At 40.9% G+C, this 285,431-nt stretch overlaps 14 protein-coding genes and 1 long non-coding RNA gene across 34 annotated transcripts; 9 read left to right on the top strand and 6 right to left on the bottom strand.

Annotated features, from left to right (window-relative positions):
- The first annotated feature begins 24,935 nt into the window (after nucleotides 1-24,935).
- On the top strand, nucleotides 24,936-28,166 carry erich2 (glutamate-rich 2). Of its 4 annotated transcripts, none has more exons than XM_086273667.1 (8): nucleotides 24,938-25,103; nucleotides 25,956-26,032; nucleotides 26,109-26,239; nucleotides 26,359-26,416; nucleotides 26,509-26,580; nucleotides 26,662-26,793; nucleotides 27,748-27,808; nucleotides 27,894-28,156. In XM_086273667.1, exons 2-7 carry the CDS (start codon nucleotides 25,987-25,989, stop codon nucleotides 27,768-27,770), a joined length of 462 nt encoding a protein of 153 aa, XP_086129793.1. In that variant the 5' UTR covers nucleotides 24,938-25,103; nucleotides 25,956-25,986; the 3' UTR covers nucleotides 27,771-27,808; nucleotides 27,894-28,156. The 4 variants fall into 4 exon arrangements, with proteins under 4 accessions (XP_086129791.1, XP_086129790.1, XP_086129793.1 ...); XM_086273666.1 differs by having other exon boundaries at nucleotides 27,748-27,817; nucleotides 27,894-28,155; XM_086273665.1 differs by lacking the exon at nucleotides 27,748-27,808 and having other exon boundaries at nucleotides 24,936-25,103; nucleotides 26,136-26,239; nucleotides 27,894-28,166.
- Nucleotides 28,167-28,753: 587 nt separating this feature from the next.
- LOC147308868 (glutamate decarboxylase 1-like) lies at nucleotides 28,754-43,755 on the top strand. Of its 2 annotated transcripts, XM_086273661.1 has the most exons (17): nucleotides 28,754-29,059; nucleotides 30,062-30,180; nucleotides 32,113-32,169; nucleotides 33,639-33,776; nucleotides 34,635-34,877; nucleotides 35,899-35,989; nucleotides 40,300-40,412; nucleotides 40,558-40,673; nucleotides 41,034-41,113; nucleotides 41,204-41,258; nucleotides 41,365-41,481; nucleotides 41,563-41,627; nucleotides 41,719-41,797; nucleotides 42,526-42,675; nucleotides 42,836-42,943; nucleotides 43,102-43,191; nucleotides 43,319-43,755. In XM_086273661.1, exons 2-17 carry the CDS (start codon nucleotides 30,105-30,107, stop codon nucleotides 43,490-43,492), a joined length of 1,752 nt encoding a protein of 583 aa, XP_086129787.1. In that variant the 5' UTR covers nucleotides 28,754-29,059; nucleotides 30,062-30,104; the 3' UTR covers nucleotides 43,493-43,755. The 2 variants fall into 2 exon arrangements, with proteins under 2 accessions (XP_086129787.1, XP_086129789.1); XM_086273663.1 differs by lacking the exon at nucleotides 32,113-32,169 and having other exon boundaries at nucleotides 28,755-29,059.
- A 5,469-nt stretch (nucleotides 43,756-49,224) lies between these two features.
- On the top strand, nucleotides 49,225-54,215 carry gorasp2 (golgi reassembly stacking protein 2). Its single transcript, XM_086272304.1, has 10 exons — nucleotides 49,225-49,407; nucleotides 50,133-50,213; nucleotides 50,322-50,525; nucleotides 50,602-50,688; nucleotides 50,781-50,911; nucleotides 51,215-51,347; nucleotides 51,612-51,738; nucleotides 51,850-51,957; nucleotides 52,327-52,449; nucleotides 52,848-54,215. Exons 1-10 carry the CDS (start codon nucleotides 49,345-49,347, stop codon nucleotides 53,120-53,122), a joined length of 1,332 nt encoding a protein of 443 aa, XP_086128430.1. The 5' UTR covers nucleotides 49,225-49,344; the 3' UTR covers nucleotides 53,123-54,215.
- A 6,433-nt stretch (nucleotides 54,216-60,648) lies between these two features.
- Nucleotides 60,649-73,576, bottom strand: LOC147308866 (serine/threonine-protein kinase tousled-like 1-B). Of its 5 annotated transcripts, none has more exons than XM_086272300.1 (22): nucleotides 73,128-73,576; nucleotides 71,190-71,311; nucleotides 70,488-70,556; nucleotides 70,284-70,322; nucleotides 70,091-70,166; nucleotides 69,952-69,995; nucleotides 69,782-69,865; nucleotides 69,455-69,535; nucleotides 69,236-69,328; nucleotides 68,721-68,831; nucleotides 68,000-68,136; nucleotides 67,580-67,771; nucleotides 67,330-67,396; nucleotides 67,079-67,176; nucleotides 66,633-66,714; nucleotides 66,441-66,532; nucleotides 66,256-66,345; nucleotides 65,285-65,454; nucleotides 65,020-65,155; nucleotides 63,757-63,868; nucleotides 63,556-63,663; nucleotides 60,649-62,325 (listed from the first exon to the last, which is right to left on the bottom strand). In XM_086272300.1, the coding sequence occupies exons 1-22, from the start codon at nucleotides 73,252-73,254 to the stop codon at nucleotides 62,176-62,178; spliced, it is 2,280 nt and encodes a 759-aa protein (XP_086128426.1). In that variant the 5' UTR covers nucleotides 73,255-73,576; the 3' UTR covers nucleotides 60,649-62,175. The 5 variants fall into 5 exon arrangements, with proteins under 5 accessions (XP_086128426.1, XP_086128425.1, XP_086128429.1 ...); XM_086272299.1 differs by having other exon boundaries at nucleotides 69,782-69,871; nucleotides 73,128-73,575; XM_086272303.1 differs by lacking the exon at nucleotides 73,128-73,576 and adding an exon at nucleotides 73,081-73,116 and having other exon boundaries at nucleotides 69,782-69,871.
- Nucleotides 73,577-74,064: 488 nt separating this feature from the next.
- On the top strand, nucleotides 74,065-96,957 carry LOC147308865 (uncharacterized). Of its 2 annotated transcripts, none has more exons than XR_015126087.1 (4): nucleotides 74,065-74,854; nucleotides 81,784-81,849; nucleotides 94,774-94,842; nucleotides 96,538-96,957. It is a non-coding gene; the product is annotated as an uncharacterized LOC147308865 (long non-coding RNA). The 2 variants fall into 2 exon arrangements; XR_015126086.1 differs by lacking the exon at nucleotides 74,065-74,854 and adding an exon at nucleotides 79,528-80,517 and having other exon boundaries at nucleotides 80,595-81,849.
- LOC147308864 (unconventional myosin-VIIa-like) lies at nucleotides 74,730-97,348 on the bottom strand. Of its 3 annotated transcripts, XM_086272295.1 has the most exons (49): nucleotides 97,248-97,348; nucleotides 97,025-97,061; nucleotides 96,508-96,867; nucleotides 95,178-95,246; nucleotides 94,981-95,096; nucleotides 94,767-94,894; nucleotides 94,526-94,668; nucleotides 94,131-94,244; nucleotides 93,508-93,661; nucleotides 92,276-92,352; nucleotides 92,066-92,185; nucleotides 91,505-91,647; nucleotides 90,538-90,748; nucleotides 90,316-90,451; nucleotides 90,053-90,219; nucleotides 89,758-89,898; nucleotides 88,375-88,533; nucleotides 88,175-88,267; nucleotides 87,514-87,608; nucleotides 87,314-87,386; nucleotides 87,117-87,218; nucleotides 86,751-86,867; nucleotides 86,514-86,657; nucleotides 86,145-86,414; nucleotides 85,891-86,046; nucleotides 85,742-85,801; nucleotides 85,503-85,627; nucleotides 84,934-85,060; nucleotides 84,685-84,804; nucleotides 84,374-84,547; nucleotides 84,011-84,238; nucleotides 82,700-82,867; nucleotides 82,488-82,605; nucleotides 82,195-82,321; nucleotides 81,910-82,067; nucleotides 81,643-81,821; nucleotides 81,269-81,384; nucleotides 80,993-81,138; nucleotides 80,613-80,766; nucleotides 80,357-80,512; nucleotides 79,896-80,001; nucleotides 78,549-78,662; nucleotides 78,292-78,379; nucleotides 78,096-78,202; nucleotides 77,810-77,995; nucleotides 77,581-77,697; nucleotides 77,417-77,500; nucleotides 77,196-77,315; nucleotides 74,730-77,056 (listed from the first exon to the last, which is right to left on the bottom strand). In XM_086272295.1, exons 2-49 carry the CDS (start codon nucleotides 97,034-97,036, stop codon nucleotides 76,961-76,963), a joined length of 6,474 nt encoding a protein of 2,157 aa, XP_086128421.1. In that variant the 5' UTR covers nucleotides 97,037-97,061; nucleotides 97,248-97,348; the 3' UTR covers nucleotides 74,730-76,960. The 3 variants fall into 3 exon arrangements, with proteins under 3 accessions (XP_086128421.1, XP_086128422.1, XP_086128423.1); XM_086272296.1 differs by having other exon boundaries at nucleotides 97,025-97,327; XM_086272297.1 differs by lacking the exons at nucleotides 74,730-77,056; nucleotides 77,196-77,315; nucleotides 77,417-77,500; ... (5 more) ...; nucleotides 79,896-80,001; nucleotides 80,357-80,512 and having other exon boundaries at nucleotides 80,551-80,766; nucleotides 96,508-96,660; nucleotides 96,766-96,867.
- Nucleotides 97,349-100,117: 2,769 nt separating this feature from the next.
- On the bottom strand, nucleotides 100,118-111,664 carry dis3l2 (DIS3 like 3'-5' exoribonuclease 2). 3 transcript variants are annotated; one of them, XM_086271363.1, is made up of 21 exons: nucleotides 111,515-111,664; nucleotides 110,241-110,979; nucleotides 110,022-110,152; nucleotides 109,753-109,806; nucleotides 109,547-109,648; nucleotides 108,969-109,131; nucleotides 108,216-108,280; nucleotides 107,593-107,822; nucleotides 107,337-107,510; nucleotides 107,123-107,202; nucleotides 106,082-106,194; nucleotides 105,857-105,964; nucleotides 105,525-105,758; nucleotides 105,258-105,337; nucleotides 104,891-105,074; nucleotides 104,707-104,793; nucleotides 104,450-104,597; nucleotides 103,981-104,111; nucleotides 102,482-102,586; nucleotides 102,090-102,194; nucleotides 100,118-101,891 (listed from the first exon to the last, which is right to left on the bottom strand). In XM_086271363.1, the coding sequence occupies exons 2-21, from the start codon at nucleotides 110,971-110,973 to the stop codon at nucleotides 101,790-101,792; spliced, it is 3,129 nt and encodes a 1,042-aa protein (XP_086127489.1). In that variant the 5' UTR covers nucleotides 110,974-110,979; nucleotides 111,515-111,664; the 3' UTR covers nucleotides 100,118-101,789. The 3 variants fall into 3 exon arrangements, with proteins under 3 accessions (XP_086127489.1, XP_086127487.1, XP_086127488.1); XM_086271361.1 differs by lacking the exon at nucleotides 111,515-111,664 and adding an exon at nucleotides 111,347-111,483; XM_086271362.1 differs by lacking the exon at nucleotides 111,515-111,664 and adding an exon at nucleotides 111,242-111,342.
- A 5,214-nt stretch (nucleotides 111,665-116,878) lies between these two features.
- Nucleotides 116,879-199,134, top strand: gpr158b (G protein-coupled receptor 158b). Of its 2 annotated transcripts, none has more exons than XM_086271611.1 (13): nucleotides 116,879-118,248; nucleotides 127,804-127,909; nucleotides 154,701-154,803; nucleotides 165,291-165,502; nucleotides 167,959-168,027; nucleotides 175,164-175,273; nucleotides 178,586-178,824; nucleotides 183,115-183,253; nucleotides 187,506-187,611; nucleotides 190,806-190,952; nucleotides 191,980-192,223; nucleotides 192,700-193,256; nucleotides 196,376-199,134. In XM_086271611.1, the coding sequence occupies exons 1-13, from the start codon at nucleotides 117,398-117,400 to the stop codon at nucleotides 197,333-197,335; spliced, it is 3,843 nt and encodes a 1,280-aa protein (XP_086127737.1). In that variant the 5' UTR covers nucleotides 116,879-117,397; the 3' UTR covers nucleotides 197,336-199,134. The 2 variants fall into 2 exon arrangements, with proteins under 2 accessions (XP_086127737.1, XP_086127736.1); XM_086271610.1 differs by having other exon boundaries at nucleotides 116,879-118,254.
- Nucleotides 199,135-200,830: 1,696 nt separating this feature from the next.
- Nucleotides 200,831-210,053, top strand: LOC147308861 (annexin A13-like). The gene is made up of 11 exons (XM_086272154.1): nucleotides 200,831-200,989; nucleotides 201,644-201,719; nucleotides 203,609-203,703; nucleotides 203,802-203,972; nucleotides 204,194-204,227; nucleotides 204,445-204,524; nucleotides 204,942-205,010; nucleotides 208,231-208,332; nucleotides 208,462-208,537; nucleotides 208,618-208,730; nucleotides 208,850-210,053. The coding sequence occupies exons 1-11, from the start codon at nucleotides 200,975-200,977 to the stop codon at nucleotides 208,967-208,969; spliced, it is 951 nt and encodes a 316-aa protein (XP_086128280.1). The 5' UTR covers nucleotides 200,831-200,974; the 3' UTR covers nucleotides 208,970-210,053.
- A 4,839-nt stretch (nucleotides 210,054-214,892) lies between these two features.
- On the bottom strand, nucleotides 214,893-220,557 carry LOC147308860 (uncharacterized). Its single transcript, XM_086270522.1, has 6 exons — nucleotides 219,636-220,557; nucleotides 219,325-219,530; nucleotides 218,911-219,081; nucleotides 218,320-218,472; nucleotides 217,575-217,641; nucleotides 214,893-217,456 (listed from the first exon to the last, which is right to left on the bottom strand). The coding sequence occupies exons 1-6, from the start codon at nucleotides 220,330-220,332 to the stop codon at nucleotides 215,901-215,903; spliced, it is 2,850 nt and encodes a 949-aa protein (XP_086126648.1). The 5' UTR covers nucleotides 220,333-220,557; the 3' UTR covers nucleotides 214,893-215,900.
- On the top strand, nucleotides 219,564-237,063 carry LOC147308859 (amyloid beta A4 precursor protein-binding family B member 1-interacting protein-like). Its single transcript, XM_086270527.1, has 13 exons — nucleotides 219,564-220,080; nucleotides 226,453-226,512; nucleotides 227,878-227,965; nucleotides 228,472-228,683; nucleotides 228,776-228,847; nucleotides 228,949-229,108; nucleotides 229,454-229,575; nucleotides 229,673-229,747; nucleotides 229,833-229,976; nucleotides 232,186-232,296; nucleotides 233,633-233,731; nucleotides 233,993-234,077; nucleotides 235,916-237,063. The coding sequence occupies exons 1-13, from the start codon at nucleotides 220,066-220,068 to the stop codon at nucleotides 236,044-236,046; spliced, it is 1,374 nt and encodes a 457-aa protein (XP_086126653.1). The 5' UTR covers nucleotides 219,564-220,065; the 3' UTR covers nucleotides 236,047-237,063.
- LOC147308858 (abl interactor 1-like) lies at nucleotides 236,190-258,622 on the bottom strand. 4 transcript variants are annotated; one of them, XM_086270523.1, is made up of 11 exons: nucleotides 258,362-258,621; nucleotides 253,738-253,905; nucleotides 249,689-249,865; nucleotides 246,598-246,612; nucleotides 246,016-246,119; nucleotides 245,639-245,779; nucleotides 244,817-244,917; nucleotides 244,195-244,410; nucleotides 242,572-242,661; nucleotides 238,910-239,095; nucleotides 236,190-238,828 (listed from the first exon to the last, which is right to left on the bottom strand). In XM_086270523.1, exons 1-11 carry the CDS (start codon nucleotides 258,476-258,478, stop codon nucleotides 238,653-238,655), a joined length of 1,491 nt encoding a protein of 496 aa, XP_086126649.1. In that variant the 5' UTR covers nucleotides 258,479-258,621; the 3' UTR covers nucleotides 236,190-238,652. The 4 variants fall into 4 exon arrangements, with proteins under 4 accessions (XP_086126649.1, XP_086126651.1, XP_086126650.1 ...); XM_086270525.1 differs by lacking the exon at nucleotides 242,572-242,661 and having other exon boundaries at nucleotides 258,362-258,622; XM_086270524.1 differs by lacking the exon at nucleotides 246,598-246,612.
- A 775-nt stretch (nucleotides 258,623-259,397) lies between these two features.
- LOC147308857 (acyl-CoA-binding domain-containing protein 5-B-like) lies at nucleotides 259,398-266,834 on the top strand. Of its 3 annotated transcripts, none has more exons than XM_086271216.1 (14): nucleotides 259,398-259,556; nucleotides 259,821-259,942; nucleotides 260,259-260,382; nucleotides 260,591-260,663; nucleotides 260,935-261,079; nucleotides 261,831-261,869; nucleotides 262,217-262,417; nucleotides 263,467-263,685; nucleotides 263,888-263,982; nucleotides 264,086-264,266; nucleotides 264,413-264,624; nucleotides 264,831-264,881; nucleotides 265,692-265,807; nucleotides 265,921-266,834. In XM_086271216.1, the coding sequence occupies exons 2-14, from the start codon at nucleotides 259,837-259,839 to the stop codon at nucleotides 265,931-265,933; spliced, it is 1,575 nt and encodes a 524-aa protein (XP_086127342.1). In that variant the 5' UTR covers nucleotides 259,398-259,556; nucleotides 259,821-259,836; the 3' UTR covers nucleotides 265,934-266,834. The 3 variants fall into 3 exon arrangements, with proteins under 3 accessions (XP_086127342.1, XP_086127344.1, XP_086127343.1); XM_086271218.1 differs by having other exon boundaries at nucleotides 259,414-259,556; nucleotides 259,851-259,942; XM_086271217.1 differs by having other exon boundaries at nucleotides 259,425-259,942.
- Nucleotides 266,835-267,231: 397 nt separating this feature from the next.
- Nucleotides 267,232-274,791, top strand: yme1l1b (YME1-like 1b). Its single transcript, XM_086271219.1, has 18 exons — nucleotides 267,232-267,415; nucleotides 267,939-268,073; nucleotides 268,187-268,364; nucleotides 268,999-269,091; nucleotides 269,545-269,654; nucleotides 270,025-270,175; nucleotides 270,257-270,340; nucleotides 270,599-270,772; nucleotides 270,859-271,011; nucleotides 271,136-271,268; nucleotides 271,472-271,534; nucleotides 271,713-271,825; nucleotides 271,912-272,067; nucleotides 272,183-272,334; nucleotides 272,447-272,573; nucleotides 272,726-272,799; nucleotides 272,892-272,978; nucleotides 273,089-274,791. Exons 1-18 carry the CDS (start codon nucleotides 267,383-267,385, stop codon nucleotides 273,230-273,232), a joined length of 2,160 nt encoding a protein of 719 aa, XP_086127345.1. The 5' UTR covers nucleotides 267,232-267,382; the 3' UTR covers nucleotides 273,233-274,791.
- A 1,506-nt stretch (nucleotides 274,792-276,297) lies between these two features.
- On the bottom strand, nucleotides 276,298-279,960 carry ptchd3b (patched domain containing 3b). Its single transcript, XM_086272026.1, has 4 exons — nucleotides 278,655-279,960; nucleotides 278,450-278,571; nucleotides 278,213-278,358; nucleotides 276,298-277,885 (listed from the first exon to the last, which is right to left on the bottom strand). Exons 1-4 carry the CDS (start codon nucleotides 279,369-279,371, stop codon nucleotides 276,369-276,371), a joined length of 2,502 nt encoding a protein of 833 aa, XP_086128152.1. The 5' UTR covers nucleotides 279,372-279,960; the 3' UTR covers nucleotides 276,298-276,368.
- Between the last annotated feature and the right edge of the window lie 5,471 nt (nucleotides 279,961-285,431).

The following is a 285,431-nucleotide window of genomic DNA, read 5'->3' as shown; positions in this document are numbered from 1 at the left end:
ATGCAGCAATGTGTGTGCGTGTGTGTGTGAGGATAATCCCTCGCCTTTGATTGGCTCTGCACTAACCCGTTTTTGGTGTAGCTGATGACTTTGGAGGGGGCCGGGGGGGGGGGGGGGTGTTCTTCTAGAAATGGCAAGTTTCATTGAGCTTTTTAAAGGTTGTGTCTTTTAAACGGCAATTACAACGTGAAGCATCTTAGAAAAGGCATTTCAGAAAGTCCATTATAAACTGTTAACTCCTGCTTAATCTCATTGTATTTCCATTCCATGCACATCTGCAAACCTCTATGTGTGTGTTTGTGTGTGTGTGTGTGTGTGTGGGTGGGGGTGTATGTATGAGTGTGTGTGGGTGTGTGTGTCTGTATAAGTGTGTGTGTGTGTGTGTGTGTGTGTGGATGTGTGTGTGTGTGTCTGTGTGTGTGTGTGAGTATGTCTGTGTGCGGGGGTGTGTGTATGACTGTGTGTGTGGATGTGTGTGTATGTATGAGTGTGTGTGGGTGTATGTATGAGTGTGTGTGGGTGTGTGTGTCTGTATAAGTGTGTGTGTGTGTGTGTGTGTGTGTGGATGTGTGTGTATGTGTGTGTCTGTGTGTGTGTGTGAGTATGTCTGTGTGCGGGGGTGTGTGTATGACTGTGGGGGTGCGCATATAACTGTGTATGTGTGTGTGTTGAACTAGTAATCACTGACTCACTGAGCTTGTCTAAGAACATCAGTGACATTTCACCTCATGCTGCTTCTTTAAAGAAATTTGCTTGCCTCACCTCTAATTCTTGTGTGTAGGTGTCAGTGGGTGTGGTTCCTCTCAGAAAAAGCCAACTACAAATAATAAACCAACACCCTTCACTTAACTATGGATGATAAGCATGTCACGACATGGAAAGTCAGCATCCATTGGCTGCAGATGTACTGGTTCATTTCTCCATTCAGTGGCTCAGACACGAGCACGTGATGATGTCTGCCTCTATGTGTGTGTGTGTGTGTGTGTGTGTGTGTGCGCGTGTGTATGTCTCGTTGTGCAGTCCAATTGCCAAAAATTGAGAAAAACGAAAAAATCTCTCCCCCCTTGTAGTTGCCATAGTAACCAGTGAATCACCGCATCTGGCAAATTATAGGGCTGTATTGAAGGGCGAGAGAGTGCGCGTACGTGAGAGTGTAAAGTGTGTGTGTGTGTGTGTGTGTGTTTGTAGGAGAGTGTGAACCTGTCCTGCATACAAAAAACTGATGTGCAGGTGAATATGAAAAAGAAAAATTGGATGATCGATTATGTTTTCAGGTGATCGATAACAGGTAACACAGCTCTTACACACACACACACACACACACACACACACACACACACACACACACACAATCTGGGTCACCGATGCCAGTTATTAGGCTCTAAAACTCATGATGTGTTGAGATTTTGTCCTCCTGCAGGGCAGCTTTGTGCAGTGAAATAACCTAGCTGTAGAAGAATAGACACATAGAGGATGAAGGTGTCTCCAGTGACCTTCTCCATCATCGATGAAAGGTGTTCAGGTATGAAGAGAAAGAGGTTCAGCTGATACAAATTCCCCTGTGGAGATAGAGACAAACACCCACCTCCACTCACTTATATAAACCCACTGAAAGAAGGTCAAGAGGAAACAACTGTTCTCTTCCAGTTATTTTTGCAGCACACAGCGCTGGACAGCGGACTCCATCATAATTGTAATACATCAGGTTACATTAATACACTCATATAAATATGTACAATATGAACAGGCTGATTTTTGAAACTTCACAACATCCCATGAGTGTTTTTACTTATTGGCTAACGAGGTCTTCAGATCATAGGTGTGCATCATTTAATATTCCTATGATCTTATTTTGCATTTCTAACATGTGTGATCTGTTCAAACCTACTTCACTCTTCCAGCATGTCAGTGTATTTTATTTTGTCAAATTGATTGTTTTGTGATTTCAATTTTTAGTAAAATACATGAAAGATTTAAAAGTATTAACTGTAAAAAAAAAAAAAATGTGTTCATCACGGGCAATTCCTTGAATTAGAAAAAATCCACAGTGAAAAAACATACTTACTTTGCATGTTTACATTATTTTTCTTCTGTTGCCTACACCTTAGTTTACAGCAGATTTAAACTTAGATCAGTTTTATTCTTATTTTCTTAAGAATTAACATGAATAAATCATGCTGACATAGATGATGCCAACTGGAATATTAAAATATGGGTTTCACATCGGGGGCGATTATAAGTGTGTCTGTGTTGATGACATACAAATGAAAACTGATGTATTTCACCAAATTTCAATTTCAAATGACATTTAAAATTTGAAATACATATTTTTTGTATGAAATAATGTTTTATGTGTATAAAAAGAATATTAGTCTGCTTGTGATGCATTGAAATTTAAATATAAGTGTGAAATGACCTATAAATTGTGTATGTGCACATATGACATGTCTGCTTCCATTATTGATAAGTGATTGATAATGTTGGGATTATTTGTGAAAATTAATCTTCTTTGCTTTTCTTTTCTGGATGGATTATGCGATTGGTCAGTTTGAATTGAGAAGGCGTGGTCTGAGAGTATATAAAGGTGGACTGCTGCATGTATGGGAGACAGATGGATGAGTTGCCATTTTGGAAGTTGCTGCTTGTGTGAAAGATGAGACAATAAACTAATGCTGTTCTCTGCTCAGTCAGAGTGATGTCTGCTGTTTTCTGTACTACACCTCTCTGCGTAACACAGTAAAACATGCTTTTACCTCCACTCAAACAATTAAAGTCTATCTCTGGAATAGTTGCCACATGTTCTAGAAAAATGAATAAATACTATTTTTCCTTGAATGCATAGATCACTGTACCCAACAGCTATAAAATCTCCTCAAAAGTACATATGCTAATAATTTATAAGTGACATTATAGATACTAGCAGTGGGTGAAAATAATGTATTGAATCTGCTGTGACAAAGTCTGATTTCTTGCATTAAAAATTAATATTTCCATTTTTTTTCTGTATTAGTAAAACTATATCGGGCAGTGCACGTATACATTATCAAAAACAAACTAGTATATTTCTGTGAGCAATCTGTGAGTTATGAAAGAAAATGTAAAAAAAATTGTTACAATAGCACCTTGTCTCCTCCTAATTAATCTTACCTTATTTGTATCGCAGAACTTTATCAGTGTTTCTGTATTTGTAACATATTATTATATTCTTTTTGCTTGAAAGGACATTTTTCTCACTAATTGTACTAATTGAACTCACAAGTAACTGTATAGTCCAGCATCTGAAAAACAAGTTCATGCATTTTGCTCAAACGCTCCTTTAAAAGCCTTCAGTGGATCCGGGAGTACAAAGAGAAAGAAGGCTAGAATATTTAAATGATATTTAAAAGTAGAATAGGAGGCAGAGGCTTCAGCTTTCAGGCTTCTGCTCTGTAGATAAAGGGGACTGAGTGCATCATGGGATGCATCATCATGCATCATCATCTTAGTAACTGTTTTTGCACTCTGGCTCTCTTCCACAGTGTCTTTTGTTCTAGCGCCCTCTCCTCACCCCAGTACCAAATGGTTGCCTCTCTTTAAGCCTGGTTCTGCAGGAGGTCTTTTCCTGTTAAAAGGAAGTTTGTCCTTCCCACTCTCACCAAGTGCTTGCTCACAGGGGTTGAGTGATTATTGGAATTTTCTCTCTAATATTGTCGATTATATGTTGTACAATGTTAAACTTCTAGGACCTCCTAGGACATATGTGGACATCACATTTTGGGTTATTTAGACCAAAATACTCAATTTTGCTCTACAAGGGCCTGATATCCACTTACGAGGACGTTATACTGCTACTGTTCTATCAAACTTTTAAACAAATATCCTCATATGTGGCTCTTATTTTTCATAAAAACAAAAATAAGGTTAAAAAAAAATCTGGTAATTCTTTGTTTTTACATTCATTGGGCCCCAATTGTGACAGGTTGAAGGAATACTGCATATAAAACTGTTCAGTTAAAACTAATTCATATCAGTTGATATAAGGACAAAAATGATGTAAATATGGTAAGAAAATGGTTAAGAGTTTATTATTTTTCATGTTATATTAATGGCTTTCATGTTATTTAAGAGAAATGCAATCTATACATCAGTGATCGCCTAGTAAGCCTTTTCTGGGATCGATTAGTAGTGTCTATATTCTCCACTTGGGCGCTTTCGCGTGTTCTCCTCACTGCAATAAACGACTGCATGAGAGACGCAAGTCATAATCACTCTCGTGATTCTTTTCCCCCTGTTTTCAGGTAAAAGTGTTTAAAAGTTGATATATTTCCAATGTTACACTGTTAAGATATTTAAGAGGTAATCCTTCATTGTTTTGTAAGCATTAGAAGCATTATATTACAGTTTTGTGCACATATACGTGGCGGTTTTGAGCCTCAGTTTTGTACTGTGTAATGGCCATTAAGATAACTGCAGGAGCTAAAAATGCCGCGATTGTCAAGTATATGCATAGTAAGCACTTTAGTATTTCGGTTTATTATTTAGTGTTTTTCTTCCACCATGTGACATTTAGCAGTACAGAATGTGAAACGTTTCTGCTCATTTTCACTGCAATAAACGACTGCATGAGAGACACAAGTCATAATCACTCTCGTGATTCTTTCCCCCCTGTTTTCAGGGGTGTAACATTAGCCCAAATATCAAAGAGAAATTAAAAATGCATGCCGTGGAAGAGTTCGGGTCTTAGGAGGTTAAGCGCCTTCAGGCATCAGTTATCGTGATTGGCACTATAAAAATAAAATTTAACTGAAACTGAATCAAGGAAATGCAAATGCAAGAACAGGAAGACTAACACAGGGAGCATATACAAATCATCATATAGACAGAGAAAGACAGAGGAGGCAAGGGCAAGGAAGTAGTGGGGAGATAAGAAAAAGCATAAAAACAGGAAGCAAAACTTGATAATATCACAAGAACAAAAAGTCAGTATTATGGTACAGAAAAAGTTAGAACAACAACATGAACATCCAGTGAGCACAGATCAAGCTTGGAAATGATTGAAAATAGTGATTGTGTCATCTCAATTAATGTAAGTTCAATATCAACTCTCCTTTTACCTCCATTGCTTCTCACTGACTCCTGAGGGTCCTCAATATTTAGCTGTTAATTGTTCTGCAGTGCTAACAAGTTAGCTGTTAGTTTGTGTCTGCTGCTTGATGGCGAGTATGTGGGTAAGGTTTATTTATATAGTGCTTCCAAAAACACAATTCTGTATTGCTTTATGTATGTGAGTTAGAATGTGAAAGCATAAGTTAGTACAGTGAAAGTAAACACAGCTGCAGGCTAATATTTCACCAAAGGTTTGTCATTACCTTTTAGTGATTTGATGCTTTACAGATAAATGATAAATTAAAGCTCTCTTCCAACAAATATTCCTTTCATTTGATGTCTTGTGGTGGTGGACAGCTCTGTCTAAATGGCTGCACTGTCATCCAGGAAGACACTGCTCCATTAAGGACAGGTTAAAGATGATCACTCACAGCAACTTAGTGGTGATGTGTTCCTCTGCTGGGATATGAATAGCTAAACCATGCCAACGCTCACCTCATTTACCCTTTATTTGTCTGTCTGTAATTCATATAGATGTCACGGGGTGAAACGGGACAAGTTATTTAGAGTTTTTATTGCGCATGTTTTGCAATGTTTTATCTGTTTTAATATTGTATATTGGGTTTGTTTGTATGAGCTTTATTGCATGTTTTTATCTTATTTAAATTGAACACCTGTCCTGGAAAGACTCCGCCCCTACCTGATAATAAACTGTTCACACCTGCGAGAGATCCCAGAGAGGCCAATAAGAGGGCCTGGCAGACCAAAGGAAGCAGTTCGACCGAGAGGCTAGAATGACGGCCAGGAGTAAGTGGTGCCAGGCGGCGGTGGCGCCTGCAAGCCGAAGGGGCTGGTGGAGCTGGGCGTTAGGGGAGAACGGACAGTACCAGCGCAGAGGGCACCAGCGCAGAGGGCACCAGCGCAGAGAGTACCAGTGCAGAGAGTGACAGTACCAGCGGGGAGAGCGGAGACAGCACCAGCGGAAGGCACGGGACGGCTGTGTGGCTTTGCAGTTTTTAAGAAGCGGCGGGCGGAGTTGAGAGCTCTGCCCACCCGGGGTAAGTCTTTGACTTATCCCCTTTTATTGAATAAAAACTGCTGGAAGAATAGTGACTGCCGCTCCTCCCTTTCTCTAGCATATCAAGACGCGAATGCGGAAAGGAAGGAGAGGACTCCGCTGGGTTTCCCTTTTACTTCGCTGGATTTCTTAACTCCCTGGGACTTTTATGCTGTGGTGGATTCCACTGGACTTTTAATGTTGTGTTTTATTGATTTTTATTGTGTTATCCCTTGGCCAAGGTTGTTTTAATTGATCTTACATTTTTAACTATTTAAATATAATAAATTATATTTTAATTCTACAGTTTTTTAATCGTGTGCTTTCCCTTGGCGGCTCCACTGCTCTGTCCGTTTGGAGGAAGGTTTCCTTCCTTTAAAAAACGACACTGTGGGAATAAAATCAGCCTTTCCGCTCCGTTACATAATTGGCGTTGTCGACAGGATACGGAGCCAAGAGCAGTTGGGTTAGTCAGGGGAAATGCAAATAGATGATGTATGTGTATTCTGGTGCCCCGGTATGTTTGAAGTTTAAAGGGTTGGACAAAAGAAGAAGATGGAGGATGGATTGTTGGAGCCAAAGCTAAGGACCCTTGAGCAGATGAGTATGGACAGTGTGCACAAGTATAAGTGTTGGCCACACCAAGAATGAATGAAGAACGTCCAACCGAGGTTGTCATGGGAGGCCAGCTGCAGGCTTGCGGGAGGTGGGGCAGCAGTGCTTGGGATTAAGCACGAGATCCAGGTTAGGCCTGGAAGTATCCCCACGGTAGCAGCCGGGTGCAGTGTAGGACCTTATGGCTTCCGGGTAGCTATGCTAGGAGGACGTGAGAGTGATGGCTCGTTTGTGGCCTTGGACTGAATGGTGCACTTGCTTATATTTTGCTTGGGGGTAGAAGACGGAACCGGACTCCAAGAAAGCTCATGATTGGTAGCTGGGCCTTAGCAGGGACTGCTAATCTTTCAGCTTGGGGGGATGTCACGGGGTGAAACGGGACAAGTTATTTAGAGTTTTTATTGCGCATGTTTTGCAATGTTTTATCTGTTTTAATATTGTATATTGGGTTTGTTTGTATGAGCTTTATTGCATGTTTTTATCTTATTTAAATTGAACACCTGTCCTGGAAAGACTCCGCCCCTACCTGATAATAAACTGTTCACACCTGCGAGAGATCCCAGAGAGGCCAATAAGAGGGCCTGGCAGACCAAAGGAAGCAGTTCGACCGAGAGGCTAGAATGACGGCCAGGAGTAAGTGGTGCCAGGCGGCGGTGGCGCCTGCAAGCCGAAGGGGCTGGTGGAGCTGGGCGTTAGGGGAGAACGGACAGTACCAGCGCAGAGGGCACCAGCGCAGAGGGCACCAGCGCAGAGAGTACCAGTGCAGAGAGTGACAGTACCAGCGGGGAGAGCGGAGACAGCACCAGCGGAAGGCACGGGACGGCTGTGCGGCTTTGCAGTTTTTAAGAAGCGGCGGGCGGAGTTGAGAGCTCTGCCCACCCGGGGTAAGTCTTTGACTTATCCCCTTTTATTGAATAAAAACTGCTGGAAGAATAGTGACTGCCGCTCCTCCCTTTCTCTAGCATATCAAGACGCGAATGCGGAAAGGAAGGAGAGGACTCCGCTGGGTTTCCCTTTTACTTCGCTGGATTTCTTAACTCCCTGGGACTTTTATGCTGTGGTGGATTCCACTGGACTTTTAATGTTGTGTTTTATTGATTTTTATTGTGTTATCCCTTGGCCAAGGTTGTTTTAATTGATCTTACATTTTTAACTATTTAAATATAATAAATTATATTTTAATTCTACAGTTTTTTAATCGTGTGCTTTCCCTTGGCGGCTCCACTGCTCTGTCCGTTTGGAGGAAGGTTTCCTTCCTTTAAAAAACGACACTGTGGGAATAAAATCAGCCTTTCCGCTCCGTTACATAATTGGCGTTGTCGACAGGATACGGAGCCAAGAGCAGTTGGGTTAGTCAGGGGAAATGCAAATAGATGATGTATGTGTATTCTGGTGCCCCGGTATGTTTGAAGTTTAAAGGGTTGGACAAAAGAAGAAGATGGAGGATGGATTGTTGGAGCCAAAGCTAAGGACCCTTGAGCAGATGAGTATGGACAGTGTGCACAAGTATAAGTGTTGGCCACACCAAGAATGAATGAAGAACGTCCAACCGAGGTTGTCATGGGAGGCCAGCTGCAGGCTTGCGGGAGGTGGGGCAGCAGTGCTTGGGATTAAGCACGAGATCCAGGTTAGGCCTGGAAGTATCCCCACGGTAGCAGCCGGGTGCAGTGTAGGACCTTATGGCTTCCGGGTAGCTATGCTAGGAGGACGTGAGAGTGATGGCTCGTTTGTGGCCTTGGACTGAATGGTGCACTTGCTTATATTTTGCTTGGGGGTAGAAGACGGAACCGGACTCCAAGAAAGCTCATGATTGGTAGCTGGGCCTTAGCAGGGACTGCTAATCTTTCAGCTTGGGGGGATGTCACGGGGTGAAACGGGACAAGTTATTTAGAGTTTTTATTGCGCATGTTTTGCAATGTTTTATCTGTTTTAATATTGTATATTGGGTTTGTTTGTATGAGCTTTATTGCATGTTTTTATCTTATTTAAATTGAACACCTGTCCTGGAAAGACTCCGCCCCTACCTGATAATAAACTGTTCACACCTGCGAGAGATCCCAGAGAGGCCAATAAGAGGGCCTGGCAGACCAAAGGAAGCAGTTCGACCGAGAGGCTAGAATGACGGCCAGGAGTAAGTGGTGCCAGGCGGCGGTGGCGCCTGCAAGCCGAAGGGGCTGGTGGAGCTGGGCGTTAGGGGAGAACGGACAGTACCAGCGCAGAGGGCACCAGCGCAGAGGGCACCAGCGCAGAGAGTACCAGTGCAGAGAGTGACAGTACCAGCGGGGAGAGCGGAGACAGCACCAGCGGAAGGCACGGGACGGCTGTGTGGCTTTGCAGTTTTTAAGAAGCGGCGGGCGGAGTTGAGAGCTCTGCCCACCCGGGGTAAGTCTTTGACTTATCCCCTTTTATTGAATAAAAACTGCCGGAAGAATAGTGACTGCCGCTCCTCCCTTTCTCTAGCATATCAAGACGCGAATGCGGAAAGGAAGGAGAGGACTCCGCTGGGTTTCCCTTTTAGTGCTTGCTCATAGGGGGTCATATGATTGTTGGGTTTTTCTCTGTATCTATGAAGCGCCTTGAGGCGACTTTTGTTGTGATTTGGCGCTATATAAATAAAATTGAATTGAATTGAATTTTACTTCGCTGGATTTCTTAACTCCCTGGGACTTTTATGCTGTGGTGGATTCCACTGGACTTTTAATGTTGTGTTTTATTGATTTTTATTGTGTTATCCCTTGGCCAAGGTTGTTTTAATTGATCTTACATTTTTAACTATTTAAATATAATAAATTATATTTTAATTCTACAGTTTTTTAATCGTGTGCTTTCCCTTGGCGGCTCCACTGCTCTGTCCGTTTGGAGGAAGGTTTCCTTCCTTTAAAAAACGACACTGTGGGAATAAAATCAGCCTTTCCGCTCCGTTACATATACAAACTCTAATTTGCTATAAAAATTTTTTTACATAATTATTTGATCCCCTGCAGTTTTGCGTATAAATCACACATGTGCACAGAATCAGTTTTTTCCATTCCAGGATCTCCACCACCACAGGTATGACCAAAGTTGTCAAAGGGACAAGGTTGTAGACCTGTGCAAGGCTGGAATGGACCACAAGACCATCAGGAGGAAGCTTGGTGAGAAGGTGACAACTGTTAGTGTGATTTAGTTTTTTGGAAATACAATACAATACAATTTTATTTATATAGCACATTTAAAAACCCGAAGGCACACCAAAGTGCTTCAGAAAGAAATATAAAATAACCATCAATTGCCCTCAGTCTGAAATTCAATGCACCATCTTGGCTTGTGGGGTGAAGATGAGAAAGGTGATGGATCGTCCCAAAACTACACAGGAGGGTCTTGTTGATGATTTAAAGGCAGCTAGGACCACAGCCACTAAGAACATCACTGGTAAGACACTGTGCTGTAATGCCCACAAGGTCTTCCTGCTCAAGAAACACATTTGCAGGCCTGCCTTAAGTTTGCCAGTAAACATGTCAATAATTCAAAGAAGGCTTGGGAGAAAGTTCTGTGGTCAGATGAAACCAAACTGAAGCTTTCTGGCTTCAACTTGACTCGCCGTGTTTGGAGGAAGTGACATGCTTAGCGTGACGCAAAGAACACCATCACCACAGTCAAGCATGGAGGTGGAAATCTTATGCTTTGGGGTTGTTTTTCTGCTAAGGGTACAGAACAACTTCACTACACTGAGCAGCAAATTGTTACTGGCATGGCCATTTAAGGGTGAAGCCTGATGGGAAATGTATTCCGGGTGGTGAAGGGACGTGTGGGACTGCCCCATTGTTGTGGGTGTGTGTGTGGAGCGAGGGAGAGAGGAAAAAGGGGAAAAATAACGAGTAGCCATGGAAGAGATGAAAAGAAAAGTATTAAAAGGAATATAATAACTCCCACGACAGCCAGAGTTGTGCCGGCGATGCTCGCTGTGAGTAAACTGTTACAGCCCACTGTACACTGTGTTCCCACCTTGGAGAAGAAATAAAGTTCGGTGAAGCAGTTTTCCTATGCCTCCGTCTATCTTTTTACTAGCGGATTTGACCTGTACAGTAAGCTAGTTACCGGCTACGAGCCAGTCATGGAACCTGAAGTAACAGCCAGAGGTTTCCTTACTACGGTTCAGGGCCGTGGATCTGACGAGGTAACAAAATGGAAGGGACCATGAACTGTAAAATCATGAACAAGGACCTCCTTCCCTTAGTCTGAATGCTAAAGATAGTTTGTGGATGTGTCTTTCAGTATAACAATGATCCAAAACATACCACGAAGTCAACAAAGGAAGGGCTGAAGGAGAAGCACATTAAGGTTGTGGAGTGGCCCAGACCTCAGTCTTATAAGAAACATTGGACAGAGCTGAAGCTCTGTGTTGCCGAACCAAGAATCCCAAAGGATTTACAGAGTTTCTGTAAAGACAAGTGGGCCACAATCCCTCTTGATATGTTTGCAATGAATGCCTGGTGACTATCCATAAGAAACCTTTTACTGCTTTGCTTACCAACAAGAGTTTCTCTACCAGGTACTTGCTGACATGCAAATCAATTTATAACTTTTATGTACAGTGGGGCAAAAAAAGTATTTAGTCAGCCACCGATTGTGCAAGTTCCCCCACTTAAAATGATGACAGAGGTCAGTAATTTGCACCAGAGGTACACTTCAACTGTGAGAGACAGAATGTGAAAAAAAAATCCATGAATTCACATGGTAGGATTTGTAAAGAATTTATTCGTAAATTAGGGTGGAAAATAAGTATTTGGTCACCTCAAACAAGGAAAATCTCTGGCTCTCACAGACCTGTAACGTCTTCTGTAAGAAGCTTTTCTGTCCCCCACTCGTTACCTGTATGAATGGCACCTGTTTGAACTCATCATCTGTATAAAAGACACCTGTCCACAGCCTCAAACAGTCAGACTCCAAACTCCGCCATGGCCAAGACCAAAGAGCTTTCGAAGGACACCAGGAAAAGTATTGTAGACCTGCACCAGACTGGGAAGAGTGAATCTACAATAGGCAAGCAGCTTGGTGTGAAAAAATCAACTGTGGGAGCAATCATCAGAAAATGGAAGACATACAAGACCACTGATAATCTCCCTCGATCTGGGGCTCCACGCAAGATCTCATCCCGTGGGGTCAAAATGATCATGAGAACGGTGAACAAAGATCCCAGAACCACACGGGGGGACCTGGTGAATGACCTGCAGAGAGCTGGGACCAAAGTAACAAAGGTCACCATCAGTAACACACTACAACGGCAGGGAATCAAATCCCGCAGTGCCAGACGTGTTCCGCTGCTGAAGCCAGTGCATGTCCAGGCCCGTCTGAAGTTTGCCAGAGAGCACATGGATGATACAGCAGAGGATTGGGAGAATGTCATGTGGTCAGATGAAACCAAAGTAGAACTTTTTGGTATAAACTCAACTCGTCGTGTTTGGAGGAAGAAGAATACTGAGTTGCATCCCAAGAACACCATACCTACTGTGAAGCATGGGGGTGGAAACATCATGCTATGGGGCTGTTTTTCTGCCAAGGGGACACAATCGGTGGCTGACTAAATACTTTTTTGCCCCACTGTAACTTGTACGTCAGGCCGGGGTCTTTCTGTGTGGAGTTTGCATGTTCTCCCCGTGTTTGCATGGGTTCCCTCCGGGTACTCCGGCTTCCTCCCACCTTCCAAAGACATACAGTTAAATACATACTCGTGAATGCGGGAGTGGATTTAGTGCAAATGGTTGTCTGTCCCTGTGTGTTAGCACTGTGACAGACTGTCCAGGATCTACCCCGCCTCTCGCCCTATGATAGTTGGGATAGGCTCCAGCGCCCCCCGCGACCCTGAAAAGGATAAGGGGAAGTGAATGGATGGATGCTGTTTAAGTAGTAAATTGACTCAGGTATTGGGGTTATGATAATAATGGATTGCATTTATATAGCGCTTTTCAAGAACCTCAAATTCCACTATATGTACAATTCCACTATTCATTCACACACTGGTGGAGGCAAGCTACAGTTGTAGCCACAGCTGCCCTGGGGCAGACTGACAGAAGCGAGGCTGTCATATCGCGCCATCGGCCCCTCACCAGTAGGCGGTAGGTGAAGTGTCTTGCCCAAGGACACAATGACCGAGACTGTCCGAGCCGGGGCTCAAACCGGCAATCTTCCGGTTACAAGACGAACTGCCAACTCTTTGAGCCACGATCGCCCCACGATGATATTATACCTCTGCATTTTTTCCCTACTTGTTACATGTTGTCTAATCAGGAAAAAAATAAAACGAGCACTGCTCACAGGAGGCCAGCCTTGGCTTGTGTGACTGCAGCACTTCTCTATAAATCACATGGGTAAATGGTCTGTGTTTCAGGTTTAACCACTTCCCATTACAGAGTCATATGGCTGTCAGCCTGCTGTTTATTGGAAACATCTATAAAAACCCATACAGTTTAAGTCAAATAGCCATCCTCTCTTCTCACCTGTCAGCGTGTACACACGTCGTCACCCTTAAGATTAAGAGTTTGACATCTTTATTTTCAATTAATGTGGGCAGAGGAAGAAAAATTAGGCACCGTCTAGGGGAAGAGAGGACGAGGGGGAGGAGAAAGAAAAGGGAAAATGGGGGAGAGAGAAGATGTGAGATGGACAGCAGATAAAGGGAAGATGGAGAAGAAGAGGAAAAGGCAAATGATTGATGGATGTGTATTTGTGTGTCTGCATGAGAGTGAGAGAGAGAAAGGAGGGAGGTGAACACAGAGAGAAAGAGGTGTGTGAGGGCACCATTAGAGCCTTGTACTATAAATCTCTGACAGTGCATGTGTGTGGAGATAACGGAGGGATGTCTCTCTCCATTCTGGCTCTGTCAGAATGATGTATGCCTCCCTTTCTTCCTTCCTGTGAAATATTAGCGGGGAGCCCTGTGCGTGTGATCTCCGCCAGCATGCGGCCGACGTGTTTGGTAATTCCTCACCTCTTATCAGCGCTCACATGAGGTATTGTAGGTGGGAGACTTGTGGTCGTCTGGGAAAAGAGGCAAAGTGACCCAGAAACACAGTCACACACATAGATGGCCGGCAGACACACAGGAGTGAAAGAAAAGCAGGGAACGAAGAGAGAAACAGCCAACAGCTGACACTGACAGCTTTCTTGATGGAGGGCCGCGTGCTTGACAGGTGTGATTGATTGCATAATGGCGAGCACATTTTGGCACTCTGCTCTTCATTTAGCTGACAGCATTTTCTTTATGGCACCTTGTGTTATGGTATCATAATCATGCCAGTGCTGCTGGAGCACCCCAGAAATAAATCTTTATAATCCCCACCACCACATGAGGAGATGCAGCAGAGCTGTTCGGGCCCGTCTGTCTCCTCCGTGCCGTTTGAAATGGCCGCCTCGCCTGTCGGTCAGATTACCTCATCGTTCAGCTGCACCACAGACAGGGAGGAAAAGGGGGAGGAGGGGAATGAAGGAGGGTGTGTTAGCCCTCAGGTGAAACTTCACCATCTCTCATGTCAGCCTGTCGAGACAGGCAGGCTAAAAGACAAACCTAAAAACATGCAGGCTGAAAACAAATGTACACGTTTTAAAGCGTTGGAAGATGTGATCACTTTATAAATATTAGTCAGTAGATTTTACATAAAAGTTGGAATGAAATGACGGCCAGTCGTAGCAACTAAGCCTCAGTAAAGTATCGCCCCACTCTGCTTTTCCTCTTAGCTTGAAGAAGCCTTTTAACTTCTTTTTAGAGGGACTCGTTTGATTTTCCGGTGCCGGCACATATTTTCAGCTCAATCAAATCCCTGACAAAGTTTGCAACAACCTGGTGGGGACCAAAACACAGATACATTTACAGTTAATATTGCATGGCTGAATATCCATCAGGTGGTCAAAACACAACTGAGAAACAAAGATAATGTCATTAGTTTGTTCCATCTTCCTCACCACTTATCCAGTTCGGGGTTTTAATGGTGCTGGAGCCTATCCCAGCGTCAAGTCGGGTGAACATCCTCCACAGGATCATTCACAGGTCTACACAGTTCCTGGAAAAAGAGCCTCTTTTTAAATTTTTCATTCTTGTTTGTTTTTAATGTCGCCACTGTATACTGCTGAAGTGAATTTTAACAATCAAGATGTTACTGAAGTGCACATTTTTATACATAGTTCTCCTGTTTTCAGAGACTCGAAATCAGGTAAAAATAAAAGGTCTGTTTTTCATGGACATCACAAATCCTGTGTTTCCCCTGAGATGCTCTGCGAGGCCTTTACTGCAGCTTCACTCGCTGCTTGTTTTCTGGGCCTCTCTGCTTTCGGTCAGTCAGATCAGGTGACTGACTTGGCCACTGAAAAATATCTCATTTCTTTGCTTTTGAGAAACTCTTGCATGTTGCTGGATGGTTAGCTTTGGGTTAGTATCCATTTACACTGTGATGGGTTTTCCAGCATTTGGCTGAATCTGAGCAGAGCTGAGTATACTCGACAACAGCAAATAGCAACAAAAACTCAACACCTGTCATCAGATTCAGATTTTTGTATTATTTTAGGTAACAGACACATCTTAGAGTATAGGGAGTATCTTAATACCTTATACTGCCTGAAATGTTCTTTCTATGGATCCCCACTGCTTCATTTTTATCACTTTGCTTTAGTACTGTTTGCACAAACTGCGTGTCAGCACACTGTGACACTCAGTGTGGTTAAAGTTGCCACACAAACACACAAATACTGAAGTTTCTGTAAAACATTCAACACAATTGTGATTTTTACAGGTGTTTATTGAAGAGAGCGACATAGAGGGACAGGTTAGCCACAGATAGGCTGTCCAGTTGGCCTAATATTATTATTTATCTATTTTTAATCAAAGGCAATAAAGGTTTAGTCTGTGTTACTGGGAGGCTACACGGTCAAGCAATGGAGGATGCTTCATAAACCGGGCATTTACGTAACATTAGACCTGGTTTATGAAGCATCCACACTCTCAGATGGGGTGAATATGTGTGACTTTATGGTTAATAGCTTTTTAATATGATCATTACTAAAGCCGCTATAGCATTTACATCAAAGATTTCCCCGGATCTGACTGTCTGTGTCTTCACATTTTGCATAGTCATCTTAACACAAATAAATTCATCAGTTTTGTGTGTGTTTTTTTAAAACGTTTTTATTTCTATTTAATGAGTTCATTCTTTTATCAAATGAGCCCACACTGAAGGCTCAGTGCTGCACAAGCGGATGGACAAGAGGTTGAAGATGAAGCAAGAAAACGACTGCATAGGCAAAAGTGGGAGGCAGATGGATGGAACGGAAGGAAGAGGAGGGGGGAGTAAAAAAAAAAACAACCCTTGAAACGGGGATGAGTGAGTGAGAGACAAAGATGGAAAAAGAAAAGAAAATGAAGAACTACAGAGTTGACGAGAGAGGAAATGATGAATGGGCTAAAAGAGAGACAGATGGGCCCGGTCCATCAGTGAGATGTGGGGCAGAAAAATGGAAAGAGTAAGTAAAAGATCCGCTTAGGAAGTCAAAGATGATGATTACGATGATGATGTACAGACACAGTGAGGCACCCGGAGGCTGTAGCCATCCTTTTAAAGAGATTTCATATTAAATGTAAAACACGTGTAATAATAATAATAATATTAGCTGTAACCCCCGCCTCCCCTTGGCACATCTTACCACAAACGCACAAACAAGAGAGCGATTTAATAGCGAAATAAAGTGATGTGTCACTTATGACTGTTCGCAAATGCCACATAAAGTGAAGGAGGTTAAAGAAGAGAACACTATGAAGACACTTTCCTGGAAGTTGGAGGAAGGAAATGAACCTGAAAAGAAATAAAAATTAGATGCTTCTTTTTCAAAACGGTCACAAATCTTAGATAACGTACTTCTAGTTTTGATCCCTTATGTATGCTTCTAATGCAGTTTTAGTTATCAAATGGTATCTAATTGCTTAATTTAGACCTATTGTGTTTTTCCTTATTTTCTCCCCTTTAATGATATTGTAGGACGTTGTAGGAAACACACATATTGAACAGAATTAGCTGATCAACATGTTTTATGTTGTTTTTGTCCTTGTTTTCTCTCTTGCCTATACTTAGTCATAGTGCCTGTTATTTTCCAGGCACTATGACTCCAAAGACACATGTTAGGTTAATTGGTTATTCTAAATTAGCTGTAGGTGTGAATATGAGTGGGAATGGTTGTGTTAGTCCTGCAACCTGCGTTTTGCCCTGTGACAGCCTAGATAGGCTCCACCACACTCATAATTGGATAAGCAGGAAAAAAAAAAAGAGGTATATGGAAGTTTGTTGTCACTCTTATGTGTTCTCAGTAAACTCAAAGCCTAATCTAGTAGGGAATTGCCATAGCTCAGTATAAAGTCTTCAAACAGGTGTGAACATCTCAGTTTCCATCTAAAATCATCTTTATGTTTCGGATGGGTAACCTTAGAAAGAAAGAAAGAAAGAAAGAAAGAAAGAAAGAAAGAAAGAAAGAAAGAAAGAAAGAAAGAAAGAAAGAAAGAAAGAAAGAAAGAAAGAAAGAAAGAAAGAAAGAAAGAAAGAAAGAAAGAAAGAAAGAAAGAAAGAAAAGAGGTCAGAGCAATCAGGCACAACTTTATGACCGCCTGCCTTTTATTGTGTCGGTCCCCCTTCTGCTGCCAAAACAGCCCTGAGCTATTGAGACATAGACTCCACCAGAACCTTGAAACTGTGCTATCGTATCTGGTATGAAGACGTTACGTTAGCAACAGATCCTTTAAGTCCTGTAAGTTGTGAGGTGTAGCCTCCATGGATCAGAGGCCAAGTCAACACCTCAAACTTGTTGTGCTCCTCAAACCATTCCTGAACCTTTTTTGCTTTTAGCCACAGCCATCAGGGAATACTGTTTCCACGAAAGGGTGCACATGGTCTCCAACAATGCTTAGGTAGGTACATGTCAAGGAAACATCCACATGGATGGCAGGACTCAAGGTTTCCCAGCAGAACATTGCCCAAACCATCATACTGTGTCTGCTGGCTTGCCTTCTTCCCACAGTGCATCCTGGTGCCAGGTGTTCTCCAGGTAAGGGACACACACACCTTGCACAGGATGTACAAGCAAAATTAAATCAGTATGCAGTGATACAGTAGCTCGTCTGTTAGATTGGACAACACAGGCCAGCATTCGGTCCCCACATGCATCAATGAGTCTTGGCCAACAATGACCCTGTTTCACCACGGTTCCTTCCTCTGACTTGCTTTTCATAGATACTGACCCCTGCAGACAGATCCTTACGCTTCTAACACATCAGCTTTCAAAAGACAAAATATTCACTTGCTTCTTAATATATCCCACCCACTAACAGCTGCCACGATGAGGAGATAATGAGTGTCATTCACTTAACTTGTCAGTGGTCATAATGTTGTTCCTGATCATTGCATCTATTGTAACCGAGAAAGGCACATGCAGTAACAAACTATTTTTAGCTTCATGTGCTAAACAGGACTTGCGTGTGATCTAGATCTTTCTTTCTTTATGTTGATTTGTGATTATATCACACTTTAATTAGCCTGACTTGGCACTCTCACTGGAAAAGTGGATGTTTTTTTTCCCAGCAAATAAATCAATACTTGTATCACCTCACTTGTCCTGTTATGTAGTTATGTTGTGATGTCACAACTGGTATTTGGTGGCTCCCCCTCTGTCCCTCCGACACACACACATCCTCAGACGCACAGCGCCATAATGGAGCAATTATCCTCTCCAGCTCCGAGCTGCTCCTGTGATTGTAATTTGCATTTATTATTAGCCTTCAGTCTGCTCGAGGCCGTGAGACGTGATGGTGGATCGTCACACGCCACATCACACTGACAGACCTGCGCAGATGCTTCTTAAACACGAGGACATGCGCGTGAGTGTGGCACATATACATGCAAACCCACACCGCAGAGAGAATGTTTATGACGGCATGATGTTGCTTTGTTTTGTTAATGCTAATCTCTGTTAATAAAGCTACAGCGGGGACTGCGTGTTCCATCACACAAATACATGCTCCACATTACACATCGTGATGTCCTGGAGGAATCAAGCTGTGTATTCTTTCACTGTCACGACAACCTCATCATATGGAAATTTGGGAGGAGCAGGGAGTCTGTCAAGGCGCATGCACCGAATACAACCAGGCTGGACCCTACTGAAAACCCTCGCCTGCGCTCTCTTTCACACACACACTCATACTCATGCGCGCAATGAGAATGTGCAGGTGATCACTGAAGTGTGAAATGATTCTGTTATCATGTCGTCTGTGTGGAATATGTTTTCCCATCAAGCTTCCATGGCAGGTGTGCCTGATGGGTTTGTGGTGCTGGTGTGTTTTGGGGTGTGCATTTAGTTTCTGTCTCCATCTGTTATTGGGCAAGAAGGGTTGAAGCGGTGCACGTTCAAACGAGCATTAGTAGCTGGAGTTCAGCCTTTGTCATTTGACACAGAGAAACTCCAACTCCAAAATACTCCAAATGTTTCTTCTGAGCTCAATGTATGTGAAGTCTTTGGATTCTATTGGATCTTTAATTTACATTGGAATAACAGAGGCTGTCCCATATTAAATGGGAAAATCATCAGGCTTAAAATATATAGCATTTTGCACACATTTCAGCCCAAATTGAGTATGCGTCTATCTGCTAATGACAAATTACAGGAAAATCTCAAAGCCTTGACCCTTGTCGAGGGGTGCAGTAAGCATTTCTGTACTGTTCGGGTCGACAATATGTGTAGATTTTGTTTTTACCACAGACTGTGTAAACCCTCAGCCACTGGCTCAGCATTAGCATTTTGGTAGCCACCATGTTCTTTTTTTTTTTTTGAAGCCAGAAGTTAGCTTGTATGGATAAAAGGGTGACGCGCTAATTGATCAGCTAGCTAGCTTTGTTAGCAAGCCATGTTCATAAACAGTAAAAGTACAATGCACAGGCCCGCATTTAAGGCAATTAGTGCAAAGTAACCGAGTGATAAATAAACAGAATGTCACTCACCAAAACGGAAGCACAAGTCTCTTGGATGGGCTGTAGCCCACAGCAATTTGTAATATTGGTCACACAATCCATTAAAACAACTCCAGCAGAGTTGGAAAACACAACAAACTCCTACAAACACTGTGAAGAGGTCCAGTTTAATGACTACTAAAGTGAATGAGGCTTAGCAGACTCCTATTATGTCTCTCAATCACCATGGCCACAAAACAAATTTTCAATATGGATGAGTTATAAAAAAAAAATTTCCCCACTCAGAGCTGAGGTGTGGGGAAGGGGGAATGCATAGAGCCCAAAACTGTACAGACACACATTTAAAGTAACACTGCTAAGTAAACGGGAGTTCTTGGGGCCTGTAGTCTTTGAACACGCTCCTGTGAGCTTTATGTCTACGGGCGATTTTGGACTTACCCATAACTCAGGATTTATGGTACTAAATTGAAAACAACAAGTGTGGGAACCCAGGAGGGGAAAAAGTCCTGTCATCACATGTAAAACATTGGGACGCGACAACACGGTAATTAACACATCATGCACCAGCACAAAAAAGCCAGCAATGATGTCGACGACTTAACAAAAGTTACGTTGTAGGCTCTACAGAGGTTTGTTTCTTCCACTGTTGAATTCAGTTCAGTGCAATTCAATTCAATTCAGTTATAGAGCCAAGTCAACTTTTATATTGTAAGGTACAAACCCTACAGGTTGTGCAATTGTTAAAAATCCCAACAACTGTACAACCCCTTTGAGTAAGGATTTTGCAACAGTGGGAAGGTAAACACCTTTTAGGGGGAGGACATGTGCAGAAGAACCAGACTCATGTAGCCATTGGCTACAACCGGTTGGGGGTGAGGGGGAGGGAGACAGGGCAAAAAACACATGTGGGAGAGAGTCAGAGTATAAAGTCAAAATTACAAATGATTAATTGAAGATTGGTTTATGAACATAAGTGAGTGAAAAAGAGGTGAGTGAAGAAAAAACACTCGGTGCATCATGGGAAGCTCCCAGCAGTCTGAGTCTATTACAGCATAACTAAAGGAGGATTCACCTGATCCACTATAACTATAAGAGTTATCAAGGAAAAAAAGCTTTGAGCCTAATCCTTAAAAGTAGAGAGGGTGTCTGCATCCCGACTCCAAACTGGGAGCTGGTTCCACAAAGAGGAGCCAGAAATCTGAAGGCTTTGCCTCCCATTCTACTTGTAAACATCCCAGTAGGCCTTCGTCTGAGAGCGAAGTGTTTCATGTGGGTGATTACATACTGTGAGATATTTAAGATAAGATGGGGCCTGATTATTCAGGACCTTGTATGTGAGGCGAAGGAGTTTAAATTTGATTTTGGATTTAACCCTTCAAACCCTTGAATCTATGTAATGAAGAAAAGCCAACATGGCAGAAAAATGCTTTCTCTTCATGGTCCTTGTCAGTGCTCTCACTGCAGCATTTTGGATCAACCGAAGTCTTTTCAGAGAGTTTCAATATAATTAGAAAATAATTATCTAATTATGTAATCATATTTAATAGCCCAGCCAAGAGATAATACATGTACAGGGAGTGCAGAATTATTAGGCAAATGAGTATTTTGTCCACATCATCCTCTTCATGCATGTTGTCTTACTCCAAGCTGTATAGGCTCGAAAGCCTACTACCAATTAAGCATATTAGGTGATGTGCATCTCTGTAATGAGAAGGGGTGTGGTCTAATTACATCAACACCCTATATCAGGTGTGCATAATTATTAGGCAACTTCCTTTCCTTTGGCAAAATGGGTCAAAAGAAGGACTTGACAGGCTCAGAAAAGTCAAAAATAGTGAGATATCTTGCAGAGGGATGCAGCAGTTTCAAAATTGCAAAGCTTCTGAAGCGTGATCATCGAACAATCAAGCGTTTCATTCAAAATAGTCAACAGGGTCGCAAGGAGCGTGTGGAAAAACCAAGGCGCAAAATAACTGCCCATGAACTGAGAAAAGTCAAGCGTGCAGCTGCCAAGATGCCACTTGCCACCAGTTTGGCCATATTTCAGAGCTGCAACATCACTGGAGTGCCCAAAAGCACAAGGTGTGCAATACTCAGAGACATGGCCAAGGTAAGAAAGGCTGAAAGACGACCACCACTGAACAAGACACACAAGCTGAAACGTCAAGACTGGGCCAAGAAATATCTCAAGACTGATTTTTCTAAGGTTTTATGGACTGATGAAATGAGAGTGAGTCTTGATGGGCCAGATGGATGGGCCCGTGGCTGGATTGGTAAAGGGCAGAGAGCTGATTTGTTTACGTTTTGTTTTTGAATGTCAGAAATGTATATTTGTGAATGTGGAGATGTTATATTGGTTTCACTGGTAAAAATAAATAATTGAAATGGGTATATATTTGTATTTTGTTAAGTTGCCTAATAATTATGCACAGTAATAGTCACCTGCACACACAGATATCCCCCTAAAATAGCTAAAACTAAAAACAAACTAAAAACTACTTCCAAAAACATTCAGCTTTGATATTAATGTGTTTTTTGGGTTCACTGAGAACATGGTTGTTGTTCAATAATAAAATAATATTCCTCAAAAATACAACTTGCCTAATAATGCTGCACTCCCTGTATAAACTCGTTTTTCAGCATCACTCTGACACTGGATGTTTGTCATTTTAGAGATATTGGGCAAATGCAAGAAAGAATCCTACATGTTTCTTTAAAGTCATATCCTGGTTGAAAAGGCTCCACTGTCATGCCATTCAGAAGTCTCGGGTTACAGACGATGTCTCCAAGATTTGAATTGTAAAGCAGAAAATTAGAGGTCATCCAGGTCTTTGTGTCTTTAAGACATTCCTGCATTTAACTAACTGTGTGTTATCTGGCTGCATGGATAGATAAAGTATCTTCTGCATAGCAGTGAAAATGTATACTGTGCTTTCTAATGATACTGCCTAAGGGAAGTATACTATAATACCATAAGAACTGGTCCTAACACGGAATCCTGCCTGCAAGATTCCTGGATTCCTACTCTCCACTCTAACCCTCTCAAGGCAGGCGTTGCAGATTTGCAACAGTTAAAAGCTAACAACCTGATTACCCCACATACATATTTTATGAGGTTTTTTTTACTCAGAAGTACCACTGCAGGTATTCTTTTGTGCATTAGCAACACAAACTTAATTTGCGCCTGAGAGGGTTAATAAAAGCCCACAAAGTCTACACTGAAAGCAAATATGCACACGCTTCAATGGCATGTCAGCGTTCACAAGACGGTCCCAAGGGAGTGCTCAGTGTAAGAAACTTCATGACCCTGCCTAATTGATATGTGGTTTTATGTGTGTGTATGAGACCAAGTGAGTGTGTGTAGGAGATGAAGAACAAAATACACATTTAACACTCCAAGCTAACCTCACCTTTCTCTAAACAGCACTTCAGACTCTAGGAGAAAATGAACAGTCCTGCCAATCATGTGCTAATTTAGGCTCTCTGGGATGTCTGAGTCTGGAGCCTGTCAGTGTGACAGTCCATATCTCGCTGAGATTTTAAGACAACCGTGAAACAATGGAGCCAAGAGCAGAGGAGACCTCAATCTATTAAACACGCACACACACATTGTTGCATCTTCACATTTTCTCCCACACTCACCGACACACACATTCATGACAGAGGGCAGCTCTTTCGATGTGTGCGCAGTTAATGTGGCGGTAACAGCTACTTATTGAATGAAATATGGCTGACATGGAGGGTGGACTGAGGCAGTCTCTCAAGGGCTGTGAGAGAACCCTTCAAACCCTTGAATATATGAGCTCAGAAACTGTAAACATGCAAATGCATTCTTAGTCTCTGCTTTATTTTACACGTTTGCAAAATTGTAAAGTTGAGGGTATAATAGCAGAAAATCTTTATAGGAATATAGCATGCAAGCATTGGATGAACCAGTATAAAACATTAAACTGAATTAATGACTCCATACACTGAAATTAAGCAAATTCTCTGATATGCAAAACAACTATTATAATAGTCATAAGTTGGCTTGGTCTTCATACTCTGGGCTCCCTTAAAAATAATGGGATGCACCAGATTGTCCACTGTGGACGTGAGCTGAGTACTGGGGTCGACACATAAGGGTGTGTAATCACCTGTTCGGAGTATCAAGTGTTTCATTTTTTTATCCTGTTGAATTTGTAGAACTTCATTTACTGCGTAAATCTTTTTATTAATGTAAGGGAAAAGACAGAAGGGTAACAACAACGTGTAACAACTAAAAAATGAGGCACTCGGGAATGTAACTATTTGTGTGTGCAGTCTGTGAGCTAAGAATATTTACATGAAATGATTTGTTAGTGTTACAAACCCATATTTAAAAATTATATTCACTGAGAAAAAAGAGACACTATTATTATTATTGTTCAACTTATATATTTTCATATACTGCATCTCCCCCCAAAGCAGTCTCGCAAGACAGCAGTCACCATGAAACACCTATGGGCACTCATCCATCCATCCATTCGCTTCCGCTTTTCCTTTTCAGGGTCGCGGGGGGCACTGGAGCCTATCCCAGCTGTATTAGGGAGAGAGGCAGGGTACACCCTGGACAGGTCGCCAGTCTGTTGCAGGGCTAACACACAGGGACAGACAACCATTCACACTCACATTCACACCTAGTGGTAATTTGGATTATCCAATTAACCTAACCCCACAAGCTGCATGTCTTTGGACGGTGGGAGGAAGCCGGAGTACCCCGAGAAAACCCACGCAAACACGGGGAGAACATGCAAACTCCACACAGAAAGACCCCGGCTTGATGATAGAATTGAACTCAGGACCTTCTTGCTGTGCGGCAGCAGTGCTAACCACCGTGATGGGCACTCATTTCTGCTTTAAAAAACAAAAAAAATCCCAGGACCATTGCTTCCATAAGATAAGATAAGATAAGATAAGATAAGATAAGATAAGATAAGATAAGATAAGATAAGATAAGATAAGGAATGAAATACTATATACATTAGAATAAAGAACTATACAAAATAGAATAAATAACATGCATCTAAATGTTAGAGAATTTTTAATAGATCTTTGCTGGAGTGCCATTCATTCATTCATTCCATAGATTTCAAATCATCATTAACTGCTTGGCATGTCTCTGATATAATGTCCAAATTTCCGGCAACAATGAAGGCCACAGCGAGTGGGCGTTACGCCGTTGCTTAGTAACGGCTGTTTACCTCCTTCTCCGACAGCTAAAGTAACAACCGTCAACTTCCACTGCAAGAAACAGTCAGAAATTCACAGAACAGGACCTCAGACTTAAAGCAGATAAACATCTTGTGCAACAGCAGGTGTCCGTGACGGTCTGCTTCTACTAGCTACAGGTTTGCTGTTTCTGTGAATTGCAGCCCTGTTGTTCACAGGCTGCTCATGCTATGCAGTTGTTGGGCAGGACACTCGTTGCTCTAAGTGGGTCACACATTTTTCAAGTTTGTCTTTTCACTGCCCTACACATCCTATTAAGAAGATGTATAATAATTATAATTAGTATTTTTGTTGTGTCTTCACCTGGATGTTGCTTTCTGCTAAAGCAACTTGCAAACCGGATGGTGAAAAGATTTTAATGACAACGTTAGCTTCACGTGTTCCTCTGCTTGTCATCAGTATTTCATTTTTTGATTTTGTGAGATGACAAAAACGGTAGTTCCTGAGTAATCACATTAAAACGCTCATCTGGTAGTTATTATAAGAAGACCATAAGCAGCAAGACTCTCAAAGGCTGCTATATATGTCCTGTTTTGGGCAACAAAAAACAAACATTATTATTCATTTATGTAAAGTTGAACAGGATAAGAGGTGTTTCTGCTCTCAGAGTACACATGAAATAAGTAATTAGACTGCAACTATGGGACGTGGTGAAGGGAATTTACACCCGGTGAAGATGACAGACTTTGAAAGCTGTTGCTTTCAAAGTCTGTCCTACAGTACGCGAACAAGTACCAACACAGACCCCCTGAGCATCTATATGTAAATGTTGCCCTTTATTCTAGACAGCATTTGGTTTTTATTTAGACTTGTTCTCTGCATTCATATTGTTTTATAATGTTGAGCTGCTCTTTGAGTTTGTGTGTGGCCCACCTCTAGAGCCACACAGTATCGAAATTCTTCCAGCCAGTGATCAGACCAATGAGATACGCCTCTGATACATTTCTGACACAGATCACCTGTGATTTTAGGATTGGCTGAGCACCTGTGGAGCAGCTGGAAATGAAAGGCACTGAGATGTTAAAGTCCTCAGGCTCGAAAGGAACAGGTGGGTACAGGATTAAATGCAAAGCACGAAGGCAAAAGAAATAACATTAAAAAGTGATTATGGTGATGATTGTCAGGGGGACCAACAAATGCTCACGCACCAGCCGAACCTCTCCTCGTGTATAAAGCTAAAGAGGACAAAGAACAGACTGAGAACGTGAATGTGAAGTGTGAAGACCTTAAGGCTCCAGTGGAGCTTTTAATGAAGGTATAGCAATGCAACTGGTCCAGCTTGTCCACACTTCATGCTCTGTCCACAGAGTGCTTTTTTCTTTGCATGTCTGAAATGTTTTTGCTTAACTTTAAAGTGAAAATGTTATCTTTCAGTTCCTCAGAGCTCTGAAGGACAAATACTTCCAGCTGGCTGTTAAACTCTGTCACATGAGTACGTATCTGCTATACATCTATCTGTCGGTCAATGAATAAGTCAGCGAACCATCAAGTTAGTCAATGCTGCCTCTTCTCTCCTCGCTCCAGTTCTCATCTACGAGCCAGACAATCCTGAGGCCTCAGAGTTCCTCCCATTGATCCAGAAGAAGCTGCTGGAAGGTGACAGTTGTCTTTGTACAAACACTTTAGGCTGCATGTTACAGACTAAACATCGAAGGTGTTGTTTGATTTTTCCATCAGAGCAACACGCAGAGAAAAGCAACGAGGAAGAAAGTGATGAGGATGATGATGACATTGATTCTGGAAGTGATGAGGACCCCTCTCATAGCTCATCTTGCTCCTCTTCATCAGCCTCAGATGATGATGATCATGGTGATGATTATGAAAAGGAAAACCATGTTTACAAACACAAGCCATGCCCTCCTGCTCATATTTACCCTTATTAAAGCTGTACGACCTGTCTAGCAGGTCGTACAGCATATATTGTGTTTATTTTAAGGCACACTGCTGCTGCCCACAGTTGCAGTCTTTTCAGTGTAGACACAGTGACAGTTACATATTCTCTCATATTTTCACCTGGAATTAAAGGAGCTCATGTGGACTGAGCGGATGCCCTCATTTCCTGAAAATGTGAACTGATAAATCGCTGATAGATCAGCCGTGAAAATATACGGACAAACCACACACACGCTTCCTGATAAATCCGATAAACATTTGCACGTTGACCTGCAGAAGAGACTGTAAATGAATCCACTCGATCAGAGTCATATCCATTTTGAGAATCATTATGTGATTAAATGTAAAATACCTTAACCTGTTTGAACTGATGCTAAAAATGCATTGGAAAATACAACCCTGCAGTTTTATGACCAGACATGCTAAAACTGAACACTAGGAACACACAGCACATACAGTTAGCAGCTAACTGCTCAACACAAAGAAGCAGCTGAGGAGTTTCGGCCTATAGATCTGATGATATGTAAATGCTGCATTCGTGTTCCTCATTCTTGTTATAATAACAGATATTTAAAAGTCAAAAATCTTCTAAGCGGTTATGTTTGATCATCACTTAAAGTGTCATCAGCAGTCTCCAACTATTGGTCTCCTAGCAGCAATCTGGACACTCTGCAGCCAACTTGGCCAACCCTTTGATGCTGACTCTAGCAGTTATGTTAAAACATTATCTAAACTGTCACCGGGACATACAAAAACATGTTTATGTATCATCATTCAGATTGCATGAAATTCAACAAAAAAACACTTTCCCCTGGAAGTTTGCACGTCTGCCACCATGTTTGCTGAATCCTCCCATGGCTTTGATTTCAGGATTCTTCTCTCTCTCTCTGTGAAGATGATAAGCGATGCTGCATGACAGGGAAAAGATGTGGTATAAGGAGTATGTAAATTTCACAAATTTGTGCATGAAACAAGAGAGACCAAAGTCATGATTTCTTACTTGTTTTGTTTTTCAGTTTTCACTGTGGATGAGAGCTGTAACGTGACCCAAACAAAAGAACTGGTCCACTCTCCAGTCTTTTGTTATGGCGGCAATTAAATTAGCACAAATAAAATGTTAGCCTATGTAAACTCATAAGCAGTGAAGACCTTTTATGTGCCCTGTTTTAGTGCAGATGTAAATCCCAGCAGCTAAGCCTCCTTGTTGAATGCCATCAGTCTGAGTTTATCTTTATGCATCTCCACATGTCACTTGTGAGTGTAGAAAGATATGATTGGCTCCTGATAAAGGCTGAATAAATTGCAGCGGCTGAATGAACATAATGGCTGGTCCCTGTCTGTGCACTGGATCCAGAGGCAGGCGTGAGGATGACAGAAAGGACACTAAGCCAGCGCCCGCCATGCTTTGAAGTCTCGGCGTTATTGTCCGTGGCAAGGTTAAAGCAGTGAGTAGGTCAGAAATTATGATGTAGGCAATGTTTTCATCTCATGAAGGTGAATATTACAGACAGTGCTTGCATGGATGGATGGCTCCTGGATGGCTTGTCCTGCTCGCTTTATAATACGTGTGTCCATTCTGGAATAAATGACCTAACAGCTTCCACAGGTCCCCAAAACCAAATCAATCAACAGATATGAGGAGATGGACCGGATGTCCTGAATATGTATCTGTTGGTATTTAAAAGCCCAGCTGTGCAGTTTCATTCCAAGGTCAATTTCTATGTAACCAAATTTACATTCAAGTCTCCACCCTCATCCCTGTGACACCCACCCACACCTGGAGACACAAGAGCTCGCCCACACACACATATACGCACACAGGGGCGGGTAAACGTCATCGGTATTTTTCCTTTTGCTTGTTTGGTTCCTTAAAGTGGATTGCAGCTGTCAGTAGCACTCAGGGAAGCTTCATTAGCCGTCAGGGTGGGAGGCAAGGCTGTGACTCATGCCTGCGTGAAGAGACCAATGGGCAGCCGGATCCTCAGATATAAATAACGAATAAAAATATTCTTGAGTGAGAAAGGGTCACTTGCGCGCCGCCGGATGGGATTTTATCAGTGCGCTCTGTTGATATTCCGCCATCGCCACCACTGGACTGTTTCTTGTCGCGCCTTCGGGTGGCAGTTGTAACATTTAAGTTGTACTTTGTCTGGACTCGACAACCTGTGCGCCCCGTGAGCCGGTAAGATCCCTTCTTTTCTTCTCCAGCTGCACCCTTCGTGTCTGTTTCTTCAGAGACAGAGGTTGGGGGGGAAGATGCTTAAACCACTCCACTTTTCAGCCGCTGATATCGTGCGATCAGCTTTGGAGGACAAAATATCAGAGCATAAATTAAACAATAATAATAATAATAATAATAATAATAGAATTCTCACATAAATCATTCCCAGACGGGAGACAAAACGAAATTATTAGTTGTTCAGCCTCTCTCTCTCTCTCTCCCTCTCTCGCTGCCTCTCTGTCTCGTGATGACATTGTAGTAAGGGTGGTGTTCAAAGCATATCTTAATTGAAATGTCGATTACTGAGTCAACACATGAACGGGGAACGGTTATTTATGTGGACACTGTCACCTCATTTTATCAATATTTGCTGCCTGTGAAGTATCATTTTAATGCATTCGTTTTATTCTGATTTTCTGATCATCTCGGTGATTTTATACGATGGGAAACGCGGGCCTTACCTGTTCTTTCTTTAATATTTTGGTTTTGGTCGTTTAAAATGTCATCTGTTATATAACAAAACATTTTTTTCTTTTTAAATTAAACGATGATTTGGTTTTAACGATCCACAAGAACTTACTGCAAGAACGAGCCATGTTTCTTTTGCTAGTTCCCAACTTAAAAACAAAAAACAAATCTGTAAATCTGTGTCATGCAGCAGCGCTGGGTTAGTTAACAGCTGACTGAAAGCAACACAATCCGAAGAGTGTCTCTAAATAAAACCTATACCCATGCAGCCATTTTATCCCCCAAAGTGTTGCGATGTGCGTCTTGGTTGCGCGTTGTGCGCAACTCACTCCAAATTGCGCGGCTTCAGCCGTTTAAGGGAGAATGAAGCGCTCCTGGTGACTCACGGAGCAAAAGCGTTTTCTGATCAAAATCTCGGCCTGCCGTTTAAACTGCACGCAGTTATCGGAAATCCGACACGCAGTCTCTCCTAACACTGAGTCGTTTTGTTTGCAGCTGAATAATTCCCGCACCCGGAAACCAAAGTAACACAGGACTGATGGCTACGTCTGAGCCGAGAGCCGCCGGCGGGGAACAAGACCCCAACTCAGCTAATTTAAGACCTCCGACCACAAGTAGGTCCCCACACTCCTCTCCCTGTTAACAACACTTTGGCTTCGGCTCCCCGAGGCTAAATTGTGTTTATGGTTTTCAGTCTTCAGAGCGCTCGGGCTGTGGTGAAAGCCACTCGGTGCCTTGCTCAAAGACACTTCTGCAGCGCGATCTATCGCCAGCACAGCGGTTTAAACCCAGGTTCACCCTCCACGCGCCTCTGTCTGCTTCTCTCTCTCCCTCTCTGTCTCTCTCCCCTCCTTCCCTGTCTGATAAAGGAGAGTGCAGGCCGGGCCATTTGCTGTGTGGGCTCCGTCGTTAATCATTCCGGTTAAAAACAGAGCCATCACAGCTGCCTGTCGCTGTCTGGCGGACCAGCGGTGCGCGCCGAGCGGCGGACCTGGCAGAAATAATGCGCCATTAAAGCGCTGGCATTTCTAACGATCTCGGAGCGTTTTTCCTGAACGTGTTCTATTCAAAATATGAGTTTCAACCCAAAATTAAAAACATGAAGATTTGAAGATTTGATCCTGTGCACCTTTCGTCTTGATAAAGCAAAAAAAATTGATATAAGAATTGTCTGTAATAATTCTCATAGTTTAGGCATGCTTTTTATTCGCTTCCTTTTTAAAAAAGAAAAAGAAAAATCTAAACCTGTGCATTAACCTGTGGGTTAATTAATCACGTCGAGCCTTTGTCGCATACACAAAATTGACTCCATTAGAGCACACTTGAGCAGCCATCTGCAGTCCAAAGCAGGGAAATAATTGCAGTTTTTGTTTTTTCAGAAAAACGTTACAGGGATAGCCTGCAGCTCCTTTTGTCCGGTGTGCAAATACATGCTTTATTTTCCCTTCCTCGTTACCGGATACAAAATTTCGAAATCTTTTATTTGTGGCCCTTGAGTGCCAATAAACATATAAAAAAATCTTCAGACTTTTTCTTTCATGGAAATTTAAACCAAGAAAATGTCCTTTTAAACTAGGATGTTTGTTTTGTCTGTTTGCTCGCGTACTGCTGCTGCTGGATGTTGCCATTATCTCTCTGCCACGCTCCATCTCACGCCTGGCGGCTTTGCGTGCGCGCGCGTCTGTGTGTGTGTGTCCGTGTATGTGTGTTTTTATGCCTCGGCCTCCGCACCTAGGGCTGTTTTTTGTCGGAATGAGATTGCTTCAGTAAATTTAAATGCTTGTTTTTTTGTTTTCGCAAGTTCTACATCAGGTACATTCGCCTCGTCGCTTCTCACTTTTTGCGCCGAGCGCTCTGCATCTTGTTCCCTGAGGCTTTCTTCTCCATCTCAGCTCACGCGTGTCCACGCTCCGGTTTGTATGTGCATGTGTGTGGCACTAAGTGTATATGCATGGGCGTGTGTGTGTGTGTGTGTGTGTGTGTGTGTGTGTGTGTGTGTGTGTGTGTGTGTGTGTGTGTGTGTGTGTACGTCGACGCACTACGCTCCAAGTTTGTGCTTCAAGCGCCTACTGTATACTTCCAGACCAGAGACATTACCAGCTCGCTCCACTCACATACTGCGATCCACTCAATTAATTTTGCCCTCCTCCGTGAGCTCATTTCACGGGTGTTAATTCCAGTCCGCCCTTTGGCTGGGTGTGTGAGCCGGCGTGGATTTGCCGTGCGGGTCACTGTCGGTCCCTATTGATTGAACTCAAATCGGAAGTGTTAGCAGACTCATCCCCCCCCCCCCTCCCTCTTGTGATCAGAGGGGGTGTAAGGAGGCTAAATCCGAGTTCAACAAAGCAAAACAGTCCGTGCAATTCTTTACAGAAAATATGAATATACCCAAACACCCCACAGTCGCACACCTGGCCAAGAGTCGCTCCTTCACGCTTCCATTTATTTATTTTTTGTTCCATGTGCACGCTGTGCTCCATCACCCGCCTCACCACATTTGCTCGCGGTCTCCACGCTCAGAAACTCAAACGTTCATTTTGTTTTAGCCAACGAATATGCGTGGATGCACGGATGCACAAGGAAACTGGGGATGAAGATTTGCGGTAAGTTTTGTTTCGCCACGAAAAAAATGGTTTAATCTTGAAGATGTTATTTAAGAAAATGAAATAAAGAAATACATTTTTTAAAAGATTTTTTGACATACCATGGCTCTCGATATTGAATTCCGTTATGACTGCTTTCCTTCCTTTTTTTTTTCCTTCTGACCGGTTCACATTTTCTTTTACGATTTATTATGATCTTACTCATTTCGAGGCCCTCAGAAATATAGGCCACATTACAGGTTGATAGAGCGGGGCCGTCCTCCACACTGTCAGTGTGCGTTTCCATCTTCCAAAGGTCACTGGACATTAGCCTGTAGGTCTGCTGAGGAGAGCCCCGGATCAGGCCCCCCGCCCCTCCTTGCACCCTCCCCTGTCTTTCCCATTTCAGCACCAATAGAAAAATCTCCGGGGCAAGCCTGGAAACAGAAAGCAGAACGTGCCTTAAAATAACTCGTAACGATTTGCTTTTCCTATCACATCCGGTTATTTCTTGAGTCACTTTTCTCAGGCTTACTGTCAGTGTCTCTAATAGCCCCCCTTTTTTTTCTATTTTCTTTTTTGTTACAGTGGAGGGGGTGGATGTGACGTTTATTTTCTCCATCACTTAAAGGAATCTGCTTCTTTCAGAGGCTCACACGATGGAAAGTGTGGATGTTTATTTATTTGCAGTCACGCAAGTTGAATTCAGTGTCACGTAAAGCTCTACCCATTCAAAAGGCGCATTATTGACCGTTTTGCTGCAGCACAAGTCTGAGAAAGTCTGACATTGTTTTGTTTGTTTTTGGTTTTTTAGTAAGTGATCATCGGATTTTCATTAGTTAAATGACGTTTTAACCCCGCGCAGTGGCCACTAATTATTCATACGCTTTATTAATGAGCAATGAACATTTTCACTGAAAATATATTTTTAATTTAAGCGACAAAGAGCGTGTGGCTTCCCCGTGTTTTTGACGCGCAATTGGGCCCACGCATTATTCTGCACATATATGCGAAAAGCTTATAAAATCTGACGGTGGCCCTGTAGAGACACGCTGCTTCAGGGCACTTTGCATCCTTCATTAACCCCTCTTCGGAGGGTGTATATTTATTGGCTGTGTGTGGCAGCCTGTCCTGAGCACCGAGGCAATCAGTCTGCGCCCATAGGGGAGGGGCAAGCTGGCTGGGCGCTTCCTGACGGGGTGAGGCTGTGATGTCACGGGATAAGGCGGGCACCCACGGGTGCTTCCTTTTCCTACTTAGCTTATAAATTTGGCCTCCAACAGAGAAGCTTTTCAGATTGAAGTATTCCGGCTGTTTATGGGCTGATTAAAAAATTTCACAAAAATCTCAATTGTCTTTCTTGCTTTTTTTTAAAATTTATTTTCTGTTATATTTTAATTTCGCCGTTTTTCTTTTTGTTTTTTATTTTTTTATGAGTGGGATGGAGATGTTTGGTGATAACTCCTTCTCTTCGCCGTGCAACACCTTAGGGTTCCTGCAGAAGAACAACAGCCTGGAGGAGAAGGGGAGGCTCGCGGGCCAGAAGAACTTGCTCTCGTGCGATAACAGCGACAGGGACGCGCGCTTCCGCCGTACCGAGACCGACTTCTCCAACCTGTTCGCGAGAGGTGAGGAAACCACACTTCCGCTATCCCAGATCTTCCTTAAAAAACACCAACATTATTATTGTTATTATTATAACTCGGGCGTTTTAAACATGGCTTTCTTGACATACAACAGAGAAGAGCGTCTTCACTTGTCTGTCTGCCATCTCTGCGTTTGTCCTCTTTTTGCTTGATAATGACAGTGAGCTTTACAGGAAAATTAATTATTAGGCCAAACTGTGGTTGGGTTATTCATGTATGTATTGTGATGTAAACCGTGCTTTCGGAGGCTAAACTCGAGGCTTTATAAAAGCCTTGCAGAACTAAAATACTTGGATATTCCGGTGGCAGAAATGTGACTTACAAAGTGAGGGGGGAAAGCTGATTTTAACACCTTAATTTAGCGCAAGCGTGATTTTGTGCTATTTTCATGTCCGTATCAGTTTTTTTTAAAGTAAATTAAGACAACGCGACGGAATAAATAGATTACAAAGCACTATTTTTTTCTTAGATTAAATATAAAATACTTTCCTTTCAAAGAACAGAATTTATTTTGATGTCATCTTAAACATAAGTGTTTGCCTACTCTTTCCTGTTAAAATGTCTGCTGAGAAATGTCTTTTGTGTGTTTTGATGGCTATTTCACAACTTAAAGCCTGCTAGCCAAAACCTAAGACCAATTATGGAGCCGTCTTTATTCGATCTAGCACAGAAATGTAGCCCGAGAAACTGCGGGGAAAATGGAGAGAATTTTAGAATTTCACTCAAAAACAAAGTGCATTAGCTTTACAAAAGATAAGCTAATCGATTGACGTGCTCAGATATTAGCTCCCAGAATCACAAATGGCTTCATTTCCCCTACTTTTCCCACGCCTCTTTTAGACCTACTGCCGGCTAAAAATGGAGAAGAGCCCACCATGCAGTTTTTGCTGGAGGTGGTTGACATCCTTACCAACTATGTCAAGAAGACTTTCGACCGGTCTACAAAGGTTTTGGATTTCCACCACCCTCACCAGCTCCTGGAGGGGATCGAGGGCTTCAACCTGGAGCTGTCAGACCAGCCCGAGTCCCTGGAGCAGATCCTGGTGGACTGCAGAGACACGCTCAAATATGGCGTCCGCACAGGTAAGGGCTTTGGGACGACCTTCATCGTGGAGGAAACATTAACCTACCTCAACAGGGAAAGATTTGTTTTTTTTTTTTGTTTTTTTTTTTTGTATATGTGCTTGGGTAACTCACATGGAGGTGTGTGTTATTTTTGATGGCAGAGGAGATTGGTATGTGTGATGTGGGCGAAGATGCAATTAACTTTTAATTTTTTGCATTGAAAGCAAACAGCAGTGAGAGATGTAGTCCTGCACCTTATTACTGCCACACACATTATAGTAATAAAGCAGGACATTACATCTCTGTTAATATCCACACATGTTCAGTGTGTGGATTTTGAATGTGACACAAACTATTAGAGAATGGGCCATTTCTCGCAGAGTACACAGCCTATTTAGATGACTGCCATATGTATTGTACCCCTGGTAATTCACTTCACATCCTCCCTTTTTTCCACCCCCCGACTTATTAAAGCATGTGTCGCCTGAGGGGATCCTAACACGGGCTGATTCAAGCTGTTAAAAATGACAACGCTCAAACTGTCCCCCGGGTTTTATATATCAGGCAGTCACTGACTGTGTCTACAACTCAGTAGCACTTTTTTCTCTCCCTCTCTTTCTTCTCAAAACATTTTGTGGCTGTTTTTTTAGTTTGTGGGCTGGAGGAGCTGTCGGCGGTGCTGAAACCACACACCTTTCATTTCTTTTGTCACAGCTGTTATTTCATTTTTATTGTTAATTCTTTTTATTACTCTGTTTATTATGTGAGGCAGGCACCTCCATAACCACAGTGTACATGTATCCATGACTGCATACAGGCTCCAGGTCTACACACAGTCACTGTGTGTATATGTGTGTGTGTGTGAGAGTCTAAATGCTTGTCATACAGCTGTTATGGCCCACTGAGCAGCGCTTTGTCAGATCCCTTTGCTATTATGGTTGGCCATGGAAATACAAAATGAAACCTGAATGATGACTGAATTTAAACCCATTATTGAACTTTTTAATATTTATTTTGTATTATTTTTTTCTCCCTTTAGGTCACCCACGCTTCTTTAACCAGTTATCTTCTGGCCTAGACATTATTGGTCTGGCTGGAGAGTGGCTCACCTCCACCGCCAACACCAACATGTAAGTCACACAGTACGCTCTCTGTACCGAGTGCCTGACACAGTTTATGTATAGAAGGGAAACACCTATACAATTCACAGGGGGACAACTGATATTTCCTGTTTGTAGGCCAGTGGAAATAGCCTCTAGTCATCATCATATATTAGCATTGCGGAAGTGCTTATGATGTACCCCTGGGCTCACTCCACCACTGGTCAAAGGAGGCCGATTATATAAAGTGTTTGTGTTTTCTCCCCCTGTATTGACAGATGGTAGTCTGGCACAGTGCTATACTGTGTGTATATCACACACCACCAAGCCCCAGGGGGTGGTTAGATTGCATATTGATCTCAGGTCACAGTTACATGTTCACCCAGCTTGAGTGGAGAAGGCCTGAACCCCACATCAGTTGCACACGCTCTCAGCACACAGATCCTGACGCAGACATGCTGTGAACGAAAAGCCACAACTCTGTGACACGATTACTGGAGTGAGGTGACAAATTATAGCAAAACACAAGCACACTCACAGAGGTTCATACAGACGACCACAGTCAGTTCATCCACATTTTTTACTGAGCAATAATCAGCCTAATATTTATAGCAATGTCACTTTCATGTGATTTTCTTAGATTTTGATGTGTATCAATAGCAACGTTTAAAATATTAATAATTTCACCTTCCAAAAATATTCGTAGTGAAATGATTCAACTTTTTACGTATGAAATATCAGAAGTGTGTGGAAAAAACACCCCCAGTTATCCACAACAAAAGCAGTCATTATCAAATAACCTGTTTAGTCTGTCCAGCAGTCAGTAGTCAAAGGCTAATAAATTCTATTGTTACATAACACAAAGAAAAGCTGCAAAATGCCACAATGGAGGCTGGAAATGGGAAATGTTACAGAATACAATAAGAGGCAATCAGCTAATCAACTTATTCTGCAGCTGTTTTATTAGTGAGAGACACAAATCAGTTAAGGTCTGTCAAAAACAGCTGAGGTTTGGTAGGAGTGCTTTATTTATGTAGGTTTTTTTTTATTTCTTTAGAGGAGATAATAACGAAAGAATGAGGATTGTTTTAAGCTAAGGCTCGATCATGTAGTCATTATTAGATCATGAAGAAAATATAAACTGCATGGTTTCTGTATATATTTACAGTTCACCCATTACCCAAACAACCTTTAAACATTACAGCTTCTTACAGACTGGGTTCCTTTAACTAGTCATTAACAGCTTCATATGGCAATCACAATGAAACTATGATATGATAATACAGATGTTTGTATCGTGACTTCAGTCTCAGTTCAGACTTGCCGCATTCATAGATAGGAGAAAACTGAACTGAACTTCCAGTGAAGTGCAAAAATCACACCTGCATAAGTCTGACTTGGTGAAAGGGTTGGCACATAACTGCAGAAAATAACAGGACGAGTGCAGCACAAAAGGTCACCCAGAATAAACATTAATTACAAGACAATGCACTTTAGACCTAAAAGAATATTGTCCAAACTTGCTTCTGAGGACAGTAAAGCAAAGGCTAGAAGAAAACTGTGACACCTAATTTGTCCAATTTCTATTAAAACATTAGCATAGGAAACTACCTTCTTAGAAAAACTTTCCCATCTCATTTCCTGGTTGGAAGAATGCCCCAAGAGACGGGGCCATTGACTTCCCACACACGCTTGTGCACGCTTTCATAATGACACACGCACACATGCACACACACCAGCTCTGGCTGTCCCAGATACAGCAGCTAGGGTTTCCAGTCCATTGACTACAGGCTCATTGTGAGCTGGTGTTAGCAGATAGGCCAGCTGGGCCCCACACTGAAACACAATGTCCTCCGGCTGCACAGAAAACCCTGTTACATTGTGGAAACTGGCTGCCGCAGCTCCCCACGGAGTGCTCATTCCGGCTCTATTGTCCCCGTGGGTACAGACGGACTCAGTGGTCCTTTGAGGGGCTGAGAGGAATGTGTGTGGTGGTGATGGGGGGTCAGAGGGTTAGTCACATACAGACACACGCGCAAACACACACACACAAACACATCCATAAACACACTTACACGCACACATTGAGTGCCCTTGATGATGATAATAAGGGCATTTAGGGGCTGTCCCTGGGGACAGGCAGGTGACTGAGGGGTAATTTTCACCCTGAAAAGACCAATGATTGGCTCTGATTGTGATAATGATCACCATTATTGCCATTACAGCGTGAAATGACTCAGAGAGAAGGAGAATTTTAAAAAGGTTGACTGGGGTTTTTTGTACCTTTTTTTTGTCCTGTGGCTGGGATGAGTTTTGAGAAGAAAGGAATATGAGACATCCAGGTTATTAAGTCTGCTTTATATAAACCATAATTCCACTATATCAAAGGACACTAAATTGGTGAGATGAGGCCAGTGAGGGACTGAAAAGTGAAGTGTTATCCTTGGGTGTAGCAAATCATAGTCACAGCCCAGAAGTCATAGAGTAGTCCAGCGCATTTACAAAAGCTAAAAATCATCAGCAGAAATATTTACACAAGAAAAATGCCTCCTTGGTTATTTTTCTTCATCTTTCATATTTTTTTTTCAATTTCTCTTTGTCTCTTTGTTTTTGTTCTCTGTCACTCAGCCTCTGCGTTGTGCGTGCTTCATGATGTTGCTTTGCTGCGTGCTTTTCTGTGCGCACCCTGCATCATCCCCTCATCTTCCTTTGTTGTCCTCTGTCACACTTCTCTTCATTGCATTGTTTCCCTAAATCTCACTCTGCTCGCAGACTTTATACCTCCCCCTTTCTACCAAACTACAAAAAACAACCTCAGCCCTTGTGCAGATAGCTATTTGAGGGGAGGGGAAAAAGACAGGGAGGAATCGAAGAAACGTGGAGATAACGCTGCTTCTAATTTGGGTGATGGTTGAAGCTACAGCGATGGAGGTGGAGGAGCGTTGTGTAACTGGCCTCATTAGAAGCGGGGTAAACGGGGATCAGCGTTAAGGGTGCGTGTGGGAAGCAGTGAAATGTCACTTAGCAAAGAGAGCAAAAGCTCAGGCCTCCTTTCTGTGACACATTTGACCCACTTTAGCTTCTCCAGGAGTTTTGTTGGTGGCTGTTCGTGGAGATAACAGTCGTTTTATCTTTTATTAACTGACAGAGAGGTCAGGCACATATCAAGCTTTAAAAGCGTTGGCTCATTTCAAGAGTGTGAAGATTACTTCTTTTTTTGTTGTTTTTGAATCTTTTCTCTTTCATCTTTTTAATGAAATAATGAAATTCATAGGCATAGGCTCTCCCTCATTTTTTCTATATTCTGGGGCCAACAGAGGCTGTTATCTCTGTTGGCTGTTATCTCTTTAAAGCACTCCCTCTCCCTGTCCTTCTGTCACACACACACACACACACACACACACACACACACACACACACACACACACACACACACACAGTATCTTGTTTCTATTACTTCACCTTAAAAATTTATGATGACAAGTTTTAGGGACTTTTTTAATCCAAACGTTGGAGCAGGTCGCCACTTGGCATTATAAGGTCCACATATATATACATATGTAAAGCTATTGAGCTTTACAGCTATTGATGTTCTTAATTACTTCTGTTTATGTTTGTAAAGGGGTAGTAGTACAGGCAGCACACCAGCAAACATGTTTCATGCTTTTCTTTGAGTTAAAAGAATCGAATCATTTATGAAGACAAGTTATCCATCTGTGGTTAGAACACTGTGTAATAAAAGATAACTTGTACATCAACATGCTGTATATCTGAAAGATAATGAAATTCATAGGCATAGGCTCTCCCTCATTTTTTCTATATTCTGGGGCCAACAGAGGCTGTTATCTCTGTTGGCTGTTATCTCTTTAAAGCACTCCCTCTCCCTGTCCTTCTGTCACTCACACACACACACACACACACACACACACACACACACACACACACACACACACACACGCACACACACACACACGAGTTCTCTCAGCCATCACATCAGCCCCATTCAGAGTCGCCGCTGAGATCGGCACCATTGACAGATATCCATCAGAGCTTTGTGTGCTTTAATTAAACCACTGAGTGATTTTAGGAGGCATTTGAATATGAATGTTTGCTGGTTGACTCATATCGGCCACTTTTTAATTAGCCCAGTCAGCACAAGCTCCACTTTTGTGCTCTGCAGATGGAATTATAGAAGGACTAATGAATAATATGGACACACAATGAATATCACTGTGTGTGTTTTGGGGGAGTCTGTGGACTCTCTGCCTTACGAGTGCATAAGAATGCTCAGTGTCTCTGAATGATGTGCTGCATTCATTACTCGGTGTTATGATTGTCAGGTTCACCTATGAGATCGCCCCGGTGTTTGTGTTGATGGAACAGCTGACTCTGAAGAAAATGAGAGAGATGATTGGCTGGCCAAACGGAGAGGGTGACGGCCTCTTTTCCCCAGGTCGGTCTGTAAATCACACTACCCATGTATAGCCAATATTCATATTACTGTATGACTTTTGGTCCAAATATTCCACGTGGATGTACACTGCACAGACTGTGTGCTGCTGTCCAGGGTACTGATGTGTGTGCGGTGTGCTTAACAGGGGGTGCTATCTCCAACATGTACAGTGTGATGATCGCACGGTACAAGTATTTCCCAGAGGTGAAGACCAAGGGCATGTCTGCTGCTCCCCGCCTTGTCCTTTTCACATCTGAGCATGTAAGTGACCACACACACACACACACACACACACACACACACACACACACACACACACACACACACACACACACACACACACACACACACACACTGTACATCTCAGGTAATCTAACAATGCAGATAAGCTACTTCATTGACTGTAGATTAATCAAAGTCAGGGAATAAGCAGTAGGTCTGTTTAAATCAGGGCACTGGCTGTTTCAATTAATTCATTATTTTAGTTTTTTTGTATTTTGAATTTGACAACTTGACAGAGAGCAGGAAAAATGTCAAGCAACAATGAGCTCTCAAAATATCCCCCCTTTTTGAATTCAAAGGTATTTCATGGATAGCTTGGTCTGCTATGTGTCCCCACAGAGCCACTACTCCATAAAGAAGGCTGGAGCTGCGCTGGGCTTCGGCACTGACAACGTGATCCTGCTCAGCACGGATGAGAGGTTTGTAATCGTTGCAGAAATCATCTGATGAATACTGTATGTGCAACATGTAGATCCACAGCGATTCCATGCTGCTCTGCTCGTTTTCAGAGGGAGAGTCATTCCTGCGGATTTGGAAGCCAAAATCCTCGACGCTAAACAGAAGGTCAGGGTTTTTTTTCCCCTTTTATTTTTTTAATATAATTGCATCTCCATGTACTTTTATCTCTAACCACATTTCTTTTCATCTATCCTGGGTACTACATCTGCAGGGTTATGTGCCATTGTTTGTGAATGCAACAGCTGGTTCAACTGTGTATGGAGCATTTGACCCCATCAATGAGATTGCTGACATTTGTGAGAAGTATAACTTGTGGCTCCATGTTGATGTGAGTAGTTTGCAGTAGTGATGATAGCAGGAGCTTCAGTGCGTCATCCACTCCTTTAACAGTACTGTTTTATCTCGTTAGGGTGCGTGGGGTGGTGGACTGCTGATGTCTAGGAAGCATCGCCATAAGCTTAATGGAATTGAGAGGTGAGCACATGGGAACTGATAAGCTCCTGTGTGTTGTTATTTAAAAGAAACCTCAGCGTGCTAACGATAGCACTGACAACATGTTTTGCAGGGCCAACTCTGTCACATGGAACCCACACAAGATGATGGGTGTGCCTCTGCAGTGTTCAGCAATCCTGGTCAGAGAAAAGGTACAGGAACACACACACACACACACACACACACACACACACACACACACACACACACACACACACACACACACACACACACACACACACACACACACACACACACACACACACAGTATCTTGTTTCTATTACTTCACCTTAAAAATTTATGATGACAAGTTTTAGGGACTTTTTTAATCCAAACGTTGGAGCAGGTCGCCACTTGGCATTATAAGGTCCACATATATATACATATGTAAAGCTATTGAGCTTTACAGCTATTGATGTTCTTAATTACTTCTGTTTATGTTTGTAAAGGGGTAGTAGTACAGGCAGCACACCAGCAAACATGTTTCATGCTTTTCTTTGAGTTAAAAGAATCGAATCATTTATGAAGACAAGTTATCCATCTGCGGTTAGAACACTGTGTAATAAAAGATAACTTGTACATCAACATGCTGTATATCTGAAAGATAACACAGAGACAGAATAAGACAATATGGAGGCTTTCATTCAGTAAGGTTAGTTTGACACAGACATGTAGCAAAAGCTTAAACATTTCCATTACACTTTGGGTTTTTTTTCTTCATTATAACCTATGAAAAATACAGTTCTATGAATATCCATATTGCACATTCATACTCATCAGCTTTTCTTGGTACATGTAGTCTGACATGTCTAAATGATGACAGCCTGGGCAGGAGACCTGTGAAAGGAAATGTTAACAGTTTGTGCACTTTGTCTGTAGGGAATCCTAGCAGGCTGCAACTCCATGTGCGCTGGCTACCTCTTCCAACCAGACAAACAATACGACGTTACATATGACACAGGGGACAAGGCCATCCAGTGTGGCCGGCATGTGGACATCTTTAAATTCTGGCTCATGTGGAAAGCCAAGGTGAGCCGGGTGGACAGACGGGTGCATACATGCTGGCTAAAAAAGACAGAAAAGCATCTCCAAGCCAATAAGAACCTTCATGGCTTTGTTAGTGCAATGCTATTTAGTGCTATACTGAGTGTTCTTAACTGTAATTATTGGCTTCTCTTTTCCCCTGCAGGGCACCACTGGGTTTGAGCAGCACATTGACAAGTGTTTGGATCTGTCTCAGTACCTATACAACAAGATCAAGAACAGGGAGGGATATGAGATGGTGTTTGACGGAGTGGTGAGCTTCCCTCTTTTTATTTGTCCTTTACCAATGTCCAGTTTTAATCACCAGGGTTAATTCACTGCTGTTTAACAGAATTTTGTTGTATGTAAATGCAAATAAATAAATAAAAACCCACCGTGATCTGTATCTGACGTGTTCATTTCTGCCTGCAGCCACAGCACACCAATGTTTGCTTCTGGTACATTCCACCCAGCCTGAGAGGCATGCCAGATGGAGATGAGAGGCGAGAAAAACTCCACAGGGTACAACTATAATCACACTATAAGTTCCACCACGATCAGCTTCAAACAGCCAATAAAAGATGTTCACATTATTAGATTGCTTTCAGGAATACAAGGCTCTGTTTTGTCATCTTTTTCACTCCAACAGGTGGCGCCAAAGATCAAGGCCATGATGATGGAGTCAGGGACCACCATGGTGGGCTACCAGCCTCAGGGCAATAAAGTAAACTTCTTCAGAATGGTCGTCTCCAATCCTTCGGTCACCCAGTCTGACATCGACTTCCTCATCGATGAGATCGAGAGGCTCGCCCACGACCTGTAGACCTCACAGCCATCGCTGCTCCAGGGCCTTCCCGGAGTCTGTGATCGATTTTACTGCAAAAGCGAACGCCAGAGTGAAACATTCACAGTGCTGCAGTCCGAGAAATAATAGGACACGTTTTAGGTTCTTTCTTTCCGGTCTGCCTTTGCCTGCAGCACTCTAAATGTTTTCACCGCTGGAAAGAAACGAGCAATGAGAGAGCCTCTGGAGTTTCTTACTAGCTCTGGCCCACATAGGTACTTCTATAGAAAAAAAGAAAAAAAAAAAATTATATATATATATATATATATATATATATATATATATATATATATATATATATATGTATATGTATATATATATATATATATATATATATATGTATATATATATATATATATATATATATATATATGTATATATATATATATATGTATATATATATATAATTTTTTTTTTCTTTTTTCTATAGAAGTTTCCTTTAAAAGCAAATGTGCTCTAATGTCTGTGTGTGCAATTGAGCCTTGTAATGCACAAGTGTGTGAAAGAGAGTGTGTGTGTGTGCAGTCTTTTAATGTTTGTCTTTTAATGTCTTGTGTGTGTGCCACAGCAAATGTGTGTGTGAGTGAGTGTGGTAAATTAATGAAAAATAAGGGGGGAAAGAACAGATCAAAGTATTACAAGTATCATCAAGTTATTCTGCTGTATCATACATGTGCTGCACAATATGGTGGTGCTTTCAGCTGTACATATGTTTGATCTCAGCACTCTGACCTGTTTCCCCTGAACCCGGTGTCCAAAGCCCCGCAGCGGCGTATTTTAGGCTCGCACTGTGTTAAAAATAAGCTAACGTGCTCAGCATAGTTACAGGTTGTGTTAAGTGTCAAGCTGTTACACGACTTCGGACCATCCGACAGAGCTACAGTCTGCAATAGTTTCCCTCGTAGAAGATCCCCATTTAAAGCTATCGTAGGTCTGTGACAACCTTTAAGTTGTAAAACTCTGGCTCGTTGTCCGTTCCCTGCAGTCACATCATGCCCATTTGTGTTTAAACCAATGTTAATATATTCATATTTGATGATATGGGAATGAGACAAAATATTTATTGCATTTCCGCAGGTGATTGCAGATTCAGGTATTTTATTGTACATGTATCTTTATGCGTGTTACGCTGTAACACAGTGAACCGAGTAAAGTTTATTTAAAGTGATATCGTCAGCCAAAGAGAGAATCGGGAACGCAGCAATCCATCGTCCTTCATGTATAACTTCTTATAGACTAGGTGTTTGTAAAACGTTACCTGTTGACCTTTTACTGCGATGCAATCTCTATACGTGTGTTTCTTTTTGTGATTGTCAGTCTTTTTGACCGAATGTTTTGAGATGATTGACTGGCCTTCTGATGAGATTAAGAATGAAAGCTCTATAATCCTCTGGCCGCAGCGCCGGTCTTTTATTTTAGTGAGAAGCACAAGGATGTGAGAATGTACTCTCTCGTTGAGACTGGGAAGAACGAAGAATTGCGTCTGTCTGAATCCTAATGCATTACTATAATATAGTATATTAATTGTTACACATATTACTTGTATTCTCAGTGTGATGGGAGCTCAATGGAATATCTTGTACAAAGGTACCTGTTAGTGTCTTTGCACATGTTCACCTTACTTTCCTCCATTGTAAATGGATGCGTTTTAGTATAAGAGTTATGTTAACAGAGTATTTATTAGGGACCATATGTGAATGGCACAATTGCATAAATCATATTTAAAGTAATCTGTGTGTGTGTAATGTGACAAGTAACTCTTGTATGTGAAGCTCTCTAAGGGAATGTTTCCCTGGCAAATTTTCAGTAGGCACTTTAACAGAATCATAACATCTTTAACAAGATATTTAATAAAGTCAGTATAAAGAGAACATGAAACTGTGTGGCTTATTGAAAAAGTAAAATAAAGAACACCCTGAAAAATGACATTTCATTTGTGTCCCTACTCCAAAGTATCCCATTCTCCCAACAAACTGCCTTTATCAGCAGCTACACACACACACACACACACACACACACACACACACACACACACACACACACAGAGAGAGAGAGAGAGTATATATTATTGCCTCTCTGCCTAATCATCCTCCAGAAGCTTTGTTTGGCCTCCAGCTGTGTGTCGGATTGGCTGTGAAACCCTTCTCTCCAGCTCCTTCTCATCTTTATTCTTTTCTTGCTCTTTGCATCACTTTTCCCTCCTCTCTTATACTCATTTTGCTTTAAAAGAAAATCCTTCCACCTTTCTACTTTCTATGCCTTTTATTAAGCTACGATTTAGTCTGATTCAGTCTATTTAAGGCCCCATTTCATGAAGAAACAAATGCAATGCTTCCGGTGTTTCTTAACCTCTGAATAGAGCACGTAAAAAACCGAGAGGAGAAACTCCGGAGTGAAGCTGCACTTATTCATGGAGATGTGCTCCCGGCGCCCTCTGGTGGTGACTCTGTGCCGATGGTGTGCCAAAAAATGCTTGTATGCCAAAAACTGATTTCCAGTATTTGCCAAAAACTGATTGCTCGTATTTAAACTGCTATAAGTAACTTGTTGGGCTATAATATGTGAAATATACATCAAATGCATCCCTCATGGATGACATAAAGTAATCTTGAGCCACGAACAACATTCGTGTAAAAACGTTGAAGCCACAATCAGTTTTTGGCAGTGACGTTTATATAACCTTTATTTATGCAGTTAAAAAAAAAATCTCATTAACATTAAAAATGTCTTTTGTAAGAGTAAGTTGGCCAAGACAACAGCAGAAATGGCAGCAAATATTACAATAGTTCAGTAAAAAATATTTTAAGTGGGGATAAAGGACCGGATTGGTTATAATGTAAGTACAATAAAGATACTTGAAAAACAGATAATTTTTTAATTCTATATATAACCCCTTTGTAAACCCTGTTCACCGAAGTCTATTTACCAACATACGTAAAGGTAATACATATAAAAAATACACAGAAACATTGGAAATCACTTTTTGCCACAACACACAGCACATGATAATGATACCTTGTGAAAAGGGCTTCTAATAGTGCTCCTTCTAATTGAAGGAATTTCAGTATGTACAAATAAAAACATAAGTATGAGAATGCTTAGGCCCTAGAGTTAGACTAACTCATAACCCTACTTATATAGAAGAAAGCTTTTACTAGGTTTTACATTAGCATTTGCATGACTCTGGCTCGTGCCAGTTCAACTGGTTTCACTAAATGTGCTGGTATGTATTACAGGAGAAAGACAGATAGCATCTAACAGGCAAGGCATCAGCATTCTGTTCCAATGAAAGCTTTAAGAGTTTTTCACTGCAAGGCGGCTGTGGTGAATGGAAGTGTCACTTATTAAGTCTCACATCTTTCAGCAGGAAGTATGACACAACAGAGTGAGTGGTTTGAACAGGAAACAGCATTATCTGTTAAGATTTAAAAGCAACAATGTGCAGTGTTAAAAGGAGACGCACTCTCTTTCAGGGAGAAACATTATGTCAATATTTTTGACTACTGAGCCACCATAAATTATTAGGTGGCAAGTGCTAAAATAAGCTCAGATGAGCAAGCATCACTGCCACGATCAACTTTAAGCTATAAAAAATACCGACAGTAAAAGATAAAAGCAAGTCAGTTATGTGGATCTCACCACTAGCCTGTAGTAAGGCAATAATGTAAGCTAAAGTCAATAAAGCACTCCTCCTTCCAAAGCAAAAGCACTGCCCTCTGCCCTGTAAAGGCTGGGAAATAAAAAGCTTCATTATACACTGCAATTCAAAGCAGCTCAGTGTAACAATAGAAAAGTAGCTTCAGGGGTAAAGACTGACCTCACGTTTTAGCCCATGTATTCATGTTAATGCAGAAATGCAAAACTACATTGGAAGTAAATTCATGATGTAATTAAAATGTGTTTATTAACAGTTTTGCACGATAACATAAACCAAAAGAAGCCACACATGCATGAATATGTAAACCTGCATATAAAGTGAAATAACCAATGAGCAAAACAACAACAATATAACATAAAAAGATTATTACAGCACGGTGCATTACCACTGTATTTATCCACAGAGTGTCACTGCATGCGCAAAGTAAGAATTAAAAGAAGTCTTGATGTAATTTAGAGGAGGCTCCCAGTTTATATGAAATTTACTAGCAGAGCCATTTAGAAAACATCTAGCTCTGTTCTAATTATGACCTTTTTTTTTTTTGAGTGCATGTCAGATTTATTGTGTATGAGACAGAGGAGCCTTGCAATAAGATTACATGTCTTTCTATAAGAGAGAAACAGGGAATAACCTTCTTCACATGGGCGGGGAGCATGAAGCTATTTACAGCTCTACCAAAAATGGCGATTGAGGGTGATGGGAGGAAATGTTATGGCCAAGCTTGTGGCATGCATACAGCCTCCTTTGATCTTAAGTGGGCTGAACAAGGAAAAAAAAACCTGTCTGCCACTGTAAAGACGTTTAACTACATATTTAGTCATATTTAATATTAAAAAGTGCAATTTCAACAGTGCATCTCAGTTTTTCTGCACGATGAAGAAATGCTGTAAATAAAAGAAATCTGTCAGCACAAATCAATAAATGAGTAAAATTGCAGAAAAAATTCTGTTAGCTCATTGCCCAGGTGAGTAATTCACATTCATTCACAAAAAACGGAAACAGGAACTTCTCTGTGTTTTAAACATCTTTATTCACCTATTGATTAATTACTTTGGTGCAGTATGAATGGCGGTGGAGGAGGTCTTAATCAGTAACATCCATTGGATTGGATGACTGCCCCCCCCCCCCCCCGGGCGCTATGTTTGACACCCATGGTGTACAGAACCATGAGTGGACTGAATGATGGACGTGTGAAGAACATGTGAATGATTAGAGCTGAGGATTGTTTACATCTGTGTTTGAAGATATTCTAGTCAAGTTTGCTCTCAAGAAGCAGCAACTGTGTATTAATTCAAATTGTGTAAGTACACATCTTGGGGATATGGAAGATTAGTGACAGAGCTAATATGAACCATAATTAAGAACTTTACAAAGTATTACAAAATGTGCCTTGATAGATATAGGAACAAACAGCAAAACTCAGTCTATTTTATTTAAATATTTATTATGTGTGAGCAGGCTATACACAAATAAGATGAACTTATTTTAAATAATTCTAAATGAATCAGTGGTGTGAGTTTCTTGGTCGATTGCTTTTTTTTCTGTTTTCTGTTTGTTTGTGGGGGGGGTTTAAGATAATGAATTTCGCAGCTTTCACTGAACCAGTTTGCACACAAAGATTTTTACAGGTACATTTTAATGATTTTTGTAGGTTAGGTGTAGTGAACTAGCAGAGCATGAACGCTGCCTGCATTTGATAAGAGACTTGTAACAGAGATAGATTATAGGAAGAAGTTTTAAATGAGGACCGGTTTCTTAACCTAGTCACACAACTTCATACAAAGGCAACTAAGAGTGCTGAATAAATCTAAATGTATGTAATTTGATTAAAATAAAATAAAATAAAATAAAATTGTAAGATTAAAAAGGCAAGATATATGTGACAGTCATTTTGCAGTTTTATCTTTCTTTTAAATGTGAACGAATATTCGTTTAGGATTTTATGTGCTGCTGTCTGTCACTATAGAGGCTTGTTAATATTAATTAGCTATTACCGACAGGAATTTCAAAGTTTTGAAAAGGCGTTGTTTCCTGCCACGTAATGACGCATGCGCATCAGTTCGCTTGTCGTTTGGCGACGTGTACCCGGTGAGTGGAAGTACTAAGGATTCTTAACTCGCTGGGTAACAAGCGGCCTTAAACCAAACTAAAAAGGCCTTAAAAGAGCAAAAGTATGGGTGGTTCGCAGAGTGTGGAGATACCGGGAGGAGGCTCCGAGGGATACCACGTCCTCCGGGTGAGTTTGTAGCTTCTATAGCCTGCTCTTAGCTCTTAGCTTAGCCTCCGGTCTGAGGCGAAGAATTCCCGGTTGTATGTGTTGACTTGAGGCCGGGGATGACTGCCGGGGCCTCCAGTCCAGCAAACCACCACGTCTGGGAAATGTGTAGTTTAAAGCTGTGTCAACCCAACACGCATCTTTAATCACGGTGTCTGTGTATGCCTGCTGCTCAGCTAGTTAAATATGCTTGCTGAAAGCAAAGAAACCGTAGGGCTAGTTGATGCTACGTCGCTAATTTGAATGACAGCTGCCAAGCTAGTTTTAGTAATAGACTCGTTATCAGACACTTATCTTGTGCACAGGGCTTTTTACCCTGTTTACATATGCTTAGCCTTTGATTAATCGACCAGTGAGCTAAAATGAGCGTTTAGTATTTGTCGTCCAGTAGTGGTAACAGTGATATCAAAATAGCAAACACAGAGGCTAGACTTGATAGCATGAGTGTAGGATGAGTAGGATTGACCCCCATCCTGATTATGGTTTTCACACAGTGGTATTTGTATACAGGGTAACTCAGATCAAAGGCTGATTTGACGTCTTTGTATCCTAGAAGTTGCTCATTTGTAAGCCAGTTGAGTCATGACTAGTTTGCATGTTGATCAGCGCGATTTATTTGGAGGAAACTTGAATTTCAATAAAGCATCACAGCCTAGCAGCTGAGGATATCCCTCATTTTCATACAGGTTCAAGAGAATTCGCCTGGGCACCGGGCAGGGCTGGAGCCTTTCTTTGACTTCATCGTCTCCATCAACAACACCAGACTGGTGAGAAAATGCAGCACTTGCAGCTGGCAGGATGAAATAAGAGCCTTATGGAAGGCTACAGTTCACCGTTGCCCCTTTCTCTACTTATGTTTGTTTCATTTTCTGCAGAACAAGGACAACGACACGTTAAAGGACTTGTTGAAAGCCCATGTCGAGAAACCAGTGAAGATGCTAGTTTACTCCTCAAAGACTCTGGAGCTGCGGGAGGCCACGGTGACCCCCAGCAACCTGTGGGGGGGTCAGGGCTTGCTCGGTGTCTCCATTCGCTTCTGCAGCTTTGAGGGAGCCAATGAGAACGTGTGGCATGTCCTGGTAGGTAGCCACAAAGGTTGTGTGTTGCATCATCTCCGTCTGTGTGATACAGCAGTAATTTTTCTATGTCTAATAGGAAGTGGAGCCTAATTCCCCAGCAGCCCTTGCTGGCTTGCGGCCACACACTGACTATATAATTGGAGCCGATACTGTTATGAATGAGGTTGGTTACCCATACTTATCTTGGTTCTTGCTGCTTTCACTCAATGTTACTAGTTCCTGAAGATTTACCTTCTTGTCCTCCTGTTTCTGCAGTCCGAGGACCTCTTTTCTCTAATAGAGAGCCACGAGGGGAAGGGCCTGAAACTGTATGTGTACAACACAGACACTGACAACTGCAGAGAGGTTGTTATTACACCTAACACTGCCTGGGGAGGAGAGGGCAGGTAATACACAGACTCCTGTTGGAATTTGTGTATTTTCAAAATAAGCGTCCTATTTATTTGCATCTGACATGATTAAAAATGGAAATGCATAAATATTATCAGCCAAGTAAGGTCAGCTATTTTTATTAATGATGATGTCCTTGAACAAATGAGCCAAAATGAGAATAAATAAAAAGGCCGATTTAAATCTCTTTTTAAAACATGAGCATAAAGGTGGTAAATTAAAGGTCTCAGACCAGGTGGATGTCAAATGATTTTCACTGGGGAACACTTTAGATTCTCAGTGTTCTTTTCCTACTCTAGCCTTGGCTGTGGGATCGGCTATGGATACCTCCACAGGATTCCCACCCGGCCGTTTGAGGAGGGGAAGAAGATCAGTTTCCCTGGAACTTCTTCCAGTGAGCCTGTCAGTCCACTGAAAGACGGATTTACTGAGGTCAGAATGTACACATTTATTTAAAAAACAGGGCAGTTTAAAGCTGCTTAAGTATGACTCTGTTGAAACTTTTTGTACCTGTGTCTTGGAGTTTGTGGGGCTATAAATCGATACCCACTATCAATCGCTTAAATTACTTGGTCTATGTGCAGGTACGGCATTGGAAGGGTTTGAGTGTTTGTTTTCATTTAGCATGCACACAGCCTGTTGGAGAGAACAGTTATGTTTTTCAATAGATTCAATGAAAATGTCTACCTTCTGCAGGTGCAACTTTCAGCAGTCACCCCTTCTCCTGCTGCACCTGCAGTTCCCTCTGGCCTTGAAGGGTCACTGTCTGCCCTGTCAATCAGCTCCTCAGCCCCACCCACCATGCCCAGCGAGCTGCAGACAGGTATGTCTGCACTTTCACTCACAGACGTTTGTTAAATCCACCAGTTTTAAGTTTGATACACGGCAGGAATATTCTCATCTAATGTTTAATGTCTCTCTTCTTCCAATTCAGGTTTGCCTACAGTCCCTCTTCTGCCCACCTCCACTAACCCCTCACTCACCCCTCTGCCTCCGCTGAATCCTGCCACTGCCGGCTTGAACCCAGCCACCACGCTACCAGGTGATTTCAGCAAGGTTCACACCCTTCCTCAATAAAGACACAAGTCTTTGTGTACACATTACACACATTCAGTGAACATATTCATGTTGACGTTTCCCACACTCAGAATGACTTTCCTTTACAAAGCCTCATCAACTACCCCCTGCCCTTTCTTCTCCCCTGAGCCTTCTTTTTTTTGCTCACATCAGTGGCAATGGTGCTTTGTTATTTCTTTTGTTTTTTTAGTTGTGATTTGTGCCTAGTTTTACCTTTTAGAGTGGTTTACTGCATTAAAGCTGCACGCATTCTGAAGAGCAGTGTACATAAGACTGAGGAAGTCTAAGAACATGAATGATTATGGTGGTTGTGTGGATGTGTTTGCATTTCTAGGTCTGATACCCCTCCCAGGTAGCTTAACAGCGCTCCCTAACCTTCCCAACCTGCCAGTCCTAGATCTCAGTGGTGTGTCACTAGCAGGCGGCAGCACCTTACAGCCACCAGCAGGGATGACAGGTGGGTAATGAAGACTTTACTCCAGTCTTTGCTTTTAAGCTTATGGAATAAAGGATCAGTTTAGTTTTTGAAAATGAAATATTATTTAATTACTACCAAACCAGGGAAGAAGTCTTGTGGGTAAACTGCTTCAAGTCTGTTCAGTGAGCAAAACGCACTGTTGCATTTAGGCAGCTGAGTGTGATCAGGAGATGGTTTGTAGTCAGATCGTGATGGTAAAAACATGTTCATGCCAGCGTGTGTTGTGACCCTTTATTTCTCCAAATCTCTACAGAGCAGCTAAAAAGAAGGTGAAGTGAAAATGTTCTGTGTTTGAAAAGTTAACTTGAGTTAAAAAAAAAAAAAAAACTAACATGAAGGAGGCACCTCAGTTATCCTCTCTTATCTGTCTTCAACAGTCCCATCTCTGGCTCCACTCCCACCCCTGAACCTTTCAAACCTGGCCACGTTGCCTCCTCTGCCCACCATGCTGCCCTCCCAGCTGCCTCCTGTCCTCTCTCAGGGTTTGACTCCCATGTTGCCAATTTCCACTGCCGCCCCTCCAGCTTCAGTTACTGTCACAGCAGCACACATGATTAATCCAGCCACCGAAGCCACAGCCCCCACAGAGGCAGGATCCACGAGCACCACGGAATCTCCAGCACCTACGGAAACAACACTAACGTCGTCATAACGTGGGAAATATGACTCCACTTCCCGTCAAACTTAAACACACCTGGTTTGGCTTATCCTTCCATCTGTCATTCTCCGTGTTTTCTATTTATTTGGCTAAGAGTGAACAGACGCATCAGTTCAGACACAGAGGTCAGCATGCTCACGGGCAAGGAAGCTTGTGTGGATGCAGAGAACGGAAAGCGCCTGTAGACTGGTCTGACTGCTGTGTCTGTATTCCCTAATGGCCATAACGCAGAGGAACTGTTAGCACTGCAGCTTGCCTAAGCTACTGCTTGCGGAAGATGAAGTCTACTCATTCATTTGTAGTTTACTTTTCACTTCTGCAGTTAGACAAGGCAAAGACCTCTGAGATTTCCGCCTTTCTTGTATGGAAAACCTCTCTGTTTAAGTTTTATATAACAATTTATGTTAATGGATCTGGATGATAAACACAGTTTATTGAATTGCCAACATAATAAAGATAAAAACCGGTATTACAGCTGGAAGTAAGATGTTAAATGAATTAGTCCAGTCCAGAATGGAACTCACCATACTGGAAGAAATCAGACCATAAACCCAAGAAAAGAAATGTTTGTGCTGCTGAATAAACAAGTAAACAAATCCTGAGTGTGATCAACCAACAATTTCCTGTATCTTTTTTTTCTTATTAGTTAATAGAACCACCAGTCAGTAGATTAATTTGAGTCATATGTATTCATTTTTTGTTGCTGTATGTCTCCACCCAATGAATGAATCTGCATTATTTTGCACCACCTTTGTGTTTTAAAATTTATTCCCCTTGTGTGTCTCCTTGTATATCCAAAATCTGTACTTCATACCATCTCAACAACACCGAGAACAGTGAGAGCCCGAAGGCCGTGCCAGAGGATACAGAGGTTTACAGAAACACGAGCTACTGAGTAGAGTGTGCACTTGCTGCTGGATACATTAAACTTGTGAGAGGTTTTTAATGCAGAGCATATCTCCTGGCATGGTCTGAGTGGAGTGGCAGAGCTGCAGTATGGCCACAAGGTGTCACTGTAACAGAACTTTCTGAGAATATCTGCAGTATGTACAGGGCACGCAATAAAGCCAAATTAATTTTAACAGCTGCCTTTGTGTGTCAATTTATGTTGTGCAATGATTGTTGCTACTAGTGAAAGCTACTTTGCACTTTCAATGTCCCAGATAGACAAAAACAACATGATGAAGATGGCCAAAAAGAAAATACAAGAACAAACAAGGTATTATGGAAAACTGGTGCAGCAGGGCTTGTGTATGGGAAGCTAGAAGATTCAATATTCTGCATCTAAGCAGCATTTCAGAAACCCACAGAATAAATATTTGGGGAACAAAAGAAATTTACATCTGCCTAATAATTCAGTTGTAAAGCAAACATATACGAGGTGCTAAAGATTGCAGTCACCAGAAAACATGTCTTTCAAAATTTGATACACTTTTTCATAATTTTTAGACAACACCTGATCATCGAAACAGTTTTCACATCATACACACAACCTGGAAAAAAACAAACAAAAAAAACAAACAAAAAAACAAACAAAAAAACACTACTTCTAGTTCATCACACACCTCATCAGAAAATAAAAAATGTGAAGTCTGCTCAGCCTTGTGTGGTCGTGTCACAGTGATCAAACAGTCTTTTTCATATTTCAAAAATGTGAAACATCTGTATACAGTAAACATTAAAGATTCTCCTATTAACACTGTACTCTTTAATAGCAGAAAACGTTATGGTGACCGCTGGGAATCTGATGTGATTGGGTTGTACTTTTTATCCCACTTTTCTCATTTTCATTTGAAAAACAAGACAAAAGCACGGTCCTTCCAGAAGCAATTCTTACCACTCAGCAACTGTTCTGAAACACCTCTGGACAGTTATGTTGAAGCATGACTTAAATTAGCTTTAATTCAGTTATGGAGACATAAAAACAGAACATTTTTAACAGAGCTCATCGGCAGACCAACATCATCAGGCTATACCAGCTGTTTGCTGATCTATCTGTATCGCCCTTTATAAGCATTTAAAAGTGAAAAGATAAAAAGAAAGGTGTTGATGTTGCACAGTTTGTTCAGTGCAACTGGTATCAGTGTTAAAACTGTATAAGTTGGGCTCTAGTATTAAATCCCCAATCAAAATGCTTAAAAACAAAACACACACAGACACACAAAACTTGCTAATTGCATCAAAATGAAGTTTTAAAAACCTTTTCCACCTTTTTCAAACATCTACTGGTTCAAAATGTTCCTGTAAATTCTTCAAATAGCACCTCTCCTTCTGATAATATACATGTTGAATATGCATTGCATTGCTGGTCTCATAAGACTGCAATCTCATTTGTTTACACATTTTACAGTCTTGTGCAACGTAATTATAAGAATTAAATTTAAAACATCTTTACTAGAGCAATGCATGTGTCTTATAAGACTTGCAAACACTTGGTATTGGGAGGGGAAATGGAAAATTCTTCTAAATGAAAACACGTCTGTGAAAAAAATGGATACATCAACAAGTTACATTTCTGCTGAAATTTTTTAAAAACATCTATAAAACATCCCTCCTCTTAAGTTCTTGATGTTGATCTTCAATTCGCCTTTGAGTCTGTGCGTTCTGATCCAGCTCATACCATCACACCATGAGCCACAAGTGTGAGCAACCTTGATTCATGTGAAAGGAAGAAAAGAAAACATCCGTACTGTAAAAATATTTTGATTCTGCCACCTGTGGTTTCTGTTGTGTATCACAAGTACAAAATGTGTTGCAGTGAGTAAGAATGTGGTTAGTTTTGCAAAAGGAGCACATGAGCTTGGGGAATTGTAAGTAAACAGAGGATAATTATTAAAGGCTTTGCTAAAAGAGAGACTGACTGAATAAATAGGCTCAGGCTACAACATTTCCTATAGATAATGAGAAATTTGTGTTTGAGAAATGCAGAAAAAAGCTTTAATAAAAGCCTGAAAGTGAACAAAAACTCCAAATGTGTGAAAATAATGGCAAAAAAACAAAGTGAATTGAACTTCCTCCAGGTCCTTAATTAGGGGGAAATGACGCTGCAGATGTATGTATACTGGTATAATACTCATACCTAAAATACTTATATTTTTAATATATATAAGCAATCACATACCCTATTCTTATGTGTAGTGATTACTAAAAACCTATTTTTGGCATTTAAAAGCGACTGTAGTTAGAAGTGACACCACTACTGACAGAACCAGATGGCTCAGAATCCCTAGAAAGAGAAAAAGAAGAAGGAGAAGTTCAGAAGAAAAGTGTGGATTGTGTTGTTTGCATTGACCACGGAGCAAAATGAGATAATGAGCATGGTCATTCCAGTAGAAGGGGAGGAACTGGACCCTGGCCAGTCAGGGCACGCTCATTTGTCTGGCATGCACCAGCCCATTAGAGAAAGGGGAAGTGAAATACTATGGTAGGAGAAGCTGTAGAATTCATACTGCCTTCCCATTAGTGAGACCTGGTAAAGAAGTCTTATTTAGCACTCCATGCTGCTCCTGCTGCTTGCACTCTTTGCATATGGGGCTGCCTTCTCTGTCTGTAGCGATCAAGAACTGTTTATAGGAGTGACAAACAAGGGGGAAACAGGGCAGTGCAAGCATAAGGGAGAGCAGAATTCAAAGGAAAGCGAAAGAAGTCAAACCCTTTCTATTGTCTTCACAGCAGTGGTTCCGTTTAGATGCCTCAATTCAGATCAAGTGCAAAGATGAAGTCACTTGGCTAAATATCAAACTTTTGATGAGTTTGACACACTCTTAGAAAGTACCCGGCATATTTTACCGTCAAACATATGAACCACAGTGGCTCCATGGCTTGCACTGTTTCCTGGGACCAAGAACCCCCTAAAACTTACAGCGCTAACTTATTTAAGCTGCATAAAAGAAGACTGATAAAGCAAAAAACATTACAGCGACCAAGCACCAAAACAACAACAGTAACAATACTTAATCGGGAGAAATTTCAAGCAGCCACACAGAACCGTTGTTTAAATAAAGCTTTAGATAGTACATTACTTTGTGCTTTTTAAATACAAGACACATACCCTATGGTGTACTGTAATTATATAAATCTTCCCACAAATGTAGCTTTATGCTGTTGCAACATGGACTCCAAGAGCTATAACTGGTCAGTTATATATAAATGTACTGTGTAAACAACTGGCAATTTAAATGTAACTCTTCCATGAGAGAAAATGTAACGCAGGGCTCAGATGGTTCGTGCTCACAACTGTTAGCCTCACACATGTGGTGGAATTCATTACAGAAGACCCCCATTGGGATGCCATTAAATGCATGGGTATTCATTATGAATGAAAAGCAAGATAACATGGTTAACTACCATGCACATGAGTTGTGAAATAGGCTTAAAAAAAAAAAATCACAAATAGCAACACATCATGCCACAATCTAAGAAAGCCACTGACATCTGTCTGTCTGGAAAGGTTTACAAAGCCTCCAGCAAACCACAGTGAGAATCAATATCCAAAAAACAAGAAAATTTGGAACAGTGGTGAACCTTCGCCATAGTGGCCGACCAACCAAAATTACTCAGAGAGTGCAGTGACGACTCATCCAGGAAGTCAAAAAAGAACCCAGAACAACATCTAAAGAACTGCAAGTCTGAAATTACTCACATTATTAGTTTGATTTTAAGGTAACAGCAAATTGTCGTTACAGCTTCAATATTACTAGGCTAATGATCATATCTGACTTACTCATAATCATCTGAATTTTACCAATATAGACTCGTTTGGTTCGAAAATCTTTTTTTAGCTCTGTGTTGCAATTTTTTTCTTCTTTTTTTTTTCGCTGATGCTCTTTTAGTTTGCTTTGTACACAAAGAAACTTGAGGCAGAAATTCCACCAGCAAGCATTTTGGACATATCAGCATAAATACCCACAATGGCATTGCCTATTCACATGCATTGTTTAGATAACCTGTAGAAATATACTTAGTTTTTAAAGTATTTTAGGATAAAATATTGCCTGAAAATGTTTAGCTCCTTAGACCTTCTCCCCTGCTTCTCAGAGCTCAAAAGCTTGTTCATTATAAAGTAGTGGTTTATTTATAGCATTTCTGATCATGAAGGTTTTGCTTGTGTTTCGTGCTCCATCTGACTTGTTTTGAGTTATTTCACTGCATTCCCACTTCTCACCAATTCTTATTGCTGCAGTATAATCCAAGTTACTGTATACTAAATCAGAACTATATGCCAATTTTACCTTGAGAGGAAACACAGCATATCCTCATTAGTAGTGCACCTTCAACTGTTTCCGCAATCTCACAGAGTTAACAGGGGCATAGGAAGGGTGATTAGACTAAGCTTTCTTGGAGGATTGGCGGTGTCTCACTCTGTGACCTCGAAGCGAGGACGATACCACAATGTAGACAAGGAAACAGACTGTGGGATCAACCGAAATAGACAAGAAGGGAGGAGAGCGAGGTAAAGAGAGAGAAGGAGGGGGGAATGGTAAATAGAGGAATCAAGAGCTGTTTGAGCAAGTTATAGGCTAGAAGAACAAAAGAAAAAAAAAGAAGAGAGAGAAAAGAAGAAGAAGAAAAAGAGAAAAAAGAGAAAAAGAAAAAAAGCAAAAAAAAAAAAAAAAAAAAAAAAAGAAGTGACAGTAATTGTGGAGTGGAAAAGAGATCCTGCACATGCTTGAAACTTACCGAGCTGGAGGTTTATAAAAGGCAACGATACACAAACAGAGCTAATAAATCTGATGAAGGACAGCATGTTCTGTCTTTGTGGATACACACACTTTTTAGTTCTGTATGTTCAGTTTTATGCACCTCCCCCACTGATGCTGGGGGCCAAGATTAACCTAAGACATTCTCAAATTAACCTTGTAAAATTCAAACTGATGGCCTTCAAAATAAATTGTATGAATAAAATATCCATATTACTACAATCCTTTCTTCCCTCCATACCTTTTAACCACATTCAGGTGAGATTGTAATTGCACACTGTAACACAAGCCTGCTACAGCATTAAAATACACTCACCGGCCACTGTGTCGGGTACCCCATGTCACCTGCTTCTTTATCGGTTTTCTGCATTTTATCGGGGGGGGGAATCATATTTGATAACTCCAAAATCTTGTATTGTCCTACAATTGAACTGTAGGATTGAAATTTTGAAACAAAACTGAATTGTCAGAGGTCAGAGGATAATGGACAGGCTGCTTTGTGCCGATGAGGAAGTCAGATAACCACAGGTATGCAGAGAAGCGTCTTTAAGCACACAAAACACAGAACCCGGAGGCAGATGAGCTACAGCAGAAGAAGAACACACCAGGTGTCACTCCTGTCAGCTAAGAACAGGAAACTAAAACTTCACACGTGGCTTACCAAAACTGCGAAGCAGAAAACTGCAAACACACTGCCCAGTCAGAAGAGCCTTGATTTCTGTTGCGACGTTCGGATGATAGGCTCTCAATTTGGCATAAAAAACATGAACGCATGGGTCCATCCTGCCTTGTACCAGCAGTTCGGACTCAGTATCGACTGCTGAGTCGATACTTGCCTGTATATCATTACTGACCATGTTCATCCCTTTTATTACCAGTGTATCCATCGTGCCTGTATAACACACATCGCAAAACTCAATCATCTCAAACTGGTTTCTTGAACATGACAAGCTCGCTGTCAGCAGATCTCAATCTGTTTGGGATGTGGTGGAACAGGACATCGTCATCTTGGATTTCAGCCAATAAATCTGCTGCAGCTGTGATGTCATCATGTTAATGTGGACCAGAATCTCTGAGGAATGTTTCCAGCACCTTGTCAAATCCATGCCACAAAGACTTAGGGAAGTTCTTAAGGAAAAACTGTCTCCATTAGTGTAACTAATGAAGTGACTACCAAGTTTTTATATCTATCTATCTATCTATAGCTACGCATAAACATAAATATAAATATCGCACTTTCTTTGGCAATTACCACATGGGTGTTATCGCCTTCCTCCAGTCTCCATCTTGTTGCACTTCCACCAAAGTTACATAACCCTCCACAGGAAATATGGGTCGCACAGCAGGAACTAGTTCTTGTAGGGCAATCTTTTAACGACGAAGCCTAGCATCAGATTCCAAACATGATATGGCTTTTACTTTACTAATGGATGTATTTCTATTAAAACATGTTTTGCTGTGTGTACCTGATATTTCACACCGTTCTGTTCAGCAGATGAAAACAGAGGGCGGTGTGTTTGTTTCTTTTATTAAACTTGAAACTTGTTATTCCACTTCCTCACTTGCTTTCACTTTCACACAAGCCATGGGAGCTCCTCTCCTGCACTTTAATGCTCTTGTAATGTTTCTGAATTGATGTTGAGTTTCTCTGTTTGTTTTTTACCCATATGACAGCTAACATTTCAACAATCAATTCAGGATAAATGTTTAAATTAAAGCATTATTTTTATCAATCCCCTTATCACTTGCGGCACATAAAATTCTTACCAATCCGGGATCCACGTTGCCTACATTTGTGAGGGCTTAAAAGGCACAAAACCATACAGGTAAGTGTTTTATTTAGACAATGACAACATTTGGATATATCCACTCAAACTCTAGCCGCAGTAAATCTTGCTGCAACCGCAGCCAACCTGGAGCGTGCACACTTCTGCTGGCATGAACATTTCTCACTACACAGCGCACTGGGCCTTTGCTCTATAGGTCTGTCGGACTTTTACATCAAAATAATCAAAAAAAGTTTTGTGGGTGGGAAATAGACCAAAAAAAACAAAAACACAGAGGCTGAATGTTGGTGGCAGAAGAATGTGTTGCATTCCCTTGAACAGCACAGCGGGCGTCTTATTTTATAAGAACAAACAAAAAAATCCTCTTAACACAGTTCAAGTATGCACATATGCGAGGTGAAAATCATTCACAGACGTGTTACAAACTAAAAGCGACACTTATAGCAGCAAACTGAGAACAGCTTTCAGGAGGAGATACAAATTAAATGGAGCTAAGTGGTAGCAAGGAAAAGCCTCAATGTTATTGATCTGCTAATGATTGACGTCTCCTGCACGCGAAATCTACAACCAATTCTGCGTCCTGATGACAGCAACAGCTGATCCAGCCCCCCGCCCCCTCTTCTTCAGGAGAGCTGGCGGGCGGGCGGGGGGTACAACATGACGGATTTTTTTACCTGAACAAAAAACGATTAAGACAGATTCACAGATCCACTTCCTGTAGACCTCAATTATGTTGTAAAGCAACAAAAAGGAGGATAAAAAAAAAAAAAAGTAAATGGAAGTGAAATTTGATGAAGCGGGAATAAAGCCCACATTGCAGTGCTAAAAGCCAGCTAGGAGACCAGATGAAGGTAATCTGGATTGGAAACGCAAACTGAATCCAGAAATATGTAATTTTTTTCCTTTTTTTTTGTTTTTAAACATCAAGTCTGATAAAGGTTACGTGGTCACTTCAGAGTCCTCGTCTCAGATCACTTTTTAAGTTAATCCCTGTGGGGTGCAGATAGGAGGCTACAGGTAAAGTCATTCGGGCGTCTCATTAAAATGAATTGCAGGTCGCCTCAAACACCGGTGCCTCCTCTGCGTGTCCGTTAACCCCCATCTTCTGACCCCTGCTGGTCAGCGCCCTCATTAGCATCGAGACTGTAACTGCAGCGTTATGTTGACGTGAGTTTTAGCCACCTCATGAGGTGTTTTATTACGTGCGTGTCTACATGTAGATGTATATAGAGCTACGAGAAGGGAGCAGGTCATTTAATGTCTTTTAAGGAGTTAATTCCTTAAACAAATCCTCTAGATTCATCGTCGTCGTCTGCTTTCCGCTCTTCTCCCCATCTATTCCTTTGCTTTATGCTCCGTCTCCTCTCTCACGTAATTGAGTTCAAGAGCATGATCAGCCTTTACTTCCTCTCATTTTTCCATCTTTTCTCCTGTTCTGTTGCTAATGTATCCATTTTAGCAACAGCTCAGGTGGAGAAAAAGAAAAAACAAAGATCCACATCTACTAATCGATGAACATTCCTGCCTCAAGACTGGCCAGACGGTCCCATCAGAATGTTAGTCAGTAGGTGGGAAGAGATGAGGCGGAGGGCTGCAGAGAGCCGGAGGAGTTTGAGCGTCTCATGTGAGGGAGGAGGTAGGTGTCCGAGCACAGCTGGTGAACGTCGTACCTATCCTCCTTGCGATAGGCCAGACAGCGGCGGATAAACGCCTGCAGAGCACAAAAGAGCACAAATTAAAATGATAGGAGACATATGCTACTCTACCTTTTGTTACTGTTTGCCACTAATTTAGATCCTATTTATGAAAAGGCAATATTATCAGCTGCTTCTCCAGTAAGTCTCTCACAGGTGAACTGCGGGTGGCTGGGTATTCTTATTCTGCTTTTAACATTTCTCCACCAGCTATAGGCTCTCATTTGAGTGTCACTCCAGCTTGCAGCAAATTTTCAGGCCAGAACACAGACTACTGTCAGCTACTTCAGCTCTGAAATTTGTAGTCGGAGTCTAGTGTAGGACGAGATCCTCTCTGGAGAAACAGCTGAATGATATCAGGGTAGGAAACAAGACGTGATAAAGGAAGGGGCGTAGCTAGCAGCTAGCTAAAGAAATACTAAAATGAATCATGTGTGTCTGGCTGTCCCACCCAACTAAAGTCGAGGAATAGGAAACTACTGGTTGCAGCTGACTCAGATGAACGAACATGTGTCAACGTGTCGCTGGACTGCCAAACTAAATCTCTGTTAATTATTAACACATTAGTGTGCAGCTGTAGCCAAAACTGCAACACAAGTCTCACCCTGCTTACGCTTAAAAAAAGAAAAAATCATCTTGAAATGTGAGAAACTAAAACCAGTGAACTTTTCTGATTTCTTTCACACCACAGACAAATAGGTCATTACATTTGTGTTAAAATAATATAGAAGTTTATCTCTTCAACTACACAAGGTTTGCCTCGATTTAATATCTCTAAATTTCGCCAGATGTGATTATTTACTGATGGACTGTTTCATGTCACTTTGGGTTTTACAGGATTTTGCATTACTGTCAAACAGCAGATCCATTTGTCAGGTATTGAATTACCTGCGCCCAAAACAGACGTCCCAGCATGGTTATTAAATCTATGGATATTCCTTTTAGATGGGTGTAAAATATAGAAGATTTTATCCACAGCGCCCTCTATTAACTCACCATTAAGATGCTATGTGGTTAAAGGTCATTAGGAGATGCCATTTACAGGCTACTTTTCAGTCCCGAGTTTCAGCTTTATTGCATTAATGTTGAAATATTGCATCACTATGAACATAATGTTCGTGCAATTTGAGATATCGAGCAACAGGAGTAAAACTAAGCGCAAGCAGCATCCATTTTATAGCAGCTGTATCAATAAAGGTGACGTAAATGCCCTCGTGTGTCTGTAAACGTGTCTGTGTGTGCGTTACCTTTGCCTCTGTGCTGGCCTGTGGTTTCGCTGGGAACTGGACCTCTGTGGCTTTGAGGATGGTGTTTTCCTGGAGGATGTCCTGCTGTGACTGATTGTGACCAAACGGCTGTAAAAACAAAACACAAGATTCAAATTCAAAATGTTCATGTCACTTCATCTGACATTGGATGTTGTGGTGCATGGTGTTACGATGCGGCACCTTGCGTCCATAGAGGCACTGGAAGAAGATCACTCCCACAGACCAGACATCCACCTTGTTGGAGATCTTAGGTGGTTCCTTCCCCACCACAAAGCACTCTGGAGGAAGGTACCTAAATACAAGATTAAGCAAACAGATTTTTAAAAAAAGGACATCGGCTATCAGATTAGAACTATATGACATTATCTTTAAAAAACTGAATTGAGCTGCTTCCATACGCGGGCAGGTCGGTAGAGGTGTGATCTCTCCTGGCACAATCTACACACTCAGACATACCACAACTACACACTTGCATACAGAGCACCAGCTGTTCGACAAGAGGCCAAAATTTGGGGCTTTGTGCATTTTTTTTGTGCTGCAAATTTATTTATAAATAAAACTATACGCTCTGACTTACAGAGGACTAAAAGTGCTAAAATGAATTTTCAATTTGTCTCATTAATCTCGACCAAACCAATTTGCTCAGGAAGACAAAACAGTAAAATCAATAAGACATCACTAGTCAGTTAGAACATAGGATAATTATATAACCATTCACTGAGTGGTGAGGGTCAACAGGGGTTTTGAAAATTGTGTGCCTGGAGCAGGCTTTCCTTAGTGGGTACGATGCATTTTGATCATTCGGTCAGTTAATAGCTGGCTTTCGCAATGCATTCTGGGATACCTGATGGTCCACATCACCACTCCCATCAGTCCATTATTTGAGACATATGCAAGGTAACCAATCAGACGTTGACGAGCTGTAGCGACAGTTTAAACGATTTCATGCTGCACTGCAGCACACGAATCAGGAAATAATTACAGTGAAATACTTCAATGTTTTTAGATAATAAACAAATATTTTCAATAATTATTGATAAATTTATTTATGATCTATTTATTTCCTTACTTTCAATTGAAATTCATTTCTGACACATTTACATAAATAAATACATCTGTGAATAATTATTTCGGCACTTTTAGCCCTCCACTGTTTCCTTCTATGCGATAGCATGCTGCATGTGACATCTTTGTTATTGTTCTTCTCATGTGGGTAAGTTCAGGACTGTAACCTGTGCAGATCCATACTTGACTCTATACCTACCATATTTCAGTCACAATTCACCATACAGCTTATTAGTAGCGCAGAGACACAATTTATACACGACATACGCCCACAGATTTAGTGCGCTGTCTCTTTCAGGTAATCTGCAATCATGGGTTTAACCTGTCTGTCAGTCTGGGAAGAGTATTAGCGTGTGTGTGTGTGTGTGTGTGTGTTACCAGTAGGTGCCCGCTCCCTGTGATGTGAGATCCATGCCGTCAACACCATAGTTGTCATCGTCCATTATCTTGGACAGGCCAAAGTCTGTGATTTTGATTTCTCCACATGCTGTACCATCCACCAGCAAGATGTTACCTAATTGCCACAAACGCAGGAGATTCAGTAAGTGTTTAACAATCAGATATCCTGCTTTAACAGTGAAACACTAAAAATCGTTAGAGGAACAACAATTGACTTTGATTTCATGTCAAACAGGAGACTAACCAGGTTTCAGGTCGTAGTGGATGATGGGGGGTTTGATTTCATTGAGGTAGCGCAACGCGCTGACAATTTGCATGACAATGGAGCGTGCCTCTTTCTCTGACATTAGCTTGTTTTGTTTCAGGTAGAAGTCCAGGTCATTTCCTTCACAGAACTCTAACACCGTGCAGAACCTAACAAAGACACATGCACATGGTTACATACAGAGGAAAACAAACAAAAAAAACAACAACAAAAAAACCGATGAACAAACAAGACGAGAACAGTCTTTGCAACTTCAGCTTGTCATCAGTTTAGTGATCCTTAAGTAGCTAGATACACTGATTAACCAGTATACCTTTCTCTCAGGAGATGGAAAGCCTAGAGGCTAAGAAGAGATATTTCCTTCCCCCATATGTAGGTCAGAGGTCAGGGTCAGGACTTTGTGCTATTTAATGAGACCGATCTCAGTTTCCAGCCATGTAAGCGAGCTGCTTAGTTATCCAAGGAACACTTTGCAAAGTCGGTACAATATGAGCAAGAGTAACCTCAGAAATATTTAAACTGTCTTTCTGGACAAACATATAATGCCCTCATTTAGGTATGTGAGACTGGCTGCCACTTCCTTTAAGCACCCTCCGAGTCTGGGTGACTACAGCTCATGTGCTGAGTTAACACCCACAGACAGAAGTTAAACCTTCAAAAAATAACATCCATTGTCAGAGCACGTTAACACTGAATCATACATTCCACTGTGATTTTCTAATCTGATACCACCCTGAACTGGAGCCTCGAGGCACAACACAAACAATTCATGCATTATTTGAATATTTACTGGGTTTGGTCTTTGAGAAGCTTCAACACTAACTAGTGTGCACCATGCTGGTTTACAGCCATTAGAAAAAAAAGTTTTTAACACAGTGCTAAGAGAGGCGCATCCTGAGGATATGTGAACCCAGCAGGGCAGCAGCTGGCAGATGTCACAGGTCACTCACGTGTCAGTATCCAGGGAAAAATAGTCATACAGTTTGACTATTCTGGGATGGTCCAGCTGCTTGTGTATCCGGTACTCCCTGCATGCATGCCTAGAAGGGAAAATGTGTCAAAACAGCATGTGTAAATAGGGAAACATGTTGTCTTTGTGGACCTCAATTATTTTGTGTCTGTGGATGAGACCTACTTGTGGTAGTTCTCCTTTTTCTCCTCTCTCCAGTTCTTGTTGAGCTGGTGGATTTTAACAGCAGCATAGCGCTGCTCAAACAGGTCAAAGGCCTGCACGTGAAAGGAAAGCACACTCAGACATTTTGTCTGTAAACATACATACGCCCAAAGAGAAAACAGGAAAAGCGCAGTCCTTCCACAAAGACAATACCTTATAGACTTCACTGAAGCCGCCCCTGCCCAGCAGGTGCAACAGAAGGTACCTCTCATTCAGGGTGGGATGGTCTTTAAATCTGAGTGAGAAAGATGCTTAGTGAGCAAAAAAAATTAACACAGCATAAAAAAATACTAACCATTCATACATTCAGGATGTGTGAAGTTTCTATTACATCATCTGCCTTGTGATACAGCAAGTTTCGGTGCCAATGAATGAGGAATTAACCTAATGAGTACACAGCTGCTCAAGGCAATCACCAACTTCTTTGTGATTTATATTCATTATGTGACCACTTGATGATTTTATTACACATTAATTTTGTTTTCATTCATCGGCTCTACTAAATGACCACTGTGGAAAATAATACTAACGCTCATCCACAGTCACGTCTTAACTGTCAGTAAACAAGATCCTTCAGCGGGGTTGCCGAGTACACTTACGCTGAGCTGTCCTCGTTGTTTATCCTCTTCAGCTCTCTGATATGAAGGTTCCTCACCCTCTCCAACCGCTCCAGCTCTGCTTGGATCTCTGCCTCCTCCTGGACAACCATGAAATTCAAACATTTTACAGTTTAAAAGCGTTTCACTCATAGTTATGGTCAAATTCTGCTTTTAGCAGAATTTTAACAATGTTTTCACAAACAGTTGGTTTATTAGCTGATGCTTTTTTTCCTTTTTTTTTTAACACTCACCTTCTTCAGATGTCCAAGGCGGAGCTTAAAGATTTCCTCCTGCTCGTGGTACTCAGCGAGGGTCAGTCTGCCAAAACACATAGAAATCGAATTTTCCTAATTCCAAATGACACCACTGCTAACCACGGCTTTCAGTAACTTTAAAAAAATAAATATTCAAAAGTGAAAGTTAAAACTACCCATAGAAAACAATGAAGAGAAGTTTAGTATCATTCTCACAGACAGCATATACTTATTTCATTGTACTCACAGCTGGGGCAAGGAGGGTTTCAGGAAGGGGTCAGAATCGTTGCCGTTAACCACCTTCGTTTTGCGCTGCTTGGGCTCAGATGCGGAGGCCACAGAGAGGGAGGGAGCTGCAGGGTTTGGAGGCTTCCTCTTTGCCAGCAGCTTCCTTTGGCGCTCTATGTCCTCTCTCTGCTGGTTGATGCCCTCCTGCTGCCTGTGTAGAAAGAAAGGCACAAACAAGAAATGGATCATACGGCAAACACTAAGGCTGGATATAGACAACTCATCGCTGTTTATATTCTTGGCTGTGAAGTGAAGCTTGCACAGTAAAATCACTTGTGAAAAAAATGGGTTTTTTTCCACAAAGAATCCAAACACAGTCAACTATAAATAATAGTTGACTGTGTTTGATTTAAAAACAAAACAAAAAACAACACATCACTTGATCAGGTTCTGGAATGCGTATCCGTCAGTCCACTGCTCTGTGTAGGATGCTCCGTGTCTGACGGTGGTGAAGTGGCCGAGACGGAGGCGATCCTGCATGCTCTTCTCGCGACATGACTGCTTCTCCTGAGTGCTCTGTGGGCAAAAACAAAAAACACAACAAAAACAGGCAGGCACACAGTTAGAACAATGGCTCTGTTGTTGAAGTATCTTAGCTGAGGCTTGATACGGTTTTCAATTCAAGCTAAGGACTCTAGCAAAATATTCCAGTGATGAACCCTGATCAATTACCATGCAGACTAAAAGCAACGTTTAAATATTATGAAACAACACAACTCTGAACTAAGAGAGGTTGTTTAAACACCAAGTCCTTCCACCACTGTGATACTACATTTATCTCAGTGGAATCCAAATGAGAACAAGTGGCTGGTGAAGATGTTCAAAAACCTACCAACCGAAACACGCTTTTCTTTCTCTCAGCAGCTGTACAACCACAGCAAAGCTAAAACACCAGAGAACACTGGACTAAGAAATGTATTTTTCTTTAATGTCGTCACCTTTGCAAACAATAAGCTTCACGTTTACTCAGTAAACATTAGCTAATACATGGTAACACACTCCTGCATCATCTCCTCTTTCACATGTTAAAGAGAAACGATCAGCTTTAAATGTAGCATGTTGTTTTTTAGCCAAATGTATGTATGTGTATGAAAACACACCTTTTCTATGAGCAGCTTCTTGCTCATGGTGATGCACTTGTTGAGTCTCTCCTTGTATTTCTCCAGGAGTTTTTGCTGTTCATCAATCTGCCGTCGCAGGTCACAGTTAGCCTGTTAAAAAACAAAACAAAGAGGAACACAATGAAAGACTGTTTACATGTAATATAAACCTAGTGTGATTTTGAAAATCTTGGTCCACTACAATCATGCCTACTTGCCAATCAATCAACGGACATGGCAACAAAAACCTTGACATATGGTCTAGATTATTTAAAATGATGCTAGCCAGCCAGACCAACAAGTTTAGTTTGGATCCATCTTCATGTAAACACTCAGTCAACATAAATGTTTTACAAGTCAGAGCCAGGCACTAAAGGCACTTCCTCTCCTTTGAAAGTAACCCTGAAGATTAAAGCATACTGGCCAACTGACTGATATGGAGACTACAGCCCCATGCGATCTGAACAGCCGTCCATCCTTCATCAACTGCTGATCAACACGGAGATCTAACTCACCCTGAGCAGGTCATCTATTCGCCCTTCTTTCTTTTCCAGGTCCAAACTTTTGTTGCTCTCCAGGGCAGCGAGTTTTAGGCCCGTCAGTTCAGTCTAAAAAAAGCCAAATAAACAGACACCAGTAAGAGACGACAACTGCCTGAATAAAAATTTAAAAAGAAGCAGAAGAAGAAGAAGGAAAAGGAAAAAAGCCTCATCATGTCAGTGTGTAATTCTTACCTGGACACATTTGCTTGAGGAAGCTTTGAGATTGTGCTCTCCAAAGCACAGACTAGTAGGTGAGGAGCTATTCTGCCGGATCTACGCACACAAAAGTTTTGTTATAAATATTAAATTTACAGACGTTTACTTGTACACAATGCCAATAATCGATCGAGTAAGTCTGATCCCTGAGCAAGACTTTTAGAGGACACATGCTTATTTGCTTATCATATTGTTTTCTTAAAGTGTACTAGAGTAGCTTTGGAGAATTCACAGTGCTAAATAATCCTTATTTGGCTGACACTCGACTTTGGTGAAGCCCCAGTTCATCCCTCAAATACTCACGATGGAGCCTGGGGCAGAGTGTGAGTTCTGCGGAGAGCGGCGAACTGATGGGAGACCTCTGACTGGACTGGAACCATTTCCACCCTGGAACTTTGAACAGAGGATAAACTTAAGACTTAAGAAAGAGGTTCGAAATGATAAGAAGAAAGAGCAGTTTTTGTAATACTCACATCAAAATAGTCACTGATCTTGGGCCCACGTGTCGAGGTCTTTCCTGCAAAAACAGAACAAAACAGTTCAAATTCAATGTCAGCCATCAATAACCCCCCCCCCCGAATCATGCTGCTTTAACGCAGACATCCACCATACCTTGACTACTCTCTGAATAGGTATCAGCTTTCCTTTTTCTCCCTCTGGACGACTCAGAGTGCTTCTTCTCCGGAGTCTGTAAATAGATATGAAACAAAAAAGAAAAGCATGAATCCCCTGTGTTTTATCTAACAAGGCAGGATCTTGTGGTGGTGTTCAGCAGGAAAGAGCAGCAGGAAGGAAGAGTACATACTGAGTAGGCAGGAGAGCTCCCTCTTTTCAAATCAGAGTTCTAGAAAGAGAAAAGAGGGAGAGGTGGAGGTAGCAGGAGAGGCAGAAAAGAAAGAGTGGGCAGTGCAAGGAAAACACTGACAATATGGCTATGCTTATAAGCACATATTACTGTGCATCTCTTTATTAAGTGGTGTAATATGCTCTGACTGTATGTGAGTTTCACCTCTGACTCTTTGTCACTAGATGATCCCAGACTTCCATAGCTGTGGTTAGAGGATTCATTAGCCAGACCCTATTCAGAGCAAGAATTCAAACACAGAGAACAAGAGAACAGTCAGCACAAGTCAGCTATTCAAGTTCTATAATGATCACTAAACGTAAACAGCAGTAAAACAAAAGCTGAAGGCAGGCGACGCGGCTGGCTCATCTGACAGGAATCTAGTCTCTGCAGTCCTAAGGTGTGTCACTTGGATCTCTTCCAAATCATGAACATTTCCAGGAACTATGACCTCCTTTTTAGGAAAACAGGAACTTTTTTGCCTGCTTTTCCACTAGCAGGAACACGTGTTTGATTTTTACTTCTGGGATTGTGACGTAGCGCTTTTTGGCAACTTCTGATCATGGTGGGAGTTAGCCATTGCTGCTTTAACTTCCGTAAAGCATGTTTTCTACAGCTAGCAAGTACCAATTGTCAACTAGATTGGATTGGCAGTTTTTTTCCCCTTACACACTCAAGCTAATTTCTCATGTAGCTCCTACAGTAGGGAAAAACAAAGGCATTTACAGCTCTGTAACGAGTCAAGAAACAAAGACACACAAAGGGAAATTTTCTGAAGAAGTTTTTGTGCACTAGCTAACTGTTTTTGAGCGAGACATATGAAAATGGAGGCTTTATTTATTTATCTCTTCTTCTGTACTGTGTTACCTTAGCACCGCCGCTCATGCTCCCAGTGCTGCCTCCCGTGTTGCCGCTGACAGCTCCTGTAAACCTGGCCTCCAGCAGCTCCTGTCTCCTGGGGTCCAGGCTGTGCAGCTCCTCCATTGGGCCTGGAATGACGACAAAAGCACAATACAGTGAGACGCTTATATTATCACCCATAATCGTGCTATACAGAATTAGAGCAGAACACACTGCTGTGAAAAAAAAAAGAATAAAAATACCCAAAAGGAATAAAAACGAGCGCAGGAAAATACATAAGCCGACAGTATCAGGGATGGGATGAGGAAAAATTAGAAGGAGAATAAAAATAGAAAAATGCATTTCATTCGACTGGGAAGGAGGCAGCCCTTCAAAAGACGTGTTTGCAATATATATGCTGGAAATTACAGCAGCTGAGTGACACTGTAAGTACAAACAGAAAGCATGGAGGTCATTTTACACCTAGAGAAATGGGACGAGAACAGACCGCGCTGGCTTGAGTCTGCCAACACAAAAATTGTCAGCTGGCCCATCTACAGTATTGTTTCTTTAAAAGTTAGCCTGTCACACATCCTCATTGCACTGTCCTCAAGCAGTTTAACATTTCAGGATTTCAGTACTTCTGAACATTTGCAGATGGAGGAAAAATAACAAGTTGCTACATCACTCAAAAAAGAAGCAGACGGCAGCAGTGTGTCTAATTGAAATGCTACACGTGTGCATCAGTTCTCCTCACCCTGTTGAGTATATATATATATATATATATATATATATATATATATATATATATATATATATATATATATATATATACATACATACATACATACATACACACACACACACACACACACATATCTCACACACGCTCAGTCAGACTGGGCCTAGAACAACCAGTTTCCCAAGTGAGAGGAAGGCTGGTCTTCATACTCCCTGCTGTATGCTGCAAGTGTTTGTTTCCTTATTGGACATTTCCTGGCTGTCATCTTTACACAGCTTCTGGCACAGGGGCAAGCCTTAAAAGGCATAATGGACATTATGAAACCTTTGTGCAGTCAAACTGGGAGCACAACAAAATATCAATAGTGTGTAGGGTTATTTTAGGACAGACAACATTTGGGTTAAGTGATCTATAAAGCTAGACCTTCGTGTTGGGAGAATTATTTTGTCTATTTGGACATTATTGTTATTGGTCTTGCGTAAAAAAAATATTTTAATAAAAAAAATAGTCTTGAACACGTATCCTATATCGGTATGGTACCTATTACGCATATTTTGATACGCATATTCGGACTAACTTCGTAACATCGTCGCTGTCTCAGTAATTTTCCTCTGCCCTATAACTAATGGCCTTAGCTGGAAGAGTCTAAACGATTGCTGATATTTGCCCAGTTTTGTCACATTACATCCAGCAACTCCGAGTCACTAGTAAATAACATCACGTCAACAACATAGCAAAAGACGTGGAACAACAAATGCGCCCAAACTGGTTTAAAAAAGTGCAACCCACGGCCTGTTTGGCAGTTCAAAGTAGCGGGGTCATGCATTACAGCGCATTAATGGATGCATGCATAGCTGCGTTGTTTAATATTCCACTAGAAGCTGTTGACAGGATGTTACAAACTGCTACAAAAACACTGTTTTCGGATCGACGGCGATCGAGTGACAAGAGATCACGAAACATGACAGCGAAACAAAACGAAACAACAAGCTAGCACTGCCTTTGTGCAAACACGATAGCCCGTTGCTACTTAGACTGGCCATCAACTGAACTGACAGCTGACATTTGGCTTCCAATTCACGGCATCACTGAACTTGACATCCATTTTTTTTACTTGAACAAACGCTAGCTCGACACGGCCAAAATAATCCACTTCTCGGGGGGGAAAGAACGCACTTTGGGGAGAATGCGAGCGGGTCGTGCACTTGGGTGAGCTGGTGTACCTTCCTTGCTCTTTGCGGTCGCCGTTATTTGTGGTTGAGAAATCGTTGGGGACGAGGAGAGCTGCGACCAAGATGGCGTCGCCTCCAAACTTCCACCACCACTTCCACTGTTACTTTGGACACTCATGAAGCCACTTTACCGCCGTGAGGAGCCAGCGTACACACTGCCGTTCGCGGAAATCCCGAACTCGCGTTCATGGTTCTTGACACCTGCCGTCGCCAAACGGGCCGGTAAACGTGAGTAACTCCGTGGCTGTCGGAGTCGCTAGACGTCTCGCATTTTGTGCTCCGTGCGGGTCCTGCGGAGGAGCGGCTTCTTTCGAGACTCGTTGAAACCGATCCAACGTAACCTTTGCATGATGACCGCACGCGCGCCTGTCAGCATCCAGTTCGCGAGCGGAGCTTTGATTCTGGTAGGCGAGGCTATCGCGAGGCTCGCGCGCGCCTAGCTGCGCGGTGGGGGGATGGCGTGACACCGAAACAGACACTGATCTGGGATCATTTTACCCTCCTCCAAAGTAGCCCGAGGTTCACCGGAAGGCGCTGCTCAGCGTCGACCTGAGAACAGCTCCTTGTTTTGGTGAAAACAACAAGCACCCAAAAAAAAATGGCCGAAAGTTCGTGTCTGCTTAGATAGAAGGAAGGGAAAGATAAACGCGCAGTAGGCTTTATGTACACACATAGTCATACAAACTGACTTTATGTTCGTAGATATGCGCACTACTGTAAGTAGTACGTACAGTGTGCCAGTTTAATTAGGCAGCAGGGAGTGAGCGTGTGGGTCTGTGTGATGACTGAGTAAATGTGTTACAGTAGGCAGGGCTGTGGTCTTGATATACTGTTGTTTCAGCCTTGAACTAAAAGTTGCGGGGAGGAGGAGGGAAGGAAGGTATGGGGGGGTGCAGGTGGTGGGAGGATAGTGATGTGGTCTGGGCTATAAGGTCTTTTGTTCCAAAATTGGTGCAGTGCATCAAAATGCCTTTGCTGTGTTGTAAGGCAGCACACACACACACAAAACTCTCTAACATTTAACTGTCTGGCCTACATCTCCCTCGGATTCCTGTCTAATACATTTATGTAACCTCGACATGTGCAGCTGGGAGTCAACGACTGTGCGGGGAAGCTTCCTAATCCCTAATATTTTTAGTGTTTTTAATCTTACGGGTTCAGATAAACATTCAAAGTGATAGTAAACACACCGCAAAACGGATTTTGTGTCTGTCAAACCCAGCTTCCCCTTGCAGTCATATTGCATCAGGCAACAGACGGAGCCACAAATGATCATACTGCACCTCATATGCACCTGCCCATGGTAACCTGATTTTTTTTTGTCACATGGTTTCCATGGTAACAGAGCAATCGTCTTGACAGGCAATCAGGAGGTTGTATAAGCAGTGTACTACATTACGCTACACTATGTATGTACACACACACACACACAGAGTCACTCAGCCGTTATGATGTAATTCCAGGTATGAAACTGGAGTTGTGTTATGAGGAAAGGGCTGACGGCAAGCTGATATTCAAGAAGCAGCCACGACATTCCAGGAGCATCAAATGCCTGATGGAAAACCGGGAGTGTTGGCTGACATTTTACAAACTGCCTCCGGCTTGCCTATACTGCACACAGCTAAGGCCTGCAACAATAATGGCCTTTCAGAAAATAAGAAAAGTTTGACAAAGCAGAGGAAGTGAAGCGGAAAAGAAGTAGCCGCACAGTTGCAAAGGTATGACTTTTTATAACAGCTCTGGCATCCAACAGTCCAACTGTTAAAAATAAAAAAATATAAAACAAACAATTTTCTGTTTAAAGTATTTCAATTATTTTCAAGCATAGAAAAACTCGATCAATTATAAGAAAATAAAGAAACATTTAAAATACCTTGATACACGTTCAAAGTCCAGATAAAAGTAAGACAATTTAGGATGCAGTCCATGCCAACATCCTTCTTTCCTTATATCATTTTATGATATATGAATCAATCCAGTAATAAAAAAGCAGGTAGACTTGGAATAAAAATTAATGTACCTATGTATTGAAAATATTGAAATATAGTATTAGTAAATATATGCATCTGCAGTTATGTAGCATACTGTAGGCGACTACTCAATAAGGCTAAAAGTAGTAACAAATATGCTCATCAGAATATTTACAAGACAATCAAGAATCCTTCTGAAAAGGGAAAAACTTTCAAATCTCGCATCGTATGAAGATGACCATACCTCATGGACTAAAATGATTAGTTTAACTACAGATTCAAGAGACATTAGAAATAGTAAAAAAGTAATAGTAGAATCATATGAATAAAGTTTACTCTATAATACAATCTCAAATGAACAACATCACACAACATTATTATAATGAGTTATTATTTATTTAACATTAAATAAGCCAAAATGCAGTGTGTGGAAACACTAAGCACACCCTTACTGCTTTTATAGGAATTAAGAGGGTAAGTAGCAGCTAAGTGCTGCTAATAAAATGTACTTGATTCCTCAGAAAGTGCTGGCACCTCTGTAGAAAACACCTCATACCAACTGTGATGCACGGTGGAGGAGGGGTGATGATTTGGGCTTTACATCATGAGCTCATCTGTATACCAAAGTATTCTAGAGTCAGATGTGTGGCCTTATGTCCGACATCTAAAGCTTAGCCAAAACTGGGTCACGCAGCAGGACAATGATCCCAAGTATAGCAGCAAATCTACCACAGAACCACCGAAGAAAGAAAAGAATTAAGGTGTAGCAATGGCCCAGTCGAAGTGCAGACCTCAGCCTGATTGAAATGTTGTGGCGGGACTCTGAGGTGTGCATAAATGACTGCTTGAAAACTTTACTGAGCTGAAGTAATGCTTTAAAAAAAGAGTGAAGCAAAGTTCCTCTACAGTGATGTGAAAAACTGATAAAATAATATGGAATACGATTACTTTGGGTTATTAAGTTATTGGTAGTGTTGTTATACAAGTTACTGAATCACAGGCTGTCATAGTTTTTCATGCACTGCTTCTGCATTTAGCTTTTTGTTAAATAATAATAGTAATAATAATGACACAGTATAATATGTCATTATTACCTAACCATACTGACCTAACTTTAAGACCTAGCAAGGACTGAATGTCTCGATCAGTAAAGAATAGTTTATCAGTTAGTTTTTTCCCTCCCTTAACAACAATCTGGTCTATTTTAGGCCACAGGCTTATTATAATGTTCTGGTTTGTTGCATAAAACACTACAAAGCATGTGAAGATTAACAGTTTGTTAACATGAATTTCACATATCCTAAACGTATTAATGAAAATGGAAAATACTTCCATGCACAAGGGTTCCTGTTTGTGAAAAGGGAGCTGCGTTTTAATGCAAGTGCACATATTTCTTGGTGAAAAGTGGGTTTTTAAAAATGTTTTATTTTGAAACTGATGGGAATGTGCGCTAAAAAAAGCTGTGTTTTAAAATGCAAGACATAAGAAGCAGCAGGGAAATGTAATCAGTGTTTTGTGAATTGCAAAATTTACTGTTAAATGTTAATCATTGTAGGAATAGGACACAGTTGGACATCATAGTTTAATGCCATGACAGTTACATGAATGTCAGAGGAAGTCGTGGACATGCAACCGTTTCTTCACAAAACAGAATTTTACTGCATTTAAGGCGATAACAATGGAAATATTACAGTTTGAATGCTTGTTCATTAGAAAGAATTGTAAATGCTAAAATCTAAATGTACAAATTGATGAGTTTGTATTTTTAAGGATACAAATACATTCCTATAGAGACATTGGGCAGGAGTACATATAATCCACAAAGGTTAAGTCTATACTTCTGCCAGTGAAACCTTAAGAAAATATGCTCTTCCTGTGATTAAGGGGGGCCTGCCTTGCCTTTTCATACATGCTGACGTAGGATCTGAGGAGGTCTTCGATCGTGTGGGCCTGAAAAAGAAAAGAATGATTCTTTTTGTGCAAATCTTTCACATCATATTTTATTCTCCTTAACATTTATTGGCATTCATTCTAAAGGAAATTCTGTGTTTTGTCATGCATCAAAATACATTCAAAGCCCGTCACTCACATTTGGGGTTTCACAGACAAAGGTGATGCCCCTGAACATGGTGCCAATGGTCATCTGGAAGGAGTTGCCTTTGCTGAAATATTCTGTGATGCGGCTGAACTCGTGCATTATCATTGTGTCCTAAAAGAGTTTCAAGTAATGCAATGTTATTTGCAAATAAACACAAATGACCTTAGGCTACTGTAAAAATATAAATATATTGTGCTTTTTATTGAACATACCTTTGTTTCTGGGTCTACTAAGCGAACCCCTTGCTTATTGATGCCGATCAGAAGTATAGCTGGGTAGCTAGATTCACATGTTTGCTGCAAATGAAACAACGTAACATCAGTTTCCTCAAATTCTTGCGGGCCAGTGTGTCTGTCACTTACTCCAGCTAACTCACTTTAACTTCAAAGAAGGCACAGCCAAAGGTTGGCCAACTTGAAATGATTTTTAGGAAGTCGATTTTGGCTTCGTCCACTGTGATGCCACTCTGCTGCTTGTATGAGGAGATGATGTGCTGCAAGAAAAACAATAAAGCATAAAATAGCCTTACACCGGAGCTCCAATCCCATCTTCTGAGACATGAAATAGACCATTTGGGGGGTGCTTCTGTACAATTTGTTCTTTACCTTCTTCCATTCATCAGGGGACATGATCTTTTGCTGGTCAGCAGGAACCAGGTCCTTCAACATTTTGGGGATCATGACGAACTGTGACATGTCTGATTCTACTTTGACTCTGAATAGGAGCCCACCCAGGGTAATCATGTCTTCTTTGGTGCAGTCGTGGTATCCCCGCAGGTACTTCGATCGTTCCTGCAAAGAAGCAAATTCGAGGTAAGATATCGTGACAATTATTCATCTTAAACATGAAAAGAATCTCAGTGAATAAAGAGAGTGGTTGTAATATAGATACCTGTGGGAAATGGAAAGTGAGATCTGCTTTCACATCTTTCCCCGGGTTCACATTGAACCAGAGCTTCCTCTTAAAGAGCACCAAGGAAGGTAAATTGGTCTGAGTGACTAAAAAAAGTGAGATTTACACTGATTAGATCTGTCAAGGCAAAGACATGCATAAAAAAAAAGTGACCGCAGTTGGTTTACTCCATTACCTTCTTTCCCCTTTTTTCTTTTTTTGGGGACGTCTGAGGTTATCTTTAGACTGTCAAAGAAATATTTATCCTCCTCCATGCTCACCGTCTAAGAATTGAAACCAAAAAAGCTTCGTCACATAAAGGAAAAAGATGTATTTGTTACATATGGACTGTATTGTGATATTGTGCATAGCATTTTTGTCTTTTCTATCAGATCACTGTGCAAGCTAATGTCTGATCGAAAACACTGAACTGACAGTGTTAGGCAACACCACCTTGGTTAATGTTTTCAGGTACAGGCCGTATCCTTCAGGTGAGTACAGAATGAGCTGAGAGGCGATGCTGATGCACATGTCTCCAATTGTGGTTGTTGATGTCACCTCGACTATCTGCGCCACAGCAAGGACAAGAAATCATGATAACATTAAATCGACATTTAATGGCAAAACTGATTCTTAATCTCTCTCTTATGGTTAATACAACTCCAATGCCAAGAAACCTGTGACACTATGTTAAATGTGTCACAGCATTGATGAGCCAAATGTTTTTAATTTGTAAAAGGTCTGGACATCAGGTAGTTCAGCACCTGGACTCCTCTACTACTAAGCAATCCTGTTGTAAAAGCTTCAGTATGCAATTTTACATTGTCTTGCCGAAATATGCACAGACTTCCTTGGACGACACGTCATCTGGATGGGAGCATATGTTGCTCTAAAACCTGCATTGGTCGTTTCTTTTCAGATATGCAAGCTGCCAATTCCCTGTGGCATCAGAGATCCGGGCTTTTTTTTTGTTTGCCTTAGTCCATTTTAAGAGAGCTTTATCCCAAAGAAAACGAAGGCAGCATATCTGGAACATGGGATATTTGGTCTTCCCAGTTTTACATTCAGGAATAATATGCTGAAAATTTCCCACAATTTGCAAATGCAATGTTTTGCAGATGGTGAACCTCTCAGCTTTACCTCTGAGAAGCTCCGCCCCTCTAAGATGTTCTTTTTATACCCAGTCATGTTATTGATCTATTGCCACATAACCTAGACAGTGCAATAATATTCCTGCAAAGGTTTCTTTTTAGGTTTTCTAGCCTTTGCCAATTTTTTTGAGCTATGTTGCTTCGATCCAAATCAAAATGACTGAATATATTTCATCAAATAGCAAAATTTAACCCTTTCATGCAGAATTATGACAACCTCGATCAGGATTTTTTATTCATCTTTAGGCTTGAAAAGATGAATAACAATGCTTAAGAAAAAATCATGATCAAGGTTGTCATAATTCATGCATGAAAGGGTTAAATAACAATAATTACAATGAAACACATCATACATCTATAGTAATATTAAACGACCAGTAGGTGGCAGGGTATGGACACATCAGTGTCCAATGTAGTGGTTTATGTGCAAGTATATCATCAACACTGACACAAACTCAAGAAAACAGCATTTGGATAGTTGTCCACTGTAGTGACCACTATGCGTCAAAGGGGTAAACATTCAAGTTTAAACATTCAACATGATTTCATGTTCTATTGTGAATAAAATAGGGATTTATGAGTTGTGCAAATGATTGCATTTTTTAAAATTATCATTAAATCCAAAAATTGATTGAATGCAGGTTCTTACATCAGTTGTATCATCTGGGAAGTGGACTTTCTGGAAGATCTTAGGGCTGTTCTGTTGGATAGCGTCCACTTCTACGAAATGGGGAGGAAGATTCCTGGGCTTCTTACTGAGTATACAAAACAAATGAAGTTACACACACAAAAATATATTTATGTGGAATTTCAGATCACTAAGTTACAATACCGTGGATATGTTTTTTAAAAAAAAAAAATTAAACTCAGTAAACTCAGCTGATAAACTTTTTTGTGGTTTCTAAAGTGTGCATTGTGGTAATTTTGGGGGCCAGCATTTACCAGAGAGTAGATTCTGTCAGTTAGATTTTCATCACAATTTAATACCAGTTTTAAAGCAATGCTATTTCTAAAATACGGACAACCACATTTTGAAGTATCAAAATAATCAGTAATTCTAATCTTCTCAGGATTTTTGTTTCTAAATAGTGTTCGTATCGCCAGGCTGACCTGCAGATCTCCTGCAGCCTCTCCAGGCAAAGAGCAGCCAGTGGGTATCTGGGCCGCGACTCCAGGAAGCACTGTGTGTGTTTCAATAAATCCCAGCTGGGCGGGAACAAGCCTGAACACAGCCACATCAGCTGCCACCCACGCTCCATACTCAAACTGAAGTGAGGGGAAGAAAGAGAAAACGATATGATGGAAATGGATTTTTTGTGATTATTGTTTTGGTGTCTTTCCGACACAGTGAAGCACACTGGAGAACCTGTTGCTGTTGGCGGTCATCTGTCTCATGATCTGGCAGTAAATTTCATCGCGCAGTTCTTCATGCTTTGTGGCTGGACCAAAGATCTGGTCGGTCAACTCTACGGGACTGCGGACATGTTTGATGGGGTAGTCGCCCATGTACTTCAGGATGGGTAGAGGCTAACGTTAAGGACTCACTCAAACGACATTAAAATTAGACATGGCTCTTTCCTCTTTAGATTACAGACAAACTGCTGAAGAATTTGGTACCATACTTTCAAATATCTGCCTATGTGAACCAACAGTATGGATGCTAGTTAAACTGTGGTTTAGTCATAAGAAAACATCTCAGCAATCCATAAATGCAGGTACCAGTTCATGTGTTTTTTAAAAGGATATCAGTGAAGGCACTGCAGGCCAGGTTGCTGAGCTCAGAGTTGTTGACCAGCACCTTCAGGAGTGGTTGCTTGAGAGGCTCTCTGGAAATGACCCACAGTTTCTCTCTGTTGCCTCCTTTGTATCCTTGCCGACCGCCACTCACAGATCTGCGAGGGACAAAGAGCTTAAATATCGTCTGCACGAGTGCTGTTCGATTTGCCAAATGAAGAGTCAAACATGAATGCCACATTTTTGAGAAGTGGCGTTTAGCTAAAAATACAAGAGCCTCAGTATTACCTGAAATTCTCAAGGGCAAACTCTTTCAAAGAGACAGGGGCCACTGTTTCTTCTCCTTGAACGGGGTTAAGAACTAGTGAAGCTCTCCTCTTATCCTGCTTTGGATTGAGTTGTTCCTGAAGGGTCAGAAGCAATTTGCCAGATAAACTACAAGAGGGCGTTATGTGATGTGAACTAACAGAACTTGTGCATCTCTCACTGCATAGACTTAGAAGCGCACGATGAAAAATCTTCATGTCTGTAAAGATTTTCTGTTCTTTAGTAAAGTCTTTACCATTAAAACACCATTAAAAATGAAATCAGTGATTTGCCTATACCTGAGCTCTGATAAACTAGTCATAACTACTCAACATGTAAGGTAAAGTCAACTTTACCAGCATTTCACTAGTCGGCTCGGTAAGAGTTGGCAGGAACAGCAATATTTTCTTATAGACTGCACCAGAGCTGCCAGTGCGCTTGTTGGTGGCGATGAAACAGCTCTCATTAGGGGCACTTTTTTCTTTGTCTACTTGCAGGAGGTCACCTCGCTTACAAACCAGAAACAGTGGGTCATCTGCAGAAGCGTACAGAGACAGACAGACGTGAGTGTTTTGGTGTGCGTGACTGTATTTATGGATACTGAACATGCTGTAGACTCTTACCTGATTTGCTAGAGTCCTGCTGAGCGGTTGCAAACACTGAGCGCTGTCTCAGCCCTTCCACATTGTTCTCTATCAGTGTTACAATTTTCTCAGCTTCAGGAGACTTCAGGACATACTCTCCTGTGATCGTGATCAAGCTAATGGTCTGGGCACTGTCACTAAATGGGTCATAATCATCAGTGTCAGTTTTATTAGATTCTTTTAAAGGCACAATTTAAAAATCTTTTTAAGAAAGTAAATAGAGCAAATTTACATACACACAGACATAAAAATGTGAGACCGTACCTCTTCTCCTGGACTTTCCTAACTGCTATGTAAGGAATTTCATGAAGTTGCCTATTTCTCTCGTCCATGAAGAAGATGCCAGTCCAGTTTATAGCCACAATAAATCTGCTTTTGGGCAAAGGTGGTCCTGTGGACAGATATGGTGTTGCAGATTTTAAGTAGTGAATTGGAATTCATAAATGCTAGTTAGCAGAAGTAAAGTTTGCAATACAAATGTGTAACACGGCAACATTCACTTGTAAAAGGATTGTATATCCCAGCCTCTGTGTGAAAAAAGCTGTGCGCAGACTCACCTGACATCATTGTGACTTCAAAAAACTTTGAAAAGTGGATTGCCCACTTCTTGCGTGCGATGTCCACCAGTTCTCCTTTTACCTCATCCGAGTTTTGCCTCCCACTGACATAAGGACCCTACATGAGGTAACGACGATTGTGAGGGTGCCTTTATGAGGCGTTATGTTTTAAAACAATCCATGCTGACCATACATAAAATAGACTGATTTACCTCTTTGTGTGCTGAGCTGATGAACTGGGTCCATCTTGTTTTAGACTTGCTTTCAATAAGCTGGGTGGTGATGCACTCATTAACCACTTTGGTGACGTTCTCAACGCTATACTCGGAGCCAAACATGATGTAATAGTGCATTATTGCCAGCTGGATATAATCATCATCCTGAGTAGATAAAGTACAACTTTATTAGATACAGTTGACAAAATGTTTGGAGAACATCATGATAAAATTTATAGTAGAATAAAAAGTGGACAAATAAGAAATAGTTGACCTCACTAAGTAACTTATTTGAGCTGCAAAATATTTGAAAACTACAAAATGCCTGCTGATATACTGTTTAGCACCACAGTATAGTAAATTTTACATTTACAGTTATCTAGTTTCTTACTCTTAATTTGTTCATTTAAGAATCACAATTATTGCATTTACTCTAAAAACACAATGGATGAAAAAAATAAATAAATAAAACTTTACTGATAGATTTTCTTGTTTTCCAAATCCTTCCTTGTTCTTTAGTGAGACACAGGCAATAGAAACTAGCCGTGAACAAACATCTACAAATTTCAGGCTAAGCTAGTAGGAAATGGTTGCCCGTCTATGCGTCTGACAGCCACAAAGCAATGTAAGCAGTCAGCTATTCCATTTAAATTAACATCGGCTTTCACTTTCCTAGTCGTTATATTTTTCCAACTCTTTGGCCGTTACATACATCCCACCATGTATCCAAGCTAGTTGTTCACTTTCTTCTTCTGTCTGCCATTTGCTTAAACGTTAGCTAAGCTAAAGCCAAGCTAAGATGTCTTATAAGGCTTACAGGAGCTGCAAGATTGAATGAGAGGTTTCTGTGGGTTTGTCAGTTGTTCTATTGTTACAATATAAATCCTGATTAAAGAAGGATATTAAAATAATTATTCATGAGTTACTTCTCAGACTGCAGCAGTTTTACTGGCTTTAACTGTTTTACGTGATAAGGCAGCTAGCTTATCACTGGAAGAGACTGCAGTCCTTTACAAAACCTTGCCATGAAAATGAAGGCATTTTTATTTTATTTTGAAAGGGGAGTGCCTTGGAGGCTTTTTTATATTTAAGGTCTTTTAAGCGTTGGCCCAGCAACAATTAGTGCCCCTTTTGTGCTTTATTTTGTACATAAGATGAAAATACACCAGAAAAGTAGATGTGCATACTGCGATTTTGGAACTTAATAGCCTGAGTGTCATGAGCGGTGACTGTAAATAAAATGTATTATTATTATTATTATTACACACTGTTTTCCGTAATATTTCAGGAAAAAAGAAAAAGCCTTACCTTATCAGCAACGTACTCTCCTGCCTTGATTCCTTTGATGATCTGCCTGTAGATAAGATCTGTGCTGACTTCATCTAGTTTACTTTCGTGCCAGGGTGTGAACAGTTCCTTGCGGAGGGACAGCGACCATGGGGTATCCTTCTCCAGTCTGCCTTGCCTCCTCATCTCTTCCTCACACTGAGATATTGCATCTAGCACGTGTGCCCCAGAGTTCCCCAGAGACCACATCTGGTGACGAGAAGTCAGCAGAGTTTGAATGAGTGTGGCAAACTGCAATTCTTTCTGCACTGGACTAGTCTGAACCTACAGTCAGAAGATACAGAGTACCCAAGCCTTGATGTAGAATCAGAAGCTTTCACTGACCTTGTCATAGAGCCTAATGTACAGGGAGAATCCGTAGGTGTCTTTGAGACCGATGTCATTGGCCACATCTTGGCAGACTTCCTCAGATGTGGAGGACGAGTTCAGTTGTATTTCAATATTTCGACCATCCTGTATTGCCACAGTCGTATCAATGGGTTTCCTGGTCCTGGCAGCCTTTCAGTGCAGGGTAAGAAAGAAGAAAAAAACCAGTTGTTTCCAACCACAATTCAAATTTTGCTGCTGCTGGCCAAAAGTTAAAACTAAATAAACAGTGACCTCAGCACCATATTGGAGCACCTTCTGCTTTTTACCTGTAGCTCTATCCAGCAGGGCAACTCTTTTCTTGGTCCATTGGCTACGATACGTTTCAGGCGCTCAATGCAATACCCCCTGTAGTCATATGGCCCTCTGCGGAGAAAGTTCTCTAAATACTGTGAAGCACAGAACAGGACACAGTAAGCAACACGATAATACCTCGGCTAAATTCAACTAAAGTGGCATGACAAGGATTAACATGAAGTTTGAGGCAGGATTAATAAAATGACTTCATGTAGACTGACCTTCCTAAAGAGGTCTGTTGGAGGGAAAATCCCCAGACAGATGGAGAGGAGAATCCACCCTTGCATACGATTCCTCCTGTCATTGTTTTTCAACAGCTGTTTACAGATCTGACAATAGATCTCATCCCTGCACAGAGAGAGAACCAAAAAAATGAAAAAAGTAGGTAACATCTTAAAATACAGCCCATAACCACAGTTCCCTGTAATTAAATGGAATTGTAGTTATTATAATCGAAATGACAATGTAATCATATTTATCTACAAATACTTACATTTAAGTACTGCATATGTAATTTTAATTGATGTCTAAGTAATTTTAGGCAGCCTGTGTAAATCCCAGAAAGTTGACTCGTTTTCAGTGGGAGAAACCTTTCATCACACATCCAAGTAAATACGGCCCACAGCCCAAAAACTATAGCCCGTCTAGTAAGATGAGAAAATTATTGTTTTTCTGCAAAATTAGCATACAATTTCACACTACTTAAAATTACTTACACACATTTACCTACAGTTATTTACAGATATATCATATTGTTCATTCTTCAAAATACTTGTAAGGCAGCATTTACCATATGCCGTGTTTTGACAGAGCATAGCCGATGATGATGTGAATTTTTTCCAAGTCTGAAAGTGGCCTTTGCAGCGTGGTACCCTCTCCAATCATAACATCCTCTTCTCCTGTCAAGTTTTCTGGCTGGTTACGATGACAATAATACAAATAACAGTGATAATAATAACAATTGCCACAGAGTTTGTGTTATGAACCAGTGACAGAAAAAAAAGACAGAATGAAGAGTATTATAATCACCTCCTCGGGGATAGAAGAGGCTCTTCTGTCAAACTTTTTCTTGTTCTTCCTCAGTATTTTCTGTCCGAGAATGACATCATTACTAGAGGTTAAATAGTTAGATTGTTTTTTTTTTTCAGTGTAATAATAAGATATATGTAATAGTTTACCTGGTCCAGTCCCACCAAGTTGCTCAGCCTCCTGCCCTGCCTGCTGGGTGGAGCCTGGGGCGTGTTGCTTGATGCCACTGATATGGCATCTGAGGATTTGGGTTCTGGTATATCCCCCATGAAGCGCAAAATGATCCACCATATAGTCAGACATGCCTGGAGGTGAGGAGAGGAATGAGAAACTGTTTGTGAGGAGAGAAATCTCTTGGGTTAATAGTGATACGGCTGTGACTCGTTCCCGTCTGACTTCTCACCAGTGTGTCACCCTCATCGTCGTGATGCAGAAGAGACTTCTTGAGTCGGTAGGGTATGTGCGTGTGGCTGGCGCTGTCCTGGAAGTAACGCTGGCTGAACCTGTAGAATGAAAACTCATCACCGTCGTCCTCAAAGTCATCGGTCTCCTCCTCCTTATCTTCATCCACCGAAGGGGTCGGGGATATCGAGTTTGATGGTGGGGTGACTATCAACTCTGGCTCCAAGAGCTCAGAGATTATCTTTACAGGCTCTGGACTGCTGTGACTCGTCTTTGGAGGGAAAAGAGAATTTATACCAGATCTTAAACGCACACACTCAATGAAGAAAAAGTAGGACATGTTAACATGACAGAATTAGAATCAGCTAACCTCAGATTCTGAAGTTTCTTCGTCTGCTACATTGACTGAAGGCGTGACGGGAAGATCTTCGTCGTCTGAATCGTGCTCTGACTCTGACTTGGTTTCATTGTCCAGTATCTGTGAGACCTCCTCCAGCTGTTTTAAAACTAAAGCCTTCGAGACAAAAGAGACAAAAAGGTTTGAAAGTAGGCTCCTTTTCAGAGTGCAACTTGTGCAACTTTACCTTCCAAGATGCTGAGCACTCACCGTGTTCATCATGGACTCAACTTCCCTTCTGGCCAGCACTCCTCGCCTTTGCGCCTGCAGCCGTGTGACTGCCTCTCTCTTTTTCTTCAAGTCCTTCCTCGCCACATAGCCTCGTACCTAAACCCGATCAATCAGTGCAATTTAAAGCAAATTATTTAAGAAATAACAAAAATATCAGTAATTAATTAAATACACAACAACCGATATGTAACGTAGATTTTGATAAGATTTGATAAAATATCCTAATTTCACTATAAAATGCTTAAAATTTGATCAAATACAGCGATATTTTCCAATATTCCAAACAATAAAAAACAACTACTTGTAACATATTGCACTAAACAGTTCCTACATGAGAGTACATGCCTGTGCTTGTATGACGACTGCTGCTTCTCGCTGCTTTTGGTACTTTGCCTGGAGTTTCCGGCTACGGATTAGTGCTGCCAGCCGCTCAAAGCCGCGCTGAACCTGGTCAGACCGAAAGAGGGAAGCAAACCTGAGGTGAGTCCTCCCTAAACATCAAGGCAGCTACAAGCTCTGACTTCTATAAAAAGTTATTGAACCTTTGTTTTCATGTAGGCTCTCCAGGACCGCTGTAGCACCACGGCTGCCGAACGCTTCCTCAGAAAAGACTTTCTAAAAGAGATTTGAAGCAAAGAACTTAAGTTATTAAAAAGGTGTATTTTTAAGCCTTCATATGTGCAGTCCTTTCCTCTTATGTGTCCCCTCTGCACTGGATATGAATGTGTAGGATATCCTGCACCTGTCTCTCTGTCCAAGCATGACTCTCTGGATCACCAAAGCTACCCTGCTGAGCTCTTGTTCCCGCCGCTTTTCAAGAATAGAATCGTGAACATCCTGAAATAAAGAGAATTTCTTTTAAAAGACTTTCTGATATTGAAGAAAACTTCAATTGTTAATCATATTTCAAAAATGAATCCACATTAATGTGAATCCACATTAATGTAGATTCATTTTCTGCAATCATTCAAGAGAGATGTAATGTCTCTTTGATTTAGTGTTTCACTATGTCATGGCCACAATCATCTAAGGGGCAATCGTGGCTCAAGAGTTTGCAGTTCGTCTTGTAATTGGAAGGTTGCCGGTTCGAGTCCCGACTCGGACAGTCTTGGTCGTTGTGTCCTTGGGTAAGACACTTCACCCATTGCCTACTGGTGGTGGTCAGAGGACCCGGTGGCGCCAGTGTCCGGCAGCCTCGCCTCTGTCAGTGCGCCCCAGGCTACATTGTAGCTGTGGTTACAATGTAGCTTGCCATCACCAGTGTGTGAATGTGTGGATGACTGAATGTGTAAAGCACTTTGGGGTCCTTAGGGACTAGTAAAGTGCTATACAAATACAGGCCATTTACCATCTTGTGCCTTGAGAAAAAGCTACAATACAACATGGTTAGAAGTTTTCGGCACCTTTAGGAAAACTTTGGTATTGCCTATTTTCCATTCGCCCTCCCTTTCGATCACCGCCTCACAGATGGCTTTACAACAGGCCGCAGCAGACTCCTGGAGAGACAGTAAAGAATATATCAGTTAAGAACTGATGAGAGAACCCAATAAAAGACTCATTTTCACATCTTGGGTTCCAAAAACAGGATGCATCATGACTTAACGGTATTGGGGTTGCAGACGGTCGTCTTCAGGAGCACCCTGTAGCGCTTTAAGAAGTCGTCGAACGTGTGTCGAATGGGAAATCCCAGCTTCCGAATACGGATGGTGTCGATCATGCCGGAGTATCTCAGCTGACGCATACACAGCTCTCTGTCAAACACCTAGAAGAGAACAAATTAAAGTGGTGATGAATATTCTCTTAACACAACAACTATCCAACCTTTTTATTTTTCAGGCTGGACTATGGGGTGATTTCCACATCTACAGTAAATGTCAGCAGTTCATTACTCTAAGCTTGATTTGAGTGTGTACCCAATCAAATGATCATCCAAGCCGAATTTGGCACATGTGAATATATCCGTGTGCCAGATTTTGATTCTATCAAATTTCAAATCTACCCAATGTTTATTCTCACTGTTTTATTTTTTACAACAGCTATTAACCTCAGAGAGGCTGGAAGAAAAGTAAAATACCTCTGAGGTATTCCATCTCAAAAATGTTTTCAAATTTTATTTTAACATTTTTTATGGTCCCGAGTTTGAACATATATGATGATTGCTGTGAAATTGTTTGCTCAAATACTTTTCAAGATCTATTTTTTTGAAAAATGGCCCGTCGACCCACCGGATATTTTTTTCACACTTTGAAATATGTGGTAATTTTTGAACATGAATATCTAAAAATCTATTGAAGATAAAACCCTGGAAAATTCAGTGCTTTTTTCATAGCAATCCTTACATATGCTCAAACTTTGGCTCATTAGAATTTTAGGTAAATTAGGGAAGGTCAAGCAGAAAATGTACAAAGCATTTGCTGATTTGAGACTTAATGACCCATTTGAATTTGAAGTGGTCCTGTGTGGACCACGATCACCAAGTAAGTGCCAGTCCTGCCAGCAGGTGCTTGGATTTCACAGGAGAACTGTGACACGTGGCACTGTGGACTAACAACGCTTTGCCACAATATTGGTCAGGGAGTTCAGAATGTGTGAACTTTTCGTGACTTCTAGTCTAAATCCAAAGGGTGAGAAAAGCTCAACAGATACTAGCGCAGCATTGTACTTTGCTCTCTGTGATATCAGGTGATATTTAACAGGAAATTGGCTCCGTTGGTTTATGGCACAAAACAGAATGAGCTCTATTGCAAATGGTGGCAGTAAACATAAAAAAACAAAACAAAACAAAAAACACAGCAACATCCATATTATTTCGGGAAATGACAGGATTTAAAGGAAATGTCTTAATTTCAGCAAACATTAGTTTGCTGAAATACACTAGTTTGTCACAAGCTTCCCCCTCATTTCCCTTTCTTAGCATACATGATTGCTCAGTTTACACAGCAACTATATGGTGTTGCCATGGCGGCAGAAGCAGTTGCTCATTCACCTCAGATTGCTTGCCATTGTTGGGTTTGAAACAGCGGATGAAGAAAGGCTGGCAGGCAGACAGAGCCTTCATTAGGGAGTCCAGAGACTGCCGGAATTGGCCGCTCAGTGTCGGCACTTGTTTGCGAGTGTCAGCCAATCCCTGTGAGGATGACATGTGACAGAAGGAAAAACTCAAAAATGAAGTCCTTGATACACCTGATCAAATAAACATTGGCAGCGTTATGAAACTAAATGACACAGGAACATTTATTGCAGTTTGCCCAAGGATCAGACATGACTTTATCCTTTCATACCCGCAGAGAGTTGCTTGGGGTCATGATGAACTTTTTATTTTTAACAGCCTTAATCCCATTGGTTGACAGTTCAGACTCAAATATGTCACGCAGTAGCTTATTGGCAGACATGTCAAGCATCTTAATGATGTCCGAACTGACAGCATCCCTGTTCTTTTCCAAGAAACCTGAGGAAGGAGAAAAAAGGCAACAACAAAGTATTACTGCGCTCATGAGCACCTTGCGTTGGCTGAGGTTTTAATATTTGCTGTTTGCTTGCCTACCATTGGAGTCGTACTGAACCAGGCCAGCGAAGTGACAAATCCCAAAGTTTGTGTCACGTTCACTCCTGGAGGCGATGTAGTTCTTGTGTCCTTTGTGGTGCTGGTTCAACTTCTCTAGCATCGTAGCGTCTGTACCCTAAGGCCAACCAAGTGATTCTTTTGAATAAAAAAGCTTCTGCAGCAGGGCAGAACCTTAAATAAGAAACCTCAGCAGAAGCATACCTTTGGAAAGTGGCTCTCTTCATCAACAAGAGCCAGCACATTACATTGCATTCCAGCTAGAAGGTCGAGAATCTTCTGATTGTCGCTAAAGTTGATGTTATCCCACATGACGCCCTGCTTCATGTACTCCTTCTGCTCGAGCTTGAAGATGTGGGCCACGAAGAACTGCTGCAGCTTCTCGTTGGCAAAGTTAATGCAAAGCTGCTCAAAACTGTAAAATAAACGATGGCTTGTAAATAGTGATAACTGTGAAAATTAGATGCCTTAGTATACCACGAAATGTCTGATCGTCTAATGTTTCATAAATATGTCAGGGCGGCAGTGCAACGGCTGTGAAAGCTTAAAGATATCTGAGAAATACGTTTGACTCAACTAATCGAATGGATAAAAATGAAGATACTGGTAATGTACACTCACAGGCCACTTTATTATGTACTTTATTAGGTTCAGCTGCTTGTTTCCTTAAATATCTAATCTATGCTGCTTTGCATCAACAGTTCAGGCTAAGGTTATTGTAGCTGAACAATGCTAAAGTGAAAAAGAGTGCTAGACTTTTTAGTTAACTAAATTAAAAAGATAAACTAGAGTTTAGAAAAAATCAAACTGAAATGATTTTGTGAAAATAAAAAATATATTCTTGTTATCATAACTTGTCTATTAAGGCTTTGACAAAAATGTTTATTGAGACTTTGGAAGTTTATGAGCCTGTGAGTCACCTGCTATCAATTTTTTTTTGTTTCTTAAATTGCAATGTCAGTACTGATTTTGTAAAACCTTGCTTTTGGCATACGCCCTAACTACAATAATAGCTATAAAGAGTAAAACCAACACTGAAACTAATAAAAATTTATAACAACAATAAAAACTAAACTAACATAAACTAAACTTAATTCAAGATGAAAAGTCAAAATGAAAAAAATATCTGATGAAGTACAAAACAGGAATAACAGAAAAAAACCCTCCTGACCTGTTAGTGTTGAAGTTCTCGAAGCCAAAGATGTCAAGCAGGCCGACGGACAGGTAGGCTGATTTGGAGTTGCTGGTCAGCTTCTTGTAGATGACACTGTTGATTTTCTTAACAATCCATATGAACAGCTTATTGTAGATCGCCTGAGAGAACAGAAACCCAGCAGAGTTACATTTTAGTGGAGTTCTGAAACACGCAAACTGTTTATTCTTTTCTATATTTAATTGTTTCTTTTGAGCTCTGCACCTGACCCACATGTTGGTGACGATGCGTGTGGATTTTTACACGTCTTGTACCTTACAATCATAAGAAATCAGTCAATCTACACTGAAGCTCATCAAGGAAAAGTAAGACGAGAGTTTTCTAAAACATGCCGAGTAACTGTAGCAACGCTGTAAGCACCAGTCAAAGGTTGGAAACCATCTGCTCTATCACAGTGAAACTGGAACGCTTCCTCATAAAGTACAGCGTGCAGCATTTACAGGGCCCAGGTTTCTTTCATCCTAAGCCAGGAACCAATAAGGAAGCAGTGATTTAAAATTGCTGGCTCTCCCTCATTACCTTCACAAAGGCGTCTCTGCAGTCAGCTGCCTGTTCACAGCTCAGAGGTTTAGTCACCATTTCGCGGTTGGTCTTAAAGGATCGATGAGTCAGATTGGTCGCCAGGGTGGGCTTCTCCACCTTTAAGCACAAGAAACAGAAAAAAAAACCTTTACTAGTGCTATTTAATAGCAAAGTAGATCTTACCTGCTAATAGAGAAGGAGACCCACCTCCAGTAGTGATGCCGCCACATTGAAATGTTCTGATTTGCTGACTTCACTGGTTTCCAGGTTATTTTGAGTGTTGGCTGATGGAAACACAAATTCACACATAAGACACAAACAGCACAATAACAGCTGTAAGGAGTAATCCTGTGAAATGAGGTCAGTGTGAGTTTTAAAAGATATTACAACCAGTCAGGAGATTTACCCAAACCACTTCCAACTACACAAGTACAAGTCACAAATGTATCTAGCTTGGAACATAAAATAATGCTAATGCACAAATCCAACAGATGCATCTAGGGACCAAAAGCTGATGGTGAAATTAATATTCTTTTGGTTCTCTGGTGTCAGTGAAACAAAGAAACTTTCATTCATTCCAAAACAGCTGTTCCAAAGTTCTAACCATCCATTCGCTTCCGCTTATCCTTTTCAGGGTCGCTGGAGCCTATCCCAGCTGTCATAGGCCAAGAGGCGGGGTACACCCCGGACAGGTCGCCAGTCTGTCGCAGGGCTAACACACAGGGACAGACAACCATTTGCACTCACATTCACACCTAGTGGTAATTTGGATTATCCAATTAACCTATCCCCACAAGCTGCATGTCTTTGGACGGTGGGAGGAAGCCGGAGTACCCGGGGAGAATCAACGCAAACACATGCAAACTCCACACAGAAAGACCCCGGCCTGATGGTGGAATAGAACTTAGGACCTTCTTGCTGTGCGGCAACAGTGCTAACCACCGTGCTGCCAAAGTTATATGTAAAAAATCATGACACTATCTCTCAACTTTGTTTGGGAAACGGTGACATGAGCTAAACCAATAAATCAACTTCTCCATTTAAAAAAAAAATAATAATTTCATTGACAAATTCAAAGTGTAGAAATGATTTAGTCTTATGTAATTCAGGTGCTCACTGCTATTCAGTTTCACTGTTGTATAACTAGCTGCCTGTTTATGGAACAATAAATCCGTTCACTCATTTAATAACAGACTGCAATCTGCCATAGGTATCATCAGGCCTACTGATGCTCTTATTTATTATATGCTTGTTTTTTGGCACTGAATCAAAATCTAGCATTGATAAAATTAGGAATGGAGATATGTTTGATTAAACGTTAGGCAACACTTGAATAGCTGTTCTGCTGAAATCTGATAGGGAAATGATTTTAAAGATAAACTAAGCTCCATTATGTGCAGGCTAAAATCTTTACATAGTTTCTAACTCTGTATCCTCACCCTCAAAGCAGACGTTTCCCAGGTGTAGTACGGCCGCCAGGAGCTTGAAGATTTCATGACAGTCTTTTCCTGAGAAATTCAGCGTTTTTAGGGCGGAATTAATACGACTGTAGTCTTTGGCATCGTCTCGTCCTCCACAAGCAATGCAGTTGCCCTGAAGAGTGAGAGACAAGATTTAGAATAGCTAGGAGAAAGCAGGGGTGTCAAACATAAGGCCTCGGGGCCAGAACAGGCCTTGCAAAGACTCCAATCTGGCCCACAGGACAGCTTTGGAAAATGTGAAGGGGTGCGTAGATTTAAAACTTTTCATTGTATTTTCATAAGTTTTACAGCTTTGCCAATTAATAATTAACAATACTGCAATTTATACTACACACTAAAGTAAATGACTAATAGATTACATGACATACAATTTCTTATTTTTCTACTATCTAGTGTAGAAATGTCTGTTTTGTTTTGTTTTTTACAAAAAAGAAAAAGAAAACTTGCTGTGAATTAATAAAACCTTTAAAACTACAGGACAGTCTGGGCAATGAACTAGCAGAATTTTTTCCATAAATTACACGACATCACAATAACTTCACCAGCAATGCGGGCAGTCACAGCCTTCCTTATTGCAATACCTTGGTAAGGAATTTGTATTCCTTGGCATTCCCGAGGCTCAGGCGTTTTTTCTCCTCTGCTGAGATTCCTGCCAGCAGGCAATAAAATATGTGGTAATTTCGCTCCTCCAGAGCCTGAGGTTGCAGAGGAAAAAATTAATCATTAGTGTTACAAAATGATAAGCTCACGCAAGTTTTTATGCGGGCTGGGTGGGAACATGTTTACTTTAGCTTCACTCCTCTTGTTGATGGTACTGATAGTGACAATGGCAACAGCAGCACACGAGATTAAGCCAACAACAGCACATCGACTGAAACAAACTCTTCAGACGTAGCGTGTTGTGTTTTTACTGGTTTACCGCACATTCCCGCCCCGTGGAGAGATAACAAAGGTTGTCTTAACAGAGCTTACTCACCTGACGACAGACACGAGACTTTTCCAGAAGATACTGCTCCACGCGTGCACCCTCAATCACTCCATCCTTGTTGAAGAAGATTTCCAAATATTTCCCAAAGCGGCTGGAGTTGTCATTGCGGATTGTTTTAGCGTTTCCAAAAGCTGAAATGCAAAAAGAAAAAAAAAGTTGTTGTTGTTCATCCATGCCATAAAGACAACATTTAATAATGACTGTGCACTCTTTGGCTGGTGTTTTCTACCTTCTAGAATCGGGTTGGACTCCAGGATCTGCTTCTCAATCCGCTGCTCAGAGAGCTCACCGCTGACGGCTGCCAGGTACTGCAGGATCAGTTTAGTGCTCTCGGTCTTCCCTGCTCCAGACTCCCCACTTACAGAGATGGATCAAATCAATGAGCAGTTGTAAAGAATCAAATTCAGATATTAAAGATCCTCAGTGATATAACAGACGCTGACCTGATGATGCAGCACTGGTTTTTTTGATGGCGAGTCATGTTAAAGTAACAGGCCTCAGCGATGGAAAAGATGTGGGGCGGGAGCTCTCCCAGTTTTCGCTTATGGTATAACCTCACCTGGAGACAAAAAGGAGGGTACGCGTGTGAAGTAGATCACTGCGATATTACAGTGAAGTCATCAGCTGCGCATATCCTTACCTGCTCTTCTGTGTATATTGGAAAATCTTTGTATGGATTCACGGCCACCAGCACCGAGCCCGTGTAGGTCTACACAATCATAGAAATGTTGCATTAGAAAAGAATCTCCTTCAACTTTCTCCACTTACTACGTGTTTATACACAGTCAATAGTTATTATTAATCTCTGGCTCTATTCCACAACATCTCCCTGAATCTGAGAGTTTTTCCTTCCCACTTTCAAAGTGTTTGCTTATGGGGGTCATCTGATTGTTGGGGGCTTTCTCTGTTTTCTGTGTATTATTGTAGGGTCTTTACCTTACAAAATAAAGTGTCTTGAGGCTGTTGTTGTGATTTGGTGCAATATAAATAAACTGAATTGAACTGAATTGAAAATTTAACCAAAATGATGTTAAGGGTACATCCTGTGTGTGGAGTGACAAGATACTTAATGTTGCTCTTGTCAAATGATCCAATGCTATTTTCAATCACGGCTAAAAACAGAGCAGTTATTAAAGTTATTAGAATGCTTACTTATATCTGCTACTTATGTCTATTCATATCCATCTCATTATGTCAGACACTAAATAAAAAGGTAAGAGTATGAACATTTAGAAAGTTTGTCCACCGGACCTGTAAAATGATAAATGTTACAGCGTCTGTGTTTTTATTTGCGACTCAGTAAATGTTTTTTTTTTTTAACTCTTGAATAAAAAATGTACTGTCGCTAGTAAAAGATAGTGAAAATTAAATGTTCGACAGTGAAGTTTGTGCAAATTTGGAGTCTGCCTGGAGATTTAAAATGTTCTATTGTTCTGATTTGCCACAATTGAATCAAAGTTGATTAAAAGAAAGAAATCCCAGCGAGAGAAAGCTGAACAGCTCATGTGAGGCTGGAATCAAACATCAAGGGAAGATGTTTTAAGGTGTTCTGGGAGAAACGAACCGTTACAAATTAAAGGAATATTTCCTATAATCCATTATCAGGCCATCCAATTGTTCTTAACCACTTATCCAAATCAGGTTTGCAGATCCCTGCTGTCTTTGGGCAAAAGCGTTAAGTGTCTATATCAGGTCATTCACAGCGCGCTGGCCTCATGATGTGTAGATATTTTGAAAATTGAGTTGAATGAACCAAATCCATTTTACTTTTAATCTGCTTTTTATCCTCAGCAACTGTCTTCTCTGTCTTGTAATATATTTTTTCTATATTTGGCTCTGGGAGACGCTTTGCTGTGTCATGTTTATACAATGACAGTAAAGATAAAGATACTTGACTTAAAGTACAAGCGTCCAAAGCATGTAGGAACACTGGCGACAAAAATCATTTTTTCCTTCAGTGTGTTGCTCACATAGATGATGCCTTGTCTGTGTCTGAGCAGGAGGTTCCTGAGGAGACCGGCCTCCGTCATGTCCCCGAGTTTGATCATGTCGTCCACCCCCTCCACCGATGTAGGGTGCATGATCTTGAGGGAGGCTTCCTGCTCCGGTGACAACCTGCGCTCCTGAGGAAGGGTGAAAACGGGAATACACTCAGCAACATAACACCAACTGTTGCCGTTTTGGGATGTTTGACTTTTACCCTGTGAGAGTGCAAAAGCACTGTTTACCTTTCCCTCATCGTCCACCAGCAACCGCTGACCCGACGGTGTTACTTTGACCCTTGCTCCGATGGGCACCCCTATGCTCGAGTCCACCCAAACCCATTCCCCCTGAAAGCAAAAGACAGAAAGATTTCACGTTGTCCTTCAGGGACACGGGACTAGGTTTCAGTTTACGGGAACACAAAGTGACACTCGGTGGGGCGGCAGTTCTCTCAATAAAACTCACATCTCCAAAGTTATTATCTCGAGTTTGTTTCAGCCTTACCTTTCTCAACATCACAAGTTTCTTTTATTTCTAGTCCCTGGAGAGAAAAAGAAAAAGAAATCCATACAATGAGTTGCAATTACCAAAGTACTGACGATTTAAAGGGTTTCTTTTGGCTTTTTTAATCTGAACTGTTGTGTTCAATGTCAGCGCTCAAGGTGTGCAGCGGTAAAACAAATCACAGAGCACTGTTAATGTCACCGTTAAAATGAAAACGGTCTACCCGATGATCCTTTGGTGTGGGATCTTCATTAATTCCCGTCTCGTTCCTCGTCTTTGCGTCTTATAGAATCCGTCTCCGTATGAGGAAGGATAAAACTCAGCGTGCCTATGAGTGACAGAGGTTTTATGACGCTTTGACTTTGGACTGACTGTAAGAGGAGGAAGAGAAATGGATCGCTTACTCAGAAGTGAATAAGGAACTTGTCACAGTGGAGTGATGTGTGTCTTTCTGGGCAATTTAGGGGAGCCCATCCAAATGTTTTTCACCTTGAACTTGCAGTATTCCTACTGAAGCTTATATCAGGTTACATCCACTACTACTACTGTACAGGACCAAATCTTAAAATGCACAACCTGCTGAAATCAACAAATCGTGCATCAGCGTGGTCATGCAGGTCATGTTGTTTAAATAAGAAGTTAAATAAGAAGATAATACATTTATTAAAGGAGATTTTACATAAATGTCCTTGGTGGTGGATTTACCAGGATCATATTGGATGGATGTTTATTGAGACTTTGGACCCTGCCTGTGTAAATTGTAGGAGACACAGCTGAGCATCTCCCTGCTGCTGCAATAAAAATGTAAATATGAGATTAGACTACAGAGGGATCAGATTTCTGCCACAACAGTGTTATTATCAGCATTCTTGTTATCAATTAAGCCCTATTGTACGCAACAGGGTGTGGGGAGTCCACCATTGTGGCTGTGCTGGGTCTTCAAGAGGCTAATCTTTCCTGACAGTCAGAAGTTGTTCCTTAAATCATCAGGAAATCGCTATTAAAGTTTCATGGGTTTAAAGTCATGACAGTATACTTGGCTGATTGCTCACAGGCGTCAGCCCGTTCAGCTCTGATAAGGAATTCCCTGCTAACCAGTCACAGTTAAGAATGGAAAGCCTTGTAAAAGCTTCATCACGACAGTGCTGCATGGCTCTGGGTAACCTCCCACAGATGGGCAGTGCAGCAATGCTTATGTAATTTAATGGGGTGTGGTTTAATTGTCTTCAAACCTGGCTGCTTATGACGTCAGAAAGAAAGGTGAACTTCTGGTCTCTAGTCATCAGCCTGATCTTTGACTATTTTCCTAATGACACGATGGAACTGACGCACTGAGACGATCATATCAGGAAGGTTTCATTTTAAATGAAAATCTGTTCCTCATACATATAAAATAAAGGTGGGGTTTTTAACTATAAAATGCCTTGAGTCTAGGTTTTTATTGCTGCTGTGGTTCGGTATTTGCACTGGTTTGTGGTGACTTTGACTTTGTTTGCAGACTATTTGCATTTACTGCAATGACATTATGGTCCTGAGGCTATGGGGCAAAAGGTAGAGGTGCTGTAGGTCAAAGATGGCAGTGTGCATGTGTGAAAAAGAGCCCAGCAACAATATCAAGAGAAATTGATTTTTCAGACCTATTTAAGCCTGATATTTGTTTTTCTTTCTGTCCTCGTGGTGACGAGTTAGGAAGGTGTTTAACCTTTACATACTGTTCATACTTCATGCTTTCACAGTATTGGCCAAGAACTCCTTCACAGACACTCCCTCAGTGCTGACCCGTAAATCTGACCTACAGATTTCTTAGAATGTATAAATAGTCTGACATAAATGAATGGATGATTAATTTAAGTTTCAGAGAGAATACAGGGTGGATTTTCTAGGATTTATAACACTCATTTTTCTGTGAATAACATCCATTTTCACACAATTTCATGCCCCGTTTAAAACATAAAAACATACAAGAAAGGATTTAAAATAAATTCTATTAAAAGGAAAAAGTGTTGGGATTTAATAGACACCCATGTATAACCCTCTCATTAGCCGCTGTCTTCATTGTTAAATGATAGAAAGCCCACATTTATTATCAACATTACCAGCTAGTCTACAAACTACTAGCACTTTCCAAGCAGTAGTGAGGAAACCTTGTGTGTCAAAACAACTCAAATGTGATCCAAACAGGACACAAAGGTTAACGTGGAACGATCATAAAGATTTCAGACTATATTTACATAGAAGCGGATTCCACTAAAGCGGCTTTGCATGATCTATAATTCAAAATAATCCTTGACTTTTTATTGGGCCCTCTCAGGTCATTCTCTCTCTCATGTTTGGTCTCTGCCCCCTTCCTTCAAGCCAAGTTTCTTCTGAGTAAAATAAAAGTAAATCATATAGATGTCATCCTGCCATACCTGCCTAGATCCCCTTCAAGTTATTCACAGATCCCGCACTGTCCCGCTGTCACCCTTTGTCACATTTAGTGTTTTTATATTTTTTATTACTCTAATTATCATCACTAATACAGGATTTTTCTCTCGGAAACTCACTCCGATAGTCAAGCTTTCATTTTCTTTCCAGTGTTTCAGGGAAATATGCAAATTTGAACAAATGTTACACTTACCACGAGCATGTTGTCTATTTTACCTCATGGAACACATTTAAACGTTAAAACAAACAAACAAAAAAGCCCACAACCCCCCTCAGTTTCATAAAGGCCATATTCAACCCAAGGAAAGGGTGTGGGCTATACACTATCAGTAGTTTATGAAGGCAGGGTAATCAATTGTTGCATGGTGGTGAACTACAGTGGACAAAATCTTATCTTTGAGCTGTTGCAGTACGTTTATCACAAATTAAGACACTCCTTGGCAATTAAAAAAAAATAAAATAAAAAATAAAAATCTGTGTCGTTTGCTGTATAAACTAAACAGAAGCAGGCAGTGCCTGTGTGCTAATGGTGATATATTAATGGACCCTAAAATAGCAGCTGATTAATGTCTGACTAGAAGTTCCTTTCCTTAGTTACAACCATTAATTTAAATAAAATAAAAAAAGCAGGCATGATAAAAGTAATTTACAGACAACAAAACACAGTTTAGAGTTCATGTCTGTATTTTCCTAAACACAATCAAATATATTGCACTGGAGGAAGTACAGAGCATATCATCACTGCACAGTGAATACTGACCAGACGTTACATGTGACAATATAACCAGAGACCCAAATAAACTGGATTTTAATGTTTGCCTCATTTAAATGTGACAAGAAACTTTGTCAGACATCTTACTTCTTCAACACAGTGGCTTGTACTGGCTTTGTACCCATGGATTTAAAATTAAAGTACTGTCTGTACATGTAAAACTAAACACTTCTATTTAAAAAGACAGCTGTTAGATCTGTCAAAAAAAAAAAAAGAAAAAGGATTTGACAGACGAGAAAGTGTGCAGATACAGCAGCTAATCACACAGTTCAATCAAAATCAGGTGTGAGAACTAAATTGAGGCACAAGGACTGAGTCAAAGAAAAAGTGGGGCCACACTCCATTTAAAAATGTGCAGTTGCTCCAGAGTTCAGTCCCAGTTCGATCAAATTAAATTGAGCGGATAAAAGGAAGGCTGACATTCTTAAATATCAATGAGGTACATTAATCATTTGTGCTGACCAAATCAAATGTCAGCATAAAAACACAACCACACATGAGCAAACATATAATTCATTAAGACCTCGAGGCAGTCAACATCTTTAGCAGCAATTCACACGTGGGTCATCCCTGTGTTTTGCAGTAAAAACAAAGAGTTGGTAAGCTTTGGCCTGACTAAAGAAAAGCTTAGTCTAATCATATCGCTCCAGTCCAAAAACAACAAGAACTTTCTTTGGATTGGAGCAATACGTTTGCTCCTATTTCACAAAGTAGAGCAAAGAAAAGTCCTGTGAGCTTTACTTAATGACTGAGACATTACACAACATCAGAAGAATCCAAAGAAAACTTCTCAGCTTTTCTTTTTTTTGTTGTTACATGTGAATATTAGTGTACATGTTCTGATAATATGAATTAATCAAGGTGTCACACCTTGCTATCACAGCTGCATTTGACCTGTGAAGCTTCACTGTGGCAACAAGTTAAAACAACCAGAGCAGGTCACAAGTCACTGGTGTGGTAAATCTAATGCCTAGCAAAACACAAACCATCGTTTCTTCTCAAACATCAGGAAGCCGCTCATCAACATTCAAATAAAAATGGTTAAAAATCAGATTTCTCATATTAGAATGTGTATAGCAGTTATAGTCACACCAAACCATCAACAGCAAAATAGAACTCACTGCTGCCTTGATTCTTTCAGCGTCAGACCTGAGTCAGAGCTCAATTTGGAATCTTAAATTGCAAAAAATAATATTGAATTAATTCAGATTTAAAGCCACGTAGTATGTCTACCATAGATTTTGAACTTCTTCCATTGATTCCACAAAGGAACGGAGCCACAGGACAGCTGTAAGCAAAGTCCCGTATGACAACAGGTTAAAAATATTACATCCTATAACATAGACCACATGCATACATTCAAGGTATTTGCATTAAGTTTGCAAAAGTATGGGGGGAAAAAAAACAAAAAAAACAAAAAAAAAAAAACACAACTGGAGAAGATTGAAATTAAAATCGGACTCAGATCTGACTGAATTATTGCTTCCACGTTACACTCTATAAAATGTTATTCCTAGCAACCAACAGAAGAAAATGTTCCTGACTTCCATTCAAGTGTTTGTACGTTTATGATGCGCTGTCTTCGGGTCTCTTGAGCACTGCGCTGTATTTCAGAGGCGCATCATCCGACTTGAGCTGCACCTCCACTAAAGTGAAGACGGAAATGACCTGAACAGACAAGAAATTCTGATTTATTCATTCCACTCCGTCAACTGGCTTCAAAGACATTTTGTAATCATGCAAACCAAAATTTGTTACACTACTCTACTAGTCTACAAAAACAAATAAATGTGGGGTGCTTAACAGTGCTTTGGCATTTATTCTCCTGAGTACACAAAGTCACCGGCTCATGTTTGTGGCTCTCACCTGCTCTACGGGCGGATCCTCCGGGGACTCTGCAGTCCACAGCAGTGTCAGCTCGGATTTCTTCCCCACCTTACGATGGCGGAATGCGTCCAAGCCAGTGATAGACTAAAGTTGGAAACAAACAGTTCTCAGCTGTTTCTAATAAAGTAATAAAGTGACAGTTCTGTTTTGCTCTGTCTCTCATACGACAGTCTCATTTCTTTCTCCCGAGTGAGATATGAGTGTTGAGCAAAGGCATGGTAAGAACTGCAAAGAACTGAAAGTTATATACAGTCAAAAGCATAATCTCTTAATTACTAAAAAGTAAAAAATTAAGACTTGGGAATAAATTGGTATCTTTGATGAAAAACAAAAAACAAAATCACATTGTAAAACCCATTGTTGGAGCTGACCTTGCAATAGATGCGTTTCTGAACTCCATATCGGAGCACCAGCACATCAAAGGACTGATCCAGCACCCCCATCACCATGGCCTCAGAGTCCAGTGGGCCAGACTCCTGCAAAAACATGTGTGGTGGATGCAAATACAAAGAATCTTTAGCCTAAGAAACTAGCCTTAAGAAAATAAGTCTCAACTCGTTTCACATTTTAGGAATCTAGCTGAAGACAGGTAATAAAAAAAACAAAAAACAAAAAACAAAAAAACCCCAAACATTTGGAAATAAACACTGGTTTGGGTTATGGTTTACTACTTTTTTTTCCTGTTAAGATGTTAAAAATCTACAACACTTCTTGCCTCCACCAGGACAGATATATAAAGATATGTAATGAACTCTGCTCTAAATCTGCTCCTGTGTTGTGATGTTCTTATCTTTGACCTTTTGAATTTGAGCAGTAATGGTGAATGGGCTGGTTTCTAGCCTTCATACATCATGCCTCATTTATACAAGCACTTGTTTTCTATTCTGAGTGCTTGCCAATATTCACACACCTTCACTTTCCAATAAACACACTGGGAACAACTCAGAATTCAGCATCTTGTCCAAGGAACCAAACCACCAACCCAGCTCTACTTCCTGAGCCAAGCAAGCCCCTTTATCATTTCATTTTGCTGTGGTCCCTCGTTTATCGAGGGAGTTGCGTTCTAAAAATAACCTGCGATAGGTGAAATCTGCGAAGTAGCCAGCTTTAGTTTTTACAGTTATTAGAGATGTTTTAAGGCTGTAAAACCCCCCACGACACACTTTACACACTTTTCTTAGACAGGCATAAACATTTTCACACGTTTCTTTTTTAAAACACTCTCGTAGTTCAAACCTTCGTATAAAAATAAGTCCAGTATTATAGAATGAAACCAAAGATCAAACCCTGTTTTCAGGTCCAGAACATGGGAATAGAGCAGCTGCGAGAGAATTCAACATTAATGAATCAATGGTACCGAAGTGGAGGAAGCAAGAAGAATGAGTTGAGTAAAGTTTGACTTATCTGACTGTTTTGTTTCACTTAATGCGTCTTATAATCTTAAAAAAAATACAGTAATTTCTACCTTCCTTTAGCATATCCAGAAGTTCAACTTTTTGTGCGATGGTTAGCATCTTCCTCTGCCTTTGACGGTGCATAACATTTTATCTACATTGTTGTGTTTGTCGGGGAGAAAACTTACAAACATACAGTACAGCACTTCAGAGTCACACTGCTAGCGATCGAAGATTTATGTAAATTTGACAAGCTGATAGCATAGCAAGCATGCAAAATTGCACACCAAAAAAAAAAAATCTGAAAAACAGCGAGGCCGCGAAAGGTGAACCCCATTATAGCGAGGGACCGTTGTATACTGTTGAACACTTTTGTGAATTTCTTTTTTCATAACTGATGTTTACGCCTATAATCTTGACACAGTGTTTATTAGAGTTGGAAAAAACACCAATAGAGTTGTGATCTGGTTACTCACCTTCACAAAGACTCCAAAGAAGAGCTCTGAGCTGAGCTCCTGGACTTTCTTGGACAAAGCCTTCTTGTCGTTACAGTGTGACGCTTGTTTCTCTACCTCCGCTGTTGACAGGCTGATTCGAGGCCCACATTCTGTATACAAATATTCAGCGGAGACATGAGTATCAGAATTAATGGACACAAATTTAAGTGACACTGATTTTCTTGCTCAGTGCAATTACATGCTCGTGTGTATAGAGATATACATGCTTTGTTACAGCACTTTAATCAATGAAAGGTGTTTAAATGTGCTTTATAAATACATTTTACTTATTTAGTAAAAAAACCAAAAGGAAAGAACAAACAATACATTGACTGAGAGCGATGTTTGAGGCTCTTTTGTGCCTTTCTCCTCACTGTCAACCAGAAATGTCACACAATAGAAATTCTGTCATTTGTCTGAAAGAGCCTTTTGTGGAAAAGAGACAGACTTAGTGAAGAAGCCAGCAGCCGGTGCACGATGATGTCAGCATAGCGCCTGATGGGTGATGTGAAGTGTGTGTAGAGAGGAACGTTGAGGGCGTAGTGCTTAAAATTCTGCTCCTCCTTCACGACTCCTGTACAAAAGTACAACGCCATCTGGGATAGACAAATGAACCAGGTTAAAGATAAACACTACAAAACTAATACAAACAGGGTTTTTTTTTTACTGCTCTAAATCATACTAGTACTAACTATGAGTACTAACTTGCATTGGTCTGGAGCACATGTGGGTGAGGACTTCTTTTCTGGCACTTGTGTACTCGTCATCACCAAAAGCAGTATTGAGACTCTTCTGCATGTTAAACAAGAAGAAAGAAGGTTTTCAATTTACTCCAACCGAACTTCAAACCCTGAATGCAATTGGATACCAATGCATTATGAGTACTGACGTGTAATAATCCGGCAGAAGTCAGGTCGATTTTGATTCCCAGCTGGTCACACAACTCTTGCAGCTCATCCATCATCTTGGCTTTGGGTGGAGGGTGGCGCCTGAGCAAGGCCAACTCGGGGAATTTGCGGTAAATGTGGTTGGCTGTGGCAATGTTAGCAAGCAGCATGAACTCCTCCACCAACCTGGAGAACAGGTTTTATTAATGAGAGATTAACAGTCAAAGGAGGAGAAAAGACTGTGATAGGACTGAGATTTTAAAACAGCACAGAGACAAAAAAACAAAACCCCAACAAAACCCATCTGTCATTAAATTTACTGACAGATTATTCAGGCACTGATTAAAAAGAAAAGTCCTTTTTACTCACTTGTTACTGTCTCTGTATTGGTAAATATAACAACCTTGAGGCATCATTGTCTCTTTGTCCAGAGTGAAAGAAAGCTTCAGCTGAAACCATTAAACATAAAATACACTTCAGTACAAGAAACTGCAGTAATTTAAGATTGAAGCCAGTTCCTTTGGTCCAGAATAAAACATTGTATATACACAAACATATTTTCCAAACATCCACTAAGCGTAACAGTAAGGACAACAGTATTTCCTCTCATAATCCAAAGAACAAACCAACACTAACCTGATCGAGTCTGAGCGCTCCTCCTAAGAAACGTTGAGCTCTGAGGTTCTTGGCAATAGTGTGAAGGTTGAGCACTGCTTGGTGGACCTCATCAATAGGGTGCATGGGGTCCACGGGTGGCAGCTCCTCAGCAGAGAACATCTTCTCAGGGGCCTCGATCATGCTCTGAGCATGGTCGTAACTCAGCTTCACACAAGAGCGGATGATTGAGCGGCCAAACCACTCATTCAAAATCTGACAAGTAAGGCGGAAACAAACAGATGGGCCAATGGAAAAAAAACATAACAAAAAAAACAACACAACATCAGATGCATTTATATCAGTTTATATACCTTTCCCTCGGGTGTGAGCGTCCAAATAACGGAGAAAGTGAGTCGGTCGACGAGAGGGTTCAAGCTGCACAACTCCTCACACAGCAACCGAGGCAACATGGGGATCACCTGGAGAGTGACGAGACAGACACTGAGGGCTGAGAACTTAAAAAAGTTACAGTTTAAATGAACCCCTGACAACTGAGAATTAATGACACGGGGAAAAAAGCCTCGGGGAGTACTTACCTTCTGAACCAGGTAGACACTAGTTGCTCTCTGGCTGGCAATGACATCCAAAGAGTTTCCTTCCTCCACAAAATAACTCACATCAGCAATGTGAACTCCCACCTCAAAGTTGCCTGCCACAGACAGAAAAATTAGGACAACAGACTGTATAATAGAAGGTGCACGTAGTTATTGTACAGTTTCAATTCAATGTATTATTACAATGCTTGTTCACAAAAGAACACCTATGTCAAGTTGTACTATACTGTAAAAATAAAGATCTTACAATATCAAAGAGATTTCCAATGAGCAAGCACTTGACAGTTGGAAAAACTCCCTTCTAACAGGAGAAGACCTCCTAAAGTACCAGGCTCAGGGTGTGTAAGTCATCTGCTGTAACTGGTTGGAGGTGAGAAGGAAGGTCACAGAAATACACAGTCCCATTGTATACCAGTGACAAACTTCAGTCAGAAGTTTGGCCCACCATAAAACCTTGCTTTATCCACCTTCTTTATTTAAATGGGGACCATATTTACTAAAATAATAGTTTCTATTAAAGTTATTTTTTTAATTATTTATTTAAAAAAAATAAAAATAATCTGGTTGGAAGCAAAGGAACCGCCGCCTAGTGGCCATTAGCAAGAATGCAGGTTTAAGGCATTTCTGGATTGGCTTCCCTTTTCAGAGGCAGAAGCTACATCCATCTTTTATGTACAGGTTATGGATAGAATAGGATACTTATGACCAATGATAATCACTGACCATCGTTTTTTTTCTTATTTAGCGCTTTTCTACTTAGAGGACTCAAAGCGATTTATACAACTTGCCTCATTCACACAAGCACTTTTTTCTATGGTTTTCCTATGAAAGTGCTTTCTATTTAACATTCATACTCCAATGAATGCATCACAGAGCAACTGTTTTAGTATCTTGCCCAAAGATATTTGGCATGCAGACTGGAGCAGCCACCAACCTTCCAATTAGTAGATGACCTGCTCTACCTTCTGAGCTATATCCACCCCTGTCAGACATCATCACTCTCACTGAGCATTAGCAATTTACCATCTGGCAGCTGTTTACAGGACAGGGCATCATCCAGATCTCTGGCAGTTGCTGGGTCAATTGTGAAGATGCACTCATTCCTAAACATCACAAACATTGAATTATGAAATAATCAGCAAAAGGCTGACAGAAAAACAGATGCAGATGCATAAAATACAGAAAGAAAAAAAGAAAAAAGAAAAACGACAAATGTATTTGGGCTTCAAAGTCTTACCTCAGGTCTCTTCTCTTTCTCATCTCTTCAGGTGGGATGGTCCAGGGCAGATTCTTGGGAAGACAGTCCAACACCTCGTCTGAGAACTCAGAAAAATCAACCTCATACTCTATCAAGATGCCTTCCGTCTCCGGCTCAATTTCTCCAGCCTGTCCCAGTGACTTGGCTAGTCGACTGTAGGAAAAGATTTAGTGTGTCAGCAGAGTTCTCAAACCAGAGTTAACAGTTCCCCGGGTTATTCGACTATAGCACTTACCCCTCTGCAAAATTGCTGTCCGCTGCCCAGTCTGTGATCCGACAGATGAACAAGGTGTTCTTGTAGTCACCCGGACGGGAACTAAAATCTTCAGGGCAATCAGCAAGGGGAACATTAATCCGTGGCACCCGGTGGTCCACAGGGGAGAACAAGGCAAAGGGCTTGTCTGGCAAGTGCTTCAGGAAGCCAGTGGCAGCTCTTGAGTGTTTCTTTTCAACAATGTAAACCACCTAGTAGAAAGATTGCAAGGGAAGCGATCGCTTTGAAAGCGGTCCTTTACTTGAGAAGTGACAAATCACTGCTAAAGGAAAACTAGAACTTATGGCCCATTTAGAATATTGTTACTGCAGTAACTTAGCATAGGATTGGAGTAGCTTTAGAAAAGATTTACACGAGTTAGGCAAATGATACAATTCTGGTGGAAACTTGTAACTCATACAACGTAGTCCTGTAGAGCCCTGTAATTGCTTTATCTCAAGCAGGAGGAAAAAAAAAAAAAAAAAAAAAAAAAAAAAAAAAACTGCATTAAGATGATTTTTTCCCCTTTTAAATGTTTTGTTTGTGAAAAGGAAGAGAAATTGTTAGTTTAAAAATTCAATGCAACAGATGTGATGGAAACTCACTTTAGCTGTCTTTTGGAGTATCTCCCCATTGGAACGTGGTGTTGATGGTTCTCCCAGACGTTCTCCTAATTCCATCACATCAAGAGAAATATTAACAGGTATTAGTTGTACTTTACAGACTTTTGTTGTTATACACAAACTCAATTTAGACCAATAAATAATGGTCTAACTTGGGTTTCACGTCGAGGTCTCGTTTTTCTGCTTTTTGAATGCTACGCTCCATTTGATCCTGCCTTTGAAGTAATAAATAATCTTACTAATGTCATGTAGGGTAAGCGTTGGTGTGTTGTAGAAGTTATGTGCAACCACTCCATGCATGAATGCAAATACAGACAAATGAGAAGGGTTGGTTCATGAATGCAACAAGCTGCTGGAAATCTACTGATATGTTAGCAATTATGTCAACATGAAAGCATGGCTCCATCCTTCCCTCACTTCAGGCTACTGGTGGTGGTGGTGGTGTAACGGCAGGGGGAGCATTTTTTCGGCGCTTTTTTGGAGACTGTAGTGAAACCCGAGCATGTTTTAATTGCCTCAGCCTACATGAGTATTGTTGGTGACCGTGTCCATCTCTTTATAACCTCAGTTTATCCATCTTCTATGTAATGAAGCTCAAATTGAGTCGAACCTGGTATAAATAAGGTGGAACTTATGACGTGTACAGTTGAATTGCTTTGCAACAGAATAAGTGCAATGTGTGATACAGCAGCTATTAATTATAATTATTTGCAGTGACCAGTGTATTTATACTACCTGATATATTCTGATATTTGTTGTTTTGTTCATCCCGGTCGCTGCACTGCTCTTCCACACTAACAGCAGAACTGGGAGTGCTCTTTGTCTTCTTTGCAGCTGTTTGCACAGTGGGTGTGTCTGACTCGCTGGCACCCTCACAGTCAGTATCTGACCTCACAACCTTCCAAAAAACAAACAAAAAAACCCCTCAAACAAACAGACAAACCCGCCCCCCAAAACCCCCCCAACCCATAAATAAAAACATGCAAAATAAAAAAATATTAAAACTTAGTACAAGTGTGTATAAAACAAAGTCTGTTATTGGATACCTTTAAAAACTGAGTTAATGCAAACATATAACGTATAAAGACAGTACATATTCAGACCCCGCCCACACCAGTAGAACAACAATTCAATACTTGACTTCATTTTGTTCAAAGATGCTTCTCTCTCAATTATGTCTGCCACCAAAAAACTTTCGCTGAAAAGCATCAACAAAAGTTTTTATGTACCTCCTAAAATCTGAGTGTTTCATAAGAAAAAAAAAAAAACTTGAATTCTGCACATATACGTCACCAGAAATATTATTCGTTTACCTTCCACTGCTCCCGAGGCAGTACTTGCACAACTACTATGTCTCCATTCAGTGCTCGGTTGCGAGCAACAATTCCATCTAAGAATATATCCCGTGTATCATCCTGTGAACAGAAAAAGAAATATTTTGAATTAAACAAGGTCACTGAGGCAGCAAAACATGATGTGTCAAATTCATTCTGTTTGATGGGAGGCCACGCCAACTTACAGGAGACGGAATGAAAGCTTCATTGTACTTCTTGGGGTTTATTCTGAGCTGACCCTAAAGACAAAGAAAAAAATAACCAAACCATTTTTTTCAGATAACCACTGCTTCAACAATGTCATTTCTGCACTGAGCGTTTGATTTAGGAACCTGATCAAAATGCATTTATAAAATTGAAAATAAAATGATGAAACTTCTGTCTGTATCACTTGACTATTACCGAGTAAGATCATCAATACTGAAAGAAATTAACTTCCAACTCATGCTTATACCTGAATAAGTTCTCCTCTTTTAAGACCATGGGAAACCTCCTCAGAGGTCATGTAAGCATCAAACACTTGCTTCTTTGATCCTCTGCCTCCTTTGTTCTTACCCTTGTCAGCAGGAGAATTGGCATTTGAAGCTGAAAAACAAACAGTTCTGTAATTAAAGCCACTATTAATTTAAATGATCATAAAGTACAATCCCTACAATGGTAAGCCACAACTCACCTCTGGGCTGCTTTATGTTTTTATCACGACCATGAGGAGGCTTGGGACTTAACATCTGAACATCAACTCCACACTTTGATGTTCCTTCTCTAATCTTCTCATCTTCTGGGTGCTTTGGCAGATTTTTTTTCTTTGACTTCTTAGGAGACTGAAGACGTCCACCAGGCTGATCGGCCTCTTTTGAGACGACATCTCTGTTCGAATCCTTGTTTTTTCGCTGTTGCTTCTGGTGTTTCTTTGCATCATTTGGTTTTAAAGAACCCAGCTCCTCCCCAGACTCAACGTCTCCGTCGTGGCTTGTGGCGGTATCTCTTCTCTGCCCCCTCCGCTGCCCATCAAACACACCTTGCCTCCTCTCGCAGTCTTGCTGAACATTGCGAGTGTTTAGTTTCTCCATGTACAAAGACAATGAACTCTCTCCTCCTTTACTTTTCACAGAGGAAGGGGAGAAGTCACTTGAGTCAGAGAAATCATTAAACACTTGGTCCCTTTGTCGTGCTGGTATGCTGACCCTGTCACTTTGGGCTTTGAGCTGTGGGCTTGGCCCGTTGTCTTCTCTCTGAGAGGACGAATCCTTTGCATATTGTTCTAGATACAAACTGAACTTGCTGCTGCGGTGCTGACTAAGAAGCCTGGCATAGGCATCTTTCTGAGGAGGCCTGCTTGACTGATTCTGGCTGTGCTTTGGCTCTCGATTCACGTTAGCCTTCTTAGCCTTCCGAGGGGAATCCATCAGTCCCTGTAAATAAAGAAAAGTACACACTGAAGCCAACACACACGCTCACAACGCAGCTTTAGAGAACAACCATCGGTATAATTCAAAGTGTGACTAAAAGAGGAGGTTGTTATACAACGACAGACTCCCCAACTCGGTAGTTGTTTTGGAGTCCATATATAATGAATTAACTTTATACAGTTACTTTATCGTTAATATTAATACGCTATAAACAGTGTTACAAACAGAGACACGGCTGGAAATTAAACAAATAATGTTAGTTAACCATAATAAGCTAGAAACATCTGTATTCTGCCACTGTCTTCGGTATTTACGTGTTGATAATCTCTGCCCTAAGCAAACCTAAACAAGCCCATAACAGTTGACTCACGCTAGCTAACAGTTGTTGACGCCGCCTGGTTAGCATCAGCTAGCTCGCGACTTCCAACGGCAGGTGTCGGTTTAAGCGCTTTTTAGTGGGACCGACCGCGACAGTTATCACGACAAACGAGTGGGACATGGACATAAAGAGTGTCAAACTGGAAATCTTAAACATTACCTCTTTCACCACGACGAAATCAATGTAACGTCTCCCAAAGCAAAAGGCTAATTGATACGTTCACGTCCGCGCTCGTTATCAATGGTTATTCTCACGCTGCCTTTGAGGGCTGTGGGAAATTTTGCTATTTGGGTCATTGTTAGCGAGTCTACGGGGGAATTTACAACAGCAAAAAAAAGAAAGAAAAAAGAAAAAAATTGTGGTAGCAATATAACCTTCAGGGGAAAGCTTTTTTAAAGCGTTGTTTTTGGGCAGAGTAGGTAAACTGTTACATTATTTGTTTATTAGTTCATTTTAAAGCAGTGATCAATGATTGTATGTAGGCACCTCAGTTTATGTGCCCTGAAATGAATGCTAATTCAGACAGGCAACAGACAAGTTCAATAAAATGGCTGCCAAGTACTGAGACTTAGTTATAAGAGTCTGCTGCAAATGGAATGATACTGAGGAAAAGGTGTGTACAAAATGTCCCATTTTTGTGCTAAGTAATAAGCTCAGCATATGTAGAAGTAATCCCCATGAGTCAAAGGTACAGTCCAAAAATAAAAACTTGTAACTTTAGGCCCAGTTTTATTTTTTAATTTGTCTTTTGGATTGGTGGAGTAAGTCAGGCCTGGAGCTGAATGTGAAAAAGACCGGGCAGATGGTCTGGACCTTTTCTAACACATAGGGGGAACTGGCTGAGGTGGTCATTTAGATTCACGAGGGAACCTGCTGGTAGATGAGTACGAGTATTAGGGCTCAGCCTTTGGTAAATAACTGAAATTCAACAGCAAAGCAGTCAGCAGTGGCTGAATCTCCTGGGAAAGCTCAATTATTTTTAACAAATCACCCTCGCTATATTCTGCTCCTCCTTCATAGAGAGCATTAGAAGGTTCTCCTTTATGTGTTGGTTGCACTCCCATCAGTCTTTATTACATGCATCAGTTGTAGAACACTGTCAAGGCCTGCTCTAAAACCACTGGACTCTCCAGTCAGTGTGAGCAGCAGATTATATGGCAGACCCCTCATGTACCCTGTGGCCTGTATTTAAGTGGCTCCCTTATGGGTGCTGTCTTCACTACTCACGCTGTAGGAGGGCAACCTTTGTTCCTGGGGCTGTCCAGCTCCTTAAGTCTTACTTATTGCTCACCTGCTCCTCATCCTCTTTCTTTACACACACACACTAACACATATATGATTACATATCTGGTACTTTACATGAAAATACACGTGCGTTTTCTTTCTAATTCTTTTTTACTCAATGATCAGAGAGATACATTTGAACTTCAGCCGGTTGTCTTGACCATGTCTGCATGTGTGTCATTCACTGAGCTGCTCTTGTGTGATTGGCTATTTTAGATATTTGCAGTCATACGAACAGGCTGAAATGCTAAACAGTTAATTCTGGGAGAAGAAATCTAAGCGGGAGAGTTCAGCTCTCTCAATAGAAAACGTGGATGAAGCTGCACCTCCAGATGGCAGCAAAGACAAAACTTTACTGCCCAACCAAACAGGATCTGTGTGACAGTTGTGTAAACAAGTTAGATTGTGTAATGAAGATGACAAGGAAAAAAACAAAAAGTAAACCAAATTGTCAGGCACGTTTATGTGCATGTGAGTGTGTGTAATTTTACTGGATCACAGATCCAAGTAAGCTAAACTAAAGGCTGGAGAGTCTCTTCTTTCTCCCGACAAACTGATTTTCACACTTGTCTGTTCGCACTCGCTTTGCTTCCATAGTACAAGACAACTTATGAATGCTTTTTCTGAGTGCACGCACATACAATGTCCCTCAGCACAATTCCTCTAGGAGAGCATGTGGCTGCATCTTTTTGAGAAAACACAAGCTGGTGTGTGTGTGCAGTTGGATGAGGCTTTCAGACGTCTGTGGGTAACAAGTAAATGAGGCTGTCATTTCTCAGCTTGATTTTTGCAGCACCTATACACGCTTCATCCTCAGTCCTGGATGCAGTTGAATCACTTTGGAGCGATGTGTGAGATCAGAGTATCTCTGACATATTTAAATGACGTTAGCAGAGCAGGGGTTACATCAAAAATGATATTTGTGCACAGCTTGGTTGCTTTTAACCTCACCCATAGCAGGCTTTATTGACAACATCACAGTGCACACAATTTCTCACACACGCTTCTGGAAACATCTGGCCTGAAATCTGTGCACTATTGTGTTGATGGTGTGATATGAATTAATTAGGTTTCACCTTCTGCTGCACTGATAGACACAGTCAGGGGGTTTGAACAGGAACTTTAGTGCTGGATTTAATCTGCACAACACATAAAAAATACATACATCAACACATAATAGTAGTGATAATAACACAACACTGCACCGATATGAGCAAAGGACCTCAGATGCATACACACATGCTCAAGAAGAGAGGCAACGTAATGAGCCTTGAGGAACGAAAGACATGCTGCATTTACCAACATCAACAGTGATGAACTGTTGGCAGACTCTTTCTTGTAACCTGCATTATTGTGTGTCTGATAAAAAAAACTGGAAAAACAAACACAGACATTATTTTACATTTTGTAAGACACAGTTTCACTACAAGATCGGGCCATTCATCTGGAACTTTGCACTGATATTTGCAGATGAAAATGGCTTCTTTCTTTCCCCCCCATCAGCATCACTTGAGAAATGGCAGCTTGTACCATGGGAAATTAATACAGTAGCACTTTTGGGCAGCCTTTTTCATCTTTATCAGGGAACCGCAGTTGATTTGGCAGTCAGAGTGGTGGCATTTAACTGTGACTGATTGTACTGAGCTGGAAGGGGATTCTGTACATGTATTATTTTAAGAGTGGACCTCTATTTGGCTAATTTCAATTTTAATGGCCAATTTTTTTTACACAGAGCCACTTGATTTTGGCAGAATTTTCTTTCCGATGGGCAGCAGAGCTCGACCCGCTTCACATAAAACCAAACACTGAAAGCAGTGGGAGTTTGTTTTCTTCTCTACACAAGTTCATCCTCATCACCCTGTGCTTTCACTATACCTCCACATGAGCTGAGGTCTCAAACCGTTTCCAATTTATAGAGTTTGTGACGTTCTCGACAGCTTCTACAGATACATCAGCACAGATGGAGAGATGTGACTGAAGGTGGAGCCTTAAATAGCAGGTGATGCTGGTGTGATAGCTAACTGCATCAGTGAAAGTACATCATTCACGCATACAGATTAGAATTATATGTAAACATGCCAGAGGCAGATCAGAACAGATGACTTGATATCATTTCAGAACAAATCTCAGAAAACTCACTCCTTGTCGATAAACTCCTCTGTGATTCATGGGATAAATCCACACACTGTGTGAGTAACGCCTATCATGTCTTTTCCTTCAGTGCCCTCTCCAGCCTTTCATCACAGGCTTACATTTAAACTCTCCCTTAAAAGGTCACAGCTTCTGCCAAACCCCGGCCAGCACCTTGCAACCTCAGTAGTTTGAGTTCAAATGCAGCTGGCTGCATAGGTGTGGCAGAAAGAAACAGACTCCTGAGTGCAGGAAGAAAAACAAGCAGCAGAGGAAGCACCCCCAATTTTTATTTATTTATTTATTTATTTTGTTCCTGAGCCTTTTATCCTCCTTTGCTCTCTTTTGAGAAAATCTAAAGGAACCTCTGGGAGAACAGAGGAAGCGTGGGTGAGAGCGCACGGCTGGTACAGCAGCCGCTACCGTGTTGCGGTTGTATGGACCCTAAGTTGTAAAGCATGCAGATGAAGCAGCAAATGCCTATCAAATATTTATCAGAGCAGGGGAGCCAGTGCAGCTTGTAAGAGAAGATGAAACAGTGGGGGCAGGAGCAGTCACTCTGTACGGTCTCTTTCGCCCAGATTCTCTCTCTGTCTCTCTGTCTCTCGACTTCGCCGTTCATTCGCCATGCCTGCCACAAACACACCTTTTCTTTTTGATTTACACGCACTCTCTTGTGAGCATCACCGGTTATACGTCTGCCCGTGAAGGTCTGTTTTTCATGTTTTCATCTGGCTGATTGGCGGTGAGCGGTGAGGTGGTGGTGAGTTCGTACAGTAGTTGTAGCTGTAGATTGTGTAAAACCAGACAGGCCGCAGTCCACATCACTCGCTGCAGCGGACAGCATGGGGGAGATCTCTGCCTCGTCACCTTCCACTGCCACGGCAACGGCCTGCGAGTCACCCCGGGCGAGGTGTACTCTGCACCACCCATTTACAGTCCCGGGATGACTCCCGATCAGCCCCGTGGACACGTGCGCACGCACTCGTGAACATAAACGTGTCCCCAGATGGACTCATAAAGTGTCTAAACACAGGAAAGTAGCACAAAGAGGAATGCCCACTCTCTTATTTACTCACTGCTGCGTGGGACAAAATATGATGCAGCGATGTATCACACCGGCTTCCTCTTGCAATATGTTATCAGCACTGGTTCCAAATATAAACCCTTGAATTAAAACGTGTGGGAGTTAAATAAGTTGATGAAGGAGAACTCGTAAGGGAGGGACCAAGCCATAGGGGTAAATGATTGCACTGTTACATTATTTATCCGTAATAACAAAAACAGTAACACACAAAAACCGACACAACAATCCAGAGGATAAGCAGATCATCCCAGACTTTACCCTCTGTTTTAACGGGTAGACATGCTAAAGTCTCCTTCAGTTACAAATTGTCTTGCAATGTATCACATGGCAGAATCACTGTGTGGTGGTACCACTGTCATTGTGGGTAATGTACCGTGACAGAATCGTGAGTGAGGCCCGGATTATGCGCGCTTGGACGCGCACAGATGCGCACTCGGGCCTATTATAGTTCTATCAAGTCCCCCTGAAGGATTTGAAATTAGCGCATTAGGCTATACTGTAATGTCTCAGTGCCTCTAAGGCTCGAAAAAAAGTAAAAAATTGGCAGGCATCTGGACATCTGCAGACACACCGTGTCGTTTGCCCTCTCTTCACGAAATTTACGTGACTCTGACCCAAGAAAGCGTGGATCTGCGATTCCCAGCCGCACACACAGTATATTAGAACACACCTGGCTAATATACATGATGCTGCTTGGGTTGATGATTAGAAATGTAACCCTTGAGAAAAAATGTGGCTGTAATGTGTGTGATGTTCTACTTTATACACAGTTTTGGACATTTTGTCTATATATAATTAATCACAGTTTAAACTATATGTGAGCCCCCCTCCCCCGCCCCTCTTTCTCTCACTCACTCACGCAGTCGTTTTTCTTTCTTTTTTTCATTTGCAAAGTAAATCTAGTTGCCAGATTGCTCCTTCGTCTTCATTACTCAGGGCTCCTCTTCATCACCACAGCCTCCCTCGCTTTTCTTCCTACGGGCGCTACTTTCAGCACCGGACAGCTCTCGTCGTTCCCACGCTCCGCCCACCTCAGACAGACCGGCAATGAGAAACCAGCACACACGCCGGTGGGCGACTCTCGAGGTGGCCTATTAGGGTTTTATTGGGAGGGACGGAACTTCGAGTACAATTTGCTCTCTCCCTTGTCATTCTTCTCCTGGATTTCTCCGAGCGGGAGTAAAAACAGAAGGAGAACCCGAGCACTCCCCTGGATTGCGGGCTGGTGAGGAGTCCGTGTGGTTTTCTCATGAGTTAGGAAGCTGGTTCGTGTCTGTGCAGCTGTTTAGATCACACTGTGTGTTTTTTTTAACAGAAGAGAGGAAAAGTGTGCTCTCTCTGAAAGATGCAAAGATGACAAGAGGAAATCGTTTGCCGTTTTATGCTTGGTCGTAGGTATGAAATCCAGGACATCCTCGGGCGTGTGTTTGAAAGTGTTTCTGATCTCCTGAAGCGGCAGAAGATATAGAGTGGCTTTGGTGATGCTCGCCACACTTTGCCAAGTCCACGCGGTGTCTGCTCTGTGCCTGTGACAACGAACCATGGCTCTCCTAGTCGTCCCGTTGCTCCTGCAAACAGGGCTCGTTTGGGGTTCAAACTACGGTTATGTGGAGTGGTCTGACAATGACCGCGACGATAAGAGCCCACCAGTCTTCAGCACCCAAAATATCAACAGGGAGCCACCCCACCATCCGACCTATTACCCAGTACCAGCCACCGAGCGCACGGTGGTGGCGCACAAAATCGAGGAGGACCTGCCCAGGGTGGTGACCGCTTTCTTGCACACCGGGGACTCTTCGGCGCTTAGACAGGTCAACTGTTCGCGGAGGTACGAGCTGAGCAGCCTGCGAGGCGGCCTCCACGTCGCCTCCCACTATTCCCTCCACAGCATTCTGGACACTGTAGCGCACGCCACAAACTTCCTGAATATGATCCTGCAAGCCAACAGGTCCCGGGAGCAAACCCTGCGGAGGGACATCCACTGGTACCACGCGCTGGTTCAAAGCATCCTCGAAGGGGATCCTAAAATCCACAGGGCAGTGGTGACCTTGCACACGGATGCGCTGACGCCAGGGCCCCACGTTTTCCTCCAGGCGACGAGAACCGAGAATGAAGTGGTACTACAGGACCTATCCGGCTCTGCGCACCGTCACCTCAAGGGCAGGAGTCCGGAGACTGACTGGTTTAATGAGTTCAGGGACGGCAGGAGACCACACATGCACAGAAGAATCACGGAGGCATCGGGCTCCAAGAGTGGCACTTATCTCCTGGACAAAAACCAAATTAAGTGGTCTGCGCCATACCTGGAGTGTGAACACGGAACGTTTGTGCCCTATTGGCTGCTCACCCTGTCTGCAGCCTTCTATGGACTTAAGAGCAACTCAGCGCCAGAGTTCAGGTGAGACTGAAAAGTGTCACTTTTTTGTCCTTAAAATGTAGAAAAATATGTTTTAATGTTCTATTACAGCTCACACATGTTAAAGTATCTATTTCTTTATATTTTATTAATAATTAAAGTTAATCAGATAATCAGCGTCAGCTATTGAAATGCTTTAACAGCATTTAATTGACAATAACCTCTGTGAGACTTCATGTAAATATGGATCCACCTACTGCTGTAATAGAAGCAGACAGTTAAAAAGAACCTTGACAGATCTATCTAGACATTTCACTCACCTGTCAAGGCACAGGCATGCAGCCCTGCTGCAGCCAGCACTCTAATGAATTCTGCAGGCTTTACGCAGTGCTCGTAAGTGAGGATATCTATAGAAGTGTGCACGCGTGCGTGTTTGTGGGTAACATTTAGGTGCATCAAAACACCTAAAGCTCTCGTATTTCAAGGCTGCGGTCCAAGAGTGTCCTGAGAAGATCAATGAAGCCATGAATAAACAATGAAATCTCTACTACAAGATGAAACCACTCAGAGGTCCAGGTGCACTTCACCCTTACATCAGTCTAAGTTGCAGTGCATAAGTCAGTGTATCACTCACACACTCAGTGTCGCTAATGTGAGATAACATGTGAGAAAAAAAATACAATTAAAGATGATAAATATCTTTTAAGAGAGGAAAAAAAGAACGTTTACAACAAGGGTAAGCTTGGGGTAAATACACACACATCCAACTCTTACTCTTACTTACTTACTTAGTTTTGTACTAACTCTAGCTTTGCATTTTTATTTTGGACTCTAGCTTTCCATGATTCACAGTTCAAAATAATCCTTATTTATCCTGTTCTGGGCTTTGGTGAAGCCCTTTAGTTCATCTGCTTCCTTTCTTCTGATAGGTTTTCCCTCATGAACAGAAGGTTTGAAAACCAGGTGGATGGTTGCTGTAACTTAGCAAGATCTTTGTCCCTGAGATGCCCGTGTTAAGGACATCGTCTTGGACTGATGTCATTCAAGGTGAAGAGTAGGGAGAAAAACTCCCCAAAAAGGTGTTCAGTCGACCTGAAGCCTGAGCTTTTGGCTCACAGGCATTGGTGTTATATCCGCTGACATCATCACATGAAACTTCTGCCATCTTCAATATAAAGATCCACAAGTGTATATGCACAGACACAGATTCACCTACACATGTAAAATACCCCTACACTGTCACTACATAATAAGCAAGACTAATTAAATTGGAATGACACTGTGATGCACAGTGCTCGTGGTTTATAGGCAGCAGTGTTGTGTTTGTGATTCGGCCCTCACCCTGGCATGCATCCACCCCGGTGATGTGTCCCTGAGCAAAATGCTGCATCACTACCTGCTCCAGGGACAGTGTTACGATGTGATGAGGGCTTCTTCTGGCTTTTTAGAGAATTGTACAGCTATCATCTCTGTGCAGGATCTGAAGATGGCTGATTCTTATTACACAATGAATTTCTATCAGCATCAACATGGTCCACACTTTCAGATTACCTCAAATTTCCAGAGATGTTTGTTAGAGCTGCTTGAAAGTTAAGCATCTGTCTTATAGGGTAGCTTCAGCTTGCTGTAATGACTCAGTCTGCCTGCATTGGCTTGTTCATCTCCAAAAGAGGATTCGAGTCATGTCCGGGATATTGCCCGTTTTAAACCATCAACTTGTCATGATGAGGATGTTTAACTAGTTGAGAAAGATGGGAGATGTGCTTGTGTCAGTGGCCTAAGGCGTCTGGAAAATGTTAAGTGTGATTAAATCAGTTCAGTGAATGAATTCATAATTAAATCAATTGCCTATTCCAGCCCAGCCAAGAGGGTTTTGAGTGAGTTTAAATGATTGTGACATTTTACAAGTCACTGTGATTTGTGACATTTAGAAGAAGGCAAGTCAGATACTGAATCCCATTTGTGATGTTTCATATGAATATAGAGGGGATGCTGGATTATAGAGAAACTCTGTAATGAATAGAGATGGAAACTATGAGGTATGCACTGTTAGGGGGGGTTGATGTAAAGGTAAGGATTAAAATTAGTCAAGACCTCAGAAATAGCGATTTTGAAAAAGTCAAAACTCAGGGTCCACTTAGTATTTTTACCCCCAGAGCTTTCCAGTTTCCAAGATCAAGAAATAACTGCCGTACTTTTAGTAATATAGTTTGGCATTTGTCAAAATTGACTGTGGAGTCAGCAAAGGGAGCCAAGGGAAATGTCAAGTTAAGAGGGAAAATAATAAAGTGGATGTTTAAAACCTGAGTGTGTATCTCAGAGAAATACAGTCTGTAACTGAGGATAAATATTGGCTGCAAGTACACAACCAGAATCATGATGTTTTTCTCCTCCCTCTATGTTCTGTAATGCGAGTTGTGCTATGCTGTTTCTTCGACTCATCTCACTCCTGCGATGGCATTTCTAAAAATAGAAAGTTTGTTGGCTCTGGACAGAAATGCATAAAGTAGTGGAGATGATAAGCCAGAGCCTCCATGTCTTCTACTTTCTGTGTCAAAGAAACCTTGTTGCTCTTTCTTATTATTATTATTTGAGTCTGATGTAAATTTGTGAGGTAATGAGGGGAGGAGAGAGGCTCTTTCCAATGATTTTTGTCTGTCTTTCAGACTAAGCTCCAGCTCTGCCTTTCACAAGGAATGGAAGAAGCAAAAGTTTGACATGTGTAAATGAAAACCAGAATAAAATAATTCAATCCCGACAAGAATCCAGCAGCCTCACCTCCAGCACTTTTATATAGGATGGTAAAAAAGATATTGTGTCATTATAAGGAAATGCTATAAGATACTATACCTCTGGAAGCATTTCATGTTTTTCTTTCTTTTATAGAAACCATAACCGAAGTTGTTTCGCTTCAGAAAAGAGCGGCACTGAATTGTAGCTCACATAGATATAAATGATCATGTGCAAATCTGTCAGAAAAACAAAAATAAAGACTTTCTCTCAGTTTTCACTTTCGCTATTTGTCATCAACACAACAGCACAGATAATGTCATTGCATAACCACCGTCTCTAGCTTGTAGTACTGTGCAAAAGTCTTGTGACGCCTTTCCTTTGTTTATATTTTGCTTCCAATGAGCCAGATGTTCTTGTAATTTTCTAAAGTGGCCTTGAGCGTAGCTCTTCGTGCTTTTGAAGGTCTTTTTGTTTTTCTCTGGACATTAGCTTCTTTTTCAGCCCTCGTACCTGACCACTTTTTCAAGCAAAAATTAATTCAAGCATAGAAAAGGCACCTAACTCAAGGAATGAACCACACACAGCAGACAACTTAGCAAAGCACCTATTTTAAATTTTGTCTTTAGGCACTTTCTTACCCGTAGCCTGTTGCAACACTGTCACGATCCTGGGTCTTTTAACTCGGCGCTTTGAGTTTCAGTGTATTTTGATGGTTTATGGTTTATGTTTAAGTTCATTTAGTTATCTTAAGCTCTTTCTGTTTTGCCTTGGTTGCCCTGTTATAGTTCATTGTTTATCAGATTCCCCTTGTGTCTTTGCCCCTAGTGTTTATGTCTCACTCACCCTGTGTTTCATGTCTACATCCCATTATGTTTCCTGTTTTATTTTGAAAGTCATGTGTTCCATGTTCAGTGTGTTTAGTTTTGCGTCCCCTGTATGGGCAGAAATCTGTGCCATCAGAAACTGAATTTGAATAAGTTCAATTTGAATTTGAATTGCTCAGATTGAATCTGAATTGTAACTTGAATAAATGCTTTTGAAAACTGAATTTGAATTAGTCTAATTTGAAATTGAATTTATGGTTTGAAAATGATCATCACTAAATTGAAATTGAATTTATATTTTGAAAATGAATTGATTTGCTTTGAAACTGCATTTTATCCTTTAAAAATTCAGCTCTCGAATAATTTCAGTTTCACTTCTCACCATTCAGTTTCAGTTCTACAATTCAATTTCAGTTCCAAAATTCAGTTTTTTGGAACTTACATCCGGTTCCGGTTCAAGCGCAGATTAATAGAACTACGTTTTACTAGCGGACCGAAAGTGTTACTGACGGGAATCTACAGCGTCTTGAGCTGAATTAAGACTTCAGAAGTCATTCGTCATGTCGAATGACCAGCGGATAAACTCTCAGGTTGGTAATAAATGTATTACATGTATAAGAACAAGCGTCATGTTAACAAAAGATAGCCGTAAGGTAACTGTTATGCTTATTGTAGCTGCTAGCTAAAAACGCTAATTTAACGTAGTTTGCCCTGAATTCAGCTTTGACAACAAATATGATCGACTGTTTCTAGTAGAATTCCAAAGTTGTCATCTTGGACCCTGTCAGAGTACCCCCTCTGTATGCTTGCAGAGACCCCTACAGTAGGGAAACATGCAAAACGGTGTCCAAACCTTTGTGTTTTAGCTTTATTTATGTCTTACACAGCATCCCAACTCTTTAGCTAACTTAATAACTTTAGCTAAAGTGAATAGTTAGTCAAATTCATTAGTGCAGCATTACTGGATCACCTCTGTTTGAAGTGATATAATATGATATACAACTATCACTGAAACAGCAAACTTTGTAAATAAGCAAACAACACTTCTCATTCTCTAAACGTTTGGCCACAGCTGTAGATTACACTATCAGTACTTGTTCACTCTTGACAATAATTACATTTCTAAATTCTCTTTGTGCATTTACAGGTAAACAATATCTAATATTTTATCTAAATGACTGCTTTGTCTTTGAAAAGGGTGAAGAGCCTGAGGCCGGTGACAGTCCAGTTCTACTCTAAGTACATCCTTACAGTGGCTCACAGGACAAGGCCACATTCCTGTCCAGAAGAGAAGAGAAACTTCAGAGTCTTCATGCAGTTCAACCACACCTGTCATATTCCATATGACAGGGGTCTCAAACTCCAGTCCTCAAGGGTGGACTGGAGTCATGCAACTTTTCCATTGCCTCGAGGACTGGAGTTTGAGACCCCTGCCGTATGGTGTTCATGCTGTTTTCTACCCCACAGTTACAGCATGTCTGACTGCCTGTTCAGCATATGCAAAAATATATGAGTTTAAGCATGTGATGACTAAGGCCTTCCATTATGGTGTTTGTCATCACATGTCACAGACATCTGGATGATCATTTGGAATAAACTAAAAACTTGTTACTTCATCTTTTATCTTTATTATTATTATTATTGTTGTTCTTATTTTACACTTTTCATGGTTAGGCGTTAGGTTTATTTGTAGTAGTCCTTTCCAACGTCTTTCCCTCTTCCATGTTACTGTGTCAGCTTGTCAGCATCTATTTGGGTTTGGAAGTGGAACAGAAAGTCAGGAAATCCAAAGTGCCATTAAAACCAGAAGAGGTTCTTATATTTCAGAAGAAGGGATTAATTCAAAAGAAATGACCTCAATGCCATATTTTATTTAGGAACACTAGAGAGCACTTTGCAAAATAACACATTCTTATAATTTCACCCTCAGATGAGCCAAGCTACGACTGTCAGGGAATGTGATGTAGGTACAGAGCATATGAGAGTGGTTAAGTTTGTCTCTTGTCTAGATGAAGGCACAATAGGGATCAATGGCAAGGCGTAGAGATTCAGTATCTTCAGTCTTCAGTGGACACTCCATTTCTGGCACAAAACACCTGTAAAAGATAGTCAATTTAGGAGGTGACCCGACAACTTCAGCCTGTCAAACATAGTAATGGAGCAGTATGTTTAAAAAATATATCTAATTAAGCATGCACTCAGTACCCTAAGAATTATTATGGTAGTTAAACACAGTGATAGTTGTACATCATATTATATCACTTCAAACAGAGGTGATCCAGTAATGCTGCACTAATGAATTAGACTAACTATTCACTTTAGCTAAAGTTATTAAGTTAGCTAAAGAGTTGGGATGCTGTGTAAGACATAAATAAAGCTAAAACACAAAGGTTTGGACACCGTTTTGCATGTTTCCCTACTGTAGGGGTCTCTGCAAGCATACAGAGGGGGTACTCTGACAGGGTCCAAGATGACAACTTTGGAATTCTACTAGAAACAGTCGATCATATTTGTTTGTCAAAGCTGAATTCAGGGCAAACTACGCTAAATTAGCGTTTTTAGCTAGCAGCTACAATAAGCATAACAGTTACCTTACGGCAATCATTTGTTAACATGATGCTTGTTCTTATACATGTAGTACATTTATTACCAACCTGAGAGTTTATCCGCTGGTCATTCGACATGACGAATGACTTCTGAAGTCTTAATTCAGCTCAAGACGCTGTAGATTCCCGTCGGTAACACTTTCGGTCCGCTAGTAAAACGTAGTTCTATTAATCTGCGCTTGAACCGGAACCGGATGTAAGTTCCAAAAAACTGAATTTTGGAACTGAAATTGAATTGTAGAACTGAAACTGAATGGTGAGAAGTGAAACTGAAATTATTCGAGAGCTGAATTTTTAAAGGATAAAATGCAGTTTCAAAGCAAATCAATTCATTTTCAAAATATAAATTCAATTTCAAATTAGACTAATTCAAATTCAGTTTTCAAAAGCATTTATTCAAGTTACAATTCAGATTCAATCGGAGCAATTCAAATTCAAATTGAACTTATTCAAATTCAGTTTCTGATGGCACAGATTTCTGCCCATACCCCTGTGGCGTCATGTTCATTTGTATAAGCTGTGTTCCCCTGTGTTTCGTGTTCTGCTGTCATGTTTCATTGTCAGGTCGTCTGTTGTTTCACGCCATGCTTCCAGGTTTCATGTATTCATGTTCATGTCAGGGTTTTTCATGTTCTATTTCAGTTTACTCAGTTTAGGTTAATGTTTAGTTTTGCATCAGTTTGCCTTGCCCTTCGTTTGTACCTTTTCATCAGCCTTATTAAACAGCTCACCTTTTGTTAAATCAAGTTACGTTCCATGTTCCAGACATGTTGTGTCTGCGTTTGGGTCCACTATTCACACTCCACACAGTCTGCTTCCACTGACTATGACAAACACATACATTTTCCAGCTTCTTTACCTGAATCTACAGAAAATAGCAAAGATAACACATTTTGATGGACATAAAATCATACCTTTGGCACCAAAACGATGATTCCTGCAGCACTAATAGCTGGAAAATTGGCATATCTCCACATTGTGTGCGGTGTGTTTTTAAAAAAATTGAGGAAACCAGACAAGTGGAGGAGAAAAGAAGATGTGGCAGGCCTAAAAAACTGTCTACAGCAGACAGAATCTGCAAGTCATCTCCACAAGAAACAGGAAAAAGTCCGTCAAAGACCTGACACAGGACCTGAGAGCAGCTTATCCATCTATTGCTCACCTAAGCCTAATCTGAAATAATTTCATTGGAAGGGTCGCTGTGAAGCTGGATTTATGAAATCAGAATTTAAGCAGTATAGAGCAGCACTTTGTAAATAGCTTGGAAGTGACTGATGGTTATCATGAAGCCTTAATGGGTGGCTAAATGGTTTTGATGGATTGCTAGTGAGAGGAGGAAGAATAAATCATCCCAGAGAAATAAAGGACCATCTGTGCTGTGTAAATGTAAAGAATCACTCTTTTAGTGGTACTCAGGCCGAGGCGTACATTTGTCTTCACAATCATTTGTTATGTTGTAGCAGAAATGATCAAATTGTACCCCCATGCAGTGCTTGTCCTGATGTTTCTTTCACTCTAAGAAATTTGTGCCTCATGTTAACACAGATCCAAGCTCTTTCACATCTCTCAGTTTTTACTTCTGCTTTCCACCAAGCCTTGACCTGCGTAAAGGACTCGAGTGCACACAAACACATACAGGCGTAAACACATTTGCTTCTTTTTCTTTCTTGTGTACTCGAGTAGAGGTGGTAGCCAAAGCCTCTCTCTGCGGTTGTTTGTTCCACTTCCCACCAGGCAGATGGGGGAGGGAGGTAACAGGTGTCAGGCACCACTTCACCACAAAGGAGTGGAGGAATTGACAGCGAGGTTTAATAAAAGGTTTAATAAAAGAAAACCAGGCATTATTTATAAGTGTGCATGATAAAAGGGAGATAGAGAGTCATAAACAAAGATATCTATTCACTGTGGGCTACACTGACTTAGCTGAAGTCTCGGGCTGTGCTGTATTTCAGTCACATCCCTCACCAGTTTATTTAACCTTCTTCACTCCACAGTCTGAATCTGTAGTGGCTCACTGCTGCACAGGCCAGCAGTCTCCGTGTATTGAACTTGTTCGGGTCTCAGGCGCAGCAAGAAAACAAGAGTATTTCTCACCTTTGGTGTGAAAATCCTCAGAATCTGATAGTGAACATGGCCGGGAGCAGAGAACACACCCCACATAAATACTGCCTTTAAAAACTTTACACTGGCATTTGCACAGGGAAGCATGGGATCAGATTGTAGTTTACTTTTATTCATAACATACCAGCCTGCTTCCTCAAAGCTCACTACAGCACCAAATGTGCAATAATCCACCGCTGAAAGCCGTCCAACAAATGTGCTTAAAAACTATAGCACTCAGCTGTCGTGGAACTAGAAGCTGTTTATAGCAGCTTGGGTGACCTCTTATTTTTAATTTCGAGTTACCATCAGGTGAAAAATGTTCTCAAAAATATTTCCATTAGCCTAAACTACTGTGTTTAGTGTTAATGATTCTTAGTTAACGTCTTAAACATCAGTATGTTGTCATGGCAACTTTGCGATTCAGATTTATGCGCTTATTAGGCACAAACGTGCTTCAGCCGACTCATCGCATTAGTCATCGTGTTGCATTTGTTGACAGGAAAGAGAAGCCATGATCTTCTGGAACAAAAGTTGTTTGTCTTTGACTTGTCTGCGGCTCAACAAGCAGAAAATAAAGCGACAGGATACAGTATTTGTAGTGAGCCGAGCTGATGAGGCACATGATGAGGCCCATCAGTCAAGGTGAAATGGCCTGACAACCAGATTCTAGCTAAACTGCAGCGAGGCAGTCAGCATCCTGCACAGGATTCCCAGCAACCCAAAAGGTCCACACAAATCTGTGAAAGTGTTCAACGCACAACAAGAACAAAGAAACCGAATTCAGAAAATATGAAAGCTAGCGTTCTCAAATTGGAGGCAACAGGCAATGCAGTCTTGACACTAAAAGCGTTACTTTTTAATTTCTCAGTGTCTGGAAGGAAAAGTGGCACATTATGAATCTGACCCTGCTTCTTTTTCCTTACCTCTGTCTCTCTCTTCTTTTTCATTACTTACCTCCATCACTCTTAATTCTTCTCCCTTTCAATTTATTCCTATTCCTCCCGTTCGGCTACACCTCCCTTCTCCTGCTTGTTGAACCTTTAACCTCACTTCCCCCGAGCATTGCTCTTCTTTCCTGTTTTTAATTTTCTTCCCTTTCATTCTGACCTCACCTGCATCTGTGTAGTCCACGTGCCTCCTTTCTGCTTGTTTTCATCTTCCCTCCTGTTCTGTTTCACTTTTCTTCCATTCCTGCTGAACACATTTGATTCTTCAATTTCATTTGTTTCTTTTATTTACTCCTCTCAATATTTCTACCTCCCTCTTTCCCTCTTTTCTTCTGCACTCTTGTCCTGACTCTTTCCCCGCTTCCTTCTCTCTGACAGGGGCGTTGTCCGCGTGGACGTGAACCTGCAGGATGTGGACATTGACCAGTGCTCCAACAGTGGCTGGTTCGGCGGGACCCATCGCTGTAATCTTACCAGCATGGAGGTGAGTCTGCTGCTACTTCTCTTAATTTTGGAGTTACATTCACCTATTTGTTAATCTATTTGTTTTTCTAAGTACTTGCATTGAATTTGAATGCAACAGTTGAGTTATTTATTTATTTATAACTCAACTGTTCCATTTAATAATAGACCTGAATGAGCTGTTTCACAGAGCCTTCGCTGCCTTTCCTCTCATCGCAGGTTGCCTTTGATCATGTGTCCTCAGTATGAGCATCAGATAACTGACCAAAACCCGAAGAGTAATGTTCTCCATTCACTCAGCCACAGTTCCTGTAAATGTGTGAAACTGTCTGTGAGGAGTGGTACAGAATGGATGTTTTATGCTGCTCTGTGCTGGCCCTCCTTTGAAACTTCTCTCGGACACGAGAAATATGAACAAGGCAACATGCATACTATATTTCTATTTATATGTTTTAAAAAAGGTTTTTAACTGCAGTTTAATACCTCTCCATAAGTATAAGTACTGACATCATTCGATTATTCACCATGAGGCGCAAACAAACTACATCAGAGTGATGCAGAGGAAGGTTTGCACCACCCAAAAGATGCAGATAAGGCTGAAGGGAATGATACTTGGCCGTCGTACAGCAATAAGTAAAAGGCTGATTTTACACACTACCATGTTCCTAATTGAGCCCAAACATTTTGAGTACAGCACTTGCAAAAACACTGTCTTTGATGCACATCCCTTTTCATCTTTCTGCAGTAACAGGCTGATGGGGTATTGTTGTCACCCTGTCAGCTGGGTGGATAGTTGGCAGGCGGCAATATGGACACCCAAGTTGTCAGTGTAAGAACTTGACAACAAAGGGATGCAGGACTTTCACACTGTCACCACAGGTGCATCTGCTAAAAATCCCAGACAAGTCCAAATCTGAGTGACCTCAGCATCAAGGTCATGGGTCAGAGGTCATGTTTTCTTAAAACCTTGACTGGGATAACTTGACAAGGAAGTCATCTAGGATTTTGAAATTGATACCATAGGTGTATCTACTAGGACAGCGGTCCCCAACCTTTTTTGCGCCACGGACCGGTTTATGCCCGACAATATTTTCACAGACTGGCCTTTAAGGTCTGTGAAATACAAATACAACAAATACAACAAAATAAAACTAGTACCGGTACCGAAAAAAACAAGATTTATTCATAACACACGTGAAAAGACCCAGGAAAACCGTGTTAATGATAAAAACGATAACAAAATAACGCTGAAAACCGATAAAAACCCTGAAAACCATACATTTCACACCGGAGCCTCAACTCTCGCGGCCCGGTACCAAACGACTCACAGACCGGTACCGGTCCGAGGCCCAGGGGTTGGGGACCGCTGTACTAGGAGGCTGAGGGATAAACAAACAAACAAAAATGAACCTCATGGTAGAGGCAAGATAAGGGATAAGTGGAACAAAACTGATTATTTTACAAAGTAGCTTGTCGCCTACTGACTTAAGAGTTCTGCAGGACTGTCTGCGATGTGTGCGCCTTCTCCACACTAAAGCATTCTCATCTGTGTGACCGGTGTGACAGAACCGGCGGCAGACATTCATCACATTTGTCTCTTTCTGAAGCGTCAGAAAGACAGAGAACGATGAGGTAGTTTTGTATTTGTGTCTGTCTGAGCATCCGGGTGCGGCGTGCGCGTGAGCGGCCTGCCTCTGTAATTGCCATCTCGCTCGTGTCAGTGCCAACGTGTGATGTTTTGCAGGGAGCCTGTCTGACTCCAACATGGGAGAGTGACTGCTCGGGCGTGCATGGCATGTTGCTGCCCATATGATGTATAATAAATGCAGTGTAATGGATTGCAGCAAGATGAGATGAATTATTGACCATGCTCTTTGTTTGCGTGCGCTTCTCTCCCAACTCATCACCAGTCTGTCATGGAGCATTAGAGCGGGTAGGTGGGGGGGATATACAGATGAGACAGATCTCTATGTTTGCATTCTTCTAATATTTTATATATTTTATATATGTTTTGTGGCTGTGACTTTAGGTTTGGCAGCCTTTTAATTGCCAAGGATAACAAGGCTAAGCTGTCCGAGTCTGATCACTGTCATCAAAATGCTTTGAATTACGCTAGGTGTGTGCCCTGTTTATATGTGCACATGTGGCTTTGGTTTGTGTTAAAATAAGTCACAGTGCCATTGCACACTTGTAAACTTTTACTTTTTTGCTCAGAACATTTTCTTTCAAAATGCTGTCACTACAGTTGGACTTAAAACGTCATGGAGGGACAGTTTGAGACAGCCATCGAAGAGCTCACAGCTTCTATGATTAATTTCCTTCACACACTATATTTTTGGCCGAGCGGCAGCCAGTGATTCAGTGCCATCTTGAATCCGCAGTGCTGTTTTTCTCTTGTTGTTTGAAATGTAATGAGGAGCTTAGAGAGCAGAAATTAAGACACTGGCAAACAGCACAGAGTTAAAACTTTATATTGCAAATGTTTTCATAGAGAGAGCAAATATTGACCAAGAAACAATATCATCCATCTTGTCCACGGATGATTTCATAGAGTAATGAAATCCACAATTGGAACAGACTTTTCTTACAGCATTTATTTAGACACGCTACAGCTGATTGCTCTCTGAGAACTTTAAAAAGGAGGGCAGTGTGGAGCCAATGAGTCTAGCATAAATTACACTATATTGTCACAAGTATTCACTCACCCATCCAAACCACTGAATTCATGCATTCGATCACTTCCATGGCCACAGGTGTATAAAATCCAGCACCTAGACATGCAGACTGCTTCTACAAACATTTGTGAAAGAATGGGTCGCTCTCAGGAGCTCAGTGAATTCCAGCTTGGTACAGTGATAGGACGCAACCTGTGCACCAAGTCCAGTCGTGAAATATCCTCACTACTAAATATTCCACAGTCAACTGTTAGTGTTGGTATAACAAAGTAAAGCTGATTGGAAACAACAGCAACTCAGCTGCGAAGTGGCAGCCCATGGAAAAATCACAGAGCGGTGGCTAGGAATGCTAACACACATAGAGGTTGCCAACTTTCTGCAGAGTCAATCGTGACAGACCTCCAGACTTCACGCGGCCTTCAGTTTAGCTCAAAAACAGTGTGTAGAGAGCTTCATGGAATAGGTTTCCATGGCCAAGCAGCCACATCCAAGTTTTACATCATCAAGCACAATGCAAATGTTGGATGCAGTGATGTAAAGCACTCTACCACTGGACCCTAGAGCAGTGGTTATGCTTCTCTGGCAATCTGATGGACAAGTGCAGTGTGGCGGTTGCCAGGAGAAAGGTACGGTCTGACTGCGTTGTGCCAAGTATAAAGCTTGGTGGAGTGGGGCTTATGGTGTGGGGTTGATTTTTAGGAGCTGGGCTCACCCCTTAGTTCTAGTCAAAGGAACTCTTAATGCTTCAAACTAAGACATTTTTGGACAATTTCATGTTCCCAGCTTTGTGGGAACAGTTTGGGAATGGCCCCTTCCTCTTCCAACATGGCTGCGCACATTGCAAGGTCCATAAAGACATGGATGTCTAGAAGATCATGACTGGCCTGCACAGAGTCCTGATCATTGTCTGACCTCAAATGTACGTCTGGAAGAATAGTCAAACATTTCCATAAACACACTCCTAAACCTCGTGCCTTCCCAGAACACTTTCAGGTGTTATAGCCACACACGCTATGGATTAAGAATCGGATGTCACTCATATGCGTGTGAAGGCAGGCATGGGAATACTTTTGGCAATATAGTGTATCTGGTACAACAAATCTTGACTCTTGCACACTTTTATCTGCATATTCAGAGAGAAACTAATATTTAATCTGCACGCTATAAGCTTAGCATTTTAGCATGCCTCTATAGCATTTTGTAGATATTTCTTAATGTATCTTTGATGTAGAAATGCTCAGTGGCATTTTGATTTCCCCTGAAGGTGTTCGATGCACAGACTGTCAGATAAATAAAGATAGCTGAGGATAAATAAAGAGACGTGAGAACCATGTGAAACTGTGATATAGAGCTGTCATGGTAGCAAAGGAAAGGGACTCTGCAGTAAATATAACCCAACGGCACGCTGTTAGCTGGTCTTTAAACGCTACTGAGCACTTAGGGAATATAAGTTGCTTGTCTTTGACTTAACACTCTGCGAGGCAGCACATGACTACAAACAGTGCATTTGTGTCTATTTCATAGCAATTTCTTACGGTTTTCAATTTCCAACGCGACATGTCCAGTTTCTTGTTTCACTCTCACCCCTGCCCTTTTCTTTCTTTCTCAGTGTCTCGTTCATTTCATTTCTTCATTTCATTCTTTTCTCCTGCCTGATGTAATTAATTGCTTATTGCCGAGCACAATTCAGCCAGCCCATTACTCCTATTTGGGTGTAGTTCTTTGGGGACTTTACCTCAATTTTCTTGCTCAAATCAAAGCCCGAAAAGAGTGCAGGCTTAAGCCTTAACAAAAATGATCTGGCTGCTAATATAGTGTCTGAGCAGCTATACCACAATCACAATAAGGACCAAGCAAGGGGAAAGTGCTTCTTTGTCCCAGTGTCCCTATTAAACAACAGTTCATTTCTAAATCCTGCTAAATACATTTTTGTGGGAAATGGGCTGTGGAAAGTTGATGTGAGGCTCATTGCTTTCCCCCATCCAGTACAAACATACCCCGAGGCTTTGTCTCACAGTGAAACCATAATAATGAAACAGTCTCTTGTAATGTGATGGAGCATCGTGTCTCCTCCAGAATGTTTGGAAAGTAATAGCACAACACCCACTTTCTCACTGTTGCTGTGATGTAATGGTTCAGTCAGTTTGTAGATGATCAACTTTTATGTTAACACTGCAGCTTTTCCTCCTCTCTTTGTTTTGCATACTGGAGAAAAAGCCTTTTCAGTGGAATGCCTTTTTCTTGTTTAGAGGCAGTTTTGCAAAACAGGTTTGGGCAGGTTTATTTTCTGTAATTTATCCAAATGGTATATCTAATAAACTGAGCTTGATTGCTTTTTTATGAACTCTATCGCCAAATTGCAATTCTGAGAACCATTTTGGCACTTTTTAAGTTTTTTTCCCCTTTTTGCTTGCCGTAGTACTACTGTATCTTCCAACAATAGAATTAACTTTGAGTAGCCCCTAGAATTAGGGGGTGGTTATCAGTTTGATTATCTGACCTTTGCTACTGCAGCTTTGAACTTCATCTGAGTTGCAAATTGTAAAATGTTATGTCATGATGCATCATTTGGACTGTAATTATCACCAGCCAAGCTGTAAAAAGTATTCATGTTAGCCTACGAGTTGCAATTGGTGCAGTGGTAAACTGTGTCACCTCACTGCAAGAAGGTTCCTGGTTTGAACCCCACTTTTTCTGTGTGGAGATCTTTTATGTTACATATAAAATATAAAAACTAACACGTGATTAATTGGCGATTCTAAATTTGCTTGTGGATATGAGGTAGATAAAATGCTTTAAATGATTAATTATTAAAGTGTGCTAGTTGAATATACAGTTTTAAAAAAAGAGTGCCCCAGTCACCGAGGCCTAAAGACCAGTAATGGCAGGTCGCTCAGCAAAAATGTATATTTCGTGTGTGGTTGCTGGAAGCTGCTGGGTGAAACTGACTGTAAAGCAGTGTATGGTGTTGCACTAAAAACCTTCCTGTTCCGTGTTACCTGTTCAAAAATTTCAGTTGGAGTGAAAAACTCTATATGACTAAAATTTTAATCATATACAGTTTTATATTATTTCCACTACTAAAGACCTGCCTTAAAAGACAGACATATTTATGTTAATTTATCATCTTATTCTTCTGATGTTCATTAGATAGCTGCATATAGTTAAATAGCAAAAATGACTGTTAATAAACATCAAATTTATAATAAAAACATATTTATTCTTCTTCTTTGCAAGCTGCATACTCAATGTATAAGACAAAGTAATCAATTGCAGGCACTATTAGCACTGTTTAAGGAAGGCTTATTAACTGCTTAATTACATGATAAATATATATGTATATAGGTACAGTTATCCTAAATTGTCCCTGCACTAAAACTACTTAAATAAAAAATATTTACAAGCAAGCTACACACAAGGTACATGTAATATCAACAAAATACACATGTACCGTATACGTAATGCTGGTGTTCATTTTCAGATCAGCTACTACACACAGTATATATGATTCGTAAGGATTTGAGTGTTATAATTATTTTTTTAAAAAGCAAACACAAAAGCTTTATAGGTGTTGACTATCCTGGTGCCGTTGGCCGTTTAAATTGAAAGTTTAGCCAGATTGAGGAGGAGTAAAGGAACAGATATACTTACATATGCTACGATACTTATAGTAAGAGATGCATTTAACCAGTGTATGTCTTAAAAAACAAAGTGCATGTTATAATAATTCTATTGCTGTTGTTTATAATAGCAGCATCATATTTTGTACTTTAAACGTATTTATTTTAAAGTAATTTTAAGTCATTATTATTATTATATTTCCTATAATCAAAATGTAAAAATGCCAAACAATATACTCAAAAGAAGATTGTAAGTGTACATTATCTCACCAATGAATTTTTTATCCTTATGGCAACTTTTTGCTGGCAGTCATAATTTTCTTTCCTTTATATAGTTAAGCTTTGTTCTTCCCCTCCTTCTCCTTGGTCTCTTTCCCGGTCTGCCCAGATACAGCAGCTGAGGAGGAAGGTAGGATGTGTCACCATGAACCAAATACAAGACTTCATGCATTATGGATAGTCAGTCGTAGGGGAAGCATCTTACATAAGGAGCCACTGCTTATATAATTAGATGAAGACTAGAGGATGATTAGTGTGGGTGATTTGTGACTGGATGCAGATAAGTAGGTTTATGCATTTTGTTTTGTGTGTACTATTTTTTAATCTAAGTCGATGTTAATGTGTGTGCGGGATGTTTGCATTTCTGCCTGTCGGTGTGTGCGTTTTCTCTGCCCATCCTGTGAATTGTGCCACTGGAGATAAGGCGCTTCAAAGGCAGAGCTCTACTAATGAGTGTAAACTGCTGTGACAGCCAAAGAGGGTTACCCCCTCTGTCTCTCTTCTGGCTTTCTTTCCTCAATCAGCCATGCTTCCTCCTCTCCCTTTCTTCCTCTTTTCCACACTCTCTTCTTCCGTGGCTTTTCACTTTCTCCCAAATTTCTCTATTACGCCCCACTCATCTGCCGTGTAGCCCACTCTTGTTTCCATTTTTCTTACTCTAACAGCTGTACCTCTTATCCATGTTTCCCTTTTCTTGCCAATTTCTCAGAGGAGGGCAAAAAGACAGGCTAAAAAAAAACTGCAAAAAAAACATGTGATTCTCTTGCTTTTGTTAGCCCTGCACATGAAATAACTGTATGAAGTGGCCAACTGAATTCACCATTCTTCATCCGCTGCTTTAAATGCTGTGGCAGTTGTTGAAACTTCTTCTAGTACTCACACTTACTCTCTGCAGACCCTAATTTGTGGGTTTACCTCCAGGGAGCGACATGGAAATCACCATTCTCAGCAACCTTGCTGGACAGAGGAGCACCATTATTTCTGGCTGCAGCTCAGCTACCTTTTATAATGAGGTTTGAGTCCTTCTGTTCTTAAAAAAATTAATTATCTGTACACATGTGGCCATTCTGCAATACAATCAGACCGTATAGGGTGAGAAAAAAGGGACATGAACATAAATGTTTGCTTTTGCCTCACTGTGTGGAATTTGGTGTCCTTATCAACCCCGGCACATTGCTGCGGAAGAAGAGGATTGAAGCTTCACAAGTCTTAAACTCAGTATAAATACTGTATGTAAGGAAAAGGATACCCAGCTAAATGGGAAACGGCAACAGCCTGTGCAGATGTTACCACTGAAGGATGTTCAGGTGTAAAGATTATGCAAATTTTTCTGCAATACGAAGTACTTTATTTGTCAGAAAAAGAAGACGCCTGACTGCCTTTTACCTGCTTTAACAGTAGTAGTTGAAAAAAAAGGGTGATTCTGGGAGCAGAGAAGACAAAATGTAACCTGCTCTGCTCAGTCTTTTCCTGTTTCGCAGTCCTTTTTCTGTTTTGTTCAGCCAGAGGCTCTTCATCTCTCCTCAGGGAAGTGTGAAGCTCCACAGCCTAAGTTGTGATGAAGTGTTTGAAGACTTAGTGCATCTGTACACCGTTCGGCAATCCATGCACGTGTTTACATTTATTTCATTTTGCTTTTTTCATCATCAAAGAGACCATAAGGAGTAAAATTCAAAGCTGCATTAAGGAAGTTCAAGCTAAGGTAAATAATTCCTCAATTTAATGAAGCAAGCTTTGCTGTGGAGCTAAGCTAAATTTTGCTTTATAGTAGAAAATCTTTTTCCTCCTGCAGAGCCCTGAAGGCAATGTAATAAGCATAAATTCACATTAATGGACTGAACCATATCATCACAGAGTATTGCCACTTTGGGTGATCCTATAAACATTCATGACTGTGTAAAGTTAACGGTTTCTTTCCAAATGAGCCCTCTCATACAGTAGAGACGTATCTTATTGAATTAGGTATGTTATATAGCATCGATGGCTGTGTCTGACTGACACAGTCCAGATTACCAAGTGCATGATTTGAAGAAAATATTACAGCGGGAAACAAACTTTAGAAGAAGCTTTGATGAAAAATGATCAGCAGCTTTTATTAAATTCAACTGAACTAGCTTGCTGAGACTTTTGAGATAATAATGTGGAAATACTTAAAGAAGAAACGAGGACAACATTTATTTGTTGTGGGCTCTGAATTGGAAGTTATGTTTATTAGTAACCCACTTCACATGAAAATGTAAAGCCAATCATCCATTTTTTGCTAACTGTTTATCCAGTTCACATTGGTATGGGAGTTAGTTTCTCTTCCAGCTAGAGTGCATGTTGCCACGGTATCACAGGGCTCGAAATGTTACGTATTTCGGTTGTTTAAAATAACAGATTTCAATTCAGTTTTATTTATATTACAATCACAAAACGGTTTATAGTGTAAGGCAAAGACCCTGCAATATTACAGAGAACCCCATCAATCTGATGATGAGATGGCAGGGAAGAAAAACCCTCTTCTAACAGGAAGAGAGCTCCAGCAGAAGCTGGCTCAGGGAGGGGCAGCCATCTTTAAATTAACCCCAACTTCAACTTATTAGTGGGCGAATGTAAAAAAAAAAGATTGAAAAGGAAAATAGTGATTCCACAAACAACAAACAGGACAAAATCTAAACTACAGGAGAGAATAGATGAAAGTTAATCCACTGCAGAGTTAAAAGAGGGTTGTGAAAGAGAAGTGCTTATTGCATTATGGGAAGTTCTCCAGCAGCCTGAGCCTATAGCAACATAACTAAGGGCAGATTCAAGGTCACCAATAAAAAGCTTTACAATTTAACATTTCAGTGAAAATAATATGGAGCACAGAGACAAGTATGTCATTTTACAGATGTCAGAAAGTAACAGGCATGCCAGCTCAATACAAAGTTTTAATAAGTAGCTGTTGCTGCTCTGTGCAGTTAACAGGATTTACAGTATTTGACTTCTTTAAAGCTTAACAGTAAAATTATTCTTTTCTGTAATCATGTGTCCCAAGAGACATGTTACTGATCTGAACAAAAAATCAACTTCATAAATAGAGAACATAAATGGTAAATGGCCTGTATTTATATAGCGCTTTACTAGTCCCTAAGGACCCCAAAGCGCTTTACATATCCAGTCATCCACCCATTCACACACACATTCACACACTGGATGTGTGTGTGAATGGGTGGATAACTGGATATAAAAAAATGTGATATGTAATAGGCTGTAATTCTTCAGCTTCAGCTTCTTCGTAACGCTAATGCAGTAGCTAATTATTAGTTAATAACAAACTGCTGTGTTTTTATAGATGCCATCGATGCCAGTGTGAGTATCAGTCTTCTCTCTTTATTTTAATTTCAGTAAATGTAACAGCTGTTCAATATTCACTACAAGACGTTGTGCTCAGCTCATTTCATGTTAATTGAAGTAAATGAAGAGACTAAACATTACAAATGTGGGACCAGAAATTTTTTTAAAAAAGGAAAAGGTTTTATGAAGTTGGACTGAGAACTTAGAATCCAGTGTTTCTGGACTTTAGCACTGAATCCAGGAAGTCGTAATGAGCTGCTTTGCAGACGTCATGCGTCAGCGTTCTATAACTGGTTATTTTTTAATTTTTTCCAATTCTGTAAAACAAACAAACAAACATTTACTGTCATATTATTTTCGCTTGACAGCTATGCAAGTGGGAGCTGTGTGAGTTCAGGACCCAGGGTCTATCAATTGCAGTAGCATATGTCTTAAAGGGACAGTCAGTTGTTTTGTGAATTTATTTAATAGAAAAAAAGGAAAACTGTTTGTTTCGCCAGTTTGTGTAAGCCACCATGCCACCTTGAATACAGTGGTTGAGATGTTGTCTGTGGCTATATACGTACTACACCAAAGGCGGAGGAGACGAGAACTGGGAGACGTTTGCCTGCCGTAGAGACAGTTCATGTCTGCACCCTCAGACTCAAGATATGAAGGATCATACCTATGTTTTGTCATCTGAGAAATGATCCCCTTCATCAAAGAAGATTCCCAATATTGTTGCAGTTACTTGTTATCAGCAGAGTAGACATACCACCCTCCCATCTCCCGACAGCTGGCGACAAGCCAGCTAAACAACAACAACAGCTGGTTATAAGTTAATGTTATGACAGCTAGTGTCAGCTCGAGTGTCTTAAAAATGACACTTTCCCTCTGATAAACAGTTTTAATACTTAATCACGCTGTATGAGAGTTTATTCACTAAGCGTCAGTGCACAGAGTTCAGAACCACTTTAGAGAAAGTTTCACTAACACCGTGGATACATATTGTACTGAGGTAAACAGTGACCTTTCAACCCACACTCACTACAGGGGTAAGAGTTGTTTGTCCTCCAGCAGCCACCGTAGCTAGGAATTTGCACTTGAATTGGGAAGGATGCTTACATCTAGTGGGGAAAATTTACATACTGTAACTTTGTGTTTTTTGCCTTATGATTTCGGCATACATTTTGCAGTGTATCAGTCCTATTCTGATAGATTTTAGTGGGCTTGATGTTGTTCTCCTATATTTAGAATTTTCAAGGCTTGTTTTGTAGTGTTTGAAACTTGAAATAAACTCTGTAGCAGATCTTTGTAGCTCTTTAATACCAGTTTTCCCTCCATATTATTATTACAAAATCATCTTAAATAATTTTCTTTAATCCTTAATTAGGTTGATGATGCGTGGTGTGATGTGAGTAGGGATGGTGAAGACACAAATGCTTATAGGAATAAGAAGAGGATGAGAAGGGGAGAGAGGAATTAAGAATGACAGCAGAGAGGGACAGTCGTCAGGGAGGATTCATCCTCCACAGAGAAACACCATTCACTCTCTAATCTGCTGCCCGCAGCTCGGCGGCTGCCACGGCAAAACTCAAGAGCCTGTCAAGTCGGCAACAGCAGTTGGATCTTAATTGAGTGAGGCCTCCCAGACGAGCCCATGTGGGGAGCTGGAGACCACCCACCCAGATGTCTGTGCGGGAAAACATGAGGGTTCATCTCATAAGTCTTAAAATGCCAAGCGAGACTTTCGTTCCATTCCTGATACATTTCCTAAGGCTGCTCAGAAAATCTGTGGTGACATTGTGAATTTCTTGCTCTTAATATAGATCACAGCCCTTAAATTCTGAATTTACAGACCTATCGTTTCTGTCCCTCTTAATGTTCTTTAAGTGTCACTCAGCTCAGTCCTCCCGGTGACACTCTCCACAGTCATAGCACTGTCTGTAACAGCAACAAGCCACCAATCAATAACTGGCTATATATCTCAGTTTTTGCCTCTGAAATTGGTGGAGAAATTCCAGACAGGCTTAAGTCCAAGGTCTCCTCTCCTCAGACATCCAGTATTTCAGTAGCTGGTAGTCTTGTGAAACAACAGCAGGCAGCTTCTCTGCCCAGGGGACAGAGTGATTGTAATGCTTTTAGGGTTTAATGCTTTCAGGGTATTTATAGATCTCTGAGGGACGCTGAGTGCTCTCTCTCTGTCTCTTTCTCTCTGCCTCTTTTCCTCTCTTGCCAACTCCCATCTTGGTGTCGTGTTCACAGCTTTTTATCAAATTGCACAGTGAGAAATGTGAAACAGGTACCACAGGCTGCAGTCCAAACATGGGGGGCCTGTATGTGAAAGTGACAGATAACTTATTCTCAGGTTTCAGTACTTCAGCAAGGAAAAAAACTGTATTCACCTCCATGTTGCATGTTTTGCATTTGATACCTAGTCTATCGTGTGATAACGTCGTGTGGTATTTTTCTCAGGTTGGCACTACGACTTGTGGTTTTGTTTGTTGGAAAGAGTGGCATGCACTGCACTCACCAGGTGATAGTGGGTTGTTATGAATGTAACAGTATTTTCTGAGTTTGGACATTCGTCTCACAAACATTTTTAAAGCAAAAGCAACCTTAACGTGTATTTTTGTGGTACTTAGAAGACTAAGATTTAAACATTAGTTAGTTTCCTGGAATTAAAGACGACAGATTTGCTGTTATCGAATGACAGCTGCAGGCACAGTTTCCCTTCCTAGGGCCCTGTTTTTGTCCTCATGTAAGGCCAGCATTATGCAATCAATTCTCATCTGACTTTTTTCTACCCATACCTTTGAACCAAAAACTGGTTCAGAAAGTTCAATTGAATTCAGTTTTATTTATATAACACCAAATCACAACAGCAGACACTTCAAGGCACTTTGTATTATAAGATAAAGACCCTACAATAACACAGAGAAAATCCCAACAGCCAGACGACCACCTACGAGCAAGCATTTGGTGACCGTGGGAAGGAAAAACTCCCTTTTAACAGGAAGAAACCTTCAGTAGAACCAGGCTCAGGGAGGGGCGGGGCCATCTGCTGCGATGGGCTTTTGGGTGAGGGTAAGGAAACAGGACGAAAGGGAATTAGTCCCCATAGACTCATAAACGTCCAAATTCATGATAAAATCAACATGTTTACAGATTAGCACACAAAAACAAAGAATAAAAACATTGTTATTTTTCCATCCATCAATCCATTTTTCTCCGCTTATTAAATTCTGGGTCGTGGTCGGGCTGCAGCCTGTCACAGGTGTCATGGGGCGAGAGGTGGGGTATAAACTCTACACATAGAGACACTGACACTCACATTCACAGCTCTGGCTAATTTAGAATTACTGTTTAACCTAACCTGCATGTCTTTAACTGTGGGAGGAAGAGCACCTGTGGAGAGCTCACACAGGCAGAGACAGAACATGCAAACTCCACACTGAAAGGACCCTCAGACCTTCTCACTGCATCCCATCAGTTGTTGATGTTTTTTATAATTATTATTATTATTATTATTATTTTGTTCCAGTAGAAAATTGCAAATAATCACATAAATCCACTAAAGTGAAAATGATGCATCACTGTAGTTGAACTACATGTCGTGTGAAAATAAAGTACTTTGCCTGTAATAGAATTTTCACAGTAAATCAGTTATACAGATTTTTCTGTTATTTTTTTGGAGCTTGCCAACATTGTGATAATCACACTGAACTCAGATGTTTGGCAGCTCGTTCAGGAATGCAAACAGATGTCATTATGTTGCACACGCACGAAAAATGAAGAACATTTGCAAGCAGGCTTGATGTACTGAATGTTAGGATGTTAGATGTGGCTAATGGTTAGCACCGTCACCTCCCAGTTAGAAGAGCCTGGGTTTGAATCTAGTCCCAGTGTCTTCGTCATTTGTCTCTGGGTACTCTTGTTTCTTCACACAGTCCAAAGACATGGATGGGGTTATGAGGCTACTTGGTAATTCTACATTGCTTGTATGTGTGAACGGTTGTCATTCTCTGTGTGTTAGACTATCAGCCTGTTCAGTGCCCTGGATGTCACCCTCACCCTGTAAACCTGTATTGGATCAGAAAAAGACGAATGGATACAGTCTTATTAGAGCGGTGGCATGAGAAGTATATTTCTTGAAAAACTAACCGAGCTCAAATATTCAAAGGGTTCTTTTTCCAAAGCCTATGTTAGCAATAGTTCATTTGTAGTGTAAAATAGTTTGTCGTAATTTATATTTGAGCAGCTCACATTGATCTGAGAAAATCCAAAGATCAGGTGTTTCCACATGATAAATAAAGCTTTTGGGCTTTCTGTGATTGGCAATGCAACCTTGAATTTAAGCCAAGTTTTCCAGGAAAATATTAAGGTCAAATTGAGCCCCCCACTTTCGACACACACACCCACGCACACACACATTTTGCCGAAAGTAAGATGCAATTATAAAATACTTTCTCACTTTGAGCACGCAGTCTGATCAAGGTAATCCATCAAAGTGAGACACGTCAAGCGACCATTTCACAGCCCTTTAATAGTGGCTGAGGAAAAAAAAAAGGCAGGCTGGCCTTGGCCCCATTAAATTCTCTGGCTTTAGCTGTGTGTGTGTGTGTGCATGGGGGTATATAATTTTGCAGGAGCAGCTCTGGTGATGGGAGACATATGGAGCTGTGTGCTTGTGAGGCAGTTTAGAAGTCCTTGGTGACATTAATCTAGTTTTGATGGTCCATGTCAATCTTCTGCACGACATGCGTGTTTTCTGTATTATAGTCCTGGGAACTAGTTCTGAGAGATTTATAGGCAAATGCACAGAATCCCTGAAGTCCCGTAGAGTGATTTCGTTCAATCTTCTGTGCACGGGATAATAACTGCGGCAGGTTGTTCCACTTGTGAAATTTTAAATTCACCCATCGAACATTTCAAACGTTGCTTTTTCTTCTCACAAAACAGCAATACTATACCTTTCATACAAGGCCTAAAACATGTGCAATTAACATATTTTACAGGCTTGTTTGCTGTGTCTTACAATCCACTGGGGAACCAGAGACGGCTTCTGCTGTGAAAGCACAGTCGAATTTAATAAATGCAACGATTTGGATGCTGGGAGCCCAATAAAGATCTAAAAAAAAGCATCATATTTCATCCTTGCCTACCTCAGTGTCCCGGGGTATATGTTATCTTAATGAGTCTTCAATTCCTTTGGAATAAGCAAAAAAAAAAAAAAAGAAGTTCATAATACATGCCTAGTCTGCTTCTGTGGCTGATATCCACCCATCCAAACATTTTGGCCATGATCCAGATTAATTCCTTTTTGGAGGAATAAAAAAAAGTGCCTCTTCCTGTGTTTTGTAGACTTTAATTTCACAGGTATGCTTATCTCCTGAGAGAGAAGACAGGCAAATAAACGCTCACAGATTTACTCCAGCAGTAGATGAACTGTAGCTTGCTCTGCCTCAGTTTGCAGTTTTAATACGTGCTGGGCTCCCATTGCTGTTGTGTATGGAAAACCTGATAAAACAAAGGAAGGGGTTTGCATGCAAATGGCATATTTTGAGAAAGCACCCTAATACTGTTGAAGGATTTAGTCACTCAAGCAGCAACAACACAATTGCTGGGACATTTGAAGTTAGAAACCCCCAGACCATGAAAGATGATTCATCTACCCACGGGGATGTAGAGAAGTCAAACACCTTTAATGCTACGTGTGTGTGTGTGTGTGTGTGTGCATGCCCAGGCTTTCTTTGCACCATGTGTTTGCCACTAAATTTACTTTATTTGCATAGATATAGTGAATCAGCTTTGCCACTTTTAGAGAGAGAATGAGACACTATCCTCTATTGCAAACCTATTTTTAGCTCGAGCAGTATGGCACGAGGGGTGACAGCGCTGGCCAGTTGGTTGTTTGCTCCACCACGTTGGTCCAAACTGAAATGTCTCAGCAGCACCGGATGCATTGCCATGAACATTTTAACAGGCACTCATGATCCACACAGAATGAATCATTTCAGCATGACCATAAAAGGATTTGACAAACATAAATTGTGCAACTGAAATCACATTCATTTAGTCAACAATAGCACTGTTATGTCTTACAAAACAGTAACGCAAGTAAAATGTGTAATATGTATTACACTATGCTACGAATATTTTACTAGATATTTTGTGCATCTTGCTTGTTGAGCTGTTATGCTGAAAATATTTTGAGCATAAACACTTAAAATCTTTAGATTGCTGAAATATCTGAAGATGATTTCTATCAAAATGAGATGTGTCTTTGGTGGGATGTGTTTAGTTTTATTTATTTATTGTCTACATCTGCATCTCATTACCCTCCTGTACCCAATTCCTGATTGCCTTCATGTGTATAAACAGCCTTGTCTGCATTTCAGTTTTTGTCAGATCGTCTGCTTTTGCCTTGTGGAAATCAACATTATATTCTTGGACTACCTTTTGTTTGCTGCCTTCTTTGGACAGGAACTACCAGTTTATGACCTCAAGGTGCTTTTATATTGTAAGGTGAAGACAAGAGCAACAATCAAATGACCACATCTGAGCAAGCACTTAGCAACAGTGGGAAGGAAAAACTCCAACTTTAAACTCTTTTAACAACTTTTAAGGGAAAAAAAACCGAAGAACCAGGCTCAGGGAGGGGCAGCCATCTGCTGCGACTGGTTGGGGATGATGGTAAGAAGACAGGACAAAAGAAACTCTGTACAAGAGAGATGGAAATTAATAACTAATGATAAGATGCAGAGTGGTGTATAAACACATAGTGAGTGAAAAAGGGGAGTGAACAAGAAACACAGCATCTTGGGAAACTCCCAGCAGTCTAGGCCTATTGCAGTGTTACAAAGGGAGGATTCAGGGTCAGGCTCTTCTACAGACGAGCAGCCTGAAAGCTGAAGGCTCTGCCTCTCATTCTACTTTTAAATATTTCAGGAACCACAAGTAAACCAGGATTCTGAGAGCAAAGGGCTCATTTGGAATGATATGGGATTATGACATCTTTAAGATAAAATGTTGTCCCTTTGAGTCCTGAATCTGCATTTGGATCCTGCAACCTTGAATTTCATGACATAAACAGACTGACCAATATACATGATAAACATGAATTACTGTACCATACTATCGTCTAAAACTGCTGAAGGATTCTGATGCCATGAACATTTCTTTTGCACTCATCTCTTTTCCTTCCCCATGCGTTTATATGCCACATTTTATTTTGTTAACTTTTGTCTACTTTTGTCTCTGTTTGTGTTTTGTCCTGTTTGTTGTTTAGTTGTCTCTCTGTGATCCTTTGCTCTCACTCACCAAGCAGATGGCTGGTTCCTGTTAAAAGAGAGGTCTTCTCACAAGCACCTGCTTGTAACGAATCATCAGATTCTTCACTGCAGGATCTTTACTTAACTATATGAAATGAGATGACTGTTGTTAACTAGCGTTATATATGTAAAAAAAAAAAAAAAGAAAAAAGAACGTAACATGTATATGATATAAGTTGTGATGAAATAAAAATAAAGATGGTAGAAAAGTTTGAGAGGGAAAAGAAAAAGGACTGAAAACACATAACATGCTACCAGGACATGGCACAAATGTCCTTGGTTTCCATCACTAAACCCAAAATAACTTGTAAGTATACCCATCTGGCACAGTTCACATTTTGAAGCAGTACCTGCTAAGTTCTATCAGTCACTCAGTCTGTAGCTCATAGGAGAAATGCCAGAAAGAGGTGAAGTCTCTGAGGTGTAAAGCTCACATACTGTTTTCCAAAAACAGAAAACATGGAAGCATCGTAACTCCCAGGTCTGTTTGTCTACACCGATGCACTGTGGAAGCAATGATTTACTGTACCTGTTTATTCTCTCAACCAGTGAACTTCAGTTCAGACATTTATATCCTCTGCAGATCATCCCTGCTGCTTGCTGCTCCCCAGTTTGGAGATTTGGGGCTATTTGTCAGCTTTATAAAACTGATCAGTGGGTTAGTTGAGAAGAAAGCCTTGGCATGCAGTTACTATCCTTACTTTAGAAAAAAATAAACAAAACATTATCCAAAATGACATGTTGTTAAAGTAGAGTTCAGCTAAACTGCCACATTTTAATATTTTTATACTAGATTTATATAACCTTTAACCAGAAATGCATTTCTCTGAAGCTTGGCTTTGTGCAAACAAATTACCAAATCGCCGTTACCTTGATCAGGTTGAATGTTGAAGTTGCAAGGTTGCAAATCTAATGATGCATTTTGTAGTCAAAATTAGTTTAAAAAAATATAATTATTTTTGAATTGTTAAGCACGTATTAGAAAGCTGAAACCTTTCTAATACGTGTATGGCTACATTCAGGGGGCAGTTAGCTTAGCTTAGCTTAGCATAAATAGTAAAAGAGGGCTAAAAAGAGCTACTGTGTCCTTGTTTTTAAAAGATATACCTACAATCATCATTTAAAACAGATAATATCAAAGACACATCGTGTTTTATTTTACCTTTAACTTGCATAGTTAACCAGTGATGTTAAAAAAGTGAACTTTAGATAGCTATGCTAGTTTTTTTCTCCTGGTTCCACTAAATAAAGTGAAAACAGCAACTTACAACCAAAAGACAAATAAGTATTGTTCTCAAAAACACACTTCAAGCAGGAGTTGAGTTTTGAATAATATGAATATAAAATGAATTTGTCAGTGGCTGATTCATGGGCTGTGAATACAATCTGACTGTTCTCCACAGCAGCAGTCCCACGGGGGGATGCTGTTTTTTACCAGGCGTGCAACATAATACACTATTTATGAATGTTCATGTGAAATTTATTGCAGCTTTATTTGGTATAAGTATGTGCGCTCACATGAGTGTACAGTGTCCACACTGGTGCCTGTGTGTATGTGTGTTGTTAAGTGTGTTTAAGCTCCAGAAGGTCTCTAAGCCCATGTTGCTCCCACAGTCATAAATGCAAGCTGGAATTATGCAGGTGCACTTAAATTCTGCAAACAACCCTTAATTCTTAATTTAGATATTAATTAGTTTCCCTGTTACTTGGCAAGGGCCTGTGATTTCCCCTGACACCGGGCATGTTTGTAACTGGGACGTCTGCTGCTTTGTGCCGCAGAGAAACATGTAGGAGACTCAATAACACCAATGAAACAACTTTATTAACTGAGACCAAACGCAGCGGCCATGAGAAGAAACACATACAGTAGGAACTGTAAACTACTTTATTCAGATAGTGCCATCTGTGATAACTCCTGGGACCCATTATATGATTCAGATTCTTTGATTTTTCGTTTCAGTGATGGATGAAAACTCAGTGAAGCACTGAAACCCATGCGCAGTCTTCAGCATTATAAATTGTGCACCCTTTTCTCATGCTAGAACTGAGCCAGAGCTTAAATATATTTTGCTATAAGTGCAAATATTTCGGAAGCTCTACATAGCTTTACTACAATGGGAAGCTAATGCTTATTTTGAAGCCAGAATTGCTAAAAGCCTTAATGTTTGAAGAATATTTTCAACACAATAAAAGTGCCTCTAATTTTGATTTCATATTAGGAAAGACCTGGAGCAATTCCCTCTCCAAGCAGAAACAAGATGAAATTATACCTGCACATGCTCGGCAGGATTCTCAGTCTGTGTGTCTCTGCCGCAGGCTCATTTTACTATGGCAGAAGTTTTGAACAAAAAAGAAAGAAAGACAAAAAAACTACACTGAGGTATAAAATCAAATTTTTGAATACACAGTATTTTTCTTCTGCTGTCGAAAGTTAAAGGTGACTGCAGCAAGTTAATCTTTAGGTTCTTGGTTAAACAATAACTTGAGCAACTTATCCAAATATAGTCTGTTGCTAGGTAACATACAAGATTTGATCTGGGATGGTAGATCTGCTGTGGTAACACAGGGCTGCAATTACCCCTGAGCCACATGGGCACAATGTAAGCACCTTGTACTCTACTAACATTTTAGAAAGAAAGCTGTGTTATCTCAAATGCGTCCATTAAAATAAAGCAGCTGATCACTGAATACTTTATAGTATAAAATCTATTTGAGTTGAAACAACTTTGATAGAAAGTCTGATGACATATATACCTGTAGGTGATTGCATAAGACTCATCTGAACTAAAAAGCTTCTATAAAAACAAAATTTAAAAAAGCACACAACTTGATGCCAGATATCTAAAAGAATTTAAACTAACAGTATATACATTAAGAGAAAACACATGATTACATGTTTACTTTAAAGCATGTTTTTATTCTAATATTTTTAGTGCCACTGTTACAATTGTCCCCTGGGGGTGTTTGTTACTTAGTGTAAATTCTTGTGTTTAATGCATCATAAGACCGACTATGTAAATAATGGGGTTGGGTCACATATATTTTATGTGACAATGTTGTACGATGTCGTGTTGATACAGGGACACCAAATAACTTTTTATTAAATAAACTAAAACAGTCTGGGAATACATGAAGAAGAGGGCCGATTTCATGCATCGCCATTTTTAGATAACATCGGCTTAACTGGTTGGTGATTGCACTGAATTTATTTCACATTCTGCGACTGATTGCAACTTGTGGTGATTTAATAGTTGCCCAGAGCTCGAGGATGTTGCATGCTCACAACCACTTTTAATCGCAAGGCAAGTGCACAGGTCGCCTAATGAGAGGCAACCAAAATAGTTACAATTTGACTTGCTTGTTGACAGCTTGCAAATAATTGCTGTCTAACTTATAAATGCAGATGACTGCCAACATTTTGCCTTCAGTCTGAATGAGTCTTTGTCACTGAACACAGCTGGCTGCCAGTTGTATTCTGATTATATTCCTATACAACAGTAAGGTTCCCAAGTATAAATGTAATAATTAAATTTTCTGTCCATGTAGACGGCAACAGATACATGATTTTCGATTAGTTATCAAAGTTAAGTGCTTTATTATCAGAAAGAGATGGCATGTAATTACTAACTATCCCCCATTCAGTTCTTCCGCTGGTCCAGTTCAGGTTGGCAGGGCAAGTGGAGCCTATCCCACCTGTTTTAGCGTAAAAGGTGGATACACCAATCCAAGCCTGTGATGGACAGGACAACCACCTATGGCCAATTTAGAATCACTAGTTAATTTAATGTGCATGTCTTTGGATTGTGGGAGGAAGCTCGAGTACCAGGAGAGAACCAATCCCGTCTTTAAGTGATGACGTGATGAATCCTGCTTTCGGGCCCAAAGTACTCAGCATTTAATAAGGCTGTTGTGTGCTTAACATGTTTTGATGCGTTGTATCTTCTTCTATTTAATCCAACAAGCCCCTACAAACAGTCAGTGATCACTGTCGGCCTCTCTCAGGTTTTATTACCTCTATTCATTTTAAAGCTCAGTTTTTAAAACCTTAAGATATAAGTACAGCTCAGCCCATGCAGCACTTTATTAATGACTAACCTTGTATTGTGGATGGATTATCTCAGTTGTTCTCCTGACTGAAGATCGGTCCGTTTACAGCATCCTGCCATGCGATTGCATTTGTCCCTAACCATCGGGAACCCTCACATTAACTTTTATCGAGTGGAAAAAAAGTTAGCGTTCATCCTCCAATTTCACTGTGTTTATGTTATGCTAACATAGCTGTGTCGCTAGTGATCACGTAGCACATCGTGATATACCAGCTAGCCAAACTTCAGTTACCCTACAAACGTCACTGCTGTTTATTTTCCTGTCTTCATTTATGTCAGAAGTGATAACAGAGCTGTATGTCTTAATTTGTTTTGTAAATCCCACAGTCAGAACATACATACAGAACATACAACATTAGGGTTGCCTACTCCCTGAAAAATAAATAAGGGACACCTCGTGGCCAGGGCCGGGCAACCCAGTTGTCTTCACCCTTCCCAGTGTGGTAGCTCTTTTTTTGTGTGTGAAATTATTTTTTAATCATTTGACTTGAATTTGATTTAAGCAGATGCATATTCTTTGTGATATGACCATATGGGAAACAAATGATCATTTAGCCATTTATTTTTAGCTCAAAATGACAACATTAATACAATAAAAAGGACTCTCTCTTAAACAGAAGCCTGTCATGCTTAGCTTTTGAGAATATAAGTAAATCTTTCTTTAAAAGAACTCTGTCCCGCTTAACTTAAAATTATATAAATTAATAGAAAGCAATAGAACGAAAAACATTCTTGTAACAGTGCACATGTAGTGCATTTAGTACAATTGGCTTCAGTTGAGGTATTATTTCAGCTTTTCTAAAGCTAATCAGCTGCTCCTGTTTGTAAACCCGCTTGTTCCCATGATTACGCATCTTAACTCATCATCATTATTCATCTATGTATTACTTTTATGTATTAGTCATCTATTTGTTGTAATCATCTATCCTTGCAGTTGTTTATTACACAAAATAAATTATATTATCACAGTTCTGGCCACATAGCGCTGATATTCACCGCACATGCCCATATTAACCTTAACCAGAGGGTTTAAAAAAAAACAAACCAGTGTTTACATACCATATCTGCTTCTGCCGTGGCCTGGTGGACAAAAAATTGGTTAAGGGTTCCCCGAGCTTTCACGCCCCTCATGTTCTTCATGTGCCCACCACTAGAAGCATATGGAAAAAGTGCGCCGGCACACAGTGCAGTATGCTTTATAGGTGTTATCGTGCACTTTTCCAGCCAGGTGTTTTCCTTTTCCCATTCCTCCCTGTACTTTTGCAGCCTTTTTTTTTCTTTCTCTGAGTGATCAAACATTGCTGCTCTAATGCTGGGCTTACACTGTGCGATTTTTGGCCCATTTTGAGCCGATTTTTGAGTCGTGCGACCGATTTGGCGATCGGCCCGATTTTGGCCTTCATCGTGCATCGTGTAGTATACGTGGGGTAACGAGAAGCGATTAACACCTCACGACCAGCTCCCGATCATCAATCGCTCGTGAGGGTGTCACCGCAGCTGCTCACACTGCTCACGCGCAAACACGTAAACGTCTGTGAAAAAGACGGAGCAGCACGGCTGTGCAGCGTGTGATCTGGACACAAGCGATGGAGGCACAACTTGTAGAACTTTGGAAAGCTCATCCGAGTCTTTTCGATGTGGCATCACAAAATTATCACGACCACAACAACCGTGAAAATAGTTGAATTTACACTGCTGCTCAATCACAGCTGCCTGATCATGTTTTTCATTAGCAATTTAGCAAAGTTGATGGTGGTGGTGTGTCTGTGTGAGTGTAAGACGGAGAGAGAGAGCGAGCAAGCGACAGATTTTCTGTTATAACCAGTGTTGGGACTAACGCGTTATTAAGTAACGCGTTACAGTAACTACGTTATTATTGTGGTAACGAGCACGGTAACTAGTTATTATGCTAAAATCAGGAACGCGTTACTCGTTACTGGGATTTAGATAGGGTCGTTACTCGTTACTTCGTGTGGTGGCTATCGCGGAGCTTCCACAGATTCAGTAACATTAGCAAGTGGTGGAGGCCCGCAGGTGGATGAAGAAAAGGGGACGCAGAAGGAAAAGAGACCCGAGGCGGCCGCCGGTCGAAGTGTGAACTGAACTTCAGGTAAGAAGTTATGACCTGCAGTCTCTCTGGGTCAGATATGAACCAAGTTTAGGTGGAGTTTATTTTCGTTATTCTGACTTTTTCCGTACTGCGTGCTAGCTAGCATGACGGAGTTTCTATACAGCTGGGTGGGTGCTATGAAGCTAATGATGTTGAACTTTATTTTGTTCATAAGTTATTAGAGTTGCCAACCGTCCCGTCTGGTATTCAGAGAAAATATTACGCGTTTCTTATTGAGGTGAAAAGGAACAGTTTGTCCCGTAATTCAGCTACAATGAAAAAGGCACAAAGCTGGAGTTACTCTGTGTCTTTACGCCGCACAGCTGCCTCTTCTTCTCTCATTCTCCCCCCTCCCTCTCCCGTTTCTACTTCAGTCATGAAAACTGATCAATGATCAGCTGATCGGCTCTCTTGTTTGTTTATCGCTCACTTTGCGCCAGAAAGAGGAAACCAGCGGATGTCGCGCTAAACAACAGCAGCACGTTTAAGCTTGATCAGCTGTTGTTAGAATTTATTTAATATTAATTTCTAGTATCAGCTGATGTTTGCTGGAGCCACAGCTGCAAAAAAGCTGCTGGTCATGATATGGTTTGGTTATCTGGTGAGAGGGAAACATGAAGATGAAACCAGGAGATGTCCTTACTGAATCATCAGAGCTGAGCAGGTGATGGAGAAACAGGTTTACCTTTTAGGTGACATGAATGAGTTGAAGGGAAGTTATGAACTGTTTCTGAGAGACAAATAACCCCAGGATCCTTTTTTAGGTAGCTGACAGCTGGTAACTGTGCAGGGGCGGGTCTAGCAAAGTGTTGCCAGGGGGGCAGGTAGGGCATTAAAAGGGAATGGGGGGCACAAAGAAATACTTTTCTTTCTTATTCTCATTTAAAGTGTCTCGCTTTTAAAAAATAATTATCTGAATCTTACGACAAACGATTGATAGATTGATGCATATATACCATCAGAACAGTGTACATCACTGTCACAACAGCGTTTATTTTCATTCAAAGGCTTTAAGATTTTTCCTATAATGGTGGGCCAGTCTCTAGTCAAAATGCCCGGGCCAATTTTCTGTCCCAGTCCAGCCCTGTATGCAGCTCATCTGCAGTCTGGTGTTACCTACATCTTCCTATTCAGAAGGAAGAATTTCTGAGTTCTGAGTACAATCGAAAGCACCACGACTGCAGTTTTTGTGTTGGATGTAAAAGGCGCACATGACTCTGTGACGTAGGCTAGAATCATGGCAGCAGTCAATGACGGTCCAGGCGTGGGATTTCTCTCGTGGAAATATGCATTATACATTATACATTATATTTTCCTTTCTATTGGTAGGTGGCACAGTGCACTTGTGGCAAGTAAGCAAGCTAGAAGACTGGCAAAGTTATGGAAGAAACACATTAACAAGAGAATTCTGAGTAAAACCAAAGTTACTTTCCCTAGTAACTAGTTACTTTGAAAGTAACGAGTAACTTGAAGTAACTGAGTTACTTTTGAGAGAAGTAACTAGTAATCTAACTAAGTTACTATTTTAAAGTAACTTACCCAACACTGGTTATAACCTTCATTTTATGGAGGCACAGTGTGAGCACTCAGGTCGCATCAGAGCATCGGGCCGTATAGTGTGAGACCCTGCATCGTGACCTATCAACTTCTAACCCCTGCGAGTCAATCGTGCAGTTTGAGCAGGAGCTGAATAACGTGACTGAAAAAATCGCACAGTGTTTGCCCAGCTTTAGGTGACTGTCATCCGAGACTTGCACCGCAGTGTCGGCGTTTGTTTCCCTGTTGGCCATGCTTCTTTTTGTGGTCATCTGTTGTCTTCCGGTATTTTCTCCGCAAGTGACTTTTCCTCGACCAATGAGATAAGCGGTAATCTGAATTGTCATACTCGAATTGTCATAAGTGTGCTGTCAGCTCATTGGTCACAAAGCAGGAGAGGGGCTGGGAATTATGTTTTCAAACAAAGCGTTAATTCCATTAACATTTATAGACTACTTTTGATTCTCACTGTATTACGGGACAAAGTGCGTCCCTTATTAGCTCAGTACGGGACGTGTACTTTTGTTTCTAAATACGGGACAATTCCGTTTTTTAAGGGACCGTTGGCAACCGTATACAACATACAATATTATATATAGATAAAGACAAGAACTAACAGACTTAAAAACTCCTTTGTCCCACACGCCATCAGACTGTTTAACTCCTCTCTGGAGGGGAGAGGGAGGGGAAACAGGAGGACAAAGGAGGGGGGAACAACTGAGCTGTAGTGCCTCTTCACCTCACTGTGCAATACTTTTGTAAATAGTCAACGGTGCAATAGACTCAATACTTGAAATGTGCAATTCACTTGTATTTTTATTTTTATTCCTATTTATTCTATTTATCCCCTTCGTATATTTTATTTATATTGTCTCTGTATTTATATATATGTGTGTGTGTGTGTGTGTGTGTGTATATATATATATATATATATATATAATATTCTGTAACTCTGTAACTTCTGTTGGTGCTGTGCTTTTTTGGAAATCGAATTTCCCAGAGGAACCCACCCGAGGGATTAATAAAGTTCTATCTAATCTAATCTAATCTAACCTAGATGAAGCTAGCGAGCTAACTCCCTGCTAACTTCTAACGCTGTTAAATTTCATAAATTCAGTTTTCATGGATGCCTGGATGTTAAACCTAATTGTTACACCTGGTAAAGCAGCCACACTGATAATTTTATTACAGATGAAAGAATTTAGACAGTTTTTAACTCTCAGTGATGCCGCAGTGATTGTGTGACTTAGGGACATCAGACTTAAAGGCCGGATGCAGGCACAGGAAGAACGTGTCAGCTCCACACAGAAAGGCCCCAGCTGGCACATCTGAACCCAGGACCTCCTTGCTGCACCACTGACTTGATAACTTTGCAGATAATTTTTCTAGAAGTTAATAAACAATCTTATTGTATAACTTTAGCTGGAACTAGTGAATTTGGATCTTTTATTGCCTAAAAGCGTTGCTGATGTTTGCTGATCAGATAATCTATTCTCTAACTAATCATTTCAGCTTCAGGGGAAAAATAGATTCATACTTGCATCTGTTTTTATTATTGCAGTGTGTGTGTGTTTTGTTATGGTTCTGACATCGAAAATACCAGAGAGAATTTATGATTTTACGCCCACTTGCTTTTGGATTCAAGAAGCAAACAGAGCTGAGTCGGCTGAGCGATCATCTTCATCCTCCTCCATCCTATTGTTTTATGTTCACGTAATTTCCTCCACCAGCTCCTCGCTCTTAGTCATGCAACTCCTTCCTGTGATAATCCTGTTGATTACAACCAGAGGAAAGTGATTTTTCTTTTTTGTTCTAAACTAATCTCCACCTGTCTCTGTCTGTTCTTTTTCCTCCAGTGCACTCCCATTGTTGGCCATGGATTTGTGTTGGACAAGTACAAGTGCCAGTGCAGGAGAGGATTTTACCATCCGAGCCGAGTGGCGCTCAATGGCTTTAAAAGTAGGTTACAAAGCTCTCTGTAATAATAATAAAAAAATGCATATTGCAGTGAGCTGTCAGATCAAAACTTTGAGTCTTGCAAAAGCAAGCTTCTGGGAATTATGGAAAAAAGAGGAAAACAACCACCTTTTTTGAGCTGACAGTCACACATTTTGTTTGAAATTCTTGTTACAGCTTTGAAGGGGTATCCTGGGGTTTGTGAGGTTATGAAACCTCAAGCTCCAGTCAAGGGAGTTTGACTGCTCTTATGTTGAAATGTCTACTACGTTTCTATTCTGAGCTCCAGTGGGAGCCACAGGTGGCATTCGAATCACAGACCTGTTGGTTTGTGTGACGGCTGCGTAGATGTAGAACACAAGGTGGAATAAATTAGAATAAATGTTTAGTTACATTTTATTTGACCATTTGCCAGACGGTTACTGTTGCTATGCCTGTCAGGTTTTTTGTTCTTAAAGGGCGTACGGTGGCAGTGTCACAGTGTGGAGTAGAGAGGACCTAATGCAAGACTCTGCACACTGAGGCAAGCCTTTGTGGCCGATGAAAAGTGCCATATGAAACATGAACATGCAACCAAAACCAGAAACCAAGGTGCAAAAATAGGAGGAAACCTAACAGATGTTTTCACAAAGAACAAAACTTTATTAAGTACAACTGTTCAACTGCTCCTTCACAAATATTTAATCAACTGACCAGAGCAACTCAATGCATTTAGGCATGTAGACACAATCAAGACGAGCTGGTTAAAGTAGCATTTCACAAACTGCTGATCTACTGGGATTTTCCTGCATAGTTGTCTCTAGGAAAAGTATCATAAATAACCACCTCTTACAACAGTGCATGCAGAAGAGCATCTCTAAATGCACAGCACATTCAAACCTTGAAGCACATGCAGAAGAAGACCACACCAGATGCCACAAATACGAATTCAAACAGGATCGCCAAAATGGGAGACTGGAAAATTATTGTCTGGCTTCATGATTCTCAGTTACTGATGCAACTTGGTTGGAATTTTGAGTAAACGACGTGAAACCAGTGATCCATTTTGCCCTGTATCTATCCATGGTTCAAGCTGCTGCTGGTGGTGTAATTGTGTGCAGGGATGTTTATCAGCACGCTTTTGGCCCCTTAATAGCAACTGAGCATTATTTAAACACCACCTGAGCATTGTTGCTGACCACATAGATCCCTTTATGAACACAGTGTCCCCATCTGCACAAATCGCAAAGCTCTTAAACTGACTTTTTGAACAGGGCAGTGAGTTCACTGCACTCAAATGACAGATCTTAATCTAGTAGAGCACCTCTGGGGTGTGGTGTCAATCTGACGTAAATCTGCAGCAACTGTGTGACGCTATCATGTCAATATGGACCCAGATCTTTGAGTGATGTTTTCAGCTCCTTGTTGAATCTGTGCCACAAAGAATTAGGACAGTTTTGAAGTCAAAAGGGATCCAATCAGGTGCTAGCAGGTTTGACCTAATAAAGTGACAAGTGAGTATACACAGAGGTCTGATTAGGCAATAGACATAAAATGGGAAAGCCACAGGTGTGCATAATCACCACAGGTGAACGTAATCAAGGCAATCAGACAGACAGGAAACATCTAACCTAGACATGGGAAAAAAAAACCTTCATAGTAAAACAGCAAATAAGAGAACTAATACAGATGTAAATACTAACTCTTAATGAGACGTCAAACTAGGGAACAAACAGGAACCAAGGCAGAAACAGAGAAGGGAAATCCAACGAAAACACAAATCAAACTTTAAACTCTAACAGCAAAACAGAAACCCAAGCTTGAGACAGAAACTCAAATTCAGAGCAAACCCTGGCAGTTTGACAGTTTAGCTCCTCTGAAACAGCATCTTTGACCTCAGATGGCCGTAAATGAAATAAGAAAGCTGTATAAGCATATTACAGGGAACATATTTATTTTGTTTTCTATTGATTCTAAGCTCAAAATAATCATATATCATATACTGAGCCTTAGTTTATCCTGTGTCTGAAACTATTTGTTTCAGCTCGCTTCAATCACGCTTTCTTTGAATCAGCTGCCCTTTTTAAAACAAAAGGTTTGAACAGCAGGAGGGGTGGGCTACTGTGTTGTGTGCCTGAGATGATCACTTTAAAGATATCCAATCTCACTGACATGATACAGAGCCAAGATTAGAGCGCTTAGAACAGTCTGAAGTCTGAGCTTCTGGCTGTGATCACATTATTTGGCATTTTGGTCATGTTTAATATGTGCATCCATCATTGTTACAGAATGACAGAAAATAAGGAAAAGCATGACGTCTGTTTTATGTAGCTGAAAGCACATAGCTAACAGTTACCTACCTGATATGATGCTGAAAGATTATGACCGGTGCTTGTGGACCAGGAAAAAAGGGTCTCACCAGTTGCTCATGCAGTCACTCAGCACATCCAGACTTCTAATAATAGAGATTCAGAGACAGTAAAATTATAAAAAACTGTCTTGTAAATTTCAATAAAGATGCTTAAAATAAAAAGTTTGCTAAAAACACATTTGTCTTTTACCTGATAGCGATGCCAATATTTCTTCTTTTTTAGTGTGCTCTTGTTGCTTCTTGTTGAAAACATTCAACATTTAACAAACTAAAGATGCATTTAAAAGGATGCTTGCAAATAAGAGTTGAGATATAATGAGAAAGGAGTTTTATTAATGTAACACTGTCCAGCTCTGCTTTGGGTGGAATTTGTAATGTGCTGGGTTCAATAAAGGAGGAGAGAGCTGCGATAATTCAATAACCCCCAAAATCTGAGATTAACAAAAGATTATGTAACACCCGATGAAGGCAAATGAGACCTCAAAAGCACAACTTATGAGCAAAAATCAGTCTTTACAAGTTTCACTGCACAAATTCCCAGTCCAAGCAATCAGACGTCAGAGTATGTTAGGAGCAGGCAAGCAAGGGTCAGCCTAGAAAACCAGCAAATTTTAGGTTTTACAGAGAGAATGAGCAAAAGGCAGAGAATGAATTCCCTGCAACAATCTACAAAGGAAAACTGGCATAGAGGAAAAGTAACATATGGAGCAAATACGAAAAGGTGAAAACAAGGTCCAGGTAACACAGTTCAGGGAACAACATATTGTAGGTAAAACACACAAAGGCAGGAAGACTGAAAAACAAGAGAGACGAGTTTCTCAAAGTAAAAGACAAAACAAGTGAATAAAAACACAGAAAAAGGGGGAAAGAGAAGGGGAAGATTTGATAGATGAATTATTTTATTTTATTCTAATGCAATCACAAAGATTAACACATATATACTAGGGGTGCAACGATATTCGTATCGATATTGAACCGTTCGATACAGTGCTTTTGGTTCGGTACGCATATGTATCGAACAATACAACATTTGTAATTTATTTTATCAACTTTCCTTCTGACTATGCTGTCTGTGTTGAGCGCTCAGTGAATCTGCGTTCGACTACTCCGCCTAGGCTGCACTGTCGAGCGCAGATCCACTGAGCGCTCCACACAGACAGCATAGTCAGAAGGAAGAGCGCAGGGCACCTCCCCCACCCTCATTCAGATCTGGCGTTTGGAATTATTTTGGTTTTCATGTGACGTATGACCCTGAAGGTAAGCGAGTCATGGACTAAAGTAAAACAGTATGTTGGATGTGCCATGCAATGCTCAATTACATGGGTGGGAACTAGTGTGTTAGCGCAGTTAGCTCGTTAACGTGTTGGCCGTCTAGCCCCATGCACGGGGCGATCGGCGGTAGCTCGTTAACTGAGATTTGCCGTGTTGTGGCGTTAAGGTCATTTCAACGAGATTAACCTGAAAGCACTAGTGGGAGCACAACGAATATGACTGCACATTTACGCCGACATCATCCTAGTGCAAAGACAAAAACAACAAGCATGCTACTAACTTTAGCCGAGTCATTTAGACAGCTGTTAGCACATGATTCTCCTTATGCTGCTGAGAATATAGCCCAGAAGAAGCGGATAGTATAGCTTTTATTTTGGAAAGAGACATTTCTCTGTAATAAACTCTCTTTTCCAAAGATGCATGATTCCTCAATCAGATACAGGGCTTGCAATATCGCTAGCCCGACGTCCCGGAGCTAGCGATTTTTTCAGTCGGGCTACCAAAATCTATCTCTTCCCTGCCCGTCGGGCTATTGTAGGAAGGAAAAATATATGTCAATGCTTTTGCATTCTTTCAGAAATGTAGCTGGGTAATTATGTCATTGGCATCGGTGAGCCACTGTCAATATGTGACATATTGAAATCGCGTTTGAATTTGCGCTTGTTTTTTTGCTTTCACTTTGCAATCGTGCGAACTGTGTATAGAGAGCGACAGCACTGATCTGTGAGTGATGATAATTTGCGCACCAATTCCTCTGACATCGTCTTATTAATCGTTAGCTTATATGCAAACATGACAAGTGAAATCTCCCGCAGCAAGCTTAAACATGTGAGAGGTTGATCGCGCAGAGAATCGCTGAGCTTATGTGAGTGCGTGTGTAAAAGCAGCAGGATATATATTTTAGTTCTGCTGAGCCAAATAAGACAGGTCAGGGTGAAGAAGTGACAGCCAAAGAAAAGCTTACCACAAAACGGAGAAGTTATGACAAATCAGACTATAAGGCAAAAAGAAAGTGCAGCTTTATGGTTTCATGGACAAAATAATTTCTGTGGCTGCAATATGACGAGCTAAATAACCAGGGCTGCACATAAGTGGTCCGCAGGTGCGCATTCGCTGTCAAAATAAAAAACACGCACAAGGGTTAGGGTTAAATTTAAAAACTGTACTTTTGAGTTAAAATATATATTTATAATTTTAATAAATGACAAATTAAAAAGGCATGAACATTTTTTTTGTATCGAAAAAATATCGAACCGTGACACCAAAGGATCGAACCGAACCGAACCGTGAATTTTGTGTATCGTTGCACCCCTAATATATACATATTAGGACTGTAACAATGTGCATGCAATAAGAACAAAAATAAGGAGCACCAAAAATGTCATCATAAAGCTCAACTCGTAATGGAAGCATTACACAGCGAAAGACAGCAAGAAGCACTAGTTAGCCAGGTAAGTTTCCAGCCTCAGAGCACATAAACACACTGTTTCATTTACTTCATTCCTTTTAAGTCTAGTGTCTGGTTTTCCAACTAATCAGGACACAGGACACAACCTTCTGCATTCCTTGCACACTAAAGTATATCTCCTAACAGAACACTATGCACATTTCTGAGATATATGAGGAAATCTTAAGCTTTATGGGGCGTTTGCTATGCTGCATATGGACAATTGACGTTCAGGAGAGCAGTTTAGAGAACAGTAAGCTGTTATTGCCTGTCCTACAGCTCTGGCAATCGATCTTATTTTCCCAATATTCCTTATTTTTCATTCAGGTGCGAGAAACAAGAAAAGAAAAACTAAATTTGCACACCCTCTTGGCCTTGGATCATTTCTCTGCTGATGTTCTGCTTTTCAGACTTGCACTTTTCAACTATATCGTTAACTTTAGCCCCCCCGATCGTGCTTTGGGTTTGAATGTCGGTTTTCTTGACTGAAAGCGCTGCAGTGTCCTCGGACAGAAAGCCTGGCCCTGATGAGCAATATAATCATTCAACTGCGGTGGTTCTCATCCCCGACTCCAACAATGTAGCACCCCAGGGGGGTTGATATGCTAAGCTGGAGCTTTATTATAATGCAGTGTGATGAAGGATGTAGTCAAAATGCTCAGTCTGTGAAGAGACTCATCTTCCAAACCCCATGCAGATCACCTCTTTAAAAATCGCTGTGACTCAGATTGCATTGCAGTTGCAACCCTGATTTCCACTCGTGGAACATCAGTCTTAGTCTTTGTGCAGCTACACACAAAGAGACCCAAAGCAAGAAATTTGAGTATACAATTTATGCACTACAAATGCAAATGCCTAAAGCGTGCAGTGAGCTTTGCAGCAGCCTCAATGAACTGAAGAAGCTGTGCAAGTACAGTTTTGCAAAATTAATAAATAAATAAATAAAATTACAAAAATCAAACAACGTTAGGGAAAAAAACCAACAGTTGTGAAGAATGTACAAACTGAAAAGCACTTTTTACTTGCAGTAGTTTAAGTGGTTTGGAAGGACCGCCTGTGCTCAAACTGAGAGCCGTGGTATCACTGTGAACATCTGGCCCCTGTGACAGATGTGTGAAAAATGAACCAAGCTTTCTTCTGTCTGCCTTCAAGCCACTGTGAGAATGATTCGATCTTCAAATCAAACAAAAGACAATGCAAACACAAATTTATGATACAAAAATTTTAGATAACACGCACACACTAGTGCTGCCACAAACCATTATTTTGATAGTCGACTAGTCACCGATTATTTTTGCAATTAGTCGACTAATCAGATCATCATCCATTGGACGTAAAACCTACAGCTTATTGCACCAGCATGCATTTGCTTTCATATAACAATCATTAGCTTACAGCTTGAAGTGTTTAAGGTATGTGCTAGCTGATTGCAGGTTGTCTCGGTGGAGTTTAATAAAATTAGCCGTCTGCTCTTTGCTCCTAAAATATAACAGGACACTGGAGTAAATTCTCTACCATCACACTTGTGTTTAATCAGTTTTCTGTTTGACGTTTATTCAGCTGTGTAAAAACTATAACTATATAAGTTATACAAGTGACTTATATATCATGTTTAACCTGAGTAGCGAAAGAATGCGGGAGGTTTGACAACGATGTGCCGGGAGTTCGCTGTTCTCGCCGGCTCCAGTGAGCCTTGACCTCTTGGTCAGCTATCGAGCTAGCGGGGTAACAGACGTCTCTGAAAACGTCAGAGCATTTTTGCGAATATGTGATGTCTTGATAAACCGAGCAGATATTTAAAGTTTACACAGCTGTATTCTCGCCTTAAAATTAAAAGTTTATATTGTGACCCAGAAAGAGTAATATTAAAACTAAGTAGCTGCCGCAATTGTTGGAAACTGGAATTGGCTGAGCCGCGCTCTGAATTCTGCGATAGATTGGGCCACGAAGGATACACCCGACCCATCCTTTAAATCTGGGGAAAAGGAGGACACATTTGTCGGCCGCATTTGGAGGAGCCTTCAAATTTGGACAGCCTTCGTCGTGTCGCTGTAATGTAATCAGCCTACAAATGCAGCCTCCGAATTTGGACACAGCTACTATAGCAGAGACTGCTTCTTCTTCTTCAGCATTTAACGGCAGCTGGCATCCTTGTAGATGCATTGCTGCCATCTTCTGTTTCAGTCCATTATTACACTCTTAAATTCTGCTACTTATTCCTGCGTCTTTCAGGACCTTACACAGCTTCAAACAACAAGTTTGACTATTAAATTAGTCGTTGATGATTTTGATAGTGTAATCATGGCAGCCGTAACACACACACAAACACAGATGTAGATGATGCTAATTTCCGTTGTTACTCAGGAATGAGTGTAAGAACAGCTTAGATTGGAGGGTTCAAGGGAAAAGACTGAGACTGAGCTGTGCGGCGGAAAGATGCCCGGTGTGTCGGGAAAATGATGCTGCTGGGAGAGAGGAAATAGGATGTGGTGAAGGAGGACATGCACACAAAATGTGGTGTGGCAGAGAAGGATGCACGGGATGGAAGGAGATGAAAACACATGATCTACTTGGCTAACCTCTAACTTGAGCATCTGAAAGAAGAAAAAATAGTTCACCATAATCTGAGTAATAGCTTGCAATAAGTACCCACTTTAAAACCTTTGCATTTGATGTACTTATGTATTCTTTTTAATTGGATTTTTCAAAACTAATTTGTATTTTGTCTATTATTACAATTGAGGCAGAATGGGTATTACAGAAATGGAACAAAGACTGCACTTGTGCCAGCACAAGGTAATATGCTGTTTCTCTGTATAGCCCCTGGGATACAGAGGAGAGAGGCTGGTGGCTGTATTGTATTAATTTCAGCATTCATCTGATTTTGGTTATTAGGGCTTTGTTGAAGGATCTAACTACATACTTCATCTTTGAGCTGTTTATATTCTCATCTTTCAAATAAAGCAGTAATAAAGTAATGTGAATACTTTAGACTAAATTGACTGTGCATGTGATCCTCAGGTTGAGATGTCACAGTTGTGCCATTTGGTTCAGTATGTAGACCAGAATAATGTGTGCGGTGTGAGCCACAGCTGGGCCAGAAGTTATTTGCTATTTGTTTAAACCAACACTGCCAAAAATCCCCAACGTGCTCTGGTTGTCGAATGTAAACCTGCCACACACACCTTATAACACTCGGAGAAATTCAGTCTTTACAGCAAGTCGGTCGAGGACATTTTTCTTCAGTAATGGAGTAAGCTCAGTAGTTTGACAACAACAACTCAACAAATGGGCTGTGGGCTAAAACAAGGTCCGGTTTGACTCAGCTTGACTCATGCGCCACAGTTGGTGCTTATTTATTGACATCTGGCATTTGAAAGTAGATGGAAATTGACAAGCTGAGGTTAGGGACTGTCAAAAGTACACGCAGCATGGGCCTCCGGAGTGTTTTTTAGACATCTTCTCATCTTTTTTTAAATATTAAAACATTTTTCCTATCTGGACTTAGTCTCTTTGTAAACACAATACTCTATTTCAACACTTTTAGACATTTCTTGCTTGTTTTTTTGACACTATTGATTTCCACCCAGACCTTTATTAACAGTCACGCTCTATTGGACTGAGATCTGCTGACTGTGGAGGCCATTTGTGTACAATGAACTCATTGTCATGTTCAAGAAACCAGTTTGAGGTCGTTTGCGCTTTGAGCCATGGTGCGCTATTCTGCTGGAAGCAGCCATCAGAACAGGGGTACACTGTGTTCATAAAGGGCTGGACATGGTCATCAACAATTGTCAGGTAGGTGCTGGTATTCAAATAACACAAAGTATGCAAAGAAATAAATCCCCTGCATCATTACTACACCAATGCCAGCCTGAAATACTGAGAAAGGGCAGAATGGATCCATTCTTTACTCTGATCCTTCCATCTGAATGCTGCAGCAGAATTGGGGACTTCTCAGACCAGGCAATGTTTTTCCAGTCTTTAATTGTCCAGTTTTGGTGAACCTCAGTTTCCTGTTCTCAGCTGACAGCATGTGTGGTCTTCTGCTGCTTTAGCCCATCTGCTTCAAGGTTCCAAGTGTTGTGCAGAGATGCTCTTCTGCATATCTTGGTGGCTCTGTAAACTCTAGAGATTGTTGTGTGGAAAAATCCCAGTAAATCAGCAGCTTCTGGGATCCTCAGTCCAGCCCTACAACCACATTCAAAGTCATTTAAATCACCTTTCTTCCCCATTCTGCTTCAGTTTGATGTAGCTCATTTTGACCATATCTGCAGGCATAAATTGTTGTTGAGTTTTTGCCATGTGAGTGGCTGATTAGGTATCTGCATTAATGGCCAGTTTAACAAATGTACATAATAGAGCGTATCTATGTATGAGGAGTTTAAAGGGCAGACATTGATGAGACAGTCTGTGCCAGTTGCAGCATGAATCACGCTCACATTCATTATGAATTTGCATAAGGATGCAAACACAGAAAATAACATCCTGTCATGGTGAACACTTATTGTGCGTATCTAAACACATATTAGCTGAAATTCAGCTTCTCTGTGATTCACAGCAAAAATACAGAGTCTCAGATCACAGTTACCACCATGCATTCTTTTCTCAGCCGAATGAAACCACTTCAGTGGCTACTTAAATTCACTTCTTGCTTAAAATTGTTTTTAACCACTATCAAAGAAATTTCAGCACATTCTCTTACAATCACGCTCTGCTGAAGCATTGTGCAACTGCGCCGCATTTGCATACCGTATGAGCTCTGGGACCTACAGAGGAATTACATGCTTATCAAACATCATTTGCTCGAGGAGCTGCATGTCTGTGTGTTTGAAAAAAAATGAAGGATTTCAGCTACAGATTGACTGCAAATCCCATTGCAGCTGACATCCTGGAATTAAGAATTATATTTCTTGCATCATCTGTCGTGTCTTTACACGTAATTGATTAAATTTAGGTTTCAAAGGAACCAGTTCATGCTAAAAATGAACGTTCTCAACGGGAAAAAAAAAAAAAAAAAATCATGGATAGAATTGATAAACCCCATCCAAATCCATGTGTGTCACATGCTGATATTACTACAATTACGCAAGACTGAGGAAGAGAGCAGTGACACAATATTGTATCTTCCTCGCCTTCATTATCCATCATTTGCTTAATTACAGGCTGCATTCTTGTAATTATCTCCCCAAGGCTTTTTGATTCATTGGCTTGATGCTTTCTTTGCCTTGAAATTGATTAACTGAGCATTTAATAAGGAGTCAGCCTGTGACAGCTAAATGCAAATTAATTGCAGTGCTAATCAGACCTGTGTCCCGAGATGTGATTAGATTTGAATTTGCAAAGGCTTTCTTTCTTTGAACTTGAACAACATAAGATAAGTGATAATGAAACAAATCTAAAGTGTATTCACATCTTCAGGTAAGGAGCAGGGCTCTCACAGAGACGAATCCTCCGACGTGTCCAGCAAGTGCCTGCCGTGCCGCGAGGGCTGTCCCTACTGCCGGGATGACACGCCCTGCCTGGTGCAGGAGGACGGTGCTCTGAGGCTCTCTGTGGCCTCCTTCCAGGGTCTCTGCATGATGCTGGACTTGGTCAGTATGGTGGTGGTCTACCACTTCAGGAGAAACAAGGTAAGGAGAATGCAAATTATCGGTTGCATGCTTTTCTAATGTGGATAGGGACATGCTTAACAGCTTATTCTACTACTTAGTTTAGACTTTGGAGGGAGTTTGGCATGTGTGGTGATGTCAGTAGAGCTTACGCCAGCCTGCACTCATAACCTCATTTTTTTTCAGTGCAAAGTTTAGAGAGAATTTGAAATAGTCAAAAACCTAGAAGCACTCTGAGAGAGGAAACCTCCACCAAGGCAGCTCTGTGGGCAGGATTTACATTTGAGGGAATCATTTTGTGTTTTGTATACATTCATTTTGCTTTCTTTGTTCTTTTTAAATGTAGTTTAAGACATTTGTAGCACAACAAAAACAAGTGCAAAGGCTTTGTTGAAACCCATTTTAATATATACTTGACATAATTGGCAGATTTTAAGTGTAAAAGTGAGGTTAGAGGTCAAATAAGACATGCTATTTGGATGCAAACTAAAAAAAGTGATATTTAGAATCCCCATATACCAGAATCATTTCCTAAATGCTGAAAATACAAAGAAAGGCAGCAGAATTTCAAGCAACGATTTAAAGATAAGATACATTTTATGAAGGTTTGAGCTTATTTGATCTTAAAGAAGAGGTTAAAGTAACATATTAGAATCCACATATATATTCCCTATAATCCTATGTGTTGTCAATAAAAACAACGGCAGTAATACACATAGTTTTTACTTTTTTTTAAAAATAGCTCTGTAAATCACTTTGACCTATAGATCAGTCTATTGACCTTGAAGGAGAGGTCAGAGGTCACATGTGACAGGCTATTTTACTCTATAAGGTACTTTCTTTATGTTAACAATACACACCACACTTATAAGAATCATAATGTGGAAGCTATAAAATTTTTGTCAGCTTTTGAAACTAAGGCACATTTTCATGACCTGACTCTACACCCGTATAAGTTTCATCAGAATTCATTCAAAAACTTTCAAGCTGTGGTACAAACATTAAAAATGACACGCACATACGCAAACACTACTAAAAGCATAACCTCCTTGGCGAAGAATACCCAAAGAATACCTGAAGATTGCAAGATTACATTATACTTTTTTTTTCACCTAAAGACTAAAGGGACCACACTCGCACAAGGAAGATAATACTAAACTGTGTCATTAAACTGTCCCCGCCATGGAATGGCGACCTGTCCGGAGTGTACCTGGATATTTGGTCCACAATGACGCTATGCTGCATATGGTAATAAGTGGATGGATGCTGAAATTGTACGGCCTAACAGTTTTAGAGCTTATCCCAAACTACACACTGACAGTCTCCCCTACTCTTCAATTTTGGTATTTTTTGCCTAATTTGAAACAACCTCCATAGCGAAGATTAACTGGAAATGTCAGTGAAATGTCATGGAAAATTATTTTAAATTAAATAAAGACGAAGGTTTCAGGGATTAAATTCAAACTGAGTGATTATGACAAACTCACGAATGTTTTGAAAATAGGAACCGCTGTGTTACAGCTGATCATGCCTTCACAGTACTAAGCCATCAGAGTAGCAAAAGATCCTCCCTGGCCTCCCTGGCCGCATGCAGTTCAACGAATTACATGCCCAGATTAAAAGAGGACATTTGAGCTTTTTTCCTCAAATAATTTCAGTATGCAACGTAGAAACTGGAAAAAAAAATATTGCTTTATTTACGACATACAGCTGCTTCTTAAAGCATTGCAAATTCACACAAATTTCCATCGTATTCTATCAAGAATAAAGCCAAATAAAGACAGACCAGTTGATTTTATCTTATTTTATTTTAATTTTTATGTAATTTTTATTGTCTTATTACACTGACATCATTACCATCAACCGTACCCAGCCCTCCTTCATTTCAGTGTGACATTCTTGCAGTCTAGGATAATAATTAATATTTACAATCACTCCTCTGGCATTTAAATCTTTCCTGGTGATCTATTTATAGACAATCGTGTTGTTGCCTCAGAACTTCCCATATTTCTTCACTTCACAAGAGATGTCCCTGGAGGCCTTTGGATGAACATAAAAAAATCTTATATGTGGTAATTAAATACAACCCAGAAAAGTTCTGTCGTCACTAAGAGACATATATTTTATATATTTGTGCGATGTATCATTTGCATTTTCGTGCAGTTGCATGCAAGTCGTGGCTGTTATGTCTGACTTGCAGCAGCAGAATCTGAAAGGTAAACTATGGTGGCCCCAAAGGACAAAGCAGATACAAGAGAGAAAATGAATGTGAAGAAAGGCTCACTGCAAATCCAGAACAAATATCAATACAAGCAGCAGCAACATTATAGGTACTTTTGCATGCCCGTCAGCAGCCTCAGCGTCTGATACCATCAGGCCAATTATTCTTTTTCAGTATCCTTCAGCAATCCATAAATAACCAAGCTCTCGCTGTCATTGATTCATGAGATTTTGTCTTTCTCTCTCCTTGTTAACAGAGCATTCGTACATCTGGTCTCATTCTGCTGGAAGCCATCTTGTTTGGTGCGCTACTTCTCTACTTCCCAGTAAGTGTCCATATTGATCTTGCATGCCACCCACCAGTTTACTGCTACTTCATTTTTTAAATATAAAAGTTCTCAGAAGTCTCAGGGAAACAAGTAGCTGGGTACGTCTGGGTATGCTTTGTCAGGAGAGAGACAGAGTGCGCTTAAAACAAACTTGCAAACAAAAGCATGTGTTCATTATAATGACTAGTTTTAAGGTTTTATTTGATAAATAACTGATGGACCAGTGGGCTTGCATGAATTACCATGAGGCATGCATGCTTTTGTCTGCACATTGCAGGCACAAATTTGCACCAGAGCTTAAAGGCCACTCTTTAGAGCACCACAAACAGCCTCTTGTCACTGAGATGGAGAAGAAATAGTGATGGGCATTGGTAAAAGTCTCTCCTGACATTCATGGTGTTATAAAAGAAAACTAGAGAACAAACACAAACCGCACATATATCCAAACAGATGGAAATAGGTTTGAGATGTGATTTCACCATCTATGAAGCTCTTCTAATGCAGTTATTGGCCATAAAGTAGATATCAAAAGAGAGGTGTGATGGTCAAATCCTAAGCATTACAGGTTTAAAAAGAGGGAAGGAGTGGTCAAGGTCTGCTTTGGCTGAGAAAAAAAAAAACCTTTTCAAGAAAGAAAATCATTTTTCAGTGTCCAATATTTGTCATGTAGTGTGTGGATGTGGATCTCACACGCAGGTTTAGGCAGTCAAAGCTCGGTTTTATTGATAGTCCATGGAAATAATTCAAAAGAAGGTGAGTGCAAAAAGGTACAGGGAAGATGTGACGAGGCAAATAGCAAGGGAAACTAAGAATCACCAGAAAATATCAAAAACAGAACAAAACTGGAAAGTTCATAAACAAGGCGGGGGGTCAACAACCCAGGACTGGAATACTGGAGTAATGTGAAAATATCCCATTAAAAAAAAGCCCATTTCCTCAGTTGTAGCTAGATGTTGTAGTACTATAGTTAGGATCATTACAACAACAGAGAGCTGGACATCACAGTTGGTGCGTACTTATAGAATAAGTGCGTTCTCTTCCACGTGTGCCTTTGCCTGTCTGCGTCGGCTGTATGTGCCAGCCAGTACGTGTGCTCGGGTGACAGCGTGCGTTCTATATGTGTGTATTTACACTTTTGGACTCAGCCCACATTGCACCTGGAGTGCTGCGTCAGGAGCCCATCTTTAGAAGGGAGGCAGATGGAAAAAACCTGCGCGCCGTATAACACAGAGATCTGATGTAGCCAGGGAATTCACTCCTTTCAAATCCTCGCACAGACTGCCAACAGTGGAGCCACTGCTCTTCTCAAACACAAAGCCTGATGGCCGAAAAAAATCAGCCAGAAAGAAAGAAGTTCCAATCGCTCGGCTAAGTCCGGGGATAAAGATTTTGTTCTTATTCTAAAGTTACTGGAGTGTAACCGTATGCACGACATTTCCCCCAGAATGAAAAAAACAAAAACCTGAAGCTGTTTTTTGTTGCAGCAGACAAAGAGCTGCAGGTATTGCATCCTTATGTGACCACACCTTTCTTGCTTTTGCATTCATCCATCCACTCCAGTTTACCCCAAGGATAATCCAGTTCCAAAAATATCCCCCACCCGCAAAACACTCTGCCGTTCTGTCATCCTCACACACATGAAGGTCTCCTTTCCTCCACCTTACCTCCTTGTCCCCCACCCCCCTCCTCCCTTCATGTTTTCCTTTGATTACCTCCTCTGCATGTTCTCTCTCACCTCTGTGTCTGCCTCCCTCTCCCAGCCTTAATGTTTGTTGCTGTTGCCAATTTTTTTTTGCTGCCACCACAGACCTCTTCAGCTGCAGCTGCTCTGCTCTGGTGCTCAATGCATTTTTAAACAGTCCATCAAGTTCTAGCACAACTTGTTTTAAAAATACTTCTACTGATTAATTGATGGAGGACGCTTGGGAGGTTGGACGCAAACCAGGAGGGCCACCTTCTCTTCTAGGCAATATAAAAATATGGCTTTTTATCGCAGTCCCCAGTGATTTTGTAATCCACATGAGTGGTACTGCAGAAGGTTGTGACGCTGTCTGTCTGCCTGTATTGTGTGTGTGTGTGTGTGTGTGTAGGCAGAGTGATGGATGGATCATGAGTGTGTTTAGGTAGCTTCAAAGCCTCATATTTTCCTGTGGTCATGTGCATGGATTTGCCATTTGCATGTTTTTGTTTTGCACAGTATGTAGGTGGAAGGAGCAGCACATAAGAGCTACTTTTAGCTCTTATGTGCCGTTCAGATTTATTGTTTTGCTGTCATGTGAAGCAGAAAGCTGGAAGAAGTGATGAGGTGAAGATGCCAAGTAGGATGCAAATCCTGAAAACAGACTATACTGAGACTGAGGCAGGAGAGACACTGAAACAGGAGGGAAAAATAACAACCTGTTGAGTAGTTAAGATGTTGTTCACGTTTGCTCCGTCTTTACTTCTGTCTGTTTCAATCCGTTCCAAAAACTAGTTTTTCTTTGTGTATTTTTCTGCTGTGTTACTGGCTCCAGCATTCTTATACTCTTAAACTTTGATTCTCAAGCGCTCAAAACCATTTTACTAACGTCGGCGCTGGAGAACGTGCTCAGATTTTATATGTTATGCTACATTTAAAAGTCATGCTTTCAAATTGTTAATATCACCATCAAAATACTGTGAAGCACGAAAAGGAACATTTTCACGGTACACTCATGAAAAACTAAGTGCACCCCATTATTGTGTAACCTATCGAACCACCTTTAGCAGTATTAACTTAAAGTAATCATCTTCGTCTCATCTCCTCTTCTTTACAACGTTGTTTCAGTTCGTTGAGGTTTGCAGGCATTTGTTTATCCAGCTCTTCCAAGATCCCACCACAGAATTTCAATTAGACTGAGGTTTGAACTTTGACACGATGATTCTTGTCTTTTTCAGCCATTCGGTTGCAGATTTGCTTTCGTACATCAATTTTAGCCAAGCTTTTGTTGTCACAAAGATGGCCTCGCATTTGAGTGAATAACACTTTGGTATACAGAGGATATCACTGCAAGATGATCCAGATCATAATCCCTCCACCACCGTGCTTAACTGTTGGAATGAGGTGTTTGTGGTGATATGCTGTTTGGTTCTCTCTAAATGCGACATGCACTTCATCGTCAGACATCTGCACTTTCGTCTCCCGAGAATTTGCTGGGAAGATCGTGTCATTTTGTTAACACACATCTGAATGTGTCAGACCAGAAAACTGCCAAGATTTCTGCTTTTAGGTGTTCACACTTGCTGATGATCAGTTAAGCGAGTGCCTTTGATTAGCAGATTCTGGCTGTTACGTCCATTCTTATGGGTATACTTAGTTTTTACAGGACTGCATACAGTATACTTAAAGTGGAACTGAAGATTCCCAGTTAATTTTAGTTAGCGCTGGTAACTGTAACTGTAGTTTCATACTTTATGTGTCAGAAATCTTGGGATGGCAAAAACACACTGCTATAGGAAGTCAGGCAACTGGCCTTTTTCCATCATTGAGCAGCTGTGAGTGATTTGAGTTGATGCTCCATGTGGCATTAGTCTGCTAACAGTAGGGTGCAGTAAAAGGAGCAAAAGGAGTTGGTTACCTTGCTGAGAAGCTGGGGAAGCTGCTGTTCTTCATAACAGCTCACTGTAGCTGTGTCTTCAAAATAAATTGCTCCATACAATATTTCAAACTGTCAAAAAAAGAAAGAAAAAATGACCAATGTCTTCTTTTTCAGGAACATTTTAATGAGCAGTGGCTGGTTAGTGCTAAGCTCACTGGGAACTTGTGGTTCGCCAGCTAAATGCTTCCACGGTGGAGCTGCAGTTGAAACTGATGGGTTTGCATTAGGATTAGGTTAATGCAAACCCATGCAGGACCGTTTCTGCAAATGTAACCATGGACACCAAGTCTGTATTTAAACAAATATATAAATCTGGCAACTGATAGACGTCAGATTCCTATTTTAACAGAATGCTGACAAAAAGCAATCATTATTCACTTGATACATTGTTAGAAAATTTTCTAATTTTTCTATTTAATAATACATTAACATCAACATCGCATGTACTGCTTTGGATTCCTCTCTGGGGATTAATTAATGTTTATTTTCAGCAATAGTACTATTCAAGTGTATTTATTTAATATATGGATTATTTATACATGTATTGTGCCTATGCTGTTATGTTACTTGTTATTAATTTCAATTAAAATTAAAATTTACTTTAGCACATGTAGTTCGCAACTTTTAGCTATTAAATAACAAATTTCCTTCAAGCCTCTTATCGATAAGTGAGTCATGTTCAGGCTGTTCCTTAAATTGACCCAATTCTGACACACACCTGCCTGCCTTCCAATATCAATTAATTTATCAGCTGCAGTATTAAAGAGGAAGAGCAATAATTCCTTTTCTTGGGTCTGAGATGGACTCTGCTCCCCAGTGTCTCATGACGGGCATACCAATAACAGACTCCGCGAGGTTGTGATGATTGCGGATGGAAGGAAAAGCCTGTGAGTGCCATGCTCCATGCTTTGACTCAGTGTCACATTTTTAATCAAGAGGTGAGAGAAATGTCTATATACCGGAGCTGAAATGAGTGTGAACAGAGCGAAGGCTGAAAATAGGGAGTTTAACCGCTCGCTGAACCACATTTCTGAAATTCATCTTGCCTCGTTTAAGACTGTATTTGATTATGAAACAATCATAGCAACATTATCAGTGATGAGGAGGTAATAAGCTGCAGATTAGTTCCTGTGACATTTGTTATGAGTCACGTTGAGACTTGGCTCTGCTTTCAACTTCCTGAATACCTGCATAAGATGCTGTGAGATTGAATATTTCTGTCCTTTCATCTTTCTGTCTTTGCACCATAGTCTTTGTTCTTCATTTCCGTGGGTAAAATAATGTACACTGTGATTCATATTCCCCACTACACTTTAGCTTCTCTTCTCTGTTAACGCATCTCACAGCCAGACGGTTACAGCCTCGGGGTTGGCTTGTTGCTCAGCTGGGTTTGCCACAGATGTTCTGTTTCTTTTCTAAAAAGGAAAAGAGGTTACAGGTGTTGTTGTTACTTAAGCTTAATTAAAGCAAATGGCTGGTGTCTTTTGAATGCCAAAGCATTGTAAGAGCTGGAATAAATCACTCGCCTTACGCCTCAGAGATGCATTTATGCTGCTTATTATGTTGTACCACAATAAGTCTGAGATTATGTGGTGATTACAAAAAGCTGGAAAGCTATAACCTTCTGTTTTTGGTTATTGTAAAACAACTTACATATAAAAAACCCAAGCATATAATTCAGAAAGTATTTTTGTGCTATAACATTGTTATCCCCAAACAAGCTCCCCGACCTGTACACTGTTTACTCTGCTGCGCTATATCACAGACTGAAAAACTGTCACTTCAGCTCCCTATCCTGTTCTGATTACACTGAGTTCAATCCAGCCACAGCATACAAAGTACCTAAAGACCTGGTCTAGCATAGGGCTCACATATATGTTTTTTAAAAAGCATCATCTTATAAAAAGGAGTAATTGTATAGTCTTCTTTCTGCTCGAGCAGTTATTGTCAAGGTGTGTAGTGGAGAGAATCCAACTGCAAAACACGCATGCAGGTTGAAAATAAAAGTAGGATGAGCGTTTGTTGGCTAAAGCAAAAGTTCAGCAAATACCAAATTCAGAAAAGGGAAAGAAAACAGAACGAGGGGGCGAGTTCAACAGGAAGATCTGACAAAGGAATAAAGGGGATGAACTAGGATTGGATATAAACAGAGGATAGATTACTCAGTGTGACACAGCTGGGTAGATAGAAACATGGCATGGCTATGATAAAGACACAGACGTACAATTTATTTAATCCCTCAATGGTGTAATTCACTTGTCCAAATACTATATTACAATATAATATGTTATATTATATTACTATATTTCCAAATACTATACTATGTATAAATGGTTACTATATACAGCACAATATGTATATAAATCTACATATTAGCCAGTTTTAAGCTATAACATATAACACCACATGTGCAATGTTAACATATGCAACAGATGCAAAACATAAAAAAAGACACTGAAATTTTGTTGAAACAGATACTAAGTGTGATGCAGGTCTTTCACTCTCACTTGTGTTTGCTTTTCAAACCACATTTAACATTTTTAGTCCGTATGCTAGACTGAAAAGAAACCTGTAATCAAAAAGATGCTCTGTGGGAAGTGGTAGTTACTGATTAATTACTGTTCATGTATCTAGATAGTTTTAGCGGATAGGTGGAGTTAAGGTCAGCGTTTACCTCAACACAAAGTCACAAAACAGTTTGGCAATCGTAGCACGATCTCACAAAAGATCACACAAACTTCCTTCCCTTACAAAAAAAGTTTGTGTATTCATTCCGACCACACTGAATGGAGAGATTACCCCAAGTTGGAAAGGTGTCACGCTTCGATAGTATTTTCCTTGCTTCAGTGGGAACGTTGCCAGAGTCACAGCACTGAATCTTCAGAGCAGAAGCTGGGATTCGGGTCACCGAAAATGTAACATGTGGCTTCCCGCTGTGTTGCACACTAATGAAATGAAATGCAACCGTAGAAAGAGAAGTGCAAATGAAAGCTTGGATCCTTACAGCATGAGCCTTGTCTCTGCAGCTTCTGCTGTTACAATCTCTTCTGCAGCGGTAATAGGTGTGAATTAACTTCACATCATGCAGAAAATGATAGGCTGACATTTTATCAGCCATCGGCAAATTCTTTATTGCTTTGTTGAAACCGCTCAGAGAGACAAATCGTGACAGGTTGGACCGCACACATTTAGAAACACAAGTGTGTCTATACATGCAAATCAATGTGCAGATAAACATCACTAAACGCGCTCCTAGACCTATAAAGGAATAACCTCTCAAATTCCTCACATCAAACGTGCTCTGGAAGTTGACATATGAGCCGCATAAAGCTAACAGATGAGGGAACTGTGGAGGCGTTAGATATTCGTGAGGTCAAATCCACCTCCAACTCTGCTTCTCGTGTGCTTACCACATTTGTGTGTCTGACTTCCTTCCTGTAAATACCAAAAACAATCAGAGTCCTAAGATGTGTTTATGAGATGTGTGAAAGTTAACTCTGCTCTGCATTTTTGTAGGTGATGATCCTGTACTTCAATCCCAGTGTGTTTCGATGTATCCTCCTGAGGTGGGTTCGCTTGCTGGGCTTTGCCATCATGTACGGGACCGTCATCCTGAAACTCTACAGGTACCGTAAATAACAGGCCATAAACGGTGGACATAGCAGCCCATTAGTTTCTAGACTCCACAATTTGAAGCTGCTTTTTCAATAAGGTGCACATGTAAAGCACAACCACAGACACCACTTATCAGTCCAAAGAGCACGAAATAACACAAGTATAGTCAACCCTTTCTGGCATTTCTATGCCGATGACATTCAGTTGTACATAATAATAATGGATTGCATTTATATAGCGCTTTTCGAGACCCTCAAAGCGCTTTACATTACAATTCCACTATTCATTCACTCTCACGTTCACACACTGGTGGAGGCAAGCTACAGCTGTAGCCACAGCTGCCCTGGGGCAGACTGACAGAAGCGAGGCTGCCATATCGCGCCATCGGCTCTGGTTGCTAGGGTGTCTTGCCCAAGGACACAACGACCAAGACAGACAAAGCTGGGGATCGAACAGGCAACCTTCTGGTTACCAGATGAGCTTCCCAACCCCCTGAACCACGATCGCCATATGTCTTTTAAGCCTCACCGGATGGATAGGCTGTCCACCCCACTAGTGCTTAACCACAATTAGTGATTGTCCCACAATCAGTGTTAATTTTGACAGCAAATTTTGCTTTAGTTTTTTTTTTTTTTAGCTTTGGCCATAATATAGCTATCTAAGTTCTTTTAGTTTTAGTTGACTAAATATCATAATAATTGTCATAGACCAAAGCTAAGGTTAATTCAGTTAACTGTAGTGTAAACTGTTGGAGAGTGTTAGTGTTAATGTGCTCTTAACAATGTTATGCCCGTCTGAATGTTATGTTGGAAACAGGTTCCTGTGATGTGGCTAATTGTTAGCGTCTCAGAAAGTGGTCATTAAATGTCCTTGTCATGATAAGTCTGTGGCAGGCAGGACGCAGGACACAAATGCAGGACACTCAAAGGAATAAACTCAAAGAGGCTGCAGAAAAAACTCCACAAACAATAAACTTAACAATAAACAATAAACCGAAAATAGAAACGAATACAAAACACTAGGAAACCTGGAGACAAGAGACTAGGGACGAGGAGCACGGTGGGAAACACACAAAAACACCACAAGGCTTAAATACACAAACTGACAACGAAAGGATGGGGAACAGATGATAACACAACAGGAACAGGAAGCAACACAGACTAAACTCAAGACACGTAAGCTTAACACAGACATCAGACATGGCAACAGGGAGGAAACATAGGCGAGGTACCAGGGCGAAACAGAGACACAGAACAGAAACCAAACCCTAAGAACCAGAAAATCTTAAGAATCAACCTGAAACATAAAATAATAGTAATAAGAATAAAAACCACTGAGTCAACAGATTCAGGACCGTGACGTCCTGATAAAGGCTCTGAATTTCCAAGCATCATGAGGTTATAACATAAACGTTTGTCATGTTATCACGAAATGATTTACGAAACATCTTATTTTTATTGACATGAAATGGGAACTGTGTCCATATGTCCCTGACATTTTCCACGTCATTTTATAAACATCGCACATTTAATAACAGCATTGTTCAATTCAATTCAGTTTTATTTATACAGTGCCAAATCACAACAACAGTTGCTTTACAAGGCACTTAACTGTGTCCTTTAAATTTTAATTTAATTTTACATCAAATTTACATCCACAAAAAACGAATTACACCACATATATAATGACATCATTATGTTGTCTAGCAACCACCTGATGATGGACTAAAATCACAGAGGAAAAAATACTGTAGGCTGGACATGTAGCAGTTTTTCTGAAGGGCGGATTATCTAGAGAGACCAAATCCATTTTTTGTACCAGGCAGAAAAAGTATTATTTTTATGATTGAATTTGGGAAGTTTAACATGGACGTCTGTGGGAAATGACTCATTTTTGGAGCCATCCGCCCATTTGAAGGAAATGCTGTTTTTGGCACTTCTGTGTTGGCTTAATATTTCAATCCTGCTTCCAGTAAACTAAAACCAAAATCACCATTTGAGATGACATTTGCTGTTTGCTTTGTGACTGTTCTATGAAGGATTATGATTAAATAGCAAACCCCTGCGCAACACATGGGCGATATGGAACATACAAATACACACACTTTTGCTACAATCACACTATGATACATTATATTATGACACACAATTCTAATCTCAAATTCAATTCAGTGCTCAGTTGAACTGTCAAAGAAGCAAATATATAAAATTGTGAGATTTGTATAAAATATTTGCACGTGCCTTATAGATGCTGGAACTCACAGTGCTCTATGCAATGTTTATGCAAAGTTTTATTATGATTGGTTCTCATGTAGGAGGAGATAGGGAACATACAAATACTCTTGGATCATTATAATATGATTTTACTTTAAAACACTAAACTGAAAGCAAAAAATAAAAGTTAAAAAGCCTCTGCCTGTGTTGTTAACTCACCTCATACGTTTTCTTCTCCTGTCCCTTCTTTTCTTCGAGCCTCTCCTGGTCCCCTCCTCTCCCTTACATCCTGTCTCCTCTCCTTCTATTAACTTGCTCATGAGTTAGTCTTAATTTCAATAATTCAGCCATCTCTTAGTATGCACACACGTGTGCCATCTTGGCACGCATGTGCTTTAGCTTCCTGCTCTTCGGCTCCGGGCTGTGTTACCGAGATGGGAGAAGGAGGTCAAAGGCCGGCCAGAGTGTTCCCTTGGCAAAATTACCAATTTGATTTTTTTCCGAGCTCGCTGAGTGGGAAGTGTGCCCCGGGGGCAAGATCTTCCAGTCCAGGCCCACAGAATATATTAGAGATGAGATAGATTTGTCACAGTCTGGTCCAAAGATGAGCAGGGTAAAAAATTGAAACAGACTTTTTTCTATGTCCAGATGGTGATATATGGTGATATAAGAACATGCTGTTGTATATTGTTCCCTACACTGCTGCAACTGATGAGCCTAATATGCTGCATTTTTAGCTCCTTTTACAGATGCAGTAACATCAGGAAGTAATTCACAATAAACTATGTATGCATGATTTCTGTTGGACATGTAAGCACAACTCAAAAATGACAGGGGCCTCCTTTAACAGATCCTTCCTCCCCACTTCCTGTGCTGTCCGCTCTTCCCCCTGAAACTCAAAGGAAATTACAGCATGAATCAAAACCAAACATATTTACCAAGCATGAATGAATTGAACTGATTTAGCAGTTTCTCCCTGCTCATTTTATTTCAAATGAGCATGCTAACGTGATCAGCAGCCAGGGGCGTGAGCAGCACTTACATACGATTTCTCTCAGTCGTTTCTGATATTCAGGCTTGTGCCTCACGCTCTCTCCCTGCTCCACACAGGGTGTTAAAGGTGTTCCTGTCCCGCACGGCCCAGAGGACACCTTACATGACCAGCTGGCGGGTCCTGCGGCTGCTGCTAGTCATTCTGTTGGTGGTGCTGTGGTTCCTTGTGGCCTGGACGTCCTCCGTGTGCCAGAATCCGGAGCTGAGTCAGGCTCTCATCGCTGCGGGTCTCACTCCCGAGGGGCTGCAGTTCAGCATGTGTCTGCTGGACCGATGGGACTACATGATGGCAGTCGGTGAGTAAGTTTGTACGGCTTTCCTGTAATTACACACGTCTGACTTTAAGTAAACCCAAATAAGAAACAGCATCGTTTTCCAGATAGAAAGAAAGTGCTACTTACCACTTAACTGGAAGGGGCTTTAGAGCTTACAGTTTAAGTTCAGGCTGCTTGGATAAGCCTTAAGATTAAGTTCAGTTTAGAAACTTTATTTTTAGAAAGAAAAAAAAGCAGCATGTATGTTGATGATAAAACTTGCCCGGCAACAGTAGTCCAGGGGAGAACTGATGTTTTGCTAAATTTAAGTTTGACTTTTAGACATTAAAGAGTAACTTAAAGCAAAAGATCTCAAACATTTTCAACTCAAGCATGTTTCTGAAATCTGTTTTTTGGTATTCAATGCAACATAAAGTTCATCCTAATGATTCACTGTAACATTGTACACAACCTAAATTCATGAAGAAATATACATTTAAATGATGAGTTTATTTTTTAAATATGCAACAGTGCATTTCCACATCTTCATTAGTTGAATTTAGACAGTCCTCTTGCCCGTGTACCCAAAAAGGAGTGGTGTAAAGAAAAGGTATGTCTCCCAACTTTTCTGACCCCATCTTCTGCCTTACTCATAGTGTCAAAATGTCTGTTAATGACCAGATTGTATACCTTTGTTATAATAAAAAATATTTGAGTAAATGAATTGGAAGGAAGCCGTGGTTAGTGAAGGCCCACATGCCCTTGAATGTATGTTACAATAAATCTCTAAAAGACAGATTCTTAAAGCGGGAGGCAGTGATGTGCACCTCACTGAAGCCGGCCTGACAGCAGGGGAGACTAATCTTGTTTGGAAAGAAGGGAATGGATGGATCCCTGAGAGATGCTCGGCCTGTGTGTGAAGACTGATAGACAGGCAGGCAGGGAGAGTGGAAGTGGCAGGAAAGAAGAAGAAAGGAGCCTCTGAAGTATGAAACTTGTAGGGATGTGGGCATCGATGCACAGAGAGTTTTGCACCATCACAGGAGTGGAGAATTTGAGAGAAGGAAACAGGAGGGAGCCTGTAAAGGAAGGACAGTTAAGGATACTCCAGAGACAGGACGGCGGAACTGCTGTGTTTGTATGTTAGCGGTGACAGCCTCTAACAAACACCCTGCTCTGAACAGGCACCGACCGCGGGAATGATTTGCATCCACGCGTGTGTCAGTGTGTATTTAGGGGGAGCGTTCTTGATGAGAAGGGAAATGAGGGAGCCCCGCTGTCTGCTCTGACAGCAGGCATAAACATGCTGCGGTGTGCTGAGGCTCCACTGAAGGACAGGACGCATCCTGCAAAGCTGCTTTGGAGGATTTTAACAACAGTGCGGTTCACGCTCTTGAAAATGAGCCTAATTGCTTTTCTGTGTTTTTTCCCCTTGTCCTGTCATAATTTCGACATGAGAACGCATGTCAGCGCAAAAATGAACATAACATAATATTTTGCGCTAAATTGTGAAGCAAAGCAGAGCTGATGCGAAACATTATCGATTATGTCACCGAGACGCGCTTATTGTAAATCCTCAATTAATCTGTATTATAGTTGGAGTTGTTATCGTTTCCGTCTTGGAAGCAGATCTCCATGCATCCTGATTCAGAGGCTAAGCACTACGCAGTTTATAGAGCGACCTATTCATAAATATTAATGATCTGTAATCACTGTAAAGACTTTAGGGAGTCATATCCCAGTGTGATCTTTGGCATGGGTGTCGGTGCTCTTTCAAACAAGCAGGACGACCTGTGACAGACTTTCAGTTAGAGTTCTCATAAAAAACTAAAAGTATTTTTTATTTGGAAAAATTGGCTTGTTTTTTGTTTTTTTGTTTTTTTTTTACTGGCAATAAAAGATGCATAATGTTTTGTTCTACTGCAGACAGAGATATATTAGATTGCTCCCAGTCATAATTCCATACCTTCATAATGCAGCAACCCTGTAGAAATCTCGTCCTTCACATTTCAAAATAATTACTATTATTTTGTAACTGATGTTCTTTAAAATATAATTACACTGACACTTTCGATGATAACGAGCTACTGTAGCCGTGCACAGGTACTGCACTGTATATTCTGTAAAGTGTTGATACTGTGACGGTGGAGACAGCTGGCGTTTTAAATACATCTTTCCAATAAACTGCTGTCGACCCGAGATCAGAGATGAGATGAGATTCAGTGATAGCAGGAATGTGTCACCGTGATGTCGGAGAAGCAGCTCCTTTACAGAGGGGGGAAATCAGCGCAAACATGAGGAAGTCGTGCAAAATTTAAAACTTGTACATCTTAAATGTCATTATTGCCATAGTAACACAAGAGCCAACCACGGTTCAGAATCATCTTCTGCTAATTTACCTTTCTAGAGAAATGATTTCTGTTTTTGCAATACAAATGCTGTAAAATAGTAACTAAATCAACACCCAGAAGAATAGTTCAAACTTTATCAGGGACACCTGTTCAGCTTTTCACTAATACGAATACTCAATCAGCCAATCACATAGCAACAGTGCATTTAGGCATGAGAATATGACTAAGATGACTTGCTAAAGTTCAATGGGGAAGAAAGGTGATTTAAATGACTTTGAATGTGGTATGGCTGCCGATCTGCTGGGATTTTCCCACTCAACCATCTGCAGGTTTTACAGAGAATGATAAAAAACAGAGTTCTCTGGGTGAAAATGCCTTTCTGATGAAGGGGGTGAGAGGAGAATGGCTGCTTTATGCTGATTAGATGGCAAAGGTAAATCAGATAACAGTAATTCAAATAAGCACTTATTATAACCAAGGTATGCAGAAGAGCATCTCACAGTACAGCAGCAGAAGACCACACCAGGCATCCCTCATCTCAGGTAAGAGTGAAATAGGACAGTGGTAGACTGGAACATGTTGCTAAGTCAACAGATCCACTCCAGCAGAGCATCCCAACATCTTTGGGATGTGATGGAATTGCAGCTGAGAATTCTGCAGCTACCATGTGATGCTATCATGCATTAAAATTTCTGAGTAACAGTAACGTTTCCAATGCATTTCTGAATCTATACCAGAACAAATTAAGGCAAGATGGGATCCAACACTGGTACTAGCAAGGAGTACCTAATGATGTGGTTCATTCTCTTTTTGAGGAAGAGGTGAGACCAAAAAAAGCATAATAAACAAAGTGAAAACTCATATATGCAAGCTTTTCAGGGCTGACTTACTCTTTTGAGCTCATTCCTGGATTTTTTCTTTTTAAAGCCAGTTTTATTAAAAAAAAAAAAAAAAAAAAAAAAAAGGAATTTCAGAAAACAAGCCCCACCATAAGCTGCTCTCTGTGTTGCTGTCGCCCATGGTGGGAGATGCTGCCGTTGGAGGTGGTGAAGTAAAAAGAGACGTCTGGGTCAAAACTCTTAAAAAGCTCCCATGCATTCCTGTGCGCCTTTCCCTTCTGCGTGGCCTTTTCACATTCCCTCATACGGCCCTCTTATCTTTTATTACAGTCTCTGCATGTCAGCCCAAAGCCTCCACAGGGTTCTCATTCAGACATTAAGCTGACACATTCAGATGGTGTCAGATTAATGGAAAGGAGTTTGAAGGGAGCTTTAAATTCTCTCTCTCTTTTTTTTCACTAATACTTTAGAGTCTGTGACAAAAAGATTAAGGTTTTGGAAGTTAAATCTTGTACAATTCTGTAAGTGTAGAAAGGTTAGCCTGGTGGTGTCCAACCAACCTTTAGAGCTCGGTGTTTGTTTAACGTGTTGTTTCTTATTTCGCTTAAACCATGCACAGACGCAAAAATAACAATCGATTTTGGTTTCAGTGGGTGTTCTGCCTTTTTGTCACAGTCTAACATCAGGGCTTACTTTTTCAGTGTAGCCGAGCAAATCAAAAAAAATAACCCACCCACACGTAAACAACACAAATTTCAGTTTTTTGGGGGGGGTTTGTATAAATTTCACAACTGAAATATTCATGTTTGATTGGTGAGCTTAGGGTGGGCTGGAAGGCACTTTAGTTGTTTTCTTTTCCTACTTTTTGTCTTTATGCTTGGGTTGGCTAATTGCCTCCTGGTTCCAGCTTCGTGAGGAAGGTATCGACCCTCTAACCTCACTCATAGAAAGAAAGCAAATTAGATCATTTCCCAAAATATTGGACGATTGCTTAAAGGTTTTAGGGTAAGTTTAGTATATTGTGCTGTCAAAAGACAACTGTCAGCTACAGCGGATGAATTTCATACAATATATGACCTCTCCTGTTTTAGGTGGCAAATAGAAACTAAAATTCAAACATTTTTGTGTCTTTTGTTGCTCAGCTGAGTTCCTGTTCCTGCTGTGGGGCGTGTACCTGTGCTACGCTGTCCGCACCGTACCCTCGGCTTTTCACGAGCCACGTTACATGGCCGTAGCCATCTACAATGAGCTCCTCATATCGGCCATCTTCCACATTATCAGGTGGGTGGAGAAAATTTGATGGAACCAGCATGGGTGGGCATGATCAAGGGGGGGGGGGGTGAGAGAAAGAGATATGCTGATGTGAATGCCTCAATTATGCTCTCTTGTATACTGAATGAAAGAGAGAAAAGAAAAGAGGAAAATGTGGGAACAGAAGGTACAAGAGACACATGAAACAGAGCTAAGAATGCGGAACAATCGAGCATCTTACCCTGACTTGATGAAAATCTCGCTGAGAGTAATAAGGAGATGGCACAAACAGTGGCACAGAGCTTAATGACTTTACCCCTTTGTACAGCACAACCTGTTTAATCATAATCACAGAGATATTTGTCTGTTAGAGCGCCTTTCACAACTGCAGAGCATGTCAGATGAGAGTTCAGCCGCCCCCCTTCATCAGGGAAATGAACAGTGTTACGGCAGGGTAAGCCAGTTGAAAGGAGGTGAATAAAAAATGTCTTCCCCAAGCAGAGACACAGCCTACATGTACTGTTCCAGTGCCTAAAATAAACTCTGTGCCCCGCCACTGACTGTGCCTGCCGCTCTTTCTGTGTCTTACAGAGGTGGGATGTGGCTCAATTTTCTGAATATTTTAGATCTTCCCTTTCATTTAGCAGTTGTCTTATAATTTCTTAAAAATACCTTGAAGTTACTCAGCCTAAGGTTTAATGCATTCTACAATAGGCTGTCCTGGTGGAAGTTTTCCATCTCTCCATGGAGCCTTTTAGCATGTTTTACAGCATTTATTGTTTTGGCGTTCCAGATTCATTGGTGTCATTTTCACCACTTTCATATGACAGATTTACCAGGCAGCTAGGTCAGAAGAAGCAGCAGGCCTAAAAAACTTTCTTAAGGTCATGGCCTTCAGAAACGATACAGCAAAACCTGACACAGGACCCGAGAGAGGCACTGAAGCCTCATCAGAAATAGTCTCAGTGGAAGGGTGGCTGTCAAGAAGCCATTCCTAAAGAAGGGAAACGGGGAGTAAAGATGGAGATATGCCAAATTTGGCAAGAACTGGGCTTAAAATCAGTGGCAACAGATCTCAGGGAGTGATGAATTCGAATGTTTAATTTTTGGTTCAAATTGTTGTCAGTACATACAGACAGGGCCAGGCACAACAGACAGGTAGAGCAGTGAGTGTCTACAGCCATCTGTGAAACACGATGGAGGCTCTGTCATGGTTTTTGACTGCATTTCAGCCAGTGGTGTTGGGCTTCTTGTCAATAATTTCACTAGCTGGGACCATATCCTAAGTTACGATGAGCGATGATGGATGAGGGACCATGTACTGGTGCTGCGGTTTGGGGAAGGCCTTGAAGGGGACTGGCAGCGGCTCCCGGGCCGGGCAGATCCCCATGTACTAACCAGAAGTGAATGAAAGGAAGAGGAATGGAAAGGAGGAAATGGGGGGCATGAAAATGAGGACAGCAGGTATTGGCGAAGGAGGCATTTATGGACTGAAACCGGAAGGGGCATGAATGAGGTGTGGTACCGCTCCTGACATTCAGATGATATCTCCACTTAATCAAAATTGATAGAATTATGAACACAGAAAAATAGCAAGAGCTTCATTTTTCACTGCAATGCAGTAAAAGCACAACTGGATGGAGGAAGACAGACTGGAGCAGGAGTGGCCTCAATAGAGCCCAGAGCTCAACATTACTGAAGCAGTGTGGGACGATCTTGATAGAGAACAGAACAAAAGGCAGCGAACATCCAAAGAACTGCAGAGAAGGTGATCGGCTGTCCACTCTCCTTCCTGGACTTAATTGCCTGCTCAAGAAGTCTCCCCAGAGCCAGGGCAATCATAAAGGACCACCTCCATCCTAACCACCACCTCTTCAACATCCTGCCCTCTGGAAAAAGGTTCAGATCCATCAGGTGCAAAACCAACAGACTAAAGAACAGCTTCTTCCCGTGGGCTGTCAGAACTTTTAATGCAAAATAAAAGTGTGAACAGACTTCTCCAACACATCCACTCTGACGCTGCTATTGATCAACTATGTGCAATATCTCACTCTTTCCATGTCTGTGCAATATTTTTGGTCTTGTGCAATATTTTGGTCTCAGTGGAATTACCATCCCTACCCTAAATGACCATAGCCCCTCCAGCCTTATTTATTTATTTATTATATAACTGCCCTTGTATACAGCCCCACAAGGTTTCTTTTTCAATGTTTCTTACGCCTACACCATGTATATAGTTCATTCACATATATGTACACATATATACTGTTTGTTTTTTTCACCTCGTTGTATATTGTTTTCCCTTCTTTACTTTTGCACCTTTGTGGTCCAGCTACCCAATTTCACTGTGCAAGGAACAATAAAAAGCTCTAAACCTAAGTCTACTGAAAGAAATGACAGGAACACTTGACTAAGAGAGTTCAGGCTGTGTTATAGAATAAAGGTGCTCATATCAAATATTGACTTCTTTCATTGGTTTCTCAAATATAAGTGATGCACTGTAAAGCAGCAGAAAAAGCACCGGTGAACATGTTCCTGTGTTACTTCTGGAGCATTTAGCTAACACTTTGTTGCTTTAACAACCAGTTTTGGCTTGTGGCCTCCATCAGGGTCATCACATCGACACCCGGTGAAGGCCAAAATGTGTTGGTCAAGGAATAAAGCTGTTGTGTACACTGTAGGTGCTGCTGGAGCTTTGACCTCACAAGGCTCCAAAGCGAAGAACATTTTCGTCAGTCCTGCTGCAGCAGAAATAAAACTGCTTTTACAGAGAGCCCGCAGGAGCCTCGGGCAAAACATTCCATTTGTCACACATTCTCCGATAAAACTGTTTCTGATTGAATATTCTTTCATTTGGGCGGCAGTCTATTGTGCTCCGTGGTACAAGGAGGAAAAGATCACATCCTCTTAATCTGTTGAGAAACTGAAAAGTCCACTGGGTACACCTTCATCAGCTCTGGGAAACTTATGAATCAAGCTGTTCTCATTTGCTGGAGAATAAAACATTGTGAGCTTTTGTGAGTGTTTTTTCCCCTTTTTCTTTTCCTTTTTTTGAGTCTATATGCTGCTGCAGTCCAGAGATAAGGCTGGAGTTGTTCGATATATTGTGTGTGTGTGTGTGTGTGTGTGTGTGTGTGTGTGTGTGTGTGTGTGTGTGTGTGTGTGTGAGTTGGGACACAGAAAACAGACACGTGCTATTCTTTTGGACTAATTCTAATGTGAATCATGATTGGGATTATTATGACAAAAGATAATGAGCCAGTGAATTGTGAACCACCTTGGTGGATTTCTAAACAATGTCAAACACACACGTTCAAGTATTTAATGCCTTTCACACTTTTTTTTACTCACAATGCACTTGACTCATCTTGATACCGCTTAAATAATTTCATTGATTTATCTGTCATGGTGTCTAGCTTTGATTGCTTGCGGAAAATTGGTGCCAAAATGCTGCTACTTAGATCCTCTTGTTAGGCTTTTGTGCACTATTCACGTTCTCCAACAATAATGGGAGCAATCAGCCATGCTGGTTCTTGTGAATACGATACTGACTATGATTTAAAACGGCCTTAATAAACGGGAATGATGACATGAAGCTTTTAAAAGGGACCACAAGCTACCAGAATTGCTTCTGTGTGCTTTGACATAGTTTCTGTGTGCTGTCACTGGTGACAAAAATGGGACTTGGCACTTTCATGTAAAATGAAATGATTTGGTGTTCTGTTGACGGCGACAGAAAACAATGTTTCTCCTCTGTGCTGTGAACTTTTAGAGAAACTTCTCAAAGCAGCGTGGGAAAACTTGGAAACAGTAATGAATGATTAAAAAACATGCACGCACACAAGCGTCACCGTTATGTTACACTGGTTTATGTTAACTCATTAATGCTAATTAACAATCAAGACAAAGTTGACAATTTTTCCCGCTGGCTATAATTGCCTGTCGCCTGTGGATCTCCAGCATGAAGCATCCAAAGCCTTCAAAAGCAGTATTGGCTGCAGAGATCTTTCATATCTGCACAAGTCGCCTTTTAAAAAGAGCCAGCTTCTTTCCAGCAAACAGACGCTTTTATAATTTTCCCTCAGTTGTGCGTTTATCCCTGTGTTTACAGTGCGGGGAATGCCTCGGGTTGTGGTACATTCAATTCTGTTCTCGCTGTCCAGTGAGTGACTAAATGCTGCTTTTTTACGTGGGTCTGAGCGTATTTTACAGATGCGCCGAGCACTCTGGCTGCTGGTGAGTCTGCAGAATTTCTCCCGTTGATGTTTTTTCTATTCTGCAGGTTCTCTCTGGTGCCAGGACTGCACCCAGACTGGATGCTCATGTTGTTCTTTGCTCACACTCACCTGACTGTGTCTGTGACTCTGGCCCTGCTGCTGATACCTAAGGTGAATACTTCATTGTTGTTACTTGCAGATCTCACCAGTTATGAGTTTCATGGGCTTTGTGTTAATGATCAACAAAACATTCAGCAAATAAATACAAATTTTAAAAATATTAATAATAATCTAGGGCTTTAGCACCAAGCTCCTCATTAAAAACATATAAAAAGTGTATTTCACATATTAAATATGCAGTGGGATTTTTGCTGACAGAAGAAGGAGTCAGCACATAAGTTAAAATTAGCACTTTTTTAACTTATGTGCTGATCACAGGATTAATTCGAGGTACATTTTCCACGACTCTTTTCAGTTAAATCTATTATCCAAATGATTCTATGACAGCGTGAGAGAGAAAGAGCTGCCTGACGCTGGACAGTATGTTTGGCTTCAGGAGCTTTCATAATCTTGTCATTTCACTGGGCCCAGCACAGATTCAAGACAGCCCCATAACACAGCTGAGCCTCCTCGATGTTTTAAAATGGGGCGGATGTTGTTTTATCTCCAAGCTTAATTTGACAGCACAGCTCCTATTGCTTCCCTTGATAAACCACAAACCCTGGTCATGGTGAAACATGGTCTTGGAGACCCCTACTGCAGGAGAACCTACCACAGAGGTGATTTAAGGCAGTCGGGCAGATGTCCGTTTGCAAATGTGCAATATGCAGTCAAGAAACTTAATGAAGGTGTACCTGAAATAGAAACACAGGGTGAGTCTGAAGATGGACTAACACTTTTGTAATATGGAGCTTGACTAAGGGAGTAGTTCCCCTCTAATTAAGTGGACCCTTCTTATTCTAGCAAGTCTACCTTTACATATGTGTAGGTGAACATTATTACTAGGGATGGGGATGTAGGGATGGGTACTTGATACTCCCTTCACCCTGGCCAAAAAGGCTAAAATGACCAAAGAAAAAGTGGAAAACAGCTAAAAATGAGAGGTTTTTGGACAAAGTTTGTGTTTTTTCCATTGATTAAGCACTGCTTCCAGCCAAGAGCGATACCATAAATCCCCTATAGCTGCAGAAAAGGCTAACATTGTTATCTTTTTACAAAAAAACAGCTGAACATGAGAGGTTTTTGGACAAAGTGTGTGGTCTCCATTCTTTAAGCACCGGTTCGAGCACCGTTTATGCACCGGCACCGTTTCAAAAGTACCAGTTTGGTACTGGTATCGGATAGAACCAAAACGATACCCATCCCTAATTATTACATTGTAATTTCAAATAAAAGACACATAAAAATTCTATTTAATTACAGCGTAACAACATCCTTAGTGGCAGGTTACGGTGGTTGTGAGCCGAGCCATAAGCCTGTCGACATGGCAACAGATGACCCCTAGTTTCTTTGTGGCGTTTCCACACTAGATTTTGTGTGATGTGAAGCAGTGTTACGTCCCATCATATTTTTTTATCAAGCTTCTATCATGCCTGCTCTGGCGGGGCTCTACCCCAGAGGTCAGCTGCTTTATGCTTTGACATTTTTTATTCCTCTCTTTTTTTCCTCCACCAGCAACACTTAAACTTCTTAATAATATTAGCAGTTGGGGTCACAACAATATCAGGCTGCTTTTAGATAGTTCTGTAACCTTTACCTCAGTCATGAACGCCTGGCAGTAAATTCCTTCCTTATCTCTTTAGAAATGTCTTTTCTTTCTCCCGTCCATGCTCACTGTCATGCACATGAAATTTTCCAATTAACGCAGTGTTCACATACATGACATGATGCTAGCACTGGTAATACTAAAAACTACAGACTGCTTGACTGATTTTAGGTCTGAGCTCCTCAGCTGTAACAGTAAATGTGTAAAGGGCATTTTGGAGATTTATCTTCCTTGTTTGTTGTTCTGCAAACCAAAGAGATGAAGAAATTGTACAGCAGATGAATAGACTTTTAACGATCCTCATTTCAGAACATTTTTTGGACAAAGCCAGACCATTCATCCAGTAAAGTCCAACTTTTGTTTTGTATACCGCATGTATTGTGGGACACACAAGAGTAGCTTCAATTGGGAAAACAAAAATCTCTTCAGTGGTCTGTACATTTTTCTCATTATGCTGAGAGCTAGTGCACTTAAATGGGTAAGTGTAAAGACTCTAATATATTCAGTGAGCGCAGAATAGATTTTGAGGCACCCAAATGAACTTGTGCAGTGTACAGCTGAAACATTAGCCGTGCGCTGAATGTGTCGTTTCTTAGCTTGGGTGTAAGTGCGACTTATTTACTGGGAAAGCATTCCAGCGTTACAGAGTGATTTCCACTGTGGCCACTGCTGCATTGTAGCTTGTACACAAAACACTTCATTAATCATCTTAAGTTCCTTTGTTATTAGCAATGGGCAAACACACAGATGTACACAGGCACGTTTGCTACCATTACCTTAAACTCAATCAAACTGCGTTAGCGGTTATTGTAATTTGGCTCAGCGCTCTCACGGGTGTCTTTATGTGCGATCTCTCAAGTCTGATGGAAAACATTTAATTCTCCTGCAGTGTGAGAAATGAAATACACCATCAACACTCTCTGTTCTTTCTTAATTAGGCACCTCAGAAGTGCAAGTGAGTCGAGTACACCGGGATAATTAAGCACAATGGGAGGACGTTAATCTCAAACTGCATCTGTTCTTCAAACTGGGCTAAATATTTGGCCTTTCGCCATCCCTAAATTTGTTATTCAAACAAAGTTAAACAATTTGAGCATGAAAATCAAGGTGCAATCTATCATTTATTTACTGAATCATTGGAATATTGCAGCCCTAATGTGCTTTCTGCAGGAAGGAATCACATATGAGGAGGAGATTACTGCCTGCATACACTGAACCGTATACATTTGAACTGGTTAGGCACAATTTGCACAGTTGCATTAGATTAAAATAATAATCAATAGCAAGATAAAATATACTGCAGTACTTTTGGAGCTATTTATCTTTTTTTATAGTTGTTTTCTTTATTGGGGTTTTTAATCTAAACTTTTGATAGTTTTGCTGTCGACAGATAGAAATTTCAATTATAAAATAACTGACTTCAGTAACAAAATTAAAGTTAAAATTCGAGTAAAAGATCTACTAAATTAGTGCAATATAATGCTCACTAAATGTCTTTAGGGAGCATTATATTGTGGACAACCTCTATAGCCAGCATGTCACATGATAACTTTTTGTTTCACTGATTTCGTTTTATAACCTTGTTCTTGATCTGTTTCAGTTCCTGTACAAAGGGACGCAGGCGAGAGACGATATAGCCACCGAAGCTTACGAGGAGGAGCTAGACATAGGAAGATCTGGCTCCTACCTCAACAACAGCATCACCTCGGCCTGGAGCGAGCACAGTTTGGACCCAGAGGATATACGGGTAAAGCGGCCTTGTTGATCATTGTCAGATATCTCCCCATTAAGTCAGAATGCAACATATATTTTTAATGGGGCACCTTCTGTCTTACTCTTCATGTCTGGTGTTCCACGGTTTAGTCAGAAATCACAGCACATGTGTTAGACCACGCTCACATTACCTTTTGGTTTGTAAATGTCCAATCTTAAGCCTGGTGCATGGCCTGTGAAACTGGGTGAGACCACATTTGGACAAAAAGGTCAAGTTGAGCTAACATAAGTCCAACCTGATTAAACTGGTTAACAACTGCAACCATCATTCTCTGCAACAATAACTGAGAAACTTGGAAGAAAAACATACTAAAGGGTACTTAGCAGAAAACCTAAACAGCCTACTTGTACCCCTTTGAGTACGACTAAACACACATTTGAGGAAACTGTATACACATACTGGAGCTGTCAGTTAAAGGGTAGGGGCTGCCTAAACATACTGTAATTGGATCAGAGTGACATTAAATGGGTCCATAACTTACAAAATGAGCACTATGATGTATTGAAGAAGACTTAAAATGAGCTGCTGAGACTGTAAGTGTATCAATAAAATGTTTAGTGATGTTCAACTGATTAACTTAACAAAATATTTCTCAACATCAAAACAGTCGGACCACAGTTGTCTCCCCATTTGAAATAATGTGGGTTTAAAGAACTTCAGAAATGGCTTCATTTTGTTTAGGTCTGAACACTTTGTCCATCTTTCATAAGCACAGTTTCTTCCAAATATGTACACTTTCCCTTAAGCGATTCCCTTAAGATATTGCCAGTGAAGAGTGAAACAGGCAACATATGGTTGGAAGCCATTACCAGGTGGCCCTGGTTTCTCTTTCAGCAACGTTTCAATGTTTTTGTTTAAAAAGAAGGAGTTTTCTGTCATTGTACACCTGCTCAGGCCCACAAGTTCATTTTTGGCAACCACACAACTATTACCTAAAGTCAGAAGTAAGTGAGTGTTGTAATAAATTATGATTTAAGACTTTTTTTTTTTTAAATTTTAGGACGAGTTGAAGAAGTTGTACGCCCAGCTGGAAGTCTACAAATGTAAGAAGATGCTTGCCAACAACCCTCACCTTCAAAAGAAGCGCAACTCCAAAAAGGGTCTGGGTCGCTCGCTGATGAAACGGATAACAGAGATCCCAGAGACTATGCACCTGCACCGGCAGTGCAGTCGTGATGATGGCAGCGAACACGGCAGCAACCGCAGCACCTTGAGGAGAAATCCCTTTGAGCCGAGCCACCACGGTAAGCCCCGGCTGTAGCATGGAAATGAAGAGAGCCAATTAGTCATTTCAAAGGAAAATATTGTGAGAGCCTGCATGCTTTTTTTCCAACTATGCTTTCCTAAACTTAATGTAACGTGTATTATATATAATATTACAAAGCCGGTTGGGTCCTGCTTAAGAAGCTCTATAAATGGGGGTTAAATGGCACTTTATAGTTGATATAAAAGATTGTTTCAGAAAGGTTTGATAACACTGGATTAAAAAGTCATGTTCACGTCCTCAATGTAAATTAAATATGAATTCTTAAACTGGCAAAAGATCAGATTTGCTTATATTTTATTTAAATATAAATGGTCTATTTTTATAATCTTTAATCTCTTTGAAGGCTTAATTAAAAAATATCAAACCTCATCTTCTGCTGTGACCAGAGTTTACAGGTCAAAAGATGAGAAGTTACATTACAAAACAATGGTCTATTGATATGTCCCCCATCAGGAAAACCTCGAGACGACTCCCTGAAGAACAAAGTCATGGGCTTGAAAAAGTCACTCAGCTATGACCACGTCTGCGACCAGGATGAAGAAGGCGCAAGCCAGAGTGGCTCAGCTGCGGGAGACAAAACGACTCCTGTTGGGACTGTAGGGGAAGGATCTCTTTTGGGCTCTCTCATTGGCCGTAAACATGCCAAGAAGCAGCTGGAACCAGCTTCGACTCCACCGAGGCTGGAACCAGCCGTGTCCACCGAATCCGTGCCGCTCTTCTGGAAATCAGCCAGCGCTCACAACCTGACACACGAGAAGAAGCCTGTGCACCTGCGCACTTCCATTATGCAGAAATCCCTGAGCGTGATTGCGAGTGCCAAGGAGAAGGTGCCGGGACTCACTAACAAGACTCAGAGCGTCGAGGATGCCAGTAAGAAGTGCGTGAAGGGACTGGAAGGGAGGACGCTATCAGAGGTGGATGAGACACCTGAGCATTACCCCAAGATGCCAGTCAGCCAATCGGTGGAGTACTCCAAGACACCTTTGAAGATGGGCATAATGAAGCAACAGGTTCTTTTTTACATAATTACATTCTTAATAGAAACTGATTCAGCTTTAATGTGTAGCTCTTGTGCTTAAATGTCGATTAGCTCACTGACAGAAACTTATTCAGGTTTAATTTTATTAACTGATTAATTGTTTAAGTCATTTATCAAGAAAAGTACCTAATATTTCTATGCGTCCTTGAATATAAAGGTTTTATGTTTTTTAATAATAACAATAAGAATAACATTATTATCAGTTGCATACATGAATGAAAATACCATGTCTGCCTGGGGGACCCTTTGCTAAGACTAAAGCTACAGTATATCTCAGTGGTTTTCCTCATGATTGTTAATGAGGTGGGACATTTATCAAGCAGGCTACTCGGGGCACGAGATGCAAAGAGTGGATTACTGGAATCGGACTGTGCCTGGAGACCAGGACTTTGGTAAATTGACTGCTAAAAGACTGACACTGCTGGATTCTTTAAGCATCTGGCCAGATGTACTTTTTTATTGTGCAGTAGCAGTAGAGATAAGCAAAGACAGGAGGACAGAGAGGAGTGAATGGCACGCAGCAGACACAGACTACACTAGCAGTCATTTGAAGTCATGTTTTGAGGATTCCTGTAAAATAGTCCAGGGCTTAAAATGATCTCAAACGATACCTAAAAACAATTTTCCTTGCAAGATCAAGTCCAGTAGTGCTGGGCCAAGTGCAGGGTCAGAGTTTATAAAAATGTTTGCTGGTCATGGGGTTTCCTTTTGTACAGTCCCCCCCTTAAAAAACCGCCTCTTGGGTCAATCAGACGGCACAGATGGCACACATAGATGAATGGCAAGGTAGGGAAAGAAGTAGGTCAGAGACTGCTGGTTGTTTTGCACACTTCCACATTCAGGGCAGAGAGCTGTCAACACATTCAGGACATTCTTATAGTGTGTGTCACAAGTGTATTTTTCTTTTTACATCTTTTAAATTGCGTCAAATTCAAACGTCAGGGACGCCAGTAAGAAGTGCGTGAAGGGAAGTGTCTGTCCCTGTTGTACAGGCACCACAGGGCTGCCACCCCACATCACAAAACCAAAAGACTTCTCCTAAAGAACTTCTACCGGGTTGAGAAACACTACAGACTCAGGTGGTACGTATATCTGCAGAGTCTGTTATGTAAGTGTTAGGAACTCGATCCTATAAAATATTGATTATATCAGCACCAAGTTACAGGAAGCCAGCACTTACCACAAAGCATTTAACAAATTAGGATGTCTGGTGGTCCACGCTGAACACAGGAAGCCCCCCCGCCCACCCTGCCCCCCAAGAGGGAAGCTGGAGTGGTGTATAATATTACAAATACGACATGTGGGGAGCACATGAGCATTATGAAACAGCTTCCATGCTCCCCATAAAGTGATTAGAACTTGCATTACATTTTTCCTATATTGCTTTTGGCTGGACAAGCAAATGAAGCACCTTGGACATTTGAGCATTTATCGTTATTATTATCATTTTGTTGCATTTAATAGAGCAGTGCAGTTTCCATTCTGAAAGATTGTATCCCTGAGGATGGCTATGAGGTAACAGTCATTGATTGACAATCAATGATTGTACCTGCTCAGAACCTGGCTGTGTAGAACAGGCACGTTGCAGGTTGCTGCCATAGAGTGGATATAAAGGGTGGATATAGCTGCTGGGTCTGAAAAGTGAAGCCAGTGCAAAAATGCCATAAACTGCATTCTTTCTAATGGCCAAGAGGCAAAAACTCATCTGTTTGCAAGAAGACATCTTGTTGTAAAAGCTTGTTAAGTGATGACATATCAACCTTACCAACAGCTGATTTAAATGGCTAAATTAGCTCCTCAACATGTCTTGAAGTTCTCCAGAGGCCTGGTAATGAACTAATCATTTGATTCAGGTGTGGCGACCCAGGGTGAGATCTAAAACCTGCAGGACACCGGCTCTAACGTTCCCTACCCCTGTTTTAGCCTAACAATAGCTCTGTAGCAGGCCAACAGGTAGCATATCTTTATGGCAACGCTCAAATGTTGCAGATATTTATTTTTCTGTCATAGTTTGCTTCCAAAGTTTTAGCAAATTTGAACATTTTAGTTTTTTAGAAATAGCTAATATATCAGCTTTTTAATGGAAACTAGCTAGCTAGCTTTCTGCTAACTTCTAATGCTGCTAAATCTTCTAAATCCTCTTTTTCATGGATGCCTAGACATACACAAACAAAAGAATTTGGACAGTTTTTAACTCTCAGTTGTGTCTCAGTATTTGTTTAAATTTGGGAACAGAAGGCTCTTTGGACCTGGAAATAGCTAATGATTTCTGAGTTAACAAGCAGACAGGAAGTCTAAGGGAAAATGGCCTTCATCTCTCTTTCACTGTGACTTACATTTTTAAATTCAGTGTCAAGGTACAGTTACTGCTTGATGTTCTCTTTCAAATGTATTAATTCAGCCTTTGACAAGTAACAAGCATATGTGGGTGCAGACACACCTCTAACCTGTCTGATCCAATGTAAAACACCAGTGGGCAACACTGAAAACACCCACCTTGAGGCTTCAAAGCAGGACTGGAAAAAAAAAAAGTCTACATTTTTACTTATGCCCAAACAACAAAAATAAGGTACTGCAGTCATGTGATATAGGAACCAAATATAAATGTCCACCTATCTTCGTTTAAAACTTGTTTTTTATGGTTGAAGTTCAAATTAGGTTTGCAGTGGGAGGTTTGAAAATGCATTAATCTGAATGAATGTCCTGACAGATATCCAAACAAACATGCATGTATGTGTATGTGTGCACCTCCACCCACACAGAGTGGAGCAGGCAGAAGTCGCTCAAGAGGAAACACTGGTAACAGAGAGCAGCTTTTGACCAAAATATGAGGACCACTACAACAAAACAGTCTTGAACTCAGCCCTGCACTCACTGGAGGGCCAGGCAATACACCCACCAGGTTTAAAGTAGATGAGATGATGATGGTACAGAACAGCCAGACAGACATAAAGCGATTTCTCTGATCATTGGTAGGGACAATCAACCAGTTAACCCCAAAATTCTTACATTAAGAAAGTGTTTGCTCGAGCCCCTTGTAGTATTAACTGATTTGGCATTCATTTTGATTTTTACTCCTTTCTCCAACAGGTGAGTGGGAGCCAGCCATCAATTTGCTCTGAGACGGGGAGGAACCTTTACGATGTGTCCGAGGTTTGTTCCTGGGAAATGGAAGAACCACAGACTCCCTCAGAAGCAAAAACCCAGAAGCACGTTTCCATCGCTCCTGGAGAAACCACCTCGGGCCGGAGAGGCAGCAGCAGCAGCTCTGGAGTCACCAAAGGTGGTCGGTCCCAGCAGAGGCAGAAGACGGGCCAGTCTCCTTCCAACAGACGCCGCGCCAAAGATAAAGGAGGAGAAAAGGAGGAAGGAAGGGAAACACGGAAATCTCGGGCACCCAGGTCACCTCTTCCTCTCAAGCCGGATGTGTGTCCCTGGGAATTCGATGAGCAACCCATGCTGAAAGGAGATTCGGATTCCATTTCTCCAGACAGAATCAGGCGTAAGAAGAGTGTCACGCCTACTGATGGGAAACCCAAAGGGCTTCACTCAGACCACTCCAAGTCCACAGGCAGCCTTTTACAGCCCCCGTCTCTGATGGTCGAAATCTGCCCATGGGACTACACCGGCCCACCTTCACCTAAGCAGGAGAAGACCTGCAACAGCCCCACTTCACACAAGAAGAAACGGAAAGGCTCCAGCTCATCCAACCACAAAGCTGAGAAGGAGAAAGGGAGGGAGAAGAGTAGAGAAAGGCGGAGCTCCTCCAGCAAGCCTCCGTCGGAGAGGAGAAGGGTCAGCCAGTCTTCAGAATGCGGCGGGCCGGTTTCTGAGCGGCGGAGGAGCTCAACAAGAGACCCAGAGGTGATGGAGGTCAGGAGGGCGGAGGTTTTCTCCCGGGAGACCGAGCTCACGCATGGCAGCTTGGCTCAGACTAGAAAATCATCAGAGAAGAAGAAAGACGGCTCTTTGAGCACTAGTTATAAACCCGGGGCGAAAATGGTTGACGTTTGCCCCTGGGACTTTCAGGACTCTGGGGAGAGGGCGTGATGACTGCCGGGGGACGAATGAACGTACTTTTTTCATATCCAGATGACAGATATTGCATTTCATGAGAAGGGTTTCCTGTGGGTCACCTTAATGAGAAGTATGTTGTGAGGAAAGGAACATCTACTCTGCTGCCTATTGATGCAATCCAGACATAATTAATTGCTACACAGCAACCATCTTGTTCTTATATGCAGTAATGCAACCTTAAAAACACTTTAAATGATTTTTTTGGTTTGTTTTTTACACTTTTGCTTGCACATTTGTCAAAGTTGCATATTCTGTATGTTTTTTCACACTGAGTCCATTTTGAAAAAAAAAAGAATACCCGTATTTACGAGCAGAGCAGACAATCGTTCACCACAAAGCACCGTCGACTCTTAACCTGGGCTCGCCGTCGGTCTCACGTGTTATGCCGACGATGTTCTACGTTACGCACCGAGCCAGTGGAGACTTACTTATATCAGATCAGCAGCAGGGAGAAAAGACCTAAGGAAAAAATAAACAGAAAATGAGATCTGAGAAGCAAGACCAAAGCCCCAGACACAGCTGCGATGCCTTATCTTTAGGCCAAATGCATAATTCATGTCGCCAAGATGATCTGTTAGATTAGAGAAACGTGGGAATAACAGAGGATTGTACCGCAGCCAAATGAGACAAGCTATGTGTTTTAGTAAAAGCTTTCCATATACAGTATATGTTTTTTTCTAAAAAAAGCCGTCGCATGTGGCATACTGTCGAGCATCCAGTAGCTAAATGTTTATGGGTCAGCGTGTTAAGACAGTGGAGCCTTCGATGTCGTGCCTATGGTATTCGTCTCCTTACATGATGCTTTCGAAGTGACGTGCACTGTGTTTCAAATGGTCGCAGTTACAGTTGAGGAGTACTAAAATATCCATCAGGCTCTCCTGTCTGCTGATATTTGTTTACTGTTGTATTCTTTCCCAGGATGCCCCGCCCCCTTTTTTAAAAACCAATAAAAAAAAGACTCTTGGATCAGAGGCTGTAGTATCTACACATCCACTGAAACTGTGACGAGATCCTCCAAGAACCAGGACCAAGACTAGAGTGGATGATGTGAATAATGCATTCCCCTCACCACCCCATCACTTAGTTGCCCATTTACCATCTGCTTGAATGCACCTTCCCTTAAATCTTTGCACATTTTCTATTTCTAAAGCTACAACGATGCATGACCAGAACGTTTTTTTTCTTTGCCACTTTCTCACTGACAGAATATGAGTCATTTACCATCACAGCATCGTGTCCAGAAATGACAATAACAACAACAACAACAGCAGCCAGCCTTTCTGTCCTGTAATCAGCCACCCACCATTGGCACCTAGAAGCAGTACGGTCACACAAAATAGTCAGTTCAGCTTCATGAGGGTTGTGTGTGCATGACTGTGAAAATTTAGGGAACGTGATGCACCAGAATTCACCTTTGCATTTCTTATGAAAGCATGTGGGGTTTGTTTCAAATCTGTATTTATCTAGCATCGTAGGGAAGAATTCCCTGTGTGAGGTCTGGCTCTATAAAATAAAAATATTTTAAAAAAAAGAAGCTTGATAAACAAACATGACCCACAACTCCGACTTTCACATTTCTGTCAGATGTTTTGAGGGAGCTTGAAACGGAACGTTACCTACGTGTATTTAATGCTCGTTATACTGTCTAGTGTTGCTCCAAAGTTGCAAGCTGTCGTAGCATCCACCTGGGATTATTTATATTGTACATTCCATATTGTGTTGCATGTACATACAGTAAATATTCTGTTATCAGCTCTGAATTAAATGTTTCTATGAAATCCAGGCTCTCCCTGACTATTGTTTTTTACTCTGATTTGAATGTTTGAAGATTTTTTACTATTCAAAATGTAAACAAAAACCAAACAAAATCACACATAATTGCTCATCTTTACTCATTAAAAGTAGTGTTTTCAATTTAAATTTAAAAAAGAATCAGCATTCCTTTCTTTTCAAAACACCTTGTGTTTGCCACTTTTTAGTTCTAAATTTAGCCTCCTGTAAATCCTATCCTAATCCCACTCAACACTGCCACCCTGTGGAGAGATATAATATTTATTTTGCCCATCAGTTGAAATAAGAATGCATGTAGCAATCATGTATAAAACTGCCAAAAAAGACACAAAGTTTAACACACAAAGAGAGAATGGCTTAGCAGGCAGTGGCCACAGACCGCTGAGCTCTCCTTGTTCTCTCTGATTTATGTGACTTTCTGTTATGCTGTGACAATCCCTGCTCCCTGTGAAAGTTCCCTGAAAAGCCTTCAGTTGATCCAAAATGCTGGAGTGAGAGTCCTGACAGGGACTAGAAAGAGAGAGCATGTTTCTCACATATTAGCTTTTTTCATTGGCTCGCTGTTAAATCCAGAATCTAATTTTAAATCTTTCTCCTGAAATAAAAGGTCTGTAATAATCAGGTCCTATCTTATCTTAAACACCTCTTAGACCACCCCAATAGAGCAGTTTTCTAAACTGCAGGTTTACTTGTTGTTCCTAGAGTATTTAAAAGTAGAATGGGAGGGAGAGCCTTCAGCTTTCAGGCCCCTCTTCTGTGGAACCAGCTTCCAGTTTGGATTCAGGAGACAGACACTCACTCTACTTTTAAGATCAGGCTTAAAACTTTGCTTTTTGACAAAGCTTATAGTCAGAACCGGATCAGGGGACCCTGAATCCTCCCTTAGTTATGCAGCAATATTCCTTGACTGCTGGTGGCTTCCCATAAATGTTTCTCCTTCTCTCACCTCTTTTTACTCACTATGAGTTTACACACCACTCTACATTTAATAATTAGTTATTATTAATCTCTGACTCTCTTCTACAGAGTTTCGATGTCCTCTCTTCTTTCCATCACTCTCAGCCGGTCGCAGCAGATGGCTGCCCCTCCCTGAGCCTGGTTCTGCAGGAAGTTTCTTCTTCTTAAAAAAAAAACAGTTTAAGGAATGTTAAAACTGTAGGGTCTCACAAAATAAAGCTCCACCAGTCGATTGTTGTGATTTGGTGCTATGTAAATAAAACAGAATTTAATTTAATCCAGTGTCCGCTTATTAAATGGACTGGGGTTATATTCTATGGATTAACTCGCACAAGGTGGCATCAAAGTACAAAACATAAAAATCTAAGATTTAACAAATTTATCTGAGTAGAAGAACAAACTTGGTATCATAAGAGCTGTATTTCCATTGAGGTGTGAGCATGTTAATGCTCTTTGGTACCGGGACAGTATTTAATATTGTATCACACTTTATAAGCTAGTAAGTTTTTAAAATATCTTGATGTAGCCTACTGTTAAATGCAGTGGTGTTGTAGTGCAATTTTAGACTCTGAAAGAGTTACAGGTTACAGATTAAATACATGATAAGAATTAAAGGAAAAGAACCGTTGCGGTAAGTTGAAGGTTAACCGGGAGGTTACCTCCAGCAGCAGCACCCTGTTTCATCCTGCTAATGCAATGAGCCGCGGTGACGTCATCGCTGCAGCACCGGACAGGGTTGAGTCCCTGCAGGAACAGCAAGTCCTCTTTGACACGCGATACATCAGCTCCACAGCAGCACAACATCAGGACGCTCCACATCCAGCTTCAGCTCGATCATAGCCAGAAGACGTGCGTGTGGAGGACATGGGCAACGTGCAGGTAAGAGGTCATCTATAACTAATGACAAAAGCTCAGCTGAGTTGAAACGCAGTTATTTAAATGTATTATAAAAGTGCCTAAAAGTTTGGTGTTAGGATGAATATTGAAGATCCAAACTCTGACAGCAGAGACGCTGAGCTACAGCCTCACTGAGTACCGCAGACAGCCTCCGCGAGAGCGTCACTTTTATTATTTTCTTCAGTTTTGTTGTGTTTGTGTGGCCTGCGGTGTGTAAAGACAGACAGAGCTGGCGCAGTTAACTTGAGCAAGGGAGTGTGCCATGCCAGGCCCAGGGAAAAGGCATTTCTGTAAGATCAGATCAATAAGGCCGCATTGTATTAGACCAAGGGTGGGCGAGAAGAGGAGGCTGCTGCTGCTGCTGCCCCATGACTCAGCGATCACACACAGGCAGCACCCTTTTCTCCGCAGGAGCCTGAATGTAACACCATATTAACTCCTTTCAACGACCTCACCCTTTCATCTGCGTGGACAAGGTTACAGTTGTAGTTAAATGCCGGCACTTTTCTAATGTAACATTATGAGTCAGTCTTATTGATTGATTGATTTGCTTTACCTGTTGTGGCTGCTTTGAATGAACTGTTTGAATTTATTACTAAGAATATTCAATATTTTCTGCGATTGTGTGTTCTCCAGCCCACTATAGTCCCATGTGAGGACTTTGATGTTACAGCAGATATAAAAGCTATTCGAAAAGCCTGTAAAGGTTTAGGTAAGTACATACAAGTTTATTGTTTTAACTCCTCTCTCAGGAAGTATATTAGGTTATGCTGTAGTCATGTGAAGACTCTCTTTGTGTGTTTGATCATGATTATGATAATTGCAGTTTAGTAAGGTCGTAATAGAGCCTCTAATTTAACTGATAGTAAAGCATTTGTAAAAAGTGGGGATTTGTCTTTTTATGCCTAAAAGTTTTCAGACTAATAACAGAGAAACACTCAGAAAAATCAATATTACATTTTATGTGTTGCAGAGAGTTAATTTCAACACTTGCTAAGTTTGATGTAACTACAGTACGAGGCGTACTCCACTGAGAACTGGTGTTGGTACAGAGAGGCAAATGTCATAGTCTGCAAAGATCTTTATGCAGTGGTACTTTCACAAGATAGGTGGGTGTAGGTTTCAAAGCCTGCCTCTCACACAGCGTGGACATAAGCTTCAGTCGGTTGTGTTACTAAATCCTCACTGGCATTATCTGCTACCTGCTCACTGGAGTTGTTGTTCTTCTCACCAAGCCTGCAGTGTTCCCCACAGCTTACAACTGTTGTTGTGAACAAAGTGACGTTACACAATGCATCAGAGTATTTGCACAGCTAATAACCTCCCCTGTTGATGTGTATGTTTGGTTCTGTCATGAAACAGCATTTACAGGGATTATGTGGTATTTGAGGTAAATTATATCAGAATCCATATCTCAGGTACATTGATTGAGTACATCTTCAAACTGTTGTCTTTTTTTAACTCGACCTCTTTTGGTCATTTCCAGATCCCTATTTTTTTTTATTCTTTTTTCTAGGACTCTAGTAGAGTAGCTTCAGATGATTCACAATTCAATTTTTATTGATTACTATTCGTATTGGGCATTGGTGCAGCCTCATCCTTTATGACCACCCTCCTTATCCAACTCTAATGATTGGCTTGCTCTTGTAAAGCAGACATTTTCTCATGTCATTATTGGAAACATTGGCCATACTTGTTATGACATTAACACTTGGATTTATATGACAGAAAATAAAGAAACTGAAAGCTGTTTTCAGCGGCTCCGTTATTCACAAGTGCTCATCCCAGCAGGTCGCTCTGCATGTTGGATATTAACAGCAGATGCCTCTTGCTGGGATTAAACAGGGAAACCTTTACGTGTGAGGCAAATGTGTAAAACACTAGATAAACTAATTAAAACTGAAATAAGCAAACCCTCTCTAGAAAATACAGATTTTAATAAGTGTGGCAGAAGCGGATTTAGGGATAATAAAATATCTACTTGGAGAGTTCAGTACTAATCAACATGTTACGTCCTCTATAGTGTTAGCAGCCAGCACAGTGACGCGATGCTTAGCACTGTTGTCTCGCAGCAAACCAGACTTCCTGGTTGGGAGTTAAATGGTCTGAATCTTATTTAGCACTTTTCTACTCTCCCAAAGTACACAAAGCACTCTATACAACATGCCACATTCACTTTCTTCTAAGCTTTTTATGGCTTCCTAACTAACATTCATACTCCAATGGATGCATCAGAGAGCAACTTGGGGTTAGTATCTTGTCCAAGGATACTTGGCATGCCGACTGGAGGAGCCAGGGATCGAACCACTAATCAGTAGATGACCTGCTTGACCTCCTGAGCTACAGCCACCCCAGGAGTTGATGCAAGTGCTTAGAACAGCGTCTTTGCTGTGTGTGTATATCTGCACTTTTATCACTGCTCTTTATCCCAATGTTTAAGAGAAGGATATTCATCTGAAAGTCCTTTAACAGAAACAAAAAGGTCTGTCCTGGTGACTTCCGTCAGTGTGACGTTATCAGCCCAGTAATAGTCTAACGTTGCTGTGATAATAAAGTCATTTGAATCAATCCTTCAGGTCTGTTCTGCTGTATTTTCTCCAGGCACAGATGAAGAGGCCATTATCCAGATTCTGGCCAATCGCTCTGCAGCTCAGCGTGTGGAGATCAAACAGGCCTACTTTGAAAAATATGATGATGTACGTACCTGTCTCTTTCTGGATGTTACACACACACACACACACGCACACACACACACAGAATAACTGCAAATCATGTGACCTATGTATTTCCTCAGGAGTTAGAGGAGGTCCTGAAGAAGGAACTAACAGGTAGTTTTGAGAAAGCCGTCATGGCTATGTGTGACCCTCCTCACCTTTACTTCGCCAAGGAGCTGAGGAAGGCCATGAAGGGGGCGGGCACGGATGAAGCCGTGCTCGTCGAGATCTTGTGCACGGCGACGAATCAGGTCTGTGGATCGACGGTGCTGTGGATAAACGGTGTTCTGGCGCAGTGTGTTTTTATTAGAGCTGACAGTTAAATCACAATGGTGACAAAGTAAAGGCAACAGTGCTGCGTTTTGTCTTCAGAATACATAAGAAGATGTGACACGGGGAAGATAAAACAGATGCTGTAAGATGTGAGAAAAACAGAAACATCATCTTAATGCTGTCTTTTTTCACCCAACAGGACATCTTGAGCTACAGGGAGGCATATGCCCAGGGTAACGTTTCCTCTGAGTCATCTCAGGGTGTTCCTTTCCTTTCATACTGGAAAGTGTGGCTGGTTAACTAACGCACAGAATACCAATGTTATAATTTCATCTGGGTGTAGTGACTTGTGTTTTCCACGTTTTCTGCTGTCTGACTTTATCCACATTTAGATCACATTACAAAATCTGTTGTTGACATAGAAGTTCACATTGCACACTTCCCTTACAGTGAACGAGCGTGACCTGGAGGCAGATATCGAGGATGATACCAGTGGAGATGTGAGGAACCTCCTAATTTCACTGCTGCAGGTACAAAAAAGGTTCCAACCAGGAAATGCATTGTCTTTTGCACTGTTTCTTGAATCTCTGAGCTTCGCAGACAAATGGAAGCTTTTGTCCTTGGTTATAGCTCGAAGAATTGTTCTCTATGCTGTGACTCACCCACTGAGACATTCACTAGATTGTTAGGCATGCTTCCCTCTCCAGCTTTTTCAGGGCCCCCACCCTCTCCTGCTTCCCCTCTCTTTTCCTTTTCCCCCAGAAAAAATGACAAACATGAAGTGACTCAAGTTCTACAGCAATGCCAATCCAAAGAGCTCGGTGGCTTTCAATTTATCCACTTAATCTGGAGCACATCATTGTTATCTCATTAAGTTCTTGTCCCTCATCTTTCATTTTAAACCCCTCCTAATTTCTTGTCCTATCCTCCAATCTCTTTGTCTACAGGCAAGCAGAGACGAGGGCTACGAGGTGGACGAGGATTTAGCTGAACAAGATGCTGCATCTCTGTTTGAGGTGCGTGTTGAATTTTTTTCATTTCAAAGCCCATAACACAGGTTGCCCTTTTAATCACACCGATGTAGTTTGATGTCGGTAAGCGGATGCCTGATTTAGATGCATAAGCATGTAATCCTGGAATCACATGTACATCACAGAATCCCACATATTATTCAGTTAAAGTTTATGCAGTGTTTTAAAGAATAGACGCTGACTACAGCTGTCGTTGAGCAGTCCACCACCCCAGACGGAAGCATCTTTTTTTAGTAAAGATTCTAGAGGAATGCCTCAAAAATGTGACTAAATAACTTATTAAATAGGAAACTTAATGTCCTTAGTAAATATACAATGCTAATGCATTAGGCTGCAGGATTTAGCCACGGACAGTATAAAACCAGTGGTTAGTCACATTATCAAGACTTGACCTTTTTCACCCTCCCTTTATGATTTGAGGCTTGGAAATGTGGTTAAATGTTTTATAGGCTATGGAAACAAATGTCAATCCTATCGCGCTAGTATTGATCCAATACCAATACCAGCGTTGGTTTAGATAGTATTGATATTTAGAATTATCTGCCCAATAGGAATACAGTGCATGTCTTGCTTTGCCTCTCCAAAGCGCGAAATGGACAAGCATAAGTTAAGCTACACGCTTAAGTTGCAGTACGAGCAGGTAATATATTTAAAGCCAAAAAGTCATAATAACAGGAAAGTATGAAGACATTCCAGCCTCCTTCTATACCAGAAATGATGAAGCTATATGGCTAATATATATTTACATGTAAATGTGTTAATAATGTCTCTTTAAACACTTTTCCTCGATTGTTTTCTTGTTGGCTTGAAATAAAATTTCTCCTTCTCCTCATACATACGCACGGTGGACCGGCGCGTTTATTACACGCAAGCGTTGCCGTGATACTGGGTTACACAGAGCTACTAACGTGGCTCTACAGAGTCTAATAACTAGGGTTGCCAACTCCCTGAAAAATAAATAAGGGACACCTCGTGGCCAGGGCCGGGCGACCCAGTTGTCTTCACCCTTCCCAGTGTGGTGAATTTTCTAGCTCTTTTTTTGTGTGTGAAATTATTTTTTTAACCATTTGACTTGAAGTTGATTTAAGTAGATGCATATTTTATTCTTTGTGATATAAACACATGTGAAACAAATGATCATTTAGCCATTTATTTTTAGCTCAAAATGACAACATTAACACAATAAAACAGGTCTCCTTCTTAAACAGAAGCCTGTCATGCTTAACTTTTGAGAATATAAGTAAATCTTTCTTTAAAAGCACTCTGTCCTGCTTAACTTAAAATAATAGAAAACAATAGAAAGAAAAATATTCTTGTAACAGTGCACATTTAGTGCATTTAGTACAATTGGCTTCAGTTGAGGTATTATTTCAGCTTTTCTAAAGCTAATCAGCTGCTCCTGTTTGTAAACCCGCTTGTTCCCATGATTACGCATCATAACTCATCATCATTATTCATCTATGTATTACTTTTATGTATTAGTCATCAATTTGTTGTAATCATCTATCCTTGCAGTTGTTTATTACACAAAATAAATTATATTATCACACTTCTGGCCACATAGCGCTGATATTCACTGCACATGCCCATATTAACGTTTTCCAGCCAGGTGTTTTCCTTTTCCCATTCTTCCCTTTCTCTGAGGGGGAACAAACATTGCTGCTCTAATGCTGGGCTCACACTGTGCGGTTTTTGGCCCATTTTGAGCCGATTTTTGAGTGATCGGACCGATTTTGGCCTTCATCGTGCGTCATGTAGTATATGTGGGGTAACGAGAAGTGATTAACACCTCACGACCAGCTCCCGATCATCAATCGCTCGTGAGGGTGTCACCACAGGCGCTCACACTGCTCACGCGCAAACGTAAACGTTGGTGAAAAAGACGGAGCAGCGCGGCTGTGCAGCGTGTGATCTGGACACAAGCGATGGAGGCACAACTTGTAGAACTTTGGAAAGCTCATCCGAGCCTTTTCCATGTGGCATCACAAAATTATCATGACCACAACAACCGTGAAAATAGTTGGATTTACACTGCTGCTCAATCACAGCTGCCTGATCAATGTTTTTCATTAGCAATTTAGCAAAGTTGATGGTGGTGGTGTGTCTGTGTGAGTGAAAGACAGAGAGAGCGAGCGACAGATTTTCTGTTATAACCTTCATTTTATGGAGGCACAGTGTGAGCACTCAGGTCGCATCAGAGCATCGGGCCGTATAGTGTGAGACCTGCATCGTGACCTACAAACTTCTAACCCCTGCGAGTCAATCGTGCAGTTTGAGCAGGAGCTGAATAACGCGACTGAAAAAATCGCACAGTGTCTGCCCAGCTTTAGGTGTACTGTCGTCCGAGACTTGCACCGCAGTGTCGGCGTTTGTTTCCCTGTTGGCCATGCTTGTTGTTGTGGTCATCTGTTGTCTTCCGGTATTTTCTCCGCAAGCGACCTTTCCTCGACCAATGAGATGAGCGGTAATCTGAATTGTCATACTCGAATTGTCATAAGTGTGCTGTCAGCTCATTGGTCACAAAGCAGGAGAGGGGCTGGGAATTATGTTTTCAAACAAAGCGTTAATTCCATTAACATTTATAGACTACTTTTGATTCTCACTGTATTACGGGACAAAGTGTGTCCCTTATTAGCTCAGTACGGGACGTGTACTTTTGTTTCTAAATACGGGACAATTCCGTATTTTAAGGGACCGTTGGCAACCCTACTAATAACATAAATAGCTTTTATAGTCATTCTAATATACACACTGTCAACTTACTCTTGTCCCCCATCTGAGCAAATTAACACATGTTCTCATCATTTCTTTTACGTAACTGACGACTGAAAGTGTCAAGGATTTATGTTGATGCTAGCATGGTGGCTAGCACTGTTTCCTCACAGCAAGACAGCCCTGTGTTTGAATCCAGCGCTTCCTCACATGAACCAAAGACATGCAGTTAGTGGGGTTAGGTTAACTGGTGATTCTAAATTACCCATAAGTGTGAATGTGAATGGTTGTCTGTCTCTATGTGTTAGCCCTGCAACAGACTGGCGACCTGTCCAGGGTGCACCACGCCTCTCGCCCTGTGACAGCCGGGATACCCTACATCTAGAATTGGATAAGCAGAAGAAAATAGATCAATTTATGTTGCTTAAAAACACTGAGGGATGATCCATATTCTTTGAAATGTTGTATTTTTTCTTCTCTTTGTTCTCATCAGGCAGGAGAAGGCAGGTTTGGCACAGACGAGTCCACCTTCACCTACATCCTGACACACAGGAACTACCTGCAGCTTCAGGCCATGTTCAAAGCCTATGAGGCGGTATGTACTACATTCAATCGTTGCACGTTTTCTTTTTTTTGCTGTTCTAACTCATTTATTCATTCGTTTGTCATTTCACTCACTCCTTACTGCTGTTATCAGGTCTCATGTTAACCAGCTGTCTTGCAGCTTTCAGGAACAGACATTTTGGACACCATTGACTCGGAGGCCACGGGGACACTTAAGGACTGCTACATTACTCTCGGTACGTAAGACCACAAGCATTCAGAAGTCAGTGAAATATCTTTGATTTTCAGTAACTCTGTGTTTGTGTGTTATTTTTAGTAAGGTGCGCTAAGAACCCACAGCTGTATTTTGCTCGGCGTCTTAACGCTGCCATGAAGGGACTGGGCACCGATGAGGACACACTGATTCGTATCATCGTAGGCCGCTCTGAGGCAAGTGTGTGTCTCTCTGTGTGTGAGTGTATGGCCTAGTGTGCAAGTGTAAGTATACCCTCGATAAGGTCTGAGAGTCTAAAAGTGTGTGACATCCTCTTTATTTCGCCAACCCACAGATTGATCTGGACACGGTGAAGGACATGTACCTGGAGAAGTACGACGTAACCCTGAAAGATGCACTGGATTCTGAGTGCGGTGGAGACTTCAAGCGCCTCCTCATTGAGATCCTGCACTAAAACACTTTCCTCCCGCTCCTTCCTTAGTTAACCACAGTGAAACATAACACACTCACACTTTCCCTTCTTTACCAGTGTCTCTCATCCACTCACTAAATCCATCCCGTTTCCTCTCTTTCTCACTCTGTCAGTTCTCTTTACAGCATGGACCAAAAACAACTCAATCATTACAATATTATAGTCTCTAAATACACACTTTGTTGCAAAGATCATTAAAACCGTAGAATTTCCTTACCATTATAGCCCAATATAGTTAAGATGCATTGAATATTTATTTGACTGAATTATAGCAGCATTATAGAACTTACATACAACAAGTGCACTGGAACATAGTGAAGCTCATGTCTTTATCCATATCATAATATCATCAAGCAGCATCTTAATTTCAAGCATATTTGAAAGCTGCAAACTTTAAGGAGCTGCTGCTGTTGCTGCTATGTATAGCATACGGCTTCCTGTGATATGTCACTTTATTTATTTGACTAAAAGATGCCTTTCTTAATATTAAAGCAATGCAATTTACTTTCTGCTGCAACACCCTCCACTTAAGTGCCGATTCTTCACATCTGAACTCTTGTATCTGAATGCACTGTTAATCATGTGTTACAGTATTGCCAAAGGCCTGAATGTTTCAAAGTATACAGTACTAGTTTTTTGTAGTCACATCCCTAAATGTTAAATGGGATTTTTAACCTCTCACAGTTTTTCTTTTCAGTCACAGCTCACAAGTTGCCTTGGTCTCACATTTATACACATTGGACTTCTTTCTGTTTTCATTCAGTAAACTAAACTCACCACACAGAAGGACAGTTGATCGTCAAAATATTGAACGAGATGTTGTTTTGTAAGCCCTGAAGTGCAGTCCCCTTGATAGTCACAGTGTCTGTATTGAGATATATAATTTAACCTGACTGATTAAATAGTGACAGAATATACTGTTGTTGTGTTGTCATATAGCAAATTAACTAGCAAACAGTTCATTACATGGAGTAAGTAATCATTATTTTATTGCAATGTAAGTTTAAACGTGGTATGCGTACACAGAATATGAAGTGATAATAAATTTTAACTGTAACACCAAAAATATTTGACATTTTCTTCATTTCCTGCAGAGAGCAGTGTTGCATCACTTGTATTCGCCTCCTTTCAGGAAACTGGCATCAGAGGAAATCATAGTGAAATTAATGGTAATGTTTAGCCCCCGATTATAATGTGCTTTGTATAACAAATCTAATAAATAGTTCTTTAATGATCCACTATCCTGATTTGGAGATCATTTAAGAGTTTATGTGTGTGTGGTGTGTAAAAAATCACACAAAAGCATACACCTTTTAAACAGCGGGACCTTCTTCCGAGCACAGAAACTGCGAGTGGATTGTGGGGATAAAAACTTCAAAACAAGTGAGAAGTGCTTCCAGATGCAGGGACACAACGAGGGGACGATTATTCACTTGTCTTCCCCTAACTTTACTTTCTTTCTTTCTGTATCGCTCTCCTTTTTCCTGTCTTGATGTGAAGTTTGTTTCAGTATCAGGGTAAAGTTTAGAGTGCACCTGCTTTGTGCACATTTTTGCTACCTCTTCGTCTGCAGTCTGCGCACCATATGTCGACCACTTTCCTTCCACCTCGTGCTACGCTCGGCGTCTGGCAGGCCATTTATCTGTCTGCCTGAGGTTTGTGTACTCGCCACAGAAAAGCACAAAGGTTTGTTTTCCATGCATGCATGTATAGACACAAGCTTGATGTGCAAAACATTTTGAAATACTGTATTTTTTTTAGGGAAAGCGATCCTATTGCAACATTTTTCAATGAGGGACTGTTGGGAAATTACTGGTGCTGGTTGTTGTGGTAGGGGAAGTGTGATGGTGGGTGGATGTAGACTGAAACATTAAAAGTTTCTGATAGTTTAGCCATAAAATTAAACCTTTATAGTTTTTATTTTCTCTTTAATTTCTCACTCTCTTCTGTCTCTGCTCATATTTGTGCAGTCCCTAAATAAATGTGTAGTCAGTTAGTGTTATGGCATTTATTTCCTGTCCTTTCATATTCTGAAAGCCCAGAAAATTGATAATATCAAAACAAATTATGGTTATATAATAAAGTCTCCGTGCAAAATCATGTACTGCCCAATGACACATCCATACCTAGCTGCCACACTCCTGCTTGCTCGATCATCCATCTGTAATCTATTATCCACAGTGCTAATGTTCTTAGCCAAGCTAGACGCAGCTCCAGTGTCTACTGCAGTGCCCTGACCTTTATCTTCTTCAGCCCACCGTAACTCATCCAGTCAGTCACCCATTGGCCTGCGGGTGGTTTCAATTTATCCCAAGACATACTCTCCTTCTGTTATGTTAGCCTATGTCTGCCTGCGTCTTCTCTTTGGCCTCCCAGCTAGGATTTTGAGAGAAGCTGTGCACAAACTTTTCATTTTTCAGGTTTATTCGTTTCTGGTGAAGAAAACACCGATCCCCTGTGAGTCTTGATTTAATGAATAATCTATAGCACACATAACCTGAGGGTCATGACTTCAAAGAGCGAAATAATAACATCAAGCGGTCTATCGGATTTTATAGAGCATATGCCCAGGATCGTTATGCACTTTTTTGATGTTGTGCCAAAGAAGTGCAGCACTCTGGGACTGAGGGTCATTGGTGGAAGTGAATAGGAAATCCATTAGGAGGTTAACTACCTGGCTAATATAATTTCAGCTGTTTAAATTCATGATAAAGATCCTCTGTTCTTAGATGTGTAATAGAAAACACCTGGCAACTTCCACTCAGAGCAAACATGTTTTGCATTCAGTCTCCACATCTCAGACTGAAGCATGTAAAGCTCTTGATAAGACTAGTGCATGCAAGAATATAAAGAGCCATATATGCACTCACAAGACAGTTTATTAGTTACACTTTGTTCAAAGGTTGGACTGTTTTTTCCCTGCAGAAGTGCCTCGAATTTCTTTGTGACATAATTTCCACAAGTTGCTGGAAAGATTCCTGAAAAGTTTTGTCCATATTCGCGTGATAGCGTCACACAGTTGCTGCACACTGTCAACTGCACACTGATGATTCCACCGTATTCCAAAGGTGCTCACTTGCATTGAGTTCTGGGAAATGTCGAGGTGATTTTAAATCATTGTCACTGACAACAACTTTGAGATTTTTTGGAGTTTTGTGCCATGATGTGTTATCATGCTGTAAACACCTGACTATAGTTACACTGTGGTCACTGTGGTATCCCCCACACTATTCCACCACCACCAGCCTGACTCACAGACATCATAGATACAAGGCAGGATGGATCTCTGCTATCATGTTGTGTATGCAAAATTCTGACCCTGCCATCTGAATAATTCAGCAGAAATTGAAACTCATCAGACCAGGCAATGGTTTTCCAGTTTTCCATTGTCCAATGTTGGTGACCTGTGGAAAACTGTTGCCTCAGTTTTCTGTTTTGACCTGATAGGACTGTCATCCAGCGTGGCCCTTTGCTGCTTTAGCTCACCTCCTTCAAGGTTCAATATATATATCCACCAGTGATTTACAACTTCCTTGATATTTTCTCTGTATTGAAACTATTTCTGTAAACCCTGGACATGTTTTGTTGGGGGGGGATTGAAACTAACCGGAAGGTCGCCGGTTAGATCCCTGGGCTCTCTGTCCTGGTCGTTGTGTCCTTGGGCAAGACACTTTACCCTACCACCTACTGGTGTTGGCCAGAGGGGCCGATGGCGCAATATGGCAGCCTTGCTTCTGTCAGTCTGCCCCAGGGCAGCTGTGGCTACAACTGTAGCTTGCCTCCACCAGTGTGTGAATGTGAGAGTGAATGAATAGTGGCATTGTAAAGCGCTTTGGGTGCCTTGAAAAGCGCTATATAAATCCAATCCATTATTATTATTATTATTATTAGGAAGTGAGGACTGAGCCTGTCTCCAGCCGGAAACAGGAATGGCACTGTCCATCCCCCCAACGGGTCGCCCCGTCCGACCCCGGAAAAGGTTCTGGGAAGTGCTCTTCCCCCTGCGGACCGTAGTCCACTGTGAGGCACTCATCTCCTCCCGATGAGTCCCGGTTATTCGTTAATAGTTGTCTTGTGTTACTATTTATTTGTGTAGAATTTGTGTCCCTGTGGGCTTTGTTATTATAGGTAAATAAAATGAATTTGTTATCAGATATGTTATTTATAAGTGTATTTTTTTGTGTGTATGTATAAAATGAAACAAGTATTTAGTTATTTATTAATGGAAAAAATTTAAATCAAGAAAAAACAAAAAAATAAAATGAAACTCCTCAAATAAAAAAATCAATGAAGCGTGTGCTTATGCCGCGACGTTTCGGCCAAGATCTGGCCTTCCTCAGGCGAGAAGCACACAGAAAAACAAAAAAAACGTGAGTTTGTGGTTAGGGTTAGGGGTTACCCCTTACCACCAACCATTCTTACTCTAATGCAGGACACCCTGAGGATAAAGTAAGATAAGATAAGATAAGATAAGATAAGATAAGATAAGATAAGATAAGATAAGATAAGCCCTTATTAGTCCCATATGTGGGAAATTTTTTGTCACAGCAGAAAGTTTAAGCGCAGTAAACGTTAAGATAAACACAATAGAACAGGATAAGATCAAATAGAATAACATACTATACAACAAGAATAAAATACTATATACAATAGAATAAAGCACTATACAAAATAGAATAAAATACTTTGTTATAGTAGGAAAAATTGCACTTGGTAGTATTGCACATCAGGGAGACAGTTACAATTGTGTATGGGATGTGTGTGTGTCTGTCTGCACATGTGTGGTCATCTGCAGTGACCATGTCATGGAGTCTGACAGCAGTTGGAAGGAAAGACCTGCAAAATCTCTCCGTCCCACATCGTGGGTGCCGCAGGCTGCCACTGAAGGAGCTGCTCAGTGCTGTCAGAGTCTCCTGCATGAAGTGGGAGATGTGGTCCAACAGGGATGACAGCTTAGCCATCTTTCTCCTGTCACTCACCACCTCCACCGGGTCCAGAGGAGATCCTAGAACAGAGCTGGCCCTCCAGATCAGCCTGTTCAGTCTCTTCCTGTCCCCAGCAGAGATGCTGTCACCCCAGCAGACCACACCATAAAAGATAGCAGAGGCCACCACAGAGTCATACACTGCAAATCTCAAATTTTTACCAAGTATATTTGTCTAATTTCTAGTCAAAATATCTCATCACACTTAAAATAAGACACAATCAGCTACAGATACCTGTAGCTATCCGCTATCAATGTAAATGCATTGGATGTTTAGTGGTTGGAGTGGAGGATGTTTGTGCCTGCGGACGTCTACCACCAGCTCCAGCTCCACCAGTCAGTGCTCCCTGTTGTCCCCATCAGTGATAAGGCCTATTATTGCAGAGTCATCAGAGAACTTCTGCAGGAAGCACTGGGTGGAGTTGTGGGAGAAGTCTGCAGTGTAGATGGTGAAGAGGAACGGAGCCAGAACCGTTCCCTGTGGGGCCCCCATACTGCAGACGACCCTGTCCGACACAGCCCTGAGTTCTCACATACTGTGGTCGGTCGGTGAGGTAGTCCAGTATCCATGCTGTGAGCTGATGGTCCACTCCTGTGATCTCTTGGATGTCTAGGGGCCTAAATGTATGAGTTAGTGCCATGTGAGTGGCTGATTAGGTAACAATTAGGTAACAATCCGATATCCCAGTGTTTGTGTTGTGTAACTTTTTGCTGGCTAAAATTAGCTACCATTAGCTATTGCTATTAGCATGTGATGTTGTAAAAGTAAATCCCAAAGTGTGCTAAAAAAAAAAAACCTTTGTTATTAAGAATAAAAAATTTTAAATTTAAAGGAACAAAACGTTCTTCTTTCAAACTTTATCTTACTTTAAATGACTTTACTTCATGCCAAACAAAGTTTGCAATAAAGAAAAATCCAGTACAACAAAGGTGATTTTATTGGATTAACAAGAAAACATCAAATATACACTTCATTACAGTTCAGTTAAGATTAAAAGCCACTACATTATTTAAAATATTTAGTTTCAACAAGGCTTAGTGACTTTAAGTCCATAATATGCACAAAGTGGTCATTAAACAAAGCATGCAGTAGATATTCAGACATTTAGAAAATGGCGGCTAACATGAAACACATGCTCTTGAGAAAAACTCCTGAATGAGAATCAGTGCCAGCAGAAAATGCTGTAGTCACTGGCAGGATCTAAAACTCCTTTGGCGTCAACAGAGTAAACTGAATTATATAAATAAAAAACAGACAAATGTGAAATGTGAAAAACTGGAACTAAAAAAAGAAGAACTGGAGAATGAGAAATGATCACGTGAATACAGTTGTTTTGTGCTATCATATGTAGAAAATATTGACACATATTAATAGTTATATTATATAAATATAGCTAATGAATAATGTTACATTTAAATACACTACAGTCTACATTTAGTATTTTTTAAAAGACATTTTCTTTTAAACTCAAACAAAAATCAAGGGATAAATTCAGGTTTGGAAAGCACGGTTAACTCTGACCTAAAATAATAATGAACAAAAAGACTGGCACTGCTCTGACATCTGCGAGTTAAGTAAAAGTCAGTTAGCTTAGCTTAGCACAAAGACTGGGAGTCTAGCTACACAACACTGCATAAGAATCACAAAGTATTGATTTTTTTAATTGGTTATTTTTTTTACATTAAACAAATGTATTAGGTTTAAAGGTGCTCACAGATTACTTGTGGACAATCTTAGAAGCTATTTCCACTAGTTCACAATGTCAGGCTAAGCTAACAAGCTACTGGTTAATGCTTCTCTGTTAAAACAGATGAAAGTGGTGTCAATCTTTCTTTGTAACTCTCTGGAAAGTGAATAAGTCTCCAAAAAGTCAAATCGTTCTTTTGATTTTTGACCATAAGAAGAAACGTCATAATATCTGGCTTTCATTATGATGCCACCCAGAGTGCAGATACCCCACTTCCTGTTTGATGGCTGATCTGGTTTACTCGTCCACGCACACAGTCTAGTAAAAAGAAAACCGCAGTGCCGTTGTGAACCTGGAAGGACGCTCGCAGACTCACACTGGCCCACTGGCTGCCCTCAGACATCTGGCCAGATACCTGCTGGGCAACAGGGATAGGCCTCGATCCCTCTCCTGAACCCTCTAAATCACTTCGTCTGAGCAGAGTCACCTTGACCAAACTGCAGGAGTGAATGAGTTTGAGATCCAGAGCAACACTGACTGTACCGCTCTCTCTGAATACAAAATCTCGTCTCTGATCTGCGGATCCCTTCGCCAGCAACTCCATTTGGGTCACTTGAGGACTGGTCTGGTGGAAGAACAATGGCTTGTTACGAACTGCTCCAGAGAGAAGGCCGGTGTTAGCCACAGAGGCAGAAAGAGATGAAGAAATGGCAGCGGGAACCCAAACCAAACTGAGAATACTGATACCCGTTTCGTCACCAAAGAAGCGAACGTTGCACTGCGCAGGAGAGAGAATCTCAAAACCCAGTGTGTCTCCCGGGCCAACTTGGGCTGCTCCAGACAGTGCTATTGATGTGTCTCGGTAATGGACACCTGTTTTAAAGGCACGGAGCAGCTCCATGCTGGTTCCATTATGGTTGAGGTATGCCAAAATTTGGAAGCCCTCACTCACGCATGCCTGGCCCATCGAGTACAATGCCTGTTGGAATACAAAGCGCACAGTCCCACTCTCTGCAAACCGGATCCCACGACCATCGTGAGTAAGTCCTACTACATAAGGGTCAGAGGTGGAGGTGGTACGGAAGACTGGGCGATAGTTTGTGTGGTAATGTGCAGAGACCATTGCCTGTGCTGTCATGGCAACCGCACCGGTGTCATGAGAGAGCCAGAGGAGGCTGAGTGGGGCAACGGAGGGGTCGAACAGCTGCAGACCTTCAGTGCTTTGGTTACAGTGGTGGGTGGCACTCCGGAGGAAGAGGGATATGATGTGACCTGGGGCGACCTGTGCTACCCCACTGATGCTAACACCTTGGAGCGATCTACCCTCCTGCTGCTCCACACGAACCCCACTGAGGTCACGACCTTCAGAGCCGGCTGTGTTGTTCATGCGCAGACACACTTGGATGAAGCTGCGGCAACCATGGGTCACTGAGAGATTCTCATCCAGCCATATGAGACCATGCTGTCTCAGAACCAGCTGCCCACTCTCAGTGGACACCACATCATCGCCTCTTCCCTGTATGTGAAGCTGCACACCGAGGAAGGCTTGAGCCAGCATGTGTCCTTTTTCCCCCTGCAGAGTCACATCTCCAGACCAGGACTGAGAGAGGGCACTGTGGCCAGCAGTATGGCCAGAGCAGACAGTGTCTGTGGTAAAAGTGCAAGGAGAGACCACCGTGTCTCCATCACACTCATTGCAGGCTTGACACTCATCCATCTCTGAGTTGAAGAAGTAGCCGCGGCCACACATTCCTGAGTGTGCTTCTCCCTCTCTCATGTCCTGGCATCTGAATCCACCTGGTAAGCACAAATTAAGAAAAGAACAAACAATTCTTCTCAGACATGGATATGTCTAGCAAATCAAGAAGCACTGACATAACAAAAATATTCAAATTTTTAAAGCAATTCAAAGCACCTGGAGTGTTGAGACACTTCTGTTGACCTCCGCACAGATGAGCTATTTCAAGACATTCATCTCTGTCCTGTAACAAACAAATGGAAACTTTCAGTTTGGAAGGTAGGATCAAGAGATGGGTTGCAAAGTAGCATGCAGATACTGCAACAACTCCAGGCAAGCACTGAAAAAGTACTGAACCAAAAGGCCTACTGCTTCTAATATGGTCCACTGGTTAAAAATGTTTTCCTTTGCTTTGACAAACCTTGTGATAAACCTTTTATTGTAAGGCTCATAAACCCTACAATAAAACACTTTTTTCCGCAAGTGCATAAAGTTCTAAATGAATAAACTAAACTTCAGTCAAAAGAAGACTGCCATTTCCAGCTGCCATCATTTATATTCAGATACAAGTGACAACAGATATGGTATGATAAGATAGGACATTTTAAGTATAAAAAGGACCTGGGGTTGATATGGTTTGCAAAGTGGCTTTTAGTGGCAGCAGCAACTTTAGCCAAGCTAAAGCAGCTTAACTAGCCCACTCTGTATGAAATTTGCCAATGTGGATGCACAAAAACACATCAGCATAGCCATCAGTTGATTTTGTCTGATTTAGATAAACTTTCAGCAGCTGTTGCACAGGGATTCCAGACTAAGCTTCACTTGGTGGCCTAACTGATCTGATCTTATGTTACATTTTTGTCAAGCTGATTTGTCACCGCTTTCCTGTATGTGGTTAAAAGACATGCTAACACATGCTAACCTGGCAGATCCTGTCTGCGTGTACTGAACACTGGGCGACCAGGAAGAATCCAGCAGGACAGACGGTGCACTTCTCACAGCGAGGACGGCCACTGCTGTAGCCACAGTACTCATCAGGCCCACAACTGCCACAGGTCAAAAGGGGCCGACCCACCTAATGGCATTAAACACAATGATACTTAGAACCATGGTAGTCAAATATAATATTTTGATATTAGAATGCTTGACATAATGTTCACATAATGCACTCCAGTTAAAGAAATATGTTGATGCTAAAGTTAAAAATTGACAAAAATTTTTTTTAATATTTTATTTTATTTTTTTATATTCAGTGATAACAAGGGATATTTTAAGCATTAAAAACAGGAAGGTGAGATTGATATGGGTTGCAAAGTGGCTTGCAAAGGCAGCCACAAGTCTATGCAGGCTACAGCAGCTTAACAAGCCCAAAATTGTCAAGTATGAATAGAAGTACACTCAGATTTGCTTATTTAAGATTCTCCTATAGTGCAATTTATGCTTTATATGACAGTTAGATCTCTTACATCTCATCACTACTGTAAACACGTTTATAATTTAGCTTAAGGCTCACCTCCATCACAGTGGCCTCCATGTCCACTTTGTGCAAAGAGAGAGCCTGCTGTGCTTGGTGAGCTCTAACCTGCCCACTTAAGGTTTCCATGCGACTGTCCAGCTCCCCCTGGAGGTTCTGGAAAGATGTTTGTTTGATGCTGTCCATCAGTATGTTGTACTGAGCCTTTACCTGGAGGAAGAGAGCACTACTTGTATAACACTTTGAAATTGTCTTATTTCTTCACTTTGCTAGGAAATATTGTCCATATCTGATTCATAATGAAACTGATCTGTTTCAGGGAGTTGAGAAAAAGAATATAATTTCAGTGGATTAGGTGCTTTCTATGCACTTTAAAAAAACCCAAACTTAAATACTGCCCCAAGACTATGGGACTACTGATATCTCCCTCATTATCAGTCACAGCAGCCTTACTTGCTCCATCTGCTCATACATCCTCCTCTGCTGGTCAAGTATTTCTCTCTGCTGGTTGACCAATGTTCCTTGCTGCTCACTGAGCAGCCTCTGTAGCTCCTTGACCTCGTTTTGTTGGCCTTTGAGGGCCTCGACGAACCTTTCCTGACTCTTAGACAGCTGCAACTGCAGGACTAGAGCATCCTCTGAGGGAACGTCATTGTTCCCTGTAGTAAACAAAGAAACCTGTTACATAGCAACTGAAGTGATTATCATTTTTAGTTTATTTCTCTTTGAATTTTCTGACCAATCGCTTGCAAACGGATACCCACCTGGTTTCATGTCACATGTCAGCTGAATCCATGCTCCACGTTGCGACCCAAGGTCTGGGAGCTCGTCCAGAAATTGTGCCGCTCTGTCCGTCACATGAACAGGTGACGCGCTTCCTCTCCCGTCGTCTCCTTGCGTGCTGCAGCCGTCTCCAACGCAAAGCTTACCGTTCCTCTGGCGCATCCGGGAGGGCAGTTTACATCCAATGCCTTTGCACTCCCGCGTTGCGCTGTCATCACTCGTGGGGCGATGAGAGACAGTCGTCGGACAGGTGCCCCCGGCGCAGCCAGGGTGGAACACCTCCGCCGTGATGGTCCTCGGGTTCGTCCTCCTGGTGCCATCCGTACCTGCCGCCTGCGTAAAACCTCCGTGCTGAGGCTGGATGACGGTGTACGGTGCTAAGGGCGCGCTCTGTGCTTTGTGCTGACGGAAATGAGCGTCGTGTTGGTAAGTCGGATAGGTTTGTCCTTGCCTGGATTGTGCAGAGTGGTCAAACTGCCGTCGGGACGCGGATGTGTCCGTGCGCCCTTGGCACTGCGCTCCTACGCACGGTCTGCTCCAGTCGTGACCAGGAAAGCAGCGCGGTCCTCGGCATGTGTCCGATACACTCCCCGTGAAGAACAGAGTTGTGACAAAAAGTGAAGATATGAGAGAGATTCCTGCCATGTTGCAATCCTTAAAGGTAAAAATGTAAAACATCCACGTTTTAATGAGGGCCTCTCAGAGCATCAGAGCGTCCTTCAGACTTGTAGATACTGTTTGATCATCTCTTTAAGAAAATATCCATCATATCAGTAACTGCAGGATCAGCAATTGCCAGTAAGAACCGTAAGCAACTGCGCACTCGTGCATCTAGCCTCCATTGCGCACGAATTCAGACCCCTTTGCCCCTTCTGTGGATAGTTCGGTCTAGTCCACATGTGGCGCTCAATGCTTCTAATTGGCACCAGGTTTTGCTCCTAGTCTTAAATTAACCCGTAGCTTTCCCGGACATACCACTCTGCCGAGTCACTCCATTCCTACTCAAGCACCGCATATTTGGACTATCCTTAGGTTATTTTTATTCTCACACTTGGGATGGTCAGTCATAAGCACTTTTACACACATACAGCAGTGACGTGGAGCCTCTAAAAGGAATTTCACGGACTGTTTACAGAATCTTTCACATGTAACTCTTTCTTTCTTCGCCCTTTACGATTGATTTGGATGACAGGATTAACCCTGTGGCTTTTTAACAAGCCCCGTCAGAATGAAAAACTTTAAATGACATCAAAGCTTTGATCTCCTCTTTGGTTCTGGGTAGAGTGCTGACTTCTAAACACAACTCTGGTATATTACAAAGCTGGAGTCAAAACGGCTTCTCCTGTAAAATGTAAACTCTATTACATTTTATTGCCACTCTCATTTCCCTTCTCTGACCCCACATGGCTTTGATTAAAGCTTTAACCCACATTAGAAGCACTTAAATGCTCCCCTCTCTTCTTATTTTCACAGCAAAATGGCATTCGCCCTCTCATCATACACCAAGGAAGCCTGTGTGTAGCTGCACATTACTTTCTTGTAAATCAACCAGAAGAAGAGCTTACAAACAGCCACGATAGATGTCCTGAGCTGGCAATGCAGACATTCTCAAAAGGCTGTACAGAGGGCTTAAAGTGCAATGTGCACACACATATGCACAGTTGCCAGCTAATGTCGGAGGTGCAACACATAAATTAGCAAGTGTGAGACCACATAGGACTCTGAATATGGCGACAAGTCTCAGTAACGCTGAACAAAGGTTCACAGTGATTAAAAGCCAGATGGGGGGGTCTTCTATTATCTGAAAAGCCTCAGTACAAAAATATTTGTTACAGTTTTTACATTATTAGATTTTACACATTCTATCTGCACATCTGCACAGCAGTGCTCTAAATATTAAACACACTACACTGCATTGTCTACAATCGCACCTCTGCACTAAGTCGTGTGCATTTTATTTGTGATCGTGCAAAAACAAAGCACCAAAGGAGAAAAAAAAGTACACCACATCTTAAAATGACAGACAGATAAAGAAGAGGTGTCATCCTGATGAATCATGTTTATTCTATGCATCTATTCCTGCAGCTCTTTCGCGTTCCTCTGCGCTTTGCTCGCTCACATTTCAAAGTTGTCAAATACGATTTTGTTTGAGGGCTTAAAGCTGTTTGCACCACTCCACTCCACTCCACTCTACTCCACTCCACTCCACCACTGTCCATAAACAATCTTTGGTAGAACATCGTGCTGTTGTTCCCTTAAGTAAACATTAACATATGGCTGAGCAGCAGGGAGTCAGTACATTTAACATTTAATGACAAGAAACAGTTTCATCTTATCAAAACCACTTTGCATCAGGGAAAAGCTGAAACATGCGCACCACTCTCCTAAACTCAAAACAGCATTTTGTTTTATTGTAATCTGCAAGGGTTCTGTGTAGTCTATTGCACTGAATATAATAAATATAAGATCTGTTTTCATTCATATTTCAAAATGTTCTAATCCTTTGTGTGTGTTTTCTAAAAGACCTTTTGTTGTACGACGTTTTCAAATGATTTCCCACCAATCAACCTCGTAAATATTATGTAGACCAAATGTAAAATATAAAAGAAACATCACAGATCAATGTCAGGTATGGTAAACAAGTATAAGTAAACCAAATGTGAGAAAAAACAAGCTAAAATGTTCTCAGACATCTGAGTTTTAAAGGAAACTGGAAGGTTGCTGACATCACCAGCCCCCATTAAAATAATAAGTATTGTAAATGCAAATTTGTATTGACTAAGTACTACAATAAAAGGGTATATATCAGTAGCACATTCCCACATTAAGGAACTACTGATAGCTCTTACCAGAATAAAGTAGTGAAAACAACTGTGTGGCCCTGCCAGGCCAGAAGTAGAGCTCAGAGCACTACTTAAGCCCTATCTGCTTTACCAGAAAAACTTAGATCTACTTCCTGATTTCAGAGGAAGCTGAGCGAATATCTGTAGCATATCAGGCAGTGCAGACAAAGTCACATGTGCAAGCGCTCACATATAGACTGACCTGTCAGGGTTGCAGCAATGACACTCACTCTGTGATGCTTCCATGTGTCAAAGACAGAGAAAAGGTAAGAATGCTAAAAATGTGTTAATGAAAGATAGAGTTTGTATTTAAGTTGGTTGGAACTTCATAGTAAATCAATACAATAAAAAATATGCTACTACTAAATTCAGAACTACTGTGTTAACAGTTCAGTGCTGTGCTGCAGGATAGCCTTAAATAAAATGAGCATGATTAAATCAGCATTTAAGAGCTGCAGTCTTGCTTTTGCGAGTTTTGGTTGTTTCATGTAGCTGTAAGTCCAGATCAGCTCAGTGATGCTCTTGTTGCTCTGGCTCTCGCTGTATTTTGGGGCTGGTTGTCACACTGCAGCCTGACGTTAAGAGTGATCACACTTTCATGGTGAGCGATGGATAAGAATCGAATCATTTGAAGTATGTAAAGCTTTTGGCTTACTGTGCATACACACATTTCTGCCTTCTGTTGGTTCTTTTAAGAGTTAAATACTTGAATGGCCACATCAGCTTTGCTTAAGACAAACACATGCCCTCTCACAGCAGCCAGTGGACGGTTGTGCAACTAATTAGAAAACAGCAAGAAGCTCTCGACCGCAAGAAGAGAGAAAACATGTTGGTTTACTGTTAGCAGGAAATGCAATGTGATTCCTTTCATGCACGTACATCTCAATAAATCGCTTTTTGTGCTCAGGCTTTGGCACGGCCACCTGCGTGTCTCTTGGCGTTGCCTCGTTTTTGTTGATGTGTGAGACCACATCGGGAGGCAGAGGCAACACTCTGACATGCCTGATGAGAGCATGGAATTCATAAACAAATGTGGTGTTTGCGATGCTTGCTTTCATGAGCGCAGTCTGCAAATGCACATTTGTTGAAATTAATCGGGAAAAATCAAACGAAAAGGTTACACGAGACAAAGGAGACGGAGGATTGGAATGAGTTTCACATGTGTGACGCAGAAGTCCAGAGGTAAAGTTCTGTAGCGATCCAAAAATTTCACTTTCATGTGGAAGCAATACCTAGTGAGCTACATCTCGCTCCACTCTTCCCCTTTTACCCCGTTTCACTTTAATGGTCTGTTTACTGCTCGGCGTAAACACAGAATGAGACTGAGCAACAGAGATGGCACAGTGGACGCGCATCTGTCGCATGAGAATGCGCAAGTTATGCAGAGACAGTTTATACATGTTTCAAACAACATGTATGACTCAGTGCACACAGGACAGAATCTGCATGTTCTATACTTTAAGCTGCAACTTTAATGTTTGCAATATATTAGGGCCAAGCTAAACAGCCCAACCGATGTCTGCTGTGGTCATCGTTTATTTATATTACTGACCTCGACTTTATTATTCAATGTCCATAATCGCAATTAGGCTTAAAACGTCCTCCCTTAGTTACCCTGCATCAGACCTATGCTGCTGGGGGCTTCCCATGATGCAATTCACTCACCTTGTGTCTTTATATAACACTTTGCATGTAATCATTACTTATTATTAATCTCTGGCAGTCTTCCACTGGTGTGTCTTTTGTCCTGTCTCCCTCCCCTCACCCCCAACCAGTCGAGGCAGATGGCCCCGCCCCTCCCTGAGCCTGGTTCTGCTGGAGGTTTCTTCCTGTTAAAAGGGAGTTTTTCCTTCCCACTTTTGCCAAGCGCTTGCTCATAGGAGGTCTGATTGTTGCCGTTTTCTGTGTATTTTTGTAGCGTTTTTAACTTACAATCTAAAATGCCTTAAGGCGACTCTTGTTGTAATCTGGTGCTATATAAATAAAACTGAAGTGAACTGAATTGCGAATACAGGGAATACATTTGCATCTCATTGTTGAAATAGGTCTTTTAGGCTGGATGAAAGTGATTTAGATTTGAAATAGCCCTGAAGGTACTTCATTCTTCAAGCTTAATACTTCAAAGTATATATATACAAAACATAGAACCTAGAGCCAGTATTGGGAAAAGTAGGGACAAAGTCTTGCTTTTAATTACAAACGTGAAGAAATGTTTCACTTAAAATGACAGCACTCTTTAGATCTATGGGGCACTTTAGCGTCCTTTAGATAACAGTTTTCATTTTTACAGTTTGTAACAACACCTCTTTGGTCCATGCAAATTTTTTCAGCCAGAGCAAGCAGATTACCTTTTTTTTTTTATGTAAACGTAAAAAACTTTATACAGCTAACAGGATTAATAGTGACTCATTGAGTCAAATCACAGCTAAAATGAGAAAAAATACAGAACTTGAAATCCTCAAATTACTAGAAATGACAAATTAATACTAATAATCTAAATAGTAAAGTTTGCCCACGAGCCCTTAACTTAAAGATGCTGTTTCTGAATAGCCCAGGTGTTCATCTTTTATAACCAGTGTAGGGTTCTTAGATGAAAGAGAAAAAAACCCAAAAGATAAAATCCACAGAACAGGACAGGGTGCAAAACTATACGTTAGCATGTTAAGATGGGTAGATCAGATTGCATTTCTAATGTTAAAGACAGTCAGTTGCACAAACAAGAGCAAAATCTAACGATGTACAAAAAAAGAATGGAAACAGTTTCCACCTCACACATTTTGAAATTAGAGCAAAAAAGATAAGAAAAGCTAATAATAGATGCAAACTTGCAGAGCCATTGTATGACTGCAGTGTTACGTGCTTATGTGTCATAGTAAAAGTGCAGAAAAACATGATGTGTGTGAGGATCAGGAAATGGTATCATGCTTATGACCTGCTGAGCTCATAAAATAGCACATACAAAAGAGGCAAGTCGCTTCAAATAAAACGACTATATTAAATCTTACCACCATCCCCACCTCTATATTTGCTGTACGTGCAGCTTTTAGAGTCAGGGTAAGCTGCTGGGCTCCTTTCAAAATAAGTGCATCTACTGGTATTGATAACCACATATTGCAACAGTCTTGCAGAGTTGGCAAGAAGCAGAGGGCTCATTCTTCAGTTTGCTTTTCAAGCCGATCCACATACAAGACCTAAAGCTGGCAAGATGCCGCCCCCATATGGAAAAACCCAGACACTGAATTCCACAGAAAATTTGGTCTGGTGAAAACCTTTGATCTCAATGAAGCCTTTTTGCAGGGCTGATCAATTTAGTGCGAAGAAAACAAAGCATTTGAGTTTTAGCTATCGCTTTTCAATCACAGACTGTACAAGGAGTTACACAGATGGCATCTACAGGAGGTGAAAACTATTTAGCTTATTTAAGAAATGTATCTATGCTGTGCACTCATACTAAAGAGAACACTTAGAAAATGGAAGGTCACAAGCTCCACGTTTGCTGTCCAAGGAATTGAAGCGACTTTGCAGACAGAGCAGCACAGAAACAGCTGCTTCGGCTCTTTGTAAAGTCACCGAGATGACACAGCGGATCATTGCTCTTGAGTGCTCTGTCTAAATAGATGCTGCACTTTGCATTTTGTTTATCCCCTGTTGCCATGGGGATTGTCACATCCAGAACTGTGCATGTGTGCGCATACGCTTACTGGTTGTGTGGGCCCTGCCACAAAAATGTCAGCTGTTATGCCGGACAGCACCCCCCCAGGTTTTCCACAAACAGAACTGACACAAAACAAACACGAAACTGATCGCAAAACGAACTGAAATCGCCCAAAGTTTTCACTTCCTAGTGCCTCCTACAGGGCGGTTCACCATTATCTACTTTATTTTCTGCATCTTGCATTATTCTGTCCCCCTACTGCTCCTAAAAAATCTGAATTCCTCGTTCTACCGTTTGCAGATGGACGACATAGACGCCATGTTCACTCACCTGCTCGGAGAGATGGATCATCTCTCTCAGGTGAGTTTTCTTTTCTTTTTTTTTGTTTTCGATTTGATTTGATTGTGATGCTGTAACTGATGAACATTTAAGGTACATGGTAATCCCTGTAAAAGATTGGAAAATGTGTGAATAGTGCTTCATGTTGACACTGTGCAAGATGCCATTCTTTTGAGGCAGGAACAGGTTAATGAAAGTGAATAATCCACTCAGTGTTTTAGTCATAATCTGGGCATTGTCTGATTACAGCCTTTTTGTTTTTGCAAGACGACTGTAATGCTGACATGTGAGGTCATCATCTGTGGATTGGACTGTGGGCAATGGCTGCAGATTTCCTTAAGCACACATAAGCTGCTCATCATAAAACTGCAACTCGCCAAGAAACACATTATACACTCATAACTGATTGAAGCCTGGGTCTGAGACTTGGCGTTAGTGTCAATTTCCAAGCCCTGCATGTAAGCTGCAAACGAGCACGGCCCTGAGAATGGAATCAATCTATGTTCAGTATTACATCATGCTTACCAGAAAGGCTCCATTTGTCACTCTGACTTGCATCCTCTTTGGAAAGCCATCACAGTGATAAACACCATTTCAAAGACTATTAGGAGAATTCGCGAGAGAAGCATTTAGAGTTAAGCGTCGACCCCCAGAGACTCTTAGAAACAAAAGGATTTAAATGATTCCACTTATTGCCTTGGTTGGGTTGGTTCTCTATGCTTTACTGCCTCGGAGGTAGAAAATCTTTTTTAAAGGAAAGTATAAAAAGGTCTGGTCTAAAGAGGCTTGGAGGTGTCATTTACGGAGCAGCTCCAGTATGACCAAATGTGTTATTAGGCACAGTCAGCAGGGTGGAACAGCCCGCTCGGAGGCATCATTTTGTTTCCAGGTTTTCTGCCCAGGTTGTTTATGAGTGAGCCTGCAGAGACAGAGCATGTTAACAATTAAAATCATACAGTTTGAGTCTGTTTCTTGATAGCAAGTTTTTTAATGGTGGGGACACTGAAATATCAGAGCCATTTCCTTAGTTCGGAAGGCCCAATTATAAATCACTGATTATATGTAATGTTGTGATGAATCGTTCTTTCTTAACAAACACACTTGTGATTTATTGTCCCCTGCAAACACTGAGCGCAATGTGTTTCGTGTTACCGATTTAGCTCGGAGACAGAGCGTGATGAAGTACAGGGAAACAAGTTACCAAGAGACAGCAGTTCAGAGTATTTTGAGGACACAGGGTTTCGATTTAAAGCGCCACCTCAAACTATGAACTGTTGCTTCCCTCCAAGAACACGACCTATGTGATCATACATGTGTTTTTCATGACATGCAACTGTAATTCATGGCTGTGGGGATGGCGGGGGGGCTCTGATGATGTCCCTGCAGAGTCTGAAGACTGAAGGTGACTCACCAGAAGCAGATTCTGCGGCCCAGACAGAAAAAACCTTTTCCATTGGCTTCAACGACCTGAATGGTGAGTAGTCATGCAGATGAAACTGTTTCACAGAAGAAAAGCGTTCCCCCTCAGCCTCCGAGTAGATGCTATGGCATTAATTTGAAAATCCAAGGTGACTTCCTTCTTGAGTTATCACATTAACCAAGCTTTTCGGAAAACTTGACCGATGGCGGGGTCCCATTTTGACCAAGGGGCAAGGTGACTGAGACTTGACGTTGTGGAGAATTTTAACCGATTCATCTGTAGTACCTGATGAGCTTTTTATGGCCGAGGTGCAAAAAAGGCATATCAGCAATTTGAAACAACCAAAAGCAAACTGTGTTTTAGTGGAAGGGGGATACAGGACACTGTACGCTCCTAGTTTCCCAGGATTCCCTGGTATTCCCACTGGAATATGCTGCTCGTTCATTTTTTCTCAATAGATGTACCTTGCCAGTTCAAGTTTTGAACTAATCAGCTTTACGTCCATGATTCTCCAACTCACCCTCTTGAGGTCATAGTTAAACCCACACATCTCCTTACAGAGTCACTTAATGAACTGGAAGACAATGATCTGGATGCTCTAATGGCTGACCTGGAATCAAAGTCAGCCGCGCAGGAACCCCTTACTTCTGAACCAAACATCGGCGGTACAAACGATCAAACTGCACCACCCGCAACAACTCAGAAACATGAGCCAGCCACTGCCCTTCCTCCTCCACCAGGCACAGATGTATCCTGCAGGAACATGCAAATGGTAAACCAAAGTTTTGCACTGACAGAAAATATAAAGTCAGAATTTCCTGGACATGGGGCGTCAAAAGAGATTACGTTCTTCTATGTTTCCAGAGAGAACCCCAAACAAAAGCAGAGAAAATAAAACTAGCTCTAGAGAAGCTGAAAGAAGCCAAAATGAGGAAGGTAAGATCAGCAGATTTTCTTTTGTGTGTGTGTGTGCGTGTGTGTGTGTCTCATCGAAGCTTGCATTTAATCTTGAGTTAAAGTAACTGTGCCTCTCTCAGTTGATTGTGAAGGTGCTCATGAGTGACGGCAGCTCCAAGACGCTGATGGTGGACGAGAGGCAATCGGTGCGAGAGGTCTTGGACAAACTGTTTGAGAAGACGCACTGTGACTGCAGCACTGCCTGGAGTCTGTGTGAGACCAACCCCGAATTGCTGATTGGTGAGATAAAGACACACACACGTAAACATGATAACAGGTAGTCAAAATAACAGAGGAGTCTTCCTCCCCTCACTCCCAACTGGTTGCAGCAGGTGGCTGCTAAGCCTGGTTCTGCTGGAGGTTCGTTCCTGTTAAAAGGGAGTTTTTCCTTCCCACTGTCGCCAAGTGCTTACTCACAGGGGTATTGTGTAATTGTTGAGGTTTTGTCTGTATTATTCTAGAGTCTCTAATTTGGTGCTATAGAAATAAAACTGAATTCACTTGAATTGAGCACACATTTCCCACTTTCCAAAGTTTTTTTGTGGAGTGTCCTCCCTTAATTTGCTTTTTTGTCCATTATTTCAGAAAGAACCTTTGAGGATCATGAACATTTGGTGGAACCACTGTCTGCTTGGACTCGGTACAGTGAAAACAAAGTCTACTTTTTGTCAAGACCACAAAAGTATGTGATGTTCACAGACCCTCAGGTGAGCAATATGGTAACAGAGCACCTGCTTCTTGGTGAAGTGTGATTATATGTTATAATGCTCAGTCAGTAAACTGTGCTTTTCTCATCTCGTGAAGATATTTTACATGTGGAAAAAGGATAAGGCAGCATTGAATGCGATTAACCAGCAGGCTAAAGATCTCCTTGTCAAGGTCAGTCGCAGTGCCACATTTTTGCATCTCATTGATGGCGCCACGTTTCAGTTTTGCATTTCATGCCATTCCTCTGACGCTGCAGGAGAATTTCGGGGGTTCGACTTTGATCGTTCCCGACCTAGAGGGCACACTTTACCTCAAAGAAGATGGGAAGAAGGTTTGGAAACCGCGCTACTTTGTGCTCAGGGCTTCGGGCATCTACTTTGTGCCCAAAGGAAAAACAAAGGTATAACAAATCAAAGTTTCTATTTGTACTGTTGCTTAAAAGAAAACAGGTTTAGCAACCTGAGTGAGCAAAGTCATTTCTACAGCTTACACCAGGCTAGCTGTTTTCTGCTGCTCGGCTTTAGATGAAGCTGATCTCAATGAGGCCTGTCTCAAACCTGAACTGCTGTAAACATTTAAGCTACATGTAGATACTGTGATAGCTGCACTGAATTCCAGCACATATAACTTTTTGTTGTATGTATGTTGTGTATATATCTTCCAATTCACTGTCACCAGAGCTGTAGCCTATCCCCAGCTACCATCGGTATCCTGCGACAGGATAGGCCAGTCTGTGACAGGGGGGCCAGCACAGAGAGACAGGCACCAGTTAACCTAACCCCACAGCTCAAAGACACACATCCACACAGATGTTGGATTTGAACCCAGCACTGTTGCTGTGAGGCAACCACCACGCCACCATTGCTTGCTAACAACAACAGTTTGCAAGTTGTTTCATTCCAGTTAGTCCTTCATTATGAAATATAATATGATCAAGATTTACAAAATAGACTTAATTTTTTATTCAGCATGACCCAAAATGATGAACCATGAACTCAGCAGGAGTGTTTACAGAGGTCAAGTCAGGAAGCTGTTTCCGCAGACTTTTTGCAAACACGTCTGTCGCCATCTGGTGGCCTTCAGACAGAATGCAGCTTTTTAGGCACATCATGTTGTAAGCACAAGACCCTTAGTCATAGACGTTTTACTGTTTATTACTAAAATGTAAAAGCCAGTTCAATGAGGAGAGATCCTTGGGGGCTTATTGGCTCAAAGAAGGCGGGCAAGAAGGTGATTGGACTAGAGTAATGATGTCAGTATTGAGATCGACCGCGTGGGAAAGCGGTTGTGAGGTAAAGAACAGAAAAGCAGCGGTAAAGCAGGCAGATAAAGGAGTGTCTTTCTAACTGGAAATAAGAGTCGCTGTAGTGCACGCCTATCGTCTGATTTTGTCTCATGTGAATTTACTAAAAACAAAACCATCTTAGTGATGACGCAGCCCTGCTTTCTTTTCTTTTTTTTAGCAACAGTTCAGGTGCATATTTCAGTTCACTGCTACTGCATGTCATGTACAATGTAGCAAAGTCTTATTTAGATCACTTCTACACACATACAGCAATTGAGTTGACTAACAAACATCATCAGAATCTTGCTAATTTACAGCTTTAGTAAAATGTTTTTCACCTGATTTAGTGCCAGGCAGTTCACTTCCCATTTATTCAGCTTTACAGAAGGACTGCTGATCGTAAATGTGTAAAGCTGAACATGTTGGTCAAAACTGAGTTTTTCCTTCCCACTGTCACCAAGTGCTTGCTCATTTTTCCCTGTATTACTGTGGGGTCTTTACCTTGCAATAGAAAGCACCTTGAGGCAACTGTAGTTGAGATTTTGTGCTATATAACTAAACTTGAACTAAATCGAATTGTTAAAGCAAGTATGAGAGCAGCCAATAAACAACAATCCAAGAATATTTTGCCTGCGTGTGAAGTGCATAATGGCATCCATCTGAGCGGTCAAGCATCACAGAGCTGGAAAGACACGAGGAAGAGCTGGAGAAATGAAGATGGACAATTTGAATTGCTGCCTCGCCGACGCTAAAGGGAAACATGTCGTCTTTGTCACTAAAACGGAGAAGACAAACACCGCCCGTCCAGGCTTGACACCAAAAATCGTCCGAGTGAAAGAATTCGCAACACTGTGCGAGGCAGATGTGCAAATCACAGACATATAAGGAATCATTTAAGGAGACATGGATGGAGCAGACGTTTGTGTCTTATGTGTCTACATGAGAATAAGAGCAAAAAGAAGAAGTAAAGTACGGCGCCGTCATCCGTTGGTCATCTACAGTTCCAAGAAGTGAGACTTTGAAGTTTCAGCTGAAGATCAACATCTTTTGACATGTGTGAACATGATGTGTTGAACATTGAAATTAAAGGGAGATTAACAGAGATTAACAGTATAATTTCCATGGTACTGAGCGTGAGTGTGAACTCGTGGATTTGCATCAGAGGCCATCTGCCTTGATTTTAATACCTACCACAAGCGCTGCTAAACAATGAGACAAAATCACAAACATTTTGTTATTTTATAAGGAAGCCAATGTCTGAGCTTTTGTTCTATGTATCTGTCTGCCATAGAGTCATAATATCCTGTTGTTTTCTATATTCCAGTCGTCCACTGATCTCGCCTGCTTTGTCCATTTTGAAAAAATCAACATCTATATGACCAAGAACTACAAACAGAAGTACAGAGCTCCCACCAACTTCTGCTTCATGCTAAAGGTCAGCTCAGCAGCTTGAATCTTAAAGTGGCGATGGCATCAAGAAGCCCTTTATGCAACTTTCCTATTTCTTCACGCTTCTTTCTGATCATAGGCTGATGTTGCAATCACACAACAACAAAACCGCTGTAAACAAGATCAGCTGTTTACTCGGGACCCTTCTTTGTAAAGTCACAGTGTAAGGACACTTGCATACTTATAAGAAAAATTACCTGAGTTACCATTTTTAAGTCTGAGATGCATCCATTCTCATTAGTTCAAGTAGTCTGATCTGTTTTAAGCACTCTGAAGGCTTCCTGAACATACAAGAATAAAACAGACCAGTGACCAGAAGTGCAGAGTGCAACAAGAAGATTGTGGTTTGGTTTTTATCACTTATTTTAATTCAGTTCAGGGGCAGGCCTAAACATGGAGTGGTGCAAAGTGCAGACCTGAGGTAGTACTATTTGAAGGCCATGTAAGTTTATATCTGAGGGCTACTCAGCTGTAGCTTAAGACTCATACTGACTCATATTGTTCTCCATTAACATGTGTTTCAAATATCACACCAACCGAAGTGACCGCAGTTAAATGATACCGGATGCACTCAGCATACAGCTGCACTCCAGCACAACAGATCAAGATGGCTTTTTTCAGATGATGCAGTTAAGTGAGGAAGTGGTACTAGAAAAACAAAACCTCATTTGGTTTTGCCCATACTGACCAGTGGGTGCAACCTAGTTTCCTGTTTTTGGGGTCGTTTCTCAGTGTGTTAAACAGATTCTTCTTAGCTGTAAGAATTTGACCAGACAATCACGTGCACTCTGTAGATGTAGCGTTAGTCACGCGTAAGATTTCCACAATGACAGTGGCAGAGCAATGATTTAACCCTTCAGTGCTTATTCACGGCCCACTCTGTAGTTACAGTTTGGCATGGCCTGCCCTCTGCTGGATGCTTTTGTGGATTACAAATATATATTTTTACAGAAGCACCAAAATCTAGCATTTAATTTAATATAAATGAGACCCACTTCCCTACCTTTGGAAAACAGTGGGACATTTTCTGTGTGTCGCTGAAAGACATCTTGAGTAAATGATGTCAGCGTGATGTCACAGGATTTGTAACTGTGAGCTTAAATGTGCAGGTTTGGAAAGATGTTGGCTTTTCCCAGGTTGCTAAAAGAATTAGACTTATGGGTAACGTAGGATGCAGCGTTTTAGAGCCTTCTGATACCAGAAAGCATACCTGTTGACCATTTCTTTCTCTTTTCTCCCCATCAATGAAGTGGACTGTGATACTAAATGACTGGCCGTCCTCTTTGGCATAAAAGCTTTCTTTGTTGTCACTCTTTTCCCAGCACCCATGCATCCAGAAAGACTCTCCCTACATCAAGTTACTTTGCTGTGATGATGAAAAAACACTGGTGCTTTGGGTCAACTCCATCAGAATAGCCAAGGTCAGATTCAGCCCAACTGTAGCACAGCTCGCTTTGCCATACACAGTGAAATTAAAAACCGTGTTCAAACGGTCCACTCGTTCAGGTTGATGGATGGAGTCTACACCTTTTAGAAACTACTTTTTGGTGTGTCATGTAATTATGTGACTCCAGAAATGTCTGCCACGGCGTGAATGAATGGACAGTGCAAACACAGCCCTCTTTTATACATATAGAAGATATATGTATATATATGTCACTGTGTCCTCTGTGTGTGTTCAGTATGGAACTGCCCTGTATAAAAACTACCAGGCAGCGATGAAGAGAGCTTCTCCTACGAAAACCCTTCAGTCTGCTGCATATAAAGGTAAGTTTCAGTGTCTGTACTAAGATATAACTATGTTAGAATAATGAACATGCTGATCCTCCTTAATGTTACTTGCCCTTAGAATTGCATGCAGATATATTGACATGCAAATTTCCAGAAGTATTATAACAATCTGTGCACTATGAGTGAAAACGGTTCTTTGTGTGCTAAAATAAGGCAACTGGAAATCGTTAAGCTTGTGAAGACATTCATCCTCACATCCTTCTGCAATTTTAAAAACAAAACATGGATAGGCGTTTAAACCCTAGTGGGGGTCGTCCTCTTTGGTGGTAGTCGCTAACCTTCTAATAATCATGTACATCATCACATGAGCCATGGTGTGTAAAATGGCTTGGGTCATTACTATCACATCAGGTTAAGAATGAAACCACGGTGAGACTTTGCCCCACCCTATTGAACTCAGAACCTTCTTGCTGTGAGGCAACAGTGCTAACCACAGTGCCACCGTGCTGCCCAAAGCCCCAAATATTTGCTTATTTTACGTTGAGTGATGAAATTTTAAATTAAAATTGTTTAGCTTAAACTATTTCTCATTGTACAGTTATGAACCCATTCCCATAGTTACTTTTGCTTTACTTTACTCTTGTGTGGCCACAGATCATTAATCTCTTCGTATCCCTCCCGACTGATTTATCTCTAAGTTTCCTTTTTTGGAAATATTCTTGTCACTACTGATGCAGCGAGTTGGTGTTTGCAGCCCATTCATGTTGCACTGGTGGAACAGCTCCTCCAGGATGGCACATCCATGTTTGGCATCACTAGGTTTGTTATGTCTGTCAGTACGGTCTCAAGAGTGTTGGCGAGATACTAGGAGACAGCCTATTACATAAAAAGAGTTGGACAGGGCCAAAGAAGGCCAGCACGACCAGTATCTGCTCCTCTGTGCATAGAGGAACATAAAATGACGTCCAACAGCCTACCGTTTGTGTTTCTGACCAAGCTGTTAGAATCCCACTTTGTGATGGTGTCATGAGGACCCCACATCATTTAGTAGGACCTGTACTCACAGCCCAGGACTGTGCAGCTTGACTGCCAGAAAACACCAGAACTGGCAGGTCCACCACTGGCACTCTGTCGTCTTTACAAATGAAAGCAGGCTCATGTCACAGGCATCAAATAGTCAGATTTTATGCTGCCTTCAACATTATTCAGTGTGCCAGTTTGGCAGTGTCATGTTGAATGACGAATACCACCCTGACTGTTGTGAACTGGGATGAATTTGTCCAGCCTATCATTAGACATTATGTTCATGCTGTGAGGACTGGGTTTCTCCTGTTTCCGGGCAGTAGCCAGCCTCATGCAGCCCAAGTGTGTAAGCAGTGCCTGGACGTCGAAGGCGCTGATTGCCCATTGACTGGCCCTCACCTTCACCAGAGTTGAATCCAACTTTGGTGAATCCAACACTGCCAAACAGCGACTTGTCCAGGAGCTCAGTGATATCCTGATCCATGTCTGTGAAGAGATCCAGCAGGACACGATCCGATTTCTGACCAGAAGCCCAGAGGCTGTTGGGACTGGATGCAGCTACACAGGGGCACCAGTTGGATCAGACTGTGATTTCAGTTTTGAACTTTGTTTTTTTATGTGTTTGTGTTTTTTTTAGTTTGTGCTCGATGAATTGAACAATCTAAATCAGCAAAGATTTTCACCCTGAATATTTCATTCATCAAGACTCGATGTGTGTGTTACCTTTTTTATTCATTTTTTGAACAGTTTCTTTGTATCATCTTTGTATTATGTTATTTTCGGAATAAAGTCCTGAATATTTGAATCTGAAACTCAAGACTTCTTAATTTCATTCTTATGTGTCTTTACAGAAAAATCCAGTGGTCACACCCCTGAGGCGGGTCTATCAGCACCCAAAACCGCAAACCATACTGAAGACTACGAATATGAGCCACCACCCGACTTCATCCCTCCTCCCCCTCCAGAACGTACATCCTTTTGAGACTTTGTGTACATCGTGAATTAATCTCAGATAGCCTCGATTTAGCCAGTTTCTCCTAAAATAAGGCTGCAGTTACACATAAACACATAGCAGTGGTAAGATATAAGCGCATGTTTTGAAAGTTATTTATTCACAAATCTATATTTATTTGTGGTTTTTATTTGGGGGCACAAACATACAGTAGACAGCATGTTTACAGTATGCTGCAGATTGTTTCCATCTTTTGAGACAGCTCATTGGCACAAAACTCACAGTGCTGTCATTTGTTTCATCGAGCTGTTTATTACAAAAAAGGCTGTACATAAATTTCAATGAACACATCCTATGTACAAACTGAGAGGAGAAGACAAATATCGCATTCTGCTCCAATGAACATTAAAGTTTCGGATGTTTTTTTGTTTTTCTTTTCATTTCCACAAATGATCATAAGAAAACGCACATCAAAGAAAGGCGCCTTGACCTGTGATGCCCTGAAATGCTAGAGACGTTAAGTGGTAAACATTACAAAGTTTTGCACATCGGTGGTTGTCTCATGATTACTCTATGAAAAAAGTAAGTATAAATAAATCATTTACATAAAACTGCTATCGAATCCTTCCTCAGCAGTCTCACACATAAAAAGAAGCTGAATGCAGAGCTAGAAATACATCAGGTAGAAAAAGTCCTCACAAAACAAAATGACCTCATGATGGAATAAATACAATCAAGAAAGGGATGTAGTGGCGAATCATTCACTGTAATGACGTTTAGATACTTCCATGCTTTATGAATACTGTCGATATGATTGAGTCATATTCTGCCTAAAAACCTTGAAAATGTTCCCTTTCAAAATAAAAGTTGAATGCCCCTATTATTCTAAAGTACACGTGATTATGTCCATATGACTTGTTACAAACATATATTCTGAGACAGGCATTATATTGAATGATATTTGAGAGCGAGTTTGCACCAACAATCACTCCACCAGAACAGGCATCTCATTTCGTAGGACAAATCGGAACTTTTAAGACCTAAAGATTGAGATTCCTTCCTTCACTGCAGGTAGCGGGTGTCATTCGTGTGTAGCACAGAACGGACAAAAAGACATAAAGCGACTCCAGCTGAAGCACATCACCATCGCCGAGTCACCTACATTCACTACAAACACAAAAGTGGCCGAGGATTACAATCAAAACGATCGATAACGACACTAAAAGTCCTTTGTTACATTTCTGTGTGGGAGGAGTCTTGGACTTGAGGTTGTTTGGGTTGGTGATTATGGTTATTAAGCACCAATGTAAAGCACCGCACCAGCAACCACTGAAAGAACAAACAAAGCCTAAAGGTTAGTTGATACTTTGGAGATGGCAACGCTTGTGTTTGTGATAAAAGCCATGATGGAAATAAAAGTCATCACAGTTACCGCTAACTAATCAGTGCACAATGGAAACAACATGAAAAAAAAAACAAGAAAGCCACACGACTTAGTCCTTCCTCTGCTTCGCGTCACGAAGCAGCAAGCACGTGAGCGCTCTGCTACAGTAGCTGGACAGCATCGACAAATACAGTGATGGCGATCAAGACGATATAGTTGTGACCTAACGTAGAAAAATAAATGCCTGTACACAACCACTTTGCCTGAATCACGTTAAAATGGCACTGTGGGTGATGAATAAAATTAATTTTCAAGTAAAAATAAAGTAAAAAGTAAAGTAAAAAATTCTCAAAACATCCACTCTTGGCACCACGCCCTTCCCCCCACCCACTGACGCTGATGGAAACACTGGTGAAACACACTGACAAATGTACTGTACTGGCAGCTTCTCACATTACAGTTTATATACAAGTTAGAGAACAGAAAGAGACTCCATCAGAAAGAAGAAACTCTTTTCTTTTTTTTGCGATCAGTCTATACACTCACTTCAACCCCCACCAACAGCAGAGAGCATACTGAATACACAGCTCCTTCTGGCCATTATCCTCCTTAATATATTTTTTAAACACCTTGTGTGATTTGGACGTCAACGGCACATTCAGCTGTGTCCTAATGCACTTGATGACGTTCGTTTGTCCTTTTCAGGTCTCTGATAATGTAAGATCGTTGTTTTTCAAAAGGAAGGAAAGAGCTGGTCTGATGGTCTACAGTACAAATAAACGAGAAGGAAAAAGTGTGCAGCACTTTACCGTAAAGCGGTTACACTGTCTCGGTAAAACTGTAGCAGTGCGTCACTTTCTGGATCTACTGCATACTCGGAAAAAGCAACACTACATCTAGATTTACTCTGTATCCACTGAAGTTGTTATTGATGTACGTCATTTTGTCGTGAGGCAAAATGTTGCTGTTTGATGACAGTGGTGGGAAAAAAAGGCCTTTACTTCCAGACACAGGCCTTGCAAAGCTTCAACACCCTCCTACTTTGTGCGGCATCTTATTTATGTATTTATTTTTTTAATAGGGCAGATCAAACCCTTTCCTCTCCCCACAAAAGAAGAAAACTACTTATTAATTCACCATGGCACTTCATTCCAAACTGTATGAACTGCTATCGCTGCGCCGCATACGTCTGTACATCTTCACGGATTACCTCTGCAGCGCCATCACGTGTGGGGTTTTTTGTTTGTTTTCTTTAGTCAGCATAGTGCATGATCGACTCAACATAGTTTCCAGGGAAGAGTCCAGTGACGCCGTTGCAGACGCCTTCGAACCAGCCATCGTCGTTCTTCTTGATTATGTAGATGATGGCCCCTTCCATGAAGGACAGCTCGTCCTCCTTGTCCTTGGAGTAGTCGTAAATGGCCACAACTGTGGAAAATGAAAAAAACAGTAAAATGGCTCATTGCACTGGTGAAAGTCTAAATACAATGATTAACTCGGGGTACTAACCTTTCTCTAAGTAATTCTTGGGAGCCCACTGGGGGTCTCCATCAGCATAGGGATCGTTGTAGTGAACCACTGCGGCCTCCTCTTCCTCGTAGTCTACAGGTGGAGGCGGAGGAGGGGGAGCTGGCTCTTCAAAGACACCAATGTCCTCTGGGGGAGGTGGAGGAGGTGGGGCTGGGCTGTCTGTTACTAAAGCACGGCAGGAAGCAGAGGTGATAAGGCATTAAAGAAATAATGAGGAAGGAGTGTGTTCAGATCTCTCAGTCTGGGGATATTTCAAAATGTTCTCTTGCACTGTGATAGTGTTCACCTTTCAAAATCCTATATATTTTTTCAACATGTTACTGTTATGGCCTGGTCAGGTCAGAGAGACTAGTGTGCACCATGCACCGTTTCTTATATTTATTTTAACATATATAATTATCAAGCAACTATGATCTAAATCATTCCAAGTCTTCTAACTGTGTACACACATTAAATGTTCAGTGATTTAACTGCTCACTAGAGGGCAGCTGTGGGTCCCTTTAGTTTTTAATTGGACACTGATCCTGCAGCATCAGTTAATACTAGCACTGATCCAAGTCCCCGTGGCACTCATTTACTTACTAATCATTTATTATTATTATAAACTTCCTATCAGTGAAACATCAATACATCTTCTGCACTACAAGTGGCTGTTTACAGTTCCCGAAATATTCAGTTAACATTATAAAACAGTCACTCTGTATCACTTCTGTAAACGTGAAATCTCTCAGAGGATGCTGAACTTTCCTGGACACAGTTGTCCTCAGTAGCCGTTGCAGTCTTTCTATTTATTACTTCTAGTACTACAACTACCAGCCATGTTCTTCAGTTTATCCTGTAGTTGTTTAAGTAACGGTGGCGCTTAATCACACCTGAATGTGTTTTCTTCTTTCTTTAAATGACAGGATTCATTTAGTAGCTGTGTTATGCAACCACACACGTACTGTAACACTGTATGATTTGCATTTTTAAATTCGTCCAGTGAGAAGTGAACAGCGGCACTTCTCAAGCGCATACTTCACAAGAATACGACGTGATAAAATGGGTGGATTGGTGTGATTTTGAAAGCCCTGACTTTTTTCAGTCTTTTAACCAAATAAGTTCTCGTGCTAAGAGAGTCCTCTTGGAGCAGGTCTCCCTGCAACTTTGTAGTCTCGAGCCCAGTGATTAAAGAGAAACTGCACATCTGATCTAATTCATAAGCTTGCTCTTGAATTAAAGAACTGGCACAGGGGACTGAAATTAATGCAACTCTCCAATCTGCCTGCATAACCTTTTTTACAACAGGTCCAACAGCTCACTTTGGAGCTGTTAACAGCTGAAAACGCTTCGCTATAAAACAATAGCTGACTTTGGTTTTATTTCCCCTTGTATAAACACCACATACATTAGGCTTTTAGTAACGCAATATACTTCAGGCAAAGACAGAGCAAGACCATTCCCATTAAAAAAACATTAAAAGGCACTTGTACTGGTCCCCGTTTCTTTGTTTTTTTCCTAGTATTAAAGTGCTTCTCTTTGTGGCATTTTCTCACAAGAACTCGCTCGTTAAACATCAGTATTTTCTGTGAGGTGACCTCTTTTTAGCAGCAGACCTTTTCTTTGTTTAGTCTAGAGATGGCACGATACCACTTTTTTATGTCCGATACCGATACCGATATCATAAATTTGGATATCTGCCGATACCGATATGAATCCGATATAGTGTTTTTTAACCAACAAAACTGTTTTTTAAATATCTTGCTGCATTTTGCAAGTCTGCAAGTTCATACTCAAGTTTAAAACAACAACTACACTAAAGCTATTCTGTTATACCTGTATACAAAAAAAATGTTTCATAGTTCAGCAATACTGATCAATCTAATAAACTTAAACCTACACCATCCTCCCTATTCTGGTATTTTAAAGAGTACTTAGTGTAAATATTAAGCAACCTAACTAATAGGGTTCCAACTCCCAGCAACAACAAAATAAATAAATAAAAAATAGGGAACCACCCCCCACCCTCCACCTCATGATGCTTAATCGACGTAATCAACCTTAATTTGATGCAGTGTGAAAAAAAATGCACAGAAATCAATTATTTTTCAAGAAATATTAAATAGATTCAACATCTTTCTTCAACAAAATTGCAGACTGCACAGATGGTACCTTCCCAAAGGAAAAAGTACTATAGCTTACTAGGGTATATATATTAGACTTAATAGTTACTATATACAGTAATGGACTTCTATTCATTTTACATCAAATTAAAACTTTGTGTGTCAGATAATTATTTATTAAAAGCTCGACATTTTAAATGAGAATAAGAAAGAAAAGTATGTCTTTGTGCCCCTTTTCCCTGTTCATGCCCTATCGGCCCCCCTGGCTAAACTTTGCTAGATCCGCCCCTGCACAGTTACCAGCCGTCAGCTACGTAGAAAAAGATCCTCGAGTAGAAAGTAATATTAAATACATTCTAACAACAGCTGATCAAGCTTAAACGTGCTGCTGTTGTTCAGCCGCTGGTTTCCTCTTTCTGGTGCAAAGTGGGCCAAAAGCAAACAAGAAAGACTACTCCCGACAGAAAAGCCGATCAGCTGATCATTAAGCAGTTTCATGATTGAAGTAGCAGCCGGAGAGCGAGAGGCAGTCGCTCGTTAAGCTTAACGCAGGAATGCTTTACAAACATTCAGAGTTGGACTTACACACTTGCTTTACTTCTCTCGGGGATAACTTTGTCGGAGATGAAATGCCGGGTTGCTAGCGAAGCTCCACATGCTATCCAGACCACCGACAGGTCCCGCATGCCACAGCCGCTCTATCACGTGATGCATACTGCTCCGACGTGCTAACGTTCTGAGGTGAGTTACGGCGTGTTGCAAGTTTTGTGAGGTGCTTTCGTGATATTTAATGGATCGGATTACATTTTTTATTTTTCTCCGATATCCGATCCAGTAATTTAGGTCAGTATCGGACTGATACCGATACGTAATATCGGATCGGTCCATCTCTAGTTTAGTCAAAGTGATTAGTGTTCAGACTAACCAATCAGCTCTTCTTCCACATGCACATTAATCCCTGTTGCTGGTGGTGGAAATATAAAACGTGCCGCTTCCTGTGCACCAGAAAAACAAGAGAAAAGCCACCAGCTGATTTAGCAATAATTATTAGTTTAAGGCCAGTTTAAAAAGTGCAAACTACACACACTAACTCCATTGTTCATGTCGTTCCATGACTCGTGCAGAACTGTTCTTCGGTTCATTGAACTAGGGAGACACAGATAGTTTGATCTCTGCGTCTTTGCAGACAAGCGGCTGGTGAATCAGGATGCAGCAGCGGGTCACATTTTCTCTCCTCAGTGGACTGAGAGGTTTCAGTGATCTATCACCATGGCAACAGACAGACATCTGAGGGTGCTCCACCCTCAGCCATGCATCCAGCGCGATAAGGTAGTGTGAGTGTAGCAGTGTGTGGGTCCTGAAATGTGCTCAGAGCCCTGTCTAGTGCACTGGTGACGTTGCGTAAATTTTGTGCATGCTGAGGTTCATACCTGTGACTTTTGCACATGGCTGTGTTTGTACAGTCTACATTTCTAACTTTAACGGTACATGCAGGTATACCACATAAGTGTATGTTTCTGTCTGCTTTCTACTACTTACTGCTCTCCTGCATTCTGGCCACGAAGCCGGTCAGGGGGATCTGTGGGGTCAGCTGGACCACAGGAGGAGGAGGTGGAGGAGCCACAGACACTGGAGCCACAACAATCAGGCAGAAGGAGCAGCCGAGAGACAGAGAGCAACGGAGGTGTTTGGACAGGGAGAAAGACAGAAGACACAGAAAAAAGAGCAAAAGGGCATCACAGAGAAGAGAAAATCCAAATTGAGCATGTTGCAAAAGAAAGAGGGGAGGGGAGACAACAAAAAGCTTGTGAGCAAGCAAAAATAGCACAGAAAGCATTGCTGAGCAACTCGATTGAAAACTTCCAATCAGTGTTCTTTTGTGCTGCGTTTTTCAAGCTGGGCCGAACAGGCCTTCATCTAATCTCAGCCTGAGAATCTACCTCATCAGCATCTGTTTTAAAAATCAAACGCAAAAGCTGCAGCGTTTTCAACGCGGTGAAAGAAGTGCAAAGCACGACGCAGACCCAGAAACATGACAGCTACAGCTGCAAGATAACGCTTCAGGAAGACAGATACGGCTTCTCAAAGAATTTGCAGGAATCTCACTAGAGCAGTATTTTTGGATGCAGTTCAGCATTTTGGCTCACCTACACCCTTCACTTAAAAAACCTGTACCAACATAACCTGCATACATTCCCCTTAAAAATCTTTTTGCTGCACTGTCTCATCGTAAGATTAACCCTACAGACAAACAGAAAAACACAGCTGTCCTCACTCAAAGACATGATGTCACACACAGGCATGCCAGGTCTGACTCATAAATCACATGTATCGAGAGGGCGTCTGTAACCTCGCTGAAGTAATGTCCTAATATTCCATCGCGCTTTCACATCTATCCACAGCTACACCCTGTGAGATCAATGAGCTCCATCGTGTAATGAAACAGCTTTTTGTGCTGTTAAACCTCTGTAACATCCACCACGTGTCCAAACGTACCTTTTAGCTTCACAAAATTATAACAACTACACAGCAGACATCATCAAGATTATGCAATGTCTCAGTTAAAGCCTGTGGCTAACCAGGCTCAGTGTCATTGTCTCTCTCTCGCTTCTCGACAAGACAGACAGCCTCCTCCTTCTGTATTCTGTGCCAAGAAAGACAGTTTGTCCTTTGAGAGGAGCCATTAGAGGAGAATGGCTCAGAGAGAAGCCTGCCAAAATAAATTCTCCTCATTTGACAGAAAATATGCATTATGTCCTGGGTTTTCCCTCGTCTTGCAGCTGCGAGCATTTTCTACCCTGAAATGCCATCTGCCTGCTCACCGGTCTCCCTGAACAAGAACCTTCCTCCAGCTGACTAAAATAATAATGTCATAACTCAATTAGAAAAGCTAATGTAACACTCCGCGTAGCAGGGCAGAGGTGGGGAGGATTCAACAACCCCGACTTCTGTTATTACAGTTCATCATTCATTTTCATTAGCCCCTGAAAAGGCTAGCCCGCATAGCTGTTAGACGAAGAGGACCAAACGCAGAAGTATGAGTGGCCAAATTCTAAATGCGTATTTCATTATATTAGGACAGGATGTGAACTTCTTGCTCCCGAACCTATTTGTGCAGATTATCTCTAAACACCAAGTGCTTCAGGAGTCCTTTGACATTACCTGGGTTCTGAGTGTATGTTGGGCCTCCGTTAAGATGGGGCTGCTGGGAGGAGACGGAGGGTGCGCGGCGATACGTGCCAGTGGCCGACACCATGGAGGCTGAGGAGGTGGTGGAAGAGTTGTGACGGGAGATCTGGCGGGAGATGGTGCCAAACTGGGACATGGGGATGGGACCCAAGCCGGGGCCCTGGGGCACAGAGGCCGACGATGGGGCCACTACAAGAGGGGAGAGCCGGTGTGAGCAGCATTTATATTCAATTTACTTTATTGAACACACCACTACACTTGCTCTCTCTGTGCCCAGTGTCCCAGATTTCCTTCATGCCTTGGTCAGAATTTTCTTGCATAGCAGTTTCTTTACTATATATTTAATACTGGTTTGAGCAAAAGGTCAAAAACATGGTTATGAAATATACATTTTCAGTAAGGCTATATGCCTGCGGCACTTTTTCCATTATTATAATGTGACAGAATACACAAGAGTAAATCTACATCCTGTCAGTTTTCTAAAAAAACAAAAAAAAAATCTATCCCAACTTCTATTCCAGATTTAAAGCAAAACTTTGCTCAGTTTAGAGTCACATGCAGGAGACGAGGAGACACAGCAGCGCTGGGAGCTCACCTTGCCCCATACTGGGAGGAGAGGGTGTGGGAACTGCTAGAGGGACACCGACTCCACTGCCTCCACTGTTCTCCCTCCCACCACTGCCACCACTGCTGCCACTGCACGGAGAGCAAGGGGAGAGTTCGTGGCAATCAGTAGAAATGTGTGAGACAAACTTAATTACATAACAAAGTTTGACATCCTATCATTAGTCTCTCATATGTCACTCTGTCTGCAACAATGTGCCCATCACTATGGCAACCAATATCGATTTCTGCGAAGAAGTTGCGGCGCACGTAGAAGAGAAGTTTATGTAGAAAAAAAGGAAGAGCTCTAAAGGTCAAAAACACAGACTGAAGGAATTAATAAAGAAATGTAAATATCTCATTTTTTAAAAGTCTTATCTGCTGATTCCTATTTTACTAATAATTTTTTACATTTTTTTGTAACCAGACATTTCAATTTGAAAAAACACTGGTGTTTCCCTAGTGTCAGGAAGGTTATCTGATGTAAAAAGCAGCATTTTTAAATAAGAAAACACTAATCAGCCCTTTCACATTGTCTTCATATCTGCACCAGGTTAGAGGGCCTCGTCAGTCTCACTGAAAAAAGTTACAAGCTCCCCATTCCTACAGAAAACAAACTGCAGCATGTCTCACTTTATCTAACACATTTTAAATGCTCTGGTCATTTCTTTACATTATTGCTTACATCGGCTTATTTCACTCCTCTCAAGTGGTTTAAATGCATATACTTAACATTTGTGCCCCATTTACCTGTAGTTCAGCTGTAACGTGGTAAACAGCAATCGAAAACAAAGTTTAAATGGATCTGTGCTACCTGTGTGTCCTGGGTCTCTGATTGAGAGACGCTGTGCGCGCGGGGCTGTGCTGGCTCCCGAGTCGGGCCGGGCTCGTCATGTAGTCATTTGGCACCACTGGGGGCTTCACAGGCTCCAGTGTTTTGTAGGGAGTGTTACGTCTGGAGTCAGGTGAACACAGGAAAGAGGAAAGTAGAGTTTGTTTTCAGTTTCATGAAAGTAATAGAATAAAATAAAGAATAGGGAAACTTTAAACATTTGAACTGTTTGCTAAAATATATCTCTGCATTCATAACCTACTGTGTGTTTCATTGGTTTGGCAGGAAGCCCCAGTTTAACAGAGACCAGATGGGACCACAACCTCTTACACCACGCAAGTTAAACTGTAGGTTCTTACCCAAGGGTACCACGACCAGCCATGGGAGGGCTTGGAGGCTTCTGTGAAGGTGGGTTGGTCCTTGAAAGGGTCCCCCCTCGTCCCGCCGCATTGTTCCCATGTTGCTAGACAAAAAAGAGCAAGTTAAAAGCCTGTTTTTCTGTAACGTAGCGATTTTCCTACCAATGAACCTGACTCTCAGGAGTCATTTCAACGATGATGAACAAGCAAACTCGGATGAGGTTCACCTGTACTGTATGAATGGAGAAAACACAAAGCACCAGTATGAAGGTGTCTATTGTCTTACATAAAGAGTGTATGATTAATAGTAATAGATGGATGAAGAGATTGTAAATCTAATTATACAACATACACATGAAATATCTTATTATATATACACTGATCCTGCTTTATTGGACTGCCTTTGCACCAAATCCGATTAGTTTCTTACTGTAAAAAAATGTGTAACTGATTAAAGGTGCACATCCTTCTATGCGTCTCAAAGGTAGAAAGACATGTTTCATGGCTTCATGGGCACCTTGATAATGTGGCTCTGAACATCAATTTATGGACAATAAGAGGAGAAATACAAGCATCTCTTACCTTGGCCTTAAGCCACTGAGTGCAAGCAGGCAGAAAGAGAAGACAAAAAACAAGCTCATTGGTTAAAGACTGGTAACAGTAACTTTGTACCCACACTACATGATGCTGACAGAGAATCAAGAAGAAAAAAGGAAGGGAGTGTATTGGTGTGTTCAGAGCAAGTGTGAAGTAAGGCTTTTCACATGAATACAGTTGAGTGTATTTAGACCATTTCACAATCCACAAATACTTTTATGTGGGAAAGACTGTGAACCACTACCGTGTGTGTGCTACTAATTTTCCAGGTCACAGACTGCTCATCACACTGAATCTATAATTGCAATTTTAATACTGTTCAAACTATACTTCATTATAAGCCAAATTCTAGCAGCATAAAGGAGGTTCAATTTATAATAATATAAAACTGAGGAAAAAGGCAACTTAAAACATTAATACATTTAATGTTTATCTGATTATTATATATTATTATTGCTAGCCTTTAATGTCAGTTACTCCTATGTTCACTTGAACACCTGCCTGCAGTAGAAGTCACACCAAATAACCCAATTTAGGTTTTAACCAACACAGAGGAAGAGCTCGCTTTTGGTCCACTTTGTACACAAACATTTGAAAAAAAAAAGGACATGGAAACACTGTTTATGTTTTGTTTTGTCCCCTCTATGTCTGTATCTGGATCTGTGTTACAGACTGTAATCAGGATAAGAGTCACTTTAGTGTCTAGTCGAGGAGCGGCTGAGCTACATGCTTTAAGTGTCGTACCAGGAAAATAAAAAATTGGGTAGTAAAGTGGTGTGAGGTCATAAATAACAGAGTCTCTGAGTGGCTGTAATGTGGCTAAACCTATCACCATGGTAACTGCCAGAAAATGCCAAAAAAAAAAAGCCATTACGGTGAGGGGTTGAACACAGTCGTCCACACATGCATGAATGGGTCTTTCCAAGTTCGAGAATGATTTCCCATCTATCCGTGGATAAATTCCCCTGGACGTGGGGGAGAAAAGGGATGGGGGTGGATGAGTGCTCCTCTAAAGCTTGAGGGAATCCACCTCAGCCAAGAGGAAATGGGCTGTGAGGATAGAGCGCTAATAAGCTGCTAATATTTCCCAGCACGGCAGGAACACAGCCCAGACTCATAAATGCAGGAAAGCAAAATTACAAACATACCCCCACACCTGCATTAATATACCTCTGAATATAGTGTATTTCTATGTGGTGGCTGTAACAGTAGTGAATAGGGGTCGAAACTATATCACAATATCTCAAAGAAATCTGCAATAATGATTTTTCTGACTTCATAGAAAAAAATAGTGAGCAGTGTCTTTTATCAGTGATTGGAGTTGGAGATACAAACAAAGTCAAGGCCATTTTCCTTCTTTTCTAATGAGCTACTGTCACTTTATTTTGAAGTCTAAATCTAAATATAGCGACAAGGTGCCATGAGCAACAGCATACTGCTAGGAGCAGTGGTACCATTAAAATCTTGATATCCTTTCTTGATATCCAATCACATTCATTCTTATAGTACAATAATAGTGACACAGTGACTAAGCATAAGTCAAATATAAGAAGAAAACTAACCTGGATAATGTTTCCCTGCTTAACCCGTTAAGAAAAAGTCAATTAACTTTGAAACTTCAGCAGTCACCAAATAAAATCCCACCAAAAAATTAAATCTAACTCTCGCACACTGACTTGCTTGCTGTTATATTTCACAAACACCTGATTGTAGTTTAATACATGTACAGCAAAATGATGTGCAGGGGATACTGTGCAAGTCTTTCTCTGACACACCTATGGCACATTCAGGTGTGCAGATATTTAGTCGGGCCACACATATTGAAAAATGTCTGGGATGCTGTCTCTTGGGTCGAGCTTTTTGAGCAGTTCACAGATTTATATATGTGTGCATGAGAAACAAACTGTATACATTCTCGTTTGCACAAATGCACATTCATAAGCGCCTTTACATACATACACAAGTAGCCAGGAAGAGAATTAAAAAGGAGCCAGCAGCCAGAGAGCTTTGAATCCAAAAATGCATTTCACAAGCCCAAACTGATTATCTAAACCTATTTAAAATAAGTCAACTTCATTACATTCACAATGCTCATCCAAATGTAGACTCGTGTCTTAGAAGCACGAACTGCTGTTTCCTTTTGCAGATTTCCAGATGGACAAAAAAAGAAAAGATTGCAGATTTTCTTGCATCTACAATGTGCTGATTTCTGCAGAGATCTGTCATTTCTATCATTCCTGAATGATGCTCAATTTGCATAGTGGGCCATGCCAAATCCGTCTCAGTGTGAGCCAGCTCTCAAAGGAGGAAACACTAGCTTTTGAATTTGAATCAGCGGATGTTTGAAAATCAGCGGACAGCCACTATCTCAACAGAGACAGACCAGGGGAAAGGGATACAGAGGCCAACTGACACACACGCACTATGGAAATTTATGACACAAGCAATCAGTGCGTATAACTGTGTGTGCACGCTGACACAAGCACAGACACACAGTCTTGTGAAATAGAGGAAGATGGGGGGGGAGGAGAGGATGGATCATGGGGAGAGAGAATAAAAAAAAACTGAAGAATGAGGCGGAAGAAAGACTGAAAGATTTTTACTTTTTTTTTACAATTTGAAGAGAGTGTGATGGTGTGAGTAACACTTGGCTATGATAGTTCCCTCAAAAACACACACACAGTCGATTAATAACTAGCAGCTTGGGTAATTGTTACCGGGCATGAAAAACTCTTGCCTGTGCAGCTATTCTTGGATGGGCTGAAGTGTTTCCGTGCTTAATCAACTAAAAGGCCAGCGTATTGATCAGCTCGCAGCCTGGGTGGGAGTGTGTGAATGAATTATGAATGCAGACAGTGAGGATGCTCACATGCAAGTACCAGGTGTAAACTTGACTAAGTATGTGTATTCCTCTCTGGCAAAATTGATTACTGGGAGAAAACACGGCAATTTATCAAAGTAATGGACAGATGCAACAGTTTGGTAGTAATTATGGTGGAATAGTGCAGAGACGACTTTACTCTTACTCCTTGTTAGAAGGCTTTTATTTTAACACAATGAAGAATATTTTCCTTACCTTGACGCCGTGTCCTACATCATCCAGCAGCGTGTAGTCGATAGGCTTTCGAATGTAGCGCACCGGCCGCTCCATGTTGCCCGGAGCGATGATCTTGTGGGTACGAGAGGTGTTTTTGTTTGTGGTCAGGATGCCGATTTCTCGGCGGGCCACCTTCTCCTTATGGATGTCCACGGTCTGTTTGAGGAAAATATAATATGGTCACTTCCTGTTTTCTAAGGTGGGCCTGTAAATTTGCTTTTAATGTAGGGAGGTGATACGGCATGTAACTGAACGCTAAAACCATGTGCTTTTATTCTTTCATATTTATTTATACTATGATGAAATTATGTTGATGTGCCCACACACATCAACAAGTGGATGAGCTGGTGATCAAACCACCAACCTTCGCCCAAAGCGAAGGCTCGTTTTAACTTCTGAGCCATCATAGTGCACTGCAGTGAAAACTGTTGTTGACAACAATTTAATTCAAGACAATTACACTTAATTTGAAGCTGATTTTCAAAGAGAATATGTGTAAATGAAATACGCGAGAACTACTGTTATTTGACAGCTTCTAGCTCTGTTGTGTGCACTGTTCACAACCAATTTTTTGGCTACTGTGCACAGAGTAATCTATGTTTAAAACTGTTACACCATCACCAGCTTCTATTGCTTAATATAGTTTCAACCAGCATTCAAAAGCTGCAAAGTGGACATGTAGTTGTACAAAAAAAAAGTCAGCATCTGTTTACAGCAATTCAGTAACAACAATGTTACAACAATTGTTATTTATATATATATATAGAGAGAGAGAGAGAGCACTAGGGGCGGTGGCTCCCAAGCTAGGCAAGTAGCTCCAGCAGATCCCGGGAACAACAACAGATCTCTGTCCAAAAGAGCACAGTCCTAGGAACGGCTACGATACAGCGCAGGACCCTCAAGCTCCCAGGCCTCTGGTAGAGGACCCGAGCTTGAAGGATAGACCGGGGTGAGAGGGGAATTTATATATTATATATATATATATATATATATATGTATGTATACATTGCAAATGGACACAAAGAAATATACTATAAGAATAACATGTGTTTTAGAGCTTCATTTAATTATCTTTAAACATTTTTCCAACCAAGAGACTCAAAATCTGAGAAGAACTGTCAAGTTGTGCTACCCTCTCACTGTGTCTGAGATGAAGTCTCTGAGCTCTATCATCTATTTATCTGAGTGTGTGTGTGTGTGTGTGTGTGTGTGTGTGTGTGTGTGTGTGTGTGTGTGTGTGTGTGATATTGTAGGCTCTTTCTTTAGGAGAGGAAACTGAAGTGACACGCCCAGCTTCAGCTGGGAAGTTACAAAAAAGACCTGCCCATTTCCTGCCAGTAACAGGCGAGCTGAGGTGCAGTGTAGATTAGAGAGAGTGAAAAAAACAGAAGGACAGAGAGGCACAGAAATGAGAGAGAGGCACACAAGACAGAGGCACTAGAAGCTGATTCTGGGGCGTTTACAGTAATTAAAAAGAGATTGAGAAGAGAAGAAAATGATGAAATAGAAAAGGAAACTTCACTTTAGAGCTACTTTCCTCTGTATGCATTTCCTCTGTGTTTACATTGCTAAATGCATCGAGACATAACTGTTATCTAATGAGTGACGACAGCAATGTCTGCCCTTCATGATCTTTTGCGATCTCATTTTCTTTTGTAATCTCTTTAATAAACATCTGCCTGTCTGCTCAACCCTGTGGAGTGTGTTTTTGACAACAGATGGTACAGATGGTAACTCTCACTGCCAGAGCTATACAGTGGTGTCATTCTATTAAATCTGTTCTTAAGCAGATGATCATTCTCTGCAGAGCAACTGAGCGAGCTGAAATGTCTGCACCAAGTATGGTTTTAAGACATGTAAACGATGAATTTATATGTCAATGATTTCATGTATAGTTTGATATTAACTAAATCCAAACAACTAATACGGTTGATGCTATATTTTACGGTAAAGAGGTGTCCATAAATGTGTCGCCACAATCTTTTGAATTTACACTGCAATATAGAGTAATGCGAAGTTGATCCTGCGCTTAAGAGGATTGGACCAACTGAAATGGAGCTGAAAAAGGCACAAGTGGGTCATTGAGCTGATGGATGACAATTTCGGGGAATGAACTGAGAGATAAATCAGAAAGAAAAGACAGAGTGAAAGTGGAAAAGAAACCAAAGTGTAGAGTTTCAGATCTCCAACAAAATCAAAAGGAAGCATGTCCATTTTTATCCATAACCATTTAATTCAGGTTCTAATTCAGATTTCTCCTTTGATTAGACATGCTGCTGCTTTGCATTTTAGGGATTAGCCTGTACTGTATATTTCTGCCAAAGACTTTTCTGCTGAGGCCTTTTAAATCAGACATGGGTTTGGCAGCAGCGTTTGCCCACCTTTCTTTCTAGAATGATAAATTGATAAAGTGCCACAGCAAAGCAAAGTTAAATATTCATTTTGTGTAGAGAGAAAAGCCATTATGGGGTATATGTAAAGTTAATGATCTTTTCCTGAACTTTTAAACGATTCAAGCAGATTTAAAGCCATCTGTGTTTTCAGGGGCATGCATTTTTTTTCACCCCATCATTGAGTTTATGAGACTGGTTTTGTTTGCTTCTTTACTTGTGGTTAAATTTTGCATTTCCATTTTGCATGAAAAAATTATCAGAGGTGTGGCATGCCCCACCCTGGAGGAAATTAACCTTTGGAGCCGATTCATACACTAATCTGAATCAAGACATTTTTGGAAGGATTCTTTATCGTTGCAAAAAAACATTGTGCCATATCTTCATGAATATATATCAAACCGAAAGAATAAAAATTGGGAAACACTTTTGGTGAAAGTATTCCAAACTGACCTAGATCCAGATGTTCTTCTGGATCCACGGACTCAATTCATGCATGGTGTCAAATAAATGCAGCCATGGAGAAGGCATGCAGTATTATGGACTGCTATTAGATTTTCACGCACGCGAGGCAGCTTGCATGAACTAAAAAAGACATAACCGGTTAGCTTGTTCATAAGATGCTGTTGTGGTTTCCTGTCTAAGAATCTTTTTGAAGCTGTCTTGATTGCCTGTAAATCAAATTGCAGAATTTAAATTAAAAACCTAATTCTCTGAAATGTATAGCACAAGCTTGCTTTGATGGTGTTGTGAAAAAGGGCAGATATGTTCGCAGAATGCCATGTAACAGAATAAAAAGCATGGCCTCACTTTGCTTTTACAGCTTCAGCAGTACAGAAAGAAAAATATGTGACTTCTAGAATCAATCTAGTGGTGAAACGAGTGTTTTTCTAGCTATGAAATGACAAAAAAGGCTGCAGTGAAACATTGTGGCCAGACTAAAGCTGATAGAAGTCGCTTCTCAGTTACGATCAGGTGAACGTACTGACTCAACAGTTTCTCTTCTGTGCTGCTGCACATCAAGGGTGCCATTGGGTGTGAAGCAGAAACATCAAGTAGGGGAAGTAAAGCTCTACTGAGCACCTTTAAAGGATTGAGAATAGTGTTTGGTTGTCCGCTGTGAGATTGCACCTGACTGCTACCGCTCCGCAGTTTGCAGAGTAAAGTGGGAGCTGAAAATGCAAGCTAGAGTGCTGGCGTCAGGGTTTCACTTCATTCTGACAGGCTTAATGAAGCGCACAGGGAGGGGACGGGACATTCAATGGCTGACAGGCAGGGTGGCCGCATGAAGCGCACACAGAGGAACAGAGACGGAGAGAGAGAGGACTGCTGATGAAGCAAGCGGGACTGATGAGGGACTGTGGAGGATTGGCAGCTCCAGCATGATCCATGCCCCCGCCATATCTGTCAGTCTTTATAATACATGAATGTGCCATTGTGCAGTTTGGTATTATGACACTGAATAATAGCAGACTGTGGCATTTTACTGTACTTGAATAACTTTTATCTAGAGAGGAAAAACCTATCTTTGTTCATTTGATGGATAAAGCAGCGATTAGACTGCTAAAATCAGAGTTGACCTTCTTGGCTGATGATTCAAATCCCATGCACAAATACCGAATCTGTTGTGGTGCGTACCTGGGAGATGTGGTTGATGGACGATTCCATGCGTCGTAGTTGCGAGGCTTGAATATCCAGCAGCTGCAGCACATTGTTTGCTAAGGCATTGATCTGGTAGGCCACGCTGGCCAGAGACTGAGTGGTGTAGGCTTTGGTCTCCTCCAGGGCCTTCTTCTTGTCTTGAGCCTGGCAGGGAGAGGGAGAAGAACAAACTGATGTAAAAAACAAGTCAGTGGAAATGTGTGTGGGTGGAAGAAATGGAGAATTTGGCAGAAGAAAGTAAGGTGTAAAGTCCATAAAAGCAAGACAAAATGCTGTACTGTAATTGTTCCTCTCCTATCAGTTGTGTGAGCTGCAGAGTGAGAGGGCAGTTGTCTACAGGGAATAGTATTTGACATCCTCTCTTTGCTGGTTTTAAACTGCAAAGCCATGTTACGATCTGAAGGGAAGTGAAGGAGAAAAGTTTGTGATTCTGTGAAGCAAAGGCTTTGTGGACTACTACACAGCCTGAAATTGGGACAATGTCCGAACAACTCCGACGGGCAACATGGGACAGGTGCACAGTGGGATTCGAGCCCAGAAAACAGGAATGCCAGGACATTTCCCAAATCTCCACCCGGCTGTGCAAACCATCTGCTTCTGGATGCCTTTAAATAGCAATGTGACTGAACGGACATATTTATAGTTTGGAAACAAAACGGGAGAATGCGGCCACACATTGAAGCACTCCAACAGCGAACTACCACAGAAAGACTACAACTTACAACTACTACACAATCTACACCTGACTTATAAACAATATATCGTTCTGCTTCTGTAATGTGTACAAAAACAGAAATGTGACACTTAAGATTGCCTCAGGTCATGATCTTCATGATTAAGCTCCACCTGTCCTAGCAGACTACAAGAATGCCAACGAATGTTTTAATCAATTATCATTAATTATTAGATCATGATAATCAATATTTTGATTTGCTGACATTGATATTCTGTCCAACCCCTATTTACAAACTGTGCCTACAGGATCACACATTCACTGATGCTACTGTGATGACCTAATGTCCTGCCACCATGCAACGGTTTCACCAAAAGCTGTGTTTTAGATCAGGGTGCCTGCACCTGTTTCCGGACTGCTGATTGGCTAAACTTATCATGATAAGCAAATGTTTTTCAAATGTTGAAGTCTCACCTTATAGTTTTTTAAATGAAGAGTTCATAAGCATTCAGGCCGATTCACTGCTGTGTTGTATGCTGTACAGCTACTATATACATCAGTTATCACATGCAAGCTGTTTCCAAACCACCACGTGTTTACGTGTGCTTGGTAGCAAGAGGTTAAACACCTACACCATGACAGCACTTTTGAACATGACCACCAAACCACCTGCTCTGTGACCCACTGCGAGTTTAGCACAGAAACTGGTTTTCATACCTTAGGTTGGGAAAGGCTGACTTACATAACTCACTGGATGACTACTGAAAGACCTCACAGAGCTATTAACACACAACATGTGAAGCAATGCTAGGACAGTGCTTGGATACGTAGTGATTCTTGCATGAGCTTAACACGAGCACAAAGAGGTTTAAAACTAGTACTGCACGGAAACACACACATCTCCCTTATACACATTGTCCACTCTCTTTGGGATTTCGTATTAAGTTTACAAAAGGCTTTTTGTAGAGGCTCTAATTGGAATTCCTTTTTTGGTATGTGGAAGACTCCTATCTAAACAATGCGGTAAAATAAAGCAAATTCAGTGAAATACAATACTGAGACAAGAATATCCTCAGGAGTTATGAACAAAAAACACTATGAGTCAGAGGGGTGTCGAGTGAGTTGTAGTTTGGGGGGGGTTGGCAGGGCTAACATTCTTATATTACAGAAGGGTGAAATGAGTAATATGTGTGGTTACGCATACACAAACGATATACTGAAGCAAAACTAAGAACATAAATGTTCAGAACAATTTACACACCAGTGGGTTTGTAAAAAGCAGAACAATTTCACTGCGAGAGATGCTATTTTAATACACAAAGACCTTAGAAAGTTACTAAAAAAAACTGAGTCCTGCTTTCTTGTCTTCAGTTTGGTATGTGACACTTTTTCAAACAGCTTCTGATCTAAGAATAAAACTTGTGTCTTTTTCCTGCAGCCTGCCTGGGTAGATTTACATATCATGGCATGCAGTTTGTTTTTTTACATAGCGTCATCATTTCAGGTGACTGTGTGAGTTTATGAACGCAGTTTTAAAAACTGTCCACGTGGGATTATGCAGAGCTACTGTATCCAAGCTGATAACGTGGTTTGACAACTTGGGAGCAAAAGGCAGAAGACATTAGCATTTTCCATGTTTGATTTTTACCCAGCACAATATAAGGATAAGCTACGTTGGCCTACATAATACTCTCAATCCCCTTCATTCCCTGTTGTGTTTGTCAAGTGTGTTTACATGCACGCAGGATCTGAGCTAATGTTTTTAACGTCCCTAAAGAAATCATTATTCGGGAAAAGCCACACACATGCGAGCATTTTCATATTCCAGCCATGATGTAGGAAATAAACCAAGCAGCAGCCCTGGGCTTTCAAACTCAGCAGTGAAAGGGAATCAAACTAGCACACAATCATTTTCAAACATTTTCAAATATATATAAGCTTATGATATTTTTCTGAAATTAAGGCCTGATAAAAATGTGGAACTTATATGACACTTCAAATCTCTTAATGCACAGAGTAATTCCTTAGTGCCTTTGTCTCATTCACCTACACATAAATGATTCATGGAGATAGTAAATCTTATCTGGGTGACACCAGCTGGCTCCAAAAAAACATCCCTGTGTTTTCTGCAGATGACTCACAAAATATGATTACATGGTTTATTGTTGGCTTCATGTGGTGCTGGGATTTTGACAGGAGCAACATTCAGTAGTGCTAAGAACAGACACTGCATTAAAAACAGGTGTGCCACAAAACACTTTGTTCCTCACTGTCCACTACAAATACATATGTTTCATTAATCAAAAATAAATAAAAAGGGATTCCTTTTTTGTTTTGTTTTTAGATGGATGGATGAACAGGGATTTGCATTTTTGATGAGCTCATATGTGAAGTACCTTTATATTCCACAACCTAAATAAATTTGAAACGACACCATGACAATCGGTTTTTCATTTCCTTTAGTTTATCAGTATCAAAAGAATCAATCTGATGTGACAGTCTTTTTGCTATTATTATTTATTGAGTGCTCCAAATTCCTGTTTCACAACATATGACACCTGGTCTGTAAACTAAAGCCTCTAAGCTCCTGCTTCTTAAAGCAGCTAAGTTTGCCACCAGGTGCATGCCATTTCCTCTCAAACCGTCCAACTGATCTGCAGAATAATAGCTTCCTGCATGATCTAGCTCTGAAAGTGTTGCCTCACAACACCGTGTAAGCCCATCAGTAGGAAACGTGCATTCAAGCAGTCTAACCTACATTGCATTTTTGATGACAACCGGGGTAAAGTGATCTGATGTGCTTTTACTGTGGGCTTTCAAGGCAGCACGGTGACGAAGAAATTGCCAAGCTGGAGCGCAGTTTCTGATTCAAAGTGGTCTTCTGTTCACACCAGACCATTGAAGCCACTTTGATGTCAGCTCCCAGTATTCCTCACATTTACTCAATGCACTCTGTGGGAGACTAACAACTGAGGTTTATTGTTAATACCTCATTTAGCCAGATGCCTCAATGCTTTACTGATTTTTTGACTTAATATTTAGTGAATATAAGCACAAAAAAACAAGCAGGCACACCTTTCATTAACCTGCACCATGCATGCAATCACAGGCATTATAAGATCCACACACACATTCTCTGGGGCCACGTTTTGCAGTAGACCGTTATATCAGGATCATTACACATTTATAGACTTGGACGAATTGCATGTAAAGTCTTTAGCACTTGGTTTACTTTGTGATGTATAAACTGGCAAGAAAGCTCACAGATGAGAAATGCCTTTAAATCCAGTGCTTAATGGCTAAAGGGAAGGGCTAATTCGTGAATATGCCACAGTTTTAGTGAGTTTCTAGTGAATAAATGTGTTATAATAATCGCTCTGTGACAGTATTACATTTTCAAAAATATACATACAATTGTTAGCTTTTGTATTTTAAACGACCAAAGGGAAGGCTCGAGCCTTTTTTTCGTTTTATAATACTGTTATGCCGTTTTCACGTGCGGTGAGCGTGCGGTTTTAGTCACGTAGGGAGGAAAAAAGAAGGAAAAAAAAATCGGTTTTGAGATTAGCCTCCTTCACAGGTACCTACCACAGAATGCAGTCAGTGACAACCTACTTAGTCATAACAACGACACACCCTCTAAAAGCCCCCAGCAGCTCTCAGCTCACCGAGGAAACCCTTTAAAAAACAGAAACCAGAGGGATAACGAAACACAGCCATGCCCGACATGGCACCGAGCGGCCCCTTAAACCAGCGTACCGGGAGAAAAGACCACTCGGTGTAGCTAGCGATTTGATAGTCGCTTTCGTTCCGACCAGCATTTCCTGCCCCTGTGGTTTCACTCACTCCCACTACAACACCGCAGACACGACGGTGATAAACCAGTAAATTCACCATATGCAAAGGCGGTTTTTAGGCGTTTCTTACCTGAACATAATTGTTTTCACAGTATTCCGCTACCCGGGACAGGTTCTGGTAGCTTTCCACGAGTGCTCTTTTACCGGCAGGGATTTCCTCCTCTAATAGCATTTGTAGCTCTGCCATCTTACATCCCTTTGCATTTCTCTCCTGCCTGTCCTTTTTCTCAGCGAGGCGAGGCGGTGATGCTGTGCTGTGTTGCTGAGAAAGGGGCTCCCCCGCCTGGCATTGTCGGGCCGCTGGCCTGCGATTCACAACAGCCCGTGACTAATCAGAGTTACGTTATAAGCGGTGAGAGCTGATTGGCTGAGAGGCCGAGGGAGAGGAGCCGTTGCCCAATGGCATTTTACTGCGATGGCATTAGTAATATCGCTTATAAACGCTGATAAAATAATACATCGTTTTATTTAGCGGTATTTTACATGGTATAGCTAATAACACGATGATTGCGAATAGTTGATTTTAGCTTGTATTTAACTACAATATATTAACATATTATTATATATTATTAATAAGGTTATAAGGTCTCATGTAGACACGTGTCACATCTTTAAATTCTTCTTTCCTCACACACACAAACAGTCAAAGAGAAACAGCGTTAGCTTGAAATTAATATATTTTGTTTATACATCACCATTATCAACCCATTTTGCAACATTAACATCCATCAAACACTAATTTAAAAACAGGCCTATGAAAAATATAGAAATATTTTTATCTGGAGCACATAAAAATAAAAATATATAGCTTAAATTCTACAAGACAGTCTGGGAATAGGCGCTATAAAACTCTAATCTGATGTGTTTACAAAATAACAGAACGTGTCTTATTGAATCATCAGCATTGACAATATCCTTTATAGGTTTAGTTTAATTTTAAGAAAAGAGAAAGAGAACTATTTTCTTTTGCTGCCTGGACAAAAAAGAGACCTAGACGCAGATTCCTACATTTCCCACTCACCACTTCGGTTTAAAGCTCCGCTCAGAGAGGTTTGTGGGATTTGAATGCTTAAGCGTTGAGATGTGCACTACTATCTGCAGTTTTTTTTTACTGAATAAAACTACATCACCCAGACGTGTTTAAGGCTCAAACGTTGCGTGTTTGGCTCATCCTTGACCGGAGCAGATTGGCTTTTTTGCTGCATATTGCAGACAGACACCGGGCTAATGAAATAATTATCTTACCGGCCAATGTGAACTTGATGGTGAGTGAGCAAATGAACCACAGAAAAATGCATTTCACTCGGAGAATATAGTCTGTTATCGCTGAACGAAAAAAAACGACGAGGGTAATTTTATAGAACAATTTCATCTCAAAATCCCAGATTAGAGAGAAAGCAGCTGGCCTTTTACAAATACAGGACAGGTGCCAGCAAGGTGCAGTGGTGAACAAACTGTGTCACCCCCTCCCTTCAGCTCTTTCTGATTTTTTTTTTTTTTTCATTAATTGCTTCAATTTCTTGCTCAAGATGTGAGGACTCCTTCATGTCATCCTTCAGTGGACTCGGCATGGCGCAGGAGGAGGACAAGCACAGCCTGGAGGCGAAATTTGCTGCGGCAGTTAAAGTGGTCCGGAGTTTGCCCGAAGAAGGTGATGACTTATTAAAATCTGCCATAGAGCCCGTGTGGGAAAATAAGTAGAAAATGGTTGAACTCGAGTGCTCAATGATCAGCTGTGGAGTGTAAAATCTGTCCTCACTGGGCTTGTTTGTTCCCTCTGTGTGATTGACCTACATGTGTTGCACTTAAGAGCTGTCACTCACACTTGGCTGACCCCAAAGCTGCTACAGGGATGAGAGCTGATTAACCGAATCAGACACTTCATGCATCTTTGCCACATTGTGTGTTACTGGTTTACTGCACACAAAGCCTGAGCTTGCCTTTCTGTTGTTTCCTTATTTTTTTAGGTACTTTTCAGCCATCTGATGACATGATGCTGATGTTCTACAGTTACCATAAGCAGGCCACTATGGGGCCGTGCAACATTTCCAGACCAACCGGCTTCTGGGACACCCATGGAAAAGCTAAATGGTATATGCATTTCTAATATGGACCCATAATACCCCAACTAGTTTTTACTATCGGGATCCCTCCCCTGTGGCACGTATGGCCACTGCATGGCTATTTTACTATGGAGCCAAATGCACTTAGTTCTCCCCCGTATACTGTTGCACAAACACAGAAAATACTTCAACTTCACAGCCTCAGTTGATTTTGAACTATGACTTTGTGTTCTCAGGGATGCATGGAGCTCTTTAGGAAATATGACAAAGGAGGAAGCCATGAAGAGTTATATTGAGAACATCCAGCTGGTAAGTCCTTTCAGGCAAAACTGGGGCTGAATAGAAGCAGCACGCAGAATAATAAACACTCGTGGCATCATGCTTTGAATAAATGACTTGGCGTGCTCAGAAAAGCGCGGGCATTTAGTCGAGGGATGTGTTAAACAACTCTTCTCTTGCAAAATGTAAAGTATCTTATTGGCACTGTTGTTTGCCTCAACTTGCATGCATTTGTACCATAATGCTCCCGAATCAAAAGAGCCTTTCTGTTGATTTATCAAATTTGTATGTGTGTTTTCAGATTCTGGAGACTGTGCCAATTTCAGAAGATGTGTCTGACCTGGTACAGATGCTGGGAAATTTCTACACAGAGGTAGAGGGAGAGGAGGCTGAAGAAAATGAGGTGGACAGGAGACCCTTCACCAGGCCCTTTGCACAACATGCGGGTAAAGCAAGCCTGGAAACATGCCTATGGAGTATTCTCAAGTTGTCGTGTTTCTGATCAGTATGGTGTCATGACATGACGGCATTCCATCTCAATTCATCAAATTTTGCAAAATAAATAAATTCAGTCAAATTTCGTTATCTAGAAAACTAGTTGAGCTGGATCCTTCACATCTTTAAGGTAAGTGTCTGGTTTGGCGGCTCCGTGACTGTGGACTATCAATTAAAGTTCATATAAAGTGATGGATGCTTGCAGTCCCTAAAATGTTTGGCTGTCGGCCTCTGACAGCAGATTTGGAGGCCTGTAGAAACCAACGTTTTGCATATATTAGGCATATATTTAGTTTACAGCTTCTCATACACACACACTTGATTTTCTTTAAAACAAGAGCTTTCACAGAGATTAAATCTAAATACATTTTCATCCAACTTCAATGTGATATGTACTGAAAGCCAAATAACGAACAAGTTTCTGTTAATGTCATATCGAAAATTTGTGATGGTGCTCTCTCTCATTTTCCCAGTATCGATTTTGAAACACTCATCTATCTGCTAAACATTGTAATGACCCTGTTGCTAAGTGACTGTAAATGTTTTGAGGGGTTTCGTGTGGCTTTTAGTCCACATGTGAAGGCACGTCAAAGGAAATGAAAACACAGTAGCCTGCAGGTGATAGCAGCGCTGCTCAGATGGGGTGATATGGTGATCTTTTTTTTTCTTAATGCATGTCTTACATGTTTTTTTTATCCCTAGATGAGCTGGTTAAACCTTTTAAGAAGCCAACAATGGAAGGCAAGTCCTTGGTGTTTGCGATGGCTGTAGACTTGATAGAGTTTTTTAGTTTAGTTACGTTGCTTTCATTGCTGTTGCAGCTGAGTGAAAATCGTCTCTGCATTAAGCTGTATGAGCTGTAAAAAAATAAAAAATTAGAGCAGATTTTCTTGTGCTTTTTTGTCATGTCTAGTATGTGCTGTGGTAAGGCGTGTTGGTCTGTTGGCTCGCATTGTGGCGTTGTTACAGTGTGCAGACCCCGTGAAGTGATGTCAAGTTTCCTGTGTGGCTTTTCTGTTGTGCAGATTTTTGCTGTGCATCTATATGCAATTTTTGAATTAATCAACAGCATTTCCCTCACTGTTCAGGGTATGGGGATCTGTGGGATGATATTCAGAACCTCCACGAAAACGAAAACGACAACAGTGCTCGAGACTTGAGTGTCAGTAGCGAGGAGAATAGTGGCGTGGAGAGAAATGAGGGAAGTAGTGAATGGAGGAGAAGTGAGGAAGAGGAAAATGGGGATGAAGGACACAATGCGGACCATGAAGACAAGGAGGAGGAAAGAGGTACAGTGTAGTTTGGGTCATGGGCTGACAGAGGTGCTGGTTTGTGTTGTTGTAGAGGCAACATACAGCCAAATAATTGCTTCTCTCCAAACTTTCCTTATGTGTTTGCCTGTTTTAATGAGTTTAGCAGGAAATCAGTGCAGCTATTAAGTCTTCTCTTTGGGATCCCATAAACCCTTTTTGCCAAGTATTAGATAAGACCATTAGCTGAGATTTTTTGGGAATTTTTTCCCCCTTTTCTTTCCAGGAAAAATACAAAAAAATCATGAAATGTTGAATATTTAAAGGATGCAAGACACACGTGGATGGGATTTTTCCAGTTCCATATTTTTAGTTTTAAACTCAAGACGACTAGGTTATAATAGCTTTGCACGATTCACAGATCTACATAATATTTATTGCGTGCCTCGGTGTAACCCTCAGTCTGAAACCATTATATCTCCCATCCCCTTCACTGTAAGTCAACGTTTTCTGATTGGCTGCCCCTCATAAACACCATGAAGTGAGCGGAGGTTTGTACTGATCATATTAAGACATTTTTGGTGTTAATATGATTACCCACCATTGTCACAGTAGGTATATATGTGGGCCGATCGTGGCTCAAGAGTTGGCAGTTCGTCTTGTAATTGGAAGGTTGCCGGTTTGAGCCCCGGCTCGGACAGTCTCGGTCGTTGTGTCCTTGGGAAAGTAACTTCACCTACCGCCTACTGGTGATGGCCAGAGGGGCCGATGGCACGATATGGCAGCCTCACCTCTGTCAGTCTGCCCCAGGGCAGCTGTGGCTACAACTGTAGCTTGCCTTCACACTTTGGGGTCCTTAGGGATTAGTAAAGCGCTGTACAAATACAGGCCACCGGCCAGGCCATTCACCAGTGGAATTGTAAAGCGCTTTGAGGGTCCCGAAAAGCGCTATATAAATGCAATCCATTATTATTACATATCACAGAAAATAAGGAAAAACGTATAAATAATACACAGCATTTCTATCAGATAAAGAAAAAGTATTTTCATAATTCTTTCCCATAGTCCATGTCTTTGTGTTATGTCAGACTGGAGTCCTGACCCACGGCTGTTAATGGTGGAGGACAAGAGGTGGAGGTTGTCTGACACTAAAGGCTCCTGCAGCAGTGTGGAGCCCAGTGTGTCCTCCTTCACCAACGGGACGCACAGCTCCCTCAACAGCGATGTGGAGGAGGAAGAGCTGGCATGTACCTTAGAGCCCAGTGTACAGTATAACCCATACATGCATGTTAATGGACATCTGACTGGTAAGATTACATAGAAATGCTAACATTCTGTATTGGATTGCATGCTGGATATGGAAAACCAAAATATCTGATAAGACATCATCTGTAAATTGCTGTCAAATTGTACAGTATAGTTCTCTTTAGCCTGTAATTTAAAAATGTAGGTTTTAGGCACAATTTACAATGCTGGACATGCTCTTCTCTTTCTTTTTTTGTGCCTTAGATCATAACGATGCTATTCTTGAGAAGAACCACCGATCCACTGACTCAGATAATGAAGAGTTCTGTGACTCCATGGAGCACCTAGCCACGGATGAGGTGTGGTGCGAAACATGCTTTCCAAATAAAAATAGTCCATCGCATGAGCTATTCATATTTCGTCCATACAAAGTGTGATGATGCTCTTCATTTTCCTGCTAAGCGGCTGTCCACGTCCAAAGGCCTCTCACAGGGATCAGGAGCTGGCTCGATGAAGCAAAGGGATGTCTGGTTTGAGAGCAACACCACCCTGATAGATGGAGAAGATCATGTCCTCACAGGAGATGTTAAAGAAGGGATTAGTCCAAGAAAACACAACAGCTCCTTGTCAAGAACAGGGAGAGGTGAGATTACTGCAGATGATGCTGAATCCCCGATTTAGCAGTCTCTCACAATGTATTCCCCCGTTTATTCTCCTGAGCATTTAAATAAATGAGATACCCTCCCTACCATTCCATAAAGTCTGTACGTATTCTGGTTCTCCTTCCAGGTTCTCAGTTACCGAGGGCTACCTGCAGCGCTGAGCCATGTGTGAGCGTAAATGCCACCTGCTGCTGTGTGTCACCGAGCAGACTGCATCCTGGCAGTGTTACCAGGGGAAGCATCAATGAGCAAATAGCCACTGCTCTGCTGAGACTGCAGTGTGACATGGCCAATGTGCTGTACAGGCTGCATGCTCTGGAGGAGCTGACCAAGTCACAGGTGAACAACCAGACATGTGGCCACTTGTTTAGGTGCAATTAAGGAACTTTTTGTCACAGTTTTTCTCTTTTTTAAGTCATAAAAAATTAAATTAAAATCGACAAATTCTAAATTGATTTTATTTTCATTCCCTTCAAGACAATCACTGATTCTAAGGATGTTTTCTTTAACATTTTTTTTAATTTTCATGTTTTCTTTTCTTTCAGTCAAGATCATCTTTGCCAAGGCGGGGGGACTCTGTAACTGTACCAAGACAGGTGCTCATTAAAAAGCTCTTTTGCTCTCAGCTATGAAGCATGACCTGTTATTATACTCTCCCTGAAGAGTGGTTTGTTTGCCTGTCTGTTTGTTTGTTAGCACTCTAGCATCCATAGTTTTCAGCATATCATGTTCAAATTTTGTGTGACAGTCGATAGCAGTAACAGCTCGAGCTGATTTAATTTTGGTGAAAATCAGGTCAAGCTCAAAGTCACACAAAATGTGAAAATCAGTAAAAACTTTATATTACCTGCATTGTTTTAATAAATCATCTTCAAACTTCACAACAATATACGAGGCCTTGAGGACATGAGTACCTCGGTTTGCTAAACATTTGACCTTAGCCTTCGTTGTTAGTGCCCGTGGTTAAAGTTAACGTTGAATAAAACAATTCAGTAAACCATAGTGAGTAATATATGATATGAAGGTGAATGGACAGAGCTGTACAGCACTTTTTGTTTTTTTCAATACAGTGCCCTACGACCTCACAATGATGCCAGAAAGTTTCACACATGTGAATATATCATAATATCTCAAGTTTTCACAGTCCACAGAAATCAAAGATTTCAGCCAATTCTGTGCAAAGATAATAAAATACGCAATTTCAAGGTCATAGGTCAAAGGTCAGAGATCAGTGTGTTGTCATAAAAACCTGCTGATGTCACTATGTTGTATTAAAACAGTGTTTTAGCAGTCCTTGTGCTCTCTGAACTGTTTCAAAGTGGAAGTTAGAGGCTTTTTTCAGTTCCACTGGGAAATCAGAGTGCCTTTATCCCTCTTGTTTTTTTATTTCTGATTTTTCTTTTAAGTTCCTGAGACCATCGTGGTGGCCTTGTGACTTCTCCCCACTCACAGTCGTGTTCACCGCACTCTGGCCTCTTATCACCCACTGGCTTGTCCACCTTTACTTACAACGAAAGAGAAGGTGAGAAAAAGTCTCTTGGAGATAATTTGGGTTTGTTGTGAGGGATGACTCTTCTTGTTTTATGACCACAATGAAACACAACTAAAATTCAGTTTCTGCTTTTCTCCTCACAGCAACATACCGTGAATTGTCTATTACTACTACTGGCAACTATCAACATCGATCAAAGAAGATGAACTGTGGATGAAAACGATGCACTTTTTGGGGGTTTTGTGGCTTTCTTGAGCTAAAATCAGATGCAGAGTGCAATGAGGCATCGGTAGAAATTTAAAAGGCTGTTTTAGATGAACGGATGGTTGGAAACTTGGCGATGTAGTGTAGCGTTTTAACTTGAAGCAGACTTTTGAGGTATTTAAGAAAAGGGTTTGATTTATGCATCACCAGTGCTGGCCCAGTTTCTTTGCTCCAGTTAGTCTGTCATGAGGTGGTGATCTTATATATGACGAGGAGATTTCCAGAACCTTTGCATAACTTGTGAAGTTAATTCACGGTTCATTGTCATGCAATAGCTGTAGACTTCAAGCGATAAAGAGTTTTAGAGATTCTCATTCCCAGTTATTTATTGTACATTTTATATTTTAATTAGTTTTTCCCCTCAAACTAGAGTGTTCCATTACATGTACTGTAATGTAATTACAAGGACATTGGTCTTTTATATGTGTTGTCTTGAATAGATACATATTTTAGGAGAGTTTCTTTTAAAGTCAAAAACACACTTGATGTGAGAAACATTATTATTTTTGTGTCAGACTATTTATTTTATAGCTTTACTGTTATAGTAACCAAAAAACAAAAAAACAACTGAGAAGAGTGCAGACAGTCCACATATCTATATAAACATTCTTGTTTCTTGCCAGTTTTAAGTAGACAATGAAGAATACTGTTTGGTTTACGTAAGGATAATGCTTACAGTTGTAAAATATGAGCATATGAAGCACATTGCAAATGTAATAAAGACATTCTTAGAACAATCAAATTTTTAATGATGTTGATGCTTATTTGAGAGGCTGTGAGTTTTTTCCAAGAGTGTTTTCTTATTTCTATTTATCAGGGTGAGTAGTTACTAAAATATTTTTGTATTTTTCTGTAGCGGTTAATCCACCAGAATGTGCAAGCTATTTAAAAAAAAAAAAAAGCTGAAATATGTTATTGTTATTATCCACGAATTTTCAAAATTACTTTTTTACAAAAGCTGAAAAAACCCCGTAAAGTGCGTTTACTTTTATGCGTATTACTATTATGTCTTTTGTTTTTTTTTACAGTTATATGCTTTCATTCCGGAACAGATAAATCAGTTTTAGTGGTTGAAAGTTATGCTTGATTCATTTCCATCTCAAGATTGGGCAAAACAATGTGGACATTTCTTTAAAAATAAATAAATAGGTACTTTAGCGTGACCACAAAAGGGAGTCAAATTTCGACCGGGATACAAAATTTGTCACAACATGGCGGAGGTCATATCCGGGTTATTTTCCGCTGTCACTTCTTGCCGCAAACACGGACCTTTAACTCTCAGGGACAGTCATATAACTTGCATATAGCTTAACTGGGGTCTTGCACAGGTGACAATTAAATATGTTTTCCTTGTCAACGACGGTCCAGCCTCAGGTAAGAAAGCAGGATAAGTTAGCTCAAGCTAATAGTAGCGCTCTTGTTCTTTTGGTTCACTTGAACGTGCTAGTAAGCTAGCTTAACCTTAGCATGTTTGTATGACTCCCCCTGCTGTCTTTCGTTGTAGTTTATTTTGAACTGTGCATTTACATCGGTGGACAAGTTGCCACACCAGTTATCTGCTGTTTTCCCGTAGTTAAAGTAAAATAAGCAACGTGGGTCGTTGAGAGAAGTTTTGGCTAGCGCGTTAATGATAGTTTCCCAGTCTCCGCTGTGTCCTTAGTTGTGTGTCAAATAGTAAACTGCGTCATTGAGCGATGTGTCATTAATTAATCTGTCAATCGCCTATATGTAGCTATGTTTGTGTTTGTTTATGCCATCCAACTTTGCAACACCGGCTAGTTAACGTAATCTGTCTACATCGTCACCAGTCTCAATATGAGCAGCCTTCAGCTTGTAAGTGTATCTTTTGATATTCACAACGTGCTAGTCATTCACCAACTGATTGCAATGACCACAGGTGACTGTACCCCTGAGTCACCTCATCAACGTCCTCCACTCTCTGAAAAGCTCAGTGGGGAGCAGCAGCAGTGCCTCCTGCAAATCAAGAAAACATAAGGAGCGTGCTGCAGACCCAGAACTACACTGTGCCGAGGTACTCGCTGTACAAGTGCATATCCTGACACTTGCTTTAATGTTCTGAGCAATAACGAAAACATTGCATGCTCAATGTTATTAAAAAAAGCTATGTACTTTGTTTGTTTACAGTCTGTGTGGAATTTACGGGAGCTGGGTTTATCAGATCTGGGAACGCAGCAGCTGGATGAGCTGGTGACTCGTGTGTTGCCACACTTGAGCCCACAGGAAGCACCACTTGCATTTGGTGGTCAGACGGCCTGGAGGACCTCGCATCTCTCCACACATTCCTTTTTCCACAATAAGCATGGTGAGGAAGATGTATCTCAATATATCTCTATCTCACATCAGATTGATTAGTGTAGCTACTAAATGATTGTCACACAGGCCGACAAACCAGTTAGCAACCCTATTGCAATTTCAGGTTGCGAGGGAAAAATGTACTTTCCCCTGGTGAAATCGGTTGCATCAGAAACCTTCATGCTTGGGTTTCTAGCAGATTGGTGCCATCACTTTTAGTTCATCTTCCAGGCAAACTTTGAGCAACTGTGCAGCCTGTTAGTGACCGAAGCAGTCAAAAGAACCTTTTTCGTGCAGCACCATATATGTCTTTGCAACCAATTTCCCGCCCATCAATCTCCAGCAACCACTTGCCAGCCAAACATGGAATGCATTTTTTCCCCCTTGCTTAAAGGAAGTGAGCCTCTGTGGTTACAGGTTTCTCACTGACTGGTCTCTAAGCCTGGTGACTGCCAGCAACCACTTGCAACATTTTGATGAATGCACACTTTTCTCTTATGACCAGTAGTTGCCAAATGACTGCCAGCTGGTCTCTAAGCTTGTGTGACTGAGGCCTTAATGAGACAGTAAGGCATCTGCTGCCAGTTTGCCCTGCAGTTACCTCATGATTTAAACGACACTTATACTTTGTTCTCTCTCCCCAGGCTTCTCATGGAGTCGCGTGCCGACACCGGTGTTTTCAAGGCTGCACCCTTCACCACTTCAGTCTGTCTGTACAGATCTCCAGTACCGGCCAGGTAACCATGGATTACAAAGTAGTTCAATAATTTTATGAAAGACTCTAACTTCATATTGAGTTACAACAAATAAATGATCTGAGTTGGTTTGTATGTTTATGTGAAAGCAAGACAGGCTGACATTACTGACAGGGTCATTGCAAGCATATCTTACATTTGCGTTGTACTTCTAGCTGTAACAACATATACATTTACACTCACTGACCAATTTATTAGATACACTTGTGAAACGTCTATACAAGCTCTCCTGCTGGAACTTTTTAAACGTTTATTTGAAATTGTTATAAAGGCGTTAATTCTAAGTGATGTTTATGGCTGAGCTCAGATCTATAAGTATTTCCTGTATTTTGTTCATCCCATTGACATAACTGATAAGAGCTATTTTACTGGACTCTGTTTTTGATAAAGTTGCTGATGACTTTACTATGTTTATGTCTGCATGATTTATTTCAGCGTTGGTTCAGACCAGAGGTTTTAAAACTTTAAGGAGCAAAACAAGACGACTGCAGTCAGCTTTCGAACGGCCTGCCGACTCTGAAGGGTTCACGCCATCTTTTATGAAGGTACATGTTTATTCACAAGGTTGGCATGTATTGCCAAATCCTTATGTTATGGACGTGTATAACATTTTTAATACTTTCTGTCATCAATGTGCATGATAAAATGCACAGCGAGTATGAAAAACAGCCTGCCTTTTACAGTCACAAAACTTGAGGAATGTGTGACAGCTTATATCTGTTTAGTCTGTGACACCTGCAGACTTGTAATTTAACTTGATGACCAAAGAAATATTTTTTTATATATATATTAGAAAGAGGTTTGCTGATCTTGTCCCTGTAGTTGTAAAACCTGTGGCTCTGGTGGTTCTTGCAAGAGTAACAGTGATGCAGGCTTTTAGATTGCAGTACTGACCAGACTTGCTTTGGACTGCAGGGGTTTCTCACACGTGACAAGGGGATAGAAGTTGAAAGTCTAGACAGCATGGTGAAGAACAAGAACATACCTGATGGACAGCAGGATGCGTTCAAGAGGGGCTTCGCTGAGGGTTTCCTGAAAGCTCAAGCCCTGACACAGCGAACTCAAGGCAAGTTTCAGTACAAACACACCTAGACTCGGTATCATTATACAGAATTAAACTGTGCTGATGTTCTTGTTTGACCGTCAGACTCACTTAGGAGGACTCGTCTAATCCTGCTGGTGCTGCTTCTCGTTGGGCTGTATGGCATCTCGAAGACACCTTTCATATCGGGTAAAGGCCCCCTTTCCCTCCAAACACTGAATCTTAGTTTCAAAATAATTTGCCTCCAAAGTACTAATATTTTAATAATCAGTTAAAATATTAACAGTAGAGCTAAACACTTGCAAGCTAAGCAAGCTTGTTCCAACTAAACCATTTGCAGTGGTGCTGCTGTGTGATGTGGCTAACATGTAATGTGTTTGTCTGTGTGAGTTGATTAACCATGACATGCCGCATGATTTCGAACTTTAATCTAATCATTTTGGACAGTGCGGTTCCGAACCACATCAGGCCTGGACTCAGCCGTGGACCCTGTGCAGATGAAAAATGTGACATTTGAGCATGTGAAAGGGGTCGAAGAAGCTAAGAATGAGCTGCAGGAAGTGGTGGAGTTCCTTAAAAACCCACAAAAGTTCACAGCTTTGGGAGGAAAGCTGCCTAAAGGTGGGTTATTTTTCACAGTGGCACATTCACAGTGACCTCTGGCATTACTCTTTCAAAACTCATTTTCTCCTCTCTCTTTAATTTAGGAGTTTTACTTGTGGGCCCTCCAGGGACTGGAAAGACCCTGCTGGCCAGAGCAGTGGCAGGAGAGGCAGACGTACCGTTTTATTATGCCTCCGGCTCAGAGTTTGACGAAATGTTCGTTGGAGTGGGAGCGAGTCGCATCAGGAATCTCTTCAGTGCGTTTATTAAAAAAAAAAAAAAAAAAAGTTATTAGCATCCTTTTTTTTTTTGTATTAGTTAATTTAGAGTTTAAAGTTGATTGCTTGATATGTTTGTTTTTGGGTGACTGCTTTTCTTAAGGGGAGGCCAAAGCCAACGCTCCCTGTGTGATTTTCATCGATGAACTGGACAGCGTGGGTGGGAAAAGGATAGAATCTCCTATGCACCCTTACTCCAGACAGACGATCAACCAGCTTCTTGCTGAGATGGATGGGTAATCTGTAAAATCAAAACTCACATTTATGAATGTTCAGGAAGCAAGTCGGCTAAAATGATTTCTCAAAAAGCTAAATGTTGTGTGTTATTACAAACAGAATGATAGATTTTGTGATTGGTTTGGGTGGCATAATGATGGTACTGTATATTTTTTGAGGTTTAAATGAGAGTCATTTAAATTTTTGAAATCTTAATTTGTAGGTTTAAACCAAATGAAGGGGTGATCATCATCGGGGCAACCAACTTCCCGGAGGCTTTAGATAAGTATGTTTTGCCTCTTATTCCCAGCGAAAATATCACTGCTCACATTTTAGAAATGTCAAAGTTTACAGTCTTCATTCTATCAGTTGTAATTGGCAATACAAACAAAAAAGAGCTAAACCCTCCGGGCTGTGTTTCAAGTTATATGCTTGCACTTTATCATCTCTTTTTACCCTTGCAGTGCCCTGATTCGCCCAGGGCGTTTTGACATGCAAGTGACTGTGCCCAAACCAGATGTGAAAGGACGCACAGAAATTCTCAACTGGTACCTAAAGAAGATCAAAGTGGATCCAAGTGAGAAATTAGAATCTGCTAATGAGGAATAGGTTCATTATAATGCCCTTTCATAACCACATGGATGTTGTTTGTTATTTCTGCAGCTATCGAGGCCAATATTATTGCCCGAGGCACCGTGGGCTTCTCTGGTGCTGACCTTGAAAATCTGGTGAACCAGGCAGCCCTAAAGGCAGCGGTTGATGGCAAAGACATGGTCACTATGAAGGAGCTGGAGTTTGCTAAAGACAAAATCCTCATGGGTGAGTGATAGTTTGGTGTAAAGATGTACAACACCGCGAAAGTCACCGCGAAAGTCAGATGATCCCCTTTGAACAAGCACTGTGAACAGTGGTCTTTTCTTTGTTTTTCCTCAAGGCCCAGAGAGAAGGAGTGCAGAGATAGATGATAAGAACAAGCGCATCACGGCGTACCACGAATCAGGCCATGCAATTGTAGCTTTCTATACCAAAGATGCGATGCCAATCAACAAGGCTACCATCATGCCCAGAGGCCCCAGTCTGGGACATGTAAGGAAAGCTGGAGCTGGTTCATACTCTCACTACATAACTTTAAACTTGAATGCCTGGTTAAAACTTTATCTTCTACATCCTCAACTTCACCTTCAATGCTTCTTTGAAGGTCTCCATGCTTCCAGAGAATGACAGGTGGAGCGAGACTCGCTCTCAACTTCTGGCCCAGATGGATGTCAGCATGGGCGGCCGTGTAGCTGAGGAAATCATATTTGGCCATGATTACATCACAACTGGTAAGAAAATGTCCTTGAAGTGACCAGAGAGTGAGTGAACTGGGAGGGTAGATTGTACAAACACACTGATTCTTAGGTGAAGGAAGTTGCAGGATAAGGTGGAATTAATGGTTTATGATGTAGGATTGAATGAGTCATTTCTTGTTCTTCAGGAGCATCAAGCGACTTTGATAGTGCCACCAGGATTGCTAAGATGATGGTAACCAGATATGGAATGTGTGAAAAGGTATATTTGCTTAAAAGCAGCACAAAGTGAAAGACTTTATGTCCTTACATTCATTTTTTTTCAAGCATCCCCTTTGCCTGTGTGTCTCTTAGCTGGGTATAATGACCTACACTGATCTGGCAGCACAAAGCCCAGAGACACAAGCAGCTGTGGAGCAAGAAATCAGAGTGTTACTCAAGGTCTGTGTGATCTGTTATATAATGTTAAAAACTAACTCAGCTCCTGTTCTTTAAAAAGAAAATTACATTTTGTTTATGTTCTCTGACATCTTTTCTCTTGCTCTCTCCAGGAGTCATATGAGCGTGCCAAAGCCCTGCTGAAGTCTCATGCTAAAGAGCACAAGAACCTGGCAGATGCTCTGCTCATGTACGAGACACTAGATGCCAAAGAGATTCAGCTGGTCCTGGAGGGCAAAACCCTGGAGACCAGATGAACCCTGAGAGGACCCAAATATCTCTGGGCACAGGCAGAGGAGGAGGTAGATTTTAAGAGGTCAACTGATAGAAAAAGGAAGGATGGACTCAGAGGCCTGCATTTATAATGTCACTTTACAAGTGTTCCTGTGGGGAAAATCCCATCCCTTCATGCTGTCTCACCTTCACAGAATCCCATCACTATCCCCAGATAAGTAGTGCTGTTATTTAAAGCATAAACATGAGTGCCCCGTGTTCACATGTAAGCAGCAGTACTGGCTCACTGTATGGGATTAAAGGTTGAATGACTAAATGTTTAATATTAAAAATTTTGCTCAGGTCATTATATTGCTTGGTGGGAGGAAACAAAACATGAATGTAAATATATACTGCTAACATAACAGCATCTGAATTTCTTTTAGGGTTCTTCATAACTCAGCTGTATCACCATATTAATCTTTAGCCAGACAGATTCACTTCTGGTCAATTGGATACGCCACATATATTATCAACCCAAAGAGGTCATTGTTGATACAGCGTCCAGAATATATGTGAATCTCTACTCATGTTTCAGTTCTCTTCATGTGTTTGTGTTCATATCTGATATTTGTGAGGTGTGTTTCCAGTGTATCTTACTCCCCTGCTGCTTTCTTTTGAAGGTTACTATATAATTTTTTTTCTTCCGAAGTAGGATAAAGTTGAACTACAATGGCTCAGCACCTTGGCTAAGCGTGGATATTTAAAATGTTCGTGTGCACTCTTTGTGCCCTTTCCTTTCAAGCGTACAAATGGAAGAAAAACTGCCCCTCAGCTTCAGAAAAGCACGTGACGTAAAGTGGCTGTGTTTGGCGTAGCAATACAGCTTTGGGATCGGAAGGCTTTTAGTTCTGAAATAAAAATAATGCCATAATTTAATTAAAAAGTTTGAGATTGGCTTTTGGAAGCCTCATCAGTGACATAGTAGTTTTTCTTGTACATGCAAATTGTGAAATAAAGACTCTGCAGTTATTCTGAGAAGCTAAAAGGCCAGCTGTCAGTATTGTGCTTCAGTCCCCGTTCTCATCGCTTAACTGTCGAAAGGCTTCTAGCCCGTGTCTGGTCCTGCATACTGGACTGCTTAGTAAACAAATCTCCACTGCACAGTGGACAAACAATGCTAAATGTTTTGTGGTACTTTTCTCCAGGTGTGAAAGAAGATGTGAGGGGAAAATGAATTTCATTTAATTGTAAGATGACTCCAAATCAAACACTTACCAGCACAGATTGTCTGTACAAATCTACGTCAAAGCAGTGAATGTCTTTCTCCAAATGTGTATGTAATCCATATTTAGAACGCTGATTTCAGCATGTTGTGCATCTTGATGTTTGATTTTTATTTTTTTTTCCAGTTTGCCACAGTATATTCTGTTTGTTCGCCTTTTAGTGAGTAACTTATCTGTGTATATATAAGGGGTGTAAGGGGAACATTGTATATAGATGTATAGTGAAGCTTTTATGCTGTGTACACTGAATGGCTCTCTGCTGTACATCTCTCCTCAGTGTAAAGGAAAAGGAACCCAAATAAAGACTTAAGTGTGTACAGGTGACTTTATTTATTTTAAAATGCACATAAAACAACACTACATATACATCCTTGTAATAAGTGACACAACTAAACACCCCCCAAAATCTCAGCAATTATTAAATCTTTATTCAGTTCAATTCAAATCTGTTTATTATTTATGTTGCACCAGGTCATGACCTCAGTTGCCTCAAGGTGTTTTGTATTGTTAGCTAAAGAGCCTAAAATATTAGAGATGAACAATAGATAGAGATATATATATATATATATATATAGATAGAGATATATATATATATATATATATATATATAGATAGAGATATATATATATATAGATAGAGATATATATATAGATATATATAGATAGAGAGAGATATATATATAGATATATATAGATAGAGAGAGATATATATATAGATATATATAGATAGAGATATATATATATATAGAGATATATAGAGAGATATATATATATATATAGAGATATATAGAGATAGAGATATATATAGAGATATATAGAGATATATATAGAGATATATAGAGATATATATAGAGATATATATAGAGAGATATATATATATAGAGATAGAGATATATATATATATATAGAGATATATATATATATATATAGAGAGAGAGATATATAGAGAGAGATATAGAGATATATATATATATATATATAGAGATATATATATATATAGAGATATATATATATATATATATAGAGATATATATCTCTATATATATATATATATATAGATAGAGATATATATATAGAGATATATATAGAGATATATATATCTCTATATATATATCTCTATATATATCTCTATATATATATCTCTATATATATATATATATAATCTCTATATATATATATATCTCTATATATCTCTATATCTCTATATATATGTATATCTCTATATATCTCTATATATCTCTATATCTCTATATATATATCTCTATATATCTCTATATATATATATATATATATCTCTATATATATATATATATATATATATATCTCTATATATATATATATATCTCTATATCTATATATATATATCTCTATATCTATATATATATATCTCTATATCTATATATATATATATATCTCTATATATATATATCTCTATATATATATATATATATATCTCTATATATATATATATATATATCTCTATATATATATATATATATCTCTCTCTCTATATATATATATATCTCTATATATATCTCTATATATATATATATATATATCTCTATATATATATATATATATCTCTATATATATATATATATATCTCTATCTCTATATATATATATATATAGAGATATAGAGATATATATCTATATATATATAGAGATATAGAGATATATCTCTATATCTATCTATAGATAGAGATATATATATATATATATCTATAGATAGAGATATATATATATATCTATCTATAGATAGAGATATATATATATCTCTATCTATAGATAGAGATATATATATATATCTCAAGTTAAAGGCATGGCATCCACAGTTTTAGCGTGAGTGTAATTGAAATGTTGTCAAATCTGCAGACGGATGCACTGGGCATCAGCTCAACGTGACTTGCTACAGGCCCCAAACAACGTGAGAACCACTGGAATAAATGTCAAGCCGTGGAACAGTCCAAACACAATGACAAGAAACACGATTTTGAAAAATGTCCGGAATATGTAACTCCCAGACACGCTCAACACCACCACACCTAAGATAGTGGACAGTGCTCCCTGCAGTACTGGGTAACCCAAAATCGCCAAAGCCTCAATAGCTTTCTCATTGGCGTCACTTTTGGGACTCGAAACAAAAGAGTAGCAAATGTGCGCCGAGAAATCTACCGAGAAACCGATGCACATGACCAGATTGATCATGGAGATGGAATCCAGATTGACGCCCCAGAGGGACATGAATCCCGTCACGCCGGTGATGACTGAAACAATTGCAAACACTACACAAAGTGAGCAGAGAGGATCGGGTATGAGTACGAGAGAGATTGCAAGCATTACGATCACAGCGGTGAGCATGGTTTGGATGGTGTTATTTAAAATGACAGTGTACTGGTCAAAGTAGATGAAAGAAGGGTGGTACACCAGGAGCTCCACTGAACATTCCTCTGCAGTTTTCCTGAGCTCCACCATCATATCTGCCATCGGTACGTTGTTTTTTGTCTGAAGGAAAAAGCGAGATGCCTGAATCTTATCGTCTGAAGTCCATTGGATGTCTTGTGCTAAGAATGGGTCAAAATTTAAGAAAGGTTTCAGGTTGTTTAGGAAATCCTCCTGGGAGCTTATGGGCTTATTATTGGCTTCTGCATAGTTTTCAAAGAAAATGAACCAAGCCATTGTGTTATTGACAAATTTCAGTGATTCAAAACTTGAAATACAAGAATTTAATTGCTTCCGTTGGTCTTTGTCCCAGTAGGGGAATTGCTGCTCTATTGCCACCATTGCACTGAAGCTATATTCATTGAAGTGCTCCTCTTCATGGTTGTAGTAATTGATAATGTAAGAATCATCCAAAGCCAGGTTCTTAGTATCAAGTCCTTCTTTTAAGATTACACAGCCATAGATACTAGCAGCTAAATAACCTGCATAAAGGACAAACACAAAGACTTTTGTCACTTTGTGGGTCAGAAATGGACCGTAGAACTTCTCAAAAAAAGAACTTATGGGCTCTGTTTCCTCTTTTTCAGTATCTTTGTTGTACCAACCCCCAGTACAGCACAACCAGAAGGCTTTTGATTTCCCTGGTGCATCACTTGGGACTTCGATGCAGGTGATCCAGTGCTTGTTCTCTGCTTCTCTCTGCCCATTTAAAGCCATGCATGCACCCAGGAAAGTCAGGCTGTAGAAGTAACAGAAGCAAAGACAAATTCCAGCATAGAGGCAGAAGGACTGGACTGAGCCAAAGGGTGTGATGCAGCCCAGGAAGAGAGCCAGCACATCGGTGAGGGTGGTAATGGTAATGGAGATGGCAGCATCTTTGTAGGTCTCACCCAGCCGTTTTGGCACGCTGTCCAGAACACGAGTCTGTTGCCAGCAGGAGATCATGATGAACATATCATCGATCCCAATACCTTTAGTGATAAAAGTCAGAGTGGGGAATATTTTTAAAATACAAAATAAGACTTCAGGCTTAGAGTATTGGTGTGTGTTTGTGTGAGTGTCTACAAGGCTAGGGTTAGGGGAGATAGAGAGCACTAATGACAGGGTTACCATCAGCTGTAATGGTAGTTTCTTAGAAAACATTGAAATCAATCAACTGTAAGTGTTATTTTAAGAATGCAGGTCTTGTTGACAATCGCTGCTGTGAAAATCTTGCTAAAGCTTTTTCTGGCATAACATTTTCTACAAACTGCTGCCTTAACTGAACACTTTGACCTGAATGTTTAACAGAGCCTCACCTAGAATCATGAAGGGACAGGAGGCAGCTGTCATTACAAAAGGCTGGCCCACCAACAAGAGCAAACCAAAACCACTCACGACCGCTAGACTTGTAGAGAGAACGCCGCAGAACCCCACCCACACCTTCGTCCTCACATTATCCAACCTGAAAAAACAAACTCATATTTTATTTTATCTTTAAAGTAATTTGTCAAATATACATTCAATGACAGGCTTGGCTGTTATGTTTTTCTGACCTCCAGCAAGTTATGATGGAAAATGTGATGGCAATAGAGTAGGTGATGGAAAATAAAGAGATGACAGAATCTGGAGATTTCTCAAATTCCCACTGCATTGACATTGAGGTGGAGTATGATACCTAGAAGATTGGAAAAAGAATGAGCAGGAACAATCTCACCAAGTGGGAGGATAATAACTTAAACACAAAATGTGAGTTCTTACCTGGAGGGAAGGTGAGGAGCTATTTGACACCAAACTAATGAAGCTTTCCAACCAAAGGTCATTTTTTGTTTTGTTGCCCTCTTTTAAATAGTAATAGAGTTGTATAGCTTTAGCGCTTTCAACAACTGAAGTGTTTCCTTGAGTCACACCCCCCAGACTTGTATACAACGGCAAATTTGTGTTACCATTGTGATACCACGGGAATGTCAGTGTGACAGCTTTTATATTTTCGGCATTGTATTGAATGATATCTAGAATGATGTTTGAAATGCAGTTTTTCATCACCTTAGCACAGATGCCCTCATATTTAAATGATTCCTTGTCAAATTCTACCAACATGTTCTTGATTTTAGAGTCCAACATGAGGATTTCTTCAAGCATTTTAACAGTCAGAATATTAGTCTCGCTTGTAGCTATGAGAGTGGCATAGTTTCCATCTGTGGTCTGCCGCAAACTTGAAAACATGGAATCATCTTCTGGAAACATTTCACTGAAGTACTTCCTCTCTGTCTTGGCCGGTCCATTAAAAGGTGTAAACTCCTCTTCAATATTGTTGGAGATTCTGTCCTGAGTAAAATAAAACCCGCTTCCCAGAGCTGCAGAGACAATAAGGGGGGCAATGAGGAACCACCAGGGATTGGATCCAACAGATTTACCCATCTTCTTAAAGAAGCTCTGAAGGGGCTTTTCTATGCAATCCATGCGACATCTGGCCATAGCTGCAAAACCTGGCTCCTTTGACAGGATGATAGAAGCTCAAAAATATGTTTTGTGGATATAAATTGGTTGCTCCTTTGTTTTCAGAAATGTTCAAACTATTGTCACAGGCTGCTGTCAGAAGCATTTACTGTGCCGCACATTCCAAAAGAAACTGCAACAAAGAACATGGAGCCCATGTTCTTTGTTGCAGTTTCTTTTCAGCAGATGTGGTTTGAGGAAAGGCTCACTCAGTGAGCTTGTTCAGGAAGAGTCGCTTTCATACGGTTCATTGGTTCTATCTCACTCTTTGCTAGAGTTTCTTGTTGCTTAATCCTGTTGTATCACAAAAAAAATCATCTTTGGAATCTGTAAAAAAAGCAAAACACTTCAAAAAAATAAAAATAAACGGAGAAGAGCAAATTTCAACTAAAAAGATTTCCCAGAGTGTGATTAAAAAGAAGATGCACTAACAGCAGACCAAAAAAACAGATGAGCTCTCCTGAGCGCTCAACACCACCACACCTCCTGAGCACTCATTTATATAGAGTGGGGAACTGCTGCCTCCTCCTTTTGGTTATACTATAACCATCTTGGCATCATTTTTTATTTCAATTTCATGACACTATTACAATCCATTTGTAACTTTCTGAATCCAATATTTCTAAATACATGCTTACAGCATTTCTTTTTAAGTGCTCAAAACCACACATAAGCTAAATATGTTGGTAATAATATGTAGATCACAATGACCTCACTGAGTACTTGACGGTTTCCAGTATGTTAGTACAAAGTTCAGTGTGGTTATCAGTGCCAATGACAGGTTATGGACAATGAGGATATAAACGGATGGGAAAAAGACGCTCTTTCTCTTGTAATCTTATCAGTCAGATGACACACCTCATATAATTAACCCAGCAATGCAAATGCATCATACTCGATGCATGAGTTTTTCAGACTACTTTTAGTTTACCAGCACAGCTTAAAACAGTGTGATTTCTCTCCCCTCAAAACGCCTAAATAATTTGCACAAAAGCAAATATGATACAAATCCAAATTCATATATGTAAATTTATATTTAACACCTTTTTCATTTTCATTTTTCATTGGCCAGGTTCAAGAAACACCCTAGTTTTTTCTTTTTTCTTTTTAAAGACGAATTTTCTGACTATTTCACAGTTCAAGCATCACAGCGTTAACTGCGGCAAACGCAACCCGTTATTATTCCCCCACAACCCTCGGGCGATACCATGTCATGGTTCGGGTAACGTAAAGGTTACACAAAGGAGGGCCTTTTAGGATTGATGGAAGGAAGCTGATGCACAAAACAAAGACATGTTGTGCTCCATTATGTGACTCTTTATTTAGGCACTTGAAAGGTAACCCCACCTGAAGGCAGTCATTTCCTGTGGTTGTGGTTCCATGCACTAATTTCAGTTCAGCCTGAAGGGTAAGCTGGCCCATAGCAGAGCAAGAACATGTGTGTAAATACTAGAACTAACAAAATCAAACATTTAACTGTTAAGATCGGGAGAAATCCCAACAAACAGGAACAAAGATGCATTATTAAAAGCTTTTATTAATAGCTTGTAACAGAAATTAGTTTCCAATCTTTATGTTTAACTCACTTGTATTTGACACTAAATGCATTTGCCTTGATCAGCTTTTCAAATCCTGGTAGCATTTAGTTGGTTTTAGGGGATGCTCATTTATGTAAGTCATGAATAACTTGCATAGTGTAAACATATATTTGCATTTTCTTATTATTTCTGACCAAACACCAATTAAATGAAGTAACGTAGGTGAAACTCACTCTAGAAAAACTAGATTATTGCTTCTTCTCTGCACCACCCCTGCAAAAAATCTTGAGAACCCCTCATTTCTTTATATTTTAATTCAAAGGAGTTTTAAAGTGCTCTTGAGCAATAGTTCACCGGGATTTCTGAAGGTCTTTCAAATTGTTTATTGTTTGTTAAACGAGATAACACTGGTCTATGGATCATAAACCTTTAAACCTTTAAAGGTCATAAAAAAGCATAAAACTAACTTAAGTAAGCAATTTTAAATTGTTTGTCTAGGCACTTTGTTATAAGCTGCCTGTCACAAAAGCCATGGGAACATCCACAAAATGAAGATAGCACAATTATGACAGACATTAAATATTATTTTGAAAACTCATGCAAAGACACCAGATAGGACTTGAGAGATGCATCCCACACTGCTAATGAAACGGTGTGGAATAAGTTTGACAGAGAGCAGAAGAAAAGGCAGCCAATATCCAAAGAAGAGCTTTGAATGTCCTCCAAGAAGCCTGGGGAACTATTCGACTACTTAAAGAAATGACAAGAGAGCTGCTTCACAGAGTTCAGGCTGTGTTGAATAATAAAGATCAAGGTTATTGGAAACGTACAGACTCTGATTTTTCTTTATATTCTGTATTTCCTTTTTTTTTTTTAATTATATTTTTATTGAAAGAAAAAAAAGGGACTTATTACAATAAAGTGCATTGACATTGTTTAGTCGAGAAAAAAAAAGGAAAGGAAAAAAAATAAAATTAACTCATTGGCTTGACAATGTGTTACATAATGCAGCATGTTTAACTTATTTACAAAAACTACATTAGGTACATATTATGAAGTTGAGGGTCAACCTAACATTGTACGATACATGGGAGATACACCAAAATACACCAATTCAGGGCTGGTCTTACCTAAATTCAGGGCGGATGGGGGACACAAAACTAATCCATTTATTCCATATTTTGTAAAATTTGTCTTTCCGAATTTTTAGAAGGAATGTCAATTTTTCCATTTTAAATATTTCGAAAACCACATTAAACCAATCCTCAAGTGTTGGCGGAGTTGGATTTAACCACTTTCTGGTTATTGATTTTTTGCTGGCCGCTAATAACGCTTGTAAGAGTTTTGTGTCCCCTCCCCGGACCGAGTCAGCAACCAAGCCCAGGTACAAATTTACAAAATTGATGTCAAATTTTATCTTAAAAACCTCACACAAAGTCTTATGGATTCCCAGCCAGTAGTTTTTTAAGTTAGGGCAGTCCCAAAAGATATGATAATGATGTGCCTCTTCTGATCCACATCTTCTCCAGCATTCTGCTGTCCCATTTTTATATTTAGTCTGATGAGGAGTTTTAAAAAATCTAATAATGTTCTTCCAACAGTGGTCTCTCCAAGATAGAGAACTTGTTGAGTACCAATGAAAATTACAAATCCTCTCCCAGTTCTCGTTTGTTATACCCATCCCCGATTCCAATTCCCATTTAATCTTAACATTTTGAGTAGTATCCTTCCTTGCTTGAAGGAGCACATCATATAGTTTGGAGATTGCCTTTCTCAGGGAACTATCATATGCTAATTTAACTATCTTAAAAATTTCTGACTCGACCATATTCAGGTTTGAGATATTGCAGTGTTTATTAAAGTAATCCCTCATTTGAAGAAACCTGAAGAAATCTACTTGTCTTAAGCCGTTTCTTATTTGTAATGACTGGAAACTCTGTAGTGTCCCTTTATGTGTGAAGGAATGGAATGTTGTTAGTCCACTCTCTATCCAAGACTGAAATCTATTATCACTTTCATTTGGTTTAAAATCTGTGTCATAAGCACACCATCTAAATACTTTTAATATTCGTTCACTACCACATATTTCAGTCACTTTATTCCATATTTTTAAAGTGTGGCTAATCCATGGTCCTTTATTTTTTAAACGGTCTGCCAATTTTTTTATCCGCAATTGAGGCTTGTAGTTGGAATTTAGGGGTTGTATTGAATTCTATGGATTTCCACTTAGCTTTCAAACTCGGGTTACACCATTGCAGCAGGGGGATGACCTGAGATGCATAATAGTAGTATTGTAAGCATGGAAGCGTTGCCCCCCCCCCCCCCCCTTTTGCCTTGCTTAACTGTAAAGATCTAAATTTAATTCTTGGTTTTTTCCCATGCCAAATAAAGTGCGAAATCCATTTGTCCCATTCACCAAACTGTGTGTGACTTACTTCAACAGGCAAAGTTCTAAATAAATAGAGGAGTCTTGGGAGTACATTCATTTTCACTCCTGATATCCTTGAGTTTAAATTTAAGAAAGGCACCAAATTCCACCTATCTAAATCAAATTTTATGGCCTGTGACAAGGGACCATAATTTACTTGTGATAGATTAGAAATATTCTTAGTTAGAATTATTCCCAAGTATTTAAGTGTTTCAGCTTCCCAATTTATATTATAATTATCTCGTAAAGTGTTAGATGCTGTATAGTTTAGTGTCATTACCTGTGTTTTGTTTAGGTTTAATTTATAACCTGACAATTCCCCAAAAACAGATAGAGAGGACATCAACTCCTCAAATGATTCTTCGGGTTCCTTCAAAAAGACCAAGACATCATCTGCAAACATTGCAACTTTTTGTTCTTCCCCAGCAACTACAATACTTTTAATTTTGGTATTGTTTCTTATAAACTGACCAAGGGGCTCAATATAAAGTGCAAATAAAAGTGGTGAGACTGGACAACCCTGCCTGGTCCCTCTTTCTAGAGTAAATGATTCAGATAAATCTCCATTGACTTTCACGCGAGCCCTTGGTTTATCGTAAAGGGATTGTATTATTAAAATAAATTTATTGTGAAAACCAAAAGTCTTCAGTACCTTATAAAGAAAAAGCCATCTGACTGAATCAAAGGCTTTCTCAGCGTCCAGTCCCACCAACATTGCCTGGACCCCATCTCTGTTTATTTGTTCAATAACATGTAGGGAACGCCTTATGTTGTCCATTGTTTGCCTTTGTTGAATGAAACTGCACTGATCCAGGTCTATTATGTCAGGTAAGATTTTTTCTAATCTTTGCTGTAAATAGTTTATAATCCAAATTTAATACACTAATGGGTCGATAACTGCTACATTCTGTCCTATCTTTACCCTCTTTGGGAATGGTGGAAATAACTGCTTCCTTCCATGAGGGGGGTAATTTACCCTTTTGCATGATCCAGTTGAATGTATTCAATAGAGTAGGAAGCAAGTCCTCTTCAAGGTTTTTATACCACTCTGCAGTGTACCCATCCGAACCCGGGGTCTTACCTACTTTTAATTTAGATATTGCCAGGTGAAGTTCTTTGGTTGTTATTGGTTGGAGTAAACTTTCGTTTTGGAGATTCGTTAAAATTGGTAGTTTTAATTTGTTCAAAAAAATTATCAATTTTTATTTCATCCGTTGTTTGTGGTTGGGTATACAGTTCTTTATAGAACGACTCTAAGCTCTCTTGAATTTTCTCTAATTGATTTTCCATTATCCTTGTTTGAGGATTTTTTATTTTAAAAATTGTGTTTTCCAATCTCTGTTTACGCAGTTTATAGGCTAAGACTTTAGAGGATTTGCTTCCTATCTCATAATATTTCTGCTTTAAAAAAAATAATTTTCTTTTGAGTTTCTTGTGTATAAATTTCATCAATTTCGACCTGTATTTTTTTTATTTCTTTTTTTTTCTCAGAATTACTTTTGTATCCATCTTCCCGTTGTAGTTGTTTTAACTTTGCCTGAAGGTTGACAAATTTTTGAAGCTTTATCTTTTTCAGATGGGAGGTCATTGAAATTATTTTTCCTCTCATTACTGCCTTTAAGGAATCCCATAATATGATTTGCGACACTTCCCCGGTATCATTTAATTCAAGAAAATCCTTTATTTCTTCTCTTAACTTTTGTTTTAGTATGGGATCGTTTAATATGGTTGAATTCAGTTTCCACAGCACCTTCCTTGCTTTCTTCTCTAAACTCAAAGACAGTGAAATAGAGCTATGATCTGAAAGATCTATCGTTTTAATTTGACATCCCTTTACTCTAGTACAATCATTACTGAACATAAAGAAATAGTCTATTCTAGAGTATAGGTCCTATGGGGGCAGGAGTAGTGGGTATAGTCCCTGCTTTTAGGATGTAACTCTCTCCAAACATCAATTATCCCCAATTCCTCCATATATATATATATATATATATATATATATATATATATATATATATATATATATATATATATATATTCTGTATTTCCATGTATGCTTGCATATTTCAATAA

This window comes from Aulonocara sp. 'chitande type north' Nkhata Bay, linkage group LG18 (genome assembly GCF_057382095.1).
Source record: "Aulonocara sp. 'chitande type north' Nkhata Bay isolate Kocher_YH1m ecotype deep benthic linkage group LG18, A_spYH_male_GT1.1, whole genome shotgun sequence".
Taxonomy (NCBI): domain Eukaryota; kingdom Metazoa; phylum Chordata; class Actinopteri; order Cichliformes; family Cichlidae; genus Aulonocara; species Aulonocara sp. 'chitande type north' Nkhata Bay.
Note: the sequence above shows the minus strand (reverse complement) of the source record. Positions and strands in the feature narration are given on the sequence as shown.

Bases quoted from the DNA above. Each gene is read 5' to 3' on its own strand.
- erich2 (XM_086273664.1), top strand. From the start codon at position 25,987: ATGAAAGGCACTGAGATGTTAAAGTCCTCAGGCTCGAAAGGAACAG. The intron at 26,240-26,358 runs GTATAGCAATGC...GTTATCTTTCAG, and splicing joins CAGTGGAGCTTTTAATGAAG to TTCCTCAGAGCTCTGAAGGA. The intron at 26,581-26,661 runs GTGACAGTTGTC...TTTTTCCATCAG, and splicing joins CCAGAAGAAGCTGCTGGAAG to AGCAACACGCAGAGAAAAGC.
- LOC147308868 (XM_086273661.1), top strand. From the start codon at position 30,105: ATGGCTACGTCTGAGCCGAGAGCCGCCGGCGGGGAACAAGACCCCAAC. The intron at 32,170-33,638 runs GTAAGTTTTGTT...GCAACACCTTAG, and splicing joins ACTGGGGATGAAGATTTGCG to GGTTCCTGCAGAAGAACAAC. The intron at 41,628-41,718 runs GTGAGCACATGG...CATGTTTTGCAG, and splicing joins AAGCTTAATGGAATTGAGAG to GGCCAACTCTGTCACATGGA.
- gorasp2 (XM_086272304.1), top strand. From the start codon at position 49,345: ATGGGTGGTTCGCAGAGTGTGGAGATACCGGGAGGAGGCTCCGAGGGA. The intron at 50,214-50,321 runs GTGAGAAAATGC...CATTTTCTGCAG, and splicing joins CCATCAACAACACCAGACTG to AACAAGGACAACGACACGTT. The intron at 51,739-51,849 runs GTATGTCTGCAC...CTTCCAATTCAG, and splicing joins GCCCAGCGAGCTGCAGACAG to GTTTGCCTACAGTCCCTCTT.
- LOC147308866 (XM_086272299.1), bottom strand. From the start codon at position 73,254: ATGAGTGTCCAAAGTAACAGTGGAAGTGGTGGTGGAAGTTTGGAGGCG. The intron at 70,557-71,189 runs GTAACACAGTAC...TGCTCTGAATAG, and splicing joins GCATGAGCGGCGGTGCTAAG to GGTCTGGCTAATGAATCCTC. The intron at 65,455-66,255 runs GTGAGTGACCTG...TGTCTTTGTTAG, and splicing joins TTTTCCCTGGATACTGACAC to GTTCTGCACGGTGTTAGAGT.
- LOC147308864 (XM_086272295.1), bottom strand. The intron at 82,322-82,487 runs GTGAGTCTGCGC...ATCTGTCCACAG, and splicing joins TGAAGTCACAATGATGTCAG to GACCACCTTTGCCCAAAAGC. The intron at 78,663-79,895 runs GTAAGAACCTGC...GCTGTGGCGCAG, and splicing joins TCCCAGATGATACAACTGAT to ATAGTCGAGGTGACATCAAC.
- dis3l2 (XM_086271361.1), bottom strand. From the start codon at position 111,382: ATGCTAACCAGGCGGCGTCAACAACTGTTAGCTAGC. The intron at 105,338-105,524 runs GTTAGTGTTGGT...TAATGGTTTCAG, and splicing joins GAGCGCTCAGACTCGATCAG to CTGAAGCTTTCTTTCACTCT. The intron at 102,195-102,481 runs GTCAGCTCCAAC...TTCCAACTTTAG, and splicing joins AGAAACGCATCTATTGCAAG to TCTATCACTGGCTTGGACGC.
- gpr158b (XM_086271610.1), top strand. From the start codon at position 117,398: ATGGCTCTCCTAGTCGTCCCGTTGCTCCTGCAAACAGGGCTCGTTTGG. The intron at 127,910-154,700 runs GTGAGTCTGCTG...TTTTTCCTCCAG, and splicing joins GTAATCTTACCAGCATGGAG to TGCACTCCCATTGTTGGCCA. The intron at 178,825-183,114 runs GTGAGTAAGTTT...TTTGTTGCTCAG, and splicing joins GGACTACATGATGGCAGTCG to CTGAGTTCCTGTTCCTGCTG.
- LOC147308861 (XM_086272154.1), top strand. The intron at 204,228-204,444 runs GTAACGTTTCCT...CTTCCCTTACAG, and splicing joins CAGGGAGGCATATGCCCAGG to TGAACGAGCGTGACCTGGAG. The intron at 208,333-208,461 runs GTATGTACTACA...GCTGTCTTGCAG, and splicing joins TGTTCAAAGCCTATGAGGCG to CTTTCAGGAACAGACATTTT.
- LOC147308859 (XM_086270527.1), top strand. The intron at 226,513-227,877 runs GTGAGTTTTCTT...ATGTCCCTGCAG, and splicing joins AGATGGATCATCTCTCTCAG to AGTCTGAAGACTGAAGGTGA. The intron at 229,576-229,672 runs GTGAGCAATATG...CATCTCGTGAAG, and splicing joins TGATGTTCACAGACCCTCAG to ATATTTTACATGTGGAAAAA.
- LOC147308860 (XM_086270522.1), bottom strand. From the start codon at position 220,332: ATGTTTTACATTTTTACCTTTAAGGATTGCAACATGGCAGGAATCTCT. The intron at 219,082-219,324 runs GTAAGGCTGCTG...CTCTTCCTCCAG, and splicing joins TGTATGAGCAGATGGAGCAA to GTAAAGGCTCAGTACAACAT. The intron at 218,473-218,910 runs GTGAGCCTTAAG...TAATGCCATTAG, and splicing joins TGGAGGCCACTGTGATGGAG to GTGGGTCGGCCCCTTTTGAC.
- LOC147308858 (XM_086270523.1), bottom strand. From the start codon at position 258,478: ATGGCAGAGCTACAAATGCTATTAGAGGAGGAAATCCCTGCCGGTAAA. The intron at 249,866-253,737 runs GTACGCACCACA...TTCCTCAAACAG, and splicing joins CCATCAACCACATCTCCCAG to ACCGTGGACATCCATAAGGA. The intron at 238,829-238,909 runs GTTAGTACCCCG...CATTTTCCACAG, and splicing joins CAAGAATTACTTAGAGAAAG to TTGTGGCCATTTACGACTAC.
- LOC147308857 (XM_086271216.1), top strand. From the start codon at position 259,837: ATGTCATCCTTCAGTGGACTCGGCATGGCGCAGGAGGAGGACAAGCAC. The intron at 260,664-260,934 runs GTAAGTCCTTTC...GTGTGTTTTCAG, and splicing joins ATATTGAGAACATCCAGCTG to ATTCTGGAGACTGTGCCAAT. The intron at 263,686-263,887 runs GTAAGATTACAT...TTTGTGCCTTAG, and splicing joins TGTTAATGGACATCTGACTG to ATCATAACGATGCTATTCTT.
- yme1l1b (XM_086271219.1), top strand. From the start codon at position 267,383: ATGTTTTCCTTGTCAACGACGGTCCAGCCTCAG. The intron at 270,176-270,256 runs GCAAGTTTCAGT...TTTGACCGTCAG, and splicing joins CCTGACACAGCGAACTCAAG to ACTCACTTAGGAGGACTCGT. The intron at 272,800-272,891 runs GTATATTTGCTT...TGTGTCTCTTAG, and splicing joins GATATGGAATGTGTGAAAAG to CTGGGTATAATGACCTACAC.
- ptchd3b (XM_086272026.1), bottom strand. From the start codon at position 279,371: ATGGCCAGATGTCGCATGGATTGCATAGAAAAGCCCCTTCAGAGCTTC. The intron at 278,572-278,654 runs GTAAGAACTCAC...CCAATCTTCTAG, and splicing joins GCTCCTCACCTTCCCTCCAG to GTATCATACTCCACCTCAAT. The intron at 278,359-278,449 runs GTCAGAAAAACA...TTGTTTTTTCAG, and splicing joins TCCATCATAACTTGCTGGAG to GTTGGATAATGTGAGGACGA.